The 288,358-nt window shown below is 45.6% G+C and overlaps 1 protein-coding gene across 1 annotated transcript; it reads left to right on the forward strand.

The window, feature by feature from the left end:
- Positions 1-68,171: 68,171 nt before the first annotated feature.
- On the forward strand, positions 68,172-229,451 carry NAB2 (NGFI-A binding protein 2). The gene is made up of 7 exons (XM_086959979.1): positions 68,172-68,495; positions 105,241-106,048; positions 141,933-142,066; positions 183,188-183,245; positions 205,096-205,225; positions 224,322-224,522; positions 226,511-229,451. Exons 1-7 carry the CDS (start codon positions 68,422-68,424, stop codon positions 226,618-226,620), a joined length of 1,515 nt encoding a protein of 504 aa, XP_086816105.1. The 5' UTR covers positions 68,172-68,421; the 3' UTR covers positions 226,621-229,451.
- The last annotated feature ends 58,907 nt before the right edge of the window (positions 229,452-288,358 follow it).

Genomic DNA, 288,358 nt, shown 5'->3' on the forward strand with positions numbered 1-288,358 from the left:
AATGAATCTGTACAATTTTGTATCAGTGTCTCTTTTCAAAATAGGAAGGATAGGGCTTTTACAGGTATAATAAGGGACTTCTACCACAACCCCCACCTTGATCAAATCCTGACCAATGTGTGTCAATGCTTCTTCGCCTTCCCAAGATATTTTATATTGAGGCAGTTGAGACAATGAAGCACCTTCCTTCACTTGAATATGTACTGGTGGGATAAACATTTGTCCCACATCGGTATCTGATGTAGCCCATAAAGTACTAGGTAAGGATGCCAGAGCGATATCCTCTTTAATGGGACAAGACCTCTCAACCATTGGATAGTTATCATTTAAAATAACACGCACAACTTCTGGGGAACAAAGCATTGTAGCACGAAAATATTTGAGCATATCGATACCCACAATATTATCCGGCATGTTAGAGGAAAGCAAAAATGGACATTCTGCAGTGAATTTACCAAGACTAAATGCAAGTGGCTGTGACAGTGGACTAGATGTAGGTGTCCCATCGAATCCTATTGATGTCATTGCGCCAGACAGGGGAGCCCTAAGAACCAATTTTTTAGACAGAGCACTACAAGTAGTTCCTGTATCAACCAGAAACCGATCAGTAGAGCCCATAACATTTACATCAACATAAGGACCTTTCTGATCCACTGGGGCCTCAACCAGTTCCTTACCCCATCCTAGACATTCCTATGCATAATCAGAATCCCCAAGACCATCAGCCGAATAATCTGACATTTGATATTCATTCCGTCTGTCAAAAGTATTAGAAAAATTTGGTCCAACTTCCTCAAACCTGGGACGATTTCCTATTCCTCCCCTTTGTCCTGAATTCCCTGGGCATCCTCTCATGCTTCCTCTACCCCGTTGATACTGCTGACCTAGCAAAAGGGGGCACTCAGAACACCAATGTCCAGGGGTATATACTGTATGTCCGTCTCTTTCACTACCTTCGAATGGTGGACCATATACTTGAGCCAACATAACTTTCGTCTGTAAATCCTTTACCTTCTTATCCCCTTTGCCTTTTGCTTCCAATTCCTGACGCTCATAATACTGGGCCATAGTCAAAAGGGAGACTGGGGAAGACGTAGTCCGCGAACTCTCACTGGCCTTGAGGCGACTAGCTATTTCTGGCAACATGTTAGCGACACATTTGTCGATGAACAAATGCATACCCATATCATCTGTCAATGACTGCCAACTAAAGTCATGGAATGTCTCTTAAAAATCGTGTAAAGAAATCAGAAACTGACTCATCCGCTTTCTGTTTACAAGACGCTAACTTTGATCAAACTATTTTCCTAGGGGGTATGAGAGTTTTTAACTGAGTCAAGATAGCTTTGGGAAGATCTAATATCTCCTGTTGTGGTTTCTGAGCAGGTTCCCTAGCTGCATCCATTTCTTCTAAATGCTCCCAAGTATCACCATATGCTGCATTATCATCTATTTTCCGAATTGTTCTCCACATATCAGGGGGCAAAATAAGTCAAAAAAATGTATCAATATCTGGCAGGGTCATAGTGCAGGAGCTAATGGCTCCTTCCACTTCTTCATAGAAAGAAGCTGGATTTTTCCACAGATCAGGCAAGCAGCCTTAAGAGCCATAATGTCTGCTCTACTACAAGGAGTATAGACCCAATTATAGACAAATTATCCCTTTGCATCATCTGAATCTTTATCGGCACTTGTTCCGTACCCTTTGGAGGAACATACAAAGGTGCAGCTTCACACATCGGTTTCACAGCAACTACAGTATCACAACGGTTATTGTCTGTCCCTAAGACTTCCTCTTTTTGCACTGAAGTCTGAACTGTTTTTGCAGTTTTAACTTTACCAGCTGATTTTTGCTCTGCTTTTAAACATTGTGTATCATGTCTTAATTTAACTACTCGCCTAATTAGATCATATATTTGAAAATAGGAAAGTTCCATCACTTAATTGTTTATAATCAAAATTAATATCATTGGGCTCTAAGGTTTTAGAAACGTTTTTAAAACCAGGTATTACCTCCCAGGTATACTTCTCTGTGAAATATAACTGTTCTAAATCCTTCCACTGCTGAACCATTGCTACAAGGTCTGGAGCAGAAGTAGTCCCACAAGCTTCTTTGCGAGCAGTGGCTCTGATATTGGCTTTTTCATCAACAGTCAAAGTAGAGCGAGTTTGCCGCCCATCTTGTTTATCTGTGTCTTTCTCGTCTGAAGAAAGATGTTCTTCATCAGAAAGATCATCCTCAGGGGCAAAGAGAAATTTATATGGGGCGGAGGTCGATATAACAAGATGGAATCATCCTGAGGTTTATTAAGTACTAGCAGCCCGTCCCAACGTTGTCCGGGTATGAATTGCTGCCGGCCAGTAGTATATTGTTTTGTAGGATTTCGTTTTGATAGCATTTCTTATCTGTGACAGGCCTGTGAAACGCTCAGATTCACAGTGCACTGCTGATGCACTTAAGAGTGCACGTTCAGTAGTGTGTGAGCTCGAGTTTCCCTACTTTATTTTTCCTTGCAATATTATATAGCGCGACTTCGACAACATGGCATGAGCACAATTTACATTACAGAAGAACACATTCATTTGTGGTAGGCACGGGGAGACATAGCCATTTGCCCGGAATCACAGGATGTTGAGCTGATGTCAAGATTTGAACGTAGCTCCCCAGCTCTAAAGTTCGCAATTCTAGAACTTGTGACGGGAGGCGTGTCTAAAAGTGTATGTCGGTGCTGGTCATCAATGAGAGAGACCTGTGCATTTTTAAAATCGGTGATGAAAAAATATGAGTATGTGGCTGGAGATGTGGGCCGTCGTGCCACTAATGTACTTACCGGGGGAGAGTAAACACCCATTTTTCCGCAACTTTCTTTCCGCATACCATCACTCCGCATACTTTCATTACGAAAGTACCATGACTCTGCAAAGCCATTATGCATGAATGATAAAAGCATGTTTTTTTAATGTTTGAATAAGGTAATTATGGGTATAGGGGTATATGTTTTGGGGTACTGAGGTATATGTTTCGGGGTGTTTGGATATTTTAAGGGTTCAGATATAGTTTTGGGTTATGGGGTACAGGGGTAGTTTTAGGGTTTAGGGATAGGTATGGGTTTTAGGGTACAGGGGTATTTTTAGGGTTCAGGGCTAGGTTTGGGTTTTGGGGTATAGGGGTATTTTTAGGATTCAGGGGTAGGTTTGGGTTTTGGGTACAGGGGTATTTTAAGGGTTCAGGGCTAGGTTTGGGTTTTGAGGTAAAGGGGTATTTTTAGGGGTTCAGGGCTAGGTTTGGGTTTTGGGGTACAGGGGTATTTTAGGGTTCAGGGGTATGTTTGGGTTTTGGGGTACAGGGTTATTTTTATGGTTAGGGCTAGGTTTGGGTTTTGGGGTACAGGGGTATTTTAAGGGTTCAGGGCTAGGTTTGGGTTTTGGGGTACAGGGGTATTTTAGGGTTCAGGGGTAGGTTTGGGTTTTGGGGTACAGGGGTATTTTTAGGGTTCAGGGCTAGGTTTGGGTTTTGGGGTACCGGGGTATTTTTAGGGTTTAGGGATAGGTTTGGGTTTTGGGGTACAGGGAATATTTATAGGGTTAAGATGGGTTAGTGTTTAAGGGTGTTGGGGTATTTTAAGGAGTAAGGGTGGATTATGATTATGGGGTGCAGGGGTATTTAAAGGGCGCAGGATGGACACCCGGAGCTGGAAAGTACAGAACCTGGGAAGAAAAAACAATGAAATATTGGGCACAACGCTCGCTTTTTTTTCCGTGATCCCGCGCCCCACACACGCCCACGCCCCCAGCACACGCCCACAGCACACGATATGAGACATGGCATGAAGGGCAGAACCTACCACACGCCCCCAGCGTTTTTTACACCCCCAGCACATGCCCACAGCACAACGCAGACACGCCCACAAGGGACTACTTTGCTGGCACGGTTCTTTTACCTTTTAAATGTATATGGTGGGCTTCTGCGTAGCCTATGTCCTTCTGCTGCAACTGCTCTTTCCAACACTGTATTGGGTGTTGTGATTGGTGCTGTGGTTCCTGAGATTACCCGCCTCAAAGTTTTGGGCTCTCTCTTTATTATATTAGTATAGATGGGATAAATGGGGCGCCTAATAGGGTACCAGCCAATTACCTTAAACGATGCTCCCTTTCCTCTTTTTCTTTTATTGCCTTCATCTCTTCATATTTTTTAATTCCAACGCTTTTTGATATATTGTTTTTGCTGTTCTTTTTCTGCTGTAGCTTCTTCTTTCTTCACTCTCTCTTGCACTTCTTTCTCTCACATTCGAACACAAACATATCTTGTTGACTTTTTCTTTTAAACAAACACTGCTCTACATACTGAATATTTTTAAAGTCAAATGACCCGTTTCTGGCCATTGGAGATCAGGATCCTTTTTCGTATATTTGTTCCACATTGTACTATACATTATGGAAGAAATACTGTATTTAATGTACATATGCCTATTAGGTGTCCCCTCTGGGGGAGCCGGGTGACTTCTGTCTAAATCCATTTTGGTACCTCCAAGACAGCAACACAGCCTACAGAGTGTGCTGGAAACAGGCATGCTACCAAGTTTTTATAAAATATTACTTTTCTAAAATAATCAAAAGTAGAGAAAAATTTCCACATTACCTGCCTTTATCTTTTACAAAAAATAAATCAAACAAATAAAACCAGAATCTTGGCCAAGCAAATCAAGAGTACAGCTTCAGCGAACTTACCAAACAAGAGTCTCCAACTTCCAACTGCCAATCTCTTGGTCGACCTAATGGTCACTGCAAAAAATTACACCAAAGGATACCTCAGTCGGGACCGGTAACAACCTGGAGGGTCAAATCAAGAGAACCGGAAAAATCACTTTGGCTGCAAAGACAAGGGTCTCCTCATGCAGGCCGTCTCCTCAGCAAAATTCCACTCTTCGGTCAAGACCACTCCTTTGGACGGCTGCGTCTCTGATGAGGTACCAGGTTGGGCGCCAACTGTGGAAATGTGCCTTTCAATGAGCCACACCGGTGCAGGGTTCACCCTTATCTTATCCACGCGTCCATAGACCAACAAAATAGAGACTGGTACTGAAGGTGGATTTCAAAGAACAAGTTTATTAATTGCTCATGAGTGGGACTACACAATATTCTTCATAGGGCCTACATCACAGCACAGAAGATTAGATGCTTAAACACAGGGGAGTGCTCCTACAGTCCCGCAGATTTTAAGCATGCCATTTGGGATTATCCCAAACTCAGAGTTTTGGAATATAGTACAAACTACACTAGAATTAGCCACCTGGAAACCCAAACTTACCACTATGAAGGCCAACCTGCTAGGCAGCCCGGGTCCTTGCATTTAACAGTGGTGGGACTGGGTAAGGGAGGATTTTGAGGGACTATGCCGAGGGAAAATAAAATAAATAAATAATTTTCCCTCTGCATCATCCCTTGAAATCCCCCCTTCCACGGCCTCACCACTGTTACCTGCACGGACCGCGGCTGGGTATATTGCCCAGACCCTGCAGTATAACAATGCATTGGAAATTCACACACCCCTTCAACAAACAGCCACCTGGAAGGCGGAGGTAGTCTTCTGGGCAGAGGCATAGAGCAGGGCACTCCCTCAAGAAGAGAAACGTGGTCTCCGATGATAGCTGATCACACTCCTGTGTGACGCATTGGTTCTAGGTCTGACGCAACATGCCAATGAAGGTGACAGATGCCCAATTTTTGATCTTCAGATTCCACATAATGTTAGACATAAACTGTGAGACCCCCACTGGGTGACTGAATCCAGGCGTTCCACTGTATGACACCTTTATTTCGCAATCACTTCATCCCGATAGTCACAAGAAGACCCCACAGGACTCCATGACTCCCTCTTCGCCTTTTGAAAACCAGAAGTGACTAAATTGCCATTCATCAGGGTCTCATCACCCAGCCAGCAGATACAATGTTCCTGCACTAAACAATGGTCCACCATAGAACTACTACGGTCCTCTTATACACGACATTTCAGGTATTAGTTCTTAGGTTTTTTATTATAGTATTCATAATATTACTGCCACTCACTGGCTGATAAGAATGATGCATGTATCTGTAGCCTGGGTGGGGGGCTAGGGATACTCACAGTGGTAACAACAGGCTCAACAGACACTTGACCAGTATACCGCTTTAAACTGGGTTTTATTTTTAAGGTTCTCTTGGTACGGAATGTAAGTCTCTCCCTCGCAAACTCAAGTTTATCCGTGGTGGTGGTCTTCGGGACACGCAGGTGTACAGCTCGGAGTTTCCAGGGCACGCAAGATGGTTCAGCGTCGGAACTACTCCAGGAAGGCTACGGGCTGTTAGTTGGTTCTCGTCTCCCGGTCCGGCAACATGGAAGAGAATGGACAGAGGGAGGCCGTTAGTCACTTTATCTGATAAGTGCTGCACCCAAAGGATTCCCGTGAATGTGTGGGACACCGGTGTATATACAAACACTCTAGTGCGAGAAACGTGGCAAAACAAGGAGAGTAGTGAGGTACGAAGGGAAGGTACGGTAACCGGAGAGGGGAGCTGGAAGGGAAGGGAGAAAGGGAACACAGAGGATGGAACGTACAAGGACTTTAAACACTATTCACACGGGGCACTCTTTCTCCCCACCCAGGCCGCCCAACGCCGCCGTACCTGGTTAAGCCACACTCCTCCCCCGGGAGTGCGGCACGGCGAATCGCAGGAACGTTGGCCTCCTGGCTTTCCGTCTGCTTCTCGTCCTCGGTTTTCTCCCACGTCTTCTTCCTTCAATCGGTGTGCTTCGCGTCCTCCGTCCGTTGGCTCGCCGATGACATCACACGCCGCGTACAGGGCTTCCCCTGTTTTCACCCATTCAGGACTGTCGACGTCAGTAGCAGGCGGGGCTTCCTGGAAGTCGTCGGACTCCCACTTAAAGGGACCTGAGTATGTTTCTTCGGACTGATCTACTTCCCAATCGTTCTTCTGAGTCGCAGTCTGTAGAGTAGAAGAGTTACAGTCAGGGTTCCACCATTCCTCACTACCACTCATCCCGACCCTGCTACACTGCTCCCCCCTAGGATTCTCCCGATCGGGGAGAATAGGAGTCCTCGACAGGAAGTCAGCATTACCATTCTGGACCCCCTTCCGGTGTACTATATGGAATGAAAACGGCTGAAGGAACAGAAACCACCTCAACACCCTGGAGTTTTGTGACATGTTTCTCTGCATCCACTGAAGCGGAGCATGGTCTGAAAACAGTGTGAAAGGCTTCCCTTCAAGATAATACCTCAACTTGTCCACAGACCAGCGGATCGCTAAACATTCCTTCTCCACCGTTGGATATTTGCGTTCCCTTGGGTGTAATTTTCGACTGATGAAGAGAATGGGGTGTTCAATCCCATCGTCATCTGTTTGTGACAACACCGCACCTATTCCTACATCAGAGGCATCTGTAGCTAATGAGAAGGGTTTCTCAAAGTCAGGTGGAATCAAGACTGGACTTGAGGTAATGGCCACTTTTAAGTTTTCAAAAGCATCTTTAGCCTCTTTGGAAGGGCAGTTCCCTATGTTATTCTTGGAGGTATGTTTCAAAAGGTCAGTTAAAGGAGCCGCCGTCTCTGCAAAATTCATTATGAACCTCCTATAGTAGCCTATCAATCCCAGGAAAGCACGAAGTTCTTTTTTTGTGGTTGGAAAAGGGGTACCTGTGATGGCTTTTATTTTCTCCTCTTGGGGAGCGATGACCCCCTCTCCTAACATGAACCCCAAATACTTCACTCTGGGATATGCTGCACGAGATTTTTTTGAATTTATGTGCAGTCCTGCATTTTGTAGGTCTTGTAGTATTTTGGTAATATGGTCTAGATGATCCTTCCATGTCTTGCTGAAAATGACGATATCGTCTAGATATACCGAACTATACTTGGTATGAGGGGCTAATACGGTGTTCATGAGTCTCTGGAAAGTGGCCGGGGCTCCATGAAGCCCGAACGGTAACACAGTAAACTCGAACAACCCATCATCCGTAGCAAAAGCTGTTTTGTGCCTGTCTTTTTCTCGCAGCGGTACCTGCCAGTACCCTTTGGTCAGGTCTAGCGTTGTTATATACCTGGACTCTCCGATTCTCTCAATCAATTCATCAACTCGGGGTATTGGGAAGGCATCAAAAGATGAAATAGCATTTAATGCGCGAAAATCCATACAAAACCGGGTCGACCCATCTGGTTTTGGAACCATTACTATGGGCGAAGCCCAGTTGCTACGGGATGGTCTGATGACCCCTAGTCGAAGCATGTCTGTTACTTCTTTTTTTACATTGGCTCTTCTAGCAGCCGGTATACGGTAGGCCCTTTGCTTCACTACCTTGCCTGGTTCAGTGTCGATACAGTGCTCAGCTAGGTGAGTGTGTCCAGGTACATCCGAAAACATAGGTGCGAACTTTTGTAGGGAGTGCAAAAGGACATTTTTTTCGGGTTCTGTTAGATCAGGGTTTATAGGAAGCTTATCAAGGGTAGAACTTGTGTCTTTTGATGGTAAGGCTAGATTTGCTGATTTGGGTGGGGGCCCTATCCATTTTTTCAAAAGGTTTATATGGAAGGTTTGTTGTCTTCCCGGGGTGATTTGCAATCTATAGGTGGTTTTGCCAATAGTTTCCACCACCTCGTAGGGACCCTTCCACTCGCTCCTGAACTTCTGGCTGGATGATGGTAGGAGCACTAATGCCCAATCACCTTTGTTCAGGGCCCTCCACTTTTTTCCTTTATCGTATTGATGTCTCTGATTCCCTTGGGCTCTTTCAAGATTGGAATACGCTAGGTCCCTGAGTTTACCTAGCCGAGATTTCAACTGGCTGGTGTATTCCAGTAGTGATCTCTGTTCTGTCTCTTCTTCCTTTTCCCAGGCCTCTTTAGTGATCTCTAACAGTGACCTCGGTTGTCGTCCATACAGCAGCTCGAACGGGGAGTACCCTAAGCTACTCTGTACTTGGGCCCGCAGCACATAGAGAGCCAGAGGTAACAGCTTATCCCAGTCTTTGTTTTCGGCAGTTAACATCTTTTTCAGCGTGGACTTGAGAGTTCGATTGTATCTCTCAACCAACCCATCCGTCTGTGGGTGGTATGCTGAGGTGCGTATGTGCCTCAGTTCAAGAGTCCTACATACTTCTGCCATCATTTTCGAAACGAAGGGTGTCCCCTGATCTGTGAGGATCTCCCTAGGAAACCCCACCCTCGAAAACAATTCAATTAGTTTGTCGGCTACATTTCGTGTTGTTGGAGCACTGAGAGCAAAGGCCTCAGGGAACCTGGTGTTGTAATCCACCACAACTAGTGCATATGTATGCCCTCTAGAGGTGCGGGGAAGGGGACCGATAAGATCCATCCCTACTCTTTCAAAGGGATTACCAATGATAGGTAAAGGTTGAAGGGGCACTGCTGATGGTCTGACCATGTTTTTCTTTTGACAGACCTCACACTGTCGACAGTATTCCTCTGATGTTTTATATATTCCTGGCCAAAAGAACAATTTTGTTATGTTCTGTAATGTCTTTTCAGATCCGCTATGTCCTGCCGTTAGATGTGTATGGGCGTAGAATAGTATCTGTTCTCTAAAGTCTTTGGGAACAACTAACTGTGGCGGGTCGCCAGCTTTTCCTTCCCTATACAACAGATCATTTATGATTCTGAACTTAGGGTACACTGAGGTCGGTGTTGTTTCGTTTATATGGGCTGCCTCCCAGGCGTTCAAGAGTGTCGGGTCGTTACTTTGGGCAAACTTGAAACTCCTGTCTAGCACCCATGGTTCTGTAGTAAGTAACGCTTCCTTTGGACGTTCTAACTGTTTTCTGAATAGACTCAGGAAGTCAGGATTGTCCACCCCCAAAATCAGATCCTCGGGTAAAGACTCTACTACCCCTACCCTCACGACACAGGGTTCCCCACCCAGAGGCTTGATAGCAAGTTGGGCTACTGGGTACGGTTTCACATCCCTGTGTACACATCGTATGTGTACGACTGAATTGGGGCCCAACTGGGATGGTAGAACGTGTTGTTTTTTTATGACCGACTGTTTACAACCAGAGTCTAAAAGAGCTTTTATACATTTACTGTTCACAAGTACCCTGGCGTAGAAGGACGGACCCATCTCCGCTGTATACATCACGGCCTTTGGGATGTACCCAACCTCCATAGGTTCATCAGGCGGACGTTTCCGGGGGCACATTCTTGCTATGTGTCCCCACTCTCCACAGTCAAAGCACTGTGGACCTCTTTGTGATGGAGGTTCGAATCTTAATGGCCGTGTTTTCACCTGCTCTACGGCTGGTTTAAATTTCTTTTCTTGTTTCACCAACCCTGTGGGACCTTTAGTGCCTTTGTCCGTGTCCCAAGGGAAGGTACGTGGCATAGCTCTATTAAAGTTTGAAGCCATTTCAATTGCCTGTTCCGCAGTGAGACCTGAATGCTGTTTTAGCCAACGCTGAGTATTGTACGGTAGTGCTTCCATAAATTGTTCCAGATATATACTGGTCATCACTTCTTCTTTGCTTCTACTCTCTGGTTTTAGCCACTTGTCGGCGGCCATCTTTAGTCGTAAGTATAACGTTTTAGGGTGTTCCCCTGCTATCCCTTTTTCTTTCCTGAACCGGAGTCTATAGGCCTCTGTATCTAGTCCGAGATGGTCCAATATTACTGCTTTAATAGTAGCATAAGGCGTTACTCCTGCATGGTTAGCTACTTGGTAAGCTGCTTGGGCCTCTCCGGAAAGTAAGGGAGCCAGAAAAAATGGCCACTTGTCCTCGGGCCAACCACAGGCTCTGGCCGCTCGTTCGAAGTTGAGAAGGAATGCATCGGGATCTTCCCCCGGTACGTATTTCTGTAGTTGCATTCCTGATGGGTGAGGTCCGAAAGCTCTTCTCTCGGTCCCTGAGGACACCCCGGGGCTCTGTACTACTTTGTTTAGTCCTTCGAGCTGGGCAGAAATTGTGTTTTTAAACATGTCCCGGTCAGCGTCTGCAGCCGACATTTGTTGGCTGATAGCCCATTCTAATTTCTGTTGGCCTTCAATAAGTTGTTGTACCACTTGTTCCATGACTGCTGTTGGTATGGAGGGACTAAATCCCACTTCTGACACCACTGTAGCCTGGGTAGGGGGGCTAGGGATACTCACAGTGGTAACAACAGGCTCAACAGACACTTGACCAGTATACCGCTTTAAACTGGGTTTTATTTTTAAGGTTCTCTTGGTACGGAATGTAAGTCTCTCCCTCGCAAACTCAAGTTTATCCGTGGTGGTGGTCTTCGGGACACGCAGGTGTACAGCTCGGAGTTTCCAGGGCACGCAAGATGGTTCAGCGTCGGAACTACTCCAGGAAGGCTATGGGCTGTTAGTTGGTTCTCGTCTCCCGGTCCGGCAACATGGAAGAGAATGGACAGAGGGAGGCCGTTAGTCACTTTATCTGATAAGTGCTGCACCCAAAGGATTCCCGTGAATGTGTGGGACACCGGTGTATATACAAACACTCTAGTGCGAGAAACGTGGCAAAACAAGGAGAGTAGTGAGGTACGAAGGGAAGGTACGGTAACCGGAGAGGGGAGCTGGAAGGGAAGGGAGAAAGGGAACACAGAGGATGGAACGTACAAGGACTTTAAACACTATTCACACGGGGCACTCTTTCTCCCCACCCAGGCCGCCCAACGCCGCCGTACCTGGTTAAGCCACACTCCTCCCCCGGGAGTGCGGCACGGCGAATCTCAGGAACGTTGGCCTCCTGGCTTTCCGTCTGCTTCTCGTCCTCGGTTTTCTCCCACGTCTTCTTCCTTCAATCGGTGTGCTTCGCGTCCTCCGTCCGTTGGCTCGCCGATGACATCACACGCCGCGTACAGGGCTTCCCCTGTTTTCACCCATTCAGGACTGTCGACGTCAGTAGCAGGCGGGGCTTCCTGGAAGTCGTCGGACTCCCACTTAAAGGGACCTGAGTATGTTTCTTCGGACTGATCTACTTCCCAATCGTTCTTCTGAGTCGCAGTCTGTAGAGTAGAAGAGTTACAGTCAGGGTTCCACCATTCCTCACTACCACTCATCCCGACCCTGCTACAGTATCCTACTGTTTTGTTGAACCACCTGCAAACCCGTTTTGATTAGAGTCAGTGATGTAACCACTCAATGCTTAATTATATGTGGCTGTCCTGAACAGCTTCTTATAAAAGTACAATAAAGTTGTTAAAAAAATCCCTGCAAATGTCGATGGCAAGACACACAATGGTGGATTATTGGACACCAAGGAGACACCATGGGTCAACATCGAGGAGACCAACCTTCGATGCTACTCAAAGGTGTGAAGATCGACGTCGATGAAGTCTGTTTCTTCTGTTGCTTCTTTTTTTCAGTTTTGCTAGGAGCACATCATCAATCCTACCTTCCAAGGTGGCTTAATCAGAGTAGCAAATGGATTGAACATTAAGAGGTCCTATAGGATGGCAGGCGGACTTCAGTCTGCCCGCCACCCTAGCGGTGCTGGGACCGTCCGCCAGTGGTGCGGCGGTCCATCACCGCCAATTAGGATGTGACTGCCATCTTGGCGGTTGCATCCCGCATTTTCAACATTGTGGCGGCGGTGCTGTGGGCAGCACCCCCCACAATGTAGAAGATGCATGGCGTGCCTTGGCATGCACAACATGACAGGCATCGCTCAGTGCCTGCCACCTTATGGATGCCAATACTACCCCCCAAGTGCAGCCCCCCACCCCCCAGGGGCCTACAACGAGCCTCCAAAGTGATTTCCGCATGCCTTTCCATGGCGGAGTCTCTGCCATGCAAAGGCATAACACCGCCCACATCCTAATATGGACGGTGGTGCTTACAAGGCACTGCCACCATATTATGGGCCTTTTCCGCCCGGTAGGCAATCGTGACCATTGCCTACCGGCAGAAAAGCCACGGCCGGTCTTTCCGTCCGCCACAGTACCCCCCGTCATTCTAATGTGGTGGGGGTAAAAGGCTGTTTGGTGGGGTATTTTGGTGGTCGGATCGCCAAAGCCGGTCGGGCGGTGGCGATCTGCCCACCATTCTAATGGGCCCCTTAGTAATAGACTCCGCAGACATTTCTTTCAGTTATAATGTAGATTATTCATCCAAGGGCTTCTCCAAGACCCAAGTTGCCTTAGATACCTGTGTTTTCTGAGCTGGCAGATGAGACATTTCTCACTCCAGAACCACTAGGGGTGTGGCTCCGCACTCTATATATTTTTTTGTGTGATGTTCAAAATTTGTAGTCTGTTCAACTGTGTGGTTGGTGCCTCGTGTGATACTCCCACTGAGCATGGGAGGTGATTTCTGTATAAACACGCGTTACTTGAACCCAAGCTCCACAATCACATGGCACTCCAAATTAACTTTTCGTATTTTTATGAAATGATTGTCTTCACATATTATTTATGCTTGCTTCTTCTTTAATTTCCATTAGCATGTTAATTGTTTCATCATTAACTTTTCAATTAATCACATGTTTTTCACATTTCTTGAATGCCCGATGCATTTCAAGCAATAATTCTCTTCCTCAGGGGACTTTGTTCTGGAAAAATATATAGTAATATGTCGGTACATTCCCATTTCGGTATGCAAACACGTAATAACTCATCACATTGTAAACATAATCAAAATTATCAAAATTATCAATAAACCATTTCGCGTTCCCACTCTATTGTGGAAAAGTGACACACCTTATATAACCCTTGTGTGAAACTAAACGTATTGCCAGGTCTCACCCCATGTCACATGCACTGTGAATATGTGTATGTTCACTATGATATACTCCATCACTAACCTTGCACGGTGTTTCTATATTCTTATCCGGTGCTATGAACAATAAATGATAAACAATAGACTAATTTACTAAAATGTCATGATTGCGACATTGTTGTATTTCTACGGTATGTGGGCTTCCCCGTTACCTATTCCATAACCTTACCGGGTAGCTTTTCAAAAACGCGTGTTGCAGTATATTCTCCCTGCCGAGTCTGGCGTGCGTCGCTCTATCCCCATCTTACTCTATGTTTATCCCGGTCCGATCACGTGGTGTATGTTGTGGGTGAAGAAACTAAAAACGGACTCACGTGTTATCTGACTATGTCTGTGAAATCTCGTATCTATGAACTTCTTGTTGCAGCTAGTGTATGACTGGTAGTGACTTACGGTTTTAGTCTATGGTGAGCCTGTTATAAATGTACAATACGTGAGGGAAACTTCCACATTAGTACAAAAGCGTCCAAAATGAATTAATAATTTAAATGAATACGTTACATCATTACTGACAACTGTCCTGTACATGTCATCAAATATCCTCATGTCCATAATTATGTTGAATACATATCTCTTTATAAGTTTATAAGTAGCAGCTTAGTTCCATCCGCTCATTTAAACCTTTGGGGTACAGGGTACACAAAAAATTCATCCAAAATGTCTCTCTCCTCAGCAGTAGGTTGTTATTGTCTTTTCCTGGCTGGTTTGCCACCAATTCCAGTATACAAAATTTTAATTGTGAAGGATTGTGTTTGGCTTCATTAAAATGTACTGCCACTGTTGATTTGAGGTTTTTTAATCTGATATTGCTCTTGTGTTCTGTGAGTCTGATTTTTATTTTTATTTGAGTTTTGCCCACATAAGACAATCCACACGGGCATCTTAGCATATATATCAGATTGCTGCTGTCACATGTTCCTGACACCTTCAACTTTATGGGTGTTCCTTTCGTGGGGTGATTAATCACATTCCCTTTAATGATAGCTGAACAGTTACCACAATTATGGCATGGTATTGTGCCTTTGTATTTTTCTGTGCCCACTTTTTTAGGATTCTTGAGTAGTTCTTTTATGTTTTTTGTTCTTTCATATGCAAATATTGGGGAGTTTGAAAAAATGCCTTTGAAGTCTTCTTTCAGCGCCAACAATGGCCAGTGCTTAATGATGGTTTTTTTTATACTGTAACTGCGTGTGGAATATTTTGAGACAAATACGGATCTTTGTTCTTCCATTTTTGTTTTTGCGGATAGCAAATGGTGTCTTTGTAATTTGTCTGCTCTTTCTGCAGCGGCATTCAGAATGGGTTCCGGATATCCTCTGTTTTTGAATTTGCTTAAAGTCTCCTGCTTGTGTTTATTGTATAATTCTTCAGTTGAGGCTATCCTCTTGATTCTGACCAGTTGTGAAAGAAGAAGACTTCAAAGGCATTTTTTCAAACTCCCCAATATTTGCATATGAAAGAACAAAAAACATTAAAAAACTACTCAAGAATCCTAAAAAAGTGGACACAGAAAAATACAAAGGCACAATGCCATGCCATAATTGTGGTAACTGTTCAGCTATCATTAAAGGGAATGTGATTAATCACCCCACGAAAGGAACACCCATAAAGTTGAAGGTGTCAGGAACATGTGACAGCAGCAATCTGATATATATGCTAAGATGCCCGTGTGGATGGTCTTATGTGGGCAAAACTCAAAGAAAAATAAAAATCAGACTCACAGAACACAAGAGCAATATCAGATTAAAAAACCTCAAATCAACAGTGGCAGTACATTTTAATGAAGCCAAACACAATCCTTCACAATTAAAATTTTGTATACTGGAATTGGTGGCAAACCAGCCAGGAAAAGACAATAACAACCTACTGCTGAGGAGAGAGACATTTTGGATGAATTTTTTGTGTACCCTGTACCCCAAAGGGTTAAATGAGCGGATGGAACTAAGCTGCTACTTATAAACTTATAAAGAGATATGTATTCAACATAATTATGGACATGATGATATTTGATGACATGTACAGGACAGTTGTCAGTAATGATGTAACGTATTCATTTAAATTATTAATTCATTTTGGACGCTTTTGTACTAATGTGGAAGTTTCCCTCACGTATTGTACATTTATAACAGGCTCACCATAGACTAAAACCGTAAGTCACTACCAGTCATACACTAGCTGCAACAAGAAGTTCATAGATACGAGATTTCACAGACATAGTCAGATAACACGCGAGTCCATTTTTAGTTTCTTCACCCACAACATACACCACGTGATCGGACCGGGATAAACATAGAGTAAGATGGGGATAGAGCGACGCACGCCAGACTCGGCAGGGAGAATATACTGCAACACGCGTTTTTGAAAAGCTACCCGGTAAGGTTATGGAATAGGTAACGGGGAAGCCCGCATACCGTAGAAATACAACAATGTCGCAATCATGACATTTTAGTAAATTAGTCTATTGTTTATCATTTATTGTTCACAGCACCGGATAAGAATATAGAAACACCGTGCAAGGTTAGTGATGGAGTATATCATAGTGAACATACACATATTCACAGTGCATGTGACATGGGGTGAGACCTGGCAATACGTTTAGTTTCACACAAGGGTTATAAGGTGTGTCACTTTTCCGCAATAGAGTGGGAACGCGAAATGGTTTATTGATAATTTTGATAATTTTGATGATGTTTACAATGTGATGAGTTATTACGTGTTTGCATACCGAAATGGGAATGTACCGACATATTACTATATATTTTTCCAGAACAAATTCCCCTGAGGAAGAGCATTATTGCTTGAAATGCATCGGGCATTCAAGAAATGTGAAAAACATGTGATTAATTGAAAATTTAATGATGAAACAATTAACATGCTAATGGAAATTAAAGAAGAAGCAAGCATAAATAATATGTGAAGACAATCATTTCATAAAAATACGAAAAGTTAATTTGGAGTGCCATGTGATTATGGAGCTTGGGCTCAAGTAACGCGCGTTTATACATTTCTCACTCCAGCAACAATAAAAGCTGCAACACCCAGGTCTCTTAAAACCTATGCACTCTCCAAACAGGATCCACTTTATTTGTGACAAGGCCCTAAACCAGATTACGTCATAGTATCAGCTGTGAACAAGAGAAATGCTTCAGTCCCCGAGACTTCAGACCCGCCAGAAAAGAGAGTATAAGACTTGATGAGGTGGGAAGAAAATTATTCGGCTCTAAAATGCATCAGCTCTTTTGGGGAGATAAGATAGAGCAGTGTGGAATCTCTATCTTCCTTTGCCAATGAACTCGCAAAAGACAGGAAAAAAAGGTATTACAAAAAGGTCAAGCGGTTTACTCGTCAGTGCAGAATTTGAATCTGCAAATTTTGCTGTAACACAGTTTAGCCATGGCATCAAACTCAAGATCCTCGTGCCTTAGACTATAATGTCTTCAGCCAGATACTCTTTTAAAGAGAACTAATCTTCTCTTCCCTGGACCAGTTTTATGTGGGCGTCACACTGATGACGAGATAAAAAAGATGAAGGAGGAGGCAGAAACCCTGAAGGCTGTAGGGTTAGAAGAGAAGAAGAAATTCTACGATTCCCAACCCATTCAAAATATTGATGTAGAGATAAAAGATTTCCCTCAGACAGTGGGTTTTAACCTCTCAATGGTCTTTCTACTCTTGTAATGATTGTTTAATGTGCAGATCGAAGTAGGGCGGTGGGTGAGGTCTCGGAAATGACATTAAAAGGAGATATGCTCAGGCCAGTTGTTTGAATTTGAATATTTTTCATTTAGGAAAGAGCTCTGGACGCTTGCTTTACCTGGAAGTTCAACTGCCCATAATCTGTCTGGCTATCTCAGAATTAATGTAGCTGCAGTTCACCTAACGATATTTTCAATTTTAATATTCCACTGTCTTTATGTATTTTAGAAAAGTTTTGGTGCTCTTTCCAGATAGCTGCTTTCAGGGATCCATCGGGGGCCTTTGCCAAACGGTACCAGTACACCATGAATTGGGCATCTCCAGACATGGAAAGATTAACCAGACCAAACTCCAACAGGCGTACTCTTAGGCAGTCCAAATATCTTCTGAATTGCCTATTTGCACCAGGCCAGGAAGGAGCTTTGAACCCAAGATGGGGCACCGTAAATAATGCAGCTTAGCTTTTAAAAATAGGCAACTCACAACTCACTCACTCTTGTAGGTCTCGGAGGTCTATGCAGCCAGTTGCTTATTGACCACAGTTGGTGCTGCAATAGCTGTGCTCGAGACATTATGGCTTTCAATTGTTTATTGAACATGAGTTTTGAATCAACACTAATTCCAAGATTAAGGCAAATTTATTTCATCCGAATCTTTTGGTCAACCAGGTGTCAGGCAAAGTTAGATTTTACAGGATATTTATATATATATATATATATATATATATATATATATATATATATATATATATATATATATATTCACAGAAAAAACCATAGGTTATAGACCATATATAGTTAGGAATTTGCATTTACAAAACCTTATTTTACTCACACAAAACCATTGAAATTCCATATATAGTTAGTTGCACTAACTATATATCGCGCACCCGCAATCCACTGCTGATGATGTCACATATTACATCATTCATGACATGGTTAGTGACATCACTGATGACATCACTGATGACATCTCAAATGACATCACTGATAAAATCACTGATAACATCTCATTTGACATTACTGATTCAAGTCAAGTCAAGTCATAAAATTTGTATAGCGCACTACATACCCAGAGGGTTTCAAGGCGCTTAGGAAGAGGAGGAGGATTATTTGTCAAATATCCACGTTTTAAGCTGCTTTCTGAACGCTAGGTGGTTCTGGGTGAGGCGGAGGTAAGCATCACTGGTGATATCATTCATGTGATAATACCATGAACCTCTTCAGACTCTAATATAACCTTAGATACAATCAGTGTAAACAGACAGTCACAGACTGTCACTCATCCATGGAGTTACTCACACACCTAGTCAGTTATGCAAAAAATCAATCACACCTCCATTTTCTCAACTATACAGTTATACACACCTTACTTATTCAAACATATACTAACACATATTTACTCTCTTATACAATCCCTGATACATGTTCACAATGATCCATACAGCCACTCACACATTCACTGGCTCTTATGCACAGTTATTTATATATGTCAACTCTCACATGTACTGTGTTTTACATATGTACTTACTTTGACATGTAGCACTGAGATATCCATTCACTCACCAATACACTCATGCACAGTCAACCGCCCATACAGCTGTTTCCACATGCAGTTTTGAACCCATACATATAGTGAATCAACTACTCACACATCTATGTACAGAGTCACACACCTCCCAGCCACCCATACACACACACTCAGTGTCCCATACAAATACTTGGACAACCAATCAATAACCCATACAGTTACTCATATAGCTACTGATCAACACATGCAGCAGTTTGTAGAACAACAGATATAATGATGCACAAATTAAGACAGTTTAGTCACTAACCCATGCACTCATTAAGACACATTTAATCATTCTCTCATACAGTCAGTCATGCACCTACTAAATCCTTCTTCCAGACACTTATACATCCACTCATTCTTCAATATGTAAGACATATTTTAACTTTACAGAAACATACAGTCACTGGATGTTGTCATCAGTGATGTCATTTGAGATGTCATCAGTGATGTCATCAGTGATGTCACTAACCATGTCATGAATGATGTAATATGTGACATCATCAGCAGTGGATTGCGGGTGCGCGATATATAGTTAGTGCAACTAACTATATATGGAATTTCAATGGTTTTGTGTGAGTAAAATAAGGTTTTGTAAATGCAAATTCCTAACTATATATGGTCTATAACCTATGGTTTTTTCTGTGAATTTCAATGGTTTTTTAATAGCAAATATCAAAAGCTGTCAAATGTAAAGTACGTGATAGGTAAAAACTTTTTCGTGTTTATGCACGCTGATGTGCTTTGAACGCTGCCCCCCCTCCCCTCTTTTCTCTTAGTAGTACTCTCTCTTTGCAGATAGTGAAGGGTAGTTAACGCAGGCCTTTACCCCCGTTGTAATCCGTCGTGCCTGCTTGTCTCTCCATTTGATTGATTGTTATCCAAGCATTTACTGTTTTACAATTGATTCTCTTTGGTTCATTCTCTATTTACAAACAAGCACAAAGTCGCAATACTCTGTTTAGTCTTTGCAGATAGTGAAAAATCGTGTAAAAAAATAAAAGTAATCGAGCAAAATCAGTAGGCCACTAATTGGATCTCTTTTTGACCTCGCTAAAATAGAAACATTAGGAACAACCCTTCATGAGAAATACGAAAATAGTGAGATGAACTGAGCTCCACACCATGAGGGCTGCAAGACAGCTCGGCTCCGTCACCCACCCCGCCCAAAATAACGACAAACCCTATGCAAATATTAAAAATATATACAACACACCAGCAAAGTAACAGGGTAAAACAGTTTATTAAATAACTATTTACATAACTATTTTATACTTTTTGTTGCCCGATCCGGCTAGCTCAATCGATCGAGCATGAAACTCATGCACTCTGATAGCAAGCGTTGTTGCTGATGCTATGCAGACCAAAACTGGTTTTCAGTTTGTACATTCTTCTAGTTTTTTTCATCCAAGGTTGGTTGAGTTTGTAGAACGATGGCTTCAGATTTAAAAACATACGGTGTGGTGGCGCGGACTGGGAGGGGGCGCTTGGCTCCTGCCCCCTCCCCAAGTAAGATTTTCATACGTGAAAGTACGTTCATGATTTTGGACTCTGAGTTGCTTCGATGTCACTGCCATTCTCAAATGGCATAAGTTCTGGATGTTGGGTGCCATAGTTCAGAGTTCTGAGCAGCGCTTGTAACACTGTCTGAAGCTTATTTGCACGTACTGCAGCTTCACTATTCTCAAAGTAAGTGGGGGCCGTTTGTGGACCTGACTGCATTTGAAAACAATGTGATATGGTACCTCCCTAAACCGCTTGACGGAGGCCCCCGAGGGGCGATGTGATGGCACGGACTCGGAGAAGACGCTTGGCTCCGACCCCCTCCCCAAGTCTTATAGCACTGGTGTAGCCTGAGATCGCCCCCGACATAGGCGGCCGGCTCCCGGGGTCCGGCGGAACTTTTTGCCTTTTGATGACTCTTCTATTCTGGACCTTGTCCCACAATCCGTTTGACCTGAAGACACGCTGTAGTGGGGCGCCCCTTTACCGTTTTAGTTGCCATTCCGCCCGCTTTTGCTACACTGTGCCTCTTCCGCCATTCAGCTGTTTACCGCCCGCTCTTGCGACTACAGCGTCTCGCTCACCATGTAGTTGAGTTGCTCCCACTCTTGAGATGCAACGATAGGCGGCTGCCACAGGACTCTCAAAATGGCGGCCGGCTCTTCAGATTTGGGCGTGGTCCACTAAAATGGCCCTGGGACACCTTGGAACTCGGACGCTTCCCTGATAGGGCTTGGGTCCCATTCTCAAAAGCGTCCCCTCAGCCGTGAAGATTCTACAAAAGTCTTGGGGGCCCCCGACTCCCGCAGGCTTCTGGTGGGGAGCGGCTGCCATGATTGCTCGTGGAATGGCCACGACGGAGCTACGAGATGGTGGTGCTCTCATGCTGACGCCAGCTTCAGTCTGAAACATCCAGAAACACTGTAGACTACCAATTCGATCAGTTCCGGTAGCGCCCCAACATGACCCGGTAGAGAAGAACTTGCCCTCCCCTCTTTGACTGATGGTTCTTGTTGCCTGTCCCCTCTATTGTCATTTAACAGAACTTTTTGGACTGCTGAAAGGGGTTGTGTTCCGAACGCTGGTTGGTGGAGACATTTTGACTATATTCTTGACCTACGTTGTCGCGTAATGCGTTATATGACACGCCACGTTAGCGCACCCGGAAGTGATCCGGGGCGTGGCGCGCAGCGCGTAACGTAAGCATAACAGGTCATGTGACTTGTTAATAAAACTTTTCATTGGTTCATTTTACTTTTGTTATTTTAATGATGAAAAGCTTGGTCATATGACCTAAAATTTACGCTTTTTATTGGTTTCGAACATTATTTTTTTTTAAACATATATGTTATAATGTTCCAGGCTAATGTACTTTCCCGGAAAATTTACAACTGTCCTGCAAGTAAAATATATTCCTTTTTCGAGAAAAAGGGCGTTTCTTCGTCCCATGACGGAGCCGTTGAGTAAAAGAGGCTCGGCCTGCTGTCTTAGTCGCCGATACGCCTGATTATCAGATTCTTATCGATCACTTTATGTTGCAGGAGTGGAAAACACAACTGCCCTTGACCATTTATCTTTACTGCGTTCCTACGTATTATACCTTTTATCCGTCATGTAATTGGACTGCTTTATTTCACTTGCCTTTTACTGATTCGAAAACAGTGACTAAAAGTAAAAACTTTACCAATGTAAATACTACTACCATGTTTTGTTTTAAAAACCTTTATTGTCAAAATGTCAGTATACAAATACGGGCCTATAACCACGTGGGCCGGCCACGGAGCAAACTGAAATCGCATATGATGAGGAGACATTTACACTGTAGAGGAACGTAACGAGCGGGCCATTAGGTTGCAAGAACTAAGGTGTCTAACAGTTGCGGAATCGGTGGACGTACATTTTGTAATTAAAATACGACAGGGCCACTTACAAAAAAATTATCTAGATATACATTTGCGGGCAAGTACCATGGGTGACGTTAATTCGAACTTTCAATAGTACAGTAATCAATAACACATCAGAACTTAATATCAATAGGGATGTCGAAATATTCAATCAATTCTCGTCCCCACCCGCCATGAGTATCAAAACTGCATTCATATCTCGTAATATCAAGGTTGTTCAACCAGTACACAACAAGGAGTTACGAGTCCCATTTATATCGCGCCATTTTGGGCAAGGCCGGGCAGGTGCAAGATATAGTCAAAATGTCTCCACCAACCATCGGCCAGACCAGAACCCCTTTCGGCCCTTTATGCTACAAGATGGTGTCTTCCATTCAGAAAATATTGTTGGCAGCATTTTGAAAGGAAAGATAAACAGCCGTTCTCCTAGTGAGTCTCACATTGTTACATTTAGGAAGAATGTTGAAGAGTAGTATGTTGAAAATCTGAAGCCATTGTTCTACAAACTCTCAATCAGCCTTGGATGGAAAAAAAAATCCTGAAGAATGTACAAACTGAAAACCAATTTTTGTCTGTATAGCATCAACAGCAACGCTTGAGTCAGCTTTGTGTGAAGCCGCCATTTTGATTCAATCAATAACGTCCCCCTGCACACATTCAGGGACCTGGTCGTGTCTTCAGGTCAAACGGATTATGGGACAAGATGCAGAAAAGAAAAGGAAAAAAGTTCCGCCGGACCTCGGGAGCCGGCCGTCTATGTCATGGGCGATCTTTGGCCACACCAGGGCAATAATGAAGCTGCAGCAGGTGCAAATAAGCTTCAGACAGTCTTACAAACACTGCTCAGAACTCTCAACTATGGCACTCAACATCCAGGACTTGCCATCCGGATCTTGGCGCCTTGTGCTGGTTCCGACCTATTCACACATCGGTCCACTACTGGCATCACCTCATAAGCCAACGGGGCACCCCACGCCGACTTTAGGCGCAGCATTGTAGGATTGCCACACCAGTGCGGCAACTTGCTGGACACCACCTCGGTGCCATCCGGATCTCGGCGCGTTCGAGTCACTGTACTGCAAGAGTGACCGGAACTCAGCTGGACACGCCGTCTTTCGGCGCAGCATTGTAGGATGGCCACACCAGTGCGGCAATTTGCTGGACACCACCTCGGTGCCATCCGGATCTCGGCGCGTTCGAGTCACTGTACCGCAAGAGTGACCGCAACTCAGCTGGACACGCCGTCTTTCGGCGCAGCATTGTAGGATGGCCACACCAGTGCGGCAACTTGCTGGACACCACCTCGGTGCCATCTGGATCTCGGCGCGTTGTGCTGCCTTCGGCCTACTGTAGCCGCAAGTGCGGACGCAACTCAGTTGGACGGCGAGTGAAACGCTAAAGGGCGCCCCACTGCAGCCGAGGAGCCTCCATCTTGGGGGAGACGCACAGCCCCCACTGACTGACGCGACCTTACAGGCCAACGGGGCGCCCCACGCCGACTTTCGGCGCAGCATTGTAGGATAGCCACACCAGTGCAGCAACTTGCTGGACACCAACTCGGTGCCATCCGGATCTCGGCGCGTTGTGCTGCCTTCGGCCTATTCGCACATCGGTCCGCTACTGACGCCGCCTCACGTGCCAACGGATTTTCTACGCTTTTTGTAGCCCTATGCCGCATAACAGGTCATGTGACTTGTTTATAAAACTTTTCATTGGTTCATTTTACTTTTGGTTTCCTAATGATGGAAGGCTTGGTCATATGACCTAAAAAAAACACTTTTCATTGGTTTAGAACATTTTTTTTTCCCAAACGATGAAAGCCCCACCTTGTTTCTGGATGATTCAGACTGAAGCTGGTGTCAGCATGAGAGCACCACCATCTCGTGGCTCCGTCGTGGTCATTCCGCGAGCAATCATGGCAGCCGCTCCCCACCGGAACCCTGCAGGAGTCGAGGGCCCCCAAGACTTTTGTAGAATCTTCACGGCTGAGGGGACACTTTCGAGAATGGAGCCCAAGCCCTAGCAGGCAAGCGTCCGAGTTCCAAGGTGTCCCAGCGCCATTTTAGTGGACCAGGCCCAAATCCGAAGAGCCGTCCGCCATTTTAAGAGTCCTGTGGCAGCCGCCTATCGCTGCACTGCAAGAGTGGGCGCAACTCAACTACATGGTGAGCGAGACGCTGTAGCCGCAAGAGCGGGCGCAACTCAGCTGGATGGCCGCCACCTGGGGAGGCCCGTTCACGCCGCCTCCCCCACACCCCCCCCGGGGCGCCCCACGCCGTTTTTCGGAGCAGCATTGTAGGATACCAAAACCAGTGCGGCAGTTTACTGGACATCACCTGGGTGCCATCCACATCTCAGCGGGTTCTGCTGCCTTGGGACTATTCGCACAACAGACCGCTACTGACGAGGCCTCCCCCTGCACAACCCGGGACGCCCCACGCTGTTTTTCTGAGCTGCATTGTAGGAAACCAAAAACCAGTGCGGCACCCAGGTGACATCACCTGGGTGCCGTCCAGAACTCAGCACGTTGTGCTGCCTTGGGACTATTCGCACAAAAGACAGCTACTGACCATTGTTGCTTCTTTTTTCCAAAAAATGTTTAAATGTATTTACAGTTTTTGTTGCGTTCGTTATATTTATAAGTTAATAAAGTTTTATAATCCTACTTTGTTGGAGTGCTATATATTTTTAAAAAATCGGGTGAATGGGGCCTTGAATCGGGTTATTGTCATGTGTGGGCTTTGCAAGTGTACTGCTACAGGATCGGACATTTCAAACTCAAATGCACGTTCTTTTTCTTACCTTTCCGAAGCATGGAGCGCAATAGCACGCAGAGAAAGGGTGATGCAAGTGTTGAACACTGCCTGGCCTGGCAAGTTGCTGGCAGTGCCCCCCCCGCCCGCTCCTGAAAGAGGGCACACACACACCGCCGCCCCGAGTACTTCACAGATCTTTAAAAGACCATGCGCTTGTTCATGAGGCTTAAATGGTTTATCACCCCTTCTAGAGCCCCTGCATCGGCCCTCTGACGTTTCCTGGAAGAATTAGCACGTAACACAATACCAAGCCCTGTCAGCTGAAACCCCCGAGGAATCGTGGGGCATATTATCAAGGGGGTTTATCTCCGCTTTTTTGGCTTTAAAAGCCAAGAAAGCGGAGATAAAATTATCTCCCTATTACCAAGCTGTCGCTAACACCAGTTAGTGACAGCTAAAAGGAGATAGCGACCATCTTGGGCCCCACTTTGCATGTCAGTGATATTTATCACTAATGACATGCAAAGTGGGTTGTGCCAAGATGTTAGCGACTGGAAACAGTCCCTAACATCGCTATCTCCTATTACCAACTTTTGGAGATATTCGCGCTAAGCGCGAATATCTCCAAAAGCTAACACCTGCCCTGAGCAGTTCTTAGCCATGTTATCCAATGGGAGGTGGATAACATGGCTAAGAGCATTTGCTCGATAATGCATGAATATCGCTGACTTTTCAGCGATATTCATGCATTGCGGCCGTTTTTTATCGCATTTGCGATAAACCTTGCTAATAGCAAGGTTTATCTGCGATAAAAATCGCCGATGTGCGGCGATAATTTTTGTCTCTAAACAAGTTAGAGACAAAAATTATCGCTAGTTGTTGGTAATATGCCCCCGGGTTTTTGCTTGCAGGAATCGGGAGGCGGGAGACTAGCACTGAAATCGGTAGTCTCACGCCTGAATCGGGAGGGTTGGCATGTCTGGATTCTCTACAGCTGGGGCCATAAACTACATCCGCAGGGCTAGGTGATAGCCTGGGACCGGCCTGGACAATCGGACACAGAGGAAGAGGAGTGTCAGAGGGTGCGGTAGTGAATAGGGTGAAAGGGAGGTGTCGGGCGGGCACAGGGTGTGATTCTCAGGGAAGAGCAGCGCAGATGGGGGGAAGTTTATGGCCCATGCATGAGAGAGAGAGCGGGGGTGACCAGTGCGTGGGGGAGATGCTTGCGAGGGTGGGGAGCCGTGCTGAGAATCGACGGCGTGCAGAGAGTGGGTCTGGTCAAGGCATCTAAAATGGCTGCCGTGCACGACAAAATTGTGGCATTGGAAAAAAGGCAAGATGGCGCAGACAATGTTTATCAATAAGGATTCATTTATAACAAAATATTTTATCGCACTGACAAATTGGCGGTCAACACTTCCTGATTTCCATCGAATCGAACGTTAACAGACGTCACGCAGCAAAAAAAAAAAAAAAGCTCACGCACAGCCGCTGGAAGACATGTATCAACTAAGCATGGGCGAATTTTGCGGATCTCGCGTTCGCGAATTTTGCGGATTTGCGGATTCGCAATCCGCAAAATCCGCGAATTCCCGCGAATTTGCGGATTTTTTTTTTTTTGTGTTCGCAATTGTTTCTGCCAGTTCGCGAGGATTTGGTACTAGTTCGCAATTGCGAACTTACTTGTCGGCTCGCAACGGTCGCGACTATGTTGTTTCTACGTCTGGTTCATCATCACAGCCTCCCAGCACCCTCTGTTTTACCACTGGCACCCTCTCTTTGACCCATGCCACCCTCTGTTACATCAATGCCACCCTCTGGTTCATCATCACTGTAGAAGATGGGGGGGAAAAGCAAGCCCACCTGCCCTGCTTGAACTGACATGAATTAATTTGGGGTTAGTTTATTAACAACACCTGCCCTGCCCCAACTGACAATAATGAATTAGGGGCTAATTAATGTGTCACTGAAAGAATTTAAAGTTCCAGCCTGGCACCTGCTTGTCTGCTCCTTTAGCTGTAAATCAGGACCTTTGTGGCATACAGTTAAGGTCAGAGCAGGGTCACACAATAGTTGCAAGCAGGCAACCGAATTCTGGAGGGCCCCCTCAGGAAGCACTACAAAGAATCGTTACAAATCATGAGGTTGACCTTTTGCACCTGCTCATTGCTTTTGCTTTTGCTGAAATCGTTTTTCGGTTTTTTTCGCGCTATTCGCGGGGCGCGGCGTCGTGCGAAACCGACCGCGGAAGCCGCCAATTCGTGCGAATGAGCATTTTATTTTTTTGCGGCTTGTTGTTTCGCGAGTTTTTTTGCAGTATTCGCGAGCCGCTTGCAGCGCAACACGCGAATTTACCCCAAGGTCGAGTACGGGCGCGGCCATTTTGTTTGCGTGACGTATTTCCGTTTCCGCCCGCTATGTATAATCTCGCGCAGTAAGCGCATTGCGAGTAGAGGTTCGCACGAGATCGCGCGGGAAATCTAGAGGTTCGCACGAGATCGCGAGGAAAATCTCGCGCGAACTTACTTTTGCGCTCGTGAACGGGCGCCGGCCATCTTGTTTTTCATTCATTTCCTGTGTCTGGGCATGGTGTTTAATCCTCTTGGTATCTTTGCCATCCTTTGCTTGTTTTCAGTTTTTTTTTTACGATTTTGCTTCTTATCTATCCCTCTCTTTTCCTAGCTGTATATTTTTGTCTTTTCTGCTATTTTTCTTTACTTTTAAACTACTTTTTTAAACTCTTTTCTTTTCTTCTTCCCTATCCTATTCTTTCTTAATTTTCTACTTCTTCCTACCTTACCTGCCCAGACCATGGTCAAGCCAGGCGCCGTGAAGCTGCCCAGGCACTTGAGGGCCGCAGCGGCGGCGGGGAGTAGTGCTGGACCCAGTGGCAGGACAGCATGCGGGAGATTGAGGGGGGAGCAGGTGACGCGACGGGAGATATTCAGCCCGGAGGAAGTGGGCGCGCTGGTCTACTTCGTCCAGCGCCGCCTGCCCAGGACCATCGCGGGAGGCGGCAGGATCGCGGCCGGCGGCTACAACATGCGGGAGCGCCGGAAGCGGTGGGAGAAGGTGTGCTGGGCCATATCCCACCTCTACGGGGTCCAGCGCACCTACAGCCAGGTCACCCATCGCTGGACGGACCTCCTGGACCGCGAGCGCGACCTGCTGGACCAGCTCGGCTTGGAGATCCCCGGGCTTGGTGAGTAGTAGTAGCCATTTAATCACTCACTACTATGATGTTTTCTCCTGCTCTGTGTTGTTGTATTGCAAATATTTGTTTTTTACATGGAGCAAGCCAATAATGCCGCTGATGACGATTACATTGTAGTTAAATTATATTTCAAAATCTTCTGTGCATTTCAGGTGCACTGCTCTCCTTCTCAGTGGCGTTGCTACTATGCTTATTTGTTTTCTATTTCGTGGTCTCATTGGCCTGAGTAACTATTATGTATGAGTGTACTTTACAGAACTGCGTAATGCTAGACACTAGGGGGCAGATTACATTTACAAGCCCCTTGCGCCACGTTTACGTTGCCTTGCGTGACGCAACAGCGGCGTAAACGTGCCGCATCCCTGCGAGTCATTTACAGCATGACGCATCTAGGGAGATGCATCACGTTATAAAGCCATGGGCCTGCACCACAATGGGTGCGTTCCTAGTACGCAGGGTGGGCGGTCCAGCGGCTGTGCGCCTCGCAAAATTGCCTGCGTGAAATGTACAAGATTTAACGCAGGCACTTCTGCGACGCTGCTACGTCAATTCAATTCCTTATGTCTGCTCGAAGCAGGCGAAAGGACTGACACAGCATGTTAAGTATTGGGTGGCCCTGAGCATTACTGGAGTTGCATTGCGTTGGCGACGTGACTCCAGCGATGCGCCGCTCTTACGTGACGAGATGCCTCACGCAAGTGCCTACCCTTGCGCCAGGGCGCGCCGCATTGTAAATGAGGCACATCTGCCGTGTCGCAAGGGTAGTTTTGCGTGACGCATTTGATCTGGCGCATCTCTGGAGATGCGCCAGAACGCATAAGTAAGTATGCCCCTAAGGGGCAGAATTGCAATTACCGTCGCATCCCTGCAAAGTAGCAGGGATGCGCCATTAATTGTGCGGCCCGCTACCACCACCAAACATGGTGCGCCGTATTTGCAATGCGGCGCACCATGGGCCCAAAACGTCACCGAAGCTTTACTGCTGGAGTTGCGTCGCAACGATGGCGAAGCTCCATCAATGCTCTGGGGTACCCTATCTCCCCAATGCTGGGTCAAGCCGTACGTCTGCTTCAAGCAGGTGCAGGGTTTGTGTGACGCATCATTGTCCTAAAGGTGACTGATTGATATTTTGTAGATTTCCCTCAGCCACTATTAGGATGTGTTCCAGCGCAGGAATGCCCTCCCTTGCGCCGGGAACGCCCCCTGATGGCGCAGGGCTTTATAACGGGATGCATCTCCCAAATGCGTCACGTTGTTATAATATTATACGCCGCACCATGGCGCCCTTTTTTGTTTAGCTGCTGCGTCACAAAAGTCACGCAAGAACGGCGCAAAAGAGCCGCAAGGGCTTAAATCTGCCCCTTCCTTTGTACCCCTGACAATAAGAAAAATAGTGGCGGTGGATTGATAGTTTGACTATTTAAATGACTGGTAATGTAGCAGGCAACTGTTAGTTTTGTCACTGATCTGACTGAAATCACAATGGAGTTTGTCTGTCGCTTTGCGTCTTGCCTGCGGACTGCTGCCTGCCAGTCCTAGGTGAACGTTTCAGTACTTTGTTTAGTGAGTTACGTGACTTTCGAAGTCACAGGTCCGCAAATAAATGAAAAGTAACCATAATCAATATAATTTCGCAGAAATATTTTGTTATTGTTCTTTTGAAATGTTTGATTTGGTTGACATTGACAAGCAACAATCATCCATGTTTTCTGTTCTTTCTTTCATGTTGTACGTCAGCTCCCCCCAGGGGCGAGAGGAGGACACAGGAGCAGCAGGCGGCGGATGCTGTTCAACAGGGCCAGGATCGGGCAGGCGAGGGCTCCTCTGCTGGCCCCAGTAAGTTTTCATTTTAGACTAGTACCTATTTTTCCTAGCGTTCCTCATTTGACTTTTTTCAAAATTGTCTTTGCTCTTCTTGTAGACTGTATCTAAATTCTTATCCTGCCTCTACTATGACTCCCTGTGGTATTACTAGATTATTCTTATTAGTCTGTCTGTGTAGCTAACTAAGATTGCACGGTTGGCGAAACTCCCATGATTCTAGTCAGCAATAGCTCTATCAACTTAGTGCAGTCCTCTGGGATTGTCCATAATGTCTTTTGAAGTGTTCTATCTGGACTCATGCTTGCAAAAATTGCAAAACCTTTCGCTCAGTCACTCTAGTCTGGACCAAAAAACACAGATTGTATTTAAGTTTAAAAGCTTTATTAAAAGTAAACACATTTATTAAAATGAAGTCATAATAAAACTAAACGTTTAACTGATAATGGAAAAGTGGTTAGTGCTGACGATTAATTGAAGACATTTCTTGTGGTCGAGCCGAGCTCTCACCTGGTTTCAACTTGATCTTGTTGTTAGAAGTCCATCTTCTGTCTGTGTGGAGAAAAATGGTGCGTGTTAAAAAAACAGCCTTCATCAGTTGTGCCAAAAAGTGCAGCAAGACAACCTTCCCTGGAAAAAGGGATATTTTTTTTAACTTTCACGTAGACAGTCACAAATTACATTGTTTTCACATGTCTTCATTCCTAGACCAAAGACTAGTGACTAGTGAGTGCTTTATTCTAACATTCTTAAATGTACTTTGTAGGTGGAACATCTGGTGGCGGGGCCAGTGTGGAGGTGGTGGTGCTCGACACGGAGGCGGAGGGCGATTCTTCAGGGGAGGAGGCGGCGGCGGCGGCTGTGAGAGTTGAGACGGTGGTGGTGGCGGCCAGAGGTAAGCTCTTATATATTCCTTACTTATTGAGATTGAAGACTAGCTGGGAAGGCAAGAATATGAGATGCATGGCTGGGTGAATGATGAAGCAATGATGGGTGGAAGGACAACAGCCTGGGTGGGTGACACAGAAACTGTATGTGTCCATATACCTGGATCATGCTACTATCTGACTCTTAGATAGCATATGTGTATCTAGAGCAGGGGTACTCCTAGTACGGCCCGCGGGCCGGTGGTGGCCCGGGAAGCCTTCCTTGGCGGTGCGCAGACCTTGCAGACAATCACTGCTCCCCCGGCCCCCACAGAGCAGAGGCTTTTTTGTATTTCACCTGTTAGCGCCCCTGCATCTCCACTCTGACAATCACTGCTCCCCCGGCCCCCACAGAGCAGAGGCTTTTTTGTATTTCACCTGTTAGCGCCCCTGCATCTCCACTCTGACAATCACTGCTCCCCCGGCCCCCACAGAGCAGAGTGGAGATGCAAGGCCACAAAGAGGTGAAATAGAACAAAGCCTCTGCTCTGTGGGGCCGGGCAAGCAGTGATTGTCAGGGTGGAGAAGCAGGGGCGCTACAACAAACAAAGCCTCAATAATATGTTAATGGTCTTTTAAAGACCTGTTAAGTACTTTGGTGTTGTTGTCTGTGTGTGCGCGTTGAGGAAGCGGTCTCAACCCGGGCTGAAGGCTGACACAGATAGACACTCACACAGTGAGATGACAGAGGGGGAGGGAGAGGGAGGGCAGGAGGGAGAGAGAGATGGAGGGAGGGCAGGAGGGAGAGCAGGAGGGAGAGAGATGTATGTAAATGCTGGGTCTGGTGGCTCAGTGGATGAGGGCATCTGCTGCAGGGACCTGTGTGCAACCTCATGGTCACAAGTTATCGTTTTGCTTTAGCCCCGCCCCCTCTGACTCCGCCCCCACCAGTGCCGCCCTCGGCCCCAAACTACACTGTAAATGTAGCCCCTGAGAGAAAGTTTGTGAGTACCCATGATCTAGAGAGAGTAGACGGTCAGTGGATGAACTAAGTGTAACTTTGAAGAGCATGTAACACTGCTGCACCCGCACGTCCGTTCCAGTGTAGGAAAGGCAAGGAAAAGAACTTTTAATTTTGTCCAAATACTACCATAAATAGTAGCAGTAGTTTGTATTGCAAGCACTGCATAGATCCGGTTATTATGGTGGCCACTCCCTACCTCTCTTAATAAGTTTAGTAGTACTCAGTCATTCATGTGTGGATGTATCACTGGTCACTCAATAAAAAGCAAAGCACCTAAAGTCATCCCATATATAAGCAAAAACATCCCATGTGAAGTGATAGATAATCAGATTATTTATCTTCTTCAATTTTCCATTTCTAGTACTCATTTCCACTGTAGGGTGAAAGTTACATTAATTAAGCAGTAGCCCTTGAGTTGTAACAGAGTATTCTCAGTGCCACCCGTAATAGAAAAGTAAGAGCTTCACCACCTGCATGTACTGGATGGGTACAGTAACGCAACGGCAACGCAAGTCTAGGTCACTCCTCATGGCGTGCGTCTCTTTTTCTCGGGTGCAAGTTTACTGCGCTGGCATTATGCCGGCTTGCAGAAAATAACGTACCAATTTTCCAAAACAAGAGATAAGAAGAAGAATAAGACTGGTGTACTTTCATAGTCGACTCCAATGGAAGTCCACAGTGCTCGTAGAATTTGTTCCTTAAACTCCCACTAATGTTAGAGCAAGGATGAAGAAGTGTGAGGTTAGATAGATACTGGCCTCAATAGTTATGTAATGCGCTTGCAAGTTGCTAGTTGTAGTGCAACACAAATTTCTGCTGAATGATTGAGTTAATCTTAAAGAGCATTGGTTACAGACTATGTCTTTCTTTCTTCATATAGGTTCTCCTTCAAAACGAACAAGGAGGAAGGAGCTGGCTAGAGCGGCCCGGCAACGGAGGATCGAGGCCACTGTTGCGGAATATCGGCGGCTGGTGGCCCTGGAGGACGAGGAAAGTGTGCAGTCGACAACAACAACAACGTCGTCTGCATCGGCCTCCGTGGCCCCACGGGCTGCCACCCAGCACAGTGGTCCACCCAGACTGAGCCGGGCTGCCAAAGGCAAACGCCACCGCCGAGCAGCAAGGCCAACAGCTGCCTCTCACAGGCATTGCACCTGCAAGGCAGTGAAGGCACGCCTGCGCCGCACTACCCTGATGGTGTCCCGCCTTCAGCAGGAGCTCGCCTTGCTCCGCGAGGAGCATGATGCCCTGGCCCAAAAAGTTAACAGCATCCACCCATAGTGTCCCTTGCCCCTTTTTTAGAGACTTTTGGGGGGTGGGAATTGGGAGTTGGGTTTTTGGGGACTTTTGAAGGACAATCGTTGGGGTTAGGGAGGGTCTTGCGGGAGATTATTTTGTTAGGGATATAAATATACTTTTTCAAACTTTATCTGAGCATACCTGTTTTTTACTGCTTGCCTGGTGGGTGGGGGTTTAACGTTGACTGTTTTCCTGAAAGTTTAGTTCCATTTTCTTCCTTTAAGTGTAAATGCCCAAATGTTTTCAACACTAAGTGCCTCTCACAGACTAAGTGAAGTGAATCCAAGAGTCCTAGGACTTTAGTAGTACTACCTTCAGTCTCTCGTCTCTCGTACTAATACTCCATTATACCCCCAAACCACCAAACGCTTATCTTACCTGTAATTTGTGTTTGAAAGTAGGGCTAGACCCAGGGCTGGCTCCACGGGAAACACCGAATAAGGTTGGCAATCTTGGTCGGATAAAATTTCCTCATAGCGGTGGTACTAGTGGTGTGACACAGTGGCAGTTGCATGCCTATGAAAAAAAAGAAAATGAAATCTGGTTTGTCCTCCTGAGCAATTCAACGGTACAACTGAGAATATAGCAGGTGACAGAAGTACAGTAGAGCAGTGCCACATTGTAGCCTAACAAATGGTAAAGTATAACTACTAATTCGGTTGAAGTTCTTTCACATTAGCAATGGTTCTTTGTCAAGCAGAGTAAGAATATATCCTCGGATTTCTTCACCAGCCTGTTGCTATCACCTTATCCTCCCCAGCAAGTGTGTGGATTTATTGCTGTCATAATAATTTAGTCACACATCAATCAAAACCACACAGCCCGGGGGAAGAGGGTTAGGGTTTGAAAAATGGATGGGTACGGGGGTTTTTGGGAAAGGTTTTGGGAGACAAGAAAAAATAGCACAGCATAGACAAACTATTGTGAACATAAACAAATCTTTGGGTACAAACCTATCCATCAATCTTTGAAAGTGCATGCACTACTGCATGCATGTCAGTGAAAAGTAAGTAGTACATTCGACAACTGTGGAAAGAAAGAATGCGACAGTACAGGGCCTGTGTGGAATTATTGATAACGATATTCAACATAAGGTCTCTGTAGCCAGATACCCGAGAGCCTTGCTGGTCACTATAAATCCATTCACAACAACACTCAATGGGGTTGGTCTGGAAGGTGTCAGGTTTACTCCCCGTGATCCAGTCGATGCAAATATGGTTCCACCTCCAAATGTCACCAACACCCAGAAGTGTAAACACAGGGTGTTCGAGCCATTAGGCGGGGGAGAAAAATAACAAACTAAAATAAAAAATGTGGGATGGGTAAAGGTAGGGTCAGCAGGGAAAGGATACCTGTAACAGAAGACAAGACAGGCATCAGTGAAGTGCTGTCCTAACATACAAGGGTACTCTCATATAGTCTCACTAAATAACCAAGGAAGTAGACAAGTACCTGAGCACCAAGAAACATGACCTTGGATAGGAAATACTATAGCCCTTCTGCCACAATCTGTGAGGAAGGCCTAAGAAACACATAAACATATAGTTAACGAACACACTCCTGTCGCACCAAACACACTCGCGTTATACTAAGACATCAAACCCACTACTCACAACATACCACAAACATGGTAGAGGACTCAATGTACAAAGGGGGTTCCAAATAGTCAAAGCAAAGATGTATGGTCCAACAAAAAGGAAGAGGGAAACGGTAGTGTGTAGGAAGCAAGAACTACAACACTGCGCTCTCTAAGTAATGACCCAGTAGAGAATCTTTGGTGAAGGTCAAACAGAAAAACGTAGTTGCGACCACCACTGAATTCTGCCAACAACACACCCCACGGTGCACTACACAAAGAGAACTGGGGTAGCCTGTAGTTACCTCACTACATGCCCAGTTATGGATTTCCTTTGAAATACACAGTTATACAACGGAGACGCGTAGTTGTCCTTACTACCGCGCTCCGTTTTAATAGTACAAAAACGATCCCCGATGTGAACGCTAACACGTGGTATAGACCGCCACTGTGCTCCGCCACACACAATTCAACCAAACAGGAATTCATCAAAGGTAGAATTCTGTTAGAAAACAGTGACAGAACCTCCCTTAACAATCCGTTCAGGCAGTAATCAGCTGACCGCACGGGCGGCCGAAGAGTTTAGAGCGGCTTTACCTGAAGACGCGTGAAGTCCGTCTACCGCCAAGGACAGAACACGGAAGCGCTCCCCACTGAGCCTCAGGGGGGGGGGGAAGGTGATAGTCCACAGGAGACACGATAGAAAAGCATGCAGAGCGTCCGCTCTCATGCCGGTGCAGAACAGAAACCAGAATAACGCGCAACAGGAAGCGCGTCTGTTCCCCAGATAAACTTCCTGCAAGTCTCCTGCCTACTCATGGGAAATGTAGTTTCATAGTACGCTAGGCGCTTAGGGGCTGCGTAACCTGACAGAAGGTATAGTAGATAGAAAAGGAGAAATTGCTTTTTTTCTAGGTGTCCCCTCACTCACCAGGGTTGCCCCTTGGTGACATGCTTCATCATTGGGGCCATCCCAGTCCTCTACGGCCTGGGGCGTGCTGCGACTTGCGAATTACGTAGGAGCACTTACAAATGACTATGTGTGGTGCAGATGTGATAGTGGAGTGGACTAAGTGATGTGTTAAGGGATCAATTTAGAAGCCTAGAGAGAGCCAAGAAATGCAGTCACAGTCAGAGAAAAAGGCAAGGGATACTGTATCTATGTGGATGTAGTGGTCCTGTTGGAAGTGGTAAGTAAGTTGCCTGCAGAAAAAAAATCCTCCTATTAGCGGCACTCCTCCATTGCAGCCGACGCTTCGTCCATCGATGTTGGTCACCAGAAGACACCCTGCAAAAAAAAGCACAGCATAGACAAACAATTGAACATAAACAATTCTTTGGGTACACTACAAACCTATCCATCAATCTTTGAAAGTGCATGCACTACTGCATGCATGTCAGTGAAAAGTAAGTAGTACATTCGACAACTGTGGAAGAAAGAATGCAACAGTAAAGGGCCTATGTGTAAATTATTGATAACGATATTCAACATAAGGTCTCTGTAGCCAGATACCCGAGAGCCTTGCTGGTCACTATAAATCCATTCACAACAACACTCAGTGGGGTTGGTCTGGAAGGTATAGTAGATAGAAAAGGAGAAATTGCTTTTTTTCTAGGTGTCCCCTCACTCACCAGGGTTGCCCCTTGGTGACATGCTTCATCATTGGGGCCATCCCAGTCCTCTACGGCCTGGGGCGTGCTGCGACTTGCGAATTACGTAGGAGCACTTACAAATGACTATGTGTGGTGCAGATGTGATAGTGGAGTGGACTAAGTGATGTGTTAAGGGATCAATGTAGAAGCCGAGAGAGAGCCAAGAAATGCAGTCACAGTCAGAGAAAAAGGCAAGGGATACTGTATCTATGTGGTTGTAGTGGTCCTGTTGGAAGTGTAGAAAATGAGCCCATAATTCTATCGATGCCCAGGCTGCTGGCGCAAACCGCCTCTTAGTTCCCATGTTGAATAATTACCAAATAAAGAGACGGGCGCTGGAAGCAGGAATCAAGAACAGAGTTTAATTCTCATGAGGAGAGCCAGTCATTTCGGACACGAAACACAGTGTCTTTCGGGAGGTGCTCTAACAAGTGAGCTGAGACTCTGGCTTTTATATCTTACAAAACACTTGAGAGTACAATCAGGACAGTATGACGCAAAGGAAAAGACATCCCTATAATCCTCGTGTCAATCCTACCCCACATGCGTTCACAATAGGGACCCTTGACCTGCTGATAAGAGGGGAGGGGTCATCACGCAGTTGAGTGTTCTGCCGAGTCTTAGGATGTGTGCGCCTGATCATATCACAGGGGGTGGGGAGGCCTTGGATCAATAGAGGGTCCTTTGAAGGAGAGGGGCCTTATACAATAAGGGGGCAGTAAATGGTATCTTCCGGCTTAGGCGATGGCCTCGGACCTGTGTGGTCAGCCGGGCTCGGGGGAAGGGGTCATCAAAAGGAGTGGTATTCATGCCGCGTGGACAATCGGGCGCTGAAGGAAGGCTTGTCAACAGAGGGGGCATTCATGGAAGGGAAGGAGGTGTTGGTCAGGCGCGGCCGTGACTCCCAAGGACAGGGTCTTGCAGAAGAAGAAGGTTTATGACTTGCCCATGTGAGGAGAGGGAGGGGGTCAGGGTGCGCGCAGGGTCAGAGTCGCACAGAGAGAGAGAGATCCTATGACCTGTACATGAAAGAACAGGGGCAGTCAGATACAGCTGGGGGGCTATGTCAGCTGAGGCGAAGGATGCTTCTTCGAGAGGGAAATGGGGAATGCCTGGGTCAAGCAGGAGGGTTGCTTTTCACATCAGGGTCGCGCAAAGGGAGAGGGTTTCATGATCTATACATGAGAGAGGGGGTGCAAGATACGCGCAGGAGGGAAGCCGGGGATTCCAATGGGTAAAAAGGCCATGGTGCCCAGAATGGCTGTGCATATGCATATAGGTGTGGGCTCCCACTGGCGGAGTGATACGGTCAATAGTCTATGGCATTCATGGTGTTCACAGGGAGAGGAGTGGGAGAAGAAGGGAAATGAATGCTGTCTATGTACATCAATTTCTTCAACTTTCACAGTCGCCCCTTTTTACATAACAGCAGTCATTTTTGCAATCGATGGGTTTACAGATAGACAGGCATCGCTGATGAATTAGCATTTTGTCGATACTAACATTTGACGTACAATTATAGACAGTCGAGGTGATGGGCAGAATGCAACACATAGGAAATTGCATTTCGTTGTGTTCCTGACAATTAAACGCACTACATAGCATAAATCTGCTTAACTTAAAAATGGGACCAATGAACAGTTTTGACCAGGTAGTTGAGAGCGGAATTCAGTTCAATACACAAGATTTCTTCGTCACAGTGTCTTTTTATCAGCGAGCCATCACTGGTAGGCTCTAATCCGGGTACTTTCGTTGGCGCTGTTGAGCACCGGCGGTGGAGCTATAGGTCCAGCTCGGTTCTATCCTTACGCGTTGCAGGGTGCGGTCAGTCCTCTGCTGTTAGACCACAGTCCTGTTCCCTAAACAATCCGTTTGGCGGCGCCTTATGCTCGGCACCTATAGTTCTGTGGCAACACCCTATTCCCATATGAATGCAGTTCTTTCCTTTGGCAAAAAGTCACGTGGGAAAGAGGGTGAATGTGGTTCAAATAGTCGATAGGAGAGAGAGAGAGAGCGGAGTTGGGTCAGAGTTCCTGGGACACACAAAAGGGACCAAGGGAGCAAAGGATAACAAGCAGGCAGGCCCATCAATCGGGCCCAAAGAAGGCGGACGGAGACTCCAGGCACACGTGGGTTAGCAGTCGGAGGGCTTCAAGGCGGCCCGTCATTTTTCATTTTCCACGTTGAAATTGCGGTCTCGTCCCGTATCTTGTTGCTCTGCAGCTCCACCTTTGGTCGATGTCATACGTGTCCCAAGATCTGCAGTCAGGCTGTACGTCACATCTGACCCATCTCCTTCGGTGATCGTGAATCTTTGAATAGGTACAAGACAACGTTTTAGAGAAATGGCAGAAGAAGGCATCTACGCATATGAATTCCTCCCTCGATTCTACGCATTTGAGAGTTTATGCTCATCGGTCACAGTCAGAGGTCTATTACCAAGCAGTGCATGTGTCAGCATTCCTATTTCCATCAACTGTGCATTACATCATATTCAACATTTGCGGAGCATTTCCCTTCAGGACTGGCTAACCTTTTCACACAGGGCGGGGGCGATATCGTCGAGAGTCGGGCAAAACAATGTTTTCTCGAGGGTCAACAGCTACTCATGGTCATCATGTTTATATCCGGGACAGCAGCTGGGGTCTATCAAATGGGGAGGGGATACTTCGGGCGCTCGCGCTTGGGTGCGAAGGGGTGGGGCAATCTGGGCATTGGGGGTCAATCTAGACGTTGGCGTTCGTCTCTGAAGAACAGACATAAGGTGCCATTGACATACAGTTCCCCTATGAATGGCCAGATTTGGGGGACCTTAGCCGTCTTACCTGTCCTTTCCTTTTCAGCCAATTCAAGTTCATTTATTTTTGTAGAAAGGAGAGGTAGTAATATGGCGAGGTACAATCATTTTTATTTTGGTCAATTTCGCTGAACACCTCCGCGTTCAATAAGTATCAAATCAGACTGGTGCCGGTGGGGCACAACTTTACCAAAAAGAGGGAGAGAAAATAGGGAGACTCTTATAGATAGTGAGAGTCGTCCGCAATCTAAACGAGCCATTCGGTACACGTATGACATGTAGAGAGAGAGAGAGAGAGAGAGAGAGAGAGAGAGAGAGAGAGATAAGGGGGTGGCGAGAGAGAGAGAGAGACGTGTACGAAAATAGGTCATTTAGTGCGCTTACAACACAGAACAGCAAAGGTCAGGTAACACGCAAATACAAACAGAGGGAAGACATAAATCCGTACATTACACACACACAAACTCAGACAGGGAAGACGGCACATGCATTACACATATATAAGACATTCACGACAGGACAGGAAACAACAGGTGGCCAACAAAATCCATATTATATCCTACGTATCTTTACTAACTTATTTATCTATGTGCTTAGCTCTTTCTATCCTTCCCTCCTTTTCCTTCTCGCCAGTTATGTCGGCCAGCGTTCCCAATTGCCAATACTTACACCTCAGTCGTTGGTCGGTCAGAAATTAGCCTGGTCGTGCTATTTACCCATGGTTGGATCTTAAACCATTTTTCAGTTCCTTCCTTTGGTGGGAAGTTCTCCGGGCTGAGGCAACGGCAAGTATTGATCGGGAGAACAGTCGGACAGCTTGGCTACATCTATAAGAGTGCGAAAAAGGGGGGCAGTGCATTTTGAACACCAGCAACATTTCTAACTTCCCAGACGGGTGGTGCCGTGATAACCCTTACCCGTATATTTTTCTTTGTCCTTTCCCTACCCAGTCAAAACGTCCAGTTACATTATTTAACGCGTCGTTTCTAGTCAATTTTTCGTCATTCAGTACCTGTCCAGTTTCTATGTCAGTCCATCCTCCCAGTTGCTATGTTCTAAGGAGGAACAGTCATGTTTAAGTCTACGTCTTTTAAAAACTTTTATTTGTCATAAGGACCATGCTCATATTCCCTTCTTCCCCCTCTCATTGGCGGTTCGGTCATCGTCCTTCCGTACATCAGCCAAGGTTCCGACGTGACCTGCAGAAGGGCGGAGAAAGAAGGGGTGGGGGGGGCAATATTCAAACCTCATCAGCATGCAGTAATCCGGAAATGTTTTTACCTACCACATACTCGACCTATCTCCACGTAGTGCATTCCTCTACCATCACGGCGTTTAAGCCCAGAGGGACCAGTAATGTCAGACAGATAATCATTGACGATCTGCGTATCTACATGAGTTACTTGGTCGTAACCCCTTTTGATCGGGTACAAGGGTGGCGGTCAGGTGGCATTTCTGTGGTGTCGTTTTAGGGCTTCTAAAGCACTTTTCCGGCTGCCTGTGACACATAGTGTGGCTGCTAAATATCGGGTCCTTTTTAACCTTTAGCCTTCATCATACTTTCTCGTTGCTCACAGTAGTAATACATTCAAAACTCATTAATGCAACCGCTACAACTATGCTTTCGTTTTCAAAATACTTTTAATAAAAAGTGTTGATGTATAAATACAGGCCTACAACCCAGTGGACTGGCCACGGAGCAGATTGGAACTGTACATAGGAAGAACAAAGCTGGTGGCAGTTCATTGCATAAAGTGCGGCAGTGCAATAAAATCGTATTAACTCCCCTACAGAGCAAACATGATGCATGTCAGTAATTCATCTTTAATAAATTCATAAATTCATTATCCAATGTTCATTCATTACCTAAATTACACCAATTCATTTTCCAACTCATAATCAGTACCCACCCTAAGTCAATTCATTGTCCAAGCACATACTCAATATCCTTCATATCTACTTTCATTATCCAAAACGTTATATATATCTCGGGGCAAAAAGCTTGCGCAATCAGGGCGCAACAAAGTTTATTCAAAACGTCTCATTTTGTGTCGGCGCCATTTTGGGTGGGGTCAGGCGAGTTCCAGCACAGTCAGAATATCTCTAGTCTCGCATGGTTGGCCCAGAACCTTCCGTTGGCAGTTCAAAAAGTTTTGTGCTATGTGGTTAACAGTCTAACAAATATGGACCATTAGTCAAAGAGTGGGGAGGGCGGCAACAATTTTCCTACCGGGTCATTCTGGTGTTCCTCCGGAACTGAACAAGTCTGTGCCGTGGCTGCATTTTAGTCATTTCCAATCCGAGGCTGGCGCCGGCAGGAGTTGCACCGATGTCGTGGTTCCCAGTGAAGGGGCGGGGGCACCCATGCAGGGGGGTCGGGGGCCCCCCGGCTCTTATAGAATCTTCAAGGTCGAGGAGAGACGGTATGGAGCGTGTGCCCGTCCTGGGCAGAAGACCGCTTTTTGATGTTGACCCTCTTTAAGCAAAGAGTGTTGGGGTGTCGCTGGAAGCCTCCACCTGGAGGGAGGTGGGGGAGGCTCGTTCGCGCCGCCTCCCCCTTCCAGCGACCCCTCGCCGATCCTCGGCTCCGCCGTTTCGATATTGGCCGTGCCGGCTATTGAAGATGGGGGGGGGTGGTCGGCGGCTGAGGCAAGACAGCCCCCCCTCTTTTCTCTTGACATGTGGCGGGACTACCTGGAACTGTCCAGGGGTGGACACGTGGCAGGACTACTTGTCACTATGCAGGCGATGGCATGTGGCGGGACTACTTGCAATTATCAGGCGTTGGGTGTAGTTGCGGCCATTATAGCACAAAGAAATGCCGTCATCCTCGCCTTGGCTTCGGCCTTCGACGAAAGCCGGATCGGGTGAGAGAGAGGGGTGGTCGGTGGCCGAGGCAAGACAGCCCCCTCTCTCCCCGCGGCCTGCAGGGCGGCAGAAGAGAAAAGATGGAGAGGTCCTTGTCATTCTTTGGACCGCCTGCCCAACATCACCTCCTACCGACCGTGGCCAGGCGAGCCCCTCGTGCCTCGAGGCCTCGCCTTCCGGATGGGCGTAACCGCGGACCTGTTGCACTTCGGGAGCTTCCGGAATGGGGGTAGGTACCTATTGAATTGTTTCTATTTTATGTGACCGTTATTTGGGCGTGGCGGGCAATGAGGCAGACATGTTGGGAGCAGGAACAGGCAGTGAAGCCTAGCTACCTCGTGGCTATTTTTTGCTGTCAAACCTTTTTGCCATTTTACATTTCTTATTACGAACTATTTCTAATGTTTCTTATTTTTGGTGAAGTCAAAAGCTCATCAGGGGGTTACTGACTTAGCCTGATTTCTTTTTATTTTCTTTCTTTTCCTTAGCGTGTTTCGAGCTAAAGTCTTCTGTTAGTAGGGAACGGTGATCACTTCATATTTTTATGTGTCCTTTTCACTAGGGGGTACTTCTGGACGGACCAGACGAGTTCCCTCCAATAAATGGTCCGGGGTGGAACGAGATTATCGATCAAAAAGGGGAACATATATTCCTTCATTAGGGTATCATCCTGGACAGACCGAGCGATGTACTTCCACTTACTAGGGTAGCCTCCTGGACGGACCAGTCGGTCTATTTCTACTAAATGGCCCATGAGTGGAGAGCATATGTCCTCCATAAGGGTAGTCTCCTGGGCGGACCATGCGAGCTACCCCCCAATAACCAACCAGTGGGGAGTGGGTAGGACTGACGAATTCACAAAGGGGCATAACCTACCCTTTTCTACTTGCAAAGACTAGACAGAATATTTCTATTCCACGTTGTTTGCAAATAGAAAATACCTCAAACGAAACAATTCCTGGAACAACAATGTCCAGGCAACCAACCAATCAATGGGGAGAAAAACAGGCATGACGGATTACAACGGGGACAAATGTCTGCATTACCTGCCCTTCGCTATCCATAAAGGGAACAGAATATTCCTATTCGTCTCTGTTTGTGGACAGGGAAGATCTCAAAGAGCAACAATCGATTATTAATCGACTTCAAAACAATCAGTGGGGAGAAAAGTAGGCATGACGGATTACAACGGGGACAAAAGTCTGCATTACCTACCCTTCTCTATCTGCAAAGAGGGACGACGTTCCTATTCGTCGCTGTTTGCAAACAGAGAATGTCTCGTTCTCAATAAGAGAACCAATATTTCAAGTAGCATTCAAAGCTAAATGAACCAATACCAACGATGCCAGTATACATATACCGGTTTTCAATACAATCAATCAATCAATCAGGTGGATAGAACCACCCTACCAATCAGGCGTAAAAACACCCTACTTAATCTTACCCGGACCGGACCATACGGACAGTTCTTCGTCTTCCTCCTCCAGCGCCTGATTGTTCTCTTACTCCATGTAGCATTCCTGTGGGATTCCAGTCAGGACAATAGGTCACTCAAGAGGGGTCCTTTCAGAATTGGTGAAGTTCTTTTGATCGGCAGCCGGGCTAGGGCCCTCTCAAGGCAGGTATACTCCGATCATTTTAGACGTTCACTTCTTCGTCTGGATCTTTCTCACCGAACCCTATGTCACTGATGGACCCCGCGTTGGGACGCCAATTGTAGAAAATGAGCCCATAATTCTATCGATGCCCAGGCTGCTGGCGCAAACCGCCTCTTAGTTCCCATGTTGAATAATTACCAAATAAAGAGACGGGCGCTGGAAGCAGGAATCAAGAACAGAGTTTAATTCTCATGAGGAGAGCCAGTCATTTCGGACACGAAACACAGTGTCTTTCGGGAGGTGCTCTAACAAGTGAGCTGAGACTCTGGCTTTTATATCTTACAAAACACTTGAGAGTACAATCAGGACAGTATGACGCAAAGGAAAAGACATCCCTATAATCCTCGTGTCAATCCTACCCCACATGCGTTCACAATAGGGACCCTTGACCTGCTGATAAGAGGGGAGGGGTCATCACGCAGTTGAGTGTTCTGCCGAGTCTTAGGATGTGTGCGCCTGATCATATCACAGGGGGTGGGGAGGCCTTGGATCAATAGAGGGTCCTTTGAAGGAGAGGGGCCTTATACAATAAGGGGGCAGTAAATGGTATCTTCCGGCTTAGGCGATGGCCTCGGACCTGTGTGGTCAGCCGGGCTCGGGGGAAGGGGTCATCAAAAGGAGTGGTATTCATGCCGCGTGGACAATCGGGCGCTGAAGGAAGGCTTGTCAACAGAGGGGCATTCATGGAAGGGAAGGAGGTGTTGGTCAGGCGCGGCCGTGACTCCCAAGGACAGGGTCTTGCAGAAGAAGAAGGTTTATGACTTGCCCATGTGAGGAGAGGGAGGGGGTCAGGGTGCGCGCAGGGTCAGAGTCGCACAGAGAGAGAGAGATCCTATGACCTGTACATGAGAGAACAGGGGCAGTCAGATACAGCTGGGGGGCTATGTCAGCTGAGGCGAAGGATGCTTCTTCGAGAGGGAAATGGGGAATGCCTGGGTCAAGCAGGAGGGTTGCTTTTCACATCAGGGTCGCGCAAAGGGAGAGGGTTTCATGATCTATACATGAGAGAGGGGGTGCAAGATACGCGCAGGAGGGAAGCCGGGGATTCCAATGGGTAAAAAGGCCATGGTGCCCAGAATGGCTGTGCATATGCATATAGGTGTGGGCTCCCACTGGCGGAGTGATACGGTCAATAGTCTATGGCATTCATGGTGTTCACAGGGAGAGGAGTGGGAGAAGAAGGGAAATGAATGCTGTCTATGTACATCAATTTCTTCAACTTTCACAGTCGCCCCTTTTTACATAACAGCAGTCATTTTTGCAATCGATGGGTTTACAGATAGACAGGCATCGCTGATGAATTAGCATTTTGTCGATACTAACATTTGACGTACAATTATAGACAGTCGAGGTGATGGGCAGAATGCAACACATAGGAAATTGCATTTCGTTGTGTTCCTGACAATTAAACGCACTACATAGCATAAATCTGTCTAACTTAAAAATGGGACCAATGAACAGTTTTGACCAGGTAGTTGAGAGCGGAATTCAGTTCAATACACAAGATTTCTTCGTCACAGTGTCTTTTTATCAGCGAGCCATCACTGGTAGGCTCTAATCCGGGTACTTTCGTTGGCGCTGTTGAGCACCGGCGGTGGAGCTATAGGTCCAGCTCGGTTCTATCCTTACGCGTTGCAGGGTGCGGTCAGTCCTCTGCTGTTAGACCACAGTCCTGTTCCCTAAACAATCCGTTTGGCGGCGCCTTATGCTCGGCACCTATAGTTCTGTGGCAACACCCTATTCCCATATGAATGCAGTTCTTTCCTTTGGCAAAAAGTCACGTGGGAAATGGGGAATGCCTGGGTCAAGCAGGAGGGTTGCTTTTCACATCAGGGTCGCGCAAAGGGAGAGGGTTTCATGGTCTATACATGAGAGAGGGGGTGCAAGATACGCGCAGGAGGGAAGCCGGGGATTCCAATGGGTAAAAAGGCCATGGTGCCCAGAATGGCTGTGCATATGCATATAGGTGTGGGCTCCCACTGGCGGAGTGATACGGTCAATAGTCTATGGCATTCATGGTGTTCACAGGGAGAGGAGTGGGAGAAGAAGGGAAATGAATGCTGTCTATGTACATCAATTTCTTCAACTTTCACAGAAGTGGTAAGTAAGTTGCCTGCAGAAAATAAATCCTCCTATTAGCGGCACTCCTCCATTGCAGCCGACGCTTCGTCCATCGATGTTGGTCACCAGAAGACACCCTGTCCACTGCCTGCCTGATGCTGAATTGTGGCTCGCTACTGTGAAGCCTGACTCCATCCTTTTTTCCCCATTGCAGAGACTGAAACCCGGCCTGTAATTATTCAACGAAAAACAGGAAGTGATATAATATTACAACACCACTGATAAATAAATATAAGGTATGTAGGCTGTGGAGTGCAAAAAGTCACAATTTGATTTTCCTAGTAGACAGTACAATATTTTTGAAAGTGCGTACTCTGAGTCACCTTTTGAAGGATAAATAAGTATGGGCAAATTAATGTAGCGGATCTTGCCCCTCAAGCTAGGTGTACTGTAAACTGTGTTTTAGAACAAAATTAGATCTTCCTAGCAGTGCTCCCACCCAGACCCTTACTAAAGCCAGTCGCAAAAATGTAGAAGACCCCCAATCAAATCTCAAAAAACGAGGCCTAGCAGAAAACTGGTGACAAAACTTACTTTGAAAGTAAAAGTAGGCCGAAGTACCCCCTTCCTAATTACCCATTACCCACCGTGGATTGCATTCAAACCACTTGCAAGCAACCAAGCAAAAGTAGCCATAGCCAGCATCGCTCCAAGACTCGAAATCCCCCCCACTCAAACACATGCAATAGAAATACTGCAAACCCTAACGAACCCTAAGTTAAGAATAGTGGCAAAGGCTTTCTTTAACTATGCCAAATCCCCCCTTTCCCACCATGGATTTTCTTCAAATGACTTGCAACCAAAATTACACATTCTCACGAGTGCTCTAAGACCCCAGAACTCAGTTGGAAAAATCTAGAACACCCCGAAACACATGCAATCCTGCTGCTAGGGCTAACCCTAACGAACCCTAAGTTACAAAAAGTGCCAAAACTAAAGGCTTTTCCGCGCGGATTTTGTCCCAACCACTTCTACCCGGTATTAGACCTTCCCAGGAATGCCCCAAGACCCGTCAACCCACCCGCCAAGAAGCATAACACCCCCAAACAGGCCAAAAGCAAAATCTCATACTTGCAATATTTCTGGGCCTTCGGTCCAAACGCGCTGCGTAGCTAGGCCATAAGTCGGGGTTGGCACGACGGATTTCCTGAAAAGCAAATGCAATCAAGATTAGAGTGTCCCAGCAGTGCTCCCAGACCACGAAACTCACCCACAAACACCAGGAAGCCCCCCAAACAGGCCCCCGAAAACGCTACATAGAGCAAAATGTCAGGAATAGCCCAAAAAAAAAATCGGCCTGGATTTTGTCCCAACCACTTCTACCCGGTATTAGACCTTCCCAGGAATGCCCCAAGACCCGTCAACCCACCCGCCAAGAAGCATAACACCCCCAAACAGGCCAAAAGCAAAATCTCATACTTGCAATATTTCTGGGCCTTCGGTCCAAACGCGCTGCGTAGCTAGGCCATAAGTCGGGGTTGGCACGACGGATTTCCTGAAAAGCAAATGCAATCAAGATTAGAGTGTCCCAGCAATGCTCCCAGACCACGAAACTCACCCACAAAGAGACGGAACCCCCCCTAAGAGCACCTCAAAGGCAAGCAAGTCATCAAAAACACAAAAAAAATTCCGCCTGGGATTTGGTCCAAAACACTTTTATCCGGTATTAGAGCTTCCCAGCAATGGCCCCAGAGCCGTCAACCCAGGAGAAAACGAGTAGAAGACCCCCAAACAGCCAAAGAGCAAAAGTACAAAAATGGGGACTTAGTCAATTTTTCACAAATTTCCAAAATCACTCCGCGCGCGCTCTGCAGCTAGGCCCTAAGTCCCCTCTGCCACCATGGATTTGCTTCAAACCTCTTGCAAAGTAAAGTATATATAGCCAGCAGTGCTCCCAGACCACGAAACACACCCACAAACACCAGGAAGCCCCCCAAACAGGCCCCCGAAAACGCTACATAGAGCAAAATGTCAGAAATAGCCCAAAAAAAAAATCGGCCTGGATTTTGTCCCAACCACTTCTACCCGGTATTAGACCTTCCCAGGAATGCCCCAAGACCCGTCAACCCACCCGCCAAGAAGCATAACACCCCCAAACAGGCCAAAAGCAAAATCTCATACTTGCAATATTTCTGGGCCTTCGGTCCAAACGCGCTGCGTAGCTAGGCCATAAGTCGGGGTTGGCACGACGGATTTCCTGAAAAGCAAATGCAATCAAGATTAGAGTGTCCCAGCAGTGCTCCCAGACCACGAAACTCACCCACAAACACCAGGAAGCCCCCCAAACAGGCCCCCGAAAACGCTACATAGAGCAAAATGTCAGAAATAGCCCAAAAAAAAAATCGGCCTGGATTTTGTCCCAACCACTTCTACCCGGTATTAGACCTTCCCAGGAATGCCCCAAGACCCGTCAACCCACCCGCCAAGAAGCATAACACCCCCAAACAGGCCAAAAGCAAAATCTCATACTTGCAATATTTCTGGGCCTTCGGTCCAAACGCGCTGCGTAGCTAGGCCATAAGTCGGGGTTGGCACGACGGATTTCCTGAAAAGCAAATGCAATCAAGATTAGAGTGTCCCAGCAGTGCTCCCAGACCACGAAACTCACCCACAAACACCAGGAAGCCCCCCAAACAGGACCCCCGAAAACGCTACATAGAGCAAAATGTCAGAAATAGCCAAAAAAATAAATCGGCCTGGATTTTGTCCCAACCACTTCTACCCGGTATTAGACCTTCCCAGGAATGCCCCAAGACCCGTCAACCCACCCGCCAAGAAGCATAACACCCCCAAACAGGCTAAAAGCAAAATCTCATACTTGCAATATTTCTGGGCCTTCGGTCCAAACGCGCTGCGTAGCTAGGCCATAAGTCGGGGTTGGCACGACGGATTTCCTGAAAAGCAAATGCAATCAAGATTAGAGTGTCCCAGCAATGCTCCCAGACCACGAAACTCACCCACAAACAGACGGAACCCCCCCTAAGAGCACCTCAAAGGCAAGCAAGTCATCAAAAACACAAAAAATTTTCTGCCTCGGATTTGGTCCAAACCACTTTTAGTGCTTCCCAGCAATGGCCCCAGACCCGTCAACTCACCTGCAAAGAGGTAGAACAACACCCCCACAAGTGCTGAGTCTTTCTTCATTGGGCGTAAACCAGCCCTCTGCTTTGATGGAAATAGGAGTCTGGAGGAGGAGGATAGAGGAGCATGTTCTTCTGAACTTGTGAACCTGAGGAATGCAGACTGCGGCACCTTCAAATAAATTAGCAAACAAGTGAAGACAGTTCTGCTGATGGGCTTGTTTTTGTGATTATCTGATTAAAGTTTGAATTATATTAACTGTGCACAACAAAGAAAGACAGACACACAGGAATAAAAGTGAATAAGGATGAAAAAGAAAGTTATTGATTCGTTGTCTCATTTTCAGGGCTCGAAGTCGGTATCACGGTCCAGGAATAAGAATAAGGCTTCGTCATCATACTCTGCGAATTCAGGCAGGGTGAGGTCAGTGTCACCTGACAGAGTAGAAATTCCCTCATCTATGTTGCTGGCCACCTCCTCTTCATCCGGCACGCTCTCTCGTACTCTGAAATCTGGTGGTATGAGGTGCTGATTCATCTTGATCATTGTTAACCTCTCCACATTTTTGGGCGAGAGGCGGCTCCGTTTGGGAGTTAAAATCCCACCAGCCGCACTGAAAACCCGTTCAGAAGACACACTTGCGAGTGGGCAAGACAAGTAGTTTAAAGCCAGGTTGGTGAGCTGTGGCCACAATTCTTTTTTCCCATGCCAATACGCCAATGGGTCAGAATTAACATAGACCTCTGTTGAGTCATTCAGATAGTCCTTCACCATCGACTCAAGGTCCTCATCCAAGGTTCCTCCACTTTGCTTAGCTCTTGCTGTGCCTCTGACCTTTTGAGAACCATACCCACGCAGAGCTAGCCAATCCTCTTCAGCCTCCAATGTTTCTGTTGTCTTTCGTGCAGATGATCCGGTTGCCGGTGTCTTTAACGGCTGAGAGGTCACTTGTGCCACAGCCACAGGTGCAGAAGTGGATTGTTTTGACTGGGGATGGCCTGCTGATGTACTGCCATTTCCTTCAATTTCCAGCCGTTCTGTTTCAAACTTCTTGGCTGACAAGGCTAGCCAACGTTTGTACTTTGGAACATGTTCATCATCAAAAGGAAAGAATGCCTGGCCTGCCAGCGCCTTTTTGTAGCGTGGATCCAGAATAGTAGCACAAATGTAATGCTGTTCTGAGTGGATCTTTTTAAGACGTTCATCACCTTGTAGGAGCTCTAATAATTGCTCAGCCAGAAGCAAAGAGTCTTGCTTTTTGTCATCTTTTCCAAACACAGAACACACCTCCTTCAGTTGGTCCTCCAGCATGTACAACAATGGGATAGCTTTTCCCAAATTAGAGTCCTCCTTGCTGACTGCACGCGTGAAGACCTCAAAAGGACGAAGCATGCGTGTCAGGCTTTCAACTATGTCCCATTGCGGCCCACCCATCCTCAGCTCCTCTATACCCTCTTTCAAGAAATATTGATCGAGTTCCGTATACTGCTCATACAGACGCTCAAGCATGTAGAAGGTTGAGTTCCAACGTGTTACCACCTCCTGGATGAGTGCTTTCACTGGCATTTGACATTGATATAGCAGGCTCCTCAGCTGCTTCCGGGCCTTAAAAGAATGCCTGAAATGCTTGCAAATTTTTCGGCAGGTCTCCAATACACTGTACGCTGCACTGCGTTTATTACCCAAGAATTTTTGGACAACCAGGTTTATACAGTGCGCCAAACACGGCACTCTGAAATAGTAACCGTCCCTCATGGCCTTAACTATATTGGCGCCATTGTCCGTGGAAACATAACCAACCTTGCGTTTTAGTGGGGACAGACAGTTAAGGACCTTTGTGTTAAAGACATCCAAAATGTTTTCTGCTGTGTGACGTTTCTCCAAACCAAACATGGCTAGTGTTGCATGTTTCCGAGCACCTTTAAAAACAATGTTAGTGTCAACACCTGAGTTTAGCTTTGCTTTAGCCCCTGAAAAAGAGACCCAGTGTGCAGTGATGCACATGTAATCAGCGCCTGCGCCACTGGTCCACATGTCTGTTGTCAGATGTATAGTGTGAACAGCACTCTTCTGCAAAGCTGCCCCAATCACCTTCAGAACATCTTCATGTAGTGCTGGAACCGCAACTCGGGCAAAATAGAACCGGCTAGGAACCTTCCATTTAGGGCAGAGCGCTGTCACTAATTCTAGAAAACCAACCCCTTCTACAAAAGAAAAAGGGAGAAGGTCCAGAGCTAGCATTTTAGCCAGCTTAGTGTTATACAGACGGGTCATTGGGTGGTTGCGTTCATATTGCGCTTCTGTAAACAACATCTTTTTAATGTTGCCCTGGACCAATGATTTACGGGATGATGATGATCTCTTCGACCCAGTTACGCTCGCTGATGAACTTTTCCGCATTGATGTCTCACTCTCTCCCACACTCTTAGTGTGGCTCCCATGGGGTGTGCTGCTGACATGGGAACTGGGTGTAAGTGAAGTGTTTGAATCGTCTTCTTCTACCTCCTCGTCATCAGCAGATGAAAAATCAACGTTTTCATTACGTGCAATTCCGGCTTTCTTGACCGCCTCTAGGTGCGGAAACCATTGGACAGCGTGCCTTCTCTCAAGATGACCTCTCTGGCCTCCGGTACCATAGTTAGAACCAAGCTTACCACGACTAAATCGAAGCTTACAAAGGCTACAAATGGCTATGTTTTCCTTTTTTGGGCAAACACTAAAGAAGTCCCAAACTGGAGACTTGAAATGTCTTCGGGGGCCGGAGGAGGCGGCGATACTGGTGGTGGTGGTCCTGCTGCTAAAGCCAGATGAAGTGGAGGATGTGGATTGCCGAACTTCAGTACGTTTTGCACTTTCACCACCACGAATTGAGGTCGAGGACGAGGTGGGTACCTTCTTGCGAAGAAATATGGAAGCGGTAGGTTTTGGTGTACTACTTAACTCCAAATCTAATGATTCCATTTCCATTGCCTCCTCGCCGACATCATCATCACGCTCAGCAGCTTCTCGGGATCGGGTCAAAATGTCTCTTTGCTGCATGCCCGGTGGGGCTGCAGTGACCTTTGTGATGACTGGCTCGTCGTCATCGTGAGAGGCTTCATCACCAGCAGTATCTGTCACTTCTTGTTGAGCCTCATCACACTCCATAGGTTTGAGTTTTTGGACGACCTTCCTTTTACGCTTAGGTACCGGTGTCAGATCATGGTGTGCCTCACTGTCAGACCGCAGTTGTGGTTCCCAAGACGGATCACTTGCATCAGAACGAGGTGGGCTTGAAGAAGATGTAGACACCCCCCTTGATCTTTTCCTTGCTAGGGATGTGGAAGACAATGAATGATCATCAGGAGGAGTGGCTTCCAATGATACCTCGGCTTCATTGTCGATTTCCAAATGTGCCCCTACTTCGGGAGGAACAACTATTGTGGGCACTTGTGAACCTCCATGCACCTTTGCTTGCGCATCTCCTTTTGCTGCCTCTCCTTCCACATGTACTTGGGCGTGTACTTGCACATGGTATTGTTGTTGCGGCTGTGGTTGTTCAACACTTGTCAGATGAGTTACAACAACCTGTGTTGATTCAGGGACATTGCTGCTACTTTCTTGCGATGAGCCAACATCACTGGTCGATGGTGATTGGAGAAGTACACTGACTGCCTCTGAAGCACTCAAGGGCTTTGACTTAAGTTGGCGTGGTGGTGGAGGCACTGAACCCAATGGAGCAGGGGTGCTGCTCCCAGCTTGGTCCCCAGCAGATCCTGCTGCTGCAGGCGTACTTTTTTTTTTGCTCCCAAAAAAAGTGGCGGGTGGCACACCAGCCTCCTTGGTAACTTGCTTCTTCTGCTCCTTACTAGCAACTTTCTTGCTAGAGGAGCTACGGAGAACTTTCTTTGGGGGCGGGGCCATCTTCTTCAGAGCAGGTCAGACAGCAGGCCGCAGTTGCACGAATTGTAGAGTTGTCTGAGGCCAGACGTGACGTCGCGTGACGTTATGCTGCACACACACACCGCTGCAGGACTTCTTCCTGGCACTGGTGGTTCTCTTGAGTCTTGTGCACCTAAAAAAAATGGAAGACAGAGGAACATCAGTTCAGTTATAGAGCACAAAAAAATCGAAAAACACTGCAAAATCAGCACAATCCCAATCCATCCATGCCCTCCATAATGTTTAAATTCAAGACAACCCACAGAAAGACTAGGCCCATGCAAGACTCACTACCCCTGGGCATAAATAAAGGTTGAAAAGTAGGCAAAATGGTTGGAGGCCTAACAACAAAGCCTGCATTTAAAATGGCCACTTGCCTGCCAGCACATGGCCAGTGCCTGTAGCTGCACTCAAAATGGCCACCAGCCACATGGCATGTCCCTCCCCATGAACACCCCCAAAAATCGAAAAACACTGCAAAATCAGCACAATCCCAATCCATCCATGCCCTCCATAATGTTTAAATTCAAGACAACCCACAGAAAGACTAGGCCCATGCAAGACTCACTACCCCTGGGCATAAATAAAGGTTGAAAAGTAGGCAAAATGGTTGGAGGCCTAACAACAAAGCCTGCATTCAAAATGGCCACTTGCCTGCCAGCACATGGCCAGTGCCTGTAGCTGCACTCAAAATGGCCACCAGCCACATGGCATGTCCCTCCCCATGAACACCCCCAAAAATCGAAAAACACTGCAAAATCAGCACAATCCCATTCCATCCATGGCCTCCATGATGTTTAAATTCAAGACAGCCCACAGAAAGACTAGGCCCATGCTAGACTCAAATACCCCTGGTGAAAAGGCCACAAGTACAGGCCCAAAAAACGAAAATCACTGAAAAATCTGCACAATCCCATTCCATCCATGGCCTCCATGATGTTTAAATTCAAGACAACCCACAGAAAGACTAGGCCCATGCAAGACTCACTACCCCTGGGCATAAATAAAGGTTGAAAAGTAGGCAAAATGGTTGGAGGCCTAACAACAAAGCCTGCATTCAAAATGGCCACTTGCCTGCCAGCACATGGCCAGTGCCTGTAGCTGCACTCAAAATGGCCACCAGCCACATGGCATGTCCCTCCCCATGAACACCCCCAAAAATCGAAAAACACTGCAAAATCAGCACAATCCCATTTAATCCATGGCCTCCATGATGTTTAAATTCAAGACAACCCACAGAAAGACTAGGCCCATGCAAGACTCACTACCCCTGGGCATAAATAAAGGTTGAAAAGTAGGCAAAATGGTTGGAGGCCTAACAACAAAGCCTGCATTCAAAATGGCCACTTGCCTGCCAGCACATGGCCAGTGCCTGTAGCTGCACTCAAAATGGCCACCAGCCACATGGCATGTCCCTCCCCATGAACACCCCCAAAAATCGAAAAACACTGCAAAATCAGCACAATCCCATTCAATCCATGGCCTCCATGATGTTTAAATTCAAGACAACCCACAGAAAGACTAGGCCCATGCAAGACTCACTACCCCTGGGCATAAATAAAGGTTGAAAAGTAGGCAAAATGGTTGGAGGCCTAACAACAAAGCCTGCATTCAAAATGGCCACTTGCCTGCCAGCACATGGCCAGTGCCTGTAGCTGCACTCAAAATGGCCACCAGCCACATGGCATGTCCCTCCCCATGAACACCCCCAAAAATCGAAAAACACTGCAAAATCAGCACAATCCCATTCAATCCATGGCCTCCATGATGTTTAAATTCAAGACAACCCACAGAAATACTAGGCCCATGCAAGACTCACTACCCCTGGGCATAAATAAAGGTTGAAAAGTAGGCAAAATGGTTGGAGGCCTAACAACAAAGCCTGCATTCAAAATGGCCACTTGCCTGCCAGCACATGGCCAGTGCCTGTAGCTGCACTCAAAATGGCCACCAGCCACATGGCATGTCCCTCCCCATGAACACCCCCAAAAATCGAAAAACACTGCAAAATCAGCACAATCCCATTCAATCCATGGCCTCCATGATGTTTAAATTCAAGACAACCCACAGAAATACTAGGCCCATGCAAGACTCACTACCCCTGGGCATAAATAAAGGTTGAAAAGTAGGCAAAATGGTTGGAGGCCTAACAACAAAGCCTGCATTCAAAATGGCCACTTGCCTGCCAGCACATGGCCAGTGCCTGTAGCTGCACTCAAAATGGCCACCAGCCACATGGCATGTCCCTCCCCATGAACACCCCCAAAAATCGAAAAACACTGCAAAATCAGCACAATCCCATTCCATCCATGGCCTCCATGATGTTTAAATTCAAGACAGCCCACAGAAAGACTAGGCCCATGCTAGACTCAAATACCCCTGGTGAAAAGGCCACAAGTACAGGCCCAAAAAACGAAAATCACTGAAAAATCTGCACAATCCCATTCCATCCATGGCCTCCATGATGTTTAAATTCAAGACAACCCACAGAAAGACTAGGCCCATGCAAGACTCACTACCCCTGGGCATAAATAAAGGTTGAAAAGTAGGCAAAATGGTTGGAGGCCTAACAACAAAGCCTGCATTCAAAATGGCCACTTGCCTGCCAGCACATGGCCAGTGCCTGTAGCTGCACTCAAAATGGCCACCAGCCACATGGCATGTCCCTCCCCATGAACACCCCCAAAAATCGAAAAACACTGCAAAATCAGCACAATCCCATTCCATCCATGCCCTCCATGATGTTTAAATTCAAGACAGCCCACAGAAAGACTAGGCCCATGCTAGACTCAAATACCCCTGGTGAAAAGGCCACAAGTACAGGCCCAAAAAACGAAAATCACTGAAAAATCTGCACAATCCCATTCCATCCATGCCCTCCATGATGTTTAAATTCAAAACAGCCCACAGAAAGACTAGGCCCATGCACCACTCACTACCCCTGGTCAAGGCCCCAACAACAGGTCAAAAATCGAAAAACACAGAAAAATCAGCACAATCCCAATTCATCTATGGCCTCCATGATGTTTAAGTTCAAGACAACCCACAGAAAGAATCAGTCCACCCACCACTGAGTACCCCTGGGCAAAAGGCCCCAAAACAGCCCAAAAATCGAAAATTCCAAAATTTTAGTTGCAGCAACTGTAATGCCCCAAACAAACTTACTTGTAAAATTTCTAATCCAACAGTGATCCAAAGAAAGTCAAAAAGGCCTCAAATCCAAAGATCCAGCAGCATCCACAAAAAGTAATCCTTCCAGCTCCACATCCAAATGAAAAGTGACCAGGAGATGGACAAAGCACTGGGAGGAGCCTGCTGAACAGGAACAGGAAGTTGAAGACTATGGGGCACTTCCTTCCTCCCACCCCCCTGCCCACCTCCCCAAAATGGACTCCTCGCTAAAAAAGTGCAGGCAAATGTCAAACTAAGGAGTTATTCACATAAAAATCATCATTTCTAGAAGGTTTATGCTGCTTGCTGGTGGATTTCTTGTGCAGAATTGCAAATTTATATTTTCGCTCGCCGCATCTCAAATCTCGCAATTGCGAAGTACCGCGAGACGTGATCTCGCCGTACTCGCGTTGACAAACTATCGCTGGCAAGCCGCGATGACGTAATCGCGCTCGCCAATTCCCGCGGGATCACACAGCAAGATCCAAAATGGCGCAGCACTCGCAAACTATCGAAAAAAACAACTCGGCAAACGATGATAAACGCCGCGCGCCGCAAAAATTGTATCACCAACGCCGCGCGCCGCCAAAAAAATCCGCTGCGTGCGAATTTGCAGATTTTGCGGGAAATCCGCAAATCTCGCGGATTGCGGATTTCCCGAAAATCCGCAAAATCCGCGAGCGTAACGGATTTTCCGCCCATGCTTAGTATCAACATATATGAGCCTCCTCAGCCACCCTCAGAAAACATAAGGGATCAGGATACGTCTCCCGCACCCCCTTATACCTAGTAATTTAATTAAAACAAAACACAAAATGGCGAATTCCCGTTTCGCTACCAGTTTGCGGCCCAATTCGCGGCCCGGGAAGCGCTTCTACCGTGAAAAATCAATTTTTTTTTATTTTCCCCACGGGACCCTTTAATAACCCCAACATCATTCCTAGGGGGTCAAGAGGGGTATACCTTGCCCCCTTTCATTAAATTCCCCCTTCGTTTTTCACCTCTTCTTCTCTCTCGATCCTACCGAGAGATAAGATGGCGGCCGCTCCGGACTGTTTAGAACATGGGTTCTCACAAACTTTCTGTAAGGGGCCAAATTTACAGTGTAGATTGTGGCCGAGGGCCGCACCGGTGGGGGCGTGGTCAGTGAGAGAGGGGGCGGGGCTAGAGACAAAAAAAAACTGTGACCATGAGGTTGAACACATGCCCTGGCAGCGGATGTCTTTGTCCACTGAGCCACCAGACCGAGCATACACACATATCTCTCTCTCTTTCTCCCTCCCTCTCTCTCTTTCTCTTCCTCCCACCCTCTCTCTATTTCTCTACCTCCCTCTCACTCTCTCTCTCCGTCCCTCCCTCTCTCGTCTCCCTCACTCCCTCTGGTTCCCTCACTCTCTCTCTCTCTCACTCTCTTTGTCTCCCTCACTCTCTCTGTCTCCCTCACTCTCTCTGTCTCCCTCCCTCCCTGTCTCCCTCCCTCTCTGTCTCCCTCCTTCTCTCTGTCTCCTTCCCTCTCTCTGTCTCCCTCCCTCCCTCCCTCACTGTCTCCCTCCCTATCTCTGTCTCCCTCCCTATCTCTGTCTCCCTCCCTCCCTCTCTCTGTCTTCCTCCCTCTCTCTTTCTCTACCTCCCCTCTCTGTTTCCATCCCTCTCTTTCTCTCCATCCCTCTCTTTTTCTCCCTCCCTCTCTTTTTCTCTCCCTCTCTCCCTCCCACTTCCTCCCTCCCTCCCTCCATCTCCCTCCCTCTCTCTGTATCCCTCCCTCTCTCTGTATCCCTCCCTTTCTTTGTCTCCCTCCCTCTCTCCGTCTCCCTTTCTCTCCCTTTCTCTGTCTCCCTCCCTTTCTCCAACTGTCTCCCTCCCCCTCTCTCCCTGTCTTCCTCTCTCTCTCCCTCTCACCCTCTTTCTCCCTCCCTCACTCCCTTTGTCTCCCTCTCTCTTTATGCCTCTGCCTCCCTCCCCTGTCTCTCCCTCTCTCTCCCTCCCCGACTCTCTTTCCCTCCTTCGCCTTCCCCTGACTCACCCTCTCTCCCTCGCCCTCACCCGACTCTCTCTCTCTCCCTCCTTCTCCCTCCCCTGACTCTCTTCCTCCCTCCCCTCACACTCCTTCCCTCCCCTCACACTCCCTCCCTCTCCCTCCCCTCACACTCCCTCCCGCTGTCTCTCCCTCCCTCGCCCTCCTCTGACTCTCACTCTCCCTCTCCCTCACCCTGCCCTGGCTCTCCCTCCCTCCCTCTCCCCGACTCTCCCTCTCTCTCCCTCCCCTGACTCTCCCTCTCTCTACCTCCCTCCCCTCACTCTCCCTCCCCTCACACTCCCTCCCTCTGTCTCTCCCTCCCTCGCCCTCCCCGACTCTCACTCTCCCTCTCCCTCACCCTGCCCTGGCTCTCCCTCCCTCCCTCTCCTGTGACTCTCCCTCTCTCTCCCTCCCCTGACTCTCCCTACCTCCCTCACCCCCCTGGCTCTCCCTCTGTCTCCCTTCCCTGACTCTCCCTCTCTCGCCCTCACTCTCCCTTCCACAACCTCCCCCGACTCTCCCTCCCTCTGTCTCTCCCTCCCTCTGTCTCACCCTCCCCTGACTCTCCCCCTCCCTCTCTCACTCCCTCCCTCGCCCTCCCCTAATTCTCTCACTCCCTCAACCTCCCCTGACTCTCCCTCCCTCTGTCTCTCCCTCCCTTGCCCTCTCTCTCCATCTCTGTCTCCCTATCTCTGTCTAGGCGAGGTGTAATAATTCTATTAGAAATATCACGAAAAGCAAGAGCTATTTGCTGCACACATCGAACCACCTTCCCCAGCCTTCCCAAAATCTGCAGCACATTATTAGTGACTCCCTAATGTAGAGGGTGCATGAGAGCTGGCTGGACCACTTCAGCAGAGATCAGGTGTAATCCGGAGGGCAGAGATTCCAAATAAGGCTGGGCTGATTCAGACTTTCATCCCTTCAGTGTCGATAAAACAAATGCTACTCGAGGCTGCGCAGAGTGATCTCCAAGTGGCTCGGTTCAATCAGCCACGGGGTTTGTCCTGATCACTGTAATTGTCCAACAATCCCCCCCCCCCCCCCTCCTCTGTGGCAGCCCGGGATGAGTCAGCTTGCCTGGCGCGCACACAGCCGGAGCACTTCACAGGTCTTTAAAAGACCATTAAATCGTTAATGAGGCTTTGTTCTGTTTCACCTCTTCTGAGGCCCCTGCAGCTCCACTCTATGGCTGGAATTTCCCAGCCCCCCTAGAGCAGAGCCTCTCCGAGTCAGGCTGCATCAACCACCGGTGTTTACTAAAACTCTTGAATTTTTTTTTTTTAAATTGGTACATGTCTGCAAGGTCCGGCGGGCCGCCAAGGAAGGCTTGCCGGGCCGCCACCGGCCCGCGGGCCGTACTATGAGTACCCCTGGTTTAGAATGTTGACAGACACCGGAGAGCCAATCAGCTTCGCATCGCAAAGTTCCGTTTCGCGAAAAGTAAGCGGACCGGAGCGCAGCCCGGAGCGCTGTTACAGATATATATCTTGTTTTGAACGTTAATTTCTCAAAATCCACTGGAGCACATATATTGAGACCTAGCAAAGGCACATCGGGCTAACAGTCCCTACAATTTTGCCAAGTTTCGTGCAAATCGATTCAGCTGTTCGAGCTAAAAGTGAGGCCAAACGCCCTATGGAAATTAACATGGGAAAAACGCGTTTTGGGACCCCCCTTTTTTCTCGGCCCCCCCTTTACGAAACCCCCCCAAATGTTTAGGGGCTGCTCAGAAACAAAATGTGCCATTTTCCTGAAAATTTCAGCCAATTCCGTCCACAAACGCCAAAGTTATTAGACATAGAATTTTCAAAAGTTCCATAGAGAAATAATCCTAACTATATATACCTACTGGCGATAGCCAGTAGGTAATATATATATATATGTATATATATATATATATATATATATATATATATATATCTTCACGACACTTTCCACCTGTCCAAGTAGAAAAAGGCGAGCACACTGGAATCCGGTTAAGAAGTTTTTATTTGCAAACCCCCCTTCACCCCGACAGACGCGTTTCGCTACTCTAGCTTCATCAGTGTCAGTTTGTTTGTGAAAAAAATGCGCTGTTTTAAACCAATTGGCCACTTCCCACATCATTGACATAGATAAAGTCTTTAAAATCACCAACATGGCGGCCATCTTGTAATGTATATTCTCTTTTTAACACATGGTATAAAAAACATAGCGCAATTAAATACAAAGTGCTCAGTGCTCATTAAAAACATATAATACAACAAACATTTCATCATATTATTTACATACCAGTGGAAATGATAATAATGAGGAAAAATCAGGCAGTTATGAGGTCAGTATATATGCTAACAGTCATGTAGCTTATAATTTTTTCGCGATTGGGGGATGTATTCCCAATTATTTATATTCTCAAGATCTAATGAACCCTCATATCATTTATATATAATTTATATATATAATATATATATATATATATATATATATATATATATATATATATATATATATTCAATACCAATTGCCCTTCGCAATGAGAGGTCACGCAGCAACATTCTGCCATCCGGCTTTTCATCTGCAGGCAGCCTGTCACTTACATCGTGTTTCACCAGTTTGCCAACGCGTTTCGAGGCAGGACGCCTCTTCATCTAGGGCTGCAAATCACCACATTGAGACTGCGCATTGGACACATTAGCTTACTTTATTTGTTTCCATGACCCCCAGTGGGCGTTACTCCAAGTTCATAGTGCATTGTGGGGCATGCAGTTGTCAATGCGAGCGTTCATTTGTTCAATTTAGGATGAAAATCAATGTGCTGAGAACAATTGTACCTCTTCGGAAGTAATCCTTTTTCAAACGCCCTTTTGGTATTTCAAAGTGCCACTGTTACTCTCAGTCCCCCAGTGTGTCCATTTATAACATCCAATTCACTGAAGTAGTGTTTGGTACCCGGCAAAACGTGGCATGGAGTCACAACGCTTCCTCCTTGGAACTGCGTCTCCCAGCATGCAGTGTTACCATCACGCTGTTTGTTGACTCCAATTTTCGGCACAATGTTTATTTTCCAGTTGGAATCCCGAGTGGTAAGGGCTCCTCCGGGGTCTATCCCTTCGTCGGGTGGCGCACAGCCGGCAGAACCCGAAAAACCGGTATTTAGTATGCAGATCCAAAGGAAAGTATTATGCGCACTCAGGAAAGGTGATTCACCAGAATTTATTCTTTCTTAGGAGACATGCATCTCTTTGTATTAGGATATTATGAATAAGAAACCCGTATGTACATATAGGAAAGATTGTATTATGAACTAAATACTTGATTTATACCTGGGCTCCACATGGGATGAACTTAATATCTAATGAGATGAAGGCATGAATCCTTTGTAGAAAATGGTCCTATATGAGATACATATATATATTTTTCCACAATAGTGGAACAATCATGATTATTAATGTGTACATAGAGTAGTCTGTAAATAGTCCATATAACTTGATAGTCTTAGCACTTTGAAAATGTACTTTACATTTAAAACATTATAATCAAGTTTTATAGAAATTGGACTAATTGTCCCAAACTCGATCTCGACGAAATGTACATATTGAATCTTAAATGTATTAGAGAAAGATACAACACTGTGGTTATAAGATGAAACTCTTCATTAGATTGCATGCCGCACTTTTAAAGTACTTTACAGTAAAGATAAAATGAAATGGTGCTATTGCACCTTGCACTTTAAATAGTACTTTACTTTGATGTGAAAAGAAACAAAATGGCGATGAATTTGACCCATAGTTTGTGAATGAGGTTACCTGTCTAGTGTTTTTATAAACATAGAGAAGGGTACTAGCACGTAAACACTTTAAATTCCATCTAGACGCCTAAGGACTCTATTGTCCAGTTGAAGGCTAGCTGTAGCCGAAACGCGGAGGCCGTCCTGTATTTGCACACTTTTTTGCACATGGTGTTGAAAGAATAAAACTTTAACTTAAAACTTGCCTGCTGCAGTGCTGTGACCTTTTTTGCTGGGAGAAAGAAGGCGGAAGGAGTCGAAGGAATATATATATATATATAATGCGCGGTAAGGGCTCTTCCGGGGTCTATCCCTTCGTCGGGTGGCGCACAGCCGGCAGAATCCGAAAAACCGGTATTTAGTATGCAGATCTAAAGGAAAGTAATATGCTCACTCAGTAAAGGTGATTCACCAGAATGTATTCTTTCCTTACGCGTTTCGGCACATGATGGTGCCCTGATCACACCATTGTGTGCCGAAACGCTTAATGGTACGAAAGAATACATTCTGGTGAATCACCTTTCCTGAGTGCGCATATTACTTTACTTTCTGTTATGTTGTATCTTGGTATTTTCCTTTAAGACAGGTGCCTCGTGGTAGGAATGCTATGATGCTCATGGAATGTCATGAATGCATCTTTAGAAGAGTGGGGCGGTTGCTGAGGAGTTGGACTGCTGGGTGGCTGCTCCCTGGCCCTCACCTGTATTACTATACTTATATTGTAATAAACCTGTATCTAAATCTACAGGTGTCCTCATCATTACAATTGGCGACGATCGGACAGAGAAGGACCCAAGAACAGTGTATTTGTTTCTCTCGTTCCCATGATGTCTACATAAGAATTCGACTTGGTGAAGTATCGGCTGGCAATCGTGAAGTGTTCACTTTTCGGACAACTACATCAGTCTAGCGCTAAGCGGAAACGATTGGAGCGTCATACCTTCATTTTTTATCATTAATTCAGCCTGCGCTGGTTCCCCCTATCGAAATCCCTAGTGCCGCATCTTTTGAATGGACGGTGGGATTCCTTACAGTGCGCAAGAGGGTGAACTGGAACTGAATGCGCTGTGGAAGTCGGGACGTTATGACGCAGGGTCACGCAACGTGACCTTACGTGACGGCCATCTTGGTAAAGCCGTTTCTGACTCAGTGCACTGACGCGATCGTGTACACGACAGGGACGTTAAAGTCGGTACACAGTAAACGTGTCAATAAACTTTTGCAATATGTAAAGGAAACTTCAAATATACTGGATATACAGGTGAGGCTGTCGGGGAGTGGTGAATTTAATACAAGGAAGAAACAGAAGTTAACAATAAATTAAAATTGATTTCAATATACTTTGAGGAGAAATTTATGGAGAGAGGAGACTTGGGTGAAAATAGTGTTACAAGCAATAATACGGAAAACACAGAAGGAAGGATGGCACAACAGAATTTTAGCATAAGTGCTCCTCAACCGTTCTGGGCTACTGGTACTCAAGCAGAGATTAAGTGGATTGAGTGGAAAGAGTATTTCATAAATTACATAGAGGCGGTGGATGAGGAGAAAAAAATGAAACCAGAGCAGAAAAAAAGGATTTTGTTACACTCTTTAGGAGCAATTGGGTTGAAAACTCCTTCTCGCATGAGTAAAATAGAAGATGTTAATTTAAATGTTTTTGAGAACTGCATTAATAACATGGATAGATACTTCGCACCTAAAGTGTGTATGGGAGTAATCAGACACAAGTTCTTTCAAAGGAAACAGAGTAAAACAGAAACTGTTGATGAGTGGATTGATGGCTTAAAAAAATTTGCAATTGATTGCAAATTTGGCGCTATTAACGATGAGCTAATACAGGACCAACTAGTTATGCACAATAATAACACGACCTTACAGGATAGACTGTGGGTGAATGGCGATGCGCCACTAGATGATGTATTAGCTATTATGAGGAAGGCAGAAATGTCAGGTAGATGTTCTACAGTGATTAAGGAAACGGAACAGGAAAAATCCTCAGGTGCGGTTTGCAAAATTCTTCAACAGAACAAAACCCAGACAAGGTACCAACAAGGTCCAAGAGGACCAACAAGTTATCGGCAGAATCCACAAGGAAGATGGAATAGCCAACCTACGAGATTTCAAAAGAGAGACAATGGTGGAGAAGAAAGAAGGTGCTATCGTTGTGATAGCAAGGAACACATAGCTTTTAGTAGGACCTGCCCTGCTATTAATAAGAAATGTGGAATTTGTGGGTTGGTTGGTCACTTTTCTAAAATGTGTCGCAAACGTAGCAATGTAAAGTATGTTTGGGATGAAGAAGAAGTGGTCGTTGAGGAGGATGATGAAAATTTGGAATGGGTAAAGAATGTAAGGGGTAATTATGTCATCAACATATCCGATGGAGCTTTAGAAGGAAAACCCTTATGTAAGGTATCCTTTGGTGGTGTGGTGGTGGAAGTATATGCAGATTCAGGATCTCCTTATACCATTGTAAATGAGGAGGTTTGGAAAAAATATTTTGTAGAAAAGATTGGAGATCAATTGAGACAATCAGATATTTGTCTGGTTGGGTATACTGGAAAAAGAATTGAAATGTTGGGCTACAGGTGCCTCACGTTTTTATTTAAGGGGAGGGACACAAGTAGGAAATTGTATGTGTCCAAGACAGGTCCATCAGTTTTAGGATGGTGGGATCAGAAAAATGTGAGCATTATTCTGGATCCCAATAGTGAGGAAAAGGTGCTGGTTATGGATGAGGAGAGCAAATTGAGTGCTAGTTTGTACAAGGAATTTCCGGGAGTGTTTGGTGCTGTGTTGGGGAAATTGAGGGGTTTTGTACACAAAATACAACTCAAAGCCAATGCACAACCTAAAGTACACAAAGTTAGACCTGTTCCGATGTTAATCAGAGAAGAGGTGAAGGGAGAAATACAGGGACTTTTAAGTAAAGGGATCATTGAGGAAGTAGAAGCCTCTGAATGGATCAGTCCAATTGTCGTCGCACGTAAACCCAATGGAAAGATCCGTTTGTGTATTGATTTACACCATCTTAACAAAAATATTGTAATAGAAAAGTTTCCCTTGCCTAAGATCAATGAGATGGTATTGTCATTTAAAGGTGCAACATGGTTTTCTACCATAGACTTATCTGCTGCTTACCATCAAGTGGAATTGGAAAACGAGTCTAAATTTTTAACAGCCTTTATCACACCCTTTGGGTGTGATAAAGACGAATGCCTTTTGGGTTAGCGTCAGCTGCGGCTGTATTTCAGAGGTTGATGTATAGACTACTGGGGAACATGGAAATGATTGTATTTTTCCAAGATGACATTTTGGTGGCAGCTAAGAACAAAGTGGAACATGACTCCAAGTTGAGACAGGTTCTTAGTATCCTAGAAAAGGCAGGACTAACAATAGAATTGTCAAAATGTAAGTTCTGCAAAAGAAGTGTATCTTACTTAGGACACATTATAAGTGAGGAAGGGGTGAAACCCAAACCAGCCTTAATTGACAACATCGTGAATTCTGGGGCACCGAGTACTAAGGAGGAGGTGAGAGCATTTCTAGGAATGGCAGAATATTGCGCAAAATTTGTAAAGAATTTTGCGTCAAAGGTGTTTAACATTCGGGGGTTGCTTAAGAAGAACGTAAAGTTTATTTGGACGGATGAGTGCCAGAATGAATTTGATAAGATTAAGGCGGATCTAAAGAGTGTTAACGCCTTGGCTAGTTTTGACCCAAATGTGGAATGTTTATTAACTACAGATGCGAGCGACAAGGGTATTGGTGCGGTTTTATCACAGAAGGATTCTATGGGAAAAGAGGTAATCATTCTTTTTGCATCTAGGGCACTTTCCCCAGCAGAGGTTAGGTACCCCATTATTGAAAGGGAGGCGTTAGCATGCGCGTGGGCACTGGAACATTTTAGAGCCTTCGTGTGGGGTAAACCAATGACTATCAGGACTGATCATCGTCCATTAGTGAAAATGTTGTCGTCTGTCGGCATTTCGGGAGCTTCAGCTAGGATGGCAAGATTATCTATGCGAATGAAAGAGTTTATTTATGAGATGATTTATTTACCTGGAAGAGACAATGTAATTGCAGATTGCTTATCCAGGTTACCGCCACCACTTGAAGAGTGCGTGGATGACCCTTGGGGTAATGTCAATATTGCTCTTATCCATGATTCAGGTGTCCCTGCTATTAGTAATATGGAGTGGTTGGAAGAACTGGAAGTCAAGAAATATATTTGCAATGGTTGGCCAAAACAATGTTTCAGGGAAGAAAAATTTAGAGCTTATTGGGAAGTAAGGATGGAGTTGTCATTGGAAAGGAACTTACTTTTCAGAGGTGAGAGAGTGATTCCTCCGATCTCTTTAAGGAAAAAAGTTTTGGAGTTGTGCCATGAGGGACATTTTGGTATTGGGAGAAGCAAGATTGTGGTGAAAAGCATGTTCTGGTGGCCTGGTGTGGATAAGGACACAGATTTTTTTGTCAAGAACTGTGAGGTTTGTAGTTCTGCAGATAAGACTCTTAAAACTTTAAAACCCTGCATGAGTGAAGGACTTATTCCAGAACTTCCATGGGAAACTATTGCTGTGGACATCATTGGGCCTATTGGTGAGATGAAAGAATTTGGATTGGTGGCTGTTGATTTGTTCTCTAAATAGCCTATTGTAAGATTTGTGGAAAAAGCTGACATGTGTAGTGTGTTGAAATTTTTGGACAAAATTTTTAAAATGGAGGGTTTGCCTGTTTGTATCCTTACGGATAACGGAGTACAGTTTCTGTCACACATGGCTAGTAATTATTTCCAGAAATGTGGTGTTAGACACAGGACAACCGCGTTGTACAATCCCAGTGGTAATGGCACCGTTGAGAGATTCAATAGGGTGATCAAGGGGGTTATTCAAGCGGCGGTCAACAAGAAATTGGATTGGAAAGTCCAAGTACAGAAGGCTGTGTGGTCTTACAGGATCACAGCACAAACGGGGACAGGTTTGTCACCTTTTGTTATGATGAGAGGGAGGTTACCAAGGAGCAAAATCAATCCTGGTTGGTTGTTGAATGGGAAAGTTAAGCAGTGGTCTCCAGCTGAGGTGAAGAATGATTTAGAGTTGCTTCATTCTAGAAGTAAGGAGTTTTACGACAGACACCATGGCACGAAGAATGTGGAAGTTAAAGTGGGTGATTGGGTACGAGTCAAGAAACCCTTCAAGGTGCCAAAAGGTGAAAGTCGTTTTGAACCGCAGAAACAGGTGATTGATGTTTTGAGAAATGCTGTTAGATTAAGTGATGGGAAGGTATGGAATATGAAAAGTATTGCTTTCAGTTGCAATAAAATTGAGGAAGGTGAAGTGGATGTCACAGATAGTCAAAACATGTATGATTGGATGGAAGATCATTTTGAGAACAGTTGTCTACAAGCACAATTTGCTGGTACTGAAGAGAGCACTGATGCAAATTTGCAGGATTCACTTCCTGTGGCTCAATCCTTTTGTGGAGAGGGGGGAAGAGTTACTGGTGGTGTCAATGGTGATTCCACTGGTAATTCTTGTGATCCTAGTTCTGTCCAACGAGGCAATGGTAAAAGGACTTCCACTTTATCTTTTTGGTTCAAGGACTATGTCATGAATTGATTATCGCATGTACTTATGTTTTTCTTTTCTCTTATCTATTGTTTTTTTTATTTATTTTGTTTTTGTTTATTTTGTTTTTTTTTCTTGTTTGAAGGGGGGGGATGTGTTATGTTGTATCTTGGTATTTTCCTTTAAGACAGGTGCCTCGTGGTAGGAATGCTATGGTGCTCATGGAATATCATGAATGCATCTTTAGAAGAGTGGGGCGGTTGCTGAGGAGTTGGACTGCTGGGTGGCTGCTCCCTGACCCTCACCTGTATTACTATACTTATATTGTAATAAACCTGTATCTACATCTACAAGTGTCCTCATCATTACACTTTCGATCGGCATATATATATTTATATATATGTGTGTGCGTGTGTGTGTGTTTTTAACTTGGGTTGCGTTTCTTTTCCAGTTCGTTTGGTCGCACTTCTAGCGTCCCACCCTCTCTGCTTTGCTCTCGTCCTCCCACGGGTCTGCCTTGGTCCGCAGATTACAACTCCCCTCGCTGTCCTCGGAGTAAGAGCTCCGTTCCTCCCACACCGGCCTCCTACACAAGCTGCCAGCCATCGCCGCGATTACGCTGCAAAGAGGCTGTGTGGGTGGAAAGCAGCGCAGCCCAGTCGGGGAGCAGGCGAGAGCTCAGGCAGAGCGGGAGAGAGCCGGGGGCCCGTCAGACGGTGGCTGTCTACGCGAGAGAACCCGGAAAGTGAGCCCCGACAGTCGGCACTCGGAGCCTCATGCAGAAGACATCGTCCCACACTTCTGGCAGGGCAGGGGGCACGGAGGACTGCAAGCAGGCGTCAAAATCAAGGCGAGTCCGGGGCTGGGCGGGCTGGCGGGCAGGGACCTGTGCTGAGGGTACTGCATGGCCCTGACGGATGGTACTAAGCATCAGAGTTCGGCCACTGCTTATGGGGGTTTGTTTGATTGGAAGGAAAGGCATCCACTCTCGGTGGACGCTTCGTCACCTTCCCACTCGGCTAAATGACCTTGATGTTTCGCCCCCAATAACTCTAGGAAGCCGGTACACCCTGCCACAAAGTTCCCACACACTTACTTCCGCAACATCATCATCTTACACTGTCTGTCGCATGAACGGAGGGCTGTGGTAACAAAGGGGTGTTTTAGAAGCGTCCGTGAAGAGCGAGGCGTGTCTGAATAGCAAATAACTGAGCACGTGGGTGGGATTGCAGGAGGGGGGAATTTTTTTTACTGCCTCATACCACTTACTAGGCACCAAAGCGCCCCCGGGTGGTCGAGTTAAAGGCTGCTTCGCTTCCCTGATGGCTTCAGGGGTGTGTGTGTCGTCGTAGAGGGAGAACCTCTGTCTGTACCTTCCTTCTCCAGGCCTTTTCACAGGCAAAGCATGCCACCGCCATGAACTGTGTTTAGGAATAAGAAACTCGAAATATACCTTTTTAGAAGTTAAAATGCAGACTTCTCACTATTTCTGTGTCGTCTGCAGGCTGTGCAGGGGTGGGGGAGTGGAGTCTGAATGTATCGTCATCCGTGGAAGTATCATTTGAGCCTCTGGTAAATGTTTTGCAAATCAATTAGTTGCAAGATAATGGGATACGTCATTTTTTACGAATTTTTATTAATCGATTGATGGATTCGAACTTGGCATGAATGAGTTAAAATGGTGAATGTGACATTCTTAAACGGTATCTACCCCCATCAGAGCCCTCACTGCCGACAAACCCCCTGGCCTGTCCCTCGCATCAGCCAGGCCAGATAGCCCCATCTTTGCCTCGGACCCCGAATCCACATGGATATTACGTTTCCCCTCTACCCCACCCAGGGCACAAGTCCTAAAAAACAGAAGTGAAGCTACTAACCTAGTTAGGCAGTATGCAAGTGACATCACGGCACATGACACATGCCATCACAGGAATTGACATCATAGAAAGTGGCAGCACAAGCCACGACTTTACAGGAAGTGGCATCACAAGAAGTGACATCATATCTAAAGCCCTCATGTGTACGTTTGAGCATATTGGGAGTATAAAAGCTCTGTGAGCTATAGAAGATGATCTGTGACTTCTACACCTTTCCGTCCCCCAGTTTTATGTAACACATCCTGTACATTCATTTACAAACGTATATAATGTATTGTACATGTAATATGCACGTGTTGATGTAAAGTGCTCTGACACCCTGCATTGGAATGAGTAGGGCTATTCAAGAAAAAATAGTGATACTTAAATTATTTCAACGCCTCCTCAGATGTAGTAAAGCTCTATATAAATGCAATTTGCTTTGTGTAACAGTGGGAAAGACAAACACATCTGACATTCTTACAGTACATGCATATCTCCTAAAAATGGACTGAACACAGTGAAAAGCTGCCTCTCTTAAGTATGTGTGAAGTGCTAACAAGGTGTGAGCCTTTGTTTCCCCTCCACTTTATTTGCATCAGGTGTGAGGCTCTGACTGTTGCCAGCCAGGAGACTCGAACAAAAGGAGGCCTAATGACCCCTCACATTCAGCCTTTATTATGGGCCCAGCAGGAGTCTTAAATAAGAAAGCCCCGTCCTCGCCTGCACGTTGTTGCTTGTTGAAGATGGAAAGCAGACAACGTGCAGGCACTGCTAAAAGTGTGCCTGTGTTTGTGAATTTCAGCTGGACGAGTTCAGCACATTATTCAGTGGGACTCAAATTCTTGGCAAGGTGGACAGCGTACACCCTGTGAAAAATAGTGGGTGGATACCGTCCACCCGCATGTACCCCGACTCGTGCCCTGACCCACCACTGCACAGGTTCCCAGAGCTACAACCTCCCCCCACCACATGCAGTTCCTCTGCTCGATCATCTGCCAGACCCTCTGTTTATGGCTGTTTTCCAGTCGCAGAAGTGGGGGTACTTACCAAGTTAGGCAGTATGCAAGTGGCATCATGGCATGTGACATAGCGCTTGATGTCACAGAGCGTGAGATAACACGTGGCATCACAGAATGTGGCCTCACAGGAAATGACATCACAAGAGATGACATCATTTATGAGGGCCTGCTACAGCCTAACGGCAATGGCTGTCAACTTCTAATCTGGGGAAACAGGTTCGAGACTCTGCAAAGACGCGAACATCCTGTGATTCTGGGCAAATCACTTTGTCTCCATGTGCCTAAAAAAAATGAATGTGTCCTCATGTAATGCAACTGGTGCTTGTGTAAAGCGCTCTAATACCCGATACCTTCGGGTCAAGTTCGTGCTGTATAAAACTCCGTAAAAAAAAAGAATAATATGTTAACAGGTCTATCATGAACATTTAAGCGCATTACAAGATTTAAGAAATTAGATTTTGCACCTAGGTTGTGCCAAAAAGTGACTCAACAACGAAACAAATTCTGGGCCTCAACTCATACATTAGTTTTTTTTTAAACTCTGCCACAAAGCCATTGCAACCAAATAAGCAAAACAGGTCTACGGCCACGTTTCTCCTTGTTGCCAATGTCTACACTTTAAAATATATTATGGGGTTAAGGCACCTGCTGCAGAGATCTTTGTGTGCCCTGTAAATCTCAAAAAATTATAATAATAGTAGGATAACTCTGGAGGTTAACACTTTTGCTGGAGATATCTCTGCTTGGTCTTGTCCCAGATTTGAATCAAAGTAGCATGGAAGGCTAATGTGTGTCCTGCAAAGCATATCATGTAACATGGAGATTACATATTTGTATTTTATATAGATAGGTAAGTGGGTTACTGATTTTCACACAAAGACCCCTTTGTTACATGCAGTTCACAAATTGAAATCCTTCTACTACAGCACAGTGAGCTATGAAGGACATTTGACTCCTACATCTTCACTGTCTTATGTAACTTATCTTGTACATTGATTTACACACTTACATGATTTATTGTCAATGTATAATGTGTATGTTATGTAAAGTGCTCTGACACCCTGCATTGGGATGAGAGGCGCTACAAAAGAAATAAAATAGTGGTATTTTATTTGTGTAAACACTAGGACACATCAATACATCTGACATTCTTATACTGCATATCTCTTATATACAGGGACTGAACAAAGACAAAAGCACGCCATGCCTCTCTGAAGTACCTGTGAAGTAATAACAATCTGTATGACCTTGTTTCCCCTCCTTTGCATTTTCAACTAATTGTGAGGCTCCAGACTGCATCCAGCTGGGATCATACTGGACCGAAAGGAGGCCTGATGGCCCCTTAACTTTGGCCTTTATTTTTGGCCCAGTTGGAGACGAAAATAAAAAAGCCTACTCCCTGCCGGCACGTACTGCTGGGAATGGAAAGCATACAACGTGCAGGCGCTGCTGAATGTGTCCAGGTGTCTGAAAGTTACACCACTGGGACAAGTTCAGCATATCTTTGTGCAGCAGTGGCAAGTTCAGTGGGGATGAGGGGCCAGGCCCTCCCACCTTTTGCCATTCAAAGATCAGTGTCTTTCAGTCTGAGCAAAGGTCAGTCTGAGAGACACTCTAATTTTCAGGTCAGGCAGACAGGAGCTAGACAAGCGCTAAATGCACAGGCTCCTGCTGCCTGAGCTGAACTTTGCTGGGCTGAGGATATCACAGCTTCTGTGGGCATGACCTCCTGAGCTCAGGAAAGGTCCACAAGGCCCTCCCCCTCAGTGGTGAGAGGTAACGTCACTTCTTGCCTTGGACCCGGGCACTTCAGGTTTAAGCCTTGAAGCGCTCAGGGCTGAGTATCAATCAGTCACACTTCGGCACAGAGTAGGTTGGGGTCAGCAGTCTCGCCGACCCTATACCACGCTGTGACTAGGTTGGGACTGCTGCATTCCCTCATTGGCTGACCTTAGGTAAGGCAGAAAGCCCAAAGCTCCTGGGACCTCCGAGGCTTGGGACTGTTGCCTTCCCTCATTGGCTGCCCTAAAGTCATCCCAAGAGCGAAGTCAGCAGTCTCAACTCTTCCTGGGAATTCCGAAGCAGAGCTGCAGGTTAGTGTAATTTAGAAAAATAATAATGTTTAGTGCATGCATGTATGTTTGAATATTTGGTAATGAGTGTTGTGAATGGGTGTGTGTATGTGTGTGTGTGTGCACAGGTGAATGCATGGGTGTGAGTGAGTGTGCTTGTGTGTCCCGTCCACCCACTTCCTTCCTTAAATTACCATCTGCCACTGTTTCTGTGAAGCCCAACTTCTTGGCAGGGGAGACTGTGTCTACCCTGTGAAAAAAGTGGCTGGATGCCATCTACCCACGAGTACCCACCACTTGTGCACTGGATCACACCCTTCATAAGAGGGATATCTTGTGGAAGGATAAAATCTAGCTTCCTTGCATGGCGCTGTGGCCTTAGAAACTAAACATCTTCTAAATCTGGCATGGCCATAAAATGTCACCTGGCTGCGGTGATGCACAGGAGCCCCGATGGGTACAGTTTGAGTGCAACAAGGGGGCACTGCATGTGGAGGGGCTGAGGTATTGCACCTGTGTGTGTTCAACTGGCAGCTGCTGTGTGTAAGGGGCAGGAAGATAGTTTTCTGACTTAACTGCAGAGCCAGGAGAACGGAAAGACCCCAGCAAACATTTCCCTTTGAACTCCAAAACTTTCGTAAGCCAAGCCAGACTGGAAACAAAAATCAGCCCGTTAAAAAAAAAAAAAATCAGACTTGCCACACACTGCAGGAGGCCATGACTAGAATGGGGTCGTAGTGACATGGTTGGGTCATAGCGGCCCATTCTGCTCTGAACACAGACCCTGAACTTGCAGCCCCCTTGGAAAAATGCCAGAGTGGGAGAATGACCAGTCTGGCCCTCTTCATATCAGAAGATTAGATAATCATAAATATATTAGTAGGCACATTTAGCACATACCAGCCTGGCTTTGTTCCTCTGCAGTTACACCCCATTTAGGTTTGATATGTGTTGGTGGTTCGGTCATTTATGGAGAACATATTGTATGCTATACATATCTAAGAGGCTTTGTTTCTGCTCCTTCAACAGTTTGCTTCTGTGCCTCAGGATACTTTAGCCACTGACTTGAGACATTGTCAATAACATCCTGGATCTGCCCACAGGAGTATTTGACGTGGGGGTCGAACTAAAGTATACAAAATAGTGATGGATGGAATGCTTGAATTAATCTCAGCCACTGGTAATTAGTTGGACGGACAGCATCTCAATCCATAGCTATTTTGGCCACAAAGCCATCTCAGTTTGGACTTAGCCATATGCAAATTAGTTGTGACCCTTCTCCAGTAAGAACAGTCCAGCCAGACCTCCCAAGCCAGGTAACCCCTGAAATGGCCCCTAAGCAACCCTGGACTGGTTTTGCCCTACTTGCGGTTCATCAGCTTGGTGTGGGTTGAGTCCTAGGGCACATTGAGTACAGGTCCCACATCCGGTCCTACCCATCACACCTAGGGTGTCAACTACAACTCTTTGGTTGCTTGTGTTCCGGTTTAGGTTGCATCTGACCTGGTAGTTCGGCCTGGACTGTTCCTTTTGAAGTAAAGTCATGGCTGATTTTCATATGGCTGGGTTCACACTGATTTGGGATGGTGTGCAAAACAACAATATAACGATGAACTGGAATGCAGCCGGTGTAATTATCAGTGGCTGAGATTAATTTAAGTTTTCCATCCATTACGTTTGGGTATACTTCACCTTCTTTCTATAGGCTGTGTGTGTGTATCCTTACGCCTCAATTATATTGTCTGTCATCACACATTTGATTCAGTATTTCAACCCTTCATTTTATACATAAAGGATCTTTAAAGGTTTTGCCTATGCAGCGCATGTGCTGTCTCTTTGAGACGTGCTGTATCTACTCTGTGGGCTTCGAACACTGACATAATTCTTCATTCGTTATTTTGGGTCCTTTTCAGAAATCCTTGCTTTTCTCTGATGCATTTGTTTTATTTGTGCCACTTTTTGGAGTTATGCCTCCCATGGGGCCTGACCCTATTACACGTGGTTGTTCCTTTCTGGCCATTTATGTTAGTTTCAGTGCACTATTTCTTTAGTTTGTTTCGGCATGTCTTTTCGGAATGTGGTGTTTTGGGGCTTTTGGATTTAAACGCGCTCAGATGACTGCATTTTCATTTTCCAACCACACATGGTATTTACATTTTTGATATCAGCTTGTCTGTGCCATTTAGTTTTTTTAGTTGGCACTGGGAGAGGACATCGAGACTCGAACCCAGTTCCTCAGTTCTAAAATCGGCAGCTCTGGATGTTATGCTACATCCGTTCTCCCAAACAATCCGCATTTTTTGCATCTCAACACATTTACCCAGCTGGAGTTTAGCAAGTATTACCATAGTGATAATAAACTGTAATGTTAAAAGCATCCCCAATTCACTTCCAATACAGTTTCACTAAGTTTTTTACCTTAAAATGTAAATCTTTGCTGAAGTTCTGTTGGGTGAACAGAAAGCGCATGCTTTGTGTGTTGTTTATAGTTTTTTATTTGGGGGAAATGGCCAATCTTTCTGGTATTTTTTGTTTGTTTCAGCTAAGCTTTCTATTTGTAGCGGTAGCAAAATTATTTTCAGGCCATTATGACCAACACACACTCATAAAGGCATAGTTTTGATGCGAGCATGTGTTTGTAAGCCTTTCTTAAAATTGATTTTTTACTAAAGAGAAGGTAGTGTGTGTGTATGCGTTTGTAAACAAACTTTGTTTAATTATATTATTTTGGAGGCGACACAGCTTTTATTTTATCAGCACGGTGCCCGCTTCAAGGACCCCGCTTCATGTTTCAGATTATTAGCATTTTTTATTGAGGAGGTAGTGTGTGATTTTGAAGGCGGTGCAGCTTTTATTTTGTTGAATTTATTTATTTTGGATGCCCCGCACCTTTTATTTGATCTGCACGGCGACCGGTTCTTGGCTGCTGTGCTTCATGTTTCAGCTTGGCGGCTGCTTCAAAAGGCAGCACGCCTAACTTTTAACTATATACATCATGGCTGTCGTGGATAAGTGAAGATGCCAATCTGAGGGAGTGAATGGAGAGGTCCTTTTTGTGTTTACTGCTTCGGCTTAAGGAACGATTACTGGTGGTGTCAGGAGCTATTGTTGAGAATTTGCAGAGTTAACAGAGAGTTCTGACCCGCCATGGCAGCCTTTCGGAACGCCTCGCCCGGTCATACTGCTTGGTGACTCCTCCTCATCAGATTGTTGAACTCCTGAGTATATCATTGTCTTTTGGCGTATGTTGTTTATAGTGTTTGTGGATATTTCAGGTTTTCTAGCTCAGCGCGTGAGTATCACTCAGTCCAGTTTCATGCTTTGCACCCTGGGACTTGTAGTCCTAATTATACAATTGAATAAACACGTCAACTCACATTAAACAAATGTTGGACTGGGTAAGCGGTTCAGACTTGGGACCTGAGTAACTTGGGCTCTTCGTTTATTTAGTGCACAGTTTGTCGTTCGTGTCGCTTCTCTGTGACACCCCTCCAATCCATGTCCTGTGCATGCACACAGTGACGTTTGTGAAAACAGAGGTACTGTGTGCATGACCTGAGGCTTTTTTCACTCATTGTGGAAATGGATTTCTGTATCTCGTAGTATTGGCATATATGTATGTAAGCTGTGGCAACAAGCTTGCCATCACAGGGCCTCTTCTTTAGTAACTTTAACCGTGCACATGATCATATCAAGTAACCGATCAAGTAACCGATCAATCCACGTCTGGGACTTGAGGGCACTTTATCATCCTAACACGAATTGTAGAACAAAGCCATCTAGAAAACTTAAGGCCGTAACTGGTTCATTGTCCGGTCCATTGGTGTGCTAGATTTTTAAACATGAAGACTGTGACCCATGCCTGCTCCTCTACCACAGTCAAATGGCGCATTGTAAATGGACACAACTGTATCAGGCCACTGGGACTTAAGCAAAATACTTCTCTTTAGGACTGGTATTGACAAAGACATGTCGAAGTTAAAATTATTTCAGTCATCCTTTTCATCCATTGGTCTATTACTCTCATTCACATTTTTTGTTTCGCCCACTACATTATGATATGATGGGGGAGCCACCTTCGTTGTGCACAGCAGCATTTTTCCCTTTCACAAAGAGCACACACACCCATACAAAATAGCTAATTTCTGTGTCAAGGAATATGTTAAGCGAGTGCACACTTATCATTGATTAATTAATCCTCCCTTCATTCCCCACCGTCCACCCGCCCTTCCGCTCTCCTGTTAACCACCCCAACCTCCCTTCGGTTCACCCCGTCTACCCTATTACAAAAGCCAACAGCTCAAACATAGGCGAGACCTATGGGCTAAGACAATGCTTGTTTTATATTGCTTTGCACTGCAGCAGACATTACAAATTATTTTACAACTCTTGAGTGAAAAAGCAAAACCTATTGATTCTGCAATACTTTTTATTTTGCCGATCAAGATGGTTCTCTTGAGAGTTGATCTTTTTTTGCCCAGGCTGCCTCTGGGGGGAATTCGCTCTCAGAGCCCTTAGATAAGGAATCAAGGGGTCTTAAGCTTGAAGTTTAGAAAAATCGTGCTGCTGTTAACACTAGCCTACGTCGAGACACAACTCAATTTCTAGAGGTCCAAGAAGTCAGGATATTTGTATTGCACATACACAATTGTCCAAACGTTGCCAATTGATCTTGCATTTGAGGTCTCCAGTGCCCCATTTCAATTTCCAGTTTCAAAACCATACTTACTGTCATTCCCTTTGCTGTCTCAGGGTGGAAGACGTAAAAAAAACCCTACTGCTTACTGGTGGGATGTGAGCTTTAATCATCTAGTTCTTTTAGACATTATGTTCTCTTCACAACTAGTGGATATTTGTTCTTATGTGTACTCCAAAAGTTAAAGCAAAAATAACCTTCATACTCATGTTTGATGAGAACTAACTTCAAAAGTCACAGCCTTCGATTATAATTGTCTGCGTTTACACTAACAGAACTTCAGGTCCTAACCTTCCCACGGCCAGTGTCTTGGGTCCAGCATGCCTCTATTGTAGCTTTGGACCTTTCCGGAGGCTGCTGTCATGGGATCATCAGCAAGGTTTATAACAGACTAACGTCTTAGTAGGGATGCTATTGAGTTTTCAAAGTTAGAAACTGTTGCAATCAATTATGACAACTTCTCGGGTACATTTAGCCTTGAACACCTTTTTAATGCTAGTGCTTGAGAGAAAAATATAAAAGAAACAATTGATGGACAGAATGCTGAACAATGCAAACATTCACCCCAGGTCACAAGATCTGGGTTTAATCCATTGTTTTTTGCTCACCACGCCAGCATAGTTTGGACCCAGCCATATGCAAATCAGTCCTGATTCCGTTCCTCATGGGAAAAGTGCAACGCGAACTGCCAAGCTAGATCTGCCCTAGACCTGGAATAGCATCCAGGGACCGGTTTCAGGGAACCACCCGTCATCAGCCAGGCTAACATAAATCCAGTGGTGCAGTGAGCACGGGACCCATGTCGGACATACCCTTCCCATATAGGGCGACAAAACAAAAGCAACATATGATTGACGGAATGCTGAACAATGCAAACATTTTCCCCCAGGCACAAGATCTGGGTTTAATCCATCTTTTTTTTGCTCACCACACCACCCCAGTTTGGACTCAGCCATATGCAAATCAGTCTTAACCCTGTTTGTCATGGGAACAGACGAGCCCAAACTGCCAAGCCAGGTCCTCCCTGGATTGTAAAAAGCATCCTGGGACCAGTTTTGGATAATCACCCCATATCAGCCAGGCTAGCTTGAATCCAGTGGCGCAGTGAGCACGGGAACCACGTCTGGGCATACCTTTCCCACTTAGGGTGACTAGTTTCCAGTCCACGGAGGACCTGACTTAGCAGCTCGGGCTGGACTGTTCCCATGGTGAACAGGGTCAAAACTGATTTGCATATGGCTGGGTCTAAACTGGAATGGCAAGGGGAGCAAAAAAACGATGGATTTAGGCCCAGATCTCTGTACTGGGGTGAATGTATGACATTGTTCAGCATTTTGGCCATCAATTGTTCTTCTTGAATTTGAGAGAACAATATATCTTAAACTGTTATTAATGCATCTGGGGGCATATTTACAAGCCCCCATCGCCACCACAATGTCACTTTCTGTGACTTTGTGATGGTAATAGGGGCCTCGCCTTATTTACAAGGCAGTGTTAAGCCACTTAATATGGCTTAACACTGTCTTGTAAATAAGGCACCCTTTCATACTGTATTTAACGCAAAAGGGGAGGCCAATGGGTGGTGCGGTGGGCGTTCCACCGTAATACCCATTGATTTTTACGCTGCCTACTGTTTACAAGGGCAGCATAAATAGGAGGCAGCGCCAAAATTACCACCAGGGAAAACCTGGTCTTAAACAGGCAAAACGAGGAGAAATGCTTTATTTCTCCTCGTTTTTGCTGTTTCCATGTGTGCTGCCTTGTGCAGCACACATAGAAACAGCAAATTGCCTACGATTGTTTATGTGCAGGAGGGTCCCCCTTCCTGCACATAAACAATAATTTAAAAAATGCTGTTTTGAAACTTCTAGCAGCAAACAGAGAAGTTACAAAACCGCATTTCAAGATTGTTTGTGTGCAGAAAAGGGGCCCTTCCTGCACATAAACAGTCAATCCCCTCAACACAGGCACCCCTGCACTATGGTACAAGGGTGCCTGCATAGGTGCTAGGCAGCTAAAGTTATTGCCAGCGCAGGGGGAAACGCAGAGCTGCACCATATTCTTGTGCATATGGTGCAGCCCTGCGTTTTTAAAGTGATGGAGCGTGTTGTTAGCCTTCTAGGCTTAAAGACACGCTCCACCACTTTCTTTGTAAATATGTCCTTTAGTGTTCAGTCGTTTAATCAGGTATTTGAGTATTTAAATATTTATATATTTCTTGCAAAGGTTATTAAAACCATTGCAATCCAGTAATAAAGTTAATAAAAATAAAAACTTTAGTACATCATAAAATCCAACCGCCGTAGTGCAGAATCAGCCCAGTCGAAAGTGTCGAAAGTTCTAGTAGAGTGCAAGTTACTAAGGGGCATATTATCAAGCAAGGAGTTAAAAATTATCGCTATTTTAGCGGCAGAAAACTGCAGCTAAAGCGGCGATAATGGGCTTGATAATATTGCCTTGTGAATTCCAATAGAAACCCATGTTCTGGTGTGAACATGGGCTTCTATTGGAATTCTCCAGGGCATATTATCAAGCCCATTATCGCCGCTTTAGTGGCAGTTTTCTGCCACTAAAACAGCGATAACTTTAACGCCCTGCTTGATAATATGCCCCCAAGTTCATTCCTTTCACTCTGAGCTTATTTTCATGTATAATTTAAACTTGCGCTCTGCGACCAGGTATTTGAATATTGATTTGCCCTTCCGACAAAAGAAGTAGCGCCATTCTTTCGTGTCGTTCAGCAAATGAAATGACAGTTTTATTACTTTAACTAATTTTGTGTGAAATATTGCTTTGATTCGATTTTTGTGATGAATTTGTATGACTATTATATGTTGGATGTTTTTATATGTTGGAAAGGTCCAATAAACAATGTTTTACTGGTGCGTGAGGATTTATGTAGTGCTGGTTCTATAGAAGGGGCCCCCTCTAAAGGTAAGTAAGGTCTGGGAGAATAGGGGGAACAACCATAACACAAATACTATTGTACAACCTCCCACTTGACCTCTATTTCTTTAACGTTAGGGTTAAATCTGCTATCTGCTCCTACGGGCTCATCTTAGAATTTTTTTTTGCTAGACATTATCTACTCAACACCAACATTTTACCAAAAGGATATTTTTATTATTCGTTTTGTTAAATGTTTTATACTTATTTTCACCAATAATAGCGAAAAGTGAATAAAATATAATTTTCCTAAAAAACATACATATTATTACAAAATCTTTTTTTCACATTGTTCTTTTTTCTACATTTCATTAATACAAAAACAGTTAACGTATTTCTTTAAACAATACAAAACACAAATATGCATTGCACCCCTAAATTCATACCAGCAAATTAAATCATTCAACTAGATCTACATTCCTTCTCACAATCCACCACAGCAGACTAACATGAAGGGGGGACAGGCGCCACAGGGTAAAGGCATCGGAACAGAGATGGAAACAAGCATTTACAATGCAATGGTCTCTGCATTGTTAAGGTTAGAGCTGTTGGCATTGCTCATGACATTATTTTTATTTATGTTTTTGTTTTTATAACATATAAATAAATGGCATTGTCATTTACAATGAAAATAGGTTAATCTCTCGCAAATGCGAGACCTATTGCATTTGAACCCACACACAGAGCCACACACACAAAGCCACCCACACACACATACAGAGCCACCCACACAGAGCCACCCACACAGTCATTCACATAGAGCCACCCACACACACACAGAGCCACCCACACACACACAGAGCCACCCTCACACAGACCCACCTACACACACACAGAGCCACCCTCACACAGACCCACCTACACACACACAGCCACCCTCACACAGACCCACCTACAAAAAAGCTACCCATATAGAGCCACACACACAGACCCCAACACACACAGACAGTGCCACACACACAGACAGAGCCACACACACAGACAGAGCCACACACACACAGACAGAGCCACACACACACAGACAGAGCCACACAGACAGAACCACACACACAAACAGAGCCACACACACACAGACAGAGCCACACACACACAGACAGAGCCACACACACACACAGACAGAGCCACACACACACACAGACAGAGCCACACACCCAGACAGAGCCACACACACAGAGCCACACACACACACACACCCAGACAGAGCCACACACACACATACAGAGCCACACACACACACAGACAGAGCCACACAGACAGTCACACACACACACACACAGAGCCCCCCACTCACAGACAGAGCCACCCACTTACAGACAGAGCCACACACACACACAGAGCCACACACACACACACACAGAGCCACACACACACACAGCCACGCACAAACTCACAGAGCCACACACACACACACAGAGCCACACACACACACACACACACAGAGCTCAACACACACACACACACAGAGCCCAAAACACACACACACACACAGATCCCAACACACACACACAGAGCCCAACACACACACACAGAGCCCAACACACACACACACAGCCCAATACACACACACACAGAGCCCAACACACACACACACATACAGAACCCAACACACACACACAAACAGACAGAGCCCCCCCCACACACAGACAGAGCCCCCCCCACACATACAGACAGAGCCCCCCCCACACATACAGACAGAGCCACACACACACACAGACAGAGCCCCCACACACACAGAGCCCCCCACACACAGAGCCCACACACACATACAGAGCTCCGCACACACAGCCCCCCCACACACACAGAGCCCCACACACACACAGAGCCCCACACACACACAGAGCCCCCACACACACAGAGCCCCACACACACACAGACCCCCCCCCCACACACACAGACCCCACACACACAGAGAGCCCCCCCCACACACAGAGCTACACACAGAGCCACACACACAGACACACACACAGAGCACCACACACAGGCCCCCCACACACACAGAGCCCCCCACACACAGAACCCCCCACACACAGAGCCCCCCACACACACAGAGCCCCCCAAACACACACAGAGCCCCCACACACCAAAATACACAGGAAGCAGAAAAATACTGCATAAAAATTGGGAGAAAAATTGTCAAATTAGCTAGCAGCAGAGGAGTTAAATAACATTCTAAACGGAAGAAAACATAATAAACTGGATGAAAAATAATAAACAAATGCAAATTTTGCAAGAAAAACAGTAGTAAAATAACGTACAAGTTGAGTGATGAAGTGACAAAATGCACAATAAAAGAGTAAGCATTACAAGTGTTACAGAAAACAGACTAAATGAAAAGAAAAACCAGCAGGAAAAAAGGGAAAAAACGGTAGAAACTGCAAGTAAAGGGGCCAGAGCTTGAAAAGCAAGAAATATAAGAAAAATGACCAACGCAGAAAGAAACACAGCAGAAAAATAAACAATCTGGGCTCATAGGTTAACAAGTAAATTCAGTGGCATTTGGAAAAAAATAAGTCCAAATAAACGTACCTAGTTTATGTGTTCAGGGAAGGTCAGCAACAGACTCGGAAGAAAAGCGGTGGCTCCTGTATTTCGACAGTGTTGCTCTTCAGAAAATCGTAAGCAGCAAACTCAGAGAAAAAGGAGCGGCTCCCACCTCTAACTACAAAACTAGTACCAAAACTCTAAATTGAGGTGCGGTATACGTATAAGTGTGACATTAAGTGGCGCAAAACTAGGCGTTAATAAACTGAGACAACACATGCCACCCTGTCCAGATTAACCAAATATAATATTCCCGTAAATGCATGCAGATTTTTTATACAAACAAACTCATTTAATAACAGTCTGAGCGATCGGTGTACCGTAAATAATGCAAAAGAAAGGTCGTTTTTCCTTACCTGGTATATTCTGCATTAAGGATGATATAAAACCCTTCGTTATGCACGCAAAGATATCGAGGGTGGCCAGAAAGATTCATAAAAATATCTGGAACGGGGCACGACCAACTGGCATACGCTCGGTTAAGAAACTCGGTGCAGACTGTTCATTCTAAGGATGGTGCAGTTAGGATGACAGAAGCCGGGTTTCCAGTGTAGCTGCTCAGTACCTTTTCATAACAAGAGGAAAAACAGAGTCGTAGTGAAAAGTAAGAGAGCGGTCCTCGGAAAAGGGGCGCGACAAGAGCATTGAAAGTGCAGTGTGCCGCGCGTGAGTGAGGAATAAAAATACTGTAATTGCAAAGAGGTGCGAATTTTGTGTCCTTTGTGTGTGCGGTGTGTCTGTCTGCAGTGTGTGTGCTGTGTCTCTCTTTTGTCTGCTGGGTCTTGTCTCCTTTGCGGTGTGTGGCTGGATAGATCACTTTGCTCTGAAACCAATGTGTGTCTGTGTTGTGTGTGCATGTCTGTTGTGTCTGCTGTGTGATTGCTGTATGCGTGTGTCTGGTCTCTTTTGTGTATCTCTCCTGTGTGTGTCTGTCGGCTGTGTGGGTGTGTGTGTCTTCTATGTGCCTGTGGTGGGGGGTGTATCAGCTGCGTGTGGTGCGATAATCTGTCTGTGCCTTTGGTGTGTGCGATGTGTCTGGTGATTTTAGGCCGTGCGAAAATGCGTACCCGGGCCAAGTAGTCCGGATCCCCGCTCTACTGCCTCCTCACCACTGGGCACACAGAGCCCTCGGTCGCTCCAATGGACACAGCTTCGGTCTTATACACTAAGCACGAGTAAAGTGAAACAATGTATATAGCGCATACCGCAGAGGACGCAGCTTCTTGGCACTCGTCTGTTGGCTGTGTTTATGTTAGCTCTATGTGCCTGCTGCCGGCTTTTTCCAGACGGGTTTCCAGTGTAGCTGCTCAGTACCCTTTCATAACAAGAGGAACTAGTTAACTGAGAGCAACATTTTACTGCATGCGCTGCGTCAGCACAAACCGAATGTTATTGTAGTTTCCGCCATCTCAGCTTCTGGGCCCTGTAAATGGATTTGTTTTCGAGAACAATTGAAAGAATTGGATTTGGGTAGTGTTAGTGACTGCACAGTTAGTTCTCACCTTTCCTTAACAAGCTTCCTTTGTTGAGTGACAACTGCGCACAACCACCAAGAGCTTGCCATGAGACAGCCTTTTGTCTTTAAGCCCCGTCCGTTTCGGATTGGGGGGGGCGTGTTTTTTGTTGAGTGACGGATGACGTCACGGATAGAAAGGACAGTAAAAAACACGCCCCTCAATCCAAAATGGATGGGGATTAGAGTGACAGGCAGAGCTCTCCAAACGCTGGCCGCTGTTCAGGAAGCCAGCCAATGGAGAAGAGCTAGCTCGTTTACCTCCCTACTCTAAGACATAATTTCTCGCCCAGTGAGACTGCGCAAGCGCAGCCTACTCAGGCCGAGACCTAAAAAAGGCTCTCCAAGAGCGAGGCACAAAACGTGTCCAGCTGGGGAAGGGGAAGCCTGAGGGAAAATGTAGGGGGGTGCTAAGAGACCTACAAGAGAAGCTAGTGAGGGACAAAAAAACAGAAGCAGTAAATCAAACGCTGTGTCATGAAAACACCTGCGCCGGCTCAGACGGCCGCTGCACAGAGTTAGAGTGAGCAAAAGAAAAGGGTGAATGAGACGGACTTAAATTACAGCAGTACAATGCATTATTAGTTTAGACATACTGAGCATTCAGCTCCCTCAGTCACGCACGTTGCTTTGCTGGGACCTGCGTTCGTTCACCCCAGCACACACTTGCACTCACAGTATAGTCGTCTTCCTGCACCGACCGAACACAGTCCGCTGCTATTACCCTTAAAGTTACTTTAGAGAAGCGGAGGAGCATGTTCGGAAACAGGAGCCTGCGCAAAAAAAGGGATGCAGGGAGTGGTGAAAGGAAAGAAGCAGGCTCTACCATGTACAGCTTAGCGGCCATGGTGGGAAAGGGGCTACCAAGAGATCTGTCAAAGAGCTGCGTCACAGAAAAGAATGCTGCTAATAAGCTAACTGGAAGATCGACATGAATGAGCAGAGTGGAGAAGGAGAAGAAACCAACACAGACTTGTTGGTGGGGAGGGGTTAAGAAACAGACATGCATCAGTGTGTGCAAATTAAAAGTACATTGTGCACTTGCGCCACAACAAACTTAAGAGCAGTGCTTGATTACACTGAAGCGCTCGGTGGCAATGAAAAACACGTCATATGGGCCTTAACTGAGTAAAGAGATTAGGGGTGTGAGAAGAGGGTAACCCAATGTGAGGCAAGATCGGGGGTGCTAGAGGTGACGTATGGGAAACAAAGGGCACGACGGGAGAAGAGGGCAAGAAAGGATGGGGTTTAACTAAGGTAACCGAAGGGGCAAGCCTCGGGAGGAGAGGAAAGTTCCAGGTGGTGGCCCAGGGGGCGTGCTGCGAGGTGAGGATGTGATGCTAAGAGACAAGGAGATGGAGCAAGGGGAAGGGTTGAGGCGAGGAAGGCGCGAGAGCGGAAGGGATGGAAGGGGCAAGAGCTGAGGTAGAGGAGGGGAAACAGAGCACTGAAGTCGGGGACTGAGAGGGAAAGAGGTGAGGCCAGGATGGAAAGATGCCAGGCAAGGAAGGGATGGAGAGTGGCATGAACTGAGGGGGTACGATGTCAAGTGATGAAGGGGTGCAGAGGAGGGGGAGAAAGGGCAAGAATCTATGTCCGGAGGCGTGATGAAGAAAGTCAAAGAACAAGCGGGGGAGAGGAAAGCTGAGGAATGACCGGGGAGAGACGGCCACGGCCCAAGGAGTGACTTATGGAAAGGACAGAAAGAGGGACGACTAAGAGTGCAAAAGATCTATGGCAGCACTTTGTAAACCTACACACTAAATGTCTTGCAGCGCAGCACATGGGCTGACTCAGCGAGACCTAAAGAGGAAGTTTATATAAGTTTGAAAAGTTTTATACAATAGACCTGCTCTTCACACCCACATCACAGTGTGCTGACAAATCATGCACTGCAATGTCTAGATGTTACTATTTATATCGCTTGGCTTGTGCGTATGTGCATACATGGTAAGAAAGGGTGCAGGTTATGGTCTATTATGCTCTATTACGACTTGCAGACAAACACTATGTAAGTCGGTCGATCACAATGCTAGTAATTAGCTAGCAGTCTTTCTTTTGTTGGCGGATCCTCTGAATAAGGACAAGAATCTCTCATTATTGGGCGGCTTCACCAATGCCTACAATGTAGGAGCAGTTTTAGCACCAACGTTAAAGAAATAGAAGTCAAGTGGGAGGTTGTACAATTGTATGCAGTGCTGGTACAGATACTTTATAGGGAGTCCAATAACATGGAATTGTGCAGTTGAGATTAGTTCAGATTTGGGGATGTGTTATTTTGCATACCTGTGACAAAGAGCTTCATTCCTGATTTTGGACGTGTCAATATAATGGTCTTTGCTGTGAGACTCAAGGCATCAATTACATTTACCCATCTTGTGTAGATTGCACATTCCTCTTGCCTTCGGCCATTTTCATATTCACTTCTTTTCTTCTTTTGTCATCTTAGACTCTTGTTAAACTTTTTGGCAAACAATGAGGTCTTCTCTTGTGCAGGACATTGGTTTCACTGTTAAGCAGGGAGGAGATGCTAGTACATATTGTAAGTAGCAAAGCCTGGATTGGATGGGGACTGACTTCCTCGACAAGTGCAGAAAAAAAAATACCAGACTCTCCCCTTAAAACTGTACCCATGTTGAATAGCACACAGATTATATTTTGAAGATGAAAACAAAGGCTAAAATACTTATGTTATAAGCATGGAGAGTAGGAGACCTTTCCCAATATCCAGTTCAAAGGGTCCAGTAATGGCCATTTTTAACCATATCCTGGATTAGCAGAAGATAACAAAATAAAAGCAGGTGTCAACTATTGCGCAAAATGGATACAGAATAAAATTTATAGATTCCCCATGCCAGATTCGACAATAGATATTGATACCTTCTGTTCTCTGCAAATACACAAAGGGCAACCCCAAAATTAACTTCCTAGGTTTGAGAGAGGGGTAATACAGAATCAATATATCACAAAACCTCCAACTCAAAATGTATTCCTTCTATATAAAGGAAAAACATCCAACAATGATCCATGACATTTAACACCAAAATTATCAAAATAACATCTGTTTATTTCTCATACAAAATATAGTCGCATAGTTTCATGACAAAATCCATAATGAATAATACATATTTTCTAATTATCCAAATGTTTCACTGTCACAAACCCCATAACCCAATTCCCAGCATCTATACCAAAAAGTCACACCTCAAACACACTAATTAAAAGAAATCCAGAATGACTCCCAAACCCCTTGACTCCCAATCAGGAGAGTACATATTTCATCACTTCCAAGTAACTGGGTCCAAGGTCATTGTTGAATGACTTTTCTATGTAGAAGGGATACATGTTGAGTGTGAGGTTTTGTGCTATATTGAGCCTTCTGTTCTCTACCACCTTGGTCAAGAAGCAAACAAACTAATAATGAAAATGCAGTCTTTGCCTTGACTTTACAGATTGATTTGATTGATCAATTCTTTATGGATTTTGATTAATTCTATTTGATAACCAGTTATCTGATTCACAAATAATTTTGTTACTGATCCCTCTGCTAACACGTCAACTTTTAGATTACTGATCCTCAGGTTCCCGAGGGGTTATTGGGTTGTCCATTCCTTTTATGGTTCTAATTCTTTAGAACACATTTTGCTTGGGTGATGTTTTTCAGCTATGTATACTCTATGATGACTAGTTTGGCTGACTAAAAGATATATTTCAAAAATAAAAAAACTGAAAATGTCTGCTTTAGGCATGTTCTCTATATTATATTATTTTCAAATTTGAAACTATTTATATTTAAAAAGTGTGAACGTATTCTACCTTTCTTGAATTCAGAGAGAACACAGCTGATAGAAAAATAATAGTACGAGTAACTTTTCATTAGTATTCGGTCATGAAATTCTCCTTTTTAAAAAGTAAATTTGTTGCATTGCAAACATTCCCACAACTTAGTACCTGCAAGTTTGTGAGGTGAAAACGGTTAATCTTAAACACGAAGGTCAGTGTATTTAATAAGAGGTCCTTGTAGGTTTTAATGACTTAGATCTCTCCTAAAATTGCCTGGCTCAGAGATAAAGGATAATATAGTCTCTGTACATTTAGAACTGTAGCTGGTATTGGCTGACAGCCTAGGGCAGTGATCCTATGTAATTACTGAATAGACGGGAGAGCATTTTGTAGTCCACTGTTTGATAGGTTGCTGCTAGGTCAAGTAGGATGATAGTTTCAGTTGGTCTCATAGCAAGGGTTGTGACCAGGTCTTCTTTGACAATGTATTTTGTTGTGTAAGCCCCTCTCCCCTGGTGATTATCATCTAGAGTATTATTTGATTCTACAAGTTCTTACAGTTGGCAGGTTGCCTCTGCCTCCATGTTTTTACCAATAAATGGACGATTTTGAGAAGGAGCTACACACTGTACCTCCAGGAAATGAAGCTTTCCAAATCCCTCATATCTAGCTATAGGACCTCTCATCGCAGAAAAAGGTACGAATGCTGATGACTGTCCCATTGGGAAATCTTCTCTCTGCTTGCCCCTTTCCCAAACCTTTTATCATGACTGAGCTGCTCTTCCCCCGTACTCTTCTCTTTTCGGGGAAGAGCAGCTCTCAGTCCATCATTGGGGAAGTTGAAAGATGCAGTCAGCTTATGAGCGCCCTGTTACTTTGTGTAAGGATTTGCACCCTCACCCCTGCTTCACTTTTGTTCCTTTACTTGGGAGTGCCTCACCATACTCACACCCTGGTCATCAAGGCCCCGCTTCTCTTCCTTTAGACTGTTCATGGCATGTAAGTTCTTTGTTGAATATTGCTTCTCTGCCAGGGCTGGTGAATGTCCATCTTTGCGAGGTATGCATCAGGAATACCATTTTATCTCAGGACCCAGTCTGCTGACATGCTCTGTAGAGTTTTGGCGCCACCAGACAAAGGTAAGCAAAGAAAAGTTGATGCAACAAAAGGGAGGACCAAAGAGAGGATGGGAGAGAGGCAAAGAGAGTGAGGAACAAAAAGAACATAGAGAGACAGAAACTTAGCAAGTCATAGAAAAAGAGAAGGGATAAAACAAGACAACAAGCCTTAGAATAACAGACTGCAAAACTCCCCCAAAAAAAACTACTACTTGTTTCAGTTCGAAACCTCACAATCTTTTCAAAGTGAAACAATAACCCCTTTAGCTGGAGAGCACGCCACACTCCACAGACTGGTGCAGAATTCTTACAGAAACAATAGAAAACCAAATCACACACCTGTTATCGGTTAGTAAAGAAGATAAACATACAGATAGATGCAATTGGGAAACACACAAACACAAAGCAAAACGAACGTTTGAAGCATGTCAAATTTTTGAGATAATTGCATTTATCTAAATGGGGATATGCAAAAAATCTGGCATGGATCCGGCCCTCGAGGGCAGACTTTGGAGAACCCTGGCTTAGAGGATGCTAACTAGGAGCAACGCTGTAGCAACATCATTACAGTGAAGAACCCAGGAACAGGTGTTTGATTGCCTCGTACAGGGTCCGTGATGAGAGACAAAATATGGAAATTGCTTGGCATAGATAGACAAAGGAAGCAATGTCAGACCATATCTGTTAACAATACGACCATAGCTCTGTGGAAAATGGGATACACTTCCGATTATGGTGCCCCATCGGTGAATAAGTAGAGCTGCTACTATGAGGAATGTGGGTGAAGAATCACTGACTTCCCTTAAAGATGAGCACACGATTCACATACTGCCGGGGACATCCAAGGTTTTTTACAAAAGACAGTCAAGGGATTTTCAACATTCGGACCCCTCAGGGAAACATAAGCAAACCTGGTACAATACCTACGGTTCTCAGGAGCGTTGGCAAAATGTGTAAACACTTAAAGGGGCCATCGGGTGAATAATGTCACGAAACTTCTCAAAGCCAGAGCAGGTATCAAACAGTCAATTCAAAAAAAAGCTTTTATTCGATTTGTACATACAAATCATACAAGCAAACGATACATAGTTAAAATGTTTAAAATCACCATATGAACACTTATAAGAAAAGATGGTAAGACGATGTGCAAAAGGCTGGAGTGCAACAATTAATAAGTAATCTTGCCATTTTGAGTCAACGTACTATTATAAAATGCAAGACATTCATAAATAAACAGACAGGAGATCAGTAGGGATTACTCGATAGGCCTTTCCTGGCAGCTGTACATCAAAATTTTTAAAAAATCATAAAATACTGTGGACATCAACAAATAAGAATAATACCTTAATTACAGAAATTGGTATAAAACTTGAAGGCGTATATATACAGACAGGAATGTAAACAGTAATAGCAGCATAATACAATTCCTGGCAGCTGTATAACATAGGTACAGACAGGTAAGTATAAAAATATTATAGTGCAATACTTTTCCTGGCAGCTGTACACTTCAGAATAAAAGTAGCCAGAAAAAAGCAGATCTCCTCGTTCTCTAATGAGGATAAAAGTATCAGTGCTGTTTCTGTAGTACGGATATTATATTTAATAAAAATTGGCTTAAGGTATTTTAACCTGAGAAAATGAAAAAATTTACAGAAAAGTAAAAAGTGGCAACTACTCTGCCGAGAAATACTGTCACACGGACAGGGTATATCTGAACTGGTTCTTGTGTTTGGAAATGCAACCAGATGGTGAACAATACCCAATCTGACACGTGTTAAAACATACTGATGAGAGGGACGGGTCACATACACAAGATAGGATTGGAACCCCGAAGTTAAATTTAAATCTTTATAAAATTTCACGGTAATAAGATTGCCAGAAATTTTATCTCGCTCTGCCTTTCGGAAGTTTAGAAACGTTGTCTTAATTTCTTTTTTTGAGATAGAAACAACCTCATCAGGCTCACGGAACACATCAATATTAAAAAGAAGGAGATACCAACGGTGGATGTATCTCAACCACTGTATGCGTGAAGAGTGGTCCAAGCCTATACAATCAAGAATAATATCCTGAGTAAATCGAGTCTCTGGCTTAGCCCAAATAGAACGCCACAATAAAAGTGGCCGGACTGCTGCTAAGTCAGAAATGAACTCGATCCCGACTTCTTCATGGATCAGCTGAATGGAGGCAGAAGGGGGAACACATAACAACCTCCTTAAAAACTTATTTTCCTCCTTCTGCAGGGATATACCCTCACTATGGCCCCATACACCTGCCCCATACAGTGCAGAGGAGACACAACAAACATTGTATATGTTCATCATGTCTAAAATGCTTCGTGAGCCAAGTTTAGAGGCAAAACGAAAAATACTGCTAGTAGACCGCAGCATTTTTAGTCTGATAGAATCAAATTCCGAGGTCCAAGACCCGCTATTGTTGTATGTAATTCCTAGATAACAAAAGGACTTGACAGGAGTCAACTTTTCCTTATCCAGGAAAAAGGTATGCTTTACCTGCTTAGCTGCCCGACCGCATGACATAACATACGTCTTGGTTTTGTTCACGCGGAGCCGCCTAACTTGAATAAACTGCATAAAATTATCGATTAGACGCTGAAGGCCCATCTGTGTTCGGGATAAAAGAACAGCGTCGTCCGCGTAAAGTAACAGCGGAACTGGTTTACCACCAATCAGGGGGGCATCTGCTGGGATGTCAACCAAGGAACGGTCGACGTCATTGATAAAGAGGGAAAATAAAAGCGGGGCCAAAACACATCCCTGGCGTATGCCCCGAGACACTTTGAAAAACGGGGTACATTCGCCAAGGGTGCCATAGCGGACCTTACAGGAGAGTTTTTCGTAAAGTCTAGCTAAAAAATGAACTATTTCCCTCGGAGCCCCTGCATCAAGCAAAACCTCCCAAAGAATGGTGTGGTTAACCAAATCAAAAGCGCTGCTCAAATCAGCAAAACATAAAAAGAGGTTGCCATTTTTAGCCACAGTATATTTGTTAATTAAAAGGTCCAAATTTACACATTGGTCCAATGTGCCCAGGCCTTTCCGAAAGCCATATTGGACTCTAGCTAAGATGTTAAAATCAGTTGCCCAGTCTTCCAGCCTCTTGAGCAAAATCCTACTCATCACCTTTACAGAGGCGTCCAATAATGAAATTGGACGGTAGTTAGAGGCCTCTGATTTATCACCTTTCTTATGTAGAGGAATAATGACCGATTGACCCCAAGTAGACGGGAAATTAGTTTCTGCCGCGCAATTAAATATCCTCGCCAGGATGGGAGCCCATAGAGCTGGTTCATCTTTGTATAAATCCAGCGGGACCCCATCGGGGCCAGGGGCCTTACCTCCTTTGCTTAAAGAAATTGCTTCATGGCTTTCTTCTAATGTTATTCCCAACGGGAGGGGTAGCCATGGAGTAGACTCAGGTGACAGTGACTCAGGAGATAACCCTTCTGGATTGAAAATTTTGGAAAAATGACTGACCCAGTCGCTACATGCCACATAAGATGTTAATTCTGGAACATCTTCTTTATTGAGAAACGGGCTGTTAATTGTTTCCCAATACAGTTTGCAGTTTTTGGTCTCGGCTGCTTCCTTCAACTTATCCCACGCCTCAATCTGTAATACCCTTTTCCTAGTATTAATTGCTATTTTATATCTAGCCCTAAAATATTGTATATCCGTCTTATCGCGTGGTTTGGTACCTAAAGCATTCTTTAAATCACGGAGGGCGACTATACAGGTCTTATCGAACCACCCCTGCTTCGGACTACTATTGGATAACGGGGCCTTAGTAAAAATACCATCAATAATACTGTTCATGGAGACAAAGTGAGCTAATAGGCAGCCTGAGTCACAGTCATCATCCAAACAGAAACTAATTTGGTTCTTACAGCTAGTAAGAACCTCTTTCTGCTTAGCCTTAGAATTTAATCCAGTCCATTTAATCCTTAGACCCTTCGGTCTAATAGGTACTAAGTCGGTTGAACATTTTCCGCCTGAAGCTGTCGAGGTACCATGCCCCAGGAGGGTAACACGAAGGCTGTTATGGTCGCTGAGACTTTCTTCATTTACATACAGATCAGTAAAGTCTCCACTGCTAGACAACAGAATATGATCTATAAATGATCCTGCATCTCTGCCTGTAAATGTAGGGCATATTATTGCCTGGTTGTTTATGTTACAGTTTAACAGGGTCATGTCTAGTGTGACTAGCATATTGTTTAATGTGGAACCATAACTGCAATGTTGGAAGTGAGGAGAATCCTCCCTCACACCCAAACCCCCCCAATGGCTACTCATTGCTGCACCAAAGCCGCAGATGTTCCCGTTAGACAAATGGCAGGGCTGCAGGTTAAAATCCCCTGCCCAAACAACCTCGGCCTTTCTTTTCGAGATACCAAGGGCCTTGGCAATTTCCCTTTCTAGAGGCGGTAGAATATCCCCTCTGGTAGCATCAAAGATATTGTTGTAGAAATTTACTACAACTAAATCAATATTCTTCCTGCACTCCACCCTTATAACCTGGCTATGGGTCCCAACTGTCGTGCTGTATTTGACCATACAATCACACAGCTTGGTAGATAAAAGCAACAAAATGCCCCCCTTAGCCCTACCCGAGCTAGATTTGGTGGCTCTAAGACAGTAAGATGCGTACCCTTCGATGTTAATGGGGTCCAGACACCAAGTTTCCTGCAACAAAATTAGGTCCAATCCCTCCCCCAAAAAACTGGTCCAGAAGGGTGTACCTAGTTTGCTGGCAAGGCCAGCAATGTTCCAGGAAACAAGAGAGAGTCCTGCTGGTTTACCAGAATCGCCAACTACAGACGACTCTGGCTGAATTGCTCGTAATAGAGTAGGACCATCTTCCCGAGAGATGATATCTGGGCTTAATCTGGGGGTAACAGTAGCTGTACATGCATCAAGGCTATCCCTAATTTCTATACGCGGGAGGGGTATCAGCAAGCAGGAAGGTAAGAGGGAGAACAAAGCGGCACTCACTGCAGGTGAGCTCAGTGAGGATTCCAAACAGTCATTCCAGGATGCCTACTGATGATGGTTAGAGATGCTCTGTTTTTCCCTTCCTTGGATGAACTCTTCAGGTCAAACCCATAGAGCATCACTGTATTGTGTTATCCTGAGATGAAGGAGGAAGGCCTTAGATCCTCGACAACTGGATGGAGGGAGGGGACCAGGGGCCGTATTATGCATTGGCATTGTTTGCGCCTGGCGCACCTTTTAAAAGAGCGCCGGACGCAAACAATGCCAATGCGCCCCATTATTGTGAATGCGTTGCCGCCAGGGCAGGCGCGAATTCGTCCTTCCCGTGGGCAGCGCATTCATGTGAAAACACGGAGCAGCCGCTCTGTGTTTTCTCAGTGCAGGCTGCAGCTGCCTGACTTTCAAAGGGGATTAGAGATCCCCTTGCCAAGGGGATGTCTGAGAGGGTCTATGGGACCCCCTTTACAAGCTGCAGAGAGCTGCAGTCCGGAGGCGCACTAACAGTGCGCCACCTTTTAAATGGCGCACTGTCAGTGCGCCTCCTGAGGGGTTCGTTGCCTCTGCGCCTGCGTCTGTAATATGGCGCGGGCGCAAAGTCAAAGGAATTCCCTCATTTGCATAGAGCACGCCCCTATACAAATGAGGGAACACCCTCTGAGTGTAGCACTGGCACTTTAAGCGTGCCAGTGCTATCTGTATTATAGAATGGGACGCCCAATTGTCTGCGCCCCCCAAAGTGCCCTGGGCCACGCAAAGCGGGCGCAGACGCCCATTGGGCCCCGGAGCACCTTCTGTAATACGGCCCCAGTAAGACAGGAGGGTGAATAGGGGAATAGACCAAGTAAAGAAACAAGAACAGTGTAGGAAGTAAAGGAGGTAGAAAGAGAGTGTGGGGGAGAGAAAACACGAAGTGTTGAGCCTCCTCGATCTGCTCATCAACTGAACAATTTTTTAGTGTTTCACTTCCCACATAAATTCTAAACAAGCATGTGTCTCTTGGGGTTAAACCGCCTACAAGTTGCTAGCTGGCTTTGCCATCTCACAGAGCTGTCTCGGCCAACGAGTCAAGCTCGTGCCCATCTACAGAAGTGGAAAGCCCACCTCCCTTTTTCTAAAGGTTTGTGTGAAAAGCGCTTCCTTCCTGACAATAAGTGCTTTCTTTCACAGTAGCGCAATAGTGTCCTCTAGAGAGGGGAGCAACTGATTGGAGGCTCTTGGGAGAAATGGTTATTGTCCCACTACTGATGACCATAGCACCGTGGAAACGATACCTTTTTAGGGACCCCAAATAAATTCAGCTTGTGGGGCCCTTCACGCCCGAATTGCAGCGCTTACTTGTGTCCCCTTGTGAAAAATAGCCACACAAAAGTGGCCCCAAAACTGCAGCCTTTTTACTTGCATCCCTTCATTTCACATAAGGCAGATTTGTGACCAATCCATAGTGAGTTTTGGATGTTTCATTTTGTTATAGCAAATTTTAACATACTTTGGTGTGTTACTGGTGCAGTGTTCCAAGTGGTCCTATGCACCAGATTGTGAGACAACTGAGGCGGAATGGATCGCCAGCCTGCCTGTCTGCCTGAATACCATTTTCAATTGTTGGCTGCTTGGAGGTCTGTGGCAGAGCGCGTTGAATGGACCTGTCCCTTTGCAGCAAGTTCATGCCGGTTTCTTAATGGGGACCAGAACAGGGACCACTGAGAAGGCTTACTGCATGCTCCGTCAGGTTTTGATTCTTTTTTGTTATTTACAGTAGCTGGGCATTCAGCTGCACAAACCTTCTGGTTCATAAGAAATGGATTACCTCATTAGTCGACTTTTACGCTGTCAACTAAATTACCCCAAAAAACTGAAGACACATCCAGTGTCCCGCCTTAGGGGTACGTTAAACTGCCAGCGTACACCAGCTCGCTCGGCATAGAGGCATTGCTGCTTAGTGGTCTACACCACAGTCGCACATCCCAACCGATGCTGCAGGAGACAATAACAATTAAATCAGAACATAGCCCAATCATGCACTGGCTGATCAGCCCGAAGGGCACCTGCAAATAATATTTTCTCTGAACTTGCCATTCCTTGCTGATCATAATATACCTGTTCTGTTTGAGAGTAAACCATGCATAGATCCTTTCCGTGCTGAGGTTGTTGCTGTACTGTTGGTATAGGCGCTGAACTACTACAGTGGGTGGGATTCTTCCATTGCTGGTGATTCACTTTCCCTGTTCACTCTAAGGTAAGCATGCATTGCCGCAAAAGCTGTACGTGTTCCGTGCTTGAGAAGGAAGCTTGCATTGCTGCTCTCCCTGATGGCTACTGCTTATCAAAAGGTACATATGGCAGCGAATGTAGAGACTGAAATGCAGGTCAGATGCTCAACCAGCTAGGAAATGTCTTGCAGCAGCATTCTCGATTCTCTTCAGCTTCTGAATTACTTGGTCAGATAAGGGGTTTCTATTCTAGTCTGAAGAGTGGTAGGCAGATGGCAGCTTCTCCCTTTTGGTGGAATCCAACGTTAGGAAACACTCTGTATAAACATCTCATCATGACAATGCTCCTTGGGACCTGATTCCCTTGAGTAATCAGTGAGAGGTTCTTATCCGTGATTACATGTAAATGCCTTAACGGATGTGATGGATTAGAAGGTATTCCGCTTACCACGGCTAGTATCTCAGATGGCACAAGAGTCTTACTTGGAAGAACCTCAAGGTTTTAATTATAACTATTACTTGTGTGTTGTCCACTGTTTTGAAACAGTTCATGCGCAAGGAGGAGACCAGCTCTGGTAACGGTCTAGGATATATGGTAAAGAGAAGGGGGTGAGGGTGAATCCTTGAGGGACTCCTATAGAGGAGGGAAAAGAGTTGGAGCAGTAGTGAGGTAGTGATAAAATGATGGATCTGTCATGAAAGAAGAAATGCATCCGAGGATAGTGCTTTGTATACCTATGGATCCATGTCTACTGAGCAGACTGGGATGATAGTCCGTATCAATGTCGGCAGAAAGAAGCAAGCGCAGTAGTGCGGATACTCTATTGGAGTTCAGTGTGGTCTTGATATTGTCTTATGTTTCAAAAAGTTCAGACTCTGTAGTCCTGTGTTAGATGAATCCTGTTTAATTGTTAGAGATACTCTTATTCTCTTCTATGCTAGTTGGTAATTGTGCAAAGGTTGTTACTTTAGTCACTTTGCCTAGGAAAGGGCTACTGCAGGTTGGGTGATAGTTAAATGGGAACATTTGGTAGGCACCGGTTTTTAATTTTAATATAGAAATGATTTAGTTCTTTGTGAATGGGCTAGATTCCAATGAGTGGTTGATGATCTTATCTGTCTAGACAGGGGTCCTCCAGAGGTTCTGAAGTGCCACAGAGCTGGTAAAATCTTTATGTGATGGAGGTTTGATGGAGAGTAGAATGTGCGGAGGCATGGGTTTGAGGCGATATAAAAGTTGATCTAAAGATCCTCCTTGGGTTTAGTCACAAGATATCTTTCGATGACTTTCGCTTTGGAGATTAAGATGATCAGCTTCATGAAGTTCTCTAAAATAGTAGTCAAGGTATAACTCATGGTCTCTCTCTCTCTCTCTCTCTCTCTCTCTCTCTCTCTCTCTCTCTCTCTCTCTCTCTCTCTCTCTCTCTCTCTCTGTATTGTTTACCAAAGCTAGGTCATACAGCAACAATGGCCTCTCAATCTGTGCTTGTCTCTCTATTTGACACAGGTATCTCAAACAGTTGCAAAGTGTACTAATCCACTCAGCAACTTCTCTTTCCCAATAGTTTCACAATACCACAAAGGGCAGTTAACCATCCAGAGCCATTTGTAAGCTCCTTTTAGACCAGTTCAAGTTACTCCATGTTTACTGCTGCTTCCTTCCTGGACTACAAACTGTCAGTGCTGGGTATGGCTCCTCTTTATAGCCCTGCCTCAACCAGTCTTGACTTACCTCTCACCAGATAAAAATGGGCTGTAAGATGGCTGCCATATTCCAGAAGCAGACACTTTTTCACAAGGCCCTTCAACGTTTGCTCAAATTGTTTAAGGCTACACTGCTTCCTTGGACACAGCTCCTATAGGGGAAGGCACCCTTTCTGGCCACACCAACAGTTGGTTGCATTTTTGGGTTGCCTACCCATGACTCTTGCTGAACCGATGTAATCTCCAACCCTGATATCCCAGCTGCAACGTGACGTTGAGTGGGATTTTGCTTTGGTGTGATGATGTCAACTGATGTCAGCCATTGACAGAACTGTTGAAATGAGATCGCTAGGTTGTTTGCAAGTGACGTTTTAGTTCAAACATGGATGTTGACATGTTTCAGTTGCTCTTGTGGAAATTTTGGCACTTATGGCTTTGCAATGGCTGGAGGTGAGGGGATGTGGTAGTTGAACTAAATTCTAGCACTATCACCATAGGTCCTGTGACATTTGATTCGATCCAGGGTTTGCTTCACTGTGTGACAAGGGCCAGAGACCAACTGAACTATGTTCTGTCTTGAACAGCATGTGTTAAGATAAGGTCACGCCAAGTTTGTCTAAATAGACATCGTAGTCCCCCATAATGCAAACAGATGTATGTTGTTACAACGCATGCTTTTGCCACGCATGCCTTTACAACGCAGGTTTTTCAACGCAAGTCGTTACAACGACATGCGTTGGGGGGTGCTGGATAGTGAATAGTTTAATTTACTCTTCCAACTCCAGTCCCCGTGGATAGTAGGGAAGGTGTTGGATAGTAAATTAAACTATTACCAATCCTAGAGCACCCCCCAGCGCAAGTTGTTGTAATGACTTGCGTTGAAAAACCTGCGTTGTAAAGGTACTGCGTGGTAAAAGTTGCGTCGTAAAGGATGTTTCCCAATGCAAACTGTAGGGTGTTTTGGTATACATCAAAGACAAAGTAGATCATTAAGACCCCAACGGCCCGCCCTGCAGCTAGACAGTGGCCACAAGCCCCATAGCAGAGAAATCCCACCAGTATCGGTAATCTCTCTGATGAAAGTTCATCCGGTGGTGGAATTGGTGTACCTTCCCTATTGTTTGATGCAGAGAAAGCTGCCAAAGGAGGAGGTAACTGCTGCAAAGCAAAAGAAAAATATACCTAATGTACAGAAAGTTTTCTCTCAGTAAGTCAGGGTCATTTAAATCCCGGGACCACCTTGAAAGGCATTCTTCCTTGCCGGGACGGCCACACCTCTGATGGCGGTCCCTGGAACGAAAAATAGTGACTGTTGCCATGCCCTACATAGTGTGGCGTGACCACCACTTTGACCTTGCTAACCAGTGGTGAATATACTATTGGATCTGGGTTTCCTCCAACAGAGGTGGCTGAGACTACACTGATGGAAACCCAGCAAGTCTGCCACCTCTAAATGGGCAGAACAGCCCAATTGGCAGGTTGTGAACACTGCTACTTTATGGAGGTGCTTCTGCTCTGCAGAACTCTAAATGACCACCTACGTCTTTGAAGTGGTGAGCAAATGTTGGATTGTAAGAATGAGGTCTGTAGCTAAGGATAAACAAAGTGAAGGTGGTAGTAGGGCTGAATTGAATGAGCTATGTTTCACATTCTGGAGTGTTATAGATTACAGTGGATTATTAAGGTTCTGAGCTTCGTTGCTGAAGCCTACTCCACCAGAAGTCTTCGTTGTGGTGCGATATTACATAAGGATCAGGTGTTCAGCAGTTATTACTTTAAGTAGGATTAACCCCGAGTCATCTCCTAGCCATACTCAGTAATAAAGAGCAGGTCAATATCCTAGTCTGATGGAATTGTGTGTGTTGTTTTTGGTTTTGTGCAGAAAGCTTGTGTTGATGAACCCTCTAGAAAGAAGTTGAGTTGACTTTGATGGTATCAAGGCAGTGGTTAGTTGGGTTTGAAGCAGGTTTATATTCATTTTATTTATTTCAGTTTTTATATTGAGCAGACCCCACCAAATAGGTAGCGGAGCACTCCACAAAAACAACAGATTACATAGAACTAGTGTAATGATTTCCAGCAGGTTCCGCAGGAGCGTCAGGAATCCGAAGAATATTCCACAGCCTTCCCCTACGGCCTTCCGACTCTATCAAACACTAGTGTAATGAATGGCTCGCCAGGGGAAAACAGGGAGACAAAACAAGGAAAGGTAGGGGGAAAAAACAAGATCTTGATGGAGTTCTTCAGAATGGATGTATGGCAACTGAGAATGGACACTTGGCAACAGGTGGGCTGTAAGGAAGGAAAGTACACACTCTATATAGATCAAACACAATACATAAATATACCCTGTCTATTTATGTATATGACTACTACATACCATATTTGTTTTGTCTATGTCGTAGAAATGGTATGTGGGATAATGGTAGGAATTCGTCTTGAGCTGTTACAAAAAAAATAACAGTAAGCACTGTTTTTCTGACCTCGTGCACATAAATATAAAATATCTGATTTGTTAACTTCTCACTCTGTATGTGGTAGAAGACTACTGGACAACATCCACTATTCTGATAATACTGAGCTGATGCCAACACCAATGAACGTTGCATGAAGATCTAAGAAACAAAACATACACTCAGATTTCTATTATGATCACAACATAAATCAATATATATGTAGGCAGCGCAGTGCACTGTTACCCTGATTCTAAGTCGTGAAGGTCGTAATCTGCGCCCCACTCTGGTCCACGCAAGAACCCCAGAACACATGTGAGGCTTGTCAAAGAATAAGCAAAAATGATGATGTGTTCAATGGGGATTTAGAATAGTGTGAAGGAATGACATGGAGGGAAATTTGATGCCCAGCCGGATGGCGAAGAACAAGCCCGGCCGCCGGGCGGAGCACCTGAAATGAGGAGGAAGGATGCGGAGCAGGGAGGGAACCTAACTAAACTAAGAGGCCCCAGTGTGCCCAGCCGGGCGGCGGAGACTAAGCCCGGCCGCCGGGCGAAGCAACTCAGGAATGAGGAAAGGACTGAGTAATGAGCCCGGCCGGGCGGCAGAGACTAAGCCCGGCCGCCGGGCGAAGCAACAAACACAAGACAAGGACAAAGGTTGAGCCCAGCCGGATGGCGGGGAAAAACCCGGCCGCCGGGCGGTACTCCAAGGAATGGTAAGCGTTCTCGTCACCGGGTAAATGCAACGAGACACCAGGGGACGCCAGGGAATAGACGTCCGATAATCTCCGTGATACAGTGGGGGGAAGGAACGCCGGAGCCCGCACGCGAGCACGAGGGCTGGAAACAATCCCACTGCGTAACCGGAAACATATCAGCAAAACAGGAAGACAGGCAACTGGAAACAGGACGGAACACCAGAATCAATGGAGCTAGACGCAAGAACGTAAAGCGTCGCTCCAAGAGTCATGATGACTTAAATAGTGTTCTAAATTAAAGGGGCAGTGTGTAGGGAACCTCGGGGCATGACAACTAGTTAACAGCATTTGGAGGTACACTGCATGGGCATATTAACGCCTTCGGTGCACACGACGCCCCCTGGCCGTCAAGCGTCACGGTGCGCGTGTGCGCACGACGGCTAGGGGCTGTCTGAATCCCGCCCACTCGTTAATTCTCCCGCAGAGCAGGAGAATTAACACCGCGCTCAAGGGTTTAACGACTAAATAGCAAGGAGGGGTCTATTAATTGATTTCTTTTAGGAAGTGTTTGAATAGGTGTACTGTAGAGTCTTCTGGAGAATTGGGAGTTTAGAGCAACCACCTCGCTCCAGGTCTTTATGGACACAGCTTGCAGTCCTGGATCTTTGTGTGATCGCCTGTTGCATCTTGGTTGTTGTAGTCTTAATTTTCGTCCATTGAACTAATTAGACAAACACATCTGAAAACAGTTATTTGAAGTTGAAGCGTTCAGGACTGGAGACAGTGTCCGCACTGACCTGGAGGGAGGTGATCACTCTAGAGGCATTTGAATTGCATCTGATTTGTTCAGAGAGTCTGTTCCAAATTCTGGGTACTTGAAAGGAGAAAGCTTGGTTAGGAGTTTAAGATTTTCATTGCCATTGGGCTTTTTAAGAGGCTCTGTCAATTTGCCGCTAGTGTTCCTCTGACCTCATATGATGTGAAGTTTACTTGTTAGGTAAGATGGCAGGTCGAGGTAAATCACCTTGTGTGCGACACAAGATGTTTTAAGTGCAATTGGGGCCTGAAGTTTGAGTAGTTGGAAGTCTCTCAAAATGTGTGAAATGCTGTCTGACTTTTTTGCTCCTTCGACCAGGTGTGGACTCTGAGAGGTGCCACAGAGGTTTCAGGTAAACCAGCTTGCAGAGCATTGCTGCCTTCAGGTGAGGTAAAGCCAGAGATTGTACCACTGTTCTGAACTCTGGTGGGATAATTGTCATCATCTTCCAGTGGATTTGGAAATGGACTGGTTTTGCCAGCTTTGGTATGTGTGGTTGCATAGTTAATTGCTAGTCAATGATAAGCCTAGTGAGTTTGCTGATGGGACCAATGAGGGAGAGATGCATTGATAGGATAGTAAATGAAGCCAATATTGTACTGGGGATGAGGTTCTCTTGAATAAATGAATATGAACTTGGTTAGTTTAGTTTAAAAGAGAACATGTTCATCAAGTGAAAGGGCAAATTCACTACTGTTCCATGGCAGGGATCCCCAGCAAAGTTTGTGCGTGTTTACACAGTTCTCCATGACTCTTCAGGGGAGGACTGGCCATTCTGCCACTCTGGCATCTTCCAGGTGAGCCACAGACTAAGGGTGTGCTTTCAGACCTTGATTTTTGCAGGGCTGAGTTTGGCTTTCCAGCAGGCACCTGTGATCCATTACCACCCTGTAAACAGGAATGTACTTGTGTCAAGGGTCAGAGTAAATTCCTATACAGGATGGAATGGAAGAGAACCCTTCCAGAGTTGGTAGTTATGTAGTGGAAGATGTTTCCTCAAGGGGAAAAACATTTAGTGGGGGGAGAAAATAATAATATTGCAAATGCATTAATATGACGGCGTTTTCACCTACCGATTTTTCCCTGGTGTCCGCTTCAAGAAGCCCAGATATTCAGAGCATGCAGGTACTGCGCTATATAAAGTAGCTTGACTATATAAAGCATTGCTCTGGTTGAGTATTGTTAAACATGTCTTGTTGTTTGGTTTGATCAAACTTGCCAGGGTGGCAGGTTGTATTTTAATGTCACTCATGTTGAGGACTATAAATTGACTGTGCGCCTACTCGGTACTCTCTAAGCACCTCAACTTGCTCCTTTAATTCGTGTTTTTTCTACATATATTATTATTTAATTACCTAGGACTCTAGGGCCATCAGAGTTCTGTACATGAATAGGCAGATGCCCAAATGATATTCAGGTACTGGTTAACAGAAAAAAAGAAAATCATATAAATAGGTATGATAGAGAATAACATTGATCACATAGACCCATTGGGACTTCAGACCATAATTAACCTTCAGAATACTCTGACATTTATGGACATCGCATCGCTCTGGTGGGCACGTACCCCTGCCTCCTGAGTTCCGAAAACCCTGGCTGTGTACCTTATAATCATTACTTTTTCATTAAATTTTTGATTGAAAATAAGAGATGCTCAATTTTATTTTTTAATCAGTAAATGTACCAAGTTTAAAAATATTTAAATAAAATGGATAGTCTTCCCCGTCTAGAACATAGCCTCAAAAATGATCTGATTAATTCCCCTACAAGAAGGAGGGCATCACACCTAGAGGCCTTTTTGTTCTTTTTTCATATGACTTCTTTGAGAAGATGGTGACAGAGACTGTAGGAAAATGAATCCCCGCTGTTGTGCTGCCTCTTTCCAACATGTTTACTCTGTAGGTCGCTCCTCATTTTCCGAGTACACAGTTAGTACCATAGTGTATTGCCACAGTTACCCGAGGGGCCACAACAAATGAATCCTGAGTCCCTGAGTCCCATCCGGAGCTGAAACTGACAGAACACTTTGTGTGCATGTGCTGACAGTGCCATGTAGATCAGCTATGCATTTCTTCTCTTCCATCTATGCTCAGAATCAATGTTTTTTCCCCAATTAACCATGACACCAGGGAGATGGCGCAATGTAGTGACAATGCACATATCCCGCTCCTTTACCAACACACGACTTGTAGAGACCATGCTACAGTCATCTCCAGTGCAGAGCCAACCTATAGCCTACTCTACTGTTGTCGTGGTGCCGCAACACTTTCTGATATGCCGAAGCACTGGAAAATAAAATGTGTCCTTTAAAAAGCCTTGTTAGCTTTCTGCGTGTTTTTTTTTTAATCTAGGAGACTGTCTCGTATCCTTTTCGGTTTTCTTTTTGCCTTACTTGGCTAGCTGCTGCCTGAAGCATAAGTCATAAGCAAGAATCTTTCAGATAAAGACAATTATGGCAACCGAAAACTGAGGGCTTCTGCAAATGCCAGTTTATAATCAACCTGTTTTCTCGGTGAACCCATTTTTCCATTTTTTTAAAAAAAAGTCTAAACTAAAAAAACGTTTCTGTCTGAGACCTGAAACCCACTTGATTAATGAGATCTGTGATGAGGATGAGGGGGTTGGTGTTAATTACAATATGCAGAACAAGCATTTATGAGGGGTATGACCTCCATGTTCAGACAAGATGTGTATGTATCCTTTTTATGAAAAGATGAAACACTATTTATCTTTTCCCTCCATTCCCCACCTATGTAAAAATTCTACTCTTACCCTCCTGTAAAGACCCACCTGAATATTGTAATTAGACGTCGCGAATCGAGACATGGCAGCACATTTGACAACCCTCCACTAGCCACCCACCCACCCTACATCATCCAAATACCCCATGTGCTTAAATTCTCAGCAAAAACTGGTTCACATCCTCCATTCCTTGCAAAGATGCATTATCTAAGGCCTTGCATCGCCATTCTATGGCAGAACGGTGATACCAAACAGGTTAAAAAAAGAACACGCTAAGCACATATTTGCTGTACTATTTTTATTTCAAACAATAATAAAAATGAATAACATTATAAAATCTGTCTATTACGTAACTTGGAATACTACCCAAATATTGATATCTGGTGTTTTATATCTTTCGAATTCTACAGATCCAGCTCTGAACAGATTACAATGTCATTACCCCGAACACTTGGCGAACTCCAGCTCTACCGTGTTCTCCAGAGATCCAACCTCCTTTCCTACTATGAAACCTTCATCCAACAGGGCGGTGATGATGTGCAACAGCTTTGTGAAGCTGGGGAGGAAGAGTTTTTGGAGATAATGTCACTGGTGGGCATGGCCACCAAGCCTCTTCATGTTCGACGACTACAAAAAGCTCTCAGGGAGTGGGCCACAAACCCCACACTCTTTAACCAACCCGTCGCCTCCATACCAGTCAACAGCATACCATTGTTTAAGATCTCAGAGACAGGAGGTAGAAAGTCCATCACCAATGGGCATGCTAAGTCCATGGAAAATACAAATAAAGGTTTTGGGATCCCTGCAGTTAGAAGTTTCAGCCCAAAAAGCCCTCTCGATCAAGGGGATAAACTTTCCCCTTTTCAAGACATGAGACTGTGGCAAGGTAGGAGTCCCGAATCGGATGGCTGTACCCCTGACGAGGAAGGGACATCACCATTTCCTCACAATTCAGAGAATGCAGACAAACTGGACCAGGAGATGGTGGAAACCATCTCAGAAAGTGTGAACCGCTTGTTGAAAAGTTTCCCACGGAGTGACTCGGTGGAGGTCAAGACCCTGCTCAAGCAGAACAAGAAACTGGCCAAGACAGTGGGGCACATCTTTGAAATGGAGGATCAGGACCACAATAGGGAGGATGAGATCCGGAAGCACAGCATCATCTACGGACGATTTGACTCCAAGAGGAGGGAAGGAAAACATCTCACTCTGCATGAGGTCAGTTACTGTTCACGTACCATGCGGCATCCTGTGGGCATTACATTTTATAGGAAGGAAATGGACGCCCCTGTTCAGGAGTAGCATTAGAGGGCACCCCTGTTTAGTTGACAGGGTTTAATAGTTAACAGAGTTCTCACATCATAAACTTTCTAAGGAAGAAGGATATTCTAATTAAAGGTTCCTGTTAATCGAGGGTGCACATTCGCCACAGAGACTGACACAGTAGAACCAAGGGAGCGTACTCTTGTAGGGTGGAAGTATCATCCTCAGGTGTTTAACACAACATAACAGGCCACATTCAAGAGCTTTATTAGCAGTTCTATGCGTTCAAAAAGTTGCACGTCCAAGCTGCCGCAGCCCGTGCAGGTAAGAGCGGTGGGGCCAGGTGGGGGGATTTCAATGATTGATGACGGGGGAAAATGGATTATTTATTTAATTTTCCCTCATCATCCGTCAAAAGCCCCACCGCTCTAGCCTGCATGTGCTGCGGCTGTGTACAAGCTCCTGAAACAAGCATTCCAAGCTGCTAATGTTATTAATATTGTAATGCTGGCCACAACAGTTAAGGTGACATTAGTGGCCACCAAAGCAACATGACCAGCAGTGGTCACCTCAGTGCATCAGGCATGGATGCTAGCAGTAATGTGAAAAAGGCTTTTTCAATGTGGAATGCCTCTGTATATTTATTACGCAATAGCCAAAGCTAACATGCCCCTTGCACAAAGGTAATGTTAACAATAGGTTTCCCTAACACTGCATGATTTATCACTGAACTACCACCTTTAAATATGTTTTGGAAAAACAACTATTTGTCTCCAGGCATCAGCCTGTGAGTTCTGAAAATACTACATTTCCATCTTCAATACACCCTTTTCAATTTTGCTGTGTATATTTATTATTTCAACCAAGCAAAAGGTTTTAGTTTAGTAGGCTTCGCTTCACACAGGAGATATACTTCCTGGTAGCTGGAGAGTTATCAGTAGCTCATGAGCAACTCGTTGTAGACGCCTGTACTAGAGATTAACCACTTGGCTGCTAAGCCCTACCCACAGTGCCAAACCCTTTTTTGGATTTTTGAGGTTAATCCTTCCAAATTATTTTTCCAGAGACGTTGTCAATGCCAAATGTGCGCTCTTTTTTTCCAACATCTTGGGAGTCTAAAGGTACCCAGGGATTGTGAGTTTCCTGGGAGGAAACCAAGAAAATAGCCAAAATGTAGCAGATTTCTAAGTTTTTTTTTTAAAATAAAAAATGTGCTAAAGAAACTGCATGTTTTTTTCTAAAAACGACACCAGCAAAAGATTTGCTATATTAGGATCACCAGCTTTCACAGACAAGCAGATTTGTATAAAAAAAAAACTGTTTTTACCACAGTGGTTGCATTTTTCTCAGAAGTAGTCAATTTTTCCATTGTTTCTGGTTTCAACCTAATTGTGCTTGTGGTAGAAACGTGTGAAACCCACAGGTGATCCCAGAAAACGATACATTTCTGAAAAGTAGTCACAACTGCAAATTAATTAAGGGGTCATTTATAACCGTTTTCCCAAAGAAACTGATGCCTGAACTAAAAAAGAATGAAAATGAGTAGGGAAAATATAGCTATTGGTGACAACGCTTTCAACTGTAATTTTTTTTGTCACAATGGCCGATTTAGAAACCGCATACTGTTACAACAGATAGACCCTTCCGGCCACGAGGGTATCTGAATCGTGTAGGTTGTCCAGAAACACACAATACCCAGACTCAGCTGAAGCTTTGAATGAATTTTCATTGCATGCCGATCATGCAGAAATTCATATGGTAAAATAATAATGAAGGAAAACGGGTATGAAGGAAAACTATGTATTTCTGAAGTCTACAAAAGATGCTGCGTTTAGGACCAGCAGTTATTTGTTCACCTCTGAATATGAGATTACCAATTCTGTAAAGTAATTCAGAGGGCAGTTTATAAAGTGTATTCTGTTTTTGCCTACTGACTTACATTTGGAAGCCAAAAATGCATAGAAAGTCAATTGGTAATAAAAAATTGTTCTACGGTTCTATGTTCCCACACATCTTGTGATAAAAAAAATGTGCCCCACTTGTGTGGCCAGTGCCTTGGTGCTGTGACACACACTACACATCCTAAAACATGACATTTCACCAGAAAAATCAATGTTTTTTTGCAATGTGGATGCCTGTGGAATTTAGGCCCTAGCTAAGCCGGCACTCTGTGAAACATACCAGACACAGACATTTCTAAAAACTAGACATCCAAGGATGTTCAAAAACTGTGACTTGCAAGGATCCATGGCCTTTTTACCCAAAAGCCCTTGCAAACCTCAAACTCTGGTTAAAAATCTGCATTTTCCCCATATTTCAGTGAGGGAAAGTTCCATAATTTCTGAGGTTCCTCAAATTTCCTCCCACTCAATATTCCCACATGTCTCCTGATAAAATGATTTTTTTCACTCTAATCTGGATACAGTGTGGTTAGATTAGAATTTTAGGCCTGTGATCTGCCGCCACCCAGAGAAACGTAGCAAACACAGGCATTTCTGAAAGCTAAACATCTAGAGGAGTGTAACGGGAGTGTGACTTGTGTGGATCTGACAACCCTTTCTTACCCAGAAGCCAATGCAAACGTCACATTTTGGTTGAAAACACCAATTTCCTCACATTTTTGAGAGGGATAGATCCAGCATCTGTGAGAATTCACAAATGTACACCCACCCACAGTTCGTACACATCTTGCAATAAAAATGCTTACCTACTTGTGTTGATGGCCCAGCGCCCAACACAGAAGAGTCCCAATATACAACATACTCAGATCAAATGTTTCCACTCAAAATAACACTTTTTGTGTGCAATGCAGTTAGTTGTGAATTTGGACCTAGGTTTGCCACCTGGAAAAACCTACCAAATCCAGACATTTCTGAAAACTAAATACTCAGCAAGTCCAGGGTGGTGTGAGTTGTGTGGTTCACCTGTAATTCTCAAACTTTAGCTAAAAATACACATTTGTCTCACATTTCTTTGAAGGAAAGTTCTGGAATATATAGGGACCCATACACTTCCTACCACCTAAAAATTTCACAAGTCTCCCGATGAAAACGTTACCCCACTTGAATGGGTGGGGCCAGCGCCCGCAACAGGGAAGGCCCCAAAATGCTACACAGACAGATAATTTGTTTCCTCTCAAAACTGCTGCTTTTTTTGCAATGTGGGGAGACACAGATTTTTCACCTGGGATCGTTCACCTCCCAATTAAACCTGCCAAATCCAGACATTTCTGAAGCTAGATAACCGAATGAGGGCAGGGTGGTGTGCCATGCATGGATCTCACAATGTTTTCTTACCCTTAATGTCCTGCAAACCTCAAACTTTGCCTAAAATTATGCATTTTTCTCTTCTGTGGCAGAAACTTCCAGAATCTGCCGGGATCCACAAAATTCCTACCACTCATGTTCCCACACATGTCCTAATAATAACGGTAGAACACTTGTGTTGCTGGGTGCCTGCCGAGGTTGGCTTTAGCGCTGGTAGCACCTGATGCAACAATCATTTTTGGCACCCCCACACCCCAAGACTCCCTCATCAGATTCTCTCACTCCCACTGAGCATACATGCCCCTCAGCTCTCCAATTAAAAGTTTTTGTTAAACACAGCACCCTCCCCTAAGGTGAGCACCCCTTCCCAGGTCAGCGCCCAGTGGGGCCGCACCATTTGCACTGCTCTAAAGCCGGCCCTGGTGCCTACGGCAGGAAACGTTAAATGAACTGTGGGAGTCCTCAATTAAAATGCAGCATTAGCTGTGCAAAGAATTAATAATCTCTACTTTTAGCAGCAGAGAAAATGGTGTGCACCACACTGCTTACAGGACCAGTTAAAGTATACTGCTGGCTTGTAAATGATGCTGTGAGGAGAGTAATATTTACAACAAGGGGTGGTGAGGGACAGAGTCTCTGAATTAAGCAGAAAGCTCTCACCCAGTCAAGAGATCAGGGCTAGATCCAACACCGTTTTTTAGCTCACTGCACCGTCCCAGTTTCAGAACCTGGCTGTATGCAAATTAGTCTGTTCCTGTCCCAGTGCATGATGGGAACAGGGCAAACCGTTTTTGGCCACTATAGGTGTGGCAGGGTATACTCAGACATGAGTCCCTTTTTCACTGCACCATCAGGATTCAAGCAAGCCGGGCCGAAGACGGCTTAAATGCCAGAAACCGGTACCCGGTAGCTTGTCTCCTTTCTGGTGAAGAATTTGGCTTGGTAGTTTAGTCTGCCCTGTTCCCATGATGCACTGGGCCAGGGACAGACTGATTTGCATATAGCCAGGTTCTGAGCTGGGATGGTGCAGTGAGATAAATAACGGTGATGGATCAAGCCCTGATCTTTGGACTGGGTAAGAGTGGTCTGCTTAATTCAGACACTCTGTTCATCACCACCCCCTTTTCTGAATTGTAAGGAGAGTAAGACCCCAAAACTGTCTCAGTTCTTTAACACTGAGTCAACTGGTGCATGCCTGAATAGGGCTGAATCCTGTCCCCCCTACTGCATCAAATATTGTTTGCATAGAGGTTTGTGAGAACCACCATCTTGCTGAGAAATCCATCATCTACAAAGAGGTTAAAATAATCAGCAGAACAGGAAGCTACTCCAGTAAAAGGGAGTTGAACAGATTGCACTCCATCCAAGCCACCCACACCAGCTCCCCCTGTGCCCTCACTCCAGCAGCCACACGTCAACGAGACTGTGGGTAAGCTTGAGATACTGTGACCCTTGGGGCTTCCACTTCCTGCTCAGCATCAGTTACCTTGACTGGGTGACAACAGATGTGTCGCCATCATCAGAATAATCAGATTCCTCCAACAATACAAAACCTCTCTGACAAATAAACAATTGCCAGGACTCTTTCCACCATCAACATTGATGCAGTGTCAGTCTCGAATCATGCATTGGCTACACTTTTATACAGGATCCCAGAATCGGCTCCAATGCTGCAGCAGCAGGTGTGAAGCCATACCTAAAGTTGAGAGCAAACAAATTGAAAAAAGAAACGACCCAAAAAAAAAAATAATACTGAAAAACTACTGCAGTAAGGCACTGATAATATTGTTTGAACAAAAACAAAATCAGACTTATCTACCAGTAGAAGTAAAAAAATGGGAATCATGCTGCATAACAAAAGCTCACAATACAAATTATATAAAACGAGAAATAAAATCTATACAGAACCAATGAAACAAAGTAAAATATAACAAAATCCTACAGTTTAACTTATTTTACTAACTACACAACCTACAAAGAAGGAACAAACAATAAAACACAATAACAACGAACTCTAATAAAACACACCCAATGCTAATGGATCCAAAAGAAAATTACCTCCAAAATCCAACTCACAACTAAAAAGCAACGTACCTACCAACATTCATAATATGTTTTGCTAAAAATATATACATATTAGCACTTACAATCATAAAAATAATGTGGACAGTAGAAATGTAAAAACAAGAGCAACATTCTAGACATTAAAGTTAATCTGCCGTAGCTATTTCAGAAGCTGTGTCTCACTTCACACACTCCACACAAAATGGTAATACAGTTGGCACATTTTCGACCTTTGCTCGGTGTGCTCTGCAGAGAGGCCAACAATTGGAAAAGTATATAGTCTAGAAACATTTATGACATAGTGACATGCACAGTGAGAAACTTGTGCTGCCTTAGCCTCAACTCCAACTCAAATTGTGCCCCATCATCACTATGCAGGGATCAATCAGACAGCACTGAAACACATCATTCGGAAACCGAAAATCTTTTCTGGAATGCAGAATGACGTAGAGTCCCGTCATGAACACCCACCAATAGCCTGACCTCTGCAGCCTACACAGTTCGCAGTATCCACTAAGCACGAATCAGTACTGAAGTACATAATTAATTAAAGAAAAAAACTAGTAGACTGCCTGAAACTGCATTTTGCAGCCAGGAAAAATAAGGCGTCCACCTCTCTTCCAGAAACACAAGGAATGCAATGATGTGTTCAAGTCTCTGGAAGACAATTGTGGTTCCACTGTTGAAATTTGTTGTTTTTCTTTCGGTTTTATAAAGATAAACAATGCAACATTGCAGTTATGAAGCAGTATACCTTACCCAAAGTTTGGGCATTCAGGCATATACATTACAAATTACAGTAGAAGTTCCGGTATTACAATGGTTTGTTGTATGAGGCGTCATTTAATCTTTCAACAGTGCAGGCATTATTCCTTATGCACATTACTGATTATTGAGCACTTCATGGTATGTTTGGTGCGGGGTCCAAATCATTCCCAATTAAGATGCCTGTTGGGGCAATAGTAAGTCCATTGGCCATTTGTAAGTGTATGCCCCGGCTCCTTAGCCCACTTGTCTCTTATTTGTAGTTGAACCATCCTCCCATCCCTCATTATGCTGTTGTATGTTGTGGCGATTAGTCGGGCAAGGTTAGGGTTTGAAATGAGTAAAGTGAGCAGTTTTCTTTCATTTGGTTCTTCTTGCAAGGTGTGAAATGCCTCCGCCATTGTCTGCAGTATTATCTGATATGTCAGTAAGTCTAAGAGTGTGCATTGTGTTCCTTCCATGACCTTGAATTTAGCATTGAGGAAAAGGTCCCAATGTGTGCTTTGTCTAACTTGCTTTATCCCCCTTGCATCCTTGGTTACTTCCAGGTGTGGGTTGTTGATCTGGGGAACACCGGAGAGTATATATCTCCTATGCCCATTCCTGTTGCCAGTCTTGACTATGCCCAGGTAGTGCATTGTGCCTTGTGAATCACTCTACCAGGTCTACTTGGCTTCTGCATCAATTGTGCTTCGAAGGGGACTGGAGCAGCAAGCCCTATTTGTAGGTCACATCTCAGGGACTATTTAATGTTGTGGAACCACTGATGCACACATTGAGCTTGGGCTATTCAGTATTAGATTTCAAAGTTTGGATCACCAAAACCCCCCTCGTTGTAGGGTAACTGCATTTTATACCACGCTGTTCAAGGATGCTGATCTTCCCATGCTATCCCAATCATCAGAGATTTGAACTTTTCAAACAAGTTCTTGGGTACTGGGAGGTATTCTGGAACAAGTACAGGAGAGTTTAGGTAGCACTACCATTTTCAGTAACAGCACCTTCCCCTCCACTGTCAATGGTAATCTAATCTATTTCTCTATCTGAGATGCTGTATTTGTGATACACTTGCCACAGTTTTCCATAGTTAGAGTTTCCACTTCCTATTTGTATTGGATTGTATAGTAGAACACTGGGACAGTTGGCAAATTTACTTGAAACTTAAGGGTGGGTGGCGAAGTGCTTTTTAGGTTGAGCCTTGCGCAGCATGAATGCGCTGCTCCAGGATGAAACAACCTCTTGGAATCGCTCTGGACTTCCGGACTATTATTTGCGGTTACGAGCAGCGTTGCAGGCATGCGCGCACCACTCGAGACTCGCAGGACGCTGCAGCTGCATTAGCGGCTGCGCTTGTCTAATTAGCTTCAGCTTTCACTTTCATGCTTTCTTGTTATTGTTTGTTCTTCTCCACTGGGACAAGACCTGTCCCCTAAAACCGCATCCTTTTTGGAGGTGTGTCCTTCTCTTTCCCACCCTGACACAGACATGCATCGATGACCTTGTTTCCAAGATCTGGTTGTCACAATTTAAAACCACCATCATGAGACAAGCTTGAGAAGGGGTACTCAAGATGGCCGCAGTTGTCACTATTACAAATCCTGGCAGGACCTGCCCAGCCTTTCAGCCTCCTAATGTCGAGAGACACAGTACATTTAAAATGGATACTAGTTGTAACACCAGTTACTTGCAGCAACTATAAACAGCAACACCTGTGGCTATGGGCACTATATATAAACATACTTGCTAACACACCGCTGACAGGGAGTGTCTTTGGAATACGTTTACATGCCGCAGCATGTTGGCAGGCGCGAAGCACACAGCTGAAGGGTGCTGATAAAGTACAGTAAATAAAGTGGCACGTGCCAGTGGCCTGGGGATATGTTGGCAATAAAGGATTACGAAATGGAGATGTCGGGGTGAGTGAAGCCTTGTTGGTGTTTCCCAGAATGGGTCCATCGGCAGAACGGCTATGACGTGCTGCTTTGTTTCTGCACACACAGTTATTAAAGTACCATGTGGTGTTCTGCACCCAAAGGAGGGGTAGACATTTATTTCATGATGAAATATAATAAAAGGAACTGCTTTTGCTTGTGAATCAGCATCTTTGCAATGGACAGAAGTGAGTGGAAGCTAGTCCCCAGAGGGTGAAACAAGATACTCAGCAGTGTAACAAGCCATGCACTCGCGTCACTGAGGTGTCTGTTGTAACCGCCATTTAAGTGATGAGAACAGAGCATGCATGTGCACATGGAAGGCTCATGTTAATTCTGCAGTGACGTCAATTAGTGTGAGCATGCTTAATCAGAACAGAGCAGCCTGTACCAAGCTCGCGCTGTACAGCGCCTTGAGCCTGCCTATTATAGGAACGCTGGACCCAGAATACTAAAGGGCTCGATTCTAAAAACAAACAAGCATTGGCATAGCCAATAGGTCTCACTTTTGGGACCTTCTAAGTATTTAGTTATGCAGCACAATATCCTTTGTGCAACATCAACTGTTGCATGGCTAAACACTTATAATGTCCCAAAGGCGAGACCTATTGGCTATGCCAATGCTTGTTGTTAGGGATACTGACTTAGACTACTTTTCCCGTATTCTATCCTGTCTACCAAAGGTGATTATTTCCCAAATGATGGGATTAAAGTTACACTCAGGATCTTTCATCAGCAGCAGCATATCATCTGGGTACATTGATGATGGTATTCTATGACCCCTAAATTGAATCCCACAGGAGTGATGGAATTCTCACAATGGACAATAAGGTTGACGATAAGTGGGCAGCCATGTTGTGTCCCTCTACTTATCTATAAGGTTGGGCAATGTTGATTATTGATTTTAATTCTGGCTTTCAGATTCGTATGGAGCAAATGTATTCATTGTGACATGGTTGTGCACATACGCACTCTCTCAATCACAATGTGTAGATAGGGCCATTCAGTGGAGTCGAAAGCCTTAGCCACGTCTAGAAATGTGGCTACTGGGTATGGAGGATATCTGCTGTTTACCTACTGCAGATGAATCACAACTGGTCTGATCTAATAAGGCTTGGTAGTATGGGAGAATTATTTTAGCCATCATTTTAGCCAGGAAGTTGTAATCGACATTGATTAAGGATAATGAGCGGTAGGAGTCACAAAGATGAGCAGTTTTGCTAGGCCTAAGCAGATCTAACTCAGAACTTTGGATATTGCACTTTGAAACAGGATACTTGTCATAGTACAGTTTACATTGAGATATTTAGGCACATAAAAGAACCGCTCAAATGAGCTGGGTCTCATCACTTCACAACAGGGATAAACTAATGTATGCGGCTCCCTTCACTTCCACAGAGGCGAGGAGACCTACCGGGCCCTGTCATTGGGATCATCTCTCCTGTATTTGAGACTCTGATAAAAAATTTTAGCCGTAGATTCCTTACCTTAGAAAAATCCCCTGGCGTCAGACTGGATCTGGAGATTTTTTCTGAGCTGTACCCTGTGTGCCGATAAGCTGCGAAATAGGTGCCGAAAGAGATATAAATAGGCACCACCTCAGCACACTAACATCAATTCCCTACTTTCCGTGCCAGTCACCTCAGATCCTGAGAAGAGCTACCCCCCAGTCTTTTTTGACGGACTCTTTTTCGACAAATCTTTTGAGACTTTGTTTCCTGGTGTGGTAGGGATGTCTACAAGAAAGGCTGGTTTCAAGCCTTGTGGTGCCTGTCACTGGCAAATGACGGACCCACACCTCGTCTGTATTTGGTGCCTCAAGTGCAGCCATGACTCCAAGACCTGCGCCGATTGTCATGCCATGCACCCCAAGACCTTGAGGGAGAAATTACTTAAGCTCTTTGCTGCTCAATGCGGGATGCCGCAATGATCTCAATTGAGAGAAAGGTCCCAGGATTGGTCTTGGAGCCACTCAAGGCCACAGTCATCACAGTCTAAGTCATTCGGGTGTTTGGGTAAGTACCCCAAATTGAAGAAAAGTAAGAAGTCGAACATGGCTTCAACTTTGCCCCGTCTGCTGAAGTCATCAGATGAGACAAGAGAGGTTCAGCATTTGAGGCCTGACTCCTTAGTTGAGTCTGGGCCTGGGCCATCTCTGCCCGTCACTGAATTTCCTCCAGCTGGTGGGACCCTCTCCCAACTTCGTGAATTTTAAGAGGCATTGCACCTCATATTTGGGTGATCTGTCCCCGCTGGAGCATCTTCAGGCCATGTGGGCTCGGGAGGGGCCCCTACTGGTCTCCCACCAATAGGCTCACCACTGGCGCCAGTTGGTCCCCTTAAATGGATCCAAAGCGGCACTGGTTGAGCTGCCTCAACCTCCCCCTGTGTCAGCTCCACTCAACCCAGTCTCCATACTCAAGCCTGACACAGAGCCTTATGGCCATTGTCGAAAACCAATTTCAGCACTGGCTGGGGGTTTACCACCCAGACCAGGGCCTGTGCCCTATTCCTTTGGGCTAGGACTTGGAAATGATTGGGAGGGGCCACTGGATGCTGATCAATGCCAGCCCCTAGATTTCGCAGAGGACACTGGGTATGATGATCTGGCAGATGCCAGTGGACTGGACACCTTAGTTGTTATGGTGGTGAGAAGGGTGGCGGATGTCATAGACCTTCAGCTGCCCACTGTGGCTGTCAAGACGAAGGTCTTGACAGAGGTTCTTCAGACTGGAGTCACCCCATCTGAACCACTTCTCCCATTTAACAAAATCCTCATGGATGTCCTACTGCAGGCCTGGTCCAAACCCTGCACAAGGGCTCCTGTGAATAGGTCGATTGTCCACAGCCACGTCCCTCTCCATGGGGCCCCAGTTTCCTCACAACACACCTCACCCTTGAGAGCTTGGTGGTCCAAGTCTTCACATCCAAAGTAAATCCTGGAGCATTCCCTACCATCTCCCCGGACAGCGAACCCAAGTGGGTGGACACTTTGGGGAAAAAGATGTTCTCTTCCGCCAGCCCAATGCTTCCGTCAGTGAACACTGTGTGCCTTTTGGGCTGATACCCCCACTCGTCATGGGACTCGGTTCCGCAGATGCTCGGAGAAGACCCTAGCCATACTCTCTCAACCTGACAGGAGAGACACAGCAAGGTTCGCAATTTCCTGTGGGCTGGATACGACTGGCTTGCTAGGCAGAACGGTATTATCATCAATGGCGTTGTGGCACCATGCCTGGCTGAGGATGACTGGCTTTTCTGGGGATGTTCAGGCCTCGCCTATGGACATTCCCTTTGATGGGCAGGCCAGGTCCTTGGGACTTTCCATGGCCCCTATTCACCCCAATCTGCCATTCCCTCCTTTTTTCAGCCGCATCTGACCCGAATAACCACAGCGGTGTGCAAGTTTCACAGCCTCTGCATGGCGGAGGACTTAGTACCCATAGACCTTATGGGTCAGGCAGCCAATGATCTGGCCAGTCCACCAGCCTCCTGGCAACCACAGCCTCCAACCCCTCATGGTCTGCCCCCTTATCATCATGAGCACCTACTGGGTGGCAGAATGTGCCATCACCTGCGCCGCTGGTGGTCTATCAGGTCGGACCAAAGGGGTTTGCAGATTGTCCAGAGGGGCTAATCCCTCCCCATCGACACTACCCCTTCACCGTGCCACCGCCAAGAACGCGCAATCGCTAGGAGACACTTTTCTTCTTGAGTGGAACTCAGGCCTCTTGTATGCCTTTTCACCCAAACTACTCCTGCCCAGAGTTCTCAAGGAGATCAGGAACGACAGGGCCCAAGTCATCCCTGTGGCTTCAGACTGGGCTCGGAAAATTTGGCATCCCAAGCTGTTGAGCATGGCCATCAGTCCTCCGATCAGGCTGCCCCTTCAGGGAGATCTTCTGTTGCTGCAGCAGAAAAGGGTTCTCCACACAAACCTGGCAACACTCCACCTTATTGCGTTGAGATTGAGCAGCAACAATTGACAGCCTTCAACCTTCCATCTGAAGTATGCAATGGTATTCCGGGTGCCAGGCATCCCTCCATCAAACGCCTGCCATTGGGGCAAGTTTGTGGCATAGTGCGCCAACAAACAGGTTGATACCCTTTCTGCTTCTCTTTCTCAGGTTCTTCTCTTTATTCTTACCCTTACCCAGCAGGGCTCTGTTCTGGGCACCTTAAAGGGTTATCTTTCTGCTATTTCAGAATTTCTGTGGTTGCCTTACCAGTCATCCCTCTTCAAATCCCCTATTGTGCATAGGTTGTTGAAAGGTTAACAACATATGTTTCCACCTTTTCCTTTTATTATGCCTCAGTGAGCCCTTAATCTTGTCCTTATGTGCACTTCCTTTGAGCATATGCAAAACTTTCCTCTCAGACTCCCTACCATCAAGACTGCCTTCCTGGTGGCAATAACCTCTGCCTGTAGGGTCAGTGAATTTCAGGCTTTGTCATCCAAGCTTCCATACTTGAACATCTACTCAGACTAGCTGGTTCTAAGGACGATACTTTCTTTCCTCAGAACGTCATCACTCCCTTTCATGTAGGCCAGCCCATTACTCTGCCTACTTACTATGCTCCACCACATCCCTCTAAGGAAGAGGTACGACTTCACCATCTGTACCCAAACGCGCGTTGTCCTTCTACCTTAACTGCCTAAAAGAGTTCCAGGTGGAATACCAACTCCCCGTGGGATATATCACAGCAAAGAAGCAGACCATCTTTCGATGTATTGTGCTCAGCATTAAAATTTGCTACACATTTGCCAAGAAGCAACCCCCTGATGCTTTGCATGCTCATTCCATCATAGCAAAGGCTGCAACCCCTGTGCCGGTGTAATGAACCTCTATGGGGCCACCCTGCAAGGCACGTGGAGGGGCCTCCTGGGCTCCTCCAAGCACGAGCTCTGCAGCCGGGCTGCTGTGCTGAGGGGGCCCTATGAAGCGTAGGGCCCCCGCACTGCGGACGGGGCGGGGGCCTGTGTTACGCCCCTGCCTGGAAATCTGCCAGGCGGTAACTTGGGCTTTCATGCACACGTTCACAAAACGCTACTGTTTGGACAGTCAGGTCCGTTGGGATGGGCACTTTACCATTAGTTTTGCAGGCCCATCTCCGGGAGGTATCGCTTGGGTATCTATTCTAAGGTAAGGAATCTCCAGCTAAAACTCTCTTTCAGATGGACAAGTTACTTACCTTCTGTAACGCCTTATCTGGTAGAGACTCCATCTAGCCACAGGTTTCTTACCTACCCTTCATGATCTGCCAGCGGATTTCAAGGGACAGGGTTTTCCTCGTCTAGGCCACTAGTTTTCCACACCAGCGGTCAGTGGTTTTGATGGCTCCTCGCTCATGGTGTGGAAAGTCTCAAAAAGCAACTGACATCCGGCTGGGGTAGCCCCTAATCTGACAGAGACATTTAACCTCAGATTCCTTAACTTAGAATATCCCCAGACGTGAGACTGGAACCGGAAATATTTTGCAGCAGCACCTCTGCACGCCGGGGGACGGCGCAACATGACCCCCCCCTGACATCGTCCTCGTTCAGCGAGGGTATATAAGTCCCTCCCGGCATGCTGACGTCAGTTTCCTTCTTTTCTGCGTGCTAAGTGGATCCGGAGTGAGCTCCTCTGGCCTGTTTTCAGGCCTCATTTTGGACGTTCGTGTCGGGAACAGTGTGTGATGCCTTTGGGCTTCAAATCTTGTAATTCTTGTCTGCTGCAGATGTCCGCGACAGACCCGCATCTTATTAGTATGTAGTGTCTGGGCCAGCACCATGACTCCACTGACTGTGAAGCCTGCCAACGTCTGAAACCGAAGTCTCAGCGGGAGCACCGTATGAAGCTTCTCTCAGCACGGCTGTACCGGTCGGAGTCATCTTGCCCCCCCCCCCCGGCCTCGTCATCGACTGCAGGTCCCTCTACTGTCCGGTTTCTCAGTAGATTGACCTCTGGGGTCCGGGGCCATCATTCTCTACTTGGTAATTCGGGGCACTTGTGGCCTAGGTCATCGACCTCCCCTTCTTCTGTTGTCAGGGGCTCTGGTTCCCGGAACTTTCTGAACATGCACTCCTGATGGCGTCCCACCTCTATCCACCCTTTCCTGGTGTGGGGGCGACTATGGTCCAAATGGAGGCCTATGCAACGGCCTTTCAGGCCTCCCTTGGGTCCTCTCCCGTTTCTGGGGCGTCCTCGGAAACTCAGCTTCTTGTGGGATCTCCACAGACTTGCCGGCGGGTTCACCACCGGCACTAATTGAGCCCTTGCCTCCCAGGAACGTCGGAGATGTGGTGTTAGTGCGCGGCCCGACTGGGTCCCCTTCTACTCTCCACATTGGGTCGTTAGGGCGCGGGCCTCCTGGGTGCCCTTCCTCGTCCCACGGCACCTCTGCCACGCTGCATAGCCCAGTGGGGCTCCCTGTGGTGCCGCCTGTACTCATAGCCCTGACTTGAGCACACCCCAGCCTTCCAGGCAGGCGGCCGCCTGTCCGGAGCCTGGGTCGCCGCTGTCCCAGCGCCGCAGGCTTGCCTCCTCGGCTCCACCTCTGCTCCTTTTTCTTGAATCAAAGCCTGCTCTGGATGAGCTGGAGCCTGCACCAGGGCGGCGCTGGAAGATTGCCTCGCTGGCCCCGGCTACCTCTTCTTCTTCAGGGAGGGAGCTTGTCATAGTTTCGGTGCCGACTCAATCCCAGAGGCTGCCGAGTCGGCGGCTGACGAGGTACAATCGGCACCGACACGTGTCGCTTTGACACTGTGTTCTGGATTCTTCTATAGAGGCCTCTGGAGAAAGTGCAGCACCGCCCTTCCGCCCGGCGTCACCGGAGCTTTTGCTGCAGGTGCCCCCCTTAGAATTTGTGGAGCCTCCTCATGAGCTCCCAGATCTGGCAGGCTGTTCGCCCCGTCAGGAATCTCATTCTTCCATGGGGCTCCCTTCTGTGGGGCATTGGGCGCACCCTCAGTGTCTTGGGAGGGTCAGCCTACAACCCTCCACCACTGATGAGCTGTTTTCCCCTCCACGGAGTGCTACTGAGGCTGGTGCGGCTTTTTTGAGAGTGGTCTCTTCGGCCACCCGCATCTTGAATATGCAACCCCCCTCTACCCCGTTGTCAGTGGACCCCTTGCTGGAGGTCCTCCACCATGGGTCCGGCAATGTGGAGCCGCTTTTGCCTTTAGAGTCATCCCTCTATGATGCCCTCTTGGGTACCTGGGTCCAACCTGCTTCAGGTGATCCAGTGGTACGCACAGTTTTGCACCGCCACCCCCCAGCTTCACATGATCCAGTCTGTCTTTTTTTGCAGCCTGATATGCAGGGGTTTGTGTTACAGACTGCCTTTCCTTCTCTGCCCCCCCCTCTAACGCTTCCTCCCTCTCTGGAGTCCAGGTGGCTTGAATCCTGGGGTAGGAACGTCTTTGCATCCACTAGTGCAGCCCTTCAGTCTTTAAATACTATTTGTGTTTTGGCTCGGGCTACTTCTGCCCTGTGGGACTCTGCAGAATCTTTGCTTACTGCCACCTCCGAAGGTACTCGCGCTGATCTTCTTCACTCCATTCGGGATGGCCGCAACATGGACAAATTCACAATCCGTTCAGTCTTAGATACTGCGGATTCTTTGGGCTGAGCCATGGCGAGTTCTGTTGCCTTAAGGCATCACGCTTGGTTGCAAGACAGTAACTTCCATTAAAATATCCGTGAATGTCTGGTTGATTTACCTTTTGATGGGGTTTTGCTCTTTGATGCTCACGCCTAGTCGGCGGTTTACCGGCTGGTGACGGGCTTTCATCCTCCCACTTAGGTCCTTTTAGGCCTGTCTTCTGTGTACTTTTTCATTTTCTCATCCGTTAGATGCGCTCTGTGTTTAACACAGGCAGTGAGCCTTTAGATGCGTTCTGTGTTTAACATGAGCAGTGAGCCTTACATCTTCTTTTTATGGGGTCAAGTGTGTTTACCCATTTATTAGCATCTCTTGGATGCATATTATTTTCAGTTGCCTGTTGGCCTTCTGTGGCCATATTTCACAGGTTGGTGTGTCCTCTGCTTTTGGCTTTCAGGTGTGGAAATCTGTTCATGGGTTCGATTCGTTGCTGCATTCTTTTTGACCTGGCTTTTTGATCTAAGAGGTGTCCCCCAGTGTCCGGGGTGTACATACTCCATGTGGGGTACTTGTACGCTATTATATAACTTGGCTTATCTCACCTGGGCCTGGAGATGATGTGGGCTCCATGCGTTGATTGAATGTCCTTTGTATGGTGTTCTATGTTTTTCCTTGGTGCCATCTGCTTTCGCCATGGTTATCCATCTCTTTTGGAGGTTTCATGGTCTCCTCTTCATATACGGCTCCTACCTGCTCTTCAATGTGCTGGGTAAAGGTCTGGTACATGCTTTATGTCTCCATACCGAATGCCTTGGTTTCCTCTTCCTACGTTGCCATCTCTGGTCATGGTTGTGAAGTTTGGACCAATATCTCCATGTGTGAGGGAGCCCTTTTTAGGTGGTTGCAAGTTGCCATAGGTTCCTCCTTGCTTCCACTTCCTGGAGTGATTTTTCAATTGTCATATGCTTCCTTTTTAGTGTTCGACACTCTCCGTGTCTTTTGGAGTGTTGGTCTTGGACTCTTTCCACCATTCGTTGACTTGGTGTTTTTGACCTCTCCGTTCGGAGTGACCTACTCTTGTTAGAACTACTCCTGTGGGACAGTTCTTCTGATGGCAGTGGTCATTAATTACTGTCATCAGTTCTATATGGTGGTTGTTCCTCCATCTGGCTTCGTGCTGCCCGGTCGCGCGCTCGTCTGTTCCTGTGTAAGCCACTTAAGGTCTCTATTGCCGTTTGCCAGTGGCTTATTCTACCAGCTTCAGCGGGTTAGGGGTTAATGCTATTGCCCTTCCTTACCCTTTTGGGGTTGGGTGTGCGTTTGGCATGCTTCTTGTCCTGTTGGCTATCTCCAATGCATTGCTCAGGTTCTGGCTTGCCTTTGGGCTCTTGCCCTGGCACTTTCGGCCTCCTTTTATAACTGGTCTTTTAGGCGCTGGTTGCATCTCTTCAAGTTCATTCCAAGCTTGGGTTAATGCACTTTTCGTGCGCCATTTAGCGGAGAGTGATCCTTCTTCCTCTCTCTCTCTCTCTCTCTCTCTCTCTCTATCTCTTCTGAGGATCATACCATTCTACCTGTCATTTTTTATACTGGTACGGTGTGGCGCCATTACGGCATGTTGTCAGATATCTTTTATCCTGTGATTTCTGCTCTTTGAGCTGCTGGGGTTGCTGTCGGACTGTTCTGCCTCAGTTTTTCCCCTTTATCCGTCACCCTGACGTCGCAGACCCGCCCACCTTTTGTTGTATGGCTGTGGTATCTATTCTAAGTTAAGGAATCTGGGGCAAGTTGTCTCTATCAGTTGTACGAGTACTTACCTTCGGAAACGATGTATCTGGTAGAGACGTTGTCTAGCCGCAGATTCTTTAACGCCCACCCAGCCTCCCCGTTCTGCGAGGACCTTTTCAGGTGGTGTTCCCCGCTGCCAATTCAGTTGCCATTGGGTTTTATCTTCAGGGTGTTCAGGTTGGTGCACTCCCCTGGGTGCTTTCATATACAGTTAACCTCTGCTGAGGGGCTTCTTTTCTGTTGTATGGTACATGTGATTCACAGGAAGGTTCGTTGTCCTCTCCAGTTCCCTTCTCTTCAGTCTGCTCTACTACCTCGGGGTCCTAGTCTCCTCGTGGTCATCCTCTTTGAGGGACGGTTGTGCTCTGTTTCCTACCTCTGTGTTAGAGGGGAAAGGCCAGTCTTCTCTTTCTTTCCTACAGTGGACTGTTGTTCTTGCTGTGTTCCGTTCTTACTGGACGGCACCGTTCCACATGAAACTATCAGTCTATTTCTGTCTGTTGTAATATTCTTCCCTTGTTGCACTCAGGAAGGGGCCTCCGCTTGACCTGCTGGGCTCTTTCTCACAGTCTCCACTTACAAGTGTAGGTGGTGTCTATTCTGTCCTTGGGATGGTGCCTTTCACCACCCCCTTCTTTATTCACGAAAATTAATTCCTTGCACACTGTTCCCATACTTTCACAGTTTTTAGTTGGTGGCTCCGCGTTGTGCCGCGGAAAAGTTTCTCTGAAGAAAACTGAAGTCAGCACGCCGGGAGAGACTTATAAGACCTTGCTGATGTCACATACGAGAACGACGTCAGGGCAGAGTTGTGTGGCGCTGTCCTCGGCGCGCAGAGGTGCTGCTGCAAAAAATTTCCAGATCCAGTCTCACGCCTGGGGATATTCTAAGTTAAGGAATCTGCTGCTAGACAACGTCTCTACCAGATACATCGTTACCGAAGGTAAGTAACTCGTACTTTAGGCACTGCATACATCACATCTGGGTGACGACGCCACTCGGAGCGATCAACGCCACAGTCCTGGGACAGCTTTACACACTATTTGAAACAGCACATCAACCACAACCTACATTTTCAATTCAACTTTACTATGCCAAAAAACAGTCATAAAAAAGCCTAGTTTTACTATGCTGGAAAAACAAGTAACATCAATTACTAATTCAAGCACATGTTATCACATTAGTGGAAAAGCTTACCTGTTATACACATACTCTTTAACATTAACAGCTTTAAACTTACTGTACACCTACACTGCAGTAAAACAAAAAGCACTAGCTCTCACAGAGGGAAGACCTATTAGCTTTGCCAATGCTAGTTCTGAATTGCAGGAAGGTCGGAGTTGTTCTGATGCCAGTAGGTATGTTGGTCCATATTCCCTGCAGTCAATGTGATACTGCCTTCTGTTTGTAATTTCTTTCACATTTTCTAATTCACTGTATTTCATTTTCCTGGCTCTTGGTATGGCACTGTCCAGTGAGGTGGTTAGTTTTTTGGCTAGGTATGTGGCGGTGCCATTTCTGAGTATCTTGAAGGAGATGCTGCTAGTTTAAAATATGATGTTGGAGAAGAGGTGTGGTGCAGCGGCCAGGGCAGCTGACTCCGGAACACGGGGCTCAGGGTTTGATCCCCGGCAGCTCAGCGCAGCACCATGTGACTCTGGGCATAGTGCCAATAACGGCCCAAACCCAGACCTTTCTTCATACAACACACCCCTCCACCAATAACAGACACAACACAATTTTGATGGATAAAGTTGTTGCAGCTTTATTAGCACAAACATTATGCCAACATGTTGGGTTATCTTACGGGAGATCCAGAGCAGGCCGCCTCTCGCGACCCGCCCACCTGATGAGCCGTAACCCCCGCAGTGTTAACCGTCGGGGCGTTGTCAGTTTTTTCTGGGGAAGGTCTAACCCCTCCCCCGGCGAACCTCTCGTCCGCCCATTACTCACGCCCATCCCCCTTCGGGGGGGCGGAGCGTTGGTAACCCCCGGTTGCTCAGGTACACAACTGCCCGAAGGACTAACGGGGCGCCGTCGGTCCTCCAGGATCCATTGTGGATCTCCCTGGGGGATAATTCGCTCACGCATCCTTCCGGTGCTCATGTAGAGGGTGCCCTTCTGTACCTTCCTGTATTGGATCGCCCTGTAACTCCGCCTGCAACACAAAGACAAGTCATTAGTTGCAACAAACACCCCCCGATCTGCCCAAGAGCAGGGTAAGAGGATGGGAGGGAAAACGCCGGGCAGTCTAGTCCAACGATGCCGGATCAGCCTGGGGGAGGGGGCAAGGGTCAACCTGCCGCTGCATCAGGAACAAAGAGGGCGCTTGACCCTCGCCCCCTAGGCTATATAGCCCTTCATCCCCTCCCCCAGGAACAGGAAGTGACCTCACAGAGGACCACTGGTCCCCCCAACCACTAGACCGCTCAGGGTCTGTGCCATCCTATGGCACTAAGGGTGGCTTCCCTCATAGGTGGCCACCTTTGGTGTCCCGGGGCAGCCCATCATAGTGCCAATATCGGCCCAAACCCAGACCTTTCTTCATACAACACACCCCTCCACCAATAACAGACACAACACAATTTTGATGGAGAATGTTGTTGCAGTTTTATTAGCACAAACATTATGCCAGCATGTTGGGTTATCTTACCGGAGATCCAGAGCAGGCCGCCTCTCGCGACCCGCCCACCTGATGAGCCATAACCCCTGCGGTGTTAACCGTCGGGGCATTGTCAGTTTTGGGGGGAATGTCTAACCCCTCCCCCGGTGAACTTCTCGTCCGCCCATTACTCACGCCCCTTCCCCCTCGGGGGGGGGGGGGCGGAGCGTTGGCAACCCCCGGTTGCTCAGGTAAACAACCGCCCGAAGGACTAACGGGGCGCCGTCGGTCCTCCAGGATCCATCGTGGATCTCCATGGGGGATAATTCGCTCACACACCCTTCCGGTGCTCATGTAGAGGGTACCCTTCTGCACCTTCTTGTATTGGATCGCCCTGTAACTCCGCCAAGGCTCTGGGTGCGGCAGCCGCCGTCCCAGAGTCCCCCCACCTACTAGCTTCCTATTAGTACAACCTGCTGCTCCTAGTGCTTTCCGCTATAACAACCAAAGAACGCAATTTCACTTTGGGTAAAAGAACCCCGTCTACATCAAAGCACACAGTGCATTTGGCAAGTAGCAACCCAAGCCTGACGAAACAAAATCTCCTATGCTTCAGGCTACTTCCAAGTTTGCCGGGCGACACTATCCACCTCTCCTTGGCGCCATGGACCTATTGCACTACAATTGCAATCGCCGGCCTCCCTCGGCTCAAGCAAGGACAAGTCTGCTCTCTTCCTCAGCACCGCCAAGCTGGCATGCAACCAAACTTCCTTCTCACTTCTGCCGCCCTCCAGACAGGAAACTGTGACAGTGATGTTCCTGAACTTCACAACTAACTGCCAACTGTGCTTTGCAGGTGTCCATCTAGTGTGCCATCCCCCAGTCTATTCCTATTCTGTACAGCTGGCTGACCAGCAACCAACAAGCCCCTATCAGGTAAACAACACCACTGCCATTGGCATGGTGTCCCCTGTCTAGCATTGGCCTCACACCCTTACTAGACCTACTGGGGACATATTCACCCTCAAGGTCATGCCAGGCGGCTCACTCCCATGAAGCCGACCCTACTGTAGGCTAACAATCTCCTCGCATGTTTAGCCTCACTGGAAAGACACGTAACTTTCAAACCCCTGGGAACCTAATTGTAAGTCCATCACCTCTCAACTATGCCAGCCAACTGCGTTCTGGTGTTGTTTGAAAAAGAACGCTATCCCCTCCATTTCTGCACTTAAGTCAAATTACCCACTCCTGGAGATAACTTACCCACACCCACTTGATCCAAAGGCAGATATTATGGAAACACATAACTGCGTAACTCCTCACCAATCAGTGTTCTGCAGAAAATATAGCATGCTAGACTGCTGAGTGTGCATAGAACCTGCACAGTTCTGACATTCCTCCACACCGTGTCCGGCCGCCAGCTGCTGACCTTGCCCGCCCAAAGCCTGGGCGAACTAAACGGTGCCACACCGTCACCCATGTGCCCAGCCGCCGCTACTAATGAAGATCCCTACTGAAACTGTGAAAGAACTGCTGTACTAAGCCGTTACACATGGTGCAGCGCCCCATATGCCAATATATAACTTGACAAGTTCCGGAGTAAGCCTGTTCTGGTTAACCCAGGTCCCTGCTGCGCCCACCTTGCCCTAAAGAGCTCTCTAATACGTCTCATAAAGAAACAGAAATGACCCAGCCCAGAGAGACGCCGTGAGACAGAAGAAGCAACCCGGCCCCTCTAAAGTGAAAATGTTGCCCTGGGCAGAGGGCCGATGTCCGCCATCCTCTGGACCTTGTGCAACCCTGGTCGTGCTTACCCAAAGACCCATGGCCCCAGAAGATACCAAGCTAGTCTTTACCAAGCCAGTCTTCTGCATACTACCCCTGAGGGTCCCTACGTGCTGAGGCCAGTATCTGCATAAGAATTGAGCACAACAGGGGCTGAAGTATAAGGGTTGTCCTGGTAATTTGCGTAACTGCTGTATTTAACGCTGCTTCTACTCTCCCCTACCAGAAGTCAGAAACTCATTGTCGCCTTGCCCCCCACGAGCACTTAATCAGGATAAGCATACAAGTTCCGAGCCCGGGGCACGCCATGGACCTCCTGCTCCATTCCCACCTGTCTTACTCAGAGTGGTGCCTGTGTCTTTGACCAGTATTGTCCAGAAATCCTAGAATTGTTACACTCCCCTCCTGGACATTTTGACTCAGTCCCCCAGACACTGGCCCCAGTGCGTTCTTCCCTATACCAGCTCCAAGGCCTAACATGCCAGACAGCTAGGCGTATTTTGACCATAAAGGCGCAAAACTTGTGCATTACTGAAAGAAATAACAATTCCATGGAATAGTCCCCAACCAACGATGACAAGTAAGTCATTGCTCATTCGATCGCCAGGATCAGCGCCCTCATTGGGCCCCCGTTGCTGAACTAATAAACATGTTGCCTATAGCGCATGGGATGCATGATATGCCAAAATCGAGTAGTAGTAAGATGAGAACACTTCCGATTCTCTATCGCATGAAATGCATGAGTAGTCCCAGTTCTGCCACTGTATCCAGCTTGAACACCCCAATTATTGCACTGTAAAACACATTGTCCAGACTCAACAGCAGAGAGAACATCCAAATACTGCACTATCAATGTATGACTTTCATGAATGAAACCTGCATGCGTCCCACACCACGGATAGTAATGACAATGGGGGGAACATGGGAATCCAAGACCCTAACACACTGCCCACAGTGTGCTAAGACCCTATACCTGTTGATAATTCATGTGGTCTCCCATGTGGGAAGGGCCGTTCTCCTGCGCGGTCCCTGCATTAGAGACAGAAAAGAGTCATAAAGCTGTCCCCCTGATCCAACACTCTGCATTGAGACACGGCCCTCAATGCCCCAAACGTTACCCCGGCCAGTGGGATTTGCGAGCACTAATTAGTCCCCATTACCTGCCGACTTCCAAATGAAAGTTGTCCACTCTATTACTTAATGGAAGACCTTTCCTAAAGAACTACTCCTCTCCCTGACTCCGGAGGTGACTTCTCAGGACCGGTGCCTAGTGAGTCTGCCCATAAATGCCGTAATGGCCCTCTAATTGAGTCTGGTCCTCTTTAGTCGGATGCACCCTGCACGAATCTCTGTTAACACACAGCTTGCTACGTCTTACAGTATGTTATGTACCGGTGTTTGCACAAATGCACCAAAGCCTACATAACGTATGATCTTACATGAGACTGTCTACCAAGAAGTACTAATGACCTCATTAGTACTATATATGCTAAAGTAATAGCAGACATAACCCATTCTCCTCCTGTAATACCCAGTAGGAACCTCTTCCACTGTCTGCTCATGAGTCACTTTGGATCGCGTAACTTCATGTTTGCTTAATTACTGAAGTCACCATTGGAGTATCCGCTCTGCCCCCCCTGAGAAGCATCCTGACACCCTGTGCAGAGTCTGAGCTATCCAACGCCCAGAGCATTGAGACTTGAAAACAAAGTTCCTATCACCTCTGCATAATAAACTAAGGAGTCTAGTCGTCGGCGGGCCACTATGCTTGCTGAATCGTTCAGTCGTTCATCTCTTAACTGATTTAGAAATCTATGCTCGCTCCCCAGAATTCGGCCTTAAGATTTAAGAGTTTGTGGGCTAATATCCTTATGCAAAGCCAAATACATCCTAGTGAGCCCGCCCTGTTCCGGATCAAATTATGATGCCATGCTAGCATGGTTACCCCCGCCCCAATATATCGTGACCGGAATGATGAATGAGGGCACTGATAAAGACAACACCACTAATGAGCTCTTAACTGATCATAGATGATAATAAACATCAGTTAATAACAGAACAGATCTAATTAATTAGTTATGCTATATACACACCATCTACATCTGAGTGTAGCCTACACGTCATAGGGAACCTCGAAGATAAATGAATTGTAATAACAAGGCACGCACCTCTATCATTTACTATTTTGCTCACATGCCGGACCACAGCACCGGTCACTTCGGTGGCCTGTCATGAAGTGAACCACGACGTCTTCCTCTGACCGATACCTGCATGTATATGGAAAACGACATCCAAGCCCAGACCCCTCCTCCTCAACACAGCAGGCCATGGGGAGGCTGGGCGGGCTCGAGAACATGCCTAGGAATAATGTCTTATGGTGTTGGGAAGCCCTAGGCATGTAAGGGTATAGTTGACACGACATCTTCCCATCCGTATTGCTTCCTAAGACATGTCTAGTGCAATTAAGCAATTCATGTTATACTCAAGAGTGCAATACTAATCACAATGCGCAACAATGACCACTGGAATACATTAACAATGGGTACAGCAGCAGTGTGTAGCCGGGTGTAAAGAGCTCTACCTAGTGGCAGTAAACGCTATGTCCATTTAATACACCACCATAGAGGCTCTGACGTCCTACAAGTGTTGTGGTAGACACATGGAGAAAGAAACGATAGCCCTCTCTCCTTCAATACCAATAAAGAATGATTATATATTGTACATTGTCTGTCCACAACGTGGTTTCTCATGCATAATTTGGCCAGACATATCGCAGATTAAATTCCATCGGTAGGAGCTGGGGGGAGGGATGATGGCGGAACCCTGGTCGATAATGTTGTATAACTGCCACTAAATGTTACTTTTCTCACATACCAAAAGCTAGAAGAAAGCTCCCTGTGAAAGTGTTGACCTTGATTTGAAAATTAACTAAACCTGCGTAACTATGGAAATAAATTACAAACTCGACAGGAGCATGTATGTTACATCAACTCAACCTTAAATTATGGTCCCTAATTTACTCCAGTCCTAAAACACGACTCTCTTACCTCCCTCCAGAAAGCTAGAAAAGAGCTCCTTGGGAAAGTGTTGACCTTTTTAAAGTATATTTTAAAAATAGTCTTTTAATTCTGTAAAGCAAAAGGCTGAGATTTGAAAGTGTTTATTAGAGATTTGGATTGAAACCTTTGATTGCAAGTCAGCAAATGTTATTTTTTGTTGAATGTATTTTAATTTTTAGAAATGACGTGCTTTGCCCAAATTTAAAAAACTATTTTGGAGGTCATTTAAATTACGAGGCTATGTCAAGGAAAGGTGAATGTTCCCAGGGGAGTTTAGGAATGTTTTAAAATTGTCAGATTATTTCATGGAAATGTGTAAATTGGTGGGTGATTTCCAGCTGGTTTGAAAGCTACTGGCCGATTTTCAGAATGTGTGAAAGCATACGCGTACCGTTATTAAGGTATTAAAGCAGCAGAGTATTTTAAAGAGTGAAAGGTCAGACTTTGTTTTAATGGGGTGTAACAACTGTCAAAATGGGCAATTCTCTATTTATCTTCTAGTTCAGCACATAAACATGACAGGTGTTACTTCGCTGTCATTGAGAACCCACCATTTTGTAATTGTTACGGCATCACCACAATGCAATGTCACTGATGTTTTAGTGCTGCTGATTTTATCATCGTGCCCCCACCCGAACGTACAGGGCTCTTAAATATTCTCTGTAGGTGGTTCCTTTTTCCTCTCTAATTGGTTCAGTGGTTGACGCTGCCCTCTGCTCAGCGTCTTGTAGGGCAATGAGGCAGTGCCTGAATGCTGGTCTGGCAGGACATTGTGTGGGCCGTTTTTGGGTGTGTTTTATGGTCTGCTGGCCGTTTTTAGGCCTTGCAGTCATGCGCTGTTGCTGCGAGCGGTAGTGCATATAGTATAGGGGTTGGAGCCCGCACATAGCTTACCATTTGCTGGCTTGATAGCCAATCTTTTTAGCTGCCTTCTAATTGGCCACCATATGCCACATGTCACTTACTCACGCAGCGATTCAGTGTACTTTTCTTTTTACAATTGTTTCTGACCAGCATTTTTTTTTCTACCATTGCCTTTGTTCTTTGTTTTATACTTCCCTTCCTTTTACCAACACTTTGAGTTACTTAATTTCTTTTGCAATTCAGCGCTTCCTTTTACTGGAGCAAATAATCGTCATGGACTACTAAAGCAGTCCGCGTGACTGCATGTCCTCGGGGCTCTGAAATCTGGCTCCCCCCACGACCCTTGCGTGGCTCGGTTGTTGGCAGATCTAGCTGACTCGATTAACCCGAAAGTTAACAATCTGATTAATCAGTTGCTTCGCGAGGCATATGTCCCGCTTGCTTGGAAACAGGCCCTGTTATTGCCTTTACTCAAGAAGCCCACCCTCGACCCCTCGCTTCCTAGTAATTACAGACCTATTTCTCTTTTGCCTAGTTTGGCCAAGGTCTGCGAAAAGGTGGTCACTTCGCAGCTAACCAACTATGTGGCGAAGTCGGGTGCGCTACATCCTGCGCAATCGGGGTTTCAGGCTGCTCACAGCACAGAGTCGGCTTTGTTGGAGGTGGCAGAGGCTATTAGGGACTGTTTGGATGCCAGCGGGAGAGCAGCCTTGGTAATGCTGGATCTCTCGGCGACTTTCGACACGGTCCCTCACTCTCTCCTTCTTTTTTTTTTGGAAACCTTTATTTACCAAAACAAGTACACCGCTATTCAGCCGTACATCCCGGAGGCCAGGCAGCATCGTAGTGCAACTCGGAAACATGTACAAAAACAATGCACAGAAGTGGTCAGGTTTAATTTTACGATAGAATACTAAAATAACAATAAACATGACCAAAGCCAACAAAGAGAAACGTCAGAGAGAAAATAAGGAAAGAACAGAGAAAAGAGTGAAGAAAAAAAAGAAAAGAAGCAAGGCTGAGGACAAAGAGAATAGTTTAGGCATATATCACGGGGAGGGGCGAGGTTCGCACGCCTCATCAACAACAGAATGCATGACAGCCAGATGGACGGGGAGCAGAAATTCAGGATATAAAGCCTGGAACCTTGGGAGGGGGGAGCTACGGAGACAGGCGGATCTCAGGCTGTGTCATCTCCGGGGGTGCACAGATGTCTCCCCTGTACGAGTTCCACGCTCCCCATATCGACCCCCACATTCTGGGTTTGCCCCGAGCCAAGTAAACAGTCTTTTCTCGGAGCATGCACCAATCCATGTTGGTCTTCCACAGGTCGACAGTGGGGGGTGCGGGCGCACCCCATTTCTGGGCAATGTCCCTTTTGGCTATCATGTTACCCAGGGTGACCCAGCGGGTCTGAGCTACATTGTAGTCGTTCGGGCCCCAAACGTTCAGAAGACAGCGCCGGGCCTCCACAGGCAGGGACACGCCGGTCACAGCTCTCATCACTGCATGCACACGCCCCCAGTACGAGGCAATCACCGGACACTCCCAGATTACGTGCATAAAGGTCGCCACTACGCCACATCCTCTCCTGCACATTCCATCCTGAGAGAGTCCCATGCGTATCAGCCTTGGGCCCGTGATGTAAACCCTGTGGAGCACCTTCAACTGAACAAGTCTCAGCCTGGCCGAGATCGCCACCTCCTTAGGGGAAGAAACTGCTGACTGCCACTCCTCCTCATCCATCTCAATCCCATCATTCACCCAGAGGTCTTTCAGTTTCACCAGCAGGTCAGTCCGCACATTAATAAGCTTCTTATAGGTCAAGGAAATGGCACTATCCGGCATATGACCGTCCAACACCCTGTCTTCTAGCGGAGATGACTCAGGCACTTTCTCCCCCACGGGTATAGAAGATACGAGAGCGTGTCGAAGCTGTGCATAACGGAAATATTCCGTTGTACCCAATTGGAACTCGGTCTGTAGCGCTTCGAAGGATTTAACCTCCCCCCTAGTCATCATATCTGCCACCTTTGAAATACCGATGAGATCCCATCTGTCGAATCCCTTGGAGTGCCACAGGTTCCCAAGCAGGTCGGAGTCATACAGGGGAGTAGCCATAGTGAGTTTGCTCTGCCAACCCAGAGTCTTGGTCACCGCCCTCCAGAGGTGCACCGCCGTTTTAGTAGGCCCAGTCAATTTCCGATCCAGAGATCTAGAGTACAATGCCCTGTAGTAGTTCCCATCATTCGTAAGCCAGCGATCCATGGCATATCCAGGATTAACTACCGGACCATAAAAACCGTGGTTAACTGCCGCCAACTGAGACGCCCAATAGTAGCGGCGTATGTCAGGCAAGGCGATGCCTCCATCGTACCATGGAATAGTGAGCTTGGCAATAGAGATCCGCGGCCTACCATCCCACAGCAGGTTTCGCTGCAGGCTCTCAACCTCTCCAAAGTACTTGGCCGGCACTGGGTCTTGCGTATTCTGGAGCGCGTAGAGGAACCGCGGTAGGGACATCATTTTAAACAATGCTGCCCGGCCCAGCAGAGATATCGGCAGTCTCTTCCAGCCCTCCACGTCTCGCCGCAGCCTCACCAAAGGAGGGAGCAAGTTGTTAGTGTAACGAGCACGGGCCTCCTTTGAAATATAGATGCCCAGGTACTTGAAACCATGTTGCGAAATCTGTATGGAGCAGCCTCGAGGGAGGCGCGGAGTATCGCCACACAGCACATAGAGGGAGGACTTAGACCAATTGATGACCAGGCCCGAGTAACCACCAAAAGTGCCCAGTAGGTCAAACACCATAATCAAGGACCGGCAGGGAGAAGTGAGATATAAAAGGATGTCATCTGCGTAGAGCGATACTCGATCTTCAAAGCCAGGCGACCACGTGATACCTGCAACGTCGGGATGCATCCGAATCCACGCAGCCAACGGCTCAAGTGCTAGGGCAAACAGGAGCGGCGACAACGGGCAGCCCTGTCTAGTGCCCCTGCGCAAGGGAAACGAGGCAGACAGTCGGCCGTTCACCGTCACATTGGCAAGCGGGGAAGAGTAGAGGAGCTGGACCCAGCCGATGTACTCAGGTCCAAACCCAAGTTTAGTAAGCACAGCCCAGAGGTAATTCCACTCAAGCGAGTCGAATGCCATTGTCGCGTCGAGCGAGGCCAGGACTGTCGGCTCCGTGAGTAAGTGTGCCCGTGCCATTACCGCATGAAGCCTCCGAAGGTTGAGGGCCGTGTTCCGGTGCGGGATGAAGCCGGACTGGTCCGGATGAACCAAGTCCGCGATCACTCCCACCAGCCGGTTAGCAAGAAGCTTCGCCAAAATTTTCGGCTCGGCGTTCAGCAGGGAAATAGGGCGGTAGGAGCGGCACAGGTCTCGAGGCTTCCCTTCCTTGTGAATGACCACAATAGTGGCCAGTCGTTGGTCCAACGGGAGCTCACCTGCCTCACGGGCCGCCAGGAACATATCTCACAGTGGTGCAGCGATGGTATCAGCCCTGAGCTTGTATAGTTCCACCGGGATGCCATTGGGCCCCGGTGCTTTACCGGAGCGCAGCGACTTAATCGCCAGTGCCACCTCATCAGCCGTCATGTCCCGGTCCATATCCTCCCGCTCCGCGTCGGACAAGCAGGTGAGCTCGATCTCCTCCAGGAAGGAGGCCGAGTCAAGTTCGGACCTGTCGGAAACGGACGTATAGACCGTCTCAAAGTAGGCCGCAAACGTCTCGGCAATAGCAGCAGGGTCAGTGACGACGAGTCCGTCGTCGCCCAGTATCTCTGGTACCACTCGGGACGCCAGGTCCTTCTTATCCAACCATGCTAGAAGTTTACCCGCCTTATCCCCAGCGTCATATATCCTGCCCTGCTGTTCCCTACTCATCGCCTTAGCTGCATCAGTAGCAGTGGCCCTAAGTTCCGACTGCTTCAGGGCGAGAGCATGGAGCAAGTCCGGAGTCGGTCCCAGGGCCAGCTGGGAGTTTAGATCAGCAATATCCGACTCGAGCCGAACCAAGTCTTCATCCCGTCTTCTGCGCGCATCGGCTATCAAGGAGAAGGCTTCCCCTCTGAGAACCGTTTTGAAGGCCTCCCAAAGGGAGACGGCCGAGTCTACAGAACCCGAATTTTCAGCAAAGTACAGATCAATAGACTTCGCCAGGAGATCGCGGGTCTTGGGATTACGAAAATGCCAGGGATTAATAGGCGCCACTCTCGATGTCGCCACGATGTGGAAGTCGAAAGACACCCAAACCGGGGAATGGTCCGAAATACCCCTGGCCATGAAACGAGCATTGGAAACCGACTGTGCCTGGGCCGCGGGGGTCAGGACATAATCAATACGGGAAAGACTCCCGTGGGCCCCGGAGTGGAAAGTGTACTGTCTCTGAGCGGGATGTAACAGTCGCCAACAGTCAACCAAGCCCAAGGTGGCAATGAAGTCTGGGAGCCAGGACTGTGCACTACGTAGATCTCTGGATGGGAAACGATCCAAATCACCTGAAACCACAGATTTAAAGTCCCCACCCAGAATCAGCAGGCCCTCCGGGAGTCCCAAAATGGCGCCACACAAATCCCGAAAAGTGGATGTTTGCAGCCCCGGGGGGACGTAAACCGAAACTAAAACCAAAGTGCGCCCCTCCCACCTACAAACCACCGCAACGTATCGGCCCCTGTCGTCAACCAGGGTAGACTCCACCTCTAGGGGAAGGGACATGCGCACCATGATGCCCACCCCACGGGACCCCATAGAGAAACCCGAATGGGCCACCATTTTAAAACCTCTTCTGTTCAAGGCCCTACAGGTGTTACCTACAAGATGAGTTTCCTGCAAAAGAACGACATCTGGGGTACAACGTTTAAGCATCTGCAGAACCACACCACGTTTAATGCGATCCCCCAACCCATTAACGTTCCAGCTCAACAAATTCAATGGTTTACCCCCCATCATCATGGACGTTCTCCCCCCTCAACCCCCCCCGGAATGCAGCCCATGAGCAAAGATCATCAGAACAATGAAACCCCAGCCATGATGAGTACGGAAAGAATAGAGCAAACAAGAAGGAAACGTTCCAACTACCCCCCACCCTGCACCCCTGCATTAGACTAGAAGCCACCCCAACTAGCAGTGTGCCTGTCGCCCCTTAAACTAATCTACAAGAAGCCTCTAGAGGAGAAAAGAGACATCCTATCCCCCCCGTCACCCTCCATATCAAAGTGCAGAATTAACAAAAACAAAAGAGACAAAAGTCAGAGTCGGTGCCAGTCGCAGCAACCCTCCCAAGTAAAGTCACAGGCAGATTGGTCATTCCCAGGAACCTGATCCTCCTGCAGCATCCTCTGTCTGGTCATCCGGCTCGGTCCGCTGTTGAGGCAAAGTGTCCAACCAGTCCCCTGCTGCATCTGGAAGGTCAAAAAACACTGTCCGGTTACCATGCTCGATGCGAAGTTTTGCAGGATAAAGCATGGAGTAGCGCATCCCCATCTCCCGAAGCCGCCTCCTCACTCCAGTAAAACTTTGCCGGCGCTTCTGGACAGCCTGAGTAAAGTCAGGGAAGAAGTTAACGTCTGCATTTTGGAATCGCAGGGGGCCAACGCTCCTCGATGCCTGCAAAATGGCGTCCCGGTCCCTATAATTAAAGAGTCTCGCAATGATGGGGCGAGGGGATGCACCCGACTTCGGCGGGCCACCCGGGATCCTGTGAGCCCTCTCGACTGAGAAAAACTTGCTCAAACCTCCCGGCGCCAAGTTCTTAACCACCAAGTCCTCCACAAAAAGTTCCACCGACCCTTCCTCGGCTCTCTCCGGCACTCCCGTAATGCGGACATTCTGGCGCCGTGCCCGTCCCTCGAATTCGTCGAGCCGGCGCGCAAGCATCCCATTAGCCGTCTTCAGATCACGGACCTCAGTCTGTACGTCCGACATGTCGTTGATTAAGCTCGACGTTTTGAGGTCCAGGGACTTTACCGTATCATTTGTCTTGCCAAGATCAGTTCTGATAAGATTAAGTTCGATCTTTAGGGTATCCACTTTGCTGGACAGCGCCTCGTGTAGACTATGCATCTCAGCCTTCACACCAGCAATGGCACCCATCACGTCCCAAAGCGTAAATTCAGAATCATCAGGGGACACGTCCCGTAACGAGTCTTTAGTTCGGCCCGTCAGGACCGGCGACCCCTTAGATTGAGAAAACCATTCCGGAAAATTCGATTGGGAATGGGTCGGCTTTCTGCTGACTCTCGGAGGCTTTCCTTTGTCCGAGTCCCCTCTACCCGCCATATTGAAATGCTATGGCAGGACAGTCACCAAACGCAACCTCAGTCGGTACCAGAAATGCGGCAATGGAAGTTCCAGGAACCATCAAAAAGAGAGTGCAGTGAAGAGTGCCCGGGCCAGCTGGTCCAGTCAGTTCGATAGGCCCGAACAGGGAGTCCCGCGACAGGCCACCACTCGATCCCAACGGTGTCAGCCAATGACGCAGGCGGGGCCCGCCAACTTCACGACGACATAACTCGGTCCAGGAAGATCGGATTTTCGATCTGAGAACGGGCGCCGCTTCAGCACCGGCTTAGCTGATGATTCCCACCGTCGTGGGACAGGATAGGCGACAGGATCACTGCGGAGGATCGGGAGGTCTTCGGAGCTCCGAGCTCACGCGGCCATCTTGTTCGCCCGCGAAGCTCCTCCCCCCACTCTCTCCTTCTTAACCGATTGTCCGAGATCAGCATTACGGGTACGGCGTGGAGTTGGTTGCAATCCTTTTTGGAGGACAGGTCACAGCAAGTCTGGCTGCCTCCGTTTTCCTCGTCATCCTCCCCTCTCTCCACTGGTGTCCCGCAGGGCTCTTCCCTTAGTCCCCTTTTGTTTAACATCTTTATGACTCCCCTGGTTTACCTCGCGGAGTCATTGGGGGCTAGGGTGATGGCATATGCGGATGACATGCAGGTATTGTTCACCTGGAGAAGGGGCGAGGATTCGGTCATCATGGTTCAGGGTTGTCTTTCTGCAGTGTTTCACTGGCTGGCCAACGCACAGCTTAAGTTCAACGAGGAGAAGTCGGAGGTGCTCCTGTTTGGGGCATTTCCTGCTGGCTTTAGAACTAGACTATGGCCTCCGGACTTTCCGCCCCCTCAATCAGACAAGGGCCTTGCAAAAAACTTGGGGGTGTGGTTTGAGGAAAATCTGAATTTTGCGACGCATGTCAAAAAACTCACAGGGACTTGTTTTGGTATACTTAAAACCCTGCGAAAATTCCTCCCCCTTCTACCTATGGATGCCAAAGAAACAGTAGTCCGGGCTTTGATTCTCTCACGGTTGGATTATTCCAACGCGCTTTTAGTTGGTTGCCCAGGCTATTTCATAAAAAAGTTACAGGTAGTTCAAAACGCGGCTGCTCGGCTCCTAATGGGCCTCTCTTCCAGGCAGAGCGTGCGGGTCCATCTCCGCCACCTTCATTGGCTCCCTGTTGAGGCCCGTTTGAAATTTAAAATGTTGGTCATTGTCCAACGGGCCTTGTATGGATTGGGCCCTCTCTATCTGCAGAAGCGTTTCACTTTTTATTCCCCTACAAGGACTCTGCGGTCTTCGGACCAACTCCTTATCCAGACTCCGCGTTTTTTGCGCCATAGGTTAGGCGGCTGCTCTTTCACCCGTAAAGCTGGCCTAGCCTGGAATGAGCTTCCTCTTGCTCTTAGGAAGGTTGCTGACCCGGCTGTCTTTAAAAAGAGCCTAAAAACACTATTGTTCTGAGCCCATTCTTTTGAGGCTTTGCCTGCTGCGTTGGTGGGCGGGGGTTCCGGGTAGCAGCTCCAGGATACTCTGAGTAACTGCGTGCTTTAGAAATTATTATTATTATTATTATTTAAGAAGCTTATAGAGCGCGCAGCTACCCCCGTCGGGGGTGTCCCGGCGCTGAGAGAACAAGTATATCACCAGAGGAGGCAACCAGGGTCCTACCATCCAGCCCAGTGTAGCAGAGGCCCTCCTACTCAAGGTTGGGTGAACAGCCAGGTTTTTAATTTGCGTCTGAAGATCTGCTCAGACTCGATAAACCTAAGGTCTAAAGGGAGGTCGTTTCAGAATTTAGCCGCCGTCACACCGAACGTTCTGCCACCGCTCCGGGCTAGCCTGAATCTGGGAACAATCAGTAGACGTAGATTGTTGGACCTTAGGTTTCTTTCAGACTTTGATAGTTTGAGTCTTTTGCTCAGGTAAGATGGGCCGAATGCGTGAATGGCTCGAAAGGCAAGGGTAAGGATTTTGAACTGAACTCTACGGGCGATTGGGAGCCAGTGTAAATCATTCCGATATGCTTTGACCGAGTTGCGGGTAGGGATGTTTCCAATAAGCCTAGCTGCCGCATTCTGAACGATTTGCAATCGGTCAATGAGATAGAGGGGGGCTCCAGCATATAGGCTGTTGGCGTAGTCCAGATGTGCCGTAATGAGAGCATGGACAATTGTTTTGCGGGAAGTCTGAGGGAGGTAAGGAAAGATCTTCCTGATCCTGCGCAACTTGCCAAAGCACGCTGCAGTGACTTTGTTAACCTGGGCTTTGCAGGGCAAGGTGTTATCGAAAAGGAAGCCGAGATTACGGGCTGACTCAACTGGATTGGGAGGGGGGTTCAGCACAGTAGGCCACCACAGGTTGGCTGGGGGGGCTGATTTCTGACTAAAGAAAAGCACCTCGGTTTTATCTGTATTTAGGGCCAGATGATTAGAAGCCATCCAGGTGCAAATGTTGCCAAGGCAGTTACGAAAGTTGGAAAAATGCGAGTCAGAATGGTCTCTAAAAGAAAAAGCGAGCTGAGTATCATCAGCATAAGAGACCACCCTGACTCCCCACGATTCAACTACCCTGGCAAGAGGGCCCACATATGCATTAAACAAAAGAGGGCTTAAGGCGGAGCCCTGAGGCACACCGCAAACAAGGGGTTTGTCCTCTGACTCAAAAGGACGCAGAAGTACCCTTTGGGATCTCCCTAAGAGAAATGATTTGATCCAGGCTAGGGCCGTGCCTCCAATCCCCAACTGCTGCAACCTAGTCACCAGGATATCATGAGACACTGTATCGAATGTAGCGGACAGGTCCAGGAGGACTACATAACATATGCAGGATAACATAACATAACATAACATAACATGTGTGTCACAGACTCGTAGAGAAGCTACCCCACTCCACCCTAATCTACCCCACTCCACCCAAATCTACCACACACCACTCCAATCTACCCCACTCCAACTCAATCTACCCCTCTCCAATCCATTCCACTATGATCTACCCAAATTTACCCACTCCACTCTAATCTACCCCACTCTACCAATTCCACTCTCCCACTGTAAATCCCACTCCACCCTACCCCAACCTACCTCACTCCACTCTTCCCTAATCAATCTACCCCAGTCTACCCCACTCCAGTCTACCCCAACCCACCAACCCCACCCCAATCCATCTCTCCCCACCCACCCCTCTCCACTCCACGCTACTAAATCTTAGCCATGCTGAACAGCAGCCACACTAATTTACAATGTGGCTAAAATACATTGCCTAAGCCAATAGCTCTTGCAGAGGCGACACCTATTGGTTTGCTAATGCTAGTTTACGATTAATTTACCTGCTATTAAAACAAATGTTACCTGCAGCAAGCTCAAATCTATGCAGTCTTCCATACCTTGCAAAACACTTACATAGCGTATCTTTAAAAGTTCAAAACGGTCCCAATTTTGCAAACATGGGTATCTTTTCACAGTCCGACCATACCTCTGCCCCGTTCCTCTGATATTAATGTCTGGTGGGTGTTTTCTTATGGCATCTTACTAAGGAAAAAGTGTGAGAGAGAGTGAGGCATGCACGGCAGGATTTGACTGCAGGGAGAAACATCCACATCGTCAGTGTGCTTGGTAGAAAAATATCTATTTAAATGAATCGGAGGAGGCTCACAGGGATCACACCATGTGCAGTTGTCTGCTATAGTTTGTTTGCACCTACTGTCACATACCTGCAATGTAACATGCTTCTGTTAAAGCAAAAAAATGTGGTCAGTTGGCAAAGACCAATTTCCATTGGATGGCAGTTATTGACACAGTGCTGTTCTTCCCCACCCCTCTTGCCCTTACCCACCAGTTGACCATTAATGAGGCTGCTGCCCAGTTCTGCATGAGGGACCACTCCCTGCTTCTGCGTCGTGTGGAGCTCTTCTCACTGTCCAGGCAAGTTGCTCGGGAGAGCACCTACCTTGCCTCGCTCAAGAGTTCCAGGTAAGCTTTCACTTAAAAAACAAGCATTTGCAATGCAATAGGTCTCGCATTAGGAAAGTTTGATCTATTGGTATTGTAAATGACAAATATTTTATTTATGTGTTGGTTTTGAAAATAGCGAAATTAATAGCGTTGTCATTTACAATGCCAATAGTTTTAACTTTCGAAAGCGTGGCACCTATAGCATTTGTAATGCAATATGTGTTGATGTATTAATATTACAAATAACAATGGCTTTTATTTTTTTGATAACTAATACTTAAATAAAAACGTATTGTAATTTATAATGGCAATAGCTTAAACTTTTGTAAATAACTTCTGGGAAGATTATGTTCAGTGTATTTTATTGTGATGAAATCCAAGAACAGCAGTGAAATATTAACATCTTTTTGTGACATTTGTAATAAAGCTTGAAACATTGAGAGAACATATTAGAACCAGTTGTTGTTGAATGTTGCACAGAGAGATGCTGTGGCCTTTAGTGGTGCTGAGTGATGCTGTGGCCTTCAGTGGTGCTGAGTGATGCTGTGGCCTTCAGTGGTGCTGAGTGATGCTGTGGCCTTCAGTGGTGCTGAGTGATGCTGTGGTGTTGAGTGGTGCTGAGTGATGCTGTGGCATTCAGTGGTGCTGAGTGATGCTGTGGCATTCAGTGGTGCTGTGGCGTTGAGTGGTGCTGAGTGATGCTGTCGCATTGAGTAATGCTGTGGTGTTGAGTGATGCTGTGGCATTGAGGGATGCTGTGTGCTGAGTGGTGCTGTGGCGTTGAGTGGTGCTGTGGCGTTGAGTGGTGCTGTGGTGTTGAGTGGTTCTGTGGCGTTGAGTGGTTCTGTGGCGTTGAGTGGTTCTGTGACGTTGAGTGGTGCTGAGTGATGCTGTGGTGTTGAGTGATGCTGTGGTGGTGCTGAGTGATGCTGTGGTGGTGCTGAGTGGGAGATGAGGAGAGGGAGAAAAAGGAGAGCAGGGAGAGGGAGAGGGTAAAGAGAGAGAGAGAGGAGAGAGGGGGGAGAGATGAGAGAGAGAGGGGGAGAGAGGAGAGGGAGACGGAGACGGGGAGAGAGGAGAGGGAAGAGAGGGAAAGGGCGAGAGGGAGAGAGGGAGAGGGAAGTGAGGGAAAGGGAGAGAGAGAAAGGGAGAGGGGGTAGAGGGAGAGAGGGAGGGTAAGAAGAGAGGGGGAGGACGAGAGCGAAGGAAGGAGGGGAGAGAGAGGGGAGGGAGAGAGGGAGAGAGGGAGGAGAGCAGGCAGAGGGGGAGATGGGGAGAGGGAGAAAAAGGAGAGCAGGGGGAAGGTAAAGAGGGAGAGAGGAGGGAGAGGGGGAGAGGAGAGACAGGGAGAGGGTGAGAGAGGAGAGAGGGAGAGGGAAGTGAGGGAAAGGGAGAGAGGGAGAGTGAGAGAGTGAGGGGAGGGAGGGAGAGGGAGGACGAGAGGGAAGGAGGGAGAGGAGGGGAAATAGAAGGCAGAAACTGACTGAGAAACAGACACAAAGAAGGAGTAAGAGAGAAAGGATGGCAGGTTTTGAGGAAGAAGAGTGCCGCAGACAGAGATCATGCGGTGAGAAACAGGAGAGGCAAAGGCAGATATGGAAGACGACGATCCACCGAGCAGGTCAAGCCGCGGAGAGGCACAGGCATAGAGCAGGCAGAGCACGGGGAGAGGGGGGGCACAGAGAGACTGAAGAAGTGGCAGCTAGATTGTAGGTGCTATAAAAGGAGGAGATAGTGAGTCTGAAAAAGGTACGAGTGGGCCAGAGAGATTGCGAGAGAGAAAGACGAAAGCAGACAATATGAATGAAAGGGAGAGAAAGAGTAAGACAAACTGGAGGGAGACAACGAGAAGTTGGGGGAAAATGAATCCATGGGGCCAGCAAATGAGGGACTGGGAAGTACGTAATACAGACGAGATAATGGTAGTAGATGGACGAGTTGAAAAAAAGAGATGGGCAAAAGGCAGTACAGTGAGACACAGGGAGAACGAAAGAGAAAGAAGAGGGCATCATTGGGTAAAAGTGACAGACAGAGAGAGAGAGAGGCAAGAGGAAGTGTAAAGTTTGAGTCCAAGAGAGGAGAGCTATACAGACAATAAAAGCATGGGTGCACAAACAGACACAGGCAAGAGATAGAATACTCAGGGAGAAATATAGCAACGAGAGATAGAGTGACAGCAATAAAGAGACTAGTAGAGTGAATGGGAAACTCAGAATTCCAATATTTTAAGGGCAGAGTAGGAAAGAGACATGCATTAGACAGGCAATGAGGATGAGAAAAACGAAGATCAACGCACGAGAGGAAGAGAGCAATAAAGACACTTAGAGCGCTGAAAGGGAAGCTGCAAACAGGGAGGAGATCGCCCTGGGAGGTCCTGCCACACTAACCTGGTGCCGTGAGGGGAACCGCGGAAGACACACTAGCGCCACACTAGCGCCAACATCCTGACCGCCGCGAGGGCAAGGGACTACATCCCCCAGGTGCCCCGGCGGTCAGGTGACGTCAGCGGAGCGCCCGGAGGCGCGGACAAAAGCCAGGGGAGCCGAGCGCTGGTGGCGAGCGCTGAAAGGGAAGCTGCAAACAGGGAGGAGATCGCCCTGGGAGGTCCTGCCACACTAACCTGGTGCCGTGAGGGGAATGGTGGAAGACACACTAGCGCCACACTAGCGCCAACATCCTGACCGCCGCGAGGGCAAGGGACTACATCCCCCAGGTGCCCCGGCGGTCAGGTGACGTCAGCGGAGCGCCCGGAGGCGCGGACAAAAGCCAGGGGAGCCGAGCGCTGGTGGCGAGCGCTGAAAGGGAAGCTGCAAACAGGGAGGAGATCGCCCTGGGAGGTCCTGCCACACTAACCTGGTGCCGTGAGGGGAACGGCGGAAGACACACTAGCGCCACACTAGCGCCAACCTCCTGACCGCCACGAGGGCAAGGGACTACATCCCCCAGGTGCCCCGGCGGTCAGGTGACGTCAGCGGAGCGCCCGGAGGCGCGGACAAAAGCCAGGGGAGCCGAGCGCTGGTGGCGAGCGCTGAAAGGGAAGCTGCAAACAGGGAGGAGATCGCCCTGGGAGGTCCTGCCACACTAACCTGGTGCCGTGAGGGGAACGGCGGAAGACACACTAGCGCCACACTAGCGCCAACATCCTGACCGCCGCGAGGGCAAGGGACTACATCCCCCAGGTTCCCCGGCGGTCAGGTGACGTCAGCGGAGCGCCCGGAGGCGCGGACAAAAGCCAGGGGAGCCGAGCGCTGGTGGCGAGCGCTGAAAGGGAAGCTGCAAACAGGGAGGAGATCGCCCTGGGAGGTCCTGCCACACTAACCTGGTGCCGTGAGGGGAACGGCGGAAGACACACTAGCGCCACACTAGCGCCAACATCCTGACCGCCGCGAGGGCAAGGGACTACATCCCCCAGGTGCCCCGGCCGTCAGGTGACGTCAGCGGAGCGCCCGGAGGCGCGGACAAAAGCCAGGGGAGCCGAGCGCTGGTGGCGAGCGCTGAAAGGGAAGCTGCAAACAGGGAGGAGATCGCCCTGGGAGGTCCTGCCACACTAACCTGGTGCCGTGAGGGGAACGGCGGAAGACACACTAGCGCCACACTAGCGCCAACATCCTGACCGCCGCGAGGGCAAGGGACTACATCCCCCAGGTGCCCCGGCGGTCAGGTGACGTCAGCGGAGCGCCCGGAGGCGCGGACAAAAGCCAGGGGAACCTCTCGCAACCCGAGTCGCGCGCGGGAGCGCCGGGCTAAGCCCGGGCAAAGGGCGGGCCCTCTACGGCCCTCATCGGACATAGGAGGACGGGGACGGGCCACACCTCTTGGCTGTTTGTTGAGGTAATTTACCAACTTGTATTTCATAACCACATGCCCAAGTCTGTTGCAGGGGAAATGCCCAATACAATCCCAGATGACATTTTTGCACACTCACCATCTAACTTCCCATGGCTGGAGGACCTAAATAGTCTGTGCAAGGTCAAATATGTCCCAGCAGTACTCTCCCCCACGCGAAAACGTAGCAGCTCACTATCACCTACAAGGGAGCTGAAATCTATACCTTTCAGGGCCATCCCTGCCAAAAGGAAGATCGAGGGGGTCAAAGATAACGGGAGTCTTACGAAATGCCAAACACGTGATAAACTTTCTGTAAGTCCAATTCCACCTTCAATTAATTCTCCTCCTACTGTGCCACCTGTTGCTCATCTGGACGATTTGTTTCCATCTCCCCAGCAGGCTCTTCTGTCCATGATCGAGCAAATGCTGAAATCTTTAATACACCCCTTGATGGATAAAATCAATACGCTAGAGTATAAGCTCACGGGGCTGGAGAGTTCCATTGGATCCTTTTTGAAACCATCAGCCCATGTCGCTACAACTGACTCCTCGCCGACAACCACCCTTACAAATCTACCTAACCCGATTACTCCTCAGGATGCGGCGCCTATTCAACTCTCAACCACCACTTCCTTGTTGCCCACCAAACCCAAAGGCCCCCTGAAAGTGACAACACCACGCCATATCCCACCTAAACATGTGCGAACCACCCATATACATTTACCGCCAGAAGCAGCGCCTTTTGTAATAGTTCTATCGGGAGTCCCTGAACTAACAAAAGGCAAAACTGAGAGTCACATTGAACTTATGAACAAGGTCAAGTTCTGGTTATCAAAAAACAGACCTCTGCCTTACCATCTTGATGGCCGCATAATAAGTGTCCGGAGGGTGGGATGGCTTGGACCCCTTAAAAAAGACATTTTGGGGGATTTGATCCTGATCCGATTTAGGAGCAGACACATTGTGCCATACCTGCAGACATGATTTACAAAAAGGGGGGTGGTGATGAACAGAGTGTCTGAGTTAAACAGACCACTCTTACCCAGTCCAAAGATCAGGGCTTGATCCATCACCGTTATTTATCTCACTGCCCCATCCCAGCTCAGAACCTGGCTATATGCAAATCAGTCTGTCCCTGGCCCAGTGCATCATGGGAACAGGGCAGACTAAACTACCAAGCCAATTCTTCACCAGAAAGGAGACAAGCTACCGGGGACCGGTTTCTGGCATTTCAGCCTTCTTCGGCCCGGCTTGCTTGAATCCTGATGGAGCAGTGAGAAAGGGACTCATGTCTGAGTATACCCTGCCACACCTATAGTGGCCAAAAACGATTTACAAAAAGGGGGGTGGTGATGAACAGAGTGTCTGAGTTAAACAGACCACTCTTACCCAGTCCAAAGATCAGGGCTTGATCCATCACTGTTATTTATCTCACTGCCCCATCCCAGCTCAGAACCTGGCTATATGCAAATCAGTCTGTCCCTGGCCCAGCGCATCATGGGAACAGGGCAGACTAAACTACCAAGCCAATTCTTCACCAGAAAGGAGACAAGCTACCGGGGACCGGTTTCTGGCATTTCAGCCTTCTTCAGCCCGGCTTGCTTGAATCCTGATGGAGCAGTGAGAAAGGGACTCATGTCTGAGTATACCCTGCCACACCTATAGTGGCCAAAAACGATTTACAAAAAGGGGGGTGGTGATGAACAGAGTGTCTGAGTTAAACAGACCACTCTTACCCAGTCCAAAGATCAGGGCTTGATCCATCACCGTTATTTATCTCACTGCCCCATCCCAGCTCAGAACCTGGCTATATGCAAATCAGTCTGTCCCTGGCCCAGTGCATCATGGGAACAGGGCAGACTAAACTACCAAGCCAATTCTTCACCAGAAAGGAGACAAGCTACCGGGGACCGGTTACTGGCATTTCAGCCTTCTTCGGCCCGGCTTGCTTGAATCCTGATGGAGCAGTGAGAAAGGGACTCATGTCTGAGTATACCCTGCCACACCTATAGTGGCCAAAAACGATTTACAAAAAGGGGGGTGGTGATGAACAGAGTGTCTGAGTTAAACAGACCACTCTTACCCAGTCCAAAGATCAGGGCTTGATCCATCACAGTTATTTATCTCACTGCCCCATCCCAGCTCAGAACCTGGCTATATGCAAATCAGTCTGTCCCTGGCCCAGTGCATCATGGGAACAGGACAGACTAAACTACCAAGCCAATTCTTCACCAGAAAGGAGACAAGCTACCGGGGACCGGTTTCTGGCATTTCAGCCTTCTTCGGCCCGGCTTGCTTGAATCCTGATGGAGCAGTGAGAAAGGGACTCATGTCTGAGTATACCCTGCCACACCTATAGTGGCCAAAACCGATTTACAAAAAGGGGGGTGGTGATGAACAGAGTGTCTGAGTTAAACAGACCACTCTTACCCAGTCCAAAGATCAGGGCTTGATCCATCACCGTTATTTATCTCACTGCCCCATCCCAGCTCAGAACCTGGCTATATGCAAATCAGTCTGTCCCTGGCCCAGTGCATCATGGGAACAGGGCAGACTAAACTACCAAGCCAATTCTTCACCAGAAAGGAGACAAGCTACCGGGGACCGGTTTCTGGCAGGGGGACAGGAACAGACTAATTTGCATACAGCCAGGTTCTGAAACTGGGATGGTGCAGTGAGCTAAAAAACGGTGTTGGATCTAGCCCTGATCTCTTGACTGGGTGAGAGCTTTCTGCTTAATTCAGAGACTCTGTCCCTCACCACCCCTTGTTGTAAATATTTTTGTCCACCCTAAGCGTGGAAGGGTATTCTCGGATGTGAGACCCTTGCTCATTGCACCATCAGGATTCAAGCAAACCGGGCCGAAGACGGCTGTAATGCCAGAAACCGGTCCCCGGGAGCTTGTTTCCTTCCCAGTGTAAGAATTGGCTTTTGTAGTTTGGTTTGCCCTGTTCCCATCATGCACTGGGACAGGAACAGACTAATTTGCATACAGCCAGGTTCTGAAACTGGGATGGTGCAGTGAGCTAAAAAACGGTGTTGGATCTAGCCCTGATCTCTTGACTGGGTGAGAGCTTTCTGCTTAATTCAGAGACTCTGTCCCTCACCACCCCTTGTTGTAAATATTTTTGTCCACCCTAAGCGTGGAAGGGTATTCTCAGATGTGAGACCCTTGCTCATTGCACCATCAGGATTCAAGCAAACCGGGCCGAAGACGGCTGTAATGCCAGAAACCGGTCCCCGGGAGCTTGTTTCCTTCCCAGTGTAAGAATTGGCTTTTGTAGTTTGGTTTGCCCTGTTCCCATCATGCACTGGGACAGGAACAGACTAATTTGCATACAGCCAGGTTCTGAAACTGGGATGGTGCAGTGAGCTAAAAAACGGTGTTGGATCTAGCCCTGATCTCTTGACTGGGTGAGAGCTTTCTGCTTAATTCAGAGACTCTGTCCCTCACCACCCCTTGTTGTAAATATTTTTGTCCACCCTAAGCGTGGAAGGGTATTCTCAGATGTGAGACCCTTGCTCATTGCACCATCAGGATTCAAGCAAACCGGGCCGAAGACGGCTGTAATGCCAGAAACCGGTCCCCGGGAGCTTGTTTCCTTCCCAGTGTAAGAATTGGCTTTTGTAGTTTGGTTTGCCCTGTTCCCATCATGCACTGGGACAGGAACAGACTAATTTGCATACAGCCAGGTTCTGAAACTGGGATGGTGCAGTGAGCTAAAAAACGGTGTTGGATCTAGCCCTGATCTCTTGACTGGGTGAGAGCTTTCTGCTTAATTCAGAGACTCTGTCCCTCACCACCCCTTGTTGTAAATATACCTGCAGACATGGCTACCTCAAAATGAAGATGGTCTTATTTCTATTTGGGATCTATATGACTTTTACCCTTACATGCCCTATAATCTTTCAACTAGTACACGGGGCTTTGATAACATCCCAGTGGGCAGAGGAACCCATTTAAGCAATGGCAATAGTTTTTCACTGCCTACTAACTGTCCCAAACCGTCTTTTTACAGTCCTCTGTATCGTAATTACTAAATCTTTTGGACTACTAAATCTTTTGGATTATTGAGACCTATAACGTTGCCTAAAGGTAGTGTAAAGTACTTTTAACACGTTAACTGTGCAAATCTAAAGCTATTATGAGATTTATTTATTTTAAAATGTTTTTAGAATGTATTTTGGTATTTGTCTGTATGCTTTTATGATTTTAATTCTCAAAATCGAATAAAGCTTTGTGATACTGATACTGATACTGACACTTAGTGGAGACAATGAGAAGTTATAGAGAAATGTAAGTGCACCCACGGGAGAGACTGGGTGGAGCAGGACAGACAAAGTGCGATACAGAAAAGAGACATGCATCATACAGAAGGGAAGGGGCAAAAAAGAGCTAGAGACAGTAGAAAGAGATGGGCAAAAGGCAGTACAGTGAGAAAACAAAGATTAAAAAACATAGAAACGGATAGCGAAGAGAAAAGGAGGCTGGCAGAAGACAAACAACGGGTAAAATAAAAAATAAAAAGTTAAAATTAAAGGAGACACAGCCTGGAGGCCGTGAAACTGAAAGTACGGCCGGCGGGCGTGAATAATTAGGGGAACCTTTGATGCAGCAGGGGGCGGACGGGAAGAGCTGCTGGCAGCACCAAGCTGCGAGTGAGATGCAGAGCGTGAAGGGGTAAAACAGACAGAAGAGGGCCTGGGAGGGGGGCTGGGCAGCCGTGAAGTGTGAAGCAGTGGGCGGGGAGGCAGGAGCAAATGGTAAGGGGAGCCTTTGAAGAACAAGGCAGGGGGATAATAGACTTGGCTCAGGTGGGAAGGTGGACTGAAAACTTCTGAAAACAAACAACGGAGAAAACGAAAGAATGAGATCTGAGAACTATAAGGAAGAACTTTTGGGGCCTTTCTCGGAGGCTCTCGCACACATGAGCCAATACGTGCAAATATGGCACTTGAATAGGGCTAAGAAAGTTTACAAATCTGGCGAGGTCATCTTGGAGGAGAGTGGCACTTTATAGTGCAAAGAAAGCCCTGCTGCCATGAAACGAACATTACACAACATTAGACGCACATGACATCAATTGTGCCTATCTGAATACATCGTTCGATTGCGTCAACCAAACAGCTGTGTTGTAACAAATAACTGCGCAGATCATGGTTTTTTAGTAAAATTAAAACATATATTGTGCCATTCGAACAGGTTTAAACAGAGAGCAGAGAAAGGTCGGGAAAACGATGAGTGAGAGAAGGAAGAAAGGCATGGACACAGAGATCAAGAAGGCTGCGAGTGGGAGAGAGAAAGGTGGGGGTAAAAGGCTCAGAGTGGATGTGGGGGGGGACAGTGGGCGTGAGAGAGTCTAAGGCGGAGTGCGAGCGGTTTGCAAGGCCACAAAAGATAGTTTTTTTGAGAAAGTATGATTGAAAATGAGTAAGAAAGAGAGTGAAAGAGAAAGGTTAAAAGCATGTGAGAGATTAAGTGGAAATGAAGAAAGCGAGTAAGAGATACAGGGAGAAGAAAAGCAAGGGTGAAGGGGTGGTGTGTGTGTGCATTCGTAAAATAAAGATAGTGGCAGTCTAAGAGTGGGAAAGCATGAAATACAGCTCTAAACTAACGCAAAAGGACTAACAGTTATAAATAAGAGGTTGGGCTGGGCAGAAAAGCGAGTCACGGCCTGGCGGCCGTGAAGTGTGAAGCAGTGGGCGGGGAGGCAGGAGCAAATGGTAAGGGGAGCCTTTGAAGAGCAGGGCAGGGGGATAGAAGGTCGTTCACGAGCATGTGCACTTCTACAAATCCGCATCGTGAACTCAGCTTTCTTGTTTGACTGCAATAGGTCTCTCTGCGAGACCTAAAAAAGAATCTTTGCACTGCACTCTTTAAGCATCTACTTATGAAATTAACTCGGCCAACACATACAGCAACAGTTCAGATGCGCACCAATCAGGCTTGTCAAAGGTCCATAATAGTGCTCAGATATGATCAGATCTGGAAATTAGGGGAGAGCCTTATGCACCTGTGCCTTGTAGCACTGGAGTCACTTCTACTGGTGAAGGTCCTCTTATGTGAGAGTGCAGTTTATCCATCGTGTGTATCAGTACCTCGACTTTTCTGATGAGCTCCCTGTTGGCCTGCCTTCAACTGTTCAGGTTAGTAGCTTCTTGGTTCTGAGGTTAAGTGTCCCTTTATCTGAACACACGAAAAAGGTGGGGCTCAAAAGTGTTGTATCTGCTTATGGATGCTCGTCACTGTTTCATGTGGCCTTTCCCAGGACGTCCCACTGTGGATACTGGCAGAGAGATGTTTCAAACAACTGCTTGTAGGACTACACAGAGATCACAGCAGTTGCTTTCGGTTGTGCCAACAACAAACAGCAACACACAGGAGCAGTCTTGTGTGACACTGAGAGGCCCTGTAGTATAAGAGAATTGAATCCGAACAAATGGTCCTTTATTTCAGGATTCAGAGACCAGCTTCACATTTTGTGCGCCTGGCATCTATTTGGCTCTCAGCCACACCTGCAATCTATGTTGGTCATACTGGTTTTTCAAAGACATTAAACATTCAGGGGGGCCCTTTGGGTTCATATAGGACGAACTCAGCCCTAGGGCACTGGAGCACTTTACTGACCTTCCATTACGACAAGTCAGATTCGTTTTTGAGGCACAGAAAGATTAAGCTCCAGGTACATAGATTAGGGTTTATGATTATCTAATAGCAAAGACTTGCGATTTGCTACTAGGAAGTCGCAAACAGCTATGTGCAACAGTGTGTCTTAAGGGCCAGATGTATGTAGCTATTTTCATGTCGCAAGCGACCCAATTAGCAGAATCAGGCCTTTTGCAACAAGAAAATAGCATTTTTCTGCGGTCGCAAACATTCGCATTTTACCACCAACTTTAAGTAGGTAGCAACCCATTCTCAAACAGGAAGGGATCCCCTGGGGACCCCATTTCCCTTTGTAAATGTACGTGGAAACGTTTTTTAGGAGCAGGCAGTGGTCCCACGGACATCCCTGTGTTTTTATCGATTCCCAATGGGTCACAAATTGCAACTTACCTCAAGAATATTAATGCCAGATATACACAGACTCAATTTTACAATTACTTAGTAGCAAATTTTTTCGATTCGCTATTAGGAAATCAGGGGCGTAACAAAGGCCCCCGCAGACTCCACAGTGCGGGGGGGGGGGCGACCTCCAGGGGGCCCCCTCAGCAAAGTATACTACCCTGAGAGCTCCTGAATGAGCAGGAAGGGGGCCCTCCATGTACTTTGCAAGGGGGGGTCCCTCGAGTTTCATTATACCATTGTAGGAAATCGCAAATAGCTATTTACAGCGCTGAGTTTTACACTTTGTGATTCCCAGTGGGTCGCAAATTGACCTACCACATTAATATTCATGAGGTAGGTCGCAGTTTGCGACCCATTGGAATCGCTAAAAACACAAGGATGGTGGCCTATAGGAGCCAGCAGACCACCATGTCTGTGTTTGCTTTTAAATTAACCAACTTTGCAGCTAGTTTTCCTTAAAGGAAAACGGGATGCATTTCAAAAACAAAAATGAAAAGTTTTCTTTACATTTATTCAAGAGTAGGCGGTGGTCTGTGGGACCGCTGCATGCTCTTAAAAACGTTTTGGCATACATTCACAAAGGGGAAGGGGTCCCCTGGAGATCCCTTCCCATTTGCGAATGAGTTACCACCTACTTGAAGTAGGTGGTAAAATGTGAATGTTTTGAGACTGCATTTCGGTTGCAAAACATTCACACATACCACTGTGAGTTGCTATTAGGAAGGGACACCCTTTAAACGCCCCTTCCTAATACTGAATCGCTAATCCATTTTGTGATTCAACAATAAGTTACCTAATTGCAAAATAGGGTTTGGTACATGGGAACATACTATTTTCTAGTCGCATATGACTAGCTATGCACATCTGACCCTTAGTGATTTGCCCAGAATCACAGGCTGTTGAGCCAATATCGAGACTCGATCTTGACTCCCCAGTTCCAAAGTCGGCAGCTGAGGCCATAACCATATCCTCTCCTCACACTTGTAAAAACTGTGCTAAATTATTTCAGCACTGGTTTTCAGATCAAAACAGTTCAGTTCTGTAAAGCTGTCGTGGATTGAATCTCATCAGTTTGAATTCTACTTGTAGTCAGACGGTCCATCTTTGTGATGGCAAGAAGACTGGAGCATCCTAGTCTATCTGCCCATCCCTGAAAGTCTGATATTACGCAAGGTTAGACCACTTTCTTCTCTATTTCTGTTGTGGATTTATCTCTTGATGGTGCTTAGAGAAGGCTGACTATATTGCGTGCCCAGTAAAAGTAGATACTGTTGCATTAGGTGCGAGCATAATAAAGATACCTTGCTCATTCATTCATTGGCCCCTCTGTGAAGGAATGATGAGTGGCAGTAAGATCTGAGTTAAGTTTACATGATTATGCAGAGCTACATGTGTGTGTTTGATGGGGCACCTCAGTAGGGTGCAATTCATATTCTGTGACTTGTTATGGTTCATTAGGGAGGATACCAGAGATTATTTTGATGCTCAGTCATTTCGTGGCCTCTTTGCAGAGGGATTACTTCTTCAATCTTGAGGAGAGAGTGTACTACATTCCATTTTGTTGTTCAGTCTTTGATTATCCATGGAGTCCTCCCCACAAGCAGCTGTGACAAAGTTCGTGCCTTCTACTCTTTCATTAAGACGTCATTTCCTGAAGTTACTATGTCTTGGGAAAGAAAAGATTCCAGGTTCAAGACAGAGTTGGGAAAAGTGTCAAAATATGTACTTTTAAAGGGGGCTATTTTGTTTTCAAAGGCTGATCTCTGAGTGAGCTTTTTACAGCAATGATGCAAAGCACATACGTAGTCTATCAATCAATTAATAGATTCTTTATTCGATCCATTAAATAGAGATCATAAAAGCACAATAAAAGGGACAATAGGTCAACATACTATTCCAGTTCATGTTAGATAGAATCCATATTTAAAAGTTCATATCAAATATCATAACAATATATTTTTTTAAGCCTAGGATAAGAAAAAGGGAACTTATACTTGAAAGAAATCCGGGGTAATTTATACAATCTTGACCACGTAATATACATATAGGATTACATATTATCTTCTGTTCAATTGGTAAATGAATGAGTAGATATAAACACCATGACTTTTATAAACCCCACTGCTTCCTTTTTTTTATGCAGGCCCACAAAAATGTTGCTACCGAAAAGCAGACTAAAGGATCAGGCAGTGACTTAAAAAACATAAAGTGCAACCCGACATTGTTTAAAATTATATCGCTTTACAATCGGGGCAATGTAATCAATCCTTCCTTTCTTTATTGTAAAGCGCACAAACGTAAACTAAATGCGAATCAGTTTGGGGAGGCTGGTTATTGCAAGGACACATGGTCAGTATTTTTTTCCGGATGAACTACCATCAGTGGTATCAGATTCATGCGGAATCTCAGTAGTATAAATTCATGCTGTGGTATACTGTCTGCTAGGTAGAAGTACCCCCACCCCCCTCTATCGGGAGGGATTAAATGATATGCGAGGACTGCCTGTTTACTATAGTTCTTTTCCATTCAATTATAATGTGCCCTCAGCATAAATGTGTTAATTAGGTTCTGCTCCGAGATCTTTCTACATGCAGTTGGGCCCTTAAATAGTTCTACAAGCCCAATAGCAGTCAGCTCTGATTCCACCTAATTCAGCCGTCTAATCTTACTGTAATGTTCCAGTTTTATACAGTTTCTTATTATATTTTGCGCTAGGTTCACTGTATCCTGACCTTACGCCAGATGGAGAACTACAGTAGGATCGAGGCTAGTCGGATTGAATCAGAAATAGAGGGCAGGCCCAATTCACTATGTAGGATACAGTTAGAGTGGCAATGCGGGAGAGACACTAAGGACTTAAAAAATCTATTTTCAATGGTATGGAGAGAGTCTGTTGGCGCCATACCTCAGAATCACGCCCCTTAAAATTGCAGCTGACTTTGTTTTAGTCTGGTAGATATTTTTTACAGGGACTAATGATCTGGCGCCCAGCTTTTTGGAAAAAGACTTTATAGCTGTCAGATTCCTCTGTATTCCTAGAGCCCTTCCCTCCACAAGATTTGACCATGTTTGCTTTTTGTCAAAGAGGACCCCCAAATAAGGAAAGGTGTCTACCACTTCAATTTTCCCAGATCTCATGTGGCGGTATGGGGCTTTGTCTCGATTGCCCTGCGATGATAACAAATTATTTCGTCTGGTTGACTTTACAATCCAGTGAGTCCATAAAGGCCGCATATGCTGTTATGAGACATTGGAGACTTAGCCCCGTGCTGGCAATCAACACCGCATCATCGGCGTAGGCCAGTATTGGTAACAGATGTGTATCAAACAAAGGGACGTCTAGAGATGCACCCAAAAGTGCTTCCTCAACACCGTTTGTATAGATAGAAAAAAGAAACGGGTGAGGATGCATCCCTGCCTTGCCCCCCTGGCGATATTTAAGGGGCGGTGCCATCCCCGTTTTTACCATAATGAACATGTGCAGTGGCGTTGGAGTATAGTTGACGAACAAAATTAATTATAGCTGGCTCAATCCCCATCTCCTCCATCATATACCAGAGCTTAGAGTTGGCCACGCAGTCAAATGCTGCCGAGAGGTCCATAAATGCCATGTACATTTTTCCATCCTTCGCCCTGGTATATTTCTTTATAATTATTGATAGATTCAGACACTGATCTACAGTGCCCTTTCACCGCTGGAACCAGTACTCTGCCTGCATTAAGATGTTCTTCTCCTGGGACCACCACTCCAAGCTAGATAGGAGGAGTCAGCCAATGAGCTTGGCTGTTGTGTCCAGCACGGAAATTGGCCTGTAGTTCTTTGGACTTCCCCTGTCCCCCTTTTTGTAATTCGGAACAGTTACACTAGCTTTTCAAGAAGGCTGGGGGCCGGCTAGGGCTATGTTATTAAAAACATTAGTCAATAGTGGAACCCACAGATCTTGATTCACCTGGAAGAAATTGTTCAATACCCCATCGGGGCCCGAAACCTTCCCAGCACTGCAGGCCGCAAGCCCACTCCTACAAGTGAAAAAGACAGTATATCCTGCAGGTTGGCATGTTTATTAGTGGGAGGTAGCACGGAGGAATTACTGGAAGCAAAAATGTTTCCAAAATGTGTCCAACCCACATTGATTTCAAATGAAGAATCCTTGGGATCTTTGAAACAAGGTATATTAATTACCTACCAGAACTCTCTACTGTTACCCATATTTGCTGCATATTCAAGTTCTGCCCAGGTCTTCTCCCTCATAACCCTCTCCTTTTTCCTTCTTACTAAATTATAGTCTGTACGTAATGATCTTATTTGGGTTGCATTTCTTGGTAGGGTTTTCAAGGCTTTGATGAGAGCTTTTCTAATTTGTGTGCAGGGTGAGTTGAACCAGTGCTTGCCCGTTACACTGTTCGCTGGTTTCTGATGAGTAAATGCCACTTTTACTTTCTCTAGAAGTTCTCTAAAACATAATACCAGTGCTACTGGGCAGGATTCTCATTCTAAAAAGTTATAAATATTTTCCTGCATAGTTGATATTATACCGGGGACTAGGTTAAGCTTATCAATTTGGGACCACTTTAATTGGAACCCCAATGTTGGGGTTCCTGTTTTCAGATACTCAGTCACTTACCTGGTGGCTAGGCTTAGCTCATAACTTAAAATGGCATGATCACTAAAACCCGTGAATTGATTGTCAATTTTTTTTTTCAAATTCAAAATTTATTTATTATGTTTTGGCTCTCAAAGAGGGCCACATAAACATGTACAGACAATCAACAAAATCATCAAAAGTGCAAGAGTTATAAAAACATAGTATTCGAACCGTAATATCTACACTGCAAACCGTCAGTCCCACAAGGCCGGGCCGGCACTATCTTCCAGAAACATTAATAAATAGCTAAAAATCCTTTGAAAAAGTTAAAAACATAAGCACAAAACATTTCATTCGGTGGGCAATAAAGTGCATGAAGAAAATCTTGTAAAGTGACAATGCTGAGGCGTAAACAGATTACTTTGAGCCATCGATTGCGCAAGCTACGTAACATAGGACAAATCAGAAGTACATGCATACAGTCCTGAGTATTCAATTTACATAGATTGCACAACGGTGAAGTACCATGCCATTTGGACAGCAGCACATTAAGAGGGATTAAGTCGTACCGTAATAAAAACCAAAACCTACGTATCCCATGTGGTAAGTTCCACAGGGCATACGGTTGAGGCTGTTTCAACCTATAGGAGGAGATGAGTGGCTCCACATTCCTTTTATCTCCAACTGTTTTTTTGTCTGATAGAAAACAATACTCCCACGAAGCTTCCTTAAGGACCTGCTTTAACTGCATGGGAGAGTAGGAGAAAAGCACACTTTCATCCAGTCTAAGGATTTTCACAGCCCCTCTAAAATTACTAACGAGTTTAGAGAACTCCTTAAAATTGCCCAAAAGTTCATTTTTGAGTAAAACTCGCAGGGATCCCTCTCTTGCTCTGGCCAAACTGGCTACCCACCTTATTAAGGCGCACAGCCCCTGAACCCAGGCACTCCTGAGTCCAAAATCCAACCTGCAGGCGGCCAGTGGACAGGCATTATTTAGAGACGAGAGGGATCTTAGGAGTTTTCCCTCAATCTTGTGACAATAGTCCCAAAGTTTTATCTCTATTATTTCTATACCATACAAGATGGTTGCGGGGATTTTAGCTCTAAATACTTCCAGAAGGCTAGAAAAATGTATTTTCCCCGTTGCCAGGTATAGGGACTTTAGCCCATTGCCATGGGCAAGAGCTTTGCGGGAGCAATGCTCTATATGGAGATTCTCGCTCATATTGGCCGAGAATATTTTCCCTAAAAATGTATAACAAGTTACGACCTCCAATCTATGCCCTCCGATAGCCCAACCAAAATTTGTCGAGCGGCATTTCTTCCTACCAGCAATACACATCACTTTACTTTTATTAATATTAATCTTCATATGATGCTCCCCAGCAAAGTCCTGAAGAGCCTGAAGCCGATTTGCCAGACCCACGGGAGTTAAGTCAAGCAATAGCACATCGTCGGCATACATCAGACAGGCGATTGGCGCCCCTCCGATCAACGGTGCGATCCCCTCACTGTGGGACACAGCAGCAGGGAGGTCAGTTGTATATAAAGAAAACAACAGGGGCGCTAATAAGCAGCCCTGTTTAAGGCCATTTTGGGATGGTATTTTGGCCGAAAGCCCCCTTTCACCCCCCATTAAGACCCTGCACCAGGTCTCAGTGTGCAGAGCCCGCACCAATTCCAACAGGGGAGTAGGGACACCCAGCGACGCCAATTTTCTCCACAGCGTACCCCGATCTACTTTATCGAACGCTGTGGAGAAATCAATGAAGGCAGCGTATACAACACCCCCTCTCACCTGGACATATTTGTCAGTAATAACCTGAAGGGCAGTCAGGTTGTCCAGAGTGCCATGTTCCCTGCGGAAGCCAGTCTGTTCTAACGGCAAGATGTTTCGCTCCTCGACCCAATCAGAAAGAGAGCTCAGGAGGCATTTCGCAAAGACCTTTCCGATGGAGTCGAGGAGCGCAATCATGCGATAGTTACTGGGGCTGTCCCTTGCCCCCTTTTTGAAAATAGGGACCAGAATGCTTCCTCTCCACGATGCAGGGACGCATTTGGAAAGATGGCATGCCCTAAACAGGGGATATAAGATTTTGCTCCAGGTTAAGGGGTCTTGTTTTAGGACCGTCATCGGCAGCTCATCCGGTCCCATGGCCCCAGAGGAACGCATATTTTTTATAGCAAACTCGATTTCCTTCTCAGAGGGAAAGAAGACCGAGTCATCAGGGGGAGCATACATAATGTTATCCACACTTGTGGTCCCAATCCCTGCATATAATTCTCGGATATGGGAGGACCATATATCTTCAGGTATAGCTATGGGAGTAGGGGAGTGGCGTGTACCACATCCTTTCCCGATTATTGCTCAGAAGTCTTTAATGTTGCCATATGCAGCAGATTCCCTTAATTTGATCCATACTTCATCCTCCCTGTCCCGTTTAATTTTTAGCTTGAGTCTGCTTCTCTTTCTTTTTAACCTAGCGATATTTTTCCCACGTTCCGGTACCCTTTCAACGTACTGTGCCCGGATTAGTTTGTTTAATTCCCTGTTTAGATTGCGGAGAGTCAGAGGGACTACCTCTCCTTTTTTCCTAGGGGGGACAGTTTTTTTAGCATTCAAAAGAATCTTTAACATGAATTCCTCAAAACAAACTATTTCATTTCCGTTCCACTCTTCTATTTCCCTAAGGGTATCGGTCAATAGCTCCTGCACCCCATTAATGGCAGCGTTATTCCAGAAGCATCTTCCAGATGTCGAGTGGAAAGTAGCCTCCTTGCCGTTTAGCGACCAGGATGCCGTATTCAGAGAATTTAACGAAATTGATAGTAACAATATACTATGGTCGCTCAGAGTCGTGGGAGTGATCTTTAAGTCAAGAATCTGGGGAAACAGACTATAGCTGGCGATGGCATAGTCCAAAATTGATGACCCAAAGGGGGATTTGTGGTTATAATTTGCGGGGACGTCCGATGGAAATCTTCCATTTAAGATGATACCGTCCCCGATCGCTAGTTCTTTTAGCAAGATCTTCCCCCTTTTATTTGTCCTTAAGTTTTCAGGGAAAAGCGTCTGGGGGATGCAATATGCTTCCTCCTTAGCTTTATCCCTGAAGAGTTTTAGGCTAGCATTTGAAACTTTACAATTCAAATCACCAATAAGCAAAATTACAGGAAAAGGAGGTGAATTTTTTATCTTATCCATATACTGGAGAACCCGCTGCAATTTATCATTAAAACATTCCTCGGGCGGAATATACACATTAAAAATAACCATGGGGTATTTTACATTGTCAAGGAATATATTTTCTAATGTTATTGTGTGGAAAAGTCTACTGGAATCAATGTAATGGGAAAATCTCCATTGAAACTTATTTGACAGTAAACAGGCGAGGCCCCCCCTAGCATGCCCTTTCTTAGAGGGCGCAGCCGGAACTTCCAAAACATAGAAATCTTTTGAAGGCGTTAACCTATCTATGCACCATGTTTCCTGGATACACAATATATCAGCCTCCAGAGTAGATAAAAAGGTCATTTTCTCCGGGCTGCTATGGAAACCGGCCGCGTTCCAGGAAATTATGTTTAAGGCTGGGTTAAAGATGGTGGAACAATTTGGGGTTATCCTTATTTTTTGTTGATAATGCACTATGGAGCCAATTCCACCGGTTATTGTCATCATTGAGTGTGGAATTCTCAACTAGTGGAAGAGGCTTCACGTGCGATACTGAGCGTTTTCCCCTGGAAACCCAAATTTTCAGGTCTCTCAGAGGAGATTGTCTACATGAATAACCTTGTTATTAAGGGTATTAGAGACCAAAATAAATCACTAGTTGATTCATAGCCATTTCATCGGATGGTCTTCCCTGGGTAGCCCGTTAGTGAATTCAAGTTGTTAGCTATTACCATGTTCCTGGTAAATAGGGTCCTATTAAGACAATTTCCATATTCACTGTGGGTGAAATAATTAACCGGGTTTCCCGCCAGGTCTTCCAAGCCACAAACACGATCTTGATTGTGCTTGCAAAGATGTACATTAAAGTCACCCACCCAAATAATATTTAAGCCCTCATTTTCTATAAGCCTTCTGGATCTGTCTATTGCCCTCTTCAGCTCATCTATCACTAGGTGCATATTTCCCCTGAAAGCATTGTTATAGCAGTTTATTAAATGCCAGGTAAATTCATTAGCCGCCTCTAGGGTGCAGAGGAAAATAAAAACTCCTACCTTCAAACTTCTTTACTTTCATCGACAGTGTATTAGGAATTAACGTTAGGAGGTCACCCCTTAGCTCTCCCTGATGCTGACGGTGTTGCCATTGTCTGAAATGAGTGGTAACCGTTTACAAAGATGGAGTCCGTTGCCCATGTCTACTGTAAGCAAGAAATATCCTGATCTTGCCAGAGTTTTTGCCGGTGTTTATTACCTAGTTTTTGTGCGGTGCCTGCCACATTCAAAGATGCTAATTTGAATGAATGTTTATTTACCCTCTTCTGCACATCATTGGATGTGGAACTCGCTAGTGTGTGGGGATCCAAAATATAAAGTCTGTCAAAACCCTCTCTACGTTTATTATCATCTGGGGTTAGTCAATCACATGCTTCCAGGTCAGAAAGGGGGGCGGATCTATTCTCGAGAGTCAGCCCAGAGGCACCAGTACTTCCTGCTAAGTTGGGCTACATTGAGCCTCCCCTTGATTGACCTCTGCATTATTTAGCCAGTGAGGGAAGGGGCCTATAAAAGTATTCCAGTGGTAATGCTGTGATTTGTGTGCCCTTGGGTGGGACTCTGTGTAACTGGGCTAGAAGCGATCTAGCTACAAAATTCATTATTAAAATTTATCACCACACAGTCACCTTACATAAGTTTACTGGACGAACCCAGCCACCCTATCCTTCTAGCCATGATAATTTGATTAGACAGAGGGCTACCCCCTCACCCCATGTAAATTAAATGACGGGACAGCCAGTGGAGGGATTTGTCCATTAATTGGCTTGTTGTTTTTAGTTGTTCCTCCCTCAAAGTCGGTACATTTGCCAAGACGAATACAAGTGGGGAAGTAGCCGGTGAAAGATGTAGAGACTGGTACGTGGTAGCGAACTTCCCCACCTTGGGTCTTTCCTGCATCCGAGGGTCGTCTCTCCCTGCCCCAGAAAGCATTGGTACTGGCCTATTAGGAATACTGTTTGGAATGCTACTAACGTGTGGATTTGATGTTATATCTTCCACAGGCTTTTCCGAATGCTCATGGGGTTGTGAAAGGAGCATGTGGGAGTAAAGTGGGGGGCTAGATTCAGAGTTGTTGTTTGAATATATGAGCATGTCTTCTATGAATATATGAGCATGAATTTCTATGTGAATAATATGGCTGATGCCGCTCAGTTTCAGTTTCCAATAGCTGGGTCCCCACCTGTGAATGTGATGCGAGACCAGGGCCCATTCCGGGACGTGGAAGTTCAGAAGGATGTAGGTTAGTAATGCCCTGGTCCTCAATGCAAGATATTCTCCCTTCAATCTGAGTTAGTTTAAGTAGGAGGGGACCCAACAGCGAGGTGACCATAGTTTCTAATTTCTTCCACGTGTCCTCATCATTCATCCAGAGGGGCGGTGTAAGAGGGTTGGTAGTACTCAAAGTAGTACTCAAACCAGTTTCATTTGCTACATTTCCCCTTGATTTTACTACTCGGGTAGCTTTCACAGACTTTTGCCTCTGTGACCCGCCAACCCTTCTTCTTTTAACTGGCGGTTCAATGTTAGTGTCCAACTGTATTTGTGAATCCAGACCCCTGGAAGCTATTTTGGAGCTGGTAGTTGTCTGAGAAGAGAGTTCTTGAGGAGCAGTCGCTGGGAGCTCTAGTGGTGCCGTTAGAAGGGGATGTGTGGGGATATTGTCCATGCTTTGACTGCCCAGGGAGGAGCGCTTCTGAGAGATCAGGAATTCCAATGATAGGCGCTGCTCTGTTAGTTCAATTCCATGGGTAAGAACCCTTGTTAAAAATGCTTCGAGAGTTCCTGCTACTCCACCACCTGCCAACTCGCTATGGCCTTTTCGTTTAACCATTCTTTTGACTTGAGCGATAGGTTAGATATAAACAGATACATTTCAGCACAATACCTCACAAAACTCCCAAGAGTTCCAGTTGTTAGAGCGGGGCCCAGCCCAGCCTGCTCTGGGCTCCGATGCTGTGGACAGGCCCGCCCATGACCTGGACTTCACACGGGTGCAGGCAGCGCGCGTTCATGCGCACGTCCTGCGTTGCAGTGCTGCAGACGCTTTTTAAGCGTACTGTCGAGGTGGCTTCTGGGCTGCAATTGCTCCTGGGAGTTTGAGTCTACCTGCGGTGCGAGCAGAAGAAACGCGGGTCAGGCTTTGGCAGCTATGCCAGCCGCGGTGCTGGCGGGGGCTTTTTAAGCGCACTGTTGAGGTGGCTTCTGGGCTGCAATGGCTCCTGGGAGTCCCCCTTGATTGTGGGCCGCTCGGCAGGCATTTGCTGCAGTTCCCCAGTCCCGGATAAGTAGTCACATCAGCCAGTCCTTCCTTTTAGTCAGTTGTACTTTTGATGCTGTTGTTTGCAGAGACCCCTATTTAGAATGAGAAAGCAAAGCTACAAGCCTCAGTATGGGAAGTGGTCTCGACTGAAAACCCACAATAGGCTGAAAGTGCCACACGTGACACAGGGCCCTCTCAGAGCACTCTGAAGGGACACAGACCTTACACACAAATGTTTTTGTGTGTCTTGAGTGTTCGGTGAGCTTTAATGGGTGGGTGGCATGTCAAATAGTCACATTCTGAGCGGAAGTTCCTATTCTTTGTGGAGGAGGAAATAATAACCATAGTGCCGACCCTATTAATGTTTTGATTCCTCCTAGAATCAAATGAAAATAATTACTCAGGCAAATATTCAGGTTGATGTTTGACAGCTTCCACAGCTAGGAGCAGTGCTTAATTTTCCAAAAATATAAGTGCCGGTGACCAAGGTTTTATTCAGAAGCTCAGGCTGGTGCTATTTGAATCCTAGACAGACTAGTCTTGATTCCACCTCATTTCTCTTTCATCCACCACTGTACATTCCATGGCCCATTATCTCAGTCTTGCAGGGTCTTTTCCATCTCTGCTTACTGCCTTTGACCCTTTTTTCATTCCTTCTCGTCTTCCTTGTTTCGTCCTTTTGTGTTTTTTCATTTCTGGCTCGGGGTCATTTCTGTTGAGGAAAAATAAGTAAGTGGCCCTAAAACTGAGTGCCTTTGGGCCCCACCTGCAAGCACTGGCTCACATTAAGCACTGTCTGGGAGGAAAGGAGTGATAGAGGGAGTGGAGACACTAATGCAGCTGTAACATATATGTCCTGATCAGTGGCACAGCTAGACCTTCGGCCGCCCGTGGTGGCCCCTGCGTTTGCCGCTCCATGGCAGCATATAAAAGACCAGGGGTGCTGTAGATTCCTGCGGCTGCCACCCCGCAACAGCTGCAGGTAAGAGCAGGGGTTCAGGGGGAGGCGGCCGTCACCAAGACGTTGCCGAAACCCCTTCCCCGCATGCCAAGCCACTGGTCCTGATTTACAGTCTGATGGACTGTTTCTCCTTCGTTATAAAGCTGACAATGAGATATCTGTCAAGTTTGATACAGAGTCACCCATTTGCCAAACTCTAAATGAAGCCCATAGTTCCTAGTCAGTATGTTATTGGTTGAACTGCAGGACTGAGTAGTCACCCGTGCAGGGACATATGACAAAATATCACTAGACAAAATATTCTTAATTTTAGTAAGTAATAAAGGAAAGCAACCTTATATAGAGATTTTCAAGAAAGGTTATTTGAGATGTCCGGTTGTATGACTATACTGCAAGCACATTGTTGCTGATTATAATCCAGACTTCTCTCTCTCTTGGGAGATCCTGTGACTCTTATTTTCACTAGTGCTGATCCAAATCGCACAGCTCTACCAAAATATCAGAGAGCTCTTGGGTCTTGCTTACTGTCTGTGGTCACAGACCTATTGTCTACAAAATACAGTGAGTGGGTTTGGGTGAGCCCCTTACTCATGATAGGGTGGCTAATTTATCGGTCTCAGCTCTGCTCCGGATTCGATGACTCTCCTTGTTTCTATTTATGTCCTTCCACTCCCACAAAGCATAGCTTCTTTATCATATTTTGATTGGATTAGCTGTATCCTTCTATTGGAAACATCAATGAACTACGTTCATTTATCATTTTCATATTTTTATTCACCTTTCACTTTATCCATTTGTTTTTAGAAAGCCATGGGAGTGTACTGGTTTCCTCAATGTTTTCTCCATCTCTCCCCTCACCTGCATGCTCATACGTTGCTCCCCCGCACAAGGCAACTGCTTTTTGAAAATACTATTTTAGTTTTTTTAACAATTACTGCTGCCTGACTCTTTTGACAGTGAAGCCTTTGGCATTAAGACATATGCTTTGAGGGCCTGAATGTTGCTTCCATTGGGATATTTGCTATTGAGACCCACCAAAAATTACAAAGCCCTCATATTCAAGTGGGAAAGACTTGGGTGACTCTGGATCTTGCTTCAGCACTTCCCTTCATCCCACCTCAAAGGCGTGATCATGGTGTTCGTTTTAGGTCTAAAGTCCATCATCCACAGTGAAGATCAGGGTTACCCTTCTCCCTTCAGGTCATTGCCGACACTTTTTCCACCCCTGAACATATGTGCGATAACCTAATGCATGTTTTAGTTTTGTTTTGCTTCCATTGAACTAATTAGGCTTATTAACTTGAAATCAGGGATTTGTTGTTGAAAAGTTAAGGATTCAAGACACTGTCCGTAATGACCTAGAGTCCGATGGTTACCTTAGTCAAAATCAGAAGCAGATCCATGCCCAAGATAAGGAGAATATCTCAACCCAGGATCTGCACTCCCAATCTAGTCAGCTAAGAGTCGCTTTTAAAACAATCTAGTGTAGAGTATCTTTTTTTGTCTTACTCTTTCTCTCATATTGAGCACCGTGGAAAGCATCTCAAATAAACATACACAATTGTAGTATATCACCGAGGTAATTAGTTAAGGAATGTTGTACAACATATACATCCCTAACATTTTAAAAAGCTACTCTAGTTCCGCTCCCACCCCAAGAGAAAACATTTTAGAGGTGTAACCTGCCAGAATTTAACATCAGAAAAATGCCCGGTTATTACCAGAACATACAGATTCTGGTCCAATAACAACCAGAATTTGCATGTTTTTCCACACAAAAAAATGGACTATTTAATAACAATATCGCACCAAACACCAGACCACGTGCAATGAAGACCTTTGAATTTGTATTCTGCTGAGACGTTTTAAGGCATGGGCAAAGTGGGCTCTGGCCCAGGGCCCCAGCCTTTCACAGGGCCCCTGATAGAGCCAGCTCTGTTCTGCAGTGAGTCTTGCCTGGGTGATTTTTAATAATTCTTAAACATATTGTTTTAAATACCGTTTTCCTTTTAATTTTTTTAATGTGGGTCATGTGTGAGAGTATTACAGGCGTTTTGCAGAGATCATTCACTTTTCTCAACATCAAATGAAGATGCTGATTTTCTGCACAATATAAAAAAAGTGCTTGTCTGTAGTGTGTTTAGTTTCTCATAGTCATTGCCGTCACTAAAGAGAGTCACCGTTCCTGAGATGGTTTCTCGTTGCGCCTCCACTGCAGCAGTGTACTGTAGTCGCATTCATCGCTCTTCTAAGGAACGCACAAGCAGCTTCTGTTTCCCGCATTGAATGCCTGCGTCAGCGCTGCTGTGTGGGGCGGATTTGACAGCCTTTTGTAGCTGATAATGGCCGAAGTATACTTATGCTTGTGGAGGGCAGCATCAACAAGAACGTGCTCTTGAGAATTGCAGAACCCCCTATAAAATGCAATGTATCATACATCTGTGCAGTGTGGTGCAATATAACGGATATCGTGGGTTGTGCAACTTCCCCTAGAGACAGTCAAATCCACAGTGAGTGTTGGCCCAATGGCTCGTTCAGTGAAGTGCTCGCACCTTACATCTTACATAACCTATAGGTCACAGATTCAAATCCCAGAAGGGCCAACTCAACCTTTCTAATTTGCCTTATTGGGTACCATTTGTTTGAGAAATCCTACTGCCTGCTGCTTATGGAACAGAAAACGATAAACAGCCATATAAAGGATTATATGTTCACGAGTGTTTTATGTAATAAATCATATAGTCATGGAGCAGAGGGACAGACCCATTTACGGGATTCAGTAGAGTCTAGTAACTACAATTCCATCAATAAACTGGAATGTAGTACGGTCTCTCTGATAACGTTCAGTCATGAAAAAAGCTAATAAAGAGCCAGATTTGACGGATATCCTTCCGCCGCATCACAAGTCCAATATATCCAGTGGCATTTGTAATACAGCGGATGGGAGATCCGTCATGTTTGTGGCAAAGTAACCCGTCCGCCAAACTATAAATCAAACCCTTAGTTTCTATTGGATATTAACCAGTACATTACTTACTTGAACCTCCTCCAAGGCCAGCCTGGATCTAGAATTTTATTCATAGCCACTCATTTAGAATTGATTCAGGCGTCAAAGAACGTCATTGACAGCAACATTCCCTGGCTCCAGCAGAATTACATGTTGATTGCCTTAGATAGAGCGCGCAGGTCACCTGACTCAGATTACCATACTCACCTGGGCCCATAAACAACATATGATGAGATTTTAATCAGGTAACCTGTGCACTTACTCAGTGATTTATAATTTCCATTTAGGACCTAAACCATTGGCTTACCAATCTTCGTCATTGGTACCTAGAGTCCTAAGGGATCAAAGGTGTTAGAATAATAGGTAAAATAAGAACATTTGCACTCATAAAATACCCACAACTCGGGAAAGGTTTAAACTCTTTATCTAAAATCTTTAAAATGTCATAATCCAAGCTTTGAATAATAGAAAATTCTCAATTAGGAAAATAACGATTAGAATGAAAATATGCAGGGTTTTTATAAAGCAGTCTTTACGCATTTGACAAGAGGGTGGCAAGAGAGAAGGTAACAATACAATGACATACCCACATTGAATATTTACCTAGAATGGTGTGAAGAACTAACCCTGGCCACGGGTCAGTTTAAAGGACAGAACCCCGAAAGTGCAGGCACCATAAAGGCAAGCAGGTGCAGATCGGAATCAGGACAGGTAAAGCCAAATTGGATCAGGACAGGACCACCAAGGGCTAAGACCAGCACCCGCAGTTAAAGTTGCATCGCCTGCTTTACTCCCTCTCTGCAGCTAACAGCCAGAACCCGGTGAGAGTTATTGATTTCTCGGACAAAGTGCTTCGCCAGCACTACAGCTCTCAAACCCGATCTGGGTTTCGAACCTTCTGACAGAGGGCTCCGCCAGCACCTCTGCTCCCAATCACCTATTGAGTGCGTTGGGTCAGTGACAGGTCAGCTATTCGGACAAGTCGGGCAAATTAACTAGCTAAGCCTACCCTAGTTATACCATTTTCCAGGTCAGTGTACCACCCCCCAATGTTGCAAGTGTAAGGATCCCCAATTTTGATTGGATAAGAAGAGAGGAGAGGTCATCACACCATACCAAAATGAAACTTTTCTTGATGATATTAAAATTAACGTTCCTGCCCATAACTTTATTTTCCCATGCACTTTTATTCCACCCGGCAATGAATGTATCAATCAGTAACAATAGTGTTCAGTATTGTACAGTCCAACTTCCTCTCCTGGGGTTGAAAGTTCACGCTCCCAGGCACATCTTCCAGTGTACTGTAAGCTTGGCTGTGGTTCAATGACGAATGACTTAATCTCCTTCTGGAGTTTGACATGCGCGGTATGGGTTTTCAATATGGAGTAATAGCACCTCCCAGGCCCAAAGATTACGATACATGAAAAGTAGAAAATAAACAGTTTTAGAACACAGAATAAATGAATGCACTGTATACTACTTATTTCTACTCTATTCCCATTACTTTATATTTAACTATTGTGTTAGAGTTAAGCAGAACGAACAGCTTTTCAAAAGCAGCAGTGCAAGATTCTTGCATGTGAGGACATGGAGCAGCCATCTTAGTTCTAGTGCGCAGAAGCAAAAGATTCCCTCCAAAAGCAGAGAGTACGTCATGTCACATGAGTGTGACAGATGCATGGCAGTAGGAAATCCTGCGTAGCAGCGGCCATGTTAATGCAAGCGGATTATTCGTTAGTAAAAGCACATATGCGAGCTTCACTTAGATGTCGTGTAATGCAATATTAATAGAACAAACATGTTGATTAGTAAATTAACTTTATGTTGAGAAGACTGATTACAAGCAAGTCGCATTACAGGCGAATAATTGCTCCATCACCTTAAAAAAGGCCACATGCACAGGTGACAGAAGTTTCGTTTTTTTCCGACTCGAGCAGACATGGGAACTACAGTCCTTGAGAAACTCAACAATTTTTCTAAGTTTTTGCTTGTTTTTTGGGCTAAACCTTATTATTATATTAACACTGGGGTTGCCATACTATTACTATTTCTGCCATTCCTTGCTGAAGATAGCCTGCTACAATATTGACTGTTTATAAATACCAGTTAAGATTCCACAATGGAGAAGAAAAGGTGGCTTATCAGCAATATAGGGCCCGGCTCCATCATCAGAATCTTAATTGAAGTCATAAACAACTCTCCATGTTAGTTTATTATTAAAGATGGTAATCCATTTCAAATGAGGGTCTTACTGTTCCCTCTAAATGAAGGGAACACCTGCCAGTACAAAGAACAATGAGGTACTAGAACTACTTCAGTTGCATTGTCAAATTTGAGGTCTTGAAATGGACTACCTTTCTGTCTTTCATTTTTTCCCTTTGGGTGTTAAAAAAAGATTTAGGGAAACTAATTTATCAAGAATAGTTCTACCTGCAGATTCCTCACCTCTTGAATCTCCACCAGTCACCAAACAGGATCCAGATAAGTTGAAAAAGCTCTCATGTGCCAGTATGGTGGTGTGGCTCCAACGTAACCACACCCTTCACTAGACATGGCATCACAAAACCATACATGGCACCACTTGTTGCGCTAACGTCAGTTACCATTCATTTACACCCTTCAACGCAGATCTGGAGTTTGTTTCCCATTCAAATTCTCCTTAAAAAATATAATTGCAGTAATTTAGGGATCATATAACTCATGAAAGTGTCAAGCTTTGAAAGATGTCACTCTTGTTTTGAAGCAGATGTCAATGTCGGACTCCCACTACGTCTGTGTTTGTTGCCTGGGTATAAGCATGATTCCAAGGCCTATGAGAAGTGCAGCTGTATCCAGTCCATTGCCATCAAGGAATGAGAAATTAACTTCTTTATTCCTTGGGCCAGCTGCAAATGGCACTGTTGTCAATGCTCCAGGTCTCACTGCAGGTCATGGTCTTTTTCCACACAGGTATATCCTTAGTGGGCTCCATTGAAAGAGAAATCCACCCATCAAACGTGTAATAATCATTGCAAGAGTGATGCTTCCTCCTGTGGGCGTTATTCCTTTTCACAGGCGAGTTCGTCTAGTCGATTGTGCCTTCCTCCGACTCTGGTCTTGTTTTCACATCCTACCCCCATTTTGGAGAATATGCACCTGGGACCAGCTCTGTGTCAGCTCCGCGCCTGATCCGGGTTTTATGCCCGCTGGCACTGACCCTGCCAAGAGATATATTTGACAAAGACTTTGGCCATGTTTAACCTTTCTTCAACACCATCTAGGGAGCATTTGGCCCCCAAAGCGGCTGCAGGACCTTCAATGGTGCCTTCCCTTTTCAGCGCTTGGACGCCCCTGGGCAGCAATCGCGCTCAATAAATCTATTTCCATTCCATTCCCTTACAGACCCTTCACTGGCAGTGGCAGGCCCCAGTCCACCTCAGAGGACAAAGACTTTGCTTCTGATGCTGGAGTTTGTGCTGTCTTCGGATCTGCTGACCCCGACTTTATACCCAACATCAGAACTATCAAAATCCCAAAAACTAAGCACCATTTTAGAAAAGGCCAAAAATAAGTTTCAGGTTTTATTCAATGATGAGCCTATTTGCAAGCCTCTCTTTAGAGCTCTATGCTTTGCTGTCTTGTATGATAATTTTGGAACGGATCTGACTCTATGCAGATGCCTAATATGATAAGATCAGGCGGGGGGGGGGCGTGGCCAGCAGCATGGCCGAGTGAGACGTGCTTTCTCCGAGCACCGGCAGAAAGCTTTATCCGACAAATAATCCGGCAACCCGCGGGCCCGGAGAACATTCGTTTTTACTCCCTGGGCATGGATCGAAGTGGACCCGGAGGCCCCGGCTGACGTTCCCGAGCGGTGTTTTGGTCCGAGTTGGTGAACCTGCTGTCAACCTAAGATGGCGCCTGATCTGGACCAGGAGACCTCTGGCCGTGGAGCGGGGCTGTGATTCGGATCGCATCCGCGACCACCCAGAGGGGGTGAGCGGATCTCTGTTGCCCCCCCGGGGCTCGTCTATTGCCTATTGTCTGTGTGGTGTGGGCCGCTGCCGGGCGGACACTGGAACGCCGGTGAAGCCTGAGCCCCCCTCCCTCCTTCCGGGCCGAGAAGGGCGCTTATAGATGGTGGACTGCACTCGATGACCCTCAGTGCCCTGGATGCAGGAGGAGTGCCGGTGCTACCGAGGGGGCTGACTTTGGGGAGGATGTGTCTCGACCGCTAGGCCGGCGAGGCAACCCTAAAGCACGGTAAAGTCGTTGGAGCCCCGGAGCCTGGAGCTGGCCTGCGGAACGCCTTGGCACTCTTGTCCCCCCCCCCTCTCTCCTCTCCTGTGTGGCGGCCAGAGACCTTGGACCATCGGCATATGGTGGGGACTGTCTGCAGCAGGACCGGCGCACGCGGCCTGTGTGTGACCCTGATCCAAATCTAGGCCCGGTCCGGCCTTCTGCGGAGCTGCAGGCCAAGTGGACTCTGGGGTGATGGAGGCGTGAGAGCGGGTCTGAACTGAGTGGGGCACAGGCAGATATACATCCGTGGCAAAGTGCCCCGAGAGCGGCCTGAGAAGATCGTGAGGTGCGATCTCCCCCCCTCCCTCCCACTGAATCAACGGAAGGGTTGTGACCACCAGGGGGAACGTGAGGTTTCTGCCAGACCTGTGCACACCTGTCTGGGTGATCTGTGCGCTACCCCGAGGGTATTCAGCTAATAGGAGAGACTCCTACACATCCCTGCCTAGCAAATAACAACCATGGGGAAAGATAGGGACCCGAAACCACCACGACAGGGAAAGATGGACCGCTATACAAAGGTCATCACCCCCCCTCCGGAGGAACGACTGGGCACCCGCTCGAACACGGACACCCTCCTCCAGGCGATCAATGCCTCCAGAGTGGCATTTGAGGGCAAAAATTGAAGCAGTGGGCACGGAAGTGACTCCCCTGCACCAGGACCTGCGGAACCTGGCAGAGAGGGTCACTGACTCAGAGACCAGGTTGGGTGAGGCAGAAGGTACGCTAAAAGATCTACGCCAATGCATGATGGAGTTACAATCTTCACATAAAGACCTGCAGTGGCGGGTGGACGATGCAGAAAACAGAGCACGTCGCAACAACCTCCGTTTTGTGGGCTTTAGGGAAGGTATTGAAGGAACGAAGATGTCTGAGTTTTTCCATTCTTGACTTCTACACACCTTCTCAAAAGACACATTTTCCACCTGTTTTGTTACAGAGAGAACCCACAGGGCGCTTATGGCCCGACCGCCTGTAGGAGCACAACCACGACCAGTAATAGCTCACTTTTTTAACTTTCTGGCAGAGACATGATTCTCAGGGAAGCTAGGAAGCTAGGGGGAATCCGACACGAAAATACCCGCATAATGATCTTCCCTGACTACAGTAGAGAGGTACAGAAACAGAGGCGCACTTTCGATTCCATGAAGGCCAAACTGCGAGAGCATAAGATCCAATATATGCTCCTCTTCCCTGCAAAGTTGAAAGTGATGTTTTTGGGCAAATCACACTTCTTCCAGACCCGAAGGAGGCGTGGCACTGGTTGGAGGAACGACCTACACTGGAAAGGCCGGAGCTACCATCACGTAGCAATGGGTCGTTGACGGGAGATGCCAGCCGGTCACCGGGTCAACAAAGAACGCTGAGACCCTGACAGACCCGCACTGGACGACTTCTGGAAGCGGCCCCCTGTGCACCAAAAGGCACTGGCAGACCTCGAAGGCGCAGTGTCCACTCATTGGATTCTTGCATCGCGTCGGGCTCCCGCACTCTTCATCTTCCTGACCATCATGACCCAGACACTGAGGCTGAGGACGGGGATTCCGGAGGGGAAGAGGTTGCGAACCCCTCCTTACACCCCTTGGCAGCTGAAATAATGGCAATGGAGCAAGATGCAGTAACAGACACTCTGGCCTCACAGGGAGAACCACCGGACTCACATTCGTAAACGAAGGCCTGCGAGGTTGTCTGTGGACACAGACTAAAACTCCGGAGCACGCAAGTTGGATCCCTCCCCTTTTTTCCTTCTTTTCTCTCCTTTTATTCACCTGCTCCGCCTGCTGGAACCTGCGTAGTGTTCGTGGATATCCACCGAATCGTAGGCGAGAGGCTTGGAGTGGCTATAGACTCGGATTCTTCGTAGCCCCTCTTTTCTGTCAATTTTCAAACGCTATTGTTTTTCTTGTTTATTCTGTTTATTCTTCATCCCTCTGTTTTGTTTTAGAGTCTCCTCTTTCACGCTGCGAGAATTGGAACTCATGGCGTAGGTTGGGCTTGGAGGGCGAGAGACCTTTACCACCCTAAGGCTCATTCTCTAGCGACTGGCGGAGGATGCGACACTGGGGAGGAGGGAGGTGGGTGGGGGCAGAGGACCGGAGGGTTTCAACAGCTCCAATGGTTGGGTTTATTTTATTTTATTTTGTTATGGTTAATTGTTTAGCGGTCACACAGTCACGGCAACGTATACAATCACCCACTACCCCCACACAAGGTATAACCTGATCATCTATGCTCACAGATCCAGTGACTGATAATGCGGCCCCCGCGCCTGGGATGGAGACTGACCCCTACATGATACTTACTTGGAACATAAACGGCCTAGGGGACAAAATCAAGCGAGGGTTGGTGTCCTCATACATAAATGGGTTCACCCAGATGTGGTGCTCATACAGGAGACTCACCTCAAGGGCACAAAATGTGGGTTCCTTGCGAGGGGGTTCTACAGGGTCCTAGCACACACAGGATACTCCACCAGCTCCAGAGGGGTGGCCATCTTGATCAAAAAGTCCCCCAGTACAAGGTAAGACGTACATTGACCGACCCCCAGGGGACGGACGTGGGAGTGACAGGGATATGGGGGAGACGCAAGGTCACTATTGTATCGGTCTATGCCCCTCCTAAAATACAGGCAAGGACTTTTCATGGGGTGACTGATATCTTACTGGAGACAACGGGTACGTTACACATCTTAGGAGGTGATTTCAATGATGTAATGTCTATCCCTAGGGACCGCGCTGACCCACCACAAACTACACAGCTGGCTCGGCTGATAGATACCCTTGGTTTGGTGGACGCGTGGCGAGGCTTGCATCCAGACACACAACAGTACTCATATTACTCTGGGGCACACAGGGTACATTCAGGAATGGACTATGTCTTCCTTCCAAGAAGTGCTTTTAATACTATCTATGAGGTGGGGTATCTGGCACGGGGAATCTCTGACCACTCACCCCTGCTTGTTGAGCAAGAAGGGAGGCCCCAGGCGAGGCAGGGGAATTGGAGACTATTGGCTTGGCACCTGCAGAACAACAAGGTATTAAGGGGCCCTGGGCTGACACAACAGTGTATTTTACCCAAAATGCAGGTTCGATGCAGTCGGCATCGTTTTGTGGGAGGCCTATAAGACAGTTCTCAGTGATAGGGCCCAAAACCGAATAGCATGGGAGAAGCGGAAGGCACAGGAGGAGCTCACCACTCTGGAAGCCCAAATTCGGGCACTAGAACACCGTTATCTCACGGGTAAGGACCCACAGGTCCTCTGGCAGCTGACAGACACACAACAGTGCTACAGAGATCTGGCTACAGAGGAGGCTAAGATGCAAGCGCAGGCGACCCTTCAAAGATTATACGATGTGGGAGACAAGTCTGGCAAGCTATTGGCTTGGCTTAGTCGCAAGGAAGCAGAAACTAGATGGGTAGAAATCATAGTAGATCAAGAGGGGCAGACGCAACAGGGAGACGCGCAAATAGTACGGGCGTTCGCCACCTATTTTCAAGCCTTTTACGAAGCCCGGGAGTTGGGTACACCGGCGTAAGTTTCAGCATACCTGAACACTATCCAGACCCCGAGATTGGATGATACTGATAGGGAGGCGCTGGAAGGGGACATAAAGGTGGACGAGCTGAAAGAATGGATTTCCAGCTCAATTTTATAACAAAGGGGCAGACCTCTTGGTGGTGCACCTTTTAGCACTGTTCTAAGATGAGGCTCAGTATGACGTACTCCATTTAGATCTCAGGATGGCCACGATTATCCCCATCCATAAACCAGGAAAACCCCAGGCGGATTGCGCATTGTATCGTCCAATCTCACTCCTCAACATAGAGGTCAGACTCCTGGCGACCATCTTGGCCCTCCGCCTACGCCAAGTAATTTCGGGCTTGGTTCACCATGACCAGACGGGCTTCCTCCCAGAATGGGCAACCAGACAGAACTTACGGAGATCCCACAATTGGCTCATGGAGGTGCAGGACAGTGATGATCCCCACATGTTCCTCTCCCTAGATGCCGAAAATGCGTTTGAGGCTGTACATTGGCCCTTTTTAGAGGCTGCTCTCGTCAAGTTTGGAATTGGACCCAAGTTCCGACAGTGGGTCGGACTCCTCTATACGGACCCCGGAGCATGGGTTAAAGTGAATGGACTGTTGTCGGATGATTTCCCCATCCGATGAGGAACCCGGCAGGGATGCCCGTTGTCTCCCCTACTCTTTGCCCTTACAATCGAAATAGTGGCATGTGAGATCCGACAGAACAGGGAGATAAGGATTTTAAGATTACGCCGAACGACACGGGGGAAGAAAAAATCTCATTATATGCGGACGATATCTTATTATACATTACCCGACTGGAACACACAGTACCTGCCCTGTTTGAGCTCCTGGACAAATACGAGTCCTTCTCAGGCTACGCCAAAAACTGGCATAAATCAGTCATCTATAGCCCAAGAGCCAGGCAGGCATGGCCTCCCCTTCCCAGGGCCCTACAGATAGCGCAGACGGGATTCACATATCTGGGGATCTATTTAACCACAGATGAAAACCTCTCATATCAAAAAAATATCCAGCTGGTCATAACGAATTTTGCATCTGATGCGCTGCGGTGGAAAGCATTACTCCTTACGATCCTCGCCGTTCTGCAATGTTCAAAATGATCACCCTGCCCCGCTTCTTATAAGCCCTCCAAAATGAGTACTTCCCCCTCCCTAGACAGACGTTCCGGGTGATTGATGCGAAAGTACGCTCCCTGCTGTGGCTAGGGAAGGAACCAAGGATTGCCCTAAGTACGCTGCAGCGGAACCAGTATAATTGAGGGATATTCTTGACAGATATCGAAGCCTATTACTGGGTGGAGCATCTGACGCCAGTGAATAAATGAATCCATGTCCTGGCTGATCATCCCTCCTATAGGCTAGAAAGGAACACCATGGCACATTGTTCATGCTTATACTTTCTATATGGAGGGCGCGGGAGGGGACGCCTACTCCCAGCCTTGCGAATAACACTGGAGTTCTGGGACAGGGCGACCAAGGTAATGGGCTGGGCGCGCAAACTGACTAAACAATCACCGATCTGGCATTGCCCCTAGTTGAGGGAACTCCACAAACTAAGGGGCTTTGGGGGTTGGGATACCGTTGGCATTTCCAATTTAGGGAACGTGATGGCGAATGGGGGACTCAAACCTTTTAGGACACTTGCAACAGAGCTTGGGCTACACACTACCCACATTTTTAAGTACGCGCAACCGAGACATGCCTGGACAGTCAAAAACTAGCTTTCCCCTCCTCTGCCAGAATATGCTCAGCTGGAGGGACGACTATTGCAGGAGCAGATACCCAACAAGGCAGTCTCCCTAACATACAGGACTCTGAATAATAACATGCCCGACAGACTGGGGAAACGTAGGGAGGCCTGGGAGCTGAATCTGGGCACGCTAGAAATTGTGGACTGGGAGGCGACCCTGATGCACCACAGGGAAGTAGCGATTGAATCCCGCCTCCGACTCATCCAATACGAAATATTGCACAGGGTGTATTTTGACAGGGTCCGCCTACACTGCATGGGCAGAGCGAGCGAGCCGCACTGCCTGCGCTGCAGACAGCCACATGGAGACTTCTATCATGGTATCTGGGAGTGTCCCATCATACACACATACTGGACACATGTACTGGGAGATCTGAGCAAAGTGCTGGACGAGACATTACTTTTCGATCCTAAATTTGTACTGCTGGGCATACCCGGAGATGTTGACTTGGGACGTCCCCAGCTTTTCTTTGCTTTACTGGCATTGGTGGTAGCGAAGCGAGATGTGGCCCGTACATTGGGGGCGTCGCTACCTCCCCAATTAGGAGAATGGCGGAGGGGGATGGATATGTATATGGCAGCGGAGAGGGTTACATACAAAGCGAGAGGGTGCCCGAGGAAGTTCCGTAAAGTATGGGGGAAATGGAGAAAATATCATGGATTAGAGGGTTGGGATCTGATTAGCATGACACGATTTGTGGACCTAACTGGGCCCTGGATGAGGGGATCACCGGGTCTAGGTCTCCGAATCCTGGGGAAGACAACGATTAGGGGAAGGATACTGTTAGATCAGAGCTTGGCGAGGAGACCATCTGTCTCCCGGTTCTATAGAATGAGGGGGATGAGCTGTCTTTTGATGTGGACTATATGTGGGGGTTGTGATTAAATGTGATATGCTAGATGTTTTGTATTGGTTGAAAATGCAAATAAAACAATTTCTAAAACAAAAACAATGATACGATCAACTGTAGTGAAGCGGACAACCTTCTTCCTCCTTTAGATGTTGATAGGGGTGCTTATTTGCCCTTACTAAATGCCCTTGTCCTGGATATTTCCCCTGAACATAGCTAGATCTGAGTGTCAGGCCCTTCCACATAGAAAATTGCCACCCACAAAGGAAATTGCCTCCTTTATTGCAGTTCTTTATAAAGGAGAATAAGGCTCATCTTCTCACCACAGAGCTCCTCCTGCCTTCACTCTCCTATTATGGTTGTATGGGACAAGCTGCTTATGTTCCTGCTATGAGCTTCGTGGTTGCCCTCAGAAATTGTCCTGCTCCGATAATCCTTAGTGTTATTTATCACTCTCAATAAATTCTAGCCCGGGCATGGTCGGATTTTGTGACGTGCAATAAATATATATCACACCTGATGTGTGCAATAAATATATATCACACCAGACACCGGACCACTTGTAATCCGGGCCTTCAAATTTTGAATCTGTATCACAACACTAAGTATACCTGTGTCTCTACCTGGTCATTCCATTTTTCAACATCAAATGAAGATGGTGATCAGCTGCACAATAAGAAATCTAGATGATTTCCATAATTTTTCTAATCTACTCACCATTCGCCTGAAATCCAGGTAGTCCAGACATCTTTATGTATGAAACTTATTCCTAATTATATCTCCTCTACTTCTCCAGACAGTGTGAAAACAAATCGAGGCAATGATCAAGAAAGTTTTTTATCTTGGAAATCAAGTTCCTCCAAGGCCATGTGCTTTTTAGCTTTCTACTCCTGTGCCCATTGGAAGATGTTCTCACTGCTAGTACCCAATCTCATGGATCATTCTCATGATCAAGTTGCTGAGATGATGCATAACTGGTAAGATTACTGATTCCAAGCAGGCTCTCTGCTCAGGCCATGACCCTGTGGGTTTGGTTGGCAGGGCTAAGATTTTTTCAGTGGCTACAAACTGTCATGCATAAATGTGTTCCACTGGATTCTCTGGAGGCACTCTGGCCAAGCAAATAGCTATGCCCTTCGATTGTTATTACTAATTTGGTGTAAAAGCCTAATCTGTTTTAAGAGATTCATTCTGGTCTTTGCCATGGCTCATTCACTGGTTTTGGCTCCCTTAGCCTCTCAGTTCCACCAACAGTATGGGGAGTATAGGGGTTATTCTTAGGGTCAGCCTTATCTGCAATACCAGCCCTCGCAGCCTGTCAAATAGTCAAACCATTATTTTCATAGTTACAGAGGGCATAGCCCCGCCATAGGATGCAAAAAAACACACATACACACACCAGCAGCAACCATCTTTTTTATCCTTCAACTTATCCTAACAAATCTTTGTAACTCACCCTGGGGGTAAGGTGGGTATCCTCTTTGTTGACATGCTGGTAGTTCTTGACTTAAGATCATTAAGAACTTAGATCATCAAGAGTTGATACGCTGTCGATTTCCGGGAATCACCTTCTTCAACCATCCTGTTTCCTTTGTTTCTTGGGCATATCATGACCGCTTTTCCAGCAGGAGTTTCTTCCCCTCTGAACAAGGGAAGTATACAAAAAAGTTATGGATGGACAGCTTGAATACATCTCAGCCACTGGTAATTATTCTGAGCTGCATCCCAGTATATTGGTATTTTGCATACCATAACCCCTTAGTTTGCATTCCACCATATGCAAATCCTTCTTTACCTTGCTTTAATAAGTACAGTCCAGCCCCAACTCCCTGAACTGGAACACAAACAACCCAATACTGGTTTCACCCTGAAAAGGGCTCATCAGTCGGGTGCAGCTTGGTTCCAGTAGCAATGTGAGCATGAGACTCATATGTAGGCATATCCATTACACCTAGGTCCTTGCATTGAAGTATATAAAAAAGTGATAGATAGATGCTTGAATTACCGTCAGCCACTGGTAATTACTCAGGTTGCATCCCAGTCTATCATTATTTTGCACAACATGCAACCTCAGTTTGGACCGAGCCATATGCAAATCTGTTTTAACCCTGGTGCCCCAATAAAAACAGTCCGGTCCGAACTGCCATGCCAGATCTTCCCTGAACTGAAACATGAGCGACCCAATACTGACTTCACCCTGATTGGGGCTTGTCAGTTTGGTGCTTAGTACCAGTGGCACTTACAGTGAACATGGAACACATATCAAATCATACCTGTGTCATTTACTTAATCGCCATTAAATATACACAAAAATTAATGATGGAATTCTTGAAATAATCTCAGCCACATGTAGCTGCGTGCGAGCCCATCCCAATCCATTGTTATTTTGCACTCTATGCCACATCAGTTTGGACCCACCCATATGCAAATCAATCTTGTCCCTGCTCCAATAAGTACAGTCCAGCACAAACTGCCAGGCCAGGTCTTCTATGAACTGGAACACAAGCATCCCAAAACTGGTTTCACTCTAATTGGGGCTCATCAGTCGGGTGCAGCATGGTACAGTGGCACAGTGAACACTAGACCGATGTCTGTATGTATGGGTCGTACTTAGGGCATCTCAGTGAAGTATACACAAAATATTGCCTCACATTCCCTCTGCTGGACGCATTGAGGCAGTAGCATTGAGTCAAGGATCACAATGAGTTGGTGATGATCAGTCATCACCAAATGAGTGGGTGGACTACCTCAGTTGGCTTCACTTTCATGAGCACCAGTGGCATCTTCATCTGGAGGTGGTATGAGCCATCTTCGCTCTCTGGGGCAGTCCTTCCCTGGACCTCTTCAACACTCATAAAAACTCTTACTGCCTGCTGTCTGCACTATCCATTTTCTTCTGCGAGGGGCTCTGGGTAATTGCAAGTAACTTCCAGCTTCATTGTATGTTCGCTTCCAATTCCATCTATTCCTCTTGCTTTGAGGAAGCTACGGGCGCAGATCTTGATAGTGGCAGACTAGTTGAGGAGGGTGTGATACTCAGAACTTCCACACTTCTCTCTGTGCCCTGCTCTTTTGCCTCCACTAAGGACAAACCTCCTGTCTCAGTGAAAGGGGTATGTTCTTCAGCCAAATCACCAGAGCCTCCACCTTCATGCCTGGAATTTGAATAGGACAATTGGATTTTTGTTGACATACCTTCAGAAGAGGTGGACATTGTCTTAGAGGTCCACTGCCCTGCCACCATATTTGTATATTCTACTTGGTGGTTTGTTTTTGTGTCTTAGTATGCAGAGGAAGAGGTGGACCCCTCAAAGCAAGTTTATTTTTGTGTTACACTTCGTGTTTTGAATGGCCTGGCAAGGCTTTGCTTTGGGCAGCCTTAAAGGATATTTGTCTGCCATTTACATTTTTGTTTGTTTGCCGTATCAACCATCTTTATTCACGTCACTTGTGATGTGCTTCTTGAAAGGGTGGGTTTACATGCATCCTCTTTCACCTTTTTTTTATGCCTCAGTGTGACCTGAATTTGGTCTTCACCTTTCTTATGGGGTCACTGTTCAAACCTCAGATTTTTTTTTCCTTAAGACATCTCACACTTTCCAAGGAGGAAGTGAGGGTATGCAGTCTTGATCCTTGTAGAGATCTAAATTGCTACATTTATAGTACTCGATGATCAACTCTTCTTCAGCAATGCTATTACGGCCAGGCCCTCCTCAAGAAGAATCCCCCAGATAGCATCTCAGCTCATCTTTCAATATGAAGACTTCTTTTTTTAGATTTTTCAGATATGCTTCGGTCTGTATGTCTCGGTTAAGTATGTGTTGGGGTATGACATGGGCTTCGATCCCCACTGTATCTGGCATTACTACTTTGACTTTCAAGTCACATGGATGGCTATTGTACCAGGTATGTGCAGCTGGAGTTCTTGGTTTGATCATCTTTTCGAACCCATCCTCTTGCAGGGCACTACTTGGGTATTCATCTAAGAAGTGAGGAATCTGCACATAGAAGTATCTGTGATCAGAACAAGTTACTTACTTGTGGTAATACTATTTCTGAAGGGTACTTTATCTACCTGCGCATTCATCACCTATCCACTGACCTTCTTTTTCTGAGAAGAAGCCCTACTCCTGTTTAGTAATCAGGTTCCAAGCTAGGTTTCTGCACCGCATCCTTGCCAATTTCAGCAATATCCTTTCCGGAGCATGGAAAAATGGCCAGGCAGTGCATCTGGTGGCTCCATATGTGGCTCTGTGACATCATATCTGGAAATGGGCAAGAGTTGAGCTGGAGCCATTGCACCCCCTTACATGCGCTGGAAAGCTTTTTCAAATTTTCTGGATCAAGTCTGACTCCTGAAGGAGATTCAAGAGGTGAGGTGTATGCAGGTAGGAGTATTCTTCAGAAAAACACAAGTTTATTTTGTGTGTGTGTCTGTCTGTGTTTCACTTTTCTAAAGTGACTAACTAGTGAGGGTTTGTGTTAGACTACTGCAGCATTTCTGATATTTATACACAGTGCTTCAAAGCTCGTGAGGGAAATATCAAACAGTGACATGTTGGTTCTACTTATATAATTGCCTAATTGATTATGTTTATATGTGCTTTGTGGTGTATAACTAAATCAGCGTGGACCTATCTGTATGGATTTTTTTACTATAATTGAAACGTGTATCTGAGCAGGATGACAACACCCAATTGCTATTGTATATCTCTCTGTTATTTGAAGTACGCTCTAACATATTTACATTTTCTTTCATTTCTAGACTGCATAGTGAGGACAGCAGTGGGATGCCACCTTTGGCAAAAAAGATTAAACAAGAGGTAAATAAATCTTCAATAGCTACAATGCTGCCAAGACCAGACTAATAATACTGATTGAACCCTTCCTTCCAAAAACAAATCCTTGATGGAATTGATGAAGTACGGTGAGACCATCAGCTCAATAGGTTAAAGGCACCACAAATAGATTAAGGAGTGGAGTCCCACCCAGAAGAATAGGTTCAACTTTGTTGTTAGAGTTCATAAGAGCCAAGCTTCTTCTTAAAAAGAGACCTGGTTGATCTGCAGCATAAGTATTAATATCTGAATCTTATCACATTAATCTTTATTGTTTAATGAATTTCAGTTTAACTTTTCAGCTCATGCCATTCCATGGAAGACTGCATTGATGGTATCTATAATGTATAATTTTGTGTTACATTTTTGACAACTCGTTCAAATTATTTTCGTTGGATTGCTCAGTTCTCCATACTAGAATTCCCTCTGAGATTCATATACAGTAGAATGTATACCCGTCAGTGGTCTTCCTCTTCAAAGTCCTTACATACCTGATATGACTCCGCACTTCAGACAAATAGCCCTCTATATCATAACAGGGAAGAATGCTATTTTCTTTTGTCCTCCTTATGAATTTAACATTCTTTGCTTTCTAAGTGCCATATCCCTGCCTTCTTACCTTTAAACCTCTATAGCCCGAAAGCCTCACCCGTTCTTTCTGCCTCCATCTGGAAGCTGTAACCTCTCCTGGAAGTAAGCACCTGCTTATTTCATTTCTCTATCATTGTACATTCCATTTCTTGATGTCACTACCCTGATTTAACATGTGGGTTGTTGCACAGCGTAGGCCTGGATTCTGCCCCAACCAGTGGCTGTAGCTGGGGAGGGTCAGATTCCGGCTGCAGGTCTGCATGCCCAGTAGCAACTTCACTCTAGATAGCTCAATCTGTCTCCCTCTAGGGGTTTCAACATTTACAATCATGGGTGAAATGGCAAACATTTCATCCTAGGAATGAGCATGTTGGCATCTTGCATATGCAACAGACCTGTTCAGTTGGCTAGTTAATGTGTCAGTAAGTCCCTATACTTGCTGGTCAGTGAAGAGTGCCTTGTACTTTCCGTCTCTGTCTGTGCACAATGGAGCGTACTCCAAGGACTTTCTGTGGCAGCATGCTTCATGTCCCCTGTAAATAGGGTACCATTAAGATCAATGGGGTCACCCTGTCTCCCTCGGAACCCGGTTGTATAATTACACATCTACAAATGGTTCCTTTGGGTGAGCACCACGAGGTGCTAGTTTAGATCCAAAACATTCCTTCAGAATCACTATTGAATAGTAACAGTCATGAATGTACCACACCTACAACAATTTATTAAAAATATATAAATGTATTACTTATTTTGTTCTGATTTTTGTGTTTTTTTGTAAGGACTTTGCACAGAAAATAGATACGAGCTGTCTTACGAAAAAACACAACAACAAATACGCAGACAATTCAATGGGTGACTGTGGTGACAAAGTAAATGAGTGATCTTTAAAATTCAAAAACAAACAAAACAATAACATACATTCTCTGTCCTTCTCTGGTCTTTCACTCTAGCTTGCGCTATTTCCATAAATAATTAGCTATAGTGAGCCTGGACATGAGATAGCTTCACGTCGACGTTTTGACCCTGTGTTTGTAGTTACATCAAGTAGGGTCTTCTTCAGAGCAAAAACGGACTAACAACAGCCTATTAAAAAAGGAAATAAGGTTCCTATTAGTGTGGTGTAGGATACAATCATTATAAGTGTGTGAGCAGTCATGCTCTAGGGGGACTCACCCTTGTTCAGTTGATTTTCAATGGAAAAAAGCTCATCCGAGCTTTAACAGATGGGGTCATCTGAAAAAGGTAAGCTGCCCATTATAATCACCATAAACATTACAACTACACAGTCTATGGTCAGAGCAGTCACTGTGTTCATAAATAATACTAATGGCACTTACCAATGTGCTTCATATGTGAATCTGTAAACGTGATCAGCTGTATTCCAACTTTCAGCTGTATACCTGTTGGGAAAATTAAGTTCTAAGCGTACTGCTCCCCATCACTTTTGTCAAGGACAATTCACTCTACTAAATGTGAAGTACTCAGGCTGATGCACTTACTCCACTGGTCGTATACTCAGACCTCCAGGGGGTATAAAGAAAAAACGTTTGTGTTCGCTGCTCTCAAAACCAGTATTAGTTATGGATGTCCAAGTCCATCAAATACGGCTAACCGCACCTCTTCGGCGGGAAAAGTGAGTGATGGGGAGTAGTACGCTTAGAACTTTATTTTCCCAACAAGTATACAGCTGAAAGTTGGAATACAGCTGATCACGTTTACAGATTCACATATGAAGGCACATTAGTAAGTGCCATTAGTATTATTTATGAACACAGGGATCACTCTGACCATAGACTGTGTAATTATAATGGTTATGGGGATTATAATGGGCACCTTCACCTTTTTCAGATGACCCCATCTGTTAAAGAGTTGTTTGTTGACAAGCTCCATCTGGGCTCAGAGGAGCTTTTTTCCTTTGAAAATCTGACTGAACAAGGGTGAGTACCCCTAGAGAATGACTGCTCACACACTTGTAATGATTTTATCCCACACCACACTAATAGAACCTTATTTCCTTTTTTAATAGGCTATCGTTAGTCCGCTTTTGTCCTGAGGAAGACCCTAATTGATGTAACTACAAACCCACAAAAACAGGGTCGAAACATCGACGTGAAACTATCTCATGTCCAGGCTCACTATAGCTAATAATTTACGGACATAGCGCAAGCTAGAGTGAAAGATCGGAGGACAGAGAATTTATGTTATTGTTTTGTTTGGTTTTGTATTTGAAACTTCACTCATTTCACTTTACATCACCACAGTCACCCATTGAATTGTCTGCTTATTTGTTGTGTTTTTCGTAAGACAGCTCGTATCTATTTTCTGTGCAAAGTGCTTACAAAATTAAAAAACTGAAATATCAGAACAAAATAAGTAATACATTTATATATTTTTGATAAGTCCCTGTAAATAGGGGACACAATCACTAATTACCAGGTGACTGATATTTTGGCTGCTGGCCTGTTTGAAAGGTGCATCCATGCAACGGAGGGCACTGCTGCTGGAGCAGGGTCTTGTGCTTGCTTGGCCTTGCTGTTTCACTCTTTGACTTGCTAGTGAGTACATACTTGCTTCTGGCTGTGGCCCATCCACCTGTTGGTGCATGTGGGGGTCGGTGCACACATTGCTGTGTGCTTCTACATGCAGTTGACATCGGTGTTGGCTCTGCTTCAGATCCGCCTAGGTCCCATGTAGGCATCCTTCTTCTGTGGTGGTGGGTATGTCCCCTTTTGGCACGCTCCTCTTCAAGATGTGTACATGGCTAAAAGGGCAGATACAAGTGGTAAATGGTCCTGCATATGCAAGTCTAATGATCTGCCATTCTCTGACTTTCTCCTGGCATGCCTTGCTCATCTATAGCTTCACCACCTCTTTACTAACTACTGGGGGTTATAATTCCTGGATCAGTGTATTATTGCATCTGCTCTTGAACTGCTGTGATATGACAGTCGTGAAATAAGAAGTATTACCTAAGGAAGTTTGCTCTTCTGTTATGTAATTTAATCTATGAGGGGGAGACACTCCTAGCCTACTGTTTGAGATATTTGGTGACGTTGGTTGCTTTATCACAAAGAGGGGCTCCACATTCTCATGAGTTTTTGTTGTTGTTTTCAGTATGTACTGGGATGGGTGCAACTCTGTTTTCCCACCCAGCATAGCTCTTTCTAATGTTGTAGGTGCACGGAATTCGATTGTTGCTCGTCACCGTCTTTGTTCCTCGCCATCTTTCTTTTGTGGGCCGCCTCTGCTGGTTTCTGCTAAATCTTATGACTATAAATGGTTAGTGACAGCACCTAAAATCTGAAAGTTGGTCTCTTTGGGCTCATCTTAGGAGTAATGGGGATAGGGTTATGTTCTCTCTAATATGCTGGAAAAACACAGCCTGACAAGACATCTATAGCCAGACCTGACAAAAAAGTACAAAGCGATAGATTCTGTCCACCTTTCCAATGTATTATATTATTATTATTATTATTATTATTATTATACAGCTTATAGAGCGCCTGGTTACTCCAACAGAGTGTCCCCACGCTAGAGCACCAAATTAGAACCCAACAGCTAGACTTTTGCTGGCCAACAGTGTTTTTTGAAAGCATGAAAACATGCATTGTAACCAATAAAGTTGGATAAGGGCACAGATTGTTCTTTTAGCTCACTGCAGCACAAACAATGTCATTCAACTGAGGGGAGACTCATAATAATAATGTGAATGGTCATCTTCCCCTTCCAGCAATTTCCGATCCTATCGCCAGTCGGAGTATTATTATCAACTTCCATCCACCTCCTCCCAGTATGGTAATTATCAGCTGTAAGGTGGGTGCTCCTCCACAAAGAGGAAGGTGCTCCCTCTCTTTGTCCAACAAAATTAAAGAGTCATGTGTGACGGGCCTAGCTTCTCAGGTTGCCCAGTCCACCTTGACATCCAGGCTAGTGGGGGGGAAGGTGCGGGCTTACTTCCCAACCAGGTACCTTTAAATGTCAGACTGCTGGGCTCTGGATATTATGCAGCATGCTCACACCATAGAACTCATGTCCAAGCCACCTCTAATACCATCAAAAGAGTAGCGTCACTTAAATATGGAAGTCTTGTAGGCAGAGATAACAAAATTCTTCCGAAAATTGCTGTTTGATCCAGTGTCCCAACTCGCAAAACAATCACAGATTTAATTTAATGCTCTATTCCTAGTGCTGAAAAAAAATCAGGAGAAGGATGTCTGTTCTGGATCTGAGAGTGCTCAACAAATTCCAATAGAAATAGTCCTTCAGAATGGTCTCCTGAGTGAAGGTATAACCACTGTGGCGGGGAGTAAGAGTGATTTTCTACCTAAGTGACTGGATCATTGAAAGTCCATCACCATAATGCACAAGCCAGGCAATAAACTCCAATATTTGCCTGTCCTAAGAGTCTGGTTTTTGCCCTGACAATGAAAATGTTGATCCTAACACAACATCAACAAATCATATTTTTTGGGTTACACAGCTGCATGACTACTCTCAAAACGTATGTATCGTAGGAAAGGGGCAACAACCCCTTGGTCCGAGGTGTCGGCAAACAGACAGGACTCTCAGTGTGGAAGTTCAAAACCATGCTAGGGATGATGTCATATTGTGTCACTCTTCTCTTTTAGTAAGCGTGTAAGAGCATCCTTTCCAAGGGCAATTGGATTTTCAATGGAGGCAGGATACCAGTCATTTGCTTGACATAGTTTTATCTCTTTCCAAAGCCAAGCAGGTTTTGTTGCTCTCCAAAGCCAAACAGGTCCTGGCCTGGTGAACTGACCCGCAGATACTTAGATCTCACCACTGATGCGTCCCTCTGCACAGGCGAGTTTATCTACCTTTCCACCAGTGACATTTGGTTGGCAGAAGATAGGTGTTTTCATATAAATTCTTGGAGCTAAGGGCCATGAGTATATAAAAAATACAACCAGAAAAAGATCCCAACTTTTATCTCAAGAAGCTGGGCACTTTTCCACAACATTGAGCTGTAGAACTGCTACATCTAGTCTTCAATAAGTGGGGTCCCTCCTCTAACATATTCACCGTTTTAGACTGTGCCAAGGGCCCCTTTACACAAGCAGGTGGTGGTATCCAGGGGTTCAGGGGAAGCTATTTTGATTCTTTGGAGTCAGTGCATATGTTTTTCTTCCAGTCCCCCTTATCGCAAGAATCCCACTAAACTAAAGAGAAAATTGTGCAAGTTGATCCCAATCGCCACCACTCACCCTCACTTTAGCAATCTGTCAAATGAAACACAAAAAAGTAAATGCTTAAAATATACATTTAAAATACAAATATACATAAATATTTTGAAATTAAATTCAAAAAACATTTCTAAAAATTCAAAAACAAAGAGAAAACAATAAACACAATTTAAATGAAAATAATTGAAACTATTTATTTATTTATTTATTCATTTATTTATTTCGATTTGTATAGCGCTATATAACCCAGGGGTCTCTAAGCGCTTGTCCAGTAAGCACCGCAGGAAACCAAAAGAAAACACTACCAAGAATTTATATCCCTCCCCAGGCCTTCTGGAAAAGAACAGTCTTCAACCTCTTCCGAAAGGTCAGCAAATTAGGTTATTTGCGCAAGTCCACCGGTAGACTGTTCCAGGCCTCTGGGAGGGTGTTAGAGATGGCACGACCGCCCACTGTCGCCAATCTAAAACGAGGTTGCATGAGAAGGGTTGCCTCAGCAGATCTTAACACCCTGGCAGGTGTATATGGGGTCAGGCGGGTCTTGATGTATCTTGGTGCCTTACCGTAAAGGGATTTATGTGCAATGCATAACCCTTTAAAGAGCACCCTCTGCCTTATTGGGAGCCAATGTAGCTCACGCATAAGTGGGGACACATGCGTGCTCCTGGGTTTCTTGTGAATGAGCCTAGCGGCATCATTCATCACCATCTGAAGTTTGTCTAGGAGTTTTTGGGGTAAGCCCAGATAGAGCGAGTTGCCGTAATCCAGTCTTGCAAGGATCATAGCGGAAACCGCCCTTCTCAGGGTGGAATGGGACAATAATGGCGCGATCTTCCTAAGTTGACGAAGCATGCCAACACAGGTTCCTACCACCGTGGTAACTTGTTTCCGCATGGAAAGCTTGTCATCCACATAAATGCCAAGGCGTTTTACAGCCACTGCCGGCTCCGGGGGCGGTCCAAGTTCCCTCGGCCAGAATCCATCATGCCATGGATTGCCAGCGATGGTAACAGGTAGAACTTCCGTCTTGTCCGGATTAATTTTTAGGGAGTTCAGCGACATCCAATTAGCTGTCTGCTTCAAGATGGTTTGCAGATTTGCTGGTGCCCCAGGTGCATCATCCATTTGGATAATGATTTGGGTGTCATCAGCATAGTTATATACCTGACAATCCATTTGATTCAGGAGTGCAATCAATGGTTGGAGGTACATGTTGAATAGCAGGGGCGACAAAGCCGACCCCTGTGGCACTCCACAAGAGATTGGTGTTGCAGTGGAGAGCAATTCTCCCAACTGAACTCTTTGTGTCCTCCCTTGTAGAAAAGAAGCAAACCAGGCGTGGGCTGTGGCCTGGATGCCGAAGTCTCTCATCCGCGACAGCAGTTGTTTGTGACAAACGGTGTCAAACGCCGCGGAGAGGTCTAACAGCACCAGGGCGCCGGGTATCCTCTTGTCTGCCCTATTTCGGAGCTCATCTATGATGGACAGCATGACCAGTTCCGTGCTGTGATTTGCACGGAACCCTGATTGGTTTGGTTCCAACAGGCCGTTCCCTTCTAGATGGTCAGAAAGGGCGGTCAAAACATGCTGTTCCAACACCTTGGCCAGGAAAGGGATCTGGGAAATAGGCCTAAAGTTTTTTAGGCATTTCACATCTGCCCCAGGCTTTTTTAGCAAAGGGATCAACCTTGCTTCCTTAAAGGCAGTAGGAACCTTTCCTGATGCTAGAGAGGAGTTCAAAAGATTCAGCACCTCCTCTTCTATTCCTGGCATGGCCAGTTTGAAAACGTCAGGGGGACAAGGGTCTGCCTGGGAGCCCGACTTAACTCTCCCAGTGAGCCGGGGCAGTTCCTCTTTCGTAATGGGAGGAAGAAGATCCAGAGGTCTAACCACCAGTTTTTTAGCCAACGTGGTCAGTGGGGGGCAAGCATGTATGGGAGTACAGGCAATTTCCGAATTAAGATCTTCAATTTTGCTGGTGAAGAAGTTCTGAAATCTCTGGCAGTCCTCTAGAGTGAACTCCGGCCTTTGTTCTTTTACTTTCTTGAGTTCATTTAGGACTCGGAAAACTTCCTTTTGAGGATTTGTAGCTGTGGTGATCCTTTCCTCATAGAAGTCTGCCTTCCTAGCTGTTATTGCCCGCTTGTAATTCGCTAATTCAAGCAAATAGACGCTTCTCGCCTTAGTATCATAGGCTTTGCGCCAAGCTCTCTCCATCTTGCGCACGACCCTCTTTTTCTCCCTTAGGGAGTCGTTGTACCAAGGGGACCTCCGGCCTCTATTCACTAGATTGACCCTACGTGCTGGCGCCACATGGTCGACCGCACTTCGAAGCCTCTCCTCTAGGTTACTACAGAGGGCATCAGGATTGTCAACTGAACGGGTCTGAGGATAATTCGCTGAAAGATGTGCCACCATCTTTCCTCCATTGATGTTTTTCCATTTCCTCACCAGCCTCTGGCCTTCTGCCGGTTTCGTTTTAAGCAAGTTCATCAGGAGATCTTCCTTCAGTAAGTAATGGTCCGACCAGACACACGGTTGTGAGGTTGTCGGTCCCTGTACCGGTATTGACGACCAAACTAGGTCGAGCGTGTGACCTTTCACATGTGTCGGTCCCCTTACCTGCTGAATTAAACCTAGCGAGGATAATGCCTCGTCAATATGGCCAGCCTGCCCTTCTCTTGGGGTAAGTTCCCAGTGATAATTAAAGTCTCCCAGGATGACCAAATTATCAAACCTCGAGCGCATGTCCTGCACCAGTTTCAGAAATAAATCCGGGAACTCCGGCAAGGCCCAGGGAGGACGGTAAACTACCAGGACAGTTAAACAATCTGTCCCCAGTCTAAGTTTAACACCTAGAACCTCCGCCCCGCCTATATCCTCGGCCAAGATTGTTTCTCCACGCATACGGTCAGTGAAGAAAAGTGCCACCCCTCCCCCTCTTTTCTCTCCCGCTCTGTTGCGATGTAGGACCGAGAAGCTTGCCGGTAGGGCCGCCACCAGGTCCGGTAGCGAGGAATCCTCCAACCATGTCTCCGTGATCCCCAGCACGTCGAATTCCCCATCCTCCAGCAGTGCATACACCTCTCCACAATGTTTCTGGAGAGAGCGTGTGTTTAGCAGTCCAAAGTGCACAACCCCAGCTTTATGAGTGAGAGCCCTGCCACGATTTTTATCATGAGCCTTCCATAGTCCTGACTGTCGGAGCGCCGCCTCGCTTCCCTCCTCAAGTGGTGAGCATCGCAAGTTAATTTCCAGAAGCTCACCTCTGCCATATATGATGCGCGGACCAGGGGTTCTGGCCCCGGGTCCCGTCTGGTCCTGGATGGGCATAGATGGGCTTGCCTCTGGCGAGCCTCCGGTGTGCCCATGGCGCGCCCGCTGCGCGCATACGCTGCGCGTAAGCATAATGGTAGGTTTAAATGGGCTCCTGTGTGCCTAACACGTCACCCAGCAACTAGCCTGCTACCCAAGATGTCTGCCGCAAACCGGCACTACCTCATCCAAGATGTCCCCCACGCAGGAAGAAGCAGCTAAAGGCCCGCTAAAGCAGCGGTGAGTGTTTCCAGATTTTAGGTGCTAGCAATGTCCTAACAGTCCCCGTTACCCTCTCAGACAGCGCGGCGATTTAATTTAAAAATAAAGCGGCTAAGAGCCACGAGCAGTAAAATGGGCAAAATAATAGTTAATAGGCGCGACCCAGTAGCGCCAATCACGCAAACAAATAGCTTTAAAATTCAGCAAGTATCCTTCTGGACTGCAGCGCTTACCTTTCAGGGGGAGCGCCCAATCCTATCTGTCTTAAATGGGCTCCTGTGTGCCTAACACGTCACCCAGCAACTAGCCTGCTACCCAAGATGTCTGCCGCAAACCGGCACTACCTCATCCAAGATGTCCCCCACGCAGGAAGAAGCAGCTAAAGCAGCGGTGAGTGTTTCCAGATTTTAGGTGCTAGCAATGTCCTAACAGTCCCCGTTACCCTCTCAGACAGCGCGGCGATTTAATTTAAAAATAAAGCGGCTAAGAGCCACGAGCAGTAAAATGGGCAAAATAATAGTTAATAGGCGCGACCCAGTAGCGCCAATCACGCAAACAAATAGCTTTAAAATTCAGCAAGTATCCTTCTGGACTGCAGCGCTTACCTTTCAGGGGGAGCGCCCAATCCTATCTGTCTTAAATGGGCTCCTGTGTGCCTAACACGTCACCCAGCAACTAGCCTGCTACCCAAGATGTCTGCCGCAAACCGGCACTACCTCATCCAAGATGTCCCCCACGCAGGAAGAAGCAGCTAAAGGCCCGCTAAAGCAGCGGTGAGTGTTTCCAGATTTTAGGTGCTAGCAATGTCCTAACAGTCCCCGTTACCCTCTCAGACAGCGCGGCGATTTAATTTAAAAATAAAGCGGCTAAGAGCCACGAGCAGTAAAATGGGCAAAATAATAGTTAATAGGCGCGACCCAGTAGCGCCAATCACGCAAACAAATAGCTTTAAAATTCAGCAAGTATCCTTCTGGACTGCAGCGCTTACCTTTCAGCAACTATTCACAAATATTACTATAAATAAAATCTGTCAAACATTAATGAAAGTATATACCACTTGAATACAAGGGGAAACATATTTACAGTTGTAACCCCAGTCTAAGGAGCATTAAAATACATTTACATAAACATATCCTTATAACTACACTCATTTAACGATTTAGAAAGAATCATACATAAAAGAAATTTAAATATACTATTCCAATTCAGTCCTGAACAGCTGTTTGGAATGTGTTGGACTTTGGAGAGGTCAGATTTACTATTTTCACTTCAACCTGAGCACCAGTAGGGATAATGATGTATATTGGAGAGGTCAGGATTACTATTCACACTCTAACCTTGGCAGCAGTAGGAAAAGTATTGGACTTTGGAGGGGACAGATGTACTGTTCCCATTCCAACCTGAGTAACAAGAGGGGTGTTTTGGGAAGTTTGCAGAGGTCAATTAAACTATCCCCCCTCCAACCTGAGCAAAAGTATGAAAAGTATTGGATTTTGGAGAAGTGTTGGTCTTTGGAGCAGTCAGATTTACTATTATCATTCCTACCCAAGCAATAGTGGGGAAAGACTTTTAATTGGTCTGACTTATTATTTCAACTCCAGACTGTGCAACAGTAGAGACAACTGTTGAAGTTTGCGAGAATGTTACTTACTATTCCCAATCCAACTTCCCTAGCAATAGAAAAAATGTAACACCTTAGAAAAATCTAATTTACTTTTCCATAACATAAGTAATAGAACAAAAATACCTATGCTCTTAGGGATGTCATCGAGGCGGACCACTTTCATAAAATTGGCTGGCTACATGATATCAACGGTGCTACGATTAGCATGGGAATGCTGAACCTATGGGAAGCCCCATCTAGTCTTTTTTTTTGACAGAAAGAAGAAATCAGGGAAAGATATTGGTAACTGGTTGGACAAAACATTATCCGAATAGTCACAATACCATACTGACGGGGAGATTTCGAACATTTAAACCCTGCCCAAACCTAGAGCTCTATTGGAACAAAATCTCAAAGCCCCTTGATTGGAAACTTTATTTTCTATTTAGAGTGGGCTCCCTCTCACTAAAATCGTTTACTGCTAAATGGTCCTTACCTGTTGACAATAAGTGTCCCCTTTGCATAGAGCTTGTTTAAACCGATTCTCACGTGCTGATTGTCTGTCCTGCCTATGAAGGCCCCTGCAAGGCTTGGCTCACACAGCTCTGTAAGAACATAGGTATTCGACACAGTAACGTTGCCCAGAGAGTTTTGTGTACAGATCCCTCACTCCGCTATGCAATTCTCGTTGCTAAGCTTTTAAGGTGGATGTGGTCCATAAGATCAAAATTGTTGCCTACTCAAGCAGAACAGCTAGAAACTAAAACTAGAACCTAACTGAAATCATTGAGTTTGTTTAAATTGCACAGTGGAATTCCCTTCACTTCATGATGTGGAACCAGTATATTATCCTTATGCATCGGATTTGCCCCACTATTTTAATGTTCTAATTAATTTTTATTTATACATATTGCCGTTTTTATGACATGTATGAGCTCCTCTCTGATCCTGCGCCTGTACCTGTGTCCTACGCACCGGGGTCCCTGCATTGTTTGGAGCCACGAGGGGAGCGGACTCCATTACCCAGCAGCCCCAGAGCAGCGCACAGCCCACCCCCCCGGCTTGCGCCAGAAGGCGCTTAAAACACCGTTGGGCTTCCGCAGCACGGGAGCTCCTCTCTGATCCTGGCCTGTACCTGTGTCCTCAGCACTGGAGTCCCTGCATTGTTTGGAGCCGCGAGGGGAGCAGACTCCATTACCCAACAGCCCCAGAGCAGACCACAGCCCCTCTCTGATCCTGCGTGTCCTCAGCACCGGGGTCCCTGCATTGTTTGGAGCCACGAGGGGAGCGGACTCCATTACCCAGCAGCCCAAGAGCAGCGCACAGCCTACCCCCCGGCTTGCGCCAGAAGGTGCTTAAAACACCGTTGGGCTCCCGCAGCGCGGGAACTCCTCTCTGATCCTGCGCCTGTACCTGTGTCCTCATCACTGGAGTCCCTGCATTGTTTGGAGCCGCGAGGGGAGCAGACTCCATTACCCAGCAGCCTCAGAGCAGAGCAAGGCCCCTCTCTGATCCTGCGCCTGTACCTGTGTCCTCAGCACCGGGGTCCCTGCATAGTTTGGAGCCGCGAGGGAAGTGGACTCCATTACCCAGCAGCCCCAGAGCAGCGCACAGCTCCTCTATGATCCTGCGCCTGTACCTATGTCCTCAGCACCGGGGTCCCTGCATTATTTGGAGCCGCGAGGGGAGCGAACTCCATTAACCAGCAGCCCCAGAGCAGTGCACAGCCCACCAGTCACTGCTCGCGCCAGGAGGTGCTTAAAACACCGTTGGGGCTCCCACAGCGCTGGAGCTCCTCTCTAATCCTGCACCCGTACCAGTGTCCTCAGCACCAGGGTCCCTGCATTGTTTGGAGCCACGAGGGGAGCGGACTCCATTACCCAGCAGCCCCAGAGCAGCACACAGCCCACCGGTCACTGCTCGCGCCAGGAGGCGCTTAAAACACCATTGGGGACCCCGCAGAGATGGAGCTCCTCTCTGATGCTGCTCCTGTACCGGTGTCCTCAGCACCGGGGTCCCTGCATTGTTTGGAGCCGCGAGGGGAGCAGACTCCATTGCCCAGCAGCCCAAGAGCAGCGCACAACCCACCGGTCACCACTCATGCCCGGAGGCGCTTAAAACACCGTCTGGGCTCCTGCATCACAGGACACGCGCGGGCGTGCCCCGGCCGCACCCGGGCCACGGGCAGGCCTTTCTGCACCCGTCCGCGGCTGGACGTGGCAGGGCCACCCCCCTTGTAACTTGTGGAGAGGTTCATAAGCAACGGTAAGAGAACTTCTACATTGTAATAGTCATTGAACGACATTCAGTTTGCTAGTATGGCCAAAAGAAATTTACTGCAAGAAAGAGGGAAGAGTCCATGAAGTCTTTGAAGAATGCACCAATAACAAAATACTTGACAAATGCAGTAGGCCTTATAAATGATGAAATTATCCACGTGGAGGAGCAATTAGCAGCTACAAAGACAGCCCTTGATGCGGCCCGAAAGGAATCAATATCAGAGGTAGATACGGAAACGCTAGCATCTGAAAGGATCGTGAGAGATAGGGTCATGGGGTCAGATACATGTGCAGAAAGTACCTATTTAAAACTGGATAATCTTAAATTTCCTAATCCTTGTGTCCGAAATTCACCCCTTGAAATCTCTGAACTAACAGACGATAACTCCCTGATATCTCCACCAGCAAAAAAGATGAAACAACCAGGTCGACTTGTAGATAGACCAGTGGAAAAGCAAAAGTCTATACCAAAGGTTAAATTAACGGCTAAGCACAAAAAGGGAAGAGGTATCCCAGCGTAGACCAGAAAGGATTTTACAAAACAGAAACCTTCAGATCTTGAAATCCTTTGTAAAAAACTACATGGTAAAATGGATTGCATAGAAAAACGGTTAACGCAAGAGATTAAGCAGATCCAGAAGGATGTGGCACATTTTACGGACATGGTTACCGAAATATTAACCCTTTAAATAATAAATAAAACACATAACACCTCCAAGACAGGATAAAATCAAATAGGAACTGTAAAAGAAAAACCAAGTCTCGGCAATAGAACCAGCTCTACAGCACATAGAGAGACAGAGTTGACTATCACAGATACATCAATGGTCTCTAATCTACCAACAAAAAATACAAGCTGACCCAGTATAGTCATAGCAGATATTTATCATGATGCAACAGCACCAAAATATTCGCCAACACCCATGAAGAACAGTGTTCAACATCCTGTTAATAACTACAACGGGACACTAAATCTCCCGCCTGAAGCAACACCTTATGTTATAGTTTTGAATAATGTGCCTAAACTATTGAGAAACCAGTGGGAAACAGACAATACCATGAAGAGACAAGTGGTTCATTGGATTTCTATAAATACTGATGTCAGGGCACATATTCTATATCAAGATATAATCATGTTAAGGAGAACTGACTGGCTGGGTACATCTAAGAAATCATGTCAGGAAGATTGTATAGTGGTGAACTTTCGAAGTAAAAAACTAGTGGGTGAGATATTGAAAAATCTTATGCTTTGTGGAAAAGGAGAAAGTCTGGGATGCTACTAACTCTATATTGGCCATTCCTTTGGGCTTTTTTTACAGACCTAATTATGATAGTTTCATGACAAATGTTAGAGTTAACTGACTTTTGTATATGCCATTGCATAATGGATATGCCCAACTGCGGGGTATTAGTGAAACAGATTGACATACAATTGCCAACCAATAATATGGGATTAAGGATCAGGAAACTATTCATGGTCTGTCAGATGCTGGTAGCATAGATTATACCAGGGAATTTGGTCAGGGAGAGGCGTCACCTACCACCATGACAGATGTTAATTTTTATAATTCAAATAACCTTATAGTAAATTGAAAAGAAACATCGTATATAGAGACTTTAGACTCTCCAGTGAATGACCATAGTAATAGTACCATCATTAATGTATTACTGAAAGATGAATATAGATTAGACCACAGAGAGCTCTTGAAAATCATGACGTGGAACATTGCAGGCATTGAAAATAAGATGTATGATACCCTTTGGCTACAAATGCTGGATGATTATGGAGTGGTATTATTACAAGAAACCTGGTGCACTGAACCCTTTTTCATAAATGGCTACCAGACAATCTGTACCAATGCCACTCCATCTAGGATGGGAAGGGCAAAGGGTGGCCTTGCCACATTAATTGCTGTCACTTCGCCCTTTATCCTAAATAAAACTCTTATTACATCACAATATTACCAGTTTGTATACCTCTATTCAAATGGATATCAGGCTATTGTTGTAATACATTTCTACAACAATCTATTTGATAATATAAAGAGTAAGCTAATTAGTCTATTAGAAAAGGACTTGGACTTATTTTTAAAGGGGGTGGTAGGGGATTATTTTTTAGTTTAGGCAGGGGATTTTAATTGTGTTAAATGTGATTATGAGGTAGTCGAATCTTGTGGATACTGTGATCATTATGGTGACTAGATCCCACATTTTTCTTACGACATGTATGGGGAAGCAATCAATAAGGTGGTGCATGAACATGATCTAACAGTACTAGAACCAAATATACCAGAAGGGGAAACACATATTCACACTTTTATAGGAGCAAGGTCTTCATCAAATATAGATCATATTATAATATCAGCAAATGGTAGCAACTTGGTTGAAACAGTTTCAATAAACATTAGCCTGTTTAGTGATCATCACCTTTTATGTGTTATATTGAAAATATAGTTGCCAAAAGAATTACGAGGAAAGACAGTGGACGCTGATATTGATACCCAAGAAAATAATGGTGTCTCCATAAAATGGCCGGTGTTAATTCAGTTATATTCATGAAAAACATCAGAAAGAAAACACAAAAAGACCTAGAAACCTGCTTGGATAGCTCCTCTACTGAAATAGCTACCATAATTGTCTTTTCCAACATTACTAAGGAAATTGCAGGTAATTTAACAACTAAAAAGAGGAAGGCAATCTGTGATTCTAAACCTAGATGGTTTAGCCACGAGTGTACGAGATTGAATGGGGAATTGAAACTGTCTCTTAAACAAAAACTCAGAGACCCTCATAGGATAAGTACCGCAAGGAAAGATTATAAAAATACCTTGGAAAAAAGAAAAAACGAGATCCGTAGGGGGGCATGGGAGAAATTAAATCAGGCAGCAGAGCTGAAAGATTCTGCCCTTTTCTGGAAGACAATTAATCATCCGTTTTTCGAAGAAAACAATGAAGTAAAGATTGATACTGTAGTTCCACCGGAAGATTGGGTGTTACATTTTGAGAATAGTTGTAACCCTGAATGTATAAAAACAATTGATCGCAATAGAGAAAAGTTTATAATAGTAAAACCACTCAATGCAATACCAATAACAATAGGAGAAATCAAACTAGCCCTTGAAAAAAGTGCAAATGGAAAAGCTGCAGGACCAGAAGGGGTACCTATAGATGTTTTTAAGTGTAATATGGATTTCTGGATACCCATTTTATTGAATGTTTTTAACGCTGCATTGAGAGGCGAACTACCCTCCACTTGGGTTGAAAGTATAATCGTACCCATTTTTAAAAAGGGGGACAGAGGGAAGGCAAACTGCTACCGCCCAATACCCCAACTTGATTCCTCATCAAAGTTGATGGGCCGAATTATGTTGGAAAGGTTTGAAGACTGGGCTAGTGAAAACAATTCTTGACAGAAGCCCAGTGTGGTTTTAGAAGGGGTATTGGGACGGTAGAGCAATGCTTAAATTTAGAATTATTAATAGGGAAGTATACATTGGCCAAGGAGGGGGCACTTCACCTATACTTTGTAAACCTCACTAGCGCCTTTGATTTAGTTAACCATCAAAAACTCTGGCAAACACTGAAGGGCTCAGGGGCCCCCATTGAAATTATTTCATTCCTATCACAAATGTATGCCTCTTTAACTACTAGGGTACGATATGGTAAGTTGGGGGAATGTATGCCTGATTTTATGGTAAAGCGTGGTATTAGACAGGGATGTGTTTTAGCTCCCCTTTTATTTTCATTATATATCAATATTGTGGATTTGTTCTTACAAACATTTGTTGCAGATGCCCTGAAAGTAGGAAAATGCCGCACTCCTGTTTTATTATATGCAGACGATGCGGTCTTAATGTCAAGGACCGCAAATGGCCTGCAATGCTCAATAGAAAATGTTGTCCTATACGTGTCGGATATTGATTTACAGCTAAACTTAAAGAAAACGTTTGTAATGACTTGTGGGGGCAAGAGGCCAAAGCATAGACAACATCACTTGGGTGGGGCCTTTATTAATAGAGTGTTTACCTTTTCTTATTTAGGGATGCTATTCTGCAATAATGGTACCCGGAACAAGCACATCGATTAATGTAAGATGAAATTTTCAAGAACTACTGAGGGCATTTCTAGATTTGCAGCAAAATTGGGAAATAAACCTATACGGGAAATCTTATCATTATATAGGAGTAAGTGTGTTCCAGGGGTATGTTATGGTGCAGCGATATGGGGGAGAACAAACACGGGCGCACTACAAATTAAGGAAAATACGTTTTTAAAAAGACTGTTTGCCGTCCCTAGTGCAACTCCAAATATCATCGTACACAAATAACTATTTGTACCATTTCTAGGTGATAAAATAAACATGGCAGGTATTATACTCTGGCAAGGGCTGTGGGCAAAGTCAGTTCTAGGCTTTCTAGTGATTGCATCAGGTACTCTCTAGCGTGTGGCCGTTCATGTCTTTGCAATTCAGTCCAGAGGTGGGTGTTTAGGGTGCCTGGCTCTCTGTTTCTGAGCTTGTGCCAGCATTTTATAAAGCTGCCCCTTCTTTCCACCGTTTGCTTTTGTATCCCAAATTCCAGACGAATTTGTGCTGGTGATACGTATCTAGGAAGCTGAAAGATTTACCTGTAGGTTTTGCCGATCACCTTGTCTAGTGTCTGTGCATGGCAACAGGATACAATCAAATATCTAGGCCTAGAATTCACCAATGATCTAATCACGACCCTACATACTAATAAAAGAATACTGTCCCAAAAAATAGACACTCTTTTAGATACTTGGTCCCCTAAGTTTTTATCGTGGTGGGGTAGAGCTGAGACTCTAAAAATGATGCTCTCTCATCTTGTAAATTATCTTATTAGCATGCTACCCATGACCCTAACAGAGGAATTCTTAAAAAAGGTTGACAGGGCAGAAAACCCAGAATCTTCATGAAAAAAACTAAAGTTGGCCATGTGGAAAGGGGGCCTCTCTCTTCCTTTTTTCAGGAATTATCAAACAGCCTTCCTATGTAAGCAGGGTACCAATTGGTTTATTGAAAACCCAACGTATGCACCTCCCTGGGTGGCGATTGAAAAATCACTCATACAGAACACCCCTCTTGCTGCACTACCCACGATGGATACACTCAATCTACCACATTGTAGAAACATCATACAGACAGAACACCAAAAGAGCTCTCATCACCCTTGACTCACGAATGGAGACTAAACTACATCAGTCGCACTTATCATCTCTGTGGCATAACCCAAAGCTCAAAATTGATGGCTCCCCAGTTTTCTGGGCTGACTGGTCACACAAAGGCATCAATCTAGTACAAGATATCTTCGAAGGTAACTCTCCGCTACCATACTCTTCGCTACAAAAGAGGTTTAATCTAACGAATATCGATATTTATAAATTCTTGCAGCTTACAGTAAAACTCGCAAAAAAGAATCTCTCGACTGACACTCCTCCCATCATTACCCGTATGAACCGCCTACTTAACCGCATCCGCGCTCAGAGAATTCTGCTCCTGCGCTGAGATTTTCAAAATCCCATGCTTCATGATGAGCTGGGCTCGGCATCAGCGTGCGAGGAGGCTACGCCATGACGAGCCCAGCTCGTCATGAGCGTGGAAGGGGTTAAAGTAGGCCACTTGGTATCCAGTAAATACAAAATTCTACTTCCGAACCAAAATAAAGCTCTCTCTAGCAATCAGCGTGAATGAGAAGCTAAATCAAACAAAGTGATATAACCGTTGACTGGGCAAATATCAACAAATCTCCCTTAACTAACAAAATCTCACCAGGCAGTCCTTTATTAAATCTTTTGTGAACCTAGTTTCTTCCTTTGCCCACAGCCCTTGCCAGAGTATAAGACGTACCATGTTTATTTTATCACCTAGATATGGTACAAATAGTTCTTTGTGTGCGATGATATTTGGAGTTGCACTAGGGACGGCCTACTGTCTTTTTAAAAACTCATTTTCCTTAATTTGTAGTGCACCCGTGTTTGTTCTCCCCCATATTGCTGCACCATAACATACCATATTCTATCACAAACAAAATATATGCTTTTAAATTGGACATACTGGACTCCTGCAAGTCTCTTTAAAGTTGGTCTCAAACAAGACCCAAATTGCTGGTGCTGCTAGAAACAGGAGGGTTGCATAGCACACATGTTATTTGAATGTCCCCTTCTCCAAGAATATTGGAATTAAATCTTAGAATGTATTAGGCACACCCTTGACAATCTACCAACAAAATAATTCTCCTTTATCATCTTAGGGCCTTTGGACCCCCAAATCAAGAATAATGACAACCGCCTTTTACTAGATCTAATGCTCACTCTAGCATGTAAATTAGTATTAAACAACTGGAAAAGCTTCAGAGTTTCATTCCAGGTGTGGCTGGAATTGCTGACTTTTCTCAGAGGTGCGGATAACATTGCATTACAGATGTCACCGTGGAGAACCGCTTGTTGTTCAATATGGAGGGCACTGGATGATAGTGCTTTTCCACACAAACCTCCATGAACGCTAAGAGATTTCATTGTATGGCAAATATAATCTACGTCCACCGAAAGGTTACCACTCCTCAAGGTCACTCTCAGAGCCAACTTTCCCCACCCACATGAGGCATACACTTTCTTTTACTCACACCTGTGCACATCTGATTCGTACACCAGGTCTCATAAAGAATATTCTTGTTACCTACTTGTACGAAGTCTTATTCTTCTACCTGTTAATGTCCAGGCTGTTTTATATATGGGAAGACCATGAATGTAACACTTTGCTGGAAATGTAATCCTCGTATATGTATCTAAGATAACAGTCATGTAAAATTCCTCTGTACAGTATTCAATAACAGAGAAATGTGATGTATCAAATATATAACCCAATGTCTTATCCATAGGAAGGTAATGAAGAAATGTAATATATTGCTGGAAATGTAATCAATAAGATGTATCAAATACACAACCCAATTAAGCCTCACTTTGTGCATAGTCTTTTCCCCTTCCCATCATTGTAACTCCCCTTTCTATCTGTACATTTATTTTTCTTTTACCACTGTACATCTCAGTCTGCAAAATTATTAAAAATTATTTCAAAATATATATTTGTTTATGTAATTCATTTAAAAATGCATTAATTAATAATACAAATGTAAATTTAAAAATAGAAATATTACTAACATAACCAATATATAGCAATTTAAAATAATCTAAAAATATAAACATTCATACTAAACATAAAAATATGCATTGAAGGTAAAAAATACTACTTAATAAAAGAGTTTAAATAAATTAAAAACTGAAGCCAACCAAACATATATGAATTCAATATGAAATATTTGAATACATAATTTACAAAATAACTAAATGATTTCACCAATTAATAATTAATAAATACATTTTGAAATGTATAAACATATCTTTATAAACTTACCAAACCTATTCACATACTCACAAAACACTCCAGAAATATTAATAATTATATATTTTCTAGGACATAACATACATGAACATCATTTTACTAGAACAATAATTAAAATGATAATAAAAAATATATATTCTACATTTGTTCTGTCCAATAAGTTTGTTTTTTTAAATGAAATATAGTAATTTACATATTTAATAAAGAGGTTACCAATTAGAAATAAGGTAATCAATGAAACAATTAAAAAAAAAGTAAAACTCTTAGCCCTTTTCCCCTGCAAACCCAATAGCGGTAAATTATTTACAGAGTGTATTCATTTAATATGTATACATAAAATAAACACTAAAAATGTTAATAACAAACAGTAAAATTAACATAAATAGGAACAAATAATTTACATAAATAATATTTTGGCAATTAAATTTAAGATTCAAGTAACAGTTAATTAAATATTACAGTACCACTATTGGAAAAAACTTCAATTTTACCCCCATAAATGCAACAACATGCCAACCAAAAAAATCAAATAAAATAAAATAATTGTTTTAATATATTGCTAAACCAACAAACGTATACTAAAGGTTACAAATAATTAACAATAAAAACAATTTCAGATTATGGCACGTAAACTTATAATCATTAAAAAATGTATACAATATTTTAAACAACAGTAGTAAATAAAACTATATCAAATACTTTGATATTATTAATAAATATTTTTTTAAGAAACAATGCTGTTACCTACAATATTATGATATCCTGCACATCACAATATTTTTGCAAAAATACTAAAAACCAACTATATATTTGAAACAATATTAGCTATAAACACCCTTCGAGACCTGAATCAAATGAACTTTGAAAGTAGAACTACATCATCTGTCAACAATACTGTTAAAGATTTCAAATGTTTGTAAAGTGAAATTTCATTGAGATTCTAGCTTTAGTGAAATTACCTTCAGTTGCTTGACGTTGGTTAAACAACAGAATTGAGTATGAGCACGACTTTCCTCTATGTTAAGTCTAGTCATTTTTTTCTGTAACCCTATACGAAAAATTATCGTTTTGTGCCATTTTGAACCCTAAATATTCAAGTTTTCTTTTTAAAACATAAAATTAATCTGGACAATAGAAAAAGAGAAAACAGTACAAGAATATATAATGCAGAAAATGTATCTTGCTTTTACCTATGCTACTCTAGGTGGTGGAGCCTGGGCGTCTAGAGATACTGCAGCAGGTCAGCTCAGATCCTTACAGCTCTACATACCGTCACAGCCCAGAAGAGGACAGTGGCAGCGTCTCGGGTGAAAGTTTTGATGGTCAGCTCCATGGTAAGCATTTGTGGTCCAATAATGTCCCAGTGAATAAACAAGCCTTGTATCAACATTATTACTTATTATCTCTTATGGTACCTGGTCTTCCTGACCTGGAACTAATAGCAGTAGCCTATTCCAATAGTGAGAATCATTCTTCAGCCTCAGGGTGTCGGTATTGTGTGCACCTCTATGAGTCCTATCCCCTTAGGAGAGCGAGGTATTCATTCCCTCCACCTGGTCCTTCTGAAAGAAACCACTCCTTGCTGAGACCCTTGAATGTACCATGTTGGCGATCCAATCATTTGTTTTTGGGCTGTCTTTTCTAAGGTTGCTTTAAAAAAATGGCTATTGTATTACACAAGCATGCCAAGTGTGCAGTAATTACTCACGCCTTTCTCACAAGGTTACCTACTAAAAGGTAAATTTCCCTTAAAACAACACCAAAACGTACTGCATCAAAATAATGGCAGATAACATATATTTTGTATTTGTTGAGTTGCTCCCAGAAGTCTTGGGCATGACAACATAAGGGTTTACAATGAGATAAAATGACGGTACATGTTCATGAGTAATTAGATTTGTTTCTATGACAAATCTGAGGTTATTTCAACATGTGTCTCATTCTGAAGGTTTATAGAAAGCGCCTGTCTTTTTTGAAGGTGCTTTTGCCATTTCAAGTTTGTGGAGCCAATGCCTATCTAGCACAGATTCCTTCCTTTCTGTTTTGCCTTTTTATGAATCTATAGAGCTTAGGAAATGTTATTATTACAATTGGCTTGATTTTAAATGAAAAAAACACACTTCTGTTATTCTACCCCTTAAACACATGGGTAGACGGGGTGAATAATTACTATAGGATGCAGTCCATTTTATCATTCCTATGCTCACAGTGCGATTACAGACAAGGACCAACTAAATGCAAATCATTCTTGCCATGCCTTGATTGCAAGGCCACATCCATTTGACCGTGTACACAAGCAACACCAGACAGTCTTGATGGACCTCATTAGTGAGATGCTGCTTCTCCAGCATTGGATTTTTCATAGATTCACTTATTTTATTTTATGTTATGTGTATTTGTAAAGTGCACATTCACCCGTGAGAGTACCCGGGCGTTGAGCAGATGTTTACCTAGCCCTGCCTAAGATAGGCTAGATAATTATAAAGGTAGGTCTTCAGTTTCTTTCAGAATTCAAGAAGACATTAGGAGGATCTGATGTGGAGTGGGATTCGTTACATTTGTTTCTTAATTGATTTTCTTCCTTTGATCAATGAGTTCCACTGTGATTTTGAAATAGCAGTATTAAAATCTTTAAAATCTAATGTGTTGGAGAGGCTGTCAGGAGTATCACTTTAGCAGCACAATCACCTCACTTGCAAACACACAAATAACCCTGGGCATAGTTCACGTAGTAGCGCTATACGTAGCTACGCAAAGTGCACTTCGCACTATGCGAGTTACGCGTAGCTACGGGAACTGCGTAGTGCACTGTGCAAAATGCTGTTCGCACTGATTGCACAGTGCCGGATGCTTGTCCGCACTGTGCGATCAGTGCAAACTGCATCTTGCACAGTGCAAGCGGTCTTTTTCTGCAGTTTGATTAAATTTCTACTTGAGCGGCTGCTTTCTCAACGTGGACTGGTAGTTTCTCATCGCGAGCGGTCGTGAGCATACGCGACCACTCGCAATGAGAAACCTGACCTCCCCACGTTGAGAATCTCCCCTGGAGGTTTATTTTCCACTCGAACAAGGAAAAAGTCTCGCCGGGATGTCATTTTGCTCGCTCGCGGTCGCCAACTTGACATTGAGGACCTTCGCTATGCATGTTTACACTGTGCTACGTGCAGTTCACGTAGTTCGAAGTAGCGCAAACTTCGCAAACTACGCAAGCGTAGGGTAGTACTTCGCCCAGGGTTACACACAAACTCCTGACAGTGAAGTGAGGGTGTACTGAATTGCTTTTGCTTTAGAGAACACCATACCTCAGTCTTTTACTGCACATCCAGTGTGAAGGGAACCCCATCAGAGCTCTGCCTTATTCTTTTGCAATCATCCCTTTTTCTTGTTAAATTCTCATTTTTTCTTCCTGGGTTTATCTGAAGTTTTCAACAGCCTCTATTGCAGAGCCATTTTGACATTGAGGTTTGGACCCATGGAATATATGGCTTTCAGCATCTTGTAAGACTATCCGTAGGAGGCCTAATGTAAGCCTTGTGGTGCCTGTGTATAAAAGATACTCTGTACTGAGTATCCCCAGGAGGTGCATTACTGCACTATCAGATGAAGGCATTACCTCCCTCCTTCACCTCGAGGATATATGAGCTAATAAGGTCTCTTCTCAGCCTCTCCTGGAACTTTGGGCCCAGAAGTTGAAGATTAGTCCGGGGAAGAGGCCCTCTTTAATCTCATCACCAGTTCTATCTAACTGAGGTTCAAATGTGAGGAAGAACAAGAGGATTTAGCAGACCTGCATGAGGAACAGGCAGATGATGCAGACCAACAAGGACAGCGTACCTGTCCCCCTTACCTCCTAGAATGATGCACGGTCTTGTTAATGGCACCAGTATTATGAGCAGAAGTATGATTCATATTATGAAGATACCCATCATTATGAATCACCAGTGCTGCAGGACCCAGTGAGAATAATAATAAATATCCAAAAAGGTAATAGACATATCCCACCACATCCAAATTCAGCCCAAACATCACAGGTTCCAGCAATGTGAGATTGCTGGTCCCACTAAGAATCATACCCTTTCATCTGAAATCTTCCCCACAATTCTTTACAAAATGTCTGTCACCAGTGGTACGTAGCAAACACAGCAAGGGCAGCAAGTATTCTCCATCCACTCAAATTCAGTTTCGGAGGGGGGGGGGGGTATTCTGAACACCACTACAAGCCTTCTCATTAGCAGAAACAATTAAATGCCATCAAAGTATGTAACAATAGTTCCAAATGTGGCTCCATACATCTGCGTACTTGTACGAATCACTGCCTTAAATTATGTCTTCCTACATTTTTCTAATCTTCTATTGCCACTAAGTCAGAAGGAGGTCGATGCCCAATGCCAAAGGTCTCCTGAACTTTTGATGACTAGATCACCATTACACCCAAGTTCAAGGTGTCTTCACTGGATGGGTCTCTGGAGAGCTGGGGTGCTCCCCATCAGGAATTAGCTGCAAAAGGCCACTGGTTTCTGCCAGAGAAGTAACTTCATGAAAATGTTGTAGAGCTCATAACATCATCATGAGAGGCCTTCTGTTGTTTTTGGCTTTGTTTGCAGGCTAAAGGAATCTGATAGGGAATGGCTACACCACCTTCAGGTTTTACGGGAGGGAATGGGGGGGCATGTTCCCTATCCTGTCACAGGAAGCAGAACTTATTTGGAATGAAAGTGGAAAGCAGACGATTGTCACAAGTGGATGCAGAACCAACCATAGCTGGATATAGTGTGTAATCTATGGTGCCAGCCAAATCTTGACCTCTTCTCAAAAGCGGCCAACAAGAAATAGCAATTATTTGCTAACTGATAATGAAACCACGATCAGTGAGATGTATTTTCAATTAATTTGTCAGCATTTATATTCCTCTGGGTTGCAGTCTGATTCTGGCACTGAACAAAGAAACCTCAAAACCAAGGCATAACAAGCTTAATAAGAAATGTTTTTTCGTTTGGTGTATGTAGAAAGGTTTGCACCCGATATGCACTATGCCTCACCAGAGCCTGCCCTATCTTTTCCATCAGGCCAAATCTAAAATCAAGCACACTTGCATTAAGTTCACCGGTCAGCCACTTCAACATTCTGGCTTTCACTAGATAGACCACTGGTGTTCTCCTGCAGGATCACCAAGGAATTCCTGATATTCCTTCCTTCTTAAGAACATTCCCACCAGTGTGGTGCCCAAAGCACTATCATTGGACAGCTTAAGGAAGGTCCATGTGAGCTTGTTCAAAGAGCAGACACTGAAGGCCTGATTATGAGTTTGATGGTCTGACCGCTCGAGAACCGCATCTGCGCCCACCAGTAGCCACATTTATTTATTTTTATATGTATTTATTAAGTTTTGTATAGGGCGCGAACAAGACCTAAGTGGGTATCAGAGCGCTTCACAATTTGAATGGGTAGGAAATAATAGAGGGTAAAAAAACAGTGTTACTTATAAATGCAAACACAAACAGGTTCCCATGGTGTATCGGAATACATCACATATAGGGTAGGACATGTACAGGACTGGAAGAGGGACATTCATTATTTAAAAGTGCATAGCAGGCGACGTTGGGATTAACAGGTGTACACCAATCTAGTGGCAACCAGGGACAATGAGTAAGAAATGGAGCCATTGCCATTTCAGGCAAGAACTTGTTCAATAGGAATATTTTTAACTTCCTTTTTGAAAGAAGCCGTGGGAGCGATTCGACGAACTTCCGGTGGAAGAGAGTTCCAGATTTTGAGGTGTGATTAGGAGGCGAAATGAGAAGGAATTCTGGGGCATATTATCAAGGGGGTTTATCTCCGCTTTTTTGGCTTTAAAAGCCAAGAAAGCGGAGATAAAATTATCTCCCTATTACCTAGCTGTCGCTAACACCAGTTAGCAACAGCTAGTAGGAGATAGCGACCATCTTGGGCCCCACTTTGCATGTCAGTGATATTTATCACTAATGACATGCAAAGTGGGCGTGCCAAGATGTTAGCGACTGAAAACAGTCGCTAACATCGCTATCTCCTATTACCAACTTTTGGAGATATTCGCGCTAAGCGCAAATATCTCCAAAAGCTAAAACCTGCCTGAGCAGTTCTTAGCCATGTTATCCAATGGGAGGTGGATAACATGGCTAAGAGCATTAGCTCGGTAATGCATGAATAGCGCTGACTTTTCAGCGATATTCATGCATTGCGGCGATTTTTATCACATTTGCGATAAACCTTGGTAATACCAAGGTTTATTTGCAGTAAAAATCGCCGCAGCTCAGCGGTACATTTTTGTCTCTAACCAAGCAATAGCGATAATTATCGCTATTGCTTGGTAATATGCCCCACTGTTTTGGAGGTGTTGAGCAAAAGGTGGTTCTCAGTTAGCTAGTTTTGAGTATTTGTCAGGGTAGCGTTGAGTGAAGTGAAGTCTTCAGGGGAGGTGATTTTCAGATAGTTGATTGTCATTTGCATACATATGAAAAATAATGTTTGCGGAATTTAGTGCATTTGCTGACACTGCTGGCAGTCTATGGACCACCGTATTATGAGTTGATAACGGTGCCGGCGGTGTGGATGCGGAGATCTTGTGATGGTGGTGAGTACTTTTTCCAAATATATTGATGCCTGTGTGTACATTTCAACTGCATATGTGTTGAATGCACACATATGCATCATACATGTGGAAATATACCATCTACCCATTGCCGGAGTCCGGCCTATATGTGGCTAGACTAGGCGATGGGTACATGGTACGAAAAGAACTCACCTGTAGATCGGCACAAACAGGGACGTAATCCTCTGGGTAAAGATCCTGCTGTGAATGGGGTACCTGAAGAAAGGGATCCATGTCGGACTCGGCCTGGAAAAGCAAGAAAGGGGTGAGTACACACCCCAAATACTTCATTGTCGCCAACTTGAAGCAGACAGTTGGACCGCCACAGTCAACTCATGGAAAAGACAACTCGTAATATGGACGGCAGTGCAGCTTCCCTGGACTGCCCTATCAATCAATCAATCAATCAGAGTACTTGTAAAGCGTGCTACTAACCCGTGAGGGTCCCAAGGCGCTGAGGGGAGGGGGGGTGCTGATACTGCTCGAAGAGCCAGGTCTTGAGGCGAGTAAGTCTTGGGTCTGCCATATGTGGGTAGGGAGGGTGTTTCAGGGTTTGGCGGCGAGGTAGGAGAAGGATCTGCCACCGGAGATCGTTCGTTGGATGTGGTTGACAGCGGCGAGAGCGAGGCTGGCGGAGCGGAGCTGGCGGGTGGGGGGTGTGGAAGCTGAGTCTGCTGTTCAGGTAGGCTGGTCCGGCGTTGTAAAGTGCTTTGTTTGCGTGGGTGAGGAGCTTGAAGGTGAGCCTTTTGTCAACGCGGAGCCAGTGTAGGTCTCTCAGGTTGGGGGTGATGTGGCTGTGGCGGGGGACGTTGACAAATCAGTCGGGCGGAGGCGTTTTGGATGCCTTGTAGTCATCGTAGGTGTTTGGCTGGGATTCCTGCGTAGAGTGCGTTGCCGTAGTCCAGTCTGCTGCTGTCGAGGGCCTGTGTCATTGTTCTCCTTCTTTTGGTTGGGATCCACTTGTAGATCCTGCGAAGCATGCGGAGGTTGTTGTAGCAGGAGTAGGAGACGGCGTTGACCTGCTTAGACATATAGAGGGAGGAGTCGAGGATGAATCCTAGATTGGGTGCATGGTCGGTGGGTGTTGTTGCTGTTCCCAGTGTGGTCGGCCACCAGGAGTCGTCCCAGGCAGAGGGGGTGGGTCCGAGGTCTTGTCTGAGTTCAGCTTCAGACGGCTGCTTCTCATCCAATCGGCGACGGCCTTCATTCCCTCGTGGAGGTTGGTTTTGGCGGTGTGCGGGTCCTTGGTGAGGGAGAGGATGAGCTGGGTGTCGTCAGCGTAGGAGATGATGTTGAGGTTGTGATGGCGTGCCACTTGTGCGAGGGGGGCCATGTAGACGTTGAACAGCGTTGGGCTGAGGGATGAGTCCTGGGGGACGCCACAGATGATGTCAGTGGCTTCGGATCGGAAGGGTGGGAGGCGGACGCTTTGGGTCCTGCTGGAGAGGAAGGAGGTGGTCCAGTCAAGAGCCTTCCTATGGCAGCTGTCTTTTCCCAACAGCGAAGCTGGCAGTAGGACGTCTGCTGGCGGTCTCAGCGGTTCAGCCGCTGTCTTTTCATAGGCAATCGGCCCAACTCGTAATACGGCAGTCGGAACGCTGAGCTCTCCACGGTCAGACCGCTACCGCCGGTACAGCAGCCCATAGACCGCCAAGTTTGTAATAAGGCCCTGAATGTTTTTTATTGAAAGTTGCTCTTCCTTTAACACACACCACCCAAGGGAGGTCAGAGTCATAAATATACCATTAAAGATCATTCTAAGGTTACCTACAGAGAGATTTATCTTGCGTACCAATCCTAGGTTTATTCCTGACGTGCCAATGGACTTTCATCATAATGGAACATTGGTTCTACAAGAGTTATTTCAGAACCTCACAAATAAAGTAAAGGGGCTCTGCTGTTTCTGGAAATATGCAGGCGTTTGTTTTAGACAAGGCACATATAAACTGTCAGATGTCCAGATTTGCGATCTCCTTTTTGTATAGATGTATAATAAGATCTCCCATCAGGGAAAAATTGATATTCAAGAAAATGATAGAGAGGGTTAGGCATTAATCAGTAGTGTTCTTAGTCAAGCTTGTAGCATGTACACAGAGCATCAGAAATGGTCCACCACCAGAGACATAATTAATCGGGAGGTTTCCTTACGTTTATGACAGTTTTTGCATTGGCTCCACACCTTTATGAATTGTTGTAGGCCACAACAACTGGTGTATACAACCTCCTTCACTGCCAGGTGTCAGGAAAGAGTTTACTGTTCTTTTATAAAAACAAATAGTCAGCAACATAGCTTCGCATCTAGATCTACTGGGGTCTCTAGTACCATGGCGAGAAGGTTCATTATCTTTCCATGGAAATCTAGTGTCCTGAGACAGAGTGTGGGAAAAGGTGACCGCCCAGCCTCAGCCTCTTGTGCATGTATCATCATTAAATCTCCCAAAGTGTGTGTGTTTGTGTGCTTGCATGCATGTGTTTCTGTGTATCCCCAGTTGAAGAGCAACTTCTCTAGAACACTTTCTGATGGATATTTCTAACTGCATATTATTAATCTGTAGAATATTCCATAGGAGCCAGCCTGGATCAGGAAGCTTATCATAGCACTGCTCAGGCCTGCCACTACGTGGTGCTGTGCCACTCCATGTTGGCTTGTTCCACCCCAGAGTTAAGTGGAGCCATGTGTAGGCTGCCACCACTGTGGGCCAACGTCAGTTTCTTTCTTTCTGCACCTTCGAACATGGATCTGGAGTTCTGCTTCCTATTTTCGTCGGTTTGATTGACCTTTTCAAATTCAGCGCTGCCAAGTACCACGCATCACGTGTTAGACTAACGCATTTTAGTGGGGTGGTCCGCATCACCATACTGAAATGCAAAGTCATGCATAAATGATAGCGCCTCCTCAGCTGTGAAGCCGGAGCGCTACCAGTATTCATAGACCAACTGAAACTGAAACTAAGCTGCAGTGGCAGTGCACCGTGCGTGCTACTCCCAGCATGCTTGGGGGTTGCTTTAGAGTCCGCAGCTCAGCTATAGCTGCTTCTCTGGTGCATTGTCGAATATTCACCCAGCACCACACAGCTTTGATACATTTTGTGAGCCTGACATGACTCACACACTTTAAGCGGCGCAACTTCAGTTCAGGGTAATAAGGTTGTAGGCTGCATTGGTAATGGCAGCGCTGCTTGTACGTGTGCCACAGTAAATTAAATGCAGCACAGTAAATTTGATGCAGATCCCGCGACCAGACCCGACGACCCACCGGCTGCTGAGTGAACCGCACTGACCGCGCGTGTCGCTCGAGCAGTTCATCAACAGCCCAGAGAATAAACCACCACTCCAAACTTCACTTCTGTGCAGAGCTGTGCTGCACCTCACTCAGAAGCATGCCTGGCCGCAGTGTTTACAGCGGGAGTCGTTGTGGCCTTGAGGCGGCCCGTTACTGAATTCCTCGCTGCCTCACTAAGTGAGTTTCTTATCTCTTTGCTATATAACATACCCTATAATTATTAGCTATAGTAGTGCGTGGTCATGATGGTCAGCTAAAGCTACCTGCTGCCCGGTTTTTGCACTGGTTTCAAGCTGGAGCATGGCAGGCAGTGATACGTGTGATACTAATCCAAACAGGCATGATGTTGGGACTGAGACAGGCTGCAGAGCTTTAGCCTAGCATTTGTTTTTGTGATTTGCCTCTGTTCGTGTAGGGGCTTCTCAGCATGGTATGCAGGGAGGTATGTGGTTCTGCTTAAGTCCACCGAAGGAAGATCTATCCTGTGTTTGGGGGGGGGGGTTGTGGAACATGACACTCATTTGCAGACAGTATGGCCTCTCACATTCTGTTTGGTATTGTGTGTCCCAGTGCCCTTCCATTTCTGGTGTTATGCAGCATTTTTAAGAACTTCTTAGAGTTTCTCGTTGTTCAAATGTGGAAAGTTGCTGATATTTATAGGTTTTCCTGGCCGTCATTGCTGGATTTTGCTTGTGGCAAAGTGTCACTCATAGTCATTGAATGTCACTCATAATTATACTGGATTTATGAAAATGTCACACATAAGCATTCTGATACCTTGGCAGCTATGGAAATTTACATCCTGTATGCAAGGGAACACCTTAACAACATGATTGAAACCCAGACTATCGTAAACAGATGTTGCTAACAGACCTGCATGTGGTTTAACTTTGTTGTTTGGGCTCCGGCATGACTCCAAATCCTGCGATGATTGTGCTATCATACACCCAAAGGCAATCCAGACCGTGAAGCAAAGGTGTATGTCACCAAACATCGAGAGAAGTCACAGTCCTCATGAAGTCCTACTCCCTTTCCAAGTTGAGGGAATGGACCCATTCTAGCTCTCTTTTTAATGGTCGAAGTCATCCAGTAAGTTCAAGTCCAAATCTAGAAGGAAACACAAGAAGGCAAAGTGGGATTCAACCCCTAAAGAAAAGTCATGAGGGTGTCAAGGTTCCACAAGATTTACCTCCCAATCCTCGACTGAAGAGCCGATTCCTCAGTTGATCCCCATGTGCCCGGAATTCTCTGGGCCATCTGCGACACCTTAGCAGGTCGATGCCTTTAAGGAAGCCCTGCTCCATATTTCTGACAATCGTCTGACTCGCTATGGTGCCTCTTCGAGCCCCAGAGATCCACAGGGGCCTCCATTCTGGTTACTTCTGGTGGATCCCTCCTCTGTGGCATCTTAGCCCCAGTAACCCATCTTAGGTTTCCCACCAACTTCAGTGCCGACCTGCACCGGCCCCTCTTTCATCAGTGCCATTCCCTACCTTGCCAGTGCTGGAGGGAGATCCAATATAGACTCCGGTGTCTGAGCCAAAGCCAAATCTGTCTTGACCCCAACCGAGGTTGCTCTCCAACTCTACTCTGATGCACCTGGGTCTCGAACCACCTGATTCAGACAGTAATACACTCCAGCTACAGCAGAGCCATCCTCAGAGGCTCCATCAGCTTTTTGTTGATGACGAGGATGATTTCCCCCACAGTATATATATGTATATATGTTTTTAAACATTGTATTTGATTTTCATCATACACATATAAGTTGCAGTTGGAAAAGATAAATGATACAGTATCATCATGTGAAGCAATCCCAGACTTCTCCCCACAGTAAGATGATGAGTATGGGCATAGACTTACAGGACGCCAATGTGCTTGATACTTGTGCTGAAACAGTGTTAATTTCCCTCCTTGGGCCACCAGAAAAAGAGAGTGCTTCCTTTGATGTGGTAATTAAACCTGCTTCTGAAGTCCAGGACTTACTATTAGCTTCTTTTGAAGTTAAGACAAACATCCATACAGAGTTTTGGAATCTGGACCTGCGTCTACTGAGCCTTTACTCCCATTGAACAGAGCCCTAAATGACACTCTAATAGGAACTATTAGGCCAACTGAACTGCTAAAACTGATTCAATTACTCTATAGTAAAACCTGGGTTAGAGTGAGGATGGGGGATGGCCAAACATTATCAAAAGAAATCCCAGCAACTGAAGGACTAAAACAGGGATGTGTATTGGCCCCCCTCCTTTTTAATTTGTTTTTGGCAGATTTAACAGGAAACCTGGACGAATTAAATTCACATCGACCGAAATTAGCTGGCAAACAGATTTCTAATTTACTGTATGCAGATGATGCCATCCTTCTAAGCCATACTAAAGTTGGATTACCGCGGCTAATTAATTGAATAACCATATACACAAAAGAAAATGGAATGGTGATAAACGAAACCCAAAACAAAAATCATGGTGGTCACTAAGAATATAAATTTAAGACATAAAAGCAAATGGTATATGGAGAACACCCAATTGGAACAAGTTGAAGTATACAGATATTTGGGTGTACTATTCGATGAGAAGGGAAACTATCAACCACAAAAAATGGACATACAAAGGAAGACAAATGCCTTGACGGCAGCATTTAGGATTCTACAGAAGTCACTTGGCAACCTCACATATCGGCCCCTCTTGAAGATTATAAGGGCAAAACTTCTTCCGACCATCACATATGGCAGTGAAGCACTAATGGGGAAGGATACTGAAATAACAAATAATACTCTTTCTAAAACATATAAATCCCTTTTGTATCTCCCAAATAATGCCTCACCTGCACAAATTAGATTGGAGTTCGGTTTAAATAATCAATATTATGCAAGAAAGGGTCACTTTATCAAAACCTGGTATCGGATAAAAAATGACCATGATAATCAGATATCACAGCTATTATGGCAAGAAATAAATAATAATGTGAAGTCACCTGCCTGGAATTATCTCAAGGAAGTGATAGAAGAGTTTGAGGTTATGCCAATTTGGAATAACATGATAAGTAAGGCATCTTTTAAAAAAGATAGTCAATCAAACAACAAACCAACTATCGCTTGTAAATGATAAAGATATGCTGGCAAAAAGAAAACATGCATGGTCAATAATAAATGGATATACGAAAAAGAAGGTACAAGAATATCTGGAAACACCCTGCTCGGAAAAAAATAAGCAAGTTCTTCTTAAAGCGAGATTTGGAATACTCCCGGGTCTTAGTCATCTTCCCCCGTGGAAAAAAATGGAGAGTTGCACATTATGTAGACTGTGTAAAAATGGAGAGGAGAATATTGTCCACCTTTTATGCATTTGTCCTGGACTTCATAATGAAAGAAGAACTTTACTCAAACTTCATTTTAATATACAAGGAATAAGGACTTGTAGACACGCACTGAAAATGTGTCTCCACTCTAATGACATAAGTATGAACGCTGCCTTCGTAAGGTTTTTATTGATAGCTAAGACAAAATTGCGAGATGAAGTTATAAAATGAAGAGGTGTAATGAATTGTAATGATTTTTATGGAGCAATTGCTTTTTACCGGTTTTATCTATTATAGTATATGTTTTGTATTGGCAATATTGTAAGATTTTAAATAATCAAACAATAAAGATTTACCTTACCACTCTAATAGGCACTAGGTCTAAGCTGTTCTCTTGCCCACCGGTGAACAGGGATGTGTCCAGATGCCACAGACCATTGCCTGGGTGCCCTGATTTTCATATGCAGAATCATACTATTGAGAGTTTACTGGTAAAGTTTCCACCAGCAAGATGAATAATAATTTATTCACCACAACCCCGAACATGTAGTCGGAAAGGAGTGCGGTGTTCAGTAAACACATTTTATGTTTGGCCAGCCTACTCTTAAGGTAGCTCAATGCAGTTTGCCTACTCGACTGTTATACACATGCCCTGTGGGGCATGGCCAGGGAGATCATGTCAACAGTCCCACTTTAGGGCCTCCTTGTTCAAACCTTTCAAGATTGGCATGATGCAGCCAAATATGTAATTGGTATTAGTCTGGGTCTGGATACTACCGATTGCTTCACGCGAGCAATGTGTGGATACAATCCACAGGTTTTTCTGGAGTTATCAGGCATCCCATATGGATATGCCTTTTGATGGATGCTGCCTATTTGCCACAAATATAATAAAACAAGAAGGGTTTGGCTTAAGCGCAGTAAGGCTGCGCCAACAATATGATAAACAAAACAAGATGCCAATACTGCTCAGTATTTTTGCTGATTTCTGCAAAACAAGAGATGAGAAACTTGCCTGCAAGGACTACTATTTCAGTCCGGCTTTGATTTCAAACAACTTTTTATTAGCTTATTCTTATGTTCAATTATTTTTATATTGTTTCATTTATTTTGACAAAAAATCAATGTTTGGCAATTACTCCAAGTCAAACAATACCCTAAAATTTACAAGGGGAAGGGGAGATGACTCTTAATTCTAAGGATATGTAGTGATTTGTACAAAAAGAGTGGTAAGAAATTAGAAAAAAACAACACACTTCCTTTAAATATCAATCTCAGTGATCAGTATCATACTGTGCAACATTCAATCCATCCATAACTCATACGTGAAAAAGGAAAAGAAAGGAAAAGTACCAAGATATGTAAAAACCTGTGTACAAGTGTCCCTACACTTTTTTGTACTAATTTGGCGGGGCACTTTTTCACAATATAATGTTTACAAGTATTCCAAATATTAGGCCATCAAACAATTTTTAACATCATCACACTTTTCAAGAATGAATAGCCTAAACAGAAAGAACAAAAGGGGTTGATGCATTTCTAATCCCAATTGCTGGCGGGATTTTCATCAGGACCACACGTGAACTGAATCTGAAAAAGAAAAATTGGGCGAACCTTACTATCAAATGTCAAATACTCAGCGAGCCTCAACTTAACATTCAGGCAGCACCACACTCATTTAATACCTGCAGTGCTTGAGTTGTCTTGTCTTTTGAGAGAGTTCTGTAAGGACAAATGGGGAAGACTATAAAGCCTTCCCCATTTGTCCTTACAGAACTCTCAAGCACTCAACAACTCAAGCACTGCAGGTATTGAATGAGTGTGGTGCTGCCTGAATGTTAAGTTGAGGTGAGGTGGAGATCAGAAGACTCTGGCTTCTAGTTGAAAACTACTTTCATAGTCTGTTGGAGTTGTGTGCCATTTGTCTGGCATTGAAGGCCTATCTACTGTCCACGGGAGGGTTGGCAAGGTCCTTATGGATATCATCACCATGTAGAACTGCAACAAGCAAGGCACTGTAGGAGCCTGGGTCCTGTGCCAGGAGGCTCTGTACCTTTGAAGGTTGTTGGAATATCAGGGCATCTCCCTGATTGTGAACAACATGATGGGACCAATGAATGCCAAGTCGGACAACCTCAGCCATGGTTTTCTGGCAGGTCACAAATGGCAGTTTAACTGCGAGGTGGCAATTGATATCTTCCAAAAATGAAAAGAACCCTGGCTAGATCTTGTGACTAATGCTGAGACTGTGCAGTGTCCAAGTATTTGCCTATTGGAGATACCACCAAGGTCTTCCCTAGTAGATGCATTTGGACTGGTGTGGAGCACATGGTTGCTGTATGCCTTCCTGCCCCTGCCTCTCCTACTCAAAGATATGAAGAAAATGAGGAGCAACCGGGCCATGTCATCCTAGTGGCCCTGGATTGGGCGAGGAGAGTGGTACCCGGAACTTCTGAGCAGGTTTGTTTGTTCTCTGATCAGGCTACCACTTCAGGAGGATCTTCTTTTGCAGTAGCAGGCAAGGTTTTCCACCTTAACCTACACAATATACACCACAGTGCATGGATATTGAGCTGCAATGATTGACAGCGTCTGATTTTCCATCCAAAGTTGTGGATGTCATTCTAGCTGTCAGGCATCATTCCACGGTCTATTTACTCTGGGAGGTTGGGCAAATATGTGACCTTGTGTGGGGCCCGCAGATCAGACCCTTAGCAAGTCAAGCTGGCTTTTGATAGGCAGTTCTTAAGCTAATTTATCACTGTTTTCGGTCAGAGACTGAATCTAATCCTTGTTTAAATCACTTGTTGGACTGCGGTTTCTTAAAGGCTTAACATATATGTTCTCTCCCAAACCTTTTGTGATGCCACAGTGGGACCTTAATTTGGTTCTGGTGTTTCTCATGTGTACTCCCTTCAAGCCAATTAACACCTGCTCTTTGATCTTCTGACACTAAAAACTGTCTTCCTTGTCGCAATCTCTTCGGCTTATTGCATGTATGAGCTCTAGGCTCTCTGTGTACAACCCTCCTGCACCACCTTTTTTCCAAACAAGTTGGGGCATGGGACCAGGGTAGCCCTCTTGCCAAAAGTCATGACTCCTTTTCACCTTTGGCAGCCTATCACTTGTCCAACTTTCTTTGCCTCACCTCCACTGCTTGAAAGTGGAGAACAGACTCCATTGGCTAAATTCCAAAAGAGCATTGACCTTTTACATCAGTTGCACCAAAGATCATCAGGAGGACAACAAGCTTTTTGTGGGTTCTCAGGGGCACATAAAGGTAAAGCGGTACAAAAACAACTCTGTCAAGGTGGATAGTCGTTTGCATTAAGATCTGTTTTTCTTTGGACAAAAGTAGCCCCGGAATCACTGAGGGCCCATTCCACCAGGGCCAAGATTGCCACCTCTGAGTTGGCACATGGAGTGATAGCTCTTGACATCTGCCATGCTGTGACATGGGCATCAGTGCACACATTCACTCGACAGCCAGGTGGGATGGAAAGGGCTTTTTGCCCATTCAGTCCTGAAGGACATTTTGATCTGAGCCCATTCCATAGACCCTCCAACTTTGGAGCAATTATCTATTCTAAGAGTGAAGAATCTGCATTTAGATCTTTCCATTAGAAGGTGTTCTAGAGAAGTTGTTTTTCAGTTAGGGATAAACTGGTGCAAATATTAAGTATTAAAGCAAGACAAGTGACTGCTTTCAAAATAAAATGCACACAAAAATTTTAACTTGCAAAAAAGTTTGTATAAACGTGTGCAAATTGAAATACCATTTCTCATGCATCATTTTGGATAACATTTTTGATCCATACTATATTATATATTTGTTTTTAAAGAAAGCTACCTGAGTGCACTTACTTGTATATGTCCTTGCATTAGTGCAGACTTACAACGTTTAGGAATTCACAAGTTTGTAGATGTTAGCCTGGAAAACGTACTCCTAGAAAACATTTGTGATACACCTTTTCTCATAAGCAGTTATGCATACGCATATTTTCTCATGAGAAAATCTGCTGAGCCAATTGCACATTTGTTTTCTCTACACACTCTTTTCCTCACTACGACAGAAAATGTTTTACGGGAGTAAGTTTGCAACCTTTTCCAATGTGGCAAGAGATTGAAGAGGTGTTTATAAACACTCTAAAACGTACTTTTGTGGATGTACACAGACTGTCATGCTATTCCAAACTTGCACTTCTTGCCTACTTCCAGCTTCTGTCTGGCCCCGACTATGAGCTGCACAGTACTGACGAGTTGTGATTCACACCCCTAAAACCTCCTAATGCTAGGTAACAGTGGTTAGAAAAAATATCGAGTTTAAAATATCAAGAGATATAAATATTTCAAATTAAATATTGTGACACACAAATATCGTGATGCACAAATATTGTTGACAAGAAAAACATTTTTTGAGGTAATATCGTTTTAAAGTATATTGATCTTTTCAATAACGTTTTCAGTAATATAGTTGTAAAAAATATCATTTTAAAATTATTTTAATCTGTCTTTGTTGATATATTATGTTATTTGTTACTTTTGATCTTATGAACATTATTATTATTATTTGTTTTTAAACATAGCTTGTAATTTTAAGTGATTTAGAATGTTGTATATAATTATTATTAGTTATTTATAGTTTCATAGCAGGTTGTTGGGTTTGTAGGGGGATAGAATCTGAAATTAATAATTATGAATTATTTATAACATTTTATTTAATTATATGGTAGATATTATGTAAATTATGTAACAAAGATTTATTTTCATTCATTATATGTTATTCCTGGACTTTTAGCGTTGCGGGGTTATTGGGTGGGAAGTTAATTAAGTAATGATTAACTAACCATTTTTAGTAATTGTTAATTATTTAATTGTTTTCCAATTATGTAAGTTATAGAATACTTATTTATTTTGCTTATATTTTATTTGCAGTCTGCTAGGTTTGTAGGGGTCTAAGGTGGGACATTAATTAAGTAATAATTAACAATTCTTAATTGTCAATGAATTCATTAAAGATTTTTATTAATGTAAAATATGGGATACTGATTTATTGTAATTATTTTTTAGTTGCAGGCTGCTAGGTTTGTAGGGGTATAGGGCGGAAAGTTAATTAAGCAATAATTAATTAGTAATTATCATTTGTAAATTAATATATATATATATATATATATATATTATAATTATATATATGTTTTTTCTAAGATATTTTTACCAATAATATTGTTAACCACGATATTGTTAGTGATCGTTAGGTAACACCTTATTATTACCATGCAATTACGCTTTTATCAACATGGAATGGGGCATAAACGTACAAACCTGTTATCTCAGCAGTAACAGGCATGGCATTCCCATTTCTCTGGGTATTATCGCTCACATTTACCATGTGCTTGAGGCAAGTTTAAGCATGAGGAGGTGGCGACTGCTAGGCGAGGGAGAGCAAGGAGGATGGTGGGTAGGGTATGCCATGGCATGAGAGGGTATAGTCTGGCGGAGGGTTGCATTCCATTCTTCCCATGTGCCATGGCTGAGTGTTGGGCGTGGGCAGGAAAACAGGTTCAGACTGTTCCTGAAACAATATTACTGGCTGGTTTTTCTGCCCGATAAAATGTGGCCCATTGCCATTGCACCATGTAAGTGTGAGTTCATGAACAGCCCACTCGCGATTGAGCAGAGGGGTATTTTGATTTGCTCAGCTCCTATTTGGGCCATATAACAATTTTAAGAAAGGTGACAAAATTAGAACCTTGCTGAAATTGAAACCCCAATATAACATGAATCAAGGTGTAATCAAATAAACTTGTATCAAAGTTTTTATAATATGAGACTGTTGCAATAATTTGTCATTCTCTATATGACACCAAAAAGGACAACTTTTTTTTACAGAACAATTTGATTTCAGGAGTATGCCATCTCTTATACAACTAGAAATTTTTATAAAATCACATGCCCCTGCGTAGTAAGCCTGACTAAGCATGTTCTAACCATCTTAGACCAAAAAATAGCAGGTGAGTTGAAGTAGAGAAGGAGCTGATGAGAGAGAGGAGAGACAGTGATAGAGAGAATAGATATGAGTACAGAATGAGTGATAGGGAAAAAGGAGTAAAGTAATGAAAGGTGAGGTAAAGCGAGCAGTGGTACAAAGAGAAAGAGGGGAGGTGAAGGGTGAGTTATTGAATGAATATGTAATGAGAGAGGTGGCTAGAAACATGAGGTAGTTAGAGATGTGAGACATGGAAATAAGGATGAGAGATAAAATAAGGACTTCTGAGTTCAACAGAAGGCTGAGAGAGATAGAGAGGTAGCGAGTAATAGGTCAGCTAAAGAAAGATGTGGTTGAGAGAGCTGATGTAGATGAAGAGAAACGAGATGAGATGGAAACAGTGCAATAAAGTAGAGTTAAGAAGTAGAGACAAGGGTGAATAACATCTAAATATAGGTGAGGTATTTAGAAAATAAATAAGAAAGAGGTAGCGAGAGAGTTGAGTTAGCGAAAGGGAGGCAGGCCCAGTGATAACAAGAGAGAAGTGGGGTCATGACTCATGAGAGAGGTAGTGAGAGGTGTACTAACGAGTAGTGCATTGAGAGAGAGATGAGGTAGACAGTTGAAGTGGAGAGAGTTGAGCTAAAGCGGGGTTAGGTACACAGAAGTAGAGAGAGGTAATAAGGGACGTGTGGGGCAGAAGTTGTGAGGTGAAGTTTGGAGAGAGACATGAAATGAAGCAGACATTTTTTGTCTATTTAATTACAGTGCATTGTCTCAGAGCGTGAAGGTTAAGGTTTCCAGACCTATCCAGCTGTCTATTTATATAATAATTATTATTTTATGAATAATATTCACATTTTTGTCAAACTCGACTTTAATACAAACGTCTCTTATCAAGGCAAGTGAATTGGGCTCTTGCACATAGAGTGGTCCACCATGAGACAACTGAAGTGAGAGTACCTGTGGCAACAGATGGATAGATTACTTATCTCCCTTTCTCTGTATATATACCGCCATATCTGGGCATAGGTTATGACGAGCTCTCTGCCATTAAACTTCAGTATGTTTAGGAATCATGACCACCCCAGGCAGAACAACTGAAACTTGAAGTCTATCTTTAAGGCTGATGCTTTAATCTAGGTCTTACTTGTCAATCTAACTTTTGTTTCCAGTAAAATACTATGTCTGTTTAATTCCATTAACTTCCTTTAGTGGTCTTTGATCCTTTAGCTCCTGGGTCATGTCTGCGGCACAGCCCCTCCCCTGTGGTCCCCATCGACACGACCATCAACCTTCCAGCTCCTGGACCCTGGAGCCAGCACATCATTCAGCAGACTCTGATGGACGAGGGTCTACGTTTAGCCAGACTGGTATCACATGATCGCAAGCGATGTCTGAGCCCACGCCTGCAAGGCAAACCACAGATTTCAGGTAAGCTGTGATGATGGGATGTTTGAAATGGTCAGGAAAAGGGCAGAGGGAGCCACAAAGGAGAAGCCTTTTGAGCATTCTGTAACAACACTTCAGCACAGTGTACTGCCATGAAGGTCGTTATATAGCAGTAGCTCAAGCGGGCGGGTATCACCTGCTAATACTTAAAGGCTCCTACATGATACTGCCGGTGCAACTTCTGGTATCCTTGTTGGGGATGTCAACAGAGATACCGGGGTCTGAACACTGGAGGAACATTAATTTCACTCTCTCTCCACAGTGGAGCTCTGAACACCTCCCAAAACAACTTTGCAAGTGTGTAGAACTAACCTGTCCTACCTCTCAGGCAAAAATCATTCAATAAATATGCTTTCACTTTATCTTTTTTAAAGTTAGCCTTAAGAGACATGTTTTTTAACCTTTTTTTAAAACGCTAAGTAAGCTCCGACAAAGCAAGCAGAGGTACTGAACATATTGTTTCTAGTACCGCAATTTCTTAGTTGTTCATTTCTGGAACCTTCTGAGTTGACAACGTGCTTACATGTTGCCTATTTGAAAGCTATTTCACAAATTGCTTGACTTAGATCTGTTGTTGAACTGCCAAAAAAAGAAAGTTTTTTTTAGAAAGGCATATTTATAATGACCTCTAGTGCATAAGAATATGACCAGTAGTCACATGGATGCACAAATTGGTCGATTTATGATTGCATGATATTCACAAAAGGTGAACGTACCACATGGTTGTATTAAATTGTGCATGAGTAATCCCATTTCAAGTATGCAGAGTGAGTATTATTATTTTTTTTTTACAGAGTTTTATATAGCGCAAACTTGACCCGAATCAGGTATCAGAGCGCTTTACATAGCGCCAGTTGCATTACATGAGGACACATTAATTTTTGTTAGGCACGGGGACATTAAGTGATTTGCCCAGAATCACAAGATGTTCAGTGTCATTGCCTAAACTCGAGCCCAGTTGCCCAGATTCGAGGTCGACAGCCCTAGCCATTAGGCCAACTCCTCTCCCCAGAGGGTGAGGATTCCCTGATATGTTCGGAACATCCTGCAACTTGAGAGTTTTAGGGTATTCTCAAATGTTTCTCTTGTTCCTTTCCTCCCTGCAAATGGTCAAAATGTACTCCCTTGAAAAGCAAGAAAAAATTCCTTTACAAAATTGGTGGGGAATAGGGGAAAAAATGTCGCCCTGAGAAATAGGAAAAATAAATTATCTTGGAGAATATTTTTTAAAGTGTACCCATGCACACAGATTATGTACAACTGCTCACTTTATTATGTATAATTGTAGAGCAAGTCCAGGTACGTATGTGGGAATGCCTCTGAGCTGCTAAAAAGAAAATTGATAAATGATTTCCAGGAGTATGTCTGGAAACCTGCAACTGTTGCAGCTGTTGCAATAAACCTGCAGGTGCACTTTATGACTTTATGTTTGATTTGGACCCAAGAACATTGGATTGTAATGTCTCTACTGGTTTATAGGATCAGTAATAATATAATTGATAAAATAACTAAATTCTGATGAATGGCATAAGGATGACCTTCATAAATTCAGATTTTATGTTGCTTTTCACCACACCGGTTTTCGTGTTATAAAATTTTGATCATTTCAAGCTAGAGAGTCTGCAGCTGACTTCCTGCCAACCTTTAGCAGCACCCTCACAGGTATTTTCATGTTTTCCTGCCTGTACTCTTTGTAAGAAGTTATAGGAAAGCCAAAGGGACCAGACAGGAAGGTAATAATTGAGCCATAAACAAAAAGTCATATTGTCAAATTTATTGTATTAAAATGATATACTGTTGGAATTTAAGAAGAATATTTGAGTACTATTTACTGAAGACTTAATTTTTTTCACACTAATACTGCAGATTAAATATAGAGGAGACGTGATGGAGAGGCGAAGTATGACTATAACATGTCAGTTTCTGTTCAGACGTTGATGCTTTTCTCTATTGCACGTCTCCCTTCTTAGAGTTTGAAGACAGTTTGATAAGTGGATGTCCAGCCGCTGCGGTGCAGAGCGGAGTGCTGGAAATGCGGCGGAACAGCTCCAAAGGGGACGAAGAGATCAGTCGCCAGTGATAACCACCAGCAGACCAGTGGACAATAAGATAGCCAAGCCATGTATCTGGACTGATGATCGTATTCTCCATGGGGGCCGCGTCTTCTGTTTGGAGTGTAGTTCGGAGACATATGGGGGCTTTGAGACAAGTGCATAGTCAGATTCTCATGATTGGCTCCTAAAGAACGCACCATTAACACCTATTGGAATTGGGCACGCGCCACCATTCTGGTGGTAATCTTCAACTGTAAGGTAAACATTATTGAGCTAATTGGCCTGTTACAAGTCATTCATAACATACTAATAAAAGCATCCACATAGACGACTATAAAGAAAACAGTTATATCTGACTACTTTCCCCCTACTGCAGTGGGTTAGTGTGTTTCAAATTGATAATCTGATTACTTCAAAAGACCAAAGCGTAAATAAATTTACTTCCCTGTGTGTTTCTGCTGAACCCCAAAAGAACTGCACCTTTTAAATATTATGTGCAGCGCACCATTGATGTGTAGTTAGTGTCTGCTATATATGTCACATGCATACATACTTCTTGGTGAGAACATACTGCTTTTTTGATACAGTACGCTGGATAAAAATGGTCACTTACGTGTTCACCTACAAACCGAAAACCAGAAGGATCCTCAAGTACCCATCAAACCCTCAATTAAAAAAGCCCTTCCTAAGGGATAAACAAGAAGATACTGTATAAGTAGTGGAGTTCAGAGGGAAGTGGCTGCTGGAACAGAGAGAGGGAGAAATTGTATGTTTGGAGAAAAGCCATACAGGATATATAAGATGGCTAGAATAAAGATAAAGTTGTTTCCTGTCAGAACCAAGAAACTAGAAGAAGCATCAAAGACTCTCCAGGTCCAAAATAACGTTTATGCTGAGACCTAGAGAAACGCCTACGAAGATCCCTCAAGAGCAATTCGAGCAACTAGAGGATTTAATAAAGTCAACAACAGGGTTTATATGCATTCAGATTGACTATCCGAACAGACTGCCCTCCAGCATGTATTTCAGCCATATGAAGGCAGCAAGAACTCAGTAGCCAGGAGCTCAGAAATCATTGAGGCGAGGATTCGTTTTGAAGACTACCGAGGAGTTATATGTGGTAAAAAGGCATGCCATCCATCATCCTTACAAAGTGGATGAGTGACTGAAATCAGCCCAGTAGTATTGTGAGCATGGCAGAGTGTGACATTTTCTCGACAAAACCGTCAATGACTACCTTTTTGACCTAATACCCTAGTAGTGTTAAAAAGTAATTTACATTCATGACAAACATGCAATAACAAGCTCTCACCTTAGTTTGTACACCGTCTCTAGCTTCACAGACCCTCCTTACGCACTCAAAGGTATTGATTGGGGGCATTCAGGTTTTAAGGGAGACCATAACACAATGGAGTGGAGAGAGGAATTTGCAGGAATAATGTCATAATAATTAGCAATAATTTTGTCTCTGTAATGTGTTCTTCTTACTTGTTGTAGAAAAGGGGAAGTTGGTCCCCTTTTAATCCTTTTACTCATCTACTGAAGAATTTTATTTTCATATATTAATGGGCATACAGGTTTCTGCCTAAGACATTGTGTTGTATAGGGTTTAATGAGAAGTGAGCTGACCTGATTATAGATATATTACATGTTTGTATTATTATAAATAATTGAGTGTAAGCAACGTTTACTTACCTGCATTCATTGCTCAATTATTGTTCGAGTTTTCATTTTATTTCTATTTTTTTCTGCACACACTTGCGTCCCTGTGATTCCTAACAGGGTATTGACTTTGAACCACTTTGACAAAATGCTAATCATGGTGTGAAATAGCAGGTACACTGGATTTTTAAGTGTTTTCAGTATTATCAACGACCGGCACAATAACTATGCTGAAAACGGTTATAAAATAGTCGTGCCTGCTAGGTCAAATTTTGTTTAGCATTTTACTTCTGAGAAATGTATGTTCAGTAGAAGGTCCCATTCCACTAAAAGCCAGCTCCGTTATTCTGAAATGGGTGCCGCCAGTGTGATTTACTGCAAATGAAGCTCACCTTTTTAAGTGAATGAAGGAATTCATGTTAAAAACCGACTTTTAATCAAATTTGTCTTTAAATTTAAGTCAGAAACTTCTCTCATAATTCCCAACAAACAGAAATCCACCTAAAGGCACTTCATCACATTCACTGGCTTGTGCTTTTTCTGGCATGTACACTACATTGCAAGTAGCTAGCTCTAGCTTGTGCTGTGGCTACCCCAGTGTTAACAAGACTGATAGATTACTAATTGAAGGGCGTAACATCTGAAGAGGATTGTTACATTTACCAAAATGTGGTACAATATGAATAATGACAGCCTTTGTCTCCAATTATGACTGTGTATTCCACTCTTGATTTAAATGTATCAATCCACTATATGGTCTCCATTACGAGTCTTTATGACAGTTGATGAAGACCTGTTGTATTGTTTGTTTTACATGAAAACGTTCAAAATAAAGAAGTTAAAAAAATGTCAGCCAGGACATTTACAAGGACACATAAATGGAGTTGGGATTTCACACCACTAAAAAAAACAGTTCTTCAAAAACTTTTCATTAGATATATTTGTAAGATTCCTTCTTGGCAGTAGAAACAATGGATATTCAAATGGGACAAGACAGGTCATTGACTGCACCACAGATGGGCAACTTAATACCCCAAACAGTACCTCCATCGTATGCCATTAACTTCTGCCCAAAGTCCTTTTAGGATATTGTGTTGTTTTAAAGTGTAGAGTAGTAGCAATTTATTTCTTTACAAATGTGTAAATTAGAATATTTATTTTGTTATTTTTAAATAAAACTTTATTTTGCAGTTTATATTCCCTGACTTCTGTCATTATTTTAGCCTATAATATTCATCCTTTCTTGTTCTCTTGATACTGCTGTTAAGCTAATGTTAATCATGTGTTTCTTTCTTTCTTTTCCTGTATTTTGCAGTCAATTTTGTTCATTTTCCCTCTTCACTATCTCATAGTTTCCACCATCATGCTGAATGTTACAAATATGGAATTGTATTTGAGGCACTCGGATAATACTTCATCCACATTTTTATTGTGGCTTTCTCCAAGTGATAATGAAAATATCGAAACCTTTGAGAGCTAGATGATAAAAACCATAATGGGACGCTCAACGCAATAAAAAAAAAGATTGTACCCAGACTTAACCCCACTTTTGTAAGTATCATAATTGTCAAGGCTGAATTCCAGGAATCCTTATCCTTAATCCTTCCAAGAAGGAACACAGATCCAGTGCATCCAGTGAGCGAGTTCATGATCAAGAGGAAGCATGTTAAAGTAAGAAATGTATTTTTTATCCATGATGACATCTCATGACATTGAACTTCTGCAGCAGCCCATCACAATCAAGATATTCAGATTGATGGTGATCTTGTTTTGAAAAGATTTTAGTCAAAGAGAAATCCCTGGACTACGTACACTTTTCTCCACACTCTTATCTCTCATGCACACCGATGCTTAGAGCAACATGGTTTTCATTATGTATCAAGCCAACACATAAATATGACGTTTACACTCTTCGTATTTTATTAAGATATTTTTTCTTAGGTTTAAAATTCAGATCACTGTCTGAAAGGCATCTTTAAAAACGTACACAGTATTATCAAATTTGAACAAATTAATTACAATGTTACACAAAATATGCAGTATTAAAAAAGACAAAAAGATATAAAAGTTATAACCATTCAGCTACCACAATTTCAAAGTGCATAATAAATCACAAAAAACAACCCCTCCAACCTGTAGGTGAAATGTATTTCCTACTACTGTATTATCCTGACCCAATATCCTGATACGATTTTAGAAAAGGTAAAGATCACAGTATCCAAAATCAAGGTATATCTGCTATCTAGTTGGGTTTCTGTTGGGTTCTATTTATCTGTGCGTCGACGCGTTTCGGTGTTGCTTCACTGATATAGTAACACCTTCTTCAGGACAGCAAAATTCATGGGGTTCATCGTATATACATATCCTTTATCAAAGGGAAGGCTGGCAATGCTTAAATCCTTCCTTACACTTCTTCTTTATCGATCTATATCAGGTTAATGATTTCCGATTTAGATAGATCTCCCTTTTTTGATTCAGGGCAGCATTCCCTCAATCGATGACCGTGAATATCAGGCCTATTGCGCTCCTCTCTTTTTATAATTCGCCTTTTCGCAACTTGCATAGGTGTTGTACTGCTCTCTATTCTCCCATTGATGTTTTTTGTGCACTCTCCTGGTCTCTATTCCAGTGGTTATATTTCTTGTTTTAAATTAAAATCATCCAAGCGAGGTATAACGTCTTGTTTCTGCGTTACAGCGAACCGGATGTGTTTGGAGTATGCTTTGATGCGCGCGTCTACCTCGTTCTCCTGTTGTTTTGAAAAGACCCTATGCTCAGCTCACCTTCATGCTTTTATCAATTGTTTTAATTTTTAAGATCGACATTGCCTCTTTCTTCGGTACCTTTAGCTTCTTCAATCTGTCTTCTATAATTTTGTTTCACGATATTGAGAACTTATAATTTCAAGTTTTTATTGGAGCGTGTGTTGGTAATAAAGCAGTCCTTCAAAGGTACTGCTAGTATTCGGCATCATAACTTGATATAGGAAGGGTTATCCCTTTTCTGACTTCCTGGTTAGTATTTTTATACACATCAAATATATACCACTTTTCTGTAATAACGCTTTTTTCCTAAAGGAAAAATTGGCTATTTTCCTACTTATTGTATTTAAAAAAAATAGCCAATTATAGAAAAATATATATATTCATAATGTAATAAGATACGATGCAACCTTTATAGCAAAAAAATCTACACTGCTCCATTGAGGAGTCCCACTCCACCAGCATTCCCTCACGCCCTGTCAGTGGCCGTTCCTCCAGTTCTTATAACAGGCTCCCCTAATCAGGATCCTTGGGCACTGAAATTAGCATTTCTTGTGCTTTTTTCCTTACAAAATCTTCACAATCCTCAGAAAATCCATTTCAGTTGGGATCTTTTTAAGACTTAGATTGTTTTTCTGTCCTTTTCTGACCTAAAACATTTTTCTTTTGACCTTAATCCCATCCTTTTTGTTAAATGTCTTTCTTTTGGTAGAACAATTTAAGAGAACGATTCTCAGCAGTTATGCACTGTATGCCTTGGGGAGAAAATTGCCCTGAGAATTGTGCATTTTCTCTAGAAGGTCTTACTGTCTTCATAGAAGACAGCAAGAACTCAGTCACGAGGAATCAAACTGTGGCATATCCCAGGACTATGAAGGAGGGGCCCTTTTATACAATACAATACCAGAAATGTATAAAGCACACAGCTTCCTCCAACACTAACAGCACACAGGGAAGCGAGACGTTTTTTATTTTGCCTTCTATATTTGTCTTTTGAAGATCCAGGGTTGAACAATAGCTTCACTGGAGATTCTGCTGGTCCCATGATGTCAAGGATGGGCTTGCCATTAAGGATAGCTATCACACATCTCAATGACAAAGACACATAGACACTCAACCTTCTCATTTATTACCAGGCAGCCCAACTCCTCGTATTCAAAAAAAGGTTATTTGATGCCAACAGGGACCCGACATAAAGAACTGAGCTCTGGGCGCTGGGAAATACGCACCCACTGCACTTTATACATGGAGTGCCCGTCCTGAGGGACATCCCCATGGCAAATAAATTAGCCTTAAAAACATTGTCCGACACTGTGTAAAAGTACTTTGGTTGGGACGGCTCACTACAGAAAGCCAATTGGTGGTGAGGATCACTACTCTCCGAGGTGGTGCACTGCATGATTTGAGGGCTGGGATAAGTTAGGTAAATTAACTTTGGGAGCAGTTCCGACACATGCCACACTAAAGTCTTTCACAGAATTACATGAAGACTTCGGTCTTCTTCACAGCCAATTCTTAAGATTAGATTCTGACATGCACTACTCACATAACTAGCTGTTTGATTCAGTTCTCGACTGCCATCCATTGGAGGCTAACATCACGATGGAAGATATGTATATATAAATCTATAGCTCGAAATTGATGAACTTCAGCCTCTCCAAGCCTCTCAACACAGAAACATTAACTTGATGATTCCAGGGTGTTGAAGAAACCAACATATGAAGTGAGTTGATATCTGCGGAATATTTATGGGTGTGGGGCTCAGGCCCAATACAGGGGGATTGATGACTAAATGATATCTATTGGCCATCAGCAGGAGATTATATCGACTATTGCATTTGTGGTAGTGTTGGTAATCCAGATATGATATGATTGCATACAGTAGAGAGACCCCTTTTCTGTTTTTATTTGTATTTACCTCACTGTTAACATTCCTCTTATCTTAGAGATAAAGGCAGAAGGGCTTTCAGTATAGTTCCTACTTTATTTCGTATGCTGCAAAATAAAAACAAATTAATTCATTATTTTCGGACAAAAAAGTCCTCTGCATGGTAAAAGACATGTATTTCTACCATGAGTGCCCAACTGTATGTTATGTTAATAGGGTACTTTTATAGCGCACAGCTACTCCGAAGAGTGTCCCGGCGCTTAAGATCGTCACAGACCCAGAGTGGAAAGCAAACCGGGAGAGAGTGCTGAAAGCAGAATGGGATGAATTACTGGGTGAAAAGCAGGGTCTTCAGATCCTTCCTGAATGCCAGCAGGTTGGTGTTGGATCTGAGTGACAGAGGAAGAGCATTCCACAACCGAGGGGCGAGATGTTTAAAAGAACGCCTCCCGCAGCGCGCACGTCGGATCACCGGGGTGACCGCCATGGCCTGGGTAGAGGATCGCAAAGATCTAGAAGGCAGATAGAAACTAATCCGTTTCCGGAGATAAAAGGCACCTGTACCATTAAGGGCTTTGAAGGCAATGGTCAAGACCTTAAAAGTGATACGCTTCCTAATAGGCAGCCAGTGAAGAGTCCTGAGAAGGTCGCTGGCCCTGGCTCTCCTAGTGAGGCCAAAGATGGCCCGGGCCGCTGAGTTTTGAACAACCTGGAGACGCGCAAGAAGGAAGTCCGGAAGGCCTAGGTACAGAACGTTGGAATAGTCCAGGCAAGAGCCTATCAGGGCCTGTACCGTGACCTTTCTATGCTCTAGAGATAAGAGTGTCAGGAACTTCCTTAGCATCTTCAAGATCGCAAAGCATTTGCCGGCCAGACCAGCCACCTGGGCTTTGAAGGAGAGGCTGTTATCAAGCTGAATACCCAGATTTTTAGCAGCCCCCGAATTGCTGGCAGGAGGGAACATGGCAGTGGGCCACCATTCCTTCCACCTGGGGTCCGCAGGGCAGCCGAAGAAGAGCACTTCGGACTTGTCGGAGTTGCACTTGAGGCTGTTCCGACCAAACCAGTCAAACACTGCCCCAAGGCAACCCCGGATGGACACCCCATCAAAATCGGAGCCCTTGTCGCACGTGAACAGAAGTTGGGTATCGTCCGCGTATGACACGATCTGGGCCCCAAAATCCTCCGCCAGTGCCACCAGAGGGGTCATATAGATGTTAAAGAGCGAAGGGCTCAAAATTGAGCCCTGCGGAACTCCGACCTTCAAAGGCGGCATTGCAGCAGAGAAAGGGGGGGCCCAGACCGTTTGCTGGCGATTTGAGAGAAACGACCTAAACCACCAGAACACCGTCCCCCTCAGACCAATCTCCCAGAGTCTTGAAAGGAGACGGTCATGGGGGGCGGTGTCGAAAGCCGCAGAGAGATCAAGCATAACAAACATGGCTTTGCCTCCTCTGTCCAAGGTTTCCTTAACAGCCTCGGTAGCCTCAAGCAAAGCTGTTTCCGTGCTCAGATTGGAGCGGAAACCGGACTGCAACTGATGGAGTATGTCGTTTGTCTCAAGAAAGTGAGTCAGGGTGGTATGGACATGTTTCTCAACCACTTTCGCAAGCGCAGGCAGGAGGGAGATGGGTCTATAGTTGGCATGGGATTTAGGGTCCAGGTTGTTTTTTTTTAGAAGTGGCAAGATTAGAGCCTGTTTCCACGGCTTGGGGACCTCACCCGTACTAAGAGAAAGGTTAAGTATCGGGTTAATAAGAAGGTTGAGAGTAGGGGCCATTTGCGCGAGGAATTTAGCAGGACACGGGTCAAACGGGGAACCAGATTTCAGTTTGGAAAGGAGATCCAACGAGGCCTGTATGGTCAGAGAAGGGAAGTTCCAGAGGGCAGGGCCCGCGGAGATCAGGCAGGGGCAGGGGGACCGCAAATTCAGAGTAGTAGACGTGCCTGCAGTTCTAAGGGAGGCTTGGATAGTCCGAATTTTGCTGGCAAACAAGTCAGCAAGTTCGGAGATCCATGACTCCGAATGCGTGGATCTGGGAGTGCACCAAGGAGGGGAAATAAAGTCCTTGACTAGCCTGAAAATGTCCTTACAGGAGCTGGAAGCATCTTCAATCCTTCTGGCCAGATAGGACTTTTTGCCAGCTGTGATGTCGTGGTGATAATCTCTAACCACTGCCCTATAAGTTTCCTTAGAGCTAGCATCATAGTACTTGCGCCACTCCCTTTCGGCTGTACTGTTGTCTGGATCCCTAATGCTGATTTTTGTGTCAAAGGTAAACACGGATCATGCTTGTGCCTCATGACATAGGCCTGTCTCACAGATTTTGGTCTTGTCTGACCAAGAGGGCACTCAAAGCGCTACCTTCATGGTGGTTGAAGGCTACTGCCTTCACCAAGAGATAAACAGCACAAGCGCAGTGGTGGCAGCATACCATGTAGTGATCGATAATAGCGAACAGGTCTTTTTTACCCTGTGCCACTAGGAGTGAGATTTACAGACTCAGTCACCTTTTTAAAGTTCCACTGCTGTGTGCTTAACTCACCCTTAGCCTACATCAGGTGATGAATATGGAGTGCTGCGCAGCGCAGGAGTAGTGACTCTGCGCTTGATGGATGTGCACCTGGGAAGGGTACGGTAAAGGGATGAAGCAGTGCTGTGAAATGTATGTGTGGTTAGTGCATGCACTGAGTGTATGTATACCTGTTAGGAGTACCTTACATGAGAGATGTAGTGCTGTGCAGTGCGTGCATAATGGAAGCATGTCCTAGGTATATGTGTGCTTGAGTAAAATACAATACATAAAAGGTGAAGTGCACATGGTGAGTGTGTGTGTGTGTGTGCTGGCAGTGGTGTGTTTGCAAATAACACATCCTGGTACAGTGCAGAAAAGCTACAGTACTGAGCAGTGCGGGCAGACTGAATGTGTGAGTGCATGTGCATCTATAGTGGCACAATGCATGAAGGTGACTGTACTGGAGAGTATATTTCCTGTGAAAGTACTCTGAGTGCAAGTGTGCCTGAAATAGTACATTAGATGAGGACAGTGGGTTCCATTTTAGATAGCCCAGGCCTGCGTGGTGAAGACAAGAGGAGTCGAGGAATCCCCCTAAACAGATTTGAGTATTGCTGCATTCATGTGCGTCGGGTGAGGCACAAACTGGAGGAAGGGAGGAAGGGACTCTCCCTTTGTACTTCAATAGTGTTGCTGATTGATTCAGTGATAGATCACAGCAAGCAGTGTGGACACACCTCAGGAAGGAGATAGGGCTGATAAGGAAATCATAAAGAGGAGGCTGGGAGCCCAAGATTAACCTTTTGAAGAATACATCACTGTGACTGAAATTCATGAATAAACTCTGGTGATCACTTCCATGAACTGTGTTGTGGGACAATCAACTTAGGAGTCTTGCCTGCCGTGACAGACAGCTTTTCAAGAGGAGAGAAGAAAAGGAGAAATTTACAATTCAAAAGAAGCAGAAACCCAACATAAAACTTAAAAGACCCAGACCCTAAATCACATTTGGTGTCTGGAAAGGAACTAAAAGAACGGAAGGTTGAGACACCAAAATATGTTATTTGCCAGCAGTGGGATTGCCTGAGTGAGAAGGGGAAGCTCTGCAAGACTTCTGCCTGTGACCAGGACTAGGGACAAAGTCTCCTTGCTGGGTAAGGTGGCATAGCGCAGGTACCCAAGATCACCTGCCCTGCAGCACCAGTGCTTGCCTGCGTGCTGAGACCAGTGCTCCCTGTGATGAAGAGGAGAGCTTTGGAGAGAGCAAGGTCTAGTGGGGATGCCCACCGAGACGACTCCCTGAGCGAGGCCTTAGGAGTATGGCTGTGCAACAATCGAGTCATTGCCTGTGTGCAGAAATGGCTCGGTGATCCCCATATGCAAAATAAAGGGCTCCCGTGATCTGAGCCAAGATGCGCTGTACAGGAATTGGCAGGCCCGCATTGCCTCCTTGCGGTGACTCCATATGCCAGAGTGGGCCACCATTGAACTTTTTGGGCCAAGAGTGTTGAGACTTGTGTCGACCTTTATTCACGACCCCGTGTGCCAAGACAGGCTGCTATGATGAGGGTGAGTGCGCCAGATGAGTCTGCTCCATGATGGACAGTTTTATGGCAATCCCATATGTCAGAAGGGGTTGCCAGTACCACTCTGGCCAAGAGTTTGGATCATCCCCCAAATGTAGAGATTGCTTGTGTGACCAGTAGGTCAAGCCCGCAAACTGAAACCTGCCCCTGACTGATTCCCCGAGGACCACAATGACGCCGCAAGACACATCACACCATCTCTGGGCTCCAGTGGAGAGCCGGAGGATCGTATCCTCCACCTGTGAGGGGAAGAGTGACTTACCTTGTGTTTGCCAAGCAGGAGCAGGTCTGATTGCTGGAACAAACTTGCAGCACTGTTCAGAGGAGAAACTCTGTGCCTGCTGGGTGCTGCCACGTGAACCGAAAGCAGCCCAACTTCGCCAACAAGATGTGGACTCAGGAGAGCCCACAGATAGGGTACTCGCTCTCCTGAAAAGCTTCCATATCACAGTAGAGGGTAAGACTGGAACTGGACCTGCACTGCCCCAGGGGACTCACTGCTTATGGTACTGCAGAACCATTGACACTTGTGCCTAATTACTAAGGCTTCAAAAAACAACTCTTGAGTACAGCCTACTAGTAAGCAATCCCTTGATGCAGCCACCAGTGAATGAGGAATAACCCTGCCCAATTTAAAAGGAAGAGGGTGGGGCAAGGATTTGCCTGATAACTACTAGAGCCCCGACCTCAAGGGGATTGTCTCATTGCTAATGAATGCAATTATTCATTTGAACATGTAGAGTTAGAACTAAAAGACTAAGTATTGGACTGGCTATGGATTTATTGTTCGTACTTTGTGCACTTTGAGTTATGAGTCAGGTTCACTTACCTGTATCTACACCCCCCCCCGCCCCCACCTCGAGGGAGCCTTTGACTGCTCGTCCACAGCTACCACTGATAGTCAAGTGCAGAAGGGGTACTTGGCCCAGTTCCTCAGGATCCTTAGTAGGTCGGGCCCAGGGACATCAGGAGTAAAAGTCCTCAACCACCACGGTTGGGCCCAGTAACCACTATATGTCCTGTGGCTCTTTGAAAGGCATTTGCTAGGTGGCATTGATCTCCAGGACGTATTCTTTCAAACACCAACTGTAGTAAAATATGCCAAGTTGCTGAGGTTCCTTTTGGGCGCTGATTACTATCAAAACAAAATCCTGCCATTCAGATTGATATTGGCCCCACAGACATTTTCAAAAGTGCTTGGTAGCAATGGTGGCACATTTGAGTAAAAGAATATTTGTATATTCTGATAGATACTTCTTTTCATAGATTCCTCACCATGTGGTTATCCATGTGATTCTAGACTGGATCTGGAGAACATTAGCCTCCCACATGCTAGTTTAGATTTCCAGCACCACCAGATAATACCACATCTCTCCAGTTGTGATTCCATCTGCCCTCGGATGTGACAACATCAGACTATATGTGGTGCCGTCAGGTACTTTCATGTCAACTGAAAAATTCCTCAAATATGTTCAACAGAAACTAAATCAAACTACCCCTCTAAAGGCCTCAGGATTTAAACCTTGTTGATGGTGTGGACAACTTGGATATTTAAGAACCACAGTACTTTGCAGGGTCCCACAGTTCCTGAGGCTCAGAAGACACCACTCCAAGCCCACAGCTGCAGGTTGGGTGTCTCTTACCTGGATTCCTTTTATGCCCCCGGTGTTCCAAGCGGCTGCTCCTTCTGCCTTCAATTAAAAAAAATGGCAATCCCTTGCCTGAGGGTTTGGAACTCTGCAGCTTGTATAATACAGGTTTTTGTTCTTACTTTTCCCTTTCCATCATGGCTGTTCCTTTCTTTGTTTCTTCCTGATTTTGCTAATCCATTATGATGTCTGTCATGTTGTGTTTGATGGCATTTCCTTTTCTTGTTCTTTTACTATTTTAAGGCTTCATTCTGGTTGGAGGGTGCAACGCAACAAAGATGTGTTCCTTAGCACGTTTTCCTCCTCCATCCACGTGCTGATGCTGACTCTTGCGTCTTCTTCGCCTCCTTCCTGCCTCCTGTATTTTTCCAAACATATGAAGACTTCATCAGCAAGGAGGTGCTTTACGTCTTTGATTCTTTTTACTCCTGAGAAGGTGGCAACATCATTCTCACGGCCACTTACATACCACATATTACAATGTGCAGTGACATCATGGCTTCTAGAATCAGTCGCTCTTACCTTGGACAGCCGAAGACCCAGATCTGGATCGCAAGCAAGCATACAAACCTGAACATTCAGAGCCCAAGAAATCTGCATGTGGTGTTTGGGGCCTGATCATGACCCCTTGACCTGTGATTCCTGTACCTGCATGCACCCCACTGCCATCCGATAACTGGAGTCCAAGCTGTCCTTGGTGTTAGCCTTTTTTTATTTTTTTTTATTTGTTTTTATTGCAGAATTAGGAACCATTGCATACAATTGCTCAACCAGTACACTCATGGTGTCCCCCCTCATCAATCGTAAGAGCGTAGATCATACACAGCCATTCAGCCCGCATCCCGGAGGCCGGGCGGCACAGCGTCCCAGTTAGTAGCAAGACATCATGGTGAGCGTCCCTGAGGGACAATGGTCGAAATCGCTTTACGTATCTGCATTTTACCCCCCCAACCCCTAACCTGTCCCCAACATCAGCCATCCTAGTCCAACATTCCCGTGCTACGGAGTCGCTGCAGTCCCGTTCCCCGTTCTCATCATGTCCTCATCATGTCCTCATCATGTCCGTCCCATGCCCCCCTGCCGTCCCCCGCTATCCACCCACGCTCCACAGACCCAGTAAGCAGTCCCAATCCAGAATCGCCGCCGTATCCAATCTGCCTCCCGGCTCCTAGCCCACCCCTCAACAACCCCTAAACAACCCCTAGTCCCACCCCGCCTGCAACCGCTAATGGTGTGTGCCATGTTCCTGACTCTTGCATGGGTCCCGCTACAGATCCGCTGATACCTCCGTACCCGTAAGCCTCGCGGTGTCCTCGAGTCCTATCCATTCAGTCCTCATCCTCCACCAATGAATCACGCAAAGCCTGCACTAACAATTCCCATGCACGCGCTGATTCTAAGTTCTTTTCATTATCAAGCTTGACAGCCTGCCTCATTCGGAGCACACTCTCGCACTCGGACCACCTCAGCAAGTCATTCGTCCACCTCCTCACAGACGGTCCCTCCCTGGACTTCCAGTGCCAGGTAATCTCTCGCTGCGCCAGTATCAGCCCTAGGTCAATAAACTTACTTGTCACCTTAGTGTGTTTGGTGTGTGGGAACCAGAGCAACAAGCACGCCGCCATATCAAACTCCACCTCCCTGTCGGTCACTGCATTGAGAAGTTCCCCTACCTCCGCCCAGTAAGCCTCTAATTTCGGACAGCCCAAGAGCAGGTGATCCATATCTGCCTCCGACGCCAAACACCTCGGACACCGCGCTTCCTGCACCTGGAAGTACCATTTGATCTTCTCCGGAGTCAAGTAGGCCCTATGTAATACAAAGAAATGCACCTGCTGGAAGCGCGCGTTCCTCGTGCCCTTCCACGTACGCTTAAGAATATGGCTCCACACCGTGTCCGGAATGGGCCTACCTATGCTCGCCTCCCATTTCGCTTTCAGCCCCAGGAGCGGTTCCAGCCCCTCATGCAGCATCCTATTATGGAGGCAGGTCACCGCCTTAAAGGGGCCAGCGGCCATCACTACGTGCTGGCATGCCATAGTCGTGTCCGGTTCAATGAGCCCCCCTCTCCAGTGCTTCTGAATGGCCGCCACCACCGCCGCATGCAAGAGGAAGCTCCCCTCCGGCAGCCCAAACTGTTCCTGTAGTACCCCGAAGGGCACCAAGGTCCCATCAACATAAAGGTCCCCTACAACTTGCAGTCCCAACTCCTCCCATTCCGACAGTGGGGACCAATCGCCCCCATGCGGCAGTGCTGTCAACATGCCTATCGGTATCTCCGGTGCATACGGTCGGGTCGCCTTCGCCCTCCTCAGACTCCTCTGCCAGCATGACCTGAGCGTCCGCTCCTCCATGGTGAGGCCTCGCAACTCCAGTTTCTGCTGCATAACGATATAGGCCAGGACATGGCGTTGTATCCCCAACTCTCGGTCGCACTCCGGCCCTCTAAACACCCTAGCCACGTGCTGTGTAAGAACCTGAAGCTGCGCCGCCAGGTAATACAACTCAAAATCTGGGACGGCCATCCCCCCCTCAATCTTGGGGCGAAGCAACGTGTTCAGTGCCACTCTACGGCGGCCATGCCCCCAAAGGAAGTCAATAACCATCGTCCGCAAGTCCCTAAAGATCCTCCGAGGAATCCAAATGGGCAGCGTTCGAAAATAATACAGGAGTCGTGGAAGCGCTACCATTTTCAACAGAGCAATCCTACCTAACACCGTCAAGGGAAGGGATGCCCAAAAGGACATACAACCTCTCAGCGCCCGTACGCACCGTCCAATATTGCCCTCTAATAGGTCCGCGGCCTCGTGGTAGATACGGACTCCCAAATAAGTAAAGCAAGATGGCTCCCAGACCACCCCCAAGTCAGAGCGGGGCAGGGCGCATCCGCTCGGAGCGGAAAGACACAGGTCTTCGCCCAGTTAACCCTGAGGCCCGACAACCGGCCAAACTCAGACAGCATTTCCATCGCCCCTTCCAGAGCCCGTTCCGTGTCCTCCATATATAGCAGCAGGTCATCCGCGTACAGTGAGATGTGGTGCAGCTGCCCACCGCTTGCAATCCCTGCATACCCGTCTCCCGACCTGGCACGCACCGCCAAGGGTTCCATCGCCAGTGCGAACAAAAGAGGGGAAAGGGAGCACCCCTGTCGCGTTCCCCTACCAACTGGATAAGACGCGGACACCAAATTGCCCAGGCGTACTCGCGCCGTCGCCGAGGAATACAGCACCTTCGTCCACCTGCGGAACCCTTCACCAATACCAAACCTCACTAGCACTTCATCCAGATAGACCCATTCCAAACTATCAAAAGCCTTCTCAATGTCTACAGACAACACCGCCTGGGCACCATCCGTATCGACTGTACCATCCAGTATCCCAACCAGGCGACAAATATTTAACGCCGTGCTTCTCGTGGGGATAAACCCCGCCTGGTCCCTGTGCACCAGGCCAGTCATGTGTGGGGCCAACCTGGTGGCCAAAATCCGGCTCAATATCTTGTAGTCCACCGTCAGCATGGACAATGGCCTGTAGGACCTCACATCAGTCGCTTCCCTGCCGGGTTTTAGCAACGGCACTATCAGTGCTTCCCTCATTGATCCGGGCAGACCCCCCAACCTGTAAGCCTCCGTATACACCACCAGCAGTCTGGGCGTCAAACTATCAACGTACTTCTGATAGAACTCTATTGGTAGGCCATCCACACCGGGCGTTTTATTCCGCGCCATGTGCTTAATGGCCGTCCTGATCTCGGCCAGCGTGATAGGCCCATCTAAGTCTTTTGCATCGTCATCGTCAAGGACCGGAAGCTGCCTTGACTCCAGATACGCCGCGATTTCGTGGGCCTCTACTCCCAGCTGACTCTCGTACAGCTCCGCATAATAGGCCCGAAAGCACTCCAGCACCGCCGATTGGGAATACACCGTTTCCCCCTGTGCATTTTTGATGCTTAGGACCGGGCAGTCTCTGAGTTCGGGATTAGCAAGCCTGGCCAGGAGCGTACCCACCTTATCCCTTTCGGCATGCGCTCTAATGGCGTATTGTCTGTAGTCATAGCTCCGTAACCGTTCCGTTTCGGTGGCTACCACCTCCTTTGCCTCCCTCAACCGGGCCTGCAATTCCGGTCGGGTCGGCCTACGCCGCTCCAGTTCCCTCAGTTTCTCCTCCGCACTGGCAAGCGCATTCAGCACCGACAATCGAGCATTCGAAAACCTACCCAAGCATACACCTCTCACCACCACTTTCATCGCATCCCATTCAGTGGACCTGCATGTAGCTGTACCCTCATTCTCACTGAAATACTGATCAATGCCCTGTTGGACTGCATCACTGAACACCGAGTCCTCCAGCGTGTCGGGCCGGAGCCGCCATGTTGGAATCGCAGAACGCTCCCGCTGCCATTGGACATGCACCAGCAGAGGATTGCGATCCGAGATGGTTCTGGCCAGATACTCCGTATGAGAGACCAATGGGGCTAGGGACCCGCTACACAGTACCGAATCAATTCTAACATGTAGAGCATGGAGTGCTGAGAAAAAGGAGTAGTCCCTAACATCCCTGTGTTGTTCCCGCCACATATCCAACAGCCCCCACCTATCCTGCCAATCCTTCCTATGCATGGCTAGCTTACGTACCGGGGAGTCAGCAAGGGGAGGGTGAGATCTGTCTAAGGCCACATCCGTGATCGAGTTAAAGTCCCCCCCCCAATATCACAGGACCCGCTAGGAAGGAGGCCAAGGACCCGGATAAACCATCGAAAAAGCGGGCCTGATCAACATTTGGAGCATATACACAGCTGAGAACCACATCCCGACCATATAACCTCCCCTCCACCGCCACATATCTGCCCTCGGGATCCACCACTTGATTCAGCACCTGAAACTGTATCCCCGCCCTCACCCATATCAGTACCCCTCTAGCAAACGCTGAGTAAGGGGTGCCAAAAAGCTGACCCGCCATCTCTTCTGTAGTGCGGTGCATTCCTGTTTCGTTAAATGAGTCTCCTGCAACATGGCAACCTGAACCCCCCTCCTCACCAAATACGCATGCACTTTGTGGCGTTTGACCATAGTTCGCAGCCCTCGGACATTCCACGTCAGGCATTTCAAGTTAGGTAACGTCCCCATACCAGCATAGAGCGATTCAGTTCAAATGCAGCCAGTCAATACCCACACCATAGCAGTTGCCCCCCCAGAACAAACTATTGAAAAGAAAACTCCCCGAACCCCACTCCCCAGGACAGAGCCCACAAACCCGGTGTCAGCCCCGATCCAAACCTTAAACCAAACACACATCCGACTAACCTGTGGTCGCCACCACAGAAGGCCTTAAGGGCCCTGGGGGGGTGAGTTATCGCCGACCCGGCAAGCGGAGCCCGCGCCCCGCGCTCTCCATCCCGCCATGCCAACGCGGCACCCCGCCCTGCGACCCACCCAGCTCCAACAGGATGCCACCCTACCAAAAACCGTGTCCAAGTCCCAATGAAAAATCAGCCATGAAAAATCTCATCAGACGTCTGGGGGGTGACCACCGGCCCCTTCGAGCTCTCCGCCTCCGAAAGTTCCTCACCGGTCCTGCCGCCGTCGTCGCCAGAGTCCGTCGCTGCCAGTTCACTCTCCGGCTGCGATCTCGTAATGGCCGCCGTCGCTGCAAGCGCCTCTCTCTTGTCCGCAGCCATTTGGGCCTCCCGTTTCTCTCGCTGGCGCCTAGTGCGGGAGCGGATCCTTTGGGACTGCCGGACCAGAGGCGGTTTAGGCCGATCTCGCCGACTTTTGTGATTCCTGTCCGTGCCAGCTCGGTACGATTCCAACCACAGCCATGCTTCATCCGGGGTCTGAAAAAAGTGCGTGGCCCCATCCAGGATTATCCGCAGCTTGGCCGGGAAGAGCAAGGAGTACTGGATGCCCTCCTCCCTCAGTTCTTTTTTCACTGCCAGAAATGATGCCCTATTCTTCTGGACCGCCTGAGTGTAGTCCGGGAAGATCGTGACCCTGCTGTTTTCCACCTCATATGGGCCCGAAGCCCGAGCTCTCTGGATTAGGAGGTCCCGGTCCTTATAATGAAGGAGCCTCACCACCATCGGTCGGGGGGGGGCGGCCAAGCGCTGGCGGGCGAGCCGGCACCCTGTGAGCTCGTTCCAATGTAAAGAAGGAAGTAAGTCCCTCCGGTGCCACCACAGTCCGGAACCATTCCTCCATGTAGGCCACCGCATCCTCCCCCTCAATCCGTTCCGGCAGGCCTACGACCCGCACGTTGTTCCTTCTGTTGCGGCTTTCGGCATCCTCCGCTCGTCGTTCCAACACGTCCAGCCGGGTCAGGATGTCTGTTATCTTGTGTTCCGCGGTCACCACCGCCGGTTTCAGGTCCAGTAAGAGCTGTTCATGGTCCTTCACCTTATCCGCCAACTTGGCGTGATCCGCTCGCAGGAGCCCCAGCCCCGTAGCGACCTGCGCAATGTCCTGCTGCAATGCCTCCTTGGTCGAGGTGATAGCATCCAGTATGGCATCCAAGCGTCGGTGTAGCCTCTGCTCCTGGTCCATCATCGGCGGGGGGCCCTCGCCGACCTGGGATAGTGCGGCCACCTCCTCCTGGCCCTGCTCCATGGTGGTCGCTCCCCCAGCAGCCGCCATCTTAGGTTGCTCCATCGCCTCTGCACGGGCAGAGGACCTCGCCAAGTCCCAACAACCACTGTCCAGTGGGACGTGCGTCTCAGAAATGATCGCAACAGAGTGCCACTACAATGCCCGCAACTCCAAGGATCAGAAGGACCAGCGCCGTCCACCTCACTGCCACCAGGTCCGGGGGGAGGGGGAGGGGGAGAAGGAGTAGAGACGAGCAGTCGCCCCCAGTTGCCCTGAACAAATGCTGGGCACCAGACTCCCCGCCGTCAGGACCGCATCTACAGCTCCCACAACTCCGATCTCGTAGAAGCGGGCCACCCCGCCAGTCGATGCCGATTCCGCTCAGTTTCGGTTTCCGAGGCCATCGATCCACGCCGCTGCCATTTTCTTCACACTCCAGGCGACACCTCGGCCGTCGTCTTACGAGGTCTCCACGGGGCCAGCGAACCCCAAAGTGCTTTCCGCCGCTCCCCAGTGGCTCCCCAACTCTTCGTAGGCCAGTCAGACCGACCAGGGGTCGCTCTGGGTCCTCATTTCAGGAGAATTAGCGGGACCCTGCGCGGAGCTGCAAGCTCACGCCGCCATCCCGATCGGCGTCCAAGCCACGCCCCCCGTCCTTGGGTTTGGCTATTCTGATGGCTCTGAAGAAGCCATTGCTGACTATCGCATAACCCATTTGACCTCACCGCTGTTCAGGACGCCAGTGCCGCCCTCCATACAATTTTCAATGCCAGCTCAGCCTTAGGAAGTCGACAAGAACAAGGCTAAGGTTTCCTCAGAGCCCCGAGATTAGCTATTCTGCTTGGGTTTTGATGCCTTAGACTTGGCTAACTTGGATAATGGGGGCACTGTGGAAGATGATTCAGAGGCTGACAACCTCCTCCATCCTTACATCGAGGATGCTGGACTTTACCTGGACATCCAAAATGCTAGTGGCCTTGATACATTCCCCAGGAGGCAATATTTCAGACCTCCCTTCTAACAAAGTGTGGGGCATATTATCAAGGGGGGCGATAAGCAATTTTCACCGCTTTAGCGGCCGTTTTCGGCCGCTAAGCAGCGAAAATTCTATTGCCCTATTAGCAGGCTGTCACTAACAGCAGGTAGCGACAGCTTGTAGGCGATAGCGAGCGGTTTGGGGCCCGCTTTGCATGTCAGGGATATTTATTGCTAATGACATGCAAAGTGGGCGTACCCAACCTGTTAGAGACCGAAAGCCGTCGCTAACATTGCTATCGCCTATCACACTAACCGCGAATATCTCTAAAAACGAACACCTGCCCAGACCAGTTCTTGGCCATGTTATCCAAAGGGAGGTGGATAACATGGCTAAGAGCATTTCGTCGCTAATGCGTGAATATCGCTGTATTCTCAGCGATATTCACCCATTCCGCTGCTATCGCCAGGTATTTTATCACTTTTGAGATAAACGTTGCTAATAGCACGTTATCTCCGCTATAAAATCCGGCGATGCTTGGCGATAGAAAAATTGTCGCTAAGCCTATTTAGCAATCATTTTCGCTAGTTGTTAGTAATATGCCCCTGTGTTCCTTCATACCTTTTGGCTGTATGACAGTGGAGGCTCTTGAGTTACCATCACCAGCAGCTGACTCTAAATACAATATAATTCTGGAAATCCTGCAGCTGCCTTTGGTAGCCTCAGAACCTCTTTTACCTTTCAACTAAATACTTCTTGAGCCAGCATTGTCAGCCTTGTAAAAAGCTTTTTTGGCTATTTCAGTCCACAGGCAGATCGCTAGCCTTCACGTGGCTGCACCTTCTTATCCGAAGTTCTTCTTCACACAACCTTTCTCGAAGAGTTTGATGTTCGGCTGTTAACAGCAAAGCTGAATCCAAACACATTTCCTTCTGCTCCTCTAGACCAAACAAGTTGACTCCATTGGCCAAAAAGTCTTAACTTTAGGTAGACTAATCCAGTGTACTGCGATATGTGTTCTTCGGCTCCATGTCTATGTCGTGGGACCAGGGGAAGGTGGCTGATCACATAAAGAAACCCCTTGCGAATTTGGTTATTGATGGTTTGAAATCTTCCAAATAAATTGCAAAATGTGGTGACCTAGTGGCCTGTGCCATGGTTAGGAAATCAGCAGCCACAGGGATGTTGGAATGCATTCTCCTGGGTCATCGGGGGACACCCGGGCCCTCTTTAATGGACATGCCCTTCGATGGTGAGAGGCTGTTTAGTCAGAAAACAGTTTACTTCCTGGAACAATTAAAAATACCAATGTATAGTCATGTTTGCTTGGTCTTGTCTCCCTGCTGGACCGTTTCACCAGCGATATTGTAGTTTATGGGTTTTCTCCAGGAACTAACCATCATGGCAACGGCATCCTTTCCATCCGGTCTGTACCCTAGAGCAGTATCACTTGTCCTTTTGTTGAAGAGCTGGACCAAAGGGACACCAACAGTTGTAGCTCCATTCTTCCCGATCTTCCACTGGATGTGCCATTCCAAAACCTCTCTCTGATTAGCTGTCCCTTAAGCACCAGCATCTGGAGTGTGGGAGGGTCTCTCAGTCGATCACTAATTAGGAGGGGTACTGTGGTTATCCACACGGGCTATGCCTTTCGTTCTCTGTCCACTTTCCTGGGCCACCCACATATGGCATGGAAGTGTTCTTCCATGCACACCCCAGCTTTGAAGACAGACCTGGCAGTGACGGATAGCCAAAAAAAAGTCATTTGCGCGCCCAATATAATTTGGGCATCTGGTCGAATGGTTTACCTCTAACAATCTGTACTCCATCAGAGGAGTATGTCGACAATGGAGTAGGCTCTGTTGTCAGCATTTTAGTCTGAAGTCTTTGGGGAAGATTTACAAGCCCGTTGCGCCCCTTTTACGCCCTCGCCTCCACCGAATTCCGTGTATTGAGGCGCTTCGATACACATTTTTGTGTGATGATCAGTTACGCTGGAACACTAGAGTAAATACCTCTTACACCTTTGAGCAAGCAACTTGGTACTAGGAGCTGTATTGGAGCTTCTGTTATTGAGGATTCACTTGGAAATACGTTTTTTTCGAATAATAAGCCCTGAAGAAGTCCCTTGTGGACGAAACGCGTCGGCTGTTTGGTGTTCACTATTGAAAATAAAGAAAAACAAAGAAAACATCATCTTTTGTGATTGATTACATTTATAAATATTGCTTTTTGAAGTATCTAGTGGTGCACCTTTGCGATTGTTTAGTTGAATTTAGTTCCCTAGGGAATAGGCACAGTTACGGTGGGTGCCAGACAGTGTGCACACAAACCCCAATTGTAACTAGAGGGGAAGACAAATATTTGGGGAGAAAGGAAGTCAGGTGCTGCAAACAAGAAGGGTTCACCGTCAGGCTTCAAATGCAAACAAAGTAACACAAACCCCAACTCCCTTCTCGAGAGCAAAGCAAAAACAAGCCCCAGACCAATAGAAAGCCATAGAACTAAGCAGAATCAGTGAAGTCCACCAAGGTCGGGGGACGGAATATCCAGCAGTGGTGAGACTGTGAGGGCCTGGCTCGCCCGCCATAATAGAGCCACGCAAGAGCCCCACCCACAGAAAGGCACAGCGAACCAATGTACAAAGCCACAACAAAGGATATAGGGCCTTATCTCAAATCACTTGGTCCGCAGTCGTCGGGGTGAGGGCACAGTCAGCCCTTAGTTCAGGAAAAATGTCAACCAAGGCATGTGCCTGCTCCCCCTCCATCGAGGACACAGACCGAGCTGGTGAGTCCATGGTGTGGCAGTGGTGAGACTCTAGTTCAGCAATCGCCAGAGCCAACTACCTTGCAGGCTACTCCTCTGTAGGTCTGCCCCTGGGTGGGCATTTCACTGTCGAAGGAGCCACAACTGGCGAAGAACACCAATACTCGCTGTGTCTTGTGGTGGTTGCTGTACCCCATTAGATTCCAGCCACTCCCAGGCCTCAGCCAGGGACACAAAGAAGCATGTGGTTTCAGAATCCATGACTTGCAGCTTGGCTGAGTGCATCAAGGAGTAGCACAATCCCATTTGTCGAAGCTGTTGCTTTACCCGCATCAAGGATCCCCACAGGGACTGCTCATCTGGTGTATAGTCCAGATAGATATCGACTGGGCAGTTCTCCACCTGTTAGGGACCCTTTGTGCGCACAACCTGCAGAATGTGGTTCCGGTCCTGATAATTGAAGAGCCACATCACCACCGGCTGAGGCATTGGCCCTGGTGGGAGGAGGTCTACCAGGGATGTATAATCAGTGAGCATTCAACTCAGTGAACCATTGTCCCAGGTTACATACTGAATTATTTTTGCCGCTAATTGTTTAATGCTACTTAGAGAAACTATTTTACTAGCCTTAAAATGACAAGTTCCATTTGCTGGCTGACCACACACAGTTGTTTGCAGCAGGCTCATAAAGTACTCAGCAACTTTTCCATCTTTGTAACTTGTGACCTGGCCCACAGTTTACATGAGTATTTCTCCAGCAATGCATTAATCCACTGAGCTGCTTAGGGCACTGAGAGAAGCGGCCATGGTGACTATGCGAGACATAAACCCAGATGGGCACTTCCTTATGACAGAAGACCTGAGTTACATAACTAATCCCTTGCCGAAGTTTAATTTTACCATCCATAGGCTGCGGCAAGCGATCAAAGCTCACTATACCACATACCCATCAGAACCCTTGGTGTTGCCAGCGCTGCAAACGCTACTGGTTGCACCTACTAGACGTAAACTAGTAACAAAACTCTACAGAGAGGTGCGTGATGGGAGGGATCTAGGATCGGATAGGAGTCAGGCCCGCTGGAATAGCAGCTTAACTCTACCACTACTAGAAACAGAATGGGACCATATTTGCAAGCTGACCGGTGCCCTCACGCCTAATGGCAACTTGCGCATCATACATTTCATATACATCCACCAAGCCTACTACACGCCAGTTAAACTACACAGATGTGGCCTCAGAGAAACTAGTAACTGTAAAAATTGCGGACAACTGGATGCCGACTTCTTACATTTGGCGTGGGGGTGCAGACAAGTGCTGTTGTTTTGGGAAGGAGTATTACAACACCTACAGGAAATGACTGGGATTGCATTGCAGTGTGTGCCTTCAATAGGCTGGCTATGTAATGTACCTCACTTAAAAGGTGTGCTGTGAAAACTTGTGCGCGTTGCGCTGTTATTAGCCAAGCGCCGTGTCGCGCTGCACTGGGAAAGTGCGCTGGCTCCTAAAACTAAGAGCTGGGTAAAAGATATGGTATATTGTAATGAAAATCTTGTGTTATATGCAGAAGAACTACCAGCTGCATCAAGACCCAGAGATATATGGGAACCTCTACGTCAATACCTGAAAAGACTGGCTTCCACTGACACACAGATTGATTAGTGTCGCTACTAATATATTCTTTGTCATTGAAAATGTTGAAGAGTCAAATACTGGTAATGTTTAGCTACTGTTGGGGTAAGCTCAATCACAAATGGCTGTATGATTGTTAATATTGCACTGCCTTGCATGGCAGTGAAATTGTAAGTATTATCTCAAATGCCAATAAATAAAACATTTTTTAAAAATCCACTCAGCTACATTACACAGACCTTGACAGTACTTGCATTGCTCTATAATAAATATATTAACCTCAAACTAAACCTGTTACAGAGCTGGCACATGTTGGCATCTCCGGGAAATGCATTAACCACCTTAGCTATCTTAATAGTACTATACATTGGCAGTTGCTGGATACCAATGGATATCTGCAGCGGCTATGTCAACCTGCAAAATTGCCAGTTTATGACACATTGATAAAGGCACGCTGACAGGAGTAGGTATGAACTTTCCAGTTCTAAAGGTCAATGCTGTGAGTTGAACTGCTCCTATACTTACCTCCATAAGATGACGAGGTTGGAAGGCCTATGTGTATACAAATGTTACCACATAGAACGTGCATACCTGCAGTCCGTTTGTAAATTGTACTCATATTGAAGGGAAGACAATGGAGGGGCTTTCCCTATACAACTAAACTATATATTTGATTATCAATGGTTTCGTATCCACTTTGGAAGGAGAAACCTATGAAAGTGACAGAAGATGGGAGCCCCCAGCACAATACCACCCTCAGGGGTCATAATGAGGTATGAGGGGGTGCTCACGAATGGACATGGTCCTCTAGATGAGCTGGGAAAGACCTACATTAAGGAAGAAGTCACGCCTTTAGTTTAAGAGAATTATTTATCTTTAGAGGTGCCCTAAAACAACAGAGATCTGCCATATACCAGAGAGGTATGAGCCAATCATTCAATAAAGACAGGCCTGCAGGAATTAGCACATTAAGGCTGATAGGCTGTGCGGGCACCCACACACACACCTTAGACCTCTTTTAGATGTGGGGGCATACATCGCACTCTTATCTGCCTTTCTTTCCTTCCCATAGGAAATTGTTGATCATACTTTGGATATCTTTTAAAACCCCAGTCAGTTGCCTCAAGAGAAGCGATTGGGCCAGGTAGAGAAATTCATGGAGGTCTGGCGTTTTGGCAGCTGCAATACGGCCGAGCCACAAGAGGCCTTGATTGTGCCATTTCTGAAGATCTTTCCCCAGAGATCTAGAGGTCTGAATTGTTTACCCGAGCCATATCCTCCAGGGAGAGAAAAATCTTAACTCCCAGGTATAAGATGTATTTCTTGGCCCAAGCAAGGGGGTGTTGTGCCCATATAATATCCAGTTGCCTAAGCGGGAGGGGAAAATTCAGGAGCTGTGACTTCTGAAGTTTAAAATTAATGCCGGGGTTCACTCGGAATTTTTTCACAACTCCTTTCAATATGTTCACTTCTGAAACTGTATGGATTTCATTTCAATAGATTTTGAGGTGCAGCTGCAGCTTGCCCTCATTCTTCAGTCCTCAGTGAACTCTGAGTGAATCCTGGCTGGGGTTGAGGCTAATCCTTTGGAAAATTGATTGTGTGTTCCTTGTTTAAATTGCAACATTTGAACGTTGTCCCCCGTTTTTGTTTATCATTGTAGTCCTGAGGAAAACCTGCTGTGATGTGTTGTTAATAACACATAACTACAGGGTTGAAACGTCAACAGCATTGTTTAATGTCGAGCATCAGTCATCCTAAAATACGCCTGCCCATCACTGGGTTGTTGGCTAAATGGCTGTGTATTTAACGGAGAGAGAATAGTCATGTGGTTCTCCGTACTAACTGTTATGGGGAAGTCAGATTGGCGGGAGGGGGGATTTAATGAGTGTAACAAATTGCACATTATTAACCCAGTAAAGAAATGTAATTAAAAAAAGTTATCCTAAAATAGGCAACAAGGAGAAAGGATATTCTGAACCATGGAATTTGGACATTTGACACTAATGGGTCGATTCCGATCGCACTGGGAGAAGGCTCCGTCTGACTCGGATCTGGAGGGCTCTCCGACTGACTCGTGCTCCGGGGCTCCGAGCGCCTGAGTACGATGCGAACAAGCGCTGGCGGACACAGGTCGCTCGGAGCCTCATTGAAGTCAATGGGAGTCTGTTTTACGACATGTACACAGGCTCCCACTGACAAAAAAGGTACATTGTGCACAAGGGCGCACCCTGTATTGGGGGACGCATCTGTGCCACCCGCACCCTACATGCTACGACTCGTATGACTACGGGTGAAGGGGGTCCGGCACAGACCCCCGAATTCCGCTTCCTGGAGCGTTTACGTGTCAGAGGCTTCAACTCGATTCGGTCGGAAATCGTCTCCATGGCACGGCACAGTTTGCACAGTTTGCTTACAGACGAGACGTACGGAGCGGTTTGGACCCAGAAAAGATTTGGTCGTCGATTTTGCGTTTCCCGCATCGTACTTGCTAGCTCGTAGACCTGTACCAGTCGATCGGTAAACGCGCGTACGGCTCGTACTTTTTCCGTCCGGATCACGTCCGGAGCCCTTCTGAGTGAGACTGGAATCGGCCCCTATATATTTTCATTGTTTTATATATTGTGTATATGTACACCGGAATTTGTACATCCTCACCATGGGCCTCATTTATGAGAAATTACGCATCGCTGCCTGAAAGCAACGATGCGTCACTTCTCAGTGCGCACTCCTTGCGACATTCCTGATGCGTCATATTTAATGTATTACGCATCATGTCGCAAGGAGTTACAGATACGTCAGTATTTCTGACGTATCTGTAAGCGCAAAAGTGACGCATTGCTGGAGTGTGTCACAAACGTGACGCAACTCCAGCAATGCCTGCTTTCACATGGGGCAAGCCCCATGTGAAAGGGCCTGCGTCAGTCTTACGCCTGCTGTGAGGCAGGCGCAAGATTTTGGCGCAACAGCGTCCTAAAAGTGACGCAGTGAAATCTCATAGATTTCACTGCGTCACTTCTACGACCCTTCCTTGCGTCAATACGCCCCCCTTGCATACATTATACCTGGCGCAGGTATAATGTAGCGCAGGGGTTTATAAAGTGACATATCTACCTAGATGCGTCACTTTGTAAATATGGCGCAACAAGGCACATTTTTTACGCCACTGGTGCGTCACAAATAGTGACGCACCAGCGGCGTAAAAGTGACGCACAGCCTCATAAATGAGGCCCCATATATGTTATTTTTTATTATGTAATGTATGTGTTATGGGCAGCATATTAAAAAAACAAAAAAGTAAAGAAAATTGCTTGACCAGAAGTAACGTTGGTTATATGAAAATGAATATACCAAATTCAAAATTGTCCTTCGTGTTGTATGTGATTATTCTTTTTTACACATTTTTTCAAAACAATTTAGCACACAAGTGGTTGCATTCAGGAACAGGGGACGAATAATGCAAGTCTTAATTATTAAGACACTCCTCAGTTGAAAAAGGAATCATTTTGTGACCCTTCTGTTCTGGTGTTGATTCTTCAACATCGTTCACAATTCTTGTTCAAGAATTGTGTCACCTGACAGAACTCTCTGTAGCTTATAAATTGTATACCCAGGTTCTAAGGGACACAGTGCAACCCCATTATATTTAATGATCCTCTGCATATAGGCAAATTGTATGTTCTTCTTTGCCTATATTCACTGCCTTGATGTCTTGTGCTCTGATCGCATTCGCCAACAGCTCCATATATATAAATATAGCAAAGAGGAAGACAGATGCAGTGTTAGAAATGGGGGTCTCTAGTTGGCAAGGGTTTGCACCTTTGTCCAAGTAGGGACCCTTCTTCCTAGTCAGGCTAAGCGAGTTACACTCCTAAAATAACCCCTGCTCACCCCCTTGGTAGCTTGGCACGAGCAGTCAGGCTTATCTTAGAAGCAGTGTGTAAAGCGTTTTCACATAACCAACAGTAATACAGTGAAAATACTACAAAAGGACACCACACCAGTTTAGAAAAATATCCAATATTTTTATATATCCAAAACAAGACCAAAACGATAATAATCCAAACATACAGTACTTAAAAATGTATACTTTGCAAGATATCCTTAAAATTGCAGTAATACCTCAAAATCACGGTTCATACGAGTCGGTAGCTCCGTCTGGGGCTATCTCAATGCTGAAAACAACAGAGTCAAACAGTTCCAACCGACAGCGTCGGTACGGGCCAGCAAAAGCGTGGAAAGACTGGGTAACAGTACCTTTCTTGTTGCGGCTGGCACCTTGGTGTAAGCCGGTTGTGGCAACCGTCGCGCTTATGCTTCAAAATGGAAGAGGTGCAGGTTGCGGTGCCCGCTCGATGCGGTGCAGGCTGTGGCTCAGTGACGATCGTCCAGATAGCTTCGGTGAGACCAAGGCTTACGGTGCAGGGTGAGGCGGTGCTGGCAGGTTGTGGTGCAAGTGACTGAGCCAGTTAGCGGGCGATGTTGTTGGTCGGCACAGACAACTGTGTGGGACGAGGTGGTGCGTTGTGAAACTTACCAGTGATGCCCACAGCCACGATGCGGTCACAGGTGTCGAAGTCAGCAGCAGTGCTGGCATTGGGGAGAATAGGATGGCAAAGTGAAGCGAGGCGGTATGGAGCGGTGCCCACCGGTCACTGTGCAAACAGCGGCTCGGTGGGGGCGGTCGGATTCGTCGGAGAGACCAGGGTTGCGGTGCAAGATGCGGATGGTGCCTTCTGTGGTGCCATCAGGACACAGAGCCAGCGACAGAGTTCGTTTAGTTATTCCTCCTCTGTGGCAACTAAAACAGCGGTTTGAGAAACGGTACCCAGAGGTTGGTGAAGTCTTTGCAGTCCCTCAGACTTCAGAACAGGAGGCAAGCTCTACTTCAAGCCCTTACAGAGACTCAGCACAAGTAAAAGGAAGTTCAGTCCAGTCATTTCACTGCCCAAGACAGAAGCAGAAACTGCAGGCCAACCTAACAAAGCATCGACACAGCAAAGGGGCAGTACTCCTGGCAGCTCTGTACTCTCTGGCCAGATTCCCAGCAGGAGGTGGAGACAGCATTGTTCCGGGCAGACCAGGCCCATTCAGGTGTAAGTAAGTCTCCTCCCCCTATTCTAAATGCAGCCCACATCTATTCAGCCTGGCACCGACTCTTCCAGACTCTCTGGAGCCATTGCACATCCCCAGCCCCTATCCCTCCAAAGCCAGTTGATCCACAAACCCAGCATAGGTACACAGGATGGCTAGGCAAGAAAATACCTACTTTCAAAAAGTGGTATTTTCAAACCCAGAACATAAAAAAATCCTCACTAAAAGATGCATTTTCACATTCTGAGTCAAGGCATACTAAACTCCATTTATCTGTCTTGTCCCATTGGGAAGGTATGCTTATAAGATATTATTAGTAAAAGTCCCATTCTTTGCCATGGGACAGAGGTGGAAAATGAAATACACTGTAATTCCCCACCAGGACATGTCACACACACCGGTACATGTTCTCCCTCTCAGATAACACATCACCCTGCCCACAGAGGTACCTTGGGCCTACCTTAAGGTGTGACTATATGTAAGAAAAGGGAAGGTAAGGGCCTGGCAAGTGGGTGTATTTGCCAGGTCGACATGGCAGTTACAAACTGCACACAGACCCTGCAGTGGCAGGTCTGAGATACCTTTTCAGGGCTAGTCATGTAAGTAGCACCATAGGTGCTGCAGGTCCACTAGTAGCATTTGATTTACAGGCCAAGGCTCACTCAGAGCACTTTAGTAGGGGCTTACCAGTAAATCAAATATGCAAATCATGGAAACACCAATCCATAATAACAATTTTTAACAGGAGCACATGCACTTTAACACTGAACAGCAGTGAGAAAGTGCGCAGAGACACTAAACCAGCAAACACAGCCTCAAAAACGGGAGGTCAAAAAGCAAAAATATAGGGAAAGCACATCAAAAGATGCCAAGTCTAACACCCGGCAACCCTTTATGGTTCCTCTTCCAATCTGAAAATGGTCAGAGACTTTCCCAATGATCCTGATTCTAGTTACCAGGTTTGCATCAATTCTTGCTATCTAAGTTCTATATTTATGCCCAAACCTACATTCTTTGAGAATTTCCCACTGAATGGGCAGTGCACATTGTCAAACGCCTTTTCACAGCCTTCAGTCAAAAAAGATGTAGGTGTATGAGATGTGGAATTTATTGATAAGATGAGGGCATGTTTTATATTGTCTGCTGTGCTCCTTCTTGGAATAAACCCTGCAGGATAAAGATAGAATAATCCCTCCATGAGTGGACTTAGACGATTTGCCAAAATTCCAGACTCCCTGTCCTCTATATTCACCAGGGAGATCGGTTGAAATGAAGAGCATTGGGTTTGTTTTTTTCCATGTTTAGGGATAATTACAATGGAGGTCTCTTGCACAGTGTCCATAATGGTGGCGATTGTGGCAAAGGAATTATATAAGTGAATTAATACAGGGGCCTACATGAAGCAGAAGGTTTTGTAAAACAGGCTTGTAAAGTTGTTTGTGTTGTGCTGCGGGCCATGGCTCAGCCAATGGCTCTGCCCGCTTCATCATCTCGGGCCGCAGTGCAGCCTGCGCGCCCCCCAGCTCCTCCTTCTTCTCAGGTGCGTTGCAGTGTTGCACGGCTGCCCGCTGTTTCAGCATCGCTTTTACACTCCACGCCGCTTATGTCAAGTCGGGCACGCTGCAGCACCACACGGCGGCCCGTTAATGCTCATTAATACACATTAGGAACACCCTAGCTCCAATTTTGGAGCTGCTGCTTTCAGTACTACTATGGGGCATGTTTTAACTCACCTTTTGTTTTGCACATTTCACTGCGGCTTCCAGTATATTCTCCTGGTGACATCTTGTTACTTCTTCTTCCCATGAGGCCTCAGTCCTGTTTCCTGGAGGGCTTTGGGAAGGTTTTTAGTTTTACCCTTTCCAAGATGGCAACCTTTCCTATTCCTTACATTTCCTTTCCCAATCCAAGATGGCAACTGCTTATTTCCTGTTACATCACTTTGTGCCTATGGGTATTTAAGGGGCTGAATCCTTCATTGCCTTGTGTTGCAACACTCTATCCTCCTGCTGGCGTGTTCTTGTTCCTGTTGGTGACCTTTACTCCTGCTTGGTTTATTATTGCTTCCTATTGGTGCACTTTTGTTTCCGTTGGCACTTCCTGTTCCAGTTTGGATTCCTTTTAACCTTCCTCTCCTATTTGGAATTCTTGCCTTCTATTCTCCATTCCTTGCTGGTGTTTGCTCTTATTTGTGGGTTCTTTCCTTCCTTTCCGTTCCTGGAGTCTCCGCCTTCAACAGAGATTTTTCCTCTTGGGACTCCTTTTGGAAGGCACAGTCTGCTCTGGCTTTTCAATGTCGGCACCACCGTGGCTACCAGAAAGGGTCGCCCTTATTCGGACAGACCAGAACCCTCAAGAACCGAAATCGAGAACCTCTTGAACACACTAGAACTGGTAAGAACCTTACAAGTCGTGAGAGATTCCAACCCCCCAAAACCTGTTTTGATCCTGATGCCATGGATCTTCCTCAAGCATCACCTCCTGAAGGATAAGTAGAAGCGACAGAGGCCTTAGTGCAGACGGTTCAACAGCAAGCCCCAGAATTACAACAGTTACATGAAGAAAATTTAGCTTTGCACCAAGTGTTGGCTGCTAAGACATCTGATGTACCCACAGTCTAAACCACCACTCCTTGTTATACTGGAGATCCGAATAAGTTGAAAGAATTTCTGGATTACTTAACAGTATTTTTTGCCTTCTACCCAACCCAATTTGCCCTGGACAGAACTAAGGTTGGGTATCTGATTAGGGTCTTGTCTGGTCTTGTATTGGCATGGGCAACTCCCTTGGTGACCTCTGAAGATCCTCGGTTGTCAAATTACATGTCCTTTCTTGCTGCCTTTACAGAAATGTTTCAAACACCAGGCTTGGGGACCTCAGCAGAAGAAGCCCTGTGTGACATTCAACAGAGGAACTAGGCTATCCTGTAATACATCACGCACTTTAGACAACTGGCCGTAGAGATCACTTGGGTGGAACGAACATTAGTCACTCTTTTTCGCAGAGGTTTACGAGAAGACATTAAAGACAAATTGGTGCATTCTCCTCTCTCAGAAACCTTGACTGGACTAATGGATTTAGCGTAGTCAATTGAACATCGTCTCAATGAACGTCGATTGGAAAGGCGAAAATCATGTGTCCATAAACATACAGGAACAACACTACCTAGTACTCATAGAACAGAAGCTCCTGTACCAGAAACACAACCTTCGACAGGAGAAGAACCAATGCAAATAAGTCTGACCAGAGGACCACTGTGTGAGGCCGAATGAGAATACAGGAGAAAACAAGGACTGCGCCAATGTTGTGGAGCTTCTGGTCACATGATCCGCGATTGTCCTACCCGTCCATCAAGGCAGTTGGGAAACGCCAGATACCATCCTCTGTAAGGGAGAGGACGGGATGGTCTGGAATACCTTCAATCTGCACTTAAAAAAAAACCTCAAATTCTCTTTTTTTCCTACCTATGTTTCTATGATTATCTGATGGTACACAAGAAAGTGTACTGGCATTGTTAGATTCTGGTGCCAGGGGAATGTATTTAGACGAAAGATGGGCTACAGAGAGACAAATATGTCATATTTTGAAGGAGACTTCGGAACAAGTACATACAGTGGATGGGACTCTTCTTGTTTCCGGACCAGTCAAAGAAATGATGCAATCACTACAACTGACTTTTGGAAGACACCAAGAGTATTTGTCCATTGCCCTGATTGCCTCACCCAATCATATCATGATTTTAAGAATACCTTGGCTGATCAGACACAATCCTTACATCAATTGGGAAACTAGACTATTTCCTTATCGTCACATTTTTGCCAACAATTGTGTTATCCTACTGAGGAATAATGGTCTCCAAAAGAGATGCCTATGGTGAAAAAAGAAGCTTGTTACTCCGTTAGCACAGTCCAAGGTGTACTGAGTCACTACCAAATGTATGGGTATGTGTTTCAGAAACCGAAGAACTCGACACTGCCCCCTCATAGGGAGTTTGATTGTGCTATTCCTCTAGAACCAGGAGTGACAGTTCCTTTTGGAAGAATATACTCTCTCACTGAACCTGAGAAGGAAACTCTTAGACAATACCTTGAAGAAAACCTTCAAAGTGGTTTGATTACTCGGTCCTACTCAACTGCTGGAACCCCTCTTTTATTGGTGCCAAAGAAGACTAAAGATCTACGGCCATGTATAGACTTCAGGGGTCTGAAAAAGATCTCTATAAAAGATTGCTATCACTTAACCTTGATTATGGATATCCAGGAGTCTGTTAGAGGGGCACACGTAGTTATTAAATTAGACCTTAGGGGTGCCTATCATCTCCTTCGAGTCAAAGAAGGAGATAAGTGGAAAACCGCATTCAGAACAAGCTTGGGCCATTTCGAATAACGAGTTGCGCCATTCGGACTAACCAAAGCTCCTTTCATCCTTCAAAGATTCATGGATAACGTGTTCTTGGATCTCTTAAATCAGATTGTTGTAATATATTTAGATGACATTCTGGTTTATTCAGCTGCTCCTGACTTACATTATGCACACATAGCTTAAGTCCTGGAAAGACAACGTCAAAACAGTCTCGCTATTTTAGATTGGCCTTTGCCTTAAACCATAAAAAAAGTTTCTTAGGCTTGACAAACTTCTATCGCCTATTTATCGATAATTCTGCACACCGTACAAGTTATATCTCCCAAACTTTAAAGGAGGAAAATCTCTGACAATGATTCAGATGGACTAAAGTCATTGAAACAGGCATTCCCTCAAGCTCCTGTTTTACGTCATCCAGATATAACAAGGAAGTTTATTGTAGAAACAGACACTTCAGACAGAGCAATAGGTGCTGTGCTCCTCCAACAACAACAAGAAGATGGGCTGGAACATCCTGTTTTTTACATTCAACACGTCCTGTCAGATTCCGAGGGAAACTACTCTGTTCTTGAGCAAGAGTTATTATGCATGAAGTTGGCCTGTTGTGAATGGAGACAGTTCCTAATGGGTACCAAGGAACTGTTCGAAATCAGAACTGATCTACAATGTCTTCACAACATTCAGTGTCGGAATAGTCGTCAGGGCAGGGGCTTACTTCTTTAGCCAATACGATTTTACCATTACTTATATACCAGGGTCTCAGAACAGTCTGGCAGACGCCTTATCCCGTTGTTATCCAGAAAGTCCACTGCTTCCTCAACAAAACATAATCGAGCTGCAACAAATCATTGGCACGGTACAATTAAAGTATACCTCCCTAAACCAAGAAGAATAGAAGAAGCTGAATGACCAGATTAAGCAACAAGATAGATACTATTACTATGGTAAAGCATTATTCCTCCCAGCCCAAAAAGTAGAACTTGAAATCTTACCGATGTGTCATGATTTATTTTTTGAAGAGTTTTATATAGCGCGAACTAGACCCGAATCGGGTATCAGAGCGCTTTACATAGCACCAGTTACGTTACATGAGGACACACATTCATTTTTGTTAGGCACGGGGAGATTAAGTGATTTGCCCAAAATTACGCCCAATTTTTGGCGTAATTACCGAGACTCAAACCCAGTTCCCCAGGTCCGAGGTCGAGCGCCATAGCCGTTAGGTCAACTCCTCTCCTGTTGCTGGTCATGAAGGGTGATTGGTGAAAAGTCTTGGCGCATATGAATTGTATTTCCTTCAAAAGTGATTGTCCTTTCTCTTGTGATTGAGGATTGGCCCTTTTTGTGTATGGTGGTGATCACAAGTAAGAACATAGGCAAGGGAACTAGACCTGTGCGCCGGGGTGCCAGTTTAGTTTCTTTGGTCCATGGTGATCTCCGCTACAGACAAGTCTGGCAAGATATGGACAAACAGCTTCTTGACATAATGTTCAAAGTTATCATCCTCACCAGTCAGAGGAACTCCCCTAATGCGGATATTTTGTTGCCTCGAACGATTACCAAGATCTTCTAGGTGTGCTTGCAAATCAACATTCTGCTATCATAGGGCGAGTATTTGGTGGCTCATTGCCTCCAGCTTGGTCTTTTTGGCATCCCTAGAATCCTATAGAATTTCTACTTTGTGACCCAGGTTCGTAACACCCTGTTTAATGTTCCACAAGTCGCTGGAGACATCATCAAGCTGAGCCATGTCATTCCTGATACTCCTGCAGAGGTCATCTATGAAGGTCCTGGTGATCAGGGCCTACCTGTCCCCAGCAACTCTAGGGACATACTCACCTGTAGGTCTGCTGCTGTGAGTCTGTTAGTTTTGCTCCTGCCCTGGTCAACATTATCTTTGATGCTAGAATCTATCTTGCCCCTTGAGGAGAACATTGTAGCAAGTGCATCTTAGGAATGTTCGGCAGAGAGAGGGAGACTGAAGGGGTGTCTGTCTGATCTTAGTCCCTTGATCAGGTATCAAGATCTTGCCTGTGTTGAGCTCAGGCCACTGTAAACTGGCACCCTCCTGAAGGGAGTCCTGTCAATTTGTCTCCCCATGTAGTGACGGGTTCACAGCACCCCAGTCTGTCCGTCAGTAAAGATATTGTAAAGCTAGCCGATAATAACATTTGGGGGGCTTGCAATGCGTGTGCCACTTCCTTTGAACCTTGGGTGCTGTGTGTCAACCCAGGTGAGAGTCACAAGGCTCTCCTGCAGGAACCTCTGATACCCCAAGAGGGTCCTGTGATTGCACTGTGCCTTCGAGGGCAGAGACTGCTTACCCGTGAAGTGTCACCACTGCCAGGTCCAGGGTTGACGAGCAGGGCTTGGTTCAGCAGATCAGGGCGAAGCGCACACACCAAGCTCCCAGGTCCCTCTCAAGCACTTTCTTTTTGGTGCATCCTACTCTGAGGTTCTGTTCCAGTACAGTAGTTTGTCCAAGGGCCGATTCCTCACCAGTATCTCCTTAAGACCTCTCTCCCTGAGCCGACTTATGCTGAAAGGCTCTCCCTGCCACTGAGCTTGACTCTCTTGGGGTAGTGAAGCAAGACAGTGGTGCTGGGCTAGCAATTCCAATTTGCCGGCATGCAACCCAGCACACAAATGATTGTTCTGACAGTGCCTTTTCTTTTAAAAAGGAAAATTATTTTATTACACACACACTTTTCTAAATATTGCTCATTACATTGAACATACATACATTGTGGTACATGAAAATACCTCTGGTGACAAATTTCACTCCTAGTGTCCTGGAACCCCATGATCCCAATACACCCCACGCCCCCAACTATACCAGATGCAACAAGACCATGTAAGGGAGTGTCATTTTAAAAAGAAAAGGGCAACTGGCTTTGCAAGGGAGGCACCCCTTTAATATCAATAACCACAGATTATACATTGACAATTGAACACTTCATAAAGGGTTTCCGTATATATAAAGCAGGTTTGCTGGTTTCATCAGGATGCCACCACATTAGTAAAAGCAGGCACATTTAAATCAATAACAAGACCTATCAGTCATAGGCATTCATTACAACAATAAACGTTCATTACTTAATATCCATGTTGTCAGTTTACCATATGAATACAAAACAAGAGCACTTGAGTCTTTCTTTACAATCTACAGACCACAAAATGCAGCCATAGCACAAACCACAAGGGGATCCCCTCACGCTATAGCCTAAGAACAAAAGCTCCAGCTACCATTTTCCATCCCTATTCGCTCTACCCTGCCACTCATGATTATATTGTTATCCCAGAAATTGCAGTTTTCTCTATTTAGACTAAGGACTTGTCTTGGCAGGCCTGACTCCTGAAGATTTTTTTGAATTTTGATGCTTCGCCCTCCCCCCCCGCCTCCCACCCCACCCTTGGAGAACCCCCCCATACTTCCTCCGACCAGATGTAGGGCCGGATTCGCATCTACAACGCCATCTCCACCCACACCGCAAAGTGCCCCCTACCCCTACCCCAACTGAAGAACATAAGCATGTGTAAAAACAAATTTGCAAATTCCCCCCCCCCCCCTTTTTTTTTTTTTTTACCCTTTTGGGATCTTTATACTTCTTTCCTCCTTCATTTTTTTTTTTATAATTGTTTAATTGTTTTTTTTATTTTTATTTCCCATCTTTTAAATCTTGAAAGTTCTTGTGTGTATGCTTTTTTCCATGTATCTCCCTACTGTCGTTAAACTAGGCTCAGTGACTATTTCTGACTTACGATACCAGAAACTAAATGCAGATCCCTATACCAGGCATTAAGTATGAGACAGTAAGTAGATTGTTTCAGAAAAATACGATATTTCCTTAAGTCTGATCTCAATAAGTATCAGTTGGGAAAGATGAGCAGTATAGTATATGAACAAGAGCTTAATAGTTCAAGTCAGTTAGAGTTTACCCTGGGAGTGATTACAGATGGATTCCAATAGTTCGTCAGCCTCAAAAGGTGATCTGACATTATGCATTTTATTATTATACATGATCCGCAAAAATGCGGAGAACCTCATCTGGACTGTTGCGCCGGCAGCTCTAAATTTGCCCATCCTCTGGCCCAGTTCCCACTGCCTATCCAGCGTGGATTTGGATAGATCTGAGCGTATTTCAAAGGGAAAATCAGGGCCTTTTATAGATTTTAGTTTAAGAGCAAGATTGAGAATGTTTTCTTTCAGGGAATACGTCAGGAAGTTGACCAACATTTTCCTAGGTTTGGTTCTACCGGGATTTAGCCGAAAGGGATCACGATGGATTCTCTGTATATCCTTATCTAGATCCTCTGCAGACTCCTCGAAATTTAGAGACTCCTTCAATAATCTAATTATGAAGGTCTTCAGGTCTCCGCCTTCCTTTCCCTCAGGTATCTTCAGGAGACGCAAGTTATTCCGTCGTGAATAATTCTCTAAGGATTCCACTCTTTCTTTCATATCGTCCCCTTCTCTGCGTAATGCTTGAATTTTCGACTCAGCTGTCTCCAACTTCGCTTTGATCTCCCCAACAGAGCACTCCAATACTTCTGTTCTTTCTCCCAGCCCATCCACCTTCTTCTCCAATGCCTCACAGGACGTCCGGATATCATTCTGATTTGCCTTAGAAATCTGAAAGTCATTGCAAATCTCCTCTCTCATCGAAGCTATTGAAGCTACCAGGGCTTCCAATGCACTCTCAGTATGGGAGGGCCTTTCGCTTATATCTCCTATGCCCTTGTCCCCCTCCAGTAAATTTTCGGTGTTTTCTCGGAGTATCGCGACTTGCGCACCTCCTGCATTTTCTAGTGTATTTACTGAAACGCTTGGTAATGGAAGAGATGGAAGAGATGGGAAAGGTGATAACTCCGCCATGTCTCCTGTTAAGGTAGGAATTTTAAGCTCACAGTTGCTGTTACACTTGACCGAGTTTATTTTTGTGGACAAAAGAAGAGAAGGTGAACTTATGTTATCGCCCTTGTCTGAGTTATTAGCCGGTATCAAATCCAATACCTGGGGTAGAACTTTAAAGTATGAACGCAAAGAGGGGGTGATTTTCCCAGAGCTACTTTTCAAATTTAAGGATTTGGACCCCCCCTTGGGGACCACCTTTGCTGTTCTGTATTTTGCTTTTTTTCCCCTTAGTAGTAGATTCCTGGTTGAGCCTCCCTTTTGCTGAATCTAAGTAGATAGAGGCGGAGGGTTCTATTGTTGCCACTTTATCTGAAGAAGGGGATTCTGGGAACTGTGGTTTTTTCTTGCCCGACCTCTGTTTCACTCTCCCCTGCGCATTCACACACTTGGTGCTCCTACCATTCGTTTTTTGGAAGGGGGTGTTTATGTCCTTATCTTTATCTTTATCTTGGAGGTTGGTTAGTTCAGAAATCTTCAAAGCTTCTGATACCTCCTTACTCTCAGTAACCCTTGCAGGCTCCTCTAGTTGTTGACAAGTAGTGACAGCAATACAACCCCCTCCAGTCTCACTCCCCTGTTCACCCCCCTGTTCTACTCCAGATTGCACTTGCTCCTTCTCTCGGTCTCTATCGCCAATCCCTGCCCCTGCACCGAGGTCACAAGTCCCCTCCAAAGGAGTACGTCGCTGCAGTAATCCCTGACCCGCTTCCCCAGCACAGCCCAGCCTGCCTCTTAGCTGACCTCGCGCTGATCGGCCTCGGCGGAGCTCCACGGCTGCTCTCTGCCACGGGCTCCGAGGAGGCAGCGGGCTGCCGGGGGGGAGTTGAAGGCTGTCAGAACGGCACATCTACGAGAGCCGCCTGCCGACAGAGAACACAAAAATGCTGAAAACTGCACACGGAGAGAGAGTGCAAGCAGGCTCCGCTTCGCACGCTGCCCGGGGTGGGAGGGTGGGGGGGGTGGGGGTTCGATACCGGTCCTACCGAGGATTCAGGGTTCCGCTCCCAAAAGCTTGCACACTGTCCGGGGGTACAATACCAGTTCTTCGGAAGGTTCAGGGCTCCGCACCAGAAAGCATTATTGTTCGTTAAAGAGCCGCGGGAGCAGCTCTGCGGTGATCGGGATTTTGCGTCTGATGCGCGCGCCGCACTAGCCTGCGGCCGCCATGTTCCCCCTGTTCAGTTCTTATCTTGGAATGTCAATGGTCTGCGCGTACGAGGCAGACGAGATCGCATATTACAATATTTACGAGACTCTCCAGCGCAGATCATTGTCATCCAAGAATCACATCTTTTAAAAAGCGAGGCTAACATAATACTAAAAAAACAGAGATGGATAGACAAATTTATCAGTACTGATCATAATGCAAACATAAGAGGTATCCTCCTAATTTGTAAAAAATCTGCAAAGGTTCAGATTTTTCATTACAACGACGACCAAAGTGGTAGATGGCTCTTGGTGAATATGTCTATCGACGGTTGGGTGTGTAATCTAGTCGGTTATTATGGTCCCAATATAGACGATTCGTCCTTTTTAGAAACAATAAGGAACCATTTAACGACCTCTTCGGACCCAACAATATGGACAGGGGACTTTAATGTAGTATTAAATCCAAAACTAGACAAATCCACCCATCATAGTGGACAAAGAGGTCATGCTCCTTCTAAATCTAGACAGTCTCTTAAGGGGATTATGGAACAACTAGGTCTGGCAGATTTATGGGGAGAAAAAGCGGGTAATAAACAAGGGGTATCCTATAGAAACTTAAAATACAAACACACCTCAAGGATTGATTTTGCGTTATTTAGCTATTGCCTCCAAAATTCTATAACTAGTATCAATTATATTCCCTCTCATTTATCGGATCATTCGGCTCTCCCATTTCTTCTAAAACTTCCAGCTCAGACTAAACACCCTTCCTGGTCATTTGACCGTACTATCTTGTTAGATCAAGAGGAACTGACATATTTGATAAGTGAAACAAGCACGTTTTTGGACATAAATTTGAGCTCAGCTTCCCTTAACATGGTTTGGGAGGCTCTAAAAGCATTCTTGAGAGGATGTATAACAAACAGATCCTCCCACCTGCATAAAACTTATAGATTGAAGATTAAAAACCTTGAGCAAGAACTAGGAAAGATTGAGCAGAGGCTTGGAGCCTCAATTGGCTCACCTCAAGATCAAAGTAATATGTCTGACTTGAAAAACCAACTAGACAACATATTACAAGAGAGAGTAACGAAGAGATGGGAGGCAAGTAAAATCTCTCATTTTGAATTTGGAGAAACAGCGGGTAAGATTTTGGCTTGGAAGGTCAAGGCTGATCAAGCCAAAAACCATATAAGAGAAATCAATGTTGAGGGCGAGAGAGCCGCTAGGACATCTAATCAAGAGATAAGTACTGCCTTTAGGGAATTCTTTGAGGAAATATAGAGGGATGATATCCTAGACGAACAGCACACAAGGGATCTATGGTTAAATCAGATAACTTTACCATCTCTTTCCAATTTACAGCGTGAAGGGATTGAGATGGAAATCTCTGAAATGGAAGTGAGGAAGGTCATCAGGTCACTAAAGCATGGCAAGGCCGCAGGTCCTGACGGGCTTCCAGGTGAATTATATCGGGCCTTGATAGATGTAATTGTCCCTATTTTAACGGCCCTCTTTAATGGAATCTTGAGGGAGGGACACTACCCCCCTAGATCTTGGGGTGAGGCCACTATAGTATTGATCCCCAAACCAGGTAAAGAACCAACTCTATGTGGGTATTATCGCCCAATATCACTACTGAACAGCGATTACAAGATCTTTGCTTCCATCATGTCATCTAGATTGGGCTCAGTAGTAGGGGAAATCATACACCAGGACCAGAAGGGATTTATCAAAGGTCGCCAGCTATCTGATTTAACGTATGACCTAGTGGGGGCAATTGATATCGCTTCATCCTTCTCCCTTCCATTGGCAACACTCACCTTAGATGCGACCAAAGCCTTTGATAGGGTTAATTGGCCCTATCTTGGTGCTGTCTTGAAGAAGTTCAACTTCGGGGAGAAGTTCTGTCGGACTGTAGCGCTCATGTACAATGCACCATCTGCACGGCTCCTAATCAATGGGACACTGTCTGACTCATTTAAAATCTTGAGAGGTACAAGACAAGGCTGCCCGCTTTCCCCCCTCCTCTTAAATCTGTATATCGAACCTTTTGCAGAAGTTTTAAGGGGAGATGTACTTATTCCATCATTCAGATTTGGGGAGTGGGAAAGGCGGGTAGCTCTTTACGCTGACGACATTTTGATTTTTACCTCTGATCCGGTGACCTCATTTCCAGAGGTTATTAAGAGAGCCGAAGAGTTTGGCCGCATCTCAGGGTATGAGATAAACGTAAAACCGACATCATGGCTTGGAATATCCCTAATTTACAGCTGGATGTGACCAACTCAATGCGATACTTGGGCATCCGAGTAGTACAAGATGTCGGTAAAATTGCTCAAGTCAACCTAGAAAGAGTGTTCAATGATAGTAGGAAACTGTTAAAATCTTGGACCAGTCTTCCATTGACTATCCTTGGCAGAATAAGTCTGATAAAGATGTCTATTCTCCCTAAATTTGCTTTCATTTTTAACACCATTCCCCTCGCATTCGACAACAAAATCTTGGAGAAGTGTCAGAGAGAGCTAAACTCCTTTGTCTGGAACTATAAATCGGCGATAGTGGCATGGAAGAAATTGAGGAGGAGGAGGGAAAAGGGGGGACTGTCCTTACCTGACTTGAAGTATTATGCTTGGGCCTTTCAGCTGTCCCATTCCAGAATGCTGTTAAAAGTTCCAACTATCACATCTATTGGTGTAATGTTTAAAGCCATGTTGACTGGTGCTGCTATACCAACTAATGGTTTTATGTTTAAATTCGGAGACCAGAAATACTTCAAAAAAGTAAAGCTTAAAACTCTTATGTCTCAGGCGACTATCTGGTCAGAAATAAGGAAAAAACTAGGATTGCCGTATTTTTCAAACTATGCACCTATCTGGGAATCTCCTGGGTTACCGCTCTGTCTGAAAGACAGGCTGGCAATTCCGGTGAGAGATGGAGGAATATCAACCTGGGGTGATTTGCTTGTAGGTGAAACACTGAGGTCTTGGGAGGAGTTACGGGAACAACTGGGCTCAGATTTTTCGGGGTTCAAGTTTATTCAACTAGATAGTTGGGTGAAAGCACTGGCTAGGTCAGGGGTAACACTTGGTAAGAGTAGCATTATAGAACAAAACTTGGTAGAACGACCAGGTGGGGGTAAAGAAGTTTCGCAGTGGTACTGGAATCTGCTAGAAGAGATAGATGGAGAATTCATCCTCCCGGAACAACTATGGGGAACAGAGCTTGGGGCCCAAAGTATCGACATCTGGCAAAAATCCTGCACTCTGCTATACAAAAAGGTTAAACCTGCATGGCTAAGGCGTAACCACCTTTTTACGATACATCGAGCCTATTTCTCCCCCCTAAAACTGTCAAAATTCATCCCAGGAAAGAAATGCAATAAATGTAATTATATCGCGGCTTCGGACATCCATATGTTCAAAGACTGTCCTTGTATAACACAGTTCTGGAATGAAGTGAAAGAGACTCTGGACTCCATTCTTAACACCTCGGTGCCCATTACATTATCACTTATCATATTCGGATGGGACAATAGTATTAAGGGTCATGCAAGGACATTCTTGTTCTACGCAATTCTACTCGCTAGAAGAGAGATATGTAAGGTTTGGATAGAAAATACGGCACCAACACACGCAAACTGGTTGTCATCCCTGTATGAAACATCTAAGACAGATAGTTTGAGATCTTGCAGCTCAGGTAATGTGGCTTTTTGGGACTTTTTGGTTCAGTGAAAAAAATAGCCGGGGTTTTTTTTTTTTTTTTTTTCCCCAGTCCAATGATTATGCCACAATACTCCAAGAACTAGGCCCCCCCCTCTCGGTGTTATGGCTGGTTCCATAGGTTTTAATACCACATTTGGTCATTCCCTGTACCTCTTCAGGTCACCTCCTGGCTATTCTCACTAATCGCGCTTTCTGGTGCAGCTAGAACCACGCACTTTGATTTAAGACGCTCATGGCAGTTGGAGGCTAATTAAGAGGAGGGCAAGGCAAATGAGGATAAAAAAAAAAAAAAAAAGCTCCAGCTACAGGAGTGCTTAAAATACATGCTAAACCTCTCCTGGGGTCATCCTTGAAAGGAATATTTATGAGCAGTTTGCCCACTCTATTCTCATCTGCTGAGCCATTTTCCCTTGGTTTATTTCATTGCCATGGGTGTCCCGGTCCCACCTGGATAACCACAGATGCCTAGGTGGATGGGGGCCACTGGAGAGCCCCAAGGCCCTCTCGTCCCCAGACAATTCCCGACGTGGGAGCCAGCATCTTCGGAGCTTCCCGCCTGTGCTGTCTCCAGCATGTAAGAGCAGTACACATCATTCCTCCCACTGCACTGACCGCAGGCGAGAGGCTCAAAGCAGGGTGCACCCACCTCCACAGACATGGTTACAAAGTGTGAGTGAGCACCACAAGTCCTCCTCCTCCATCTGGATCCTGGGCATGGGGTCCCATGTCCGTGTTCTCCCTGCGCTCGCCCTCTGGGAGATGGGGGCCCCTGATGGTGAAACTAGTGTTGGGGAGGGGGACTCCACTCAACTTCTTCCCACCAAGAATAATTGAAACATTGGCATGCCAACCCTGGCTGTGGCCAACCTTGGGATGATTTTAATGAGAGTTGGGAGGAGCCCTTTGCACTAATTTCCACATTTTTCGTATTGCAAACAGGCCAATCTTTAAAGCAGCTTATCTCTGGCCCTCTTGGGTGGAACCTCTTCATCTTTGGCATGTTTTATTCTGGGAAGCCTACCCTAACCACCAGCACGTTCTCTTCAGGCTGTATCTGGATTTTCTGGCTTTTTACGCCAGACCAGTCCCTTGCCTGCACTCCCAAGGCTCTCTTCAGCACGGGACGTCTTCCACAGCACCTCCACAGTAAGCAAGCAGAGACCCCTTTCTGCTGCACTCACCAGACTCCATGGCTGCCTGGCTGTCTTGCGGGGAACCTGTGCATCAACAGCAGAATCAAGGGCTAGTCCACTGCAGTCTTATGGGAACCATTCAAACTTCCCCAGCAGAACTCCGCCCCCCAACTGGTCCTTGGGATATCTGTTATAAAGCAAATTATTATATGAAGCATATTATTATATTCTAATTACCAGCTTTCCAGATGTTTCCATTTAAACCGTGTACGTACGTACAACCACTGGTACATGATTTGATTTGTGATAGCTCTTTTGCAAATATTAAACTAATATAATAAGTGGCGATTTGAAAGAGGTCATTTCCCAATCGAAGCGATATTTAAAACCCATAAAATAAGAAATGTGAGCTATGTGACGGAATATCTAGAAGGCAGCGTGGTATGTCGTTTCTGGTTCGCAATGTATCCCCCGAGGCTTCTATAGAACGGCAGCCAGCCATGAGTCACCGCGACGAAATGGCCTCTGATATTTACTGATCGTTGCATAACTGCGTGCGGCCTCTGAGTCAGCGACGTGGGCAGCCCGCGCAAAGGACCTCGGGGCTGTGGCGGTGCTGGCGTCAGCACGCTTCAGGAACTGGATGTGGAAATCAGGTGAGTAAAGTGGGTGAGTTTAATCACGCAAGCTACCAGGTCGATAAGCTGCAAATAGGAAAGCATGGGGGGAGGTGTAGCAGGAAAGGAGGAAACAGTCACTCCTAGCAGGTGTAAATGTGAGAGAATTACTTTGGACATGGAAGCAAGTCTCTGCTAATGGTCATGACGTTTCTTCAATGTGACATATTAGTACCTTAATGCACAAATGTAACCTCTTGAATAATGGTTCTGGGTAAATTATTTTAGTTAAAACAAGTGCACACTCAAGATGGTATTGCATAAACCACAAATGCAGATGTTCAGAAGATAATATGCTATTTAGTAACATTGTTTTTTTTTATTGTTTTGTATTGCATTTTCCAAATAAGTCAAAACATAAAACAAGGCATGAATACTCAAAACACATTGCATAGCGTTCCACTTTGACCATGCAGGGCAGGCGTATAACAGTGACTATTTTGGTCAAATCTACGGGAAACAACCTTTACAACACAACCATTACATCGCACTACATTTACAACGCAGGCATTACATCGCAACATATTTTACAATGCATGTCACTACAATGCAGGCATTACATCGCATGCCACTACAACGCAGGCATTATATCGCATGTCATTACAACGCATACCATTACAACGCATACTACCCCCTACACTATCCAACACTTACCCTACTGTTGCACCTCCTGGAGTAAGAATATACATTTTTACCCCTACACTATCCAACACTTACCCTACTTTTACATCCCCTGGAGTTAGAATAGTAATTTTTACCCCTACACTATCCAACACTTACCTTAAATGCAATGTAATGGTATGCGTTGTAATGGTAAGCGTTGTAAAGGTATAATGCGATGTTCTGGAATGCGTTGTAAGTGTAGTTTAAAAAAAATCGTTGTAGTGGTATGCGATGTAAATGTATGCGTTGTAAAGGATGTTGCGATGTAAAAACTGCTTTGTAAAGGTATGCTTTGTAACGTCATACATTCCAAATCTACACATATGTGCGAACTGACTAGGCGCAAAGAAAAGTTAGAGGCAGTAGTACAGTTTATGTGGTTACACATAATTGGCACAAACAGTACATCGGTCAAGGCTCTGCCCCGGGTCCTTCGGACGATGGAGTCCTGCCCTCCTCTTCTCCCCCCATGACCAAACCATAATATTTAATCCATGGGGCCCAAATTTTCCGGAACTTTTTAGGACAGCCCCGGCCTTTATATGTCACCCGTTCCGCAACCACGTACAAGTCGAGGCTTGCCCGCCATTCGTTGATAGTAGGTATTTGTTGAACCCTCCAGTATTTACCTATATCCCTCTTGGCTACCACCAGCCCCAAGTTAGCTGAAACAAGTTTGTGCCTCGGGATGTCTACATCTGTTGGATTTCCCAAAAGGAGAAACCTTGGCTCCAATTCTATTTGGACTTCCAATATACGATTGAGCTGCCTCCCAATCAATCCCCAATAGGCCTGTATCTTAGTGCACCCCCATGGGGTATGTATAAATGTTCCAGGCTCAGTATAACATTGAAGACACTCCAGGCTCTCGGCTCTTCCTTTTGCATGCAATTTGGCTCTATCGAAATATGTGCAATGTAATATTTTATATTGGATGAGACCTTAATTTAATTGCAAAAACAACAGCTGATGGACAGAATGCAGAACAATGTCATACATTCACCCCAGTACAGAGATCTTGGCCTAAATCCATTGGTTTTTTGCACTCCACACCACCCCAGTTCAGACATGGCCATATACCTGTGGTTCCCAAACTGTGCGCCACGGCGCCCCGGTGCGCCGTAATGAGGTGCCAGGGGCGCCGCGCACACTAGCTGTAATTTTGGCCATCACAGGGAGCAGCGCTGCTCCCCTGTGAGAGGCCTCACCCCTGCTGCTGGAGGGAAACATCCGTTACAACGCGGATGTTTCAACGCGGTGCTGTTACGACGCGTCCGTAACAACGCAAGTCGTTACCACGACTTGCGCTGGAGGGCGCTAGAAGATTAAAAATAGTAAATTTACTATTCCAACCAACACCTTCCCTAGTGTCCACGGGGACTGGTGTTAGAATAGTAAATTATACTATTCGATATCCGCGCCCCCAACGCAAGTCGTGGTAACGACTTGCGTTGTAAGGGACGCGTTGTAACAGCACGCGTTGTGACGGTACGCGGTGTACCGTCACCCATCCCTGCTGGAGGCGCCTCGCACTCCTCCAGGAGCACAAGAGCAGCCCCTCCCGCCCATTGTCATTCAGTATGCTGCTGATTGCCACATACAGAATGACAATGGGGCAGTCAGGTGGTGTGACACCATGTGGCGGCCTCCCCCTGCCTCAGAGTACAGAAGGGCATTCTGTATGATAAAAAGTAAAACGCCCACGCTGCAACGTTAGAAAACACTCCATTCAAAGAAGCCTGTAAAATAAGTTTAAAAGAACACTGTCCTGTCATTTTAGAACTGAAGTATTTTCAATATTGTATTCAACATAGCCATGGTTGCTCCTTTTTTTTTTTTTTTAAGGAACCAGCAACCATTGACAAAGCCAATAGTCCTGGCTTGTTGGGGTGTAATGATACTTGCTGTATTATATATCTGGATGCAATGACAGAGACAACATAATACCAGTGAGGCAGAACACTATGCTAAGCGCATATTTTTAGCCTAGGTGTTTTAAGCTGCGCTCTTAATTACGTCAAACACCCCCTTTGAAGAGACCCCCCAGTTTTTTTACACCGCTTAAAGCCCTGGAAAGAACACCATGTTACAGTAACATCACATCCTGGCACTGTGCATCATGCATGACTTCTACGTTTTCAGTCTGCCTATGTGCAGGGGCATAGTGAACTCTCCACCAGCCCACCCCTTGCTTTAGTTCATTCTTGATGGGACTCTTCTGCCTGCCACTCTGCAAACAAAGGCTCAGCTCATAATGTGAAAAGGTGGGTGAGTAAATAAGTGAAGGAATGTCTGAATAGCTGGATGGATTACTGAAAGGATGAATGCATGAATGAAAGAGGAAATGGATAGATAATGAAAGAAAGGATGGACGGATGAGTGAATGAATGGAAGTATGGATGAGAGAAAATGTAAATAGATGGATGTATGGGTGGAAGGGTAGATCTATGGGTGGAAGGGTAGATGAATGGGTAAAAGTGTGGATGGGTGTGTGAAAGGATGGATGGATGAGTGAAAGGGCAGCTGATGGGCGAGTGAATTGGTGGATGGGTGTGTGAAAGGATGGATGGGTGGATGAATGAAAGGGTAGATGATGGGCAAGTGAATGGGTGGATGGATGAATTGATAAGTGAAATGGTGAATGGATGGATGAGTGAAAGGGTGGATGTAAGGATTGTGAGTTAGTGAAAGGGGGTAGATGGACAAAAGGATGGATAGATGAGTGAAAGGGTGGATGGATGAGAGAACGGATGGCTGGATGAGTGAACGGATGGTTGGATGAGTGAAAGAATGGATGAGTAATAGGATCAATGGATGGATTCATGAATGGATGAGTAAATGGGTGGGTAGATGGATGGATAAGTGAAAGGGGGATGGAGAGAGAAAGGGAGGATGAATGACTGAAAGGGTGAATGGGTGGAAGGATAAATGACTGGGTGAATGGATGAGTAAGTGAATGGGTGGATGGATGAGTAAGTGAATGGATGGCTGGGTGGAAGAGTGGATGCATGGATGATTGTACAGATGGATGGGGTGAAAGGGTGGGTAGATGAATAATGGATGGATGAGTGAAAGGGTGGATGGAGGGATGGATGAGTGAAATGATGGACGGAAGGATATATGGTGTATAGGTGTGCAAATGGTTGAATATGTTTGGATATAGATGGGCACACAGATGGAAGGATAGACCTTTTTAGTGCAAAAATAAGGCTGGGGATACTGATTATAACAGACCAAACTCAATGTTCCATTTTCTCAGAGCGGGTCTCAGTACCAAAAGGTACTGAAAGCAGCAGCTGGCATAAATAAGGGTTTGGGACCAGGGACTCTGTTGGGGGAAAAACGATGGATTGGGATGCAGCCAGTGGATGAGATTAATAATTCAAGCATTCCAACCAATATAATACCTTCATTGCGTCCCAAATACTTTAAGGAAGGTAACAGGAGGTACACACCACCCACCCACCCACCGGTAAAAAAATGGTGGGGAGCCACGGCCAACTGCCGATTAGGTCAGGGGAGCCACAGGTCAAAAAAGTTTGGGAACACCTGCCATATACAAATCAGCCTTGACCCTGTGCCTCATGGGAACAGTCCAGCCCAAACTGCCAAGCAAAAAAACGATGGATTTAGGCCCAGATCTCTTAACTGGGGTGAATGTATGACATTGTTCTGCATTCTGTCCATCAACTGTTGTTTTTGCATTTGTCACCCCGAGTGGTACGGGTATGCTCAGACGTGAGCCCCGTGCCCTCTACGCCACTGGAGTCAAGCTATCCTGGCTGATAGCCAGAAACCGGTCCTAGGATGCTTGATTCCGGTCCAGGGAAGACATGGCTTGGCAGTTCGGACTGGACTGTTCCCCATGAGGCACAGGGTCAAGGCTGATTTGCTTTCTACAGAGAGAGGGTGGTCCACAGGAAAATCTAAGTCCATATCAGTTTTCACATATTTTTTGTAATGGGAACACACTCAAAAAAACTCAAGGCTGATTTGCATATGCCATGTCTGAACTGGGGTGGTGTGGTGAGCAAATAAACAATGGATTTAGGCTCAGATCTCTGTACTGGGGTGAATGTATGACATTGTTCTGCATTCTGTCCATCAACTGTTGTTTTTGCATTTGTCACCCCGAGTGGTACGGGCATGCTCAGACGTGAGTCCCGTGCTCTCCACGCCACTGGAGTCAAGCTATCCTGGCTGATGATGGCTGATAGCCAGAAACCGGTCCTAGGATGCTTGATTCCGGTCCAAGGAAGTCATGGCTTGGCAGTTCGGGCTGGACTGTTCCCATGAGGCACAGGGTCAAGGCTGATTTGCATATGGCCATGTCTGAACTGGGGTGGTGTGGTGAGCAAAAAAACGAAGGATTTAGGCCCAGATCTCTGTACTGGGGTGAATGTATGACATTGATCTGCATTCTGTCCATCAACTGTTGTTTTTACCTTAATTTAATTGCCACTTCCCGTGGATGCATGAAGGCGGCCTCCCAATCAAAGTCCTCCAACTCGCCAGTGACCCTTTCCCATTTTGCACGAAGCAGGCCTAGTCTGTGGGGCATGTTATTGAGTAATGTTTTGTAGGTAAAGGAAATAGCTTTAGCTGGGATTTCCACTTGGATAAGATGACCTTCTAACGGGGCATACTCCGTTAGGGTCATACCAGCCAACCCCTCCGCCCCCCCAGGCATGCTTCATACGAAGGTATGCATATGTCTGAGTGCCGTGTAGCTGGTACCTAGCTTGGAATGTGGGGAAAGAGGCAAGTACCCCATGTTCAAGGACATCGACAATTTTAGTGATCCCTATTAGGTTCCACTGCCTGAAGCCACTCAACTTTCCAACTTCCTTCAGCCTAGTCCCTACCCACAGTGGCGTTTCCCTGGTGCATTTTTGATCCCACTTCATTTGATTTATTAACATTGTTGAGGGTGGGAAGGAACATCATGGCCCCTCGAGTTTTCCTCTCTTGTGAGCGATTGCCCCTCCCTCCTGTATATATGCATGTATTATATGCATTTATGCAATAGCAGTGAAAATAAAAGTGGGCCAATAATATGTTATTAAGAGCAACTGTACAAATACATGCACATTTACACATTTCTTTCTAACTTGTAAAGGTCAAAACCAAAGCCCTCTTTGAGTTGATTTTACCTTGCTGCACAAACTTAACCATTTGAATCCTTGGTTTTGTTTAAGAAAATGCCATGGCAGAAACATATATATGTAGATATACAGAGTACAGAATGCTAATTATTTGGTATATTACTTAGCAGTTAAGGTCATTGTGAGAAGCTGGCCTGGTATATGATGTCCACTTATGTAAGTGGGCACCTTGCACCAGTCCAGACAACCCTTATGGTGATTTCCGAGATTTCAGACAACCTTAGAAAGCTATCGAAGTGTTAGCTGTGGAGAGCAGCCTTCAGACTTAGGGCCAGGTGTAGGTAAAATCAAATTTGCGAATCCTTAATAGCAAATTTTACTGATTCGCTATTAAGGACTAGCAAAATTGAATGTAGATAGAAATCTCTAAAATATTAGCGATTCCCTAATATTCCTTAATAACGAATCGCTAATTGAGATTCGCTAATAAGGAATACCTACCCATTAATTCCTATGGGCTAGGAGGCCCATAGGAATGAATAGGAAGATATTCTCCATTTGCGATTCGCTATTAGTGAATCACAAATAGCGGGCGCTATTTCAAGGGTGCTAGGGTGCCAAAAGGACACCCGGTTGCACCCCTGAAATGTGCATGTGTGCACATGTGGCACACATACATGCCCTAAGGGCATGAATGTGTGCCACAAGGCACTTTAAAAAAAAGCAAAAAAGTGCTTTTTTAAAGGAAATCTGTAATTACCACCAACTTGAAGTTGGTGGTAAATTGCGATTCCCTAAGGCTAAAGTGCACTTTCTTTTGTGCTACTTACATTGCATTTAAGGAATCGCAATTTGCGATTCCTTAAATGCAGGAGCAAAATAAGGAATCGCAATTTAGCGATTTCTTATTTTGCTAGTAGGTTTAAACTCACCTACATTGCTCCTAGCAAAATGCAAATTTCAGCGTTAGCACTCGCTATTTGGCCACCTACATCTGGCCCTTAGTCTTGAAGGAGTGTAAAGCAGCTTGTTTTACCAGAATGCACCCGTATAGTATAGATTAAATGAAAATGTTGCCATTCTTTGGGACCACCCACCGTTTTTTCTTTGCGCTTATTTGCACAATAGGTCCCTATGAGTGAATCATGAAACGAGTTCTGTTGCTTCCTAATATACCACAAAGGATCCACACCCAAATCTCAGTTGCCATCTATCAAATCCTCTGTCACATTAAGGTATATCAACAATCTGGTGTGTGACCTACCCTGCATCACAATCCACCACATTCAAGAGTTTTATTTCCAGTTACTGAATATTTTAGTATAACCCACATCATTTATTACATGTAAAGAACCCCTTGTTGCTCTGGTAAGACTTTAGGACATAACTAAAGCCAACTGTTACTGTTAAGGACCGGTCTCATGTACCATATGATTTCATCCCTGAAGCTCTTGCGTCTTCGCATGTTATACCTTCAATGTTCTTTGCACATTCATTGTTTAAAACAAACTCAGAAATACAGTTCGCATAATACTGTGCCATCCTCCAGAATGAATGTGGCTCTTTGTTGTTAGAACTGGAAGCCATGCTTGTAGCCTCTACCAAAAGCTCCTTAGAAAACACATCTTTCATAGTTATGTAATACCATATAATCACCACTCGTATGCCGCTTGTCCCTTCTGATAGTCAAACGTTTGGTCAACATGCTTTTCTGTAATATTGTGAGTGCAGCATGCAACAGTTGAACATGCTGCTCCACACTTGCATTATCTATACTACTAGTATAAAGAGAAAACAGAAACCTTTTGGCAGGGTAAACACGGGAACCTCAGCGCCAATCCACACATCCAATGCATTGTTGGAATCCTCAGGGTGTGTAGATGGACATAGGCGACATAAAATAAAAAAATAACGTAAATTAAAAAATTTAAATTTGTAAACAAAGTAGTCCCCTAAAACGAGCGCCGGCCGGACGTAGCACTGACCGCGACCTACACGTAATGCGACCTACACGTAATGACGACATGCGGGGAGGAGCGGTGACGTGCGGCGAGGAATGGTGGTGAAGTCCAGAGTGGGATGCTCAGGTAAGGCAAAAGCAGGCGGGAGGCGGGCTCGAGGCCGGAGGCGGTATGGGCAATGTCCGCAAGAGGCGCGAGGCGGGAGGCGGGCGGGAGGCGGTATGGGCAATGTCGGGGCGGGCGGCGGGGAGGCGGGAGGCAGGAGGGATGCGGTCTGGCCAATGTCGGGGCGGGCGGGGTATGGGCAATGTCCGCAAGAGGCTCGAGGCGCAAGGCGGGCGGGAGACGGTATGGGCAATGTCGGGGCTTGCGGCGGCGAGGCGGGAGGCGGGAGGGATGCGGTCTGGCCAATGTCGGGGCGGGCGGTAGTGCGCAGAGGCTGAAAATGCTGCCCCCAGCCCCCTTCTGCCCCGGGCAACGCCGGGGCGGGCTGCTAGTACATCTATATAGTGTTTTGCAAATAACAGTCTGGCACTGCCACTGCCCTTTGAAAGACAGCCGCTGCTGATGAAAATCCAGAATGCATCTGTCTAAATTCATATGTTCCTTATTGTGTGAAACATTTTAATTGTACATGTTATGCAATACAATCTGATATGATGCATCCATGGTGGTAAACACGTTTGCTGAACCCAGCACACATCCATGAATACTGTGTGTCATGACGATCCTTTCACATGCTAGTATTAAAGTCCCTCAAGTCCATACATGTTCTAAAGGTGTCATTGGGTTTACCTGACAATAACTACTGCTATTAGCCTCACTTAAGACTGTTCCCTCAATAACCCTGTCCGTACACAGTCATTCCAATTCTTTCTTGAATTTGATCATGGCAGCACTTCTCCCTTGCACCTTACATACCTTAGTGTGGGCGTTCACCTTGAGCCCAATCTTATGCCACTAACATTACCAACATCTTTGGATATTGACTCTCGCCTCTTGTTTCATAGTGCATAATAACTGTTTATGATGATTTACGTCTAATCTAATCTTTAAACCTTGTTTTTGGGCTCGATCTGCTAAGAATATTAACTTTTTGCAACGTTGTCTATTGAATACAGTCTCAGACTCAAAACAACGTTTGAATTTTTCAGTGCATACCCATCCAGATTAATATTGGCCTTGTATAAAGCCACCTTAAGAACTGTGGACATTATGTCTTAAAAGCTCCAGACAGGCTTTTGTTTTTTACTTAAAGACCCTCCATGGACTGTATTTGTAACGGTGGAGCGGTTTTTGCCAGTTTGTAGTTATGTTTAACAGAAGGTTTGGCGCTGTTTAAATTCCCACAGCAATCTGTCATCTATATGTGATCTTAACATTACTTCTCCTTCCCCTCCATGTACCCTTTGTCTTCCCTCCTTCCACGGCACCATCGTTTGTTGTGCATCCTCTTCATGGCTTCACTCTTTATAACCGTTAATCTATGGGTCCCCAGCGTGTGCCGAGAGAGAGTGAGAGGTAAAGGGAGTCTTCCAATGGCATCTTCCCTGTTTGGGGCTGGTGCCTGGAAAGAACTTTGGTCCCAAATTTCTGTCTCAGGTCCTCACCCTACTCGCTCTTGAGTGCTTCATACGTGTTGTTCCTCTATCACTCGTATGGTGATTCCGTATACAACAATTGGACATTGATCAGACCTTGAACCTATCCCCTAACCTGCTTACACATCAGGACTTGGAAACTGTGGAACCTGTGGAACTTACCCCAGAAATTACCCCAGACTGTAGAGACCAAGTGATTTGGCTGATTCCCGGTGGAGCTACCATATAGCTAAAGAGGAGATGGGTTGTGGACTCCCCCACCACCTCCCCCCCTGCCATCACCTACCCAGCTGGACCGTGAGCAGATCTTCCCCTCGTCTCTACATCCTAACTTCCTCCTACCCCTTTACCCTATCCCTTTACCCTTCCTTCCTTGTCCCCTGTGTTCTTTAAATGCATTTCTTGATACTTATGAATTTTTTAACTGATGTAAATTGCAACATTATTGTTCCTCATGTAAAGCCCTCTGTTTTCTTTGGGTCTTGCCAGCGCTATATAATAACTCATTAATTTAAATATGTTCCCATTTAGTACTCTTTCTCTCTTTGTCTACTTCCCTATCTCCTATCCCCTCTCCCCAGAATCCCTCACCTTGCCTGCTAGTCTGCCTAGCCCCCTGTCCTTTGTGCCCTTTGACTAAGCACTCCTTCTACCCTTGTTGGGGAAAGATCCAATATTTATACTCTGGAGTCTCAGCAAACCCGCTGAGAGAGTCCACTGCCCCAAGGGAGCCACTCACAGCTGAGGTATGGCATGGCACCCCTTGTCAAAGCACTCCCTCTCCCCTTTTTGGGGAAGGATCCAGTATGTAGGCCTTGGAGTCTCAGAGACCCCTCTGAGAGAGTCCACTGCGTAAAGGGAACCTCCCACAACAGAGATAGAGTAGTGATACCACTTCCCCTGGGATCACAGCTTACTGGACTTTGGACGTTGCTTTGACTCATTTACTGGTTTGTGTCCCCGTCGCCCTTCCCCTCCTCTTTCCATGTTGTGTCCGTCACCCTCCTCTTCTCTTTCCCCATTCATTGCCCCTCCCCTGAATCTTTCCCCTTTTCTGCTTTCCCCTTACGTATTTGGGCTTAATGTTTTATCTCGACCTTACAAGTAACTATGTTGCCATGCTCTAATAACTGTGTAACCTTTGTAACGATGTAACCTGTAACTATGATCTGATGCTCATGTAAAGCGCTCTGATACCTCTTGGCAGTTACTGCAATTCACCTCCAGGGTTATAGATTGTTTCAATCAAGTGCACGTCCTTCACCTGCTGGTAGACCCAAGGGAGGCTTATCAATTTTTGTATCCAATATCCTTACATTTGAAAAAATGGTAGAAATATCCATTGATGAAAACTACCAGCTAATTAAATTCTCAGTAAACCGAGGGGATACATATTTCTTGTTAAACTTTTATAATAATCTTTCACCTCCTGACTTTGAGACAGTCCTCAATAGGATATATTTGGTATTAAATGAGCAACGGATGAAATGTTCTGCCCAGTCTTTTAAATTAATCTGGGGTGGCGATTTCAATATCGCTTTGTGTAATGATTATTCCAATTCGAACTGTGGAGTTGTAGATGAGGAGGGGGCTCCCATAACGCATTTCGCACACTCCAGTGTTGGGAGTATTTTAAGTGAAAAACTATTTGCCCTAGGACTGGGGTTTGCGAACGAACTTGTTGAACCCCCAATTGATTTTTCCCCTACCTTTCATGGTAGGGGTTGTAACACTACAATTGATTTTATCTTGATATCCCTACACATGAAGGAGGAAGTGATTACATTTAATACGGGTAACAACATTAGTAGTGATCATTTTTCTAACAGTGTTACCATTGCAGTTCCAACAGGGCGGGATCAGATAGGTAACCCAGGATTGTTAACCCAAAAAGCCTTGTCTTTAGATAAAATCAATGGTTACTCAGTAAAGTGGGCCAGAGTTGACCCAGATGTCATTACATCAAATGTCGTTCACAAATCACTTCCCATGTTGGAAACCTGTCCAAACCTCCACTCCACCGTTGATGACATTCTAACCAATTTTATTAATATTACCAAAGTAATCAGTAAGGAGCTGCTCTGCAAACAAAAGCAGACTGGTTCCCAAGACAATGGGTAGTTCAATTCGGAATGCCGCAGAGCCCTTTCTAAATTAAAGGAGGCACTGCACAAAACCAAGAGGGATCAGCAAGAAATCAGGAAGCTGAGACGGAATTATAACCTGGCAAAAAAAGAATGTAGAAAGGAAATGAAAAAAGATTTATGGGAAAAACTCCACGACAGTTGCAATAGAAAGGATGGTAAAATGTTCTGGAGAGTGGTTAACTCACCCTTCTTGAAGGATGGGAATAATGGACCAAGTTTAGAGGTAGCAATCAATGCAGACGGATGAGTATCACATTTTTCAAAAATATTCTCAGCAACTGTTGGTGATCCAATTCCAAGTACAAATACCTCCCCATAGCCAATCGATTTAACTTTTATCCTAGAGGAAGTAATTGAGGCCCTGACTTCGTCGAAATCTGGTAAAGCCCCGGGGCCGGATGGTGTACCGCTAGATATTTACACCCATACCCAGGAACTCTGGACTCCGGTATTAACCAGAGTACTCAAAGCAGTTCTAAAAGGGGGTCTCGTAAAATCATGGTCAACCTCCATCCTGTTCCCCATTTTTAAGAAGGGCGATCGTAATAACCCGGCTTGTTATAGGCCCATTTCCCTCCTGGACTCCTTTGGTAAAGTTGCGGGTCGGTTGATTCTAGACAGACTTCGGATCTGGTCAGGAGATAATCACATTCTGACCGACCTGCAATATGGTTTCCGGGAGGGACTGGGCACAGTAGAGCAGGCCTTGAATCTCTCTCTCTTAATGGGGAAGTATTTTCAGGCCAAGAAAGGTAACCTTCACCTGGTCTATGTGGATTTGACCGCAGCTTTTGACTGTGTTTCACACTCAAAGCTGTGGTCAATCCTAATAGAACTGGGTGTTGACCTCCCTATAATATGCTTTTTACGTGAGCTGTACCAGGGAGCAACAGCCAGGGTCAGATTTGGAGTGAACGGGGAGCTTAGTCATCACTTCCCTGTTACAAAGGGGGTTAGACAGGGATGTGTACTGGCTCCCTTCTTATTTAACCTCTATACAAACGGGCTTGAGAAGGCCATGTTAGAAGGGAGCCAGGACTTACCCGCTATTGTCCGTCGCCCTATTCCTGCGTTACTCTATGCAGATGACGCAGTGATTATGGCGCGTACTCCAGTGCAACTCCAAAAACAGTTAAACTCCTACTGTAATTTTATGGCCTCATTGGACCTCAAGGTTAATATTAAAAAAACTTTTGTTATGCACTTTGGGAAAAAGACATCCAAAAACAAACCGATATCTGTTGAAGAATCTAGGCTGGAGTGCACTAAAACATACCCCTACTTGGGTATATTATTTGATAGTGCTTCATCCTGGAAACCTGCAATTGTTAGCAGACATCTCCTATTCCTAAGAGCTACATCCGCCCTGATTATGTTTGCACGCAAACTAGGGAAGCCCCCCCAAAAGAACTTTTACAAATATACTATGCAAAGTGCCACAGCGTAGCTGTCTATGGCGCAGGGGTATGGGGCTATGTACCAGTTGACATTTTGCAAAGGGTGGAGAACACCTTGATCTGTTATTTGTTGGCCGTCTCACAGCGTTCTACAACGTACGGTTGCCATATTGAACTGGGCATGGACTACATAGCGGATTATATAAAACTTCAGCCTATTTTATTGTGGCACCGCATTTGGACAACAGAACAATGTTCGTTAACTCGTGCCTTAATTTTAGACTGTCTGGGCTTACATAATTGGTCAAATATTCCGTGGCTGTCTTTTGTACATGATACCTTCAGGGATTTGAACCTTTCTATATATTTTAATGAGCCGTTGCTTTTAACTGAAATCACAAGAAAGTCTCTGAAAACAACATGTCTGGCACATTTAAGAGAGCTACGCTTAGCCCAAGAATCTAATAAAGCTTCAAATCGGCACTTGCTAAGCATTCAATGTAGCCAGGGTATTCAACCGTATCTAATGTATAGCTTGACCAACTATGAAAAATATATGTTGACACGGTTTAGATTTAATACTTTCTTTCGCCTGCTTACATTTCCGAAGAGACAAGACTGGTCTTCCTCTATCAGTAGGTGTCCATGCGATGGTATCTCGGAACAATCTAACATTCACGTAGTACTGTTCTGTAAGTTCTATGACTTACCACGCAAACGCTGGTTACTGCCAATTCTGTTGACTCAAGGTCTAAGGAGATGCCGACCCGCGTTTCTGGCTTTACAACATCTAGAAACTGCATCAACTGCCAAAAGTATTGCTATGTTTCTTAAAAATTGTTTTAAAATACGTTGTTCTTACGACCAATCATAGTCCCAAAGTTGTATTATAATATTTTTCTCTGGAGTTTTAAACTATCTAATTGCTTCTGGTGCTGAAAATATACCATTAACCGACGGTACCCAATCCTTTATAATCTTTTTATTTTTTCATTTGTAGATATAATAGTCTCTATTCGGCAATTGTAACGAAATTGTTTAATATCAATTTTAGCTTGTTTTATGTTAAGTACGATGAAACTGTATAACATGTTGACTGCTTTTATGATTTTATCCAGTTCTAAAATCGAATAAAGCTTTATACTACTACTACTACCTCCGGGTCTAGCCAGCGCTATATAAAACCTTTAAAATAAATAAATCAAATAAATAAATAAATAAGAGAACCACACAGTAGTTATAAAAAAAGATGTATTTATTATATAACACTATCTACTACATTACAGTATCTCCCAAATGGAGATAGACACAAAGCAGACAATACTTTAGCAAAGAAATCACAGTAAATAGCAACAATTCAATAAAATAATTATTTATTTCGGCCTTTATGGCCATAAAGGCACATACAAAAGTATTACAGCATAATTTGCACACATGATTCTTGCAAAGGTAAAGTGCGCATGCATTGCAACATTAAGAGAAAGAAGATTTCTAAATATAAAAAGGAGCTAGTTCAGAGTTAATATTTTTAAAACATTCAAAAAGATAGTTAAAAAAAGCGTTAATACATTTTGTTTGCGTTTAAAGACTAGGATTATCCAGTAAATAGCACTAATACACACTGGGCCCGGTGGGGAGACCAAACCATATACTAAGCAAGTGGTATATGAACCACGACTCGAGTCAGGACAATGTCGAGAGGGAGTAAAATTGCTGGGACCCCAAGGAACCACCCAAGGTGAATAGACAGGGACCCCCTGGATAGCATGTGCAGTGTGTGACCACGGCCGCGTGCTCTGTACAAGTCTATGTGCAAGTTACTGTTGGATTTTTAAAGATTAAGGACCCTTCCCAGTTGGCCCTGAAGAAACCCCGTAGAAAACAGAAGGTTGGAGAGCCACCACACCCATGGATACCATGGTACCTAAGTTACCTATCCCAGGGAAACTGTGTGCATAGGTGTGAAGTGGCATCAGAAACCGCGGTCAAATTCAATGGAGGACTTCGGGAAAGTGCCGCTACTGGAAGAGGAGAAAGTGTCCGAAGGAATCCAAACGTGGATTCTTGATGAAGAGTACCTGAAATCAGAGGGGGCAGAGTCTAGGTCACTTGAGAGGGACCAGGGGCTTGGTAGAGGAATGCCTACTGATGTCGGTTGCTTCAGGATCGATGTCTATGACCTTGACTCTGCAGCTATGGGGACCAGGCGATGCTGAGGATGACCAGGAGCTGGATACGAGCTGTACCTTAAAGGCTGTTGAGTGCTAAGGCATCGGTGTCTGACAGGAGCACCAACAAGTCTTGGCAAAAGCAACCCAAGCAGGAAGTCAAGCAGCTGCAGGAAGAGGGCCAGCAAGGTCCAGGAGACTCACCACATGCAGGTGAGTCAGGGCAAGCCCAGAGCAATCAGGGGAGCCCAAAGAAGCCATAGTTGACCTTCCACAGGACCCACATGTTGAAGACACTGGAGTCGCAGTTGGACCTCGGACAGCTTTACAAAACAACAGGCCACGGAGCACATGGTGCAACGTGGTTGAAGATCTTTGCAGGTGAAGTTACCTGAGGTTGGGCCTACTTGGAGCCCAGTGCACTTTATGCGAATTGCCAACAAGCATTTGCACTTGCAAAAGTACACAGTGCACAGGGGTTTGGGTATTGCAGCCCCCACGAGGGATTCTGGCCTCAAACTGAGTGAGAGGGCAGCTCGGGTCTCGAGGCACATAGACACCCACCTCCTGTGTTGTTGAACCCTTCGGAGTCCGTAGTAGCGGATCAGCAGACCAGTCAGCAGTGTTGCAGTGCCTAAAAAAGCAGGGGAGTGACTCCTTCACTCCAAGGGAGATTATCTTCACGTGTCTTGGATGCTCCACAGGCCCTACATGGATCCTGTATGGTGCACAGACGAGGCAGCAGACTGAAAGGGAGACAAAGTCAGGCCCAAACGAAGTCCAGCGATGTCCAGAGCGCCGAGACGGTAGAAGTGCAGTGGTTTCAGTTCTGAATCTTGTCCACAACGAATCTAGGGACCTATAACCAGGTATGCCCTTAAGTACCCTAAGTAAAGGGTTGGAAAGATTCAGGGGACCCTCCCAGGGAAGGGTCTGGTAAGGGGGGAGGTTACTCCCTTGTCCTTTGTTCAGTTTCGTGCCAGAGCGAGAGCCAACGACTCCCAGGACTGGTTTGAACCGGACTATGAACACTGACAACAAATGTGCCCCTCTTGCAGACTTTCAGGCGGTAGCAAGTGAACCGACCCAGCCCTAATACACTAAATCCTTTCTGGGAGGTGCTCACACCTCCCTGGTACAGGATGCCTATTGTTCTGCCTTCCCCTGCTCGAGCATGGCTCGGCATCAGGAGGGCTGAAATATGTCTCTGGTCGGCAGCAACCATTTTGTGCAGTCGGGGACTAGAAGGCTGGTACAAGGAACACTGAGAGCCTAATGGGGGGCTCTCCAAGTGGGTGGAATCATACCTCCCACACCGGTAATTGTGTGGGGGTATGATTCCAACATGTTTGACCCCAAACATGATAGGGCTCCTTGCAGCCATTTTCGAGATGTCATTGCGCTGTCACGTAATGCCCCTCTATATTAGTATATGGCTGCTTCACTGACAACCCGGGAGAATGGACTCCATAGGCTGCAGGGGTGTCCTGTTCATGCAGGGGCACCCTCTCACTTAGAACCAAGCACCCTGTCCTCAGGATTGTAAATGCATGCAATAGGGGTGACATAGGTTTTAAGTGCAGTGACCCTCAGATATAGTAAACCTATTTGTTTAGTAAGTGGTGTATGCACCACTTTACACAGGCTGC

The sequence above is a fragment of the Lissotriton vulgaris genome, chromosome 1_1 (genome assembly GCF_964263255.1).
Source record: "Lissotriton vulgaris chromosome 1_1, aLisVul1.2, whole genome shotgun sequence".
In the NCBI taxonomy this organism is placed as follows: Eukaryota; Metazoa; Chordata; class Amphibia; order Caudata; family Salamandridae; genus Lissotriton; species Lissotriton vulgaris.

Coding starts and splice junctions, on each gene's coding strand:
- NAB2 (XM_086959979.1), top strand. CDS start 68,422: ATGCAGAAGACATCGTCCCACACTTCTGGCAGGGCAGGGGGCACGGAG. Junction 68,496..105,240: donor AAGCAGGCGTCAAAATCAAG/GCGAGTCCGGGG, acceptor CGAATTCTACAG/ATCCAGCTCTGAACAGATTA. Junction 205,226..224,321: donor TTTTGATGGTCAGCTCCATG/GTAAGCATTTGT, acceptor TTGATCCTTTAG/CTCCTGGGTCATGTCTGCGG.